This window comes from Channa argus, chromosome 5, assembly GCF_033026475.1.
Source record: "Channa argus isolate prfri chromosome 5, Channa argus male v1.0, whole genome shotgun sequence".
Lineage (NCBI taxonomy): Eukaryota > Metazoa > Chordata > Actinopteri > Anabantiformes > Channidae > Channa > Channa argus.
In genome coordinates this window covers 12,925,501-13,143,695 of record NC_090201.1, presented here as the reverse complement: position 1 = coordinate 13,143,695, position 218,195 = coordinate 12,925,501, and the positions used below count along the sequence as shown (strand labels likewise).

The window sequence follows — 218,195 nt, the reverse complement described above, 5'->3', positions numbered from 1 at the left end:
CGGGAAAGCACATACGCCAACACACCCACTGATTTCTACAATCCCAAATCTAGGTCAACTGTCTCCAACAGTGCCAGTTTTTAGAGGACACACCCACATATCACACATGCTCAGCAATGGAGTTTTCTCTCCCAAACTGTGAACTTTATGCATATGTAATCTTTTGAATCTGCCTGTCCTTTTATCAATGTTGCAGCCCTCAGGTCTAGGATATCCCAGGACATGCATACGGCATTTCGTTTCAGTGTGCAGTCAGTAAGGACTAGCTCCATGGCCCAGGTGGTATTTCATCTTATGGAACAGGATTATCTGAGCCATTATAATTCTGTGGTAGATGGGAGTTGTAATTAATGGAGATTGGAGGGAAATGTGTTGGTTTTGTAAGAATTGTTCAGCATTAGAGGTTTCCTTTTGCAGCAGGAGACAGAAAGTTTTTTTTTCAAAGCATGTTTCTAAGAATTAGTCACATTTGAGAGATTCAAGTGACTCACTGAAACAAAGAGAAAGCATGTACATGAAGCTGGAACACCACAGTAAAGACGAACACCACAGCAGACAGTCATTTTATGGTTTCTTTAGAAATGTAGCTGATGTTATGTCTTATTGAAAATGAATCTGAAGCGAAAGCATTAACTTTCATGTCTAACCACGTTGCTGCCTCTGTAGTGTTTCGATGCTGGTCCTTCAGCACTTTGTAACAAAATCTCTGCTGTCGTATCAAGCGACATCTGTGTTTTGATAACACTTCAAAAGCAAGAAGAAGAGTGGCATGATAGAAGGGTGATGTAATGAAGTAACACATGGTGGTCAAGGAGAGAATGCGGTGGTAGCAAAAGAGAAGTATGAAGGAGCGGGAGAGAGTGAGAGAGAGAGTAGAGGGACAAGCATCTCAGGGGCCTCCTGTAGTGTTGGGTAAACACAGAGCCTGTCTGTATCCATGGAGACAAACCCGGAGTGGAATGAGACGGAGAGGAGCGGGTGAGGCGGGGGCGGACAACACTGAAAAACAAGGTCATAGCGCTTTCCCTTCTCTCCTTCCGTTCCGCCACTTGGCATCAACAGAGGGATGTTATGTAAGAGCTATTTATACTCATGCTCCCTTTTACCTCTCGCCCTCCCTCTCATGTCAGGCAGCACCACATGCAAACCAAATGCAACTGCTGCTCTGTCCTCTTTCTTGTTTTTTTTTTTTGGCTTCTTCCTTCTCTCCTTAAATGATGCACATCTTCATTGTTTTTAACCTGAATGACAGCGTGTCCCCTCTTGCTGGTTAAATGGCCGTGCAATGCTTGTGTTTTCGAGGGAATGACAATAACATGTCATGCTGCTACACACCAGATTGCTCATGAGTGAGATGTCACAAATTGCCCTGTCACAACACAATTTTCAGCTGTCTGAGCTCTTTCATAGCTGTCACAGAAAGGCTAGAATGTGACAGAAGTAAACATGAGCAGCACGAGCAGAGGGAAATAACAGTGCTAAATACACAAAAATGCACAGACTGTAAAGAACCTGAGTTCCTAGGACATTTGCACACTAGTCTTGAGCGGTAGCAGGAAAAGTGTGTGTTTATGTTAGGTGGTGAATTTGCATGTAATATTGAGTTATATTGTGTGTGTGTGTGTGTATTCTGTGTAAATAGTTAACAGTGTTACGTGACCTAACAGGTGCTCAGCTCAGCATGTCAAATGTACTGTAGATATGGACACAAGTCAATATCTTTGCTGTGCTATGCTGTGACAGGAATTTTAGAGGCAGATGCTTCTGATAAAACAGGGTTAAAATACATTAAACTGATAATGGTTTTCAGTAACTCTAAGAATATAAATATTTGGACTATGTGGTACATTTCTATAGCTGCATATAGAAAGCATTCTTTCCTGCAAAGAAATCTCCCATTTCAGGACAAATTTAAGAAGGCCTGGGTGGGGGGAAGTTTTGGTTTCTCCTCAATCCCCTTTGTGTTCCCCCATCCCTCCGCCCTCTCTCCCCACTGCCCCAGTTCCAGAGACCCAGCATGACCCACTTTGGGCCAGCAAAAGAGCGTGAGGGAGCGGGAGACTGGAATGTTTTGAAGGCTGAGACATTCCTCATTGTTCATTCACACAAGCCTTATGTAACACATACAGATCATGTGACGTAGCTCTGCAGCAGCCATGGGAGGCCAAAGCATTATCTTCACCACAGTGGCTTCCTCTCTGTAATCTGATTATGCAAGCACCATGCTTACACAACACCACACAGATGGACAGACAGATGGAAAGACACAGATATCAACAGACAGAGATGTGAGAAAGACCAGCAGAGACAGACAGCTAAAGACAAAGAGGTTATATTGCTCAGGTTAGAGCAAACAGGAAAATAATTCATTGACACTAAAGCTCACTTACACTAAAACAGAGCAAAGAAATTTAATCATTTCCAATTCTACTAAATACTGACATCATTATCAGCTAATCTGGCCTTTGAGCCAAATGATATAGTGCTAGATATGAGGGGGTGAAATGCTGCATTGGCAATGTACATGAGGTGGCACACTGACCCACATACAGTGGATCCTCTAATAAATGAAAAAGTGTGTTTGTTTCACTGATCGTATGTAGCACAGACAGTATTTTCTTTGGGATAATCTAAGCTTCTCCAACAAATTAAAACACTGCAGAGCATTTACAATAAATGGAACAGTTGAATTTATTCTTAGCACAGGAAGAGTCTTATTAGCATTATTAGTATTTCTGTTTTTCAACAGTTGATAGCAGGTCCACATTTTTTCCCTAAATTCAAATGTTGGAATTACCAACCTGGATAGTTGTGTTTCCACCTTCCAGCAGTGCAATAGCCAGGAGGATGCTTTCTTGAAAGACACGATCACTAGGTGTGTTCATGATAAGGTCAATAACTAGGTCAGAGGCTCCCTCTTTGTCCAAGTGACACTGTACCTCTGCCAGACTCATTTCAACACGACTCAGGCCCCCTGGTCCCCCTAATGCTGCAAGACAGAGACAACGCAAATTTTACTTATAATAATACAATTAAAATAATTTATATTAAGTTAAAACTAACTATGAATAAAAACTCTGCACACAGCAACACAGAAATAAAATTTAAATATATTATATATCATATTTTCTTTAATAATGCATAAAATGAAATTTACTGTTACAAAGGTACGTAATGAGCGAGAATGAGATTACTAATTAATCCCATACTAACCAGTTTAACTGTACAGTTGTGTAATTTACTGTACATGACCTTGCATGCACATCCTCCCCTGAGGCCCTAGCATCAGGATATACATGGAATTCTTAGCACAGCTCTTGTTTCTGGAACAGGTGCAATGGCAGGTTTTACAGGAAGTATCAGTCTGTCACTTAGCAACAGTGAAAAATAGATCATGCAGGGTAGGGATACACCTCCTGTGGTCTGGAAGTTTGCCAGCATCTTGGTGCACATGGGAGATGGTGAACTGGGAACCTGGGAGACGTTCTCTCTTTTTTGTTCAAATTTGTGCAGACATGTCTAAATCAGGACCACTTATAATGACCACTTATAATAAGTGTATAATACACCTAATATGCATACATTATGTATTGTAAAAGTATGTTTTTTTGGTCCGTTTTAACCTCTGGTCAGACACATTTCTTGCACAAAAATGCATTGCTTTAGTATTTTCGATTTTTGCGAACAGCAATGGAATACTGATGTTACCAGGTGGTGATAACAGAGTTATGTCCTGCATATTCAAAGGGAAGCACGCAACACTACATCGGAGCTGATAACTGACTCAAGTGCACACAGTCCAGTCTTTATAGAACATTATGAAGAAATTAATAATTTTACTAAGACTACAGGGGCAGAAATGTTTTGGCTAGCCAAAAGGAAAAGGTTGATCTAGACTTTTCCCCCTGAAATTAGTTGTTAGCAGCAAAGCCATACGTCTGGCAGAAGTATTTGGTTAATAGTTCACAGAAACATCGGCTTAATTAAAGATGATGAGATGGGTGTTTTTGTTGCCTTGTGTCTAAAAACATACTTCCTGCCGAAATCCTGAATTAATTGACAGCAGTTTTGTGTTCAAGGTTAGAGATGTGCAACACTAGTCACGCTGTCCCACCTGATTGGCTTTTGCCAGGTCCTACTGGACTGAGGGGGCCATTGGTAAATGACGTCAGGCTGTCCCTACGCCCACCACTCCGATGGAAGTTGCCATAGTAACGGTTCACCAAGATCTGTCTCAGTGCCTCACCCTACGAGAAGAAAAGAAAGGGAAAGACGTAATGACGTGATGTCAGCAATAGGGAGAGAAGAGATGTTGTATAACAGGGATAACATGCATCATCAGAGATACATTGTGCATTTTAAACCCCTGGTTTAGACACTAAAGCACCCCTCGAATTCAGGAAATCATAGCCTACCTACCATTACAACCATGCTCTGTAATCGACAGGTACTGCAGATCCACTCTTAATTTAAACATCCAATTTAAAGAAACCCTAAATTTCTATTCATGGAAAAACATGCAGACATAGACTTTATGTCATTTACCACTCACACGACTAACAACATGGTTTATCATCCTGTGTAGTAGCAATGAGGGGTCCTGATCCTTAGACAGACCTGGGCCCAGCCCCCCCCCACATTGTGACTCATCTATTGTTTAGCAGTCTGCAGCACGACTTTGTCGTTGTTATGGCAACCACAGCCCATAGTTACCTGACAGACCTCCCATGGGATAAAGTAAAGGAAATGTTTTTTTTTTTGTATGTTTGGGTGTGATAAGATGCAAATCATTGTCAGATGTGTGAGGTCCTTAACTGTTAGCAGCATTATGGGAGCTCCACTGCTTTAGCTTTGCTCTGAAGGTCGGGAGTAATTTATGTAGGATGTGTGAAGAGGTGTGAACAGTTTCCTCATCTTTGTTTGCAGGAGATTCATTAACTATGTGTTTGTGTAACAGCACAGTACAATCAGTTGTGGTCACAAAATGATTCCCTGGTTTAGCTGGAGAATGTTGCCCTTTTGAGTCCTGAGTCGTCCTACATCCTGTCTGAACATCATCTAAACGGCCAGTATAAACCTGGCTGTGTCAAGGACACAAAAAACACCTGAGGCTCTGTAAAGAAGCAAGATTGTCATTAACTTAAACAAGTTATGAAATGTGTTTTCTTCCTTCAGCTGAACCATAGTTAGCTGTGATTCAGTAGTTGGGCGTGATAGCATGGCTGCAGTAACTATGAAACTTGTGAATCTCTGTAGCCTTTGATGTTTTAGTTACACAAAGCTGCCATGCTGTTAAAAGTACCTACCCTCCTCTGGTCCTCCAACAGCTTCCATGGCTGGTTCTGATTCAGCTGATGGGTGCATTGAGGAATGTGAGCACAGTGGGCCAGCAGACACAAACACAGGGTTAGTATTTGTGCAGGACAGAAAAGGCAATTTTAAGGTTAATAACCACATCATTTACCTATTAAATGGTTTTAAGCGGCCATGCAAAGGTCTGCTAAGCGTGAGTTAACATGCAGTTAGTGCTTTATTAGAAGCCACAAAAGCATAAATGTTAGGTTTTTCAGAGAGCTGAGACAGGAGATGTGTACAGTGTTGAATAGTGCTATTAATAAAAGGTTAAATGACATGTGCAGTGTGGTAGGAGCCTTTGATGCCCTAATGTACTGCTATACAGTTTTTTTTTTACATGTTAAAAGGTCTTACGTGTATGAACAGTTGGCATATGGGGGAATATGCTTGCTCTCTTCCTTATACCAATAGGAAGAGAGATGCTACTTTTATACTGTATCTGTATAGTGACATAGTGTAGTATAGTATAGTGTACAGTAGTCAGTTAGCTTAGCATAAAGACTTAAATTGACGAAGCTCATGCCTTGCCCTGTCCAAACATTGACAGCAAAAACTGTATTTTGTTGTTTTATGTCAGTTTCTTTTGGGTGATCAGCAGTGAGTTGTCCAAAAGACAATAAAAGAAACTAAGCCGGTTTCCCAAAATATGCAACATAAAGAGCAAACACCAAAAAACTGAAATCACAGTCATTTAAAGTCACAAATGAGTAATCACAAACTGAAATGTTCTCACTTTGAGCCACGTTATGAGCAAAATGAAAGACATAATAGCCCATGTAAATTTTGAGCATAGTTAACACCAACATTTCGTTGAATAAAAATTAATTACGTGTGTATAGTGCAATGCTCCACTTCAGCTGTTATGTAAAAAAAGACACCCTAGGAGGGGCAGGTGAGAGGAGAAGCAAGGGGTGATGGGTTAGGGTTACATAATCACTCCAAAAGAAACCAGGCCACTATTCCAGTGATACAGAGCTGCTTACAGTGACCATCTGTCACCAAAATCACAGAGGCCAAAACTGCCAGTGAAATACAGAGAGGGAGATAACACACTTTGACAGTTGTGCTAGTCTCTGCCAGCCAAGGTCAGAGATGTGATGTACAGTTACACTGGAAGTGAATACCCAGGGATGTGTTTATTTTGTGGAATGCAACATTGCTTCTGTAATGCACCAAATGTGGCATTTTATAATTTAATGACTGAACTCTAGGGAGGCGTGAACAAGAACCACATCGGTCAAACTCACAGCACATATCTGATGTTTTACATAGTAAATATGAAACATAAAAAAACATCATATGTCTCAAGCTCTACAAGGAAAATGAATACCAGTCCTTCCTTAATTTGTGCTTTGATTTTGAAGACTTTAGAGACAGCACTATAACTTTTACTTTCAACGAAAATCATTTGGTTAATTTGAAAAATTTAAAATTGCCAATTGTTATGGTAAGAGACAGTTTGCTTATATGTGTGTGTGTGTTGGTTAGAGGCAAAAGCAGAATGAGATAAAATGAGAAAGAGAAAGTGACAGACAGAGACACAAAGTGAAAGAGGAAAGGGAAAACACAGTTTACGCATATAAAGACTTCAGAATTTACAAAATACAAATGATGATATCTCAGCACATTTAATGTTAAAGCTGCAATATTTGGTTGACCATTGATACCTTTGTAGGGCTGCTTATTTTTTTTTATAATTCGTGCTTTATCTCTGGTGATTTATGATGTCTGGACTGTTTTAATATGTCTGTGTAACAGTAAAACTCAAACTTCAGGAATTAGCTTGCATTTAGCTTAACATTCATTAGTCTTTATTTGAGATGTGCCAACATTTGATCCAGTTTAAAGATGACAAAGTGGTGCTGAGTTGAGCAGCAGGTTGGGGGATACACACTTACAGTAGTACTCAGACACGGGAGGAGCAGCATCGCCCACAAGTCTGTGGACATTATCTCAGTGTATTCAAATCCAACCACAAAACAAGAGGCTGAGTAGATATGTTCAGCAAATCGACCCTAGTCTGACCACAGACACCACAGAGTAACCCCTCACAGCTGCCACATCCACCATGAATACAATGCATTCCAACAAACTGGAAACTCCCTAGGGCAAACCCCTGATCAGTCTCACACTTCTCACTTTAACAACAGAGGAAATAAAAGCGTGCATGTGCAAACAAACACACACACATGCAAAGTGTGTGATACCTTATGTTTAGGTGATTTTCTGAAAGTGGGTGAATATGTATTTGTGTTTTTACAGGCTGAGACTGAGTCATGTTTAAACCAATAGTGACTGACATGAATACTGGGGTTTACCACTCGGCTGCTTGTTATGTGCAGACAGAAAAGCAGACTAAATAAAGAGACTGTGCCCTGTCATTTTCATTGCAGCTGAGCTGCTTTTTACACCAGAACTGTAAAATTAATTTCTGTCCTGACCAGAGAGAGCAACATGCCACTGAGTTTGGGGGGAAATGAGTCGCGTAAATAAAAAATTAAGCCAGATGCTATGTTAAAATCTAAAAGCTAAAGAGTTTTCTTCTAAATCCACCCACTAGTGAGCTTTCCAAGTGAACAAACAGGGAGGTGAAAGGGATGAAACATGACTTTTGTCCAACATGGAGGGCTTGCATAACTGCTCTTACTAGGCTACACACAGGAAGGCCAGGTGAAGAGAGTGGAGCCTGAGAGTAAGCAGAACGCTGTGTATCCTGAACTCATTCGCCTCTTACATAAGTCTCACAACCAAAGAGCAAGAAATTTAACTCAACACCAGCTCCTTGAAATTTAGAAATAGGGTACTATGCACACAGTGGAGAAACACATTTTTTGTTCAGAGAAATGCCTTGCTAACACCTGCTGCACATTCTAAAACAGTATGAACCCACGTATGTCATGCAACCCGTACAAGCTATGTTTCCTGTTAAACAAGCTTCCATTTTCACCTTGTTTCTTTTTAACCATAAAACCTGCTATTCTGCTTTATGCAAAGGGCAACATAGGAGACAAGAGCAAGCTGTGCACTTTCATATGAAACCTACACATACACTCACAGCCAGCTTCATTAGGTTTACATAGAGTGGGTGTGTGTTTGCATGCATGTGCGTAAGGGTGTGAGTGGAAGAGGGGAGTATTTGGAATAGTTGAAGAATTATGTCACACTGATTTAATGCAGCCAAAATGGATAAAGAGGCAGTAAATATAAAGGTTGGCACATTCGGGGGGAGGTGCAGGTTTCCACTCAACATGCACACTTACATCAGAGCTGCTTTTCTCATGTCGACAGACAGATACGACACTTAACAGGTGTGTGTAGGGATCATCTCTTTCTCACACGCTCATGCAAACAGCCATTTACACCCCCCACCCACAAGTCATTGCCACGCTCACCACTTGCACACACACAGGTGTGCGCACACACGCAAACACACAAGGCAGTGTGGGTTGGCAATTACTGCTGAAGGTCACACATCAGCAGAGGGGCTGAGTTCCAGGAAAAAAAGCCTGGTTCTTATGTAACCTCAGCCCAGAGTTGGCAGGGGCCCAGGAATCGTGCAGCTTGCAGGCAAGGAAAACTAGGACACAGCCTCAATGACTGCCACAGCCCCACACACTCACACAGTCACAGTGACCCCTATTGGTGCCTTAAGGAGATACAGGGGAAACACCCTGCAATAGTGCTGAGCATTGACATCCACAGAGGCAATAAAACCCCCACATAAAGTCAAAAAAGAGGGAAGATGGCTTTATGGCTTAGGTCATTACTTTTAACTTGTGGCATACTCCTGTTTTGATTTGAGTATTTATTTTGTTATTTGTACAGGACTGACTGAAGTTTCTATTCACATCTGTTGTGTGTCTTCATGATATTTGTATATTATTGAAGAATGTGACATTACTGTTGAACCAGAGTTAATGTTAATATATGTTCTGAAAATGACTTGAATGAATAGTGAACAGTAAAGCATGTACTGTACATGTGTGGTGAGAGGACTGAATATACACAAACACAGCAATGGCTCAGTCAGCAAGTGGCTCACCTTGGAACTTGGAATAACAGAATTCTGCTGAGCAACACGCAGTCAGGCAAAGCACATATCCCCCTACCCCCTATCTCTCTTTCTCACTAATTTCAGTTGATCTATACCCATTTTTATGCCAGACAGTGTGGCAGGTGTGTAGGACAGAATCAGCCTACCGCTGTTTGTTACCAGCTGTGCCTAGAGCACCCGCTACCAACACCACACAACCACAGCAGCTGTGACAGAACAATTAAAGACCAACTACTAGTGTTTCACAGACATAACAGATAAAAGCTGAGAGGAACTAGGAGCTGAATACAAGAAAAAGAGAAACAACCTTAGGCATATCCATCTCATCATCAAAGGCCCTGAGCTGTAAGAGAAGAGAAGTTTAAGGGGTTAGATAACACAACACAGAAAGGGGGCAGCTAAAGCAGAGGTCAACTAAACAGCATGACATGTTAGTTAGGGAGAGTTAAGTTTGTGGGAATACTTTTGAACTTCAGAAGGTTAGATCACAAAGTACTTATGAATGGAAATTACCCACAGCAGGCAAAATTAATGCAGGGACTCTGGCTGAAAGCATTTCAGAGCAGTGACTACTCCTGTCTTATTGACTGCACAGGTGAATGCAACTGCTGTGATAGGTCAGTAAGGATGCTCTCTCTCTCTCTCTCTGTGTGTGTGTGTGTTTGTTTTTGTAACATGCATGCTGTCTTATATTAAAACATACTGTTCATGTGTGTCTCATAGTGCTGTGACCTTAGTATTTAAGTGTTTTAGATTGGTCTTCAACAAGTTTAAAAATACCTTCAAAATATGCTCTTTTTACAGTCATGTGCAAAAGCAACCCCTCTTTTAATTCCATGTTCTTTTTTGTGTGTGTAAAAACATAGTAAAACTTGTATATTGTACTGGGTCTTACTGTTGGGCAAATACAGCCTCAGATGATCAACAACATATACCTTTTTTAATTAAACAAAAATGAAGCCAAAAAGTACTTAAAAAAACACATGTGGGCAATACTAAGTACCCCCCTCAGTGCTTTCATAGGATTTAAGAGGATAAGTTGCAGCCAGATGCTGCTAATCATTAGACCTTAATCAAGTGATCATCAGGAGGAGGGCAGACGTTTGCTGATCAGGAGCATTCAAGTCTGTGTTAACACAATGCCAAGAGGGAACAACATAAGCAGTGGTCTTAGAGAAGCAATTGTTTTCCCCCACAATCTGGAAAGGGTATAAAACTAAAACAAAAAAACATTTGAGTCCCACGTTCCACAGTGAGAAAGATTATTCACAAGTGGAAAGCATTCAAGGCAGTTGCTAAGACTGTGCAATCCTCATAAAAATACAAAAACAGTTAAGAGCTACATCTCAGACCCTACAGGCCTCATTGAGCATGTAAAATGTTAAAGTCCATGACAGCACAATTAGAAGAAGACTGAACAAGTACAGTTTGTTTTGAGGGTGTGTCAGGAGAAAGCCTGTTCTGTCTAAAAGAACACAGGAGCAAAAAACTGAGATTCACAAACTGCATCTGAACAAAGCTCAAGTATTCTGGAACAATATCCTATGAACAGCTGAAACTAAAGTTGAGTTGACCTTAATGTCCAGTGCCATGTTTGGCAAACCACAGCATTTTAGCTGAAACACCTTATTCCCATTGTCAGGCACAGTGATGGACAAGTGATGATTTGTGCTTGTATTGCAGCCACAGGACCTGGGAACTTTGCAGATATTGAGTTGAGCATGAGCCCGCTTTCTATACCAGAGTATTCTTTAGGGCCTAAAGATGGCCTCAAAATTGACTAAAGTTTAGGCAATTTTGAGGTCATCTGTCAGCCAGCTAGAGCTTCAACATTAATCTAACTGAAATACTGTGGTGGGGCCTTTAAGAGAGCTGTGCACAAGCAAATTCCACAAAACCTCAATTAAATAAATAAATGTTGTAACGAATAATAGGCCAAAATTCACAACACTATGAGAAACTGATACAGTCATACAGGAAACAATTACTTAGAGTGCATTCGGAAAGTTTTCACACTTTCCCTGTCACTTTTTTCAATTTTGTTATTTTGCAGCCTGATACTACAGTTTTTAAAAATAATTTATTTTATCATTAATCTACACTCAGCACGCCATAAAACAGAGTGAAACCCAAATTTAAGCAACGTTTGTAAATGTATTAGAAATTTAAAAAACTGAAAATCACGTGTAGATATGTATTCAGACCCTTTACTCAGTTCTTTGTAGAAAGCACCTTTGAGAGCAATTACAGCCTTGAGTCGTTTTAGGTATGACGTGACAAGCTTTCTAAACCTGCAATGGGGGATTTTCTGCCATTCTCCTTTGCAAATCCTCTCAAGTTCAGTCAGGTTGGATGGGATTCGTTGGTGGGCAGCCATTTTCTGGTCTCTCCAGAGATGTTCAATATGGTTCAAGTAAGGGCTCTGGCTGTCCACTCTAGGACATTCACAGTTATGCCTAAACCCCTCCTGTGTTGTCTTGGCTGCGTGCTTAGGATTCCTGTCATATTGGAAGGTGAACCTTCAGCCCAGTCTTAGGTCCTGAGCGCTGTGGAACAGGTTTTCATTGAGGATATCTTTCTACTTTCCTCCATTTTACTTTTCCTCAACCCTGACCAGTCTCCCAGTTCCTTTCCTGCTGAAAAACACCCCCACAGAATGATGTTGCAACCACCATGCTTTACTGTAGGGATGGTATTTGCCGGTTGTTTAGTTGTGCCTGGTTTCCTCTAAACATAAAAGTTAGAACCGAGGTCAAAGAGTTCAATCTTGGTTTAATCAGACCAGAAAATCTTGTTCCTCACAGTCTGAGAGTCCTTCAGGTGCTCTTCTGCAAACTTCAAGCGGACTTTCATGTATTTGCACTGAGTGGAGGCTTCTGTCTAACCACTCTGCCTTAAAGCCTAGATTGTTGGAGGCCTGTAGTGATGTTAGTCGTACTGGAACTTTGTCCCACCTCCACAAAATTCTGTTTTCACTTTGTCATTATGGGGTACTGAGTGTAAGTTATGTATTGTTGTACATCTGAGGTTGTATTTGCCTAATATGACCTGCTACAATCTGATGATTTTTATTATTTTTTCTTCCAAAAAAAACAATAAAAAGAAAGTAAAACAAAACCCAGTATTAGAGGCGGTACTAATTGCTGCACATGACTGTATGTACTTTCTACTAATAACAATTACACATATATGCAAGGTACATTTGAAATGTACAGTCACAAATTTTTAATTAATTTTGTGGAAATTTTGTTATTCTATATACTGTTGGATGCAAGAATTTGCATTCCCTTACAGTACATGGCAAAAATAATAACACTAACGAAATTGCATGTGGGGGTATGCAAATTTAACCCTAAGCCCAACATAATAATAATAATACACATTCAGGTAGCACAAATGTTCTTTCATCATCAGAGGTAACAAATGGTCCAATGGTCAAGGAGTGTATAAAGAAAGAAAAATAATGAAAATTAAATTAGTGCAGAAGTTTGAATCCCTTTTTATAAATTAAATACTATGTTGATAAAAAAATAAATCATTGTTTTACCCTTTTTGCCATTTCAAAATAAGGGGATGCAAACATTTGCACCCAACTGTAGATGCAATGTATGGAATATGTAGTTACACCACATTTCGGTTAGTCGAGTATAACATTTTACTAAAGATATCAGCTGGGCAGCTTCTCCTACCTTCTCGCCGTAACCCCGGTCTTTTGTCATCATCTCTCGCAGTGTTTGCAGGACTTTGATGCACAGTCTCTCCTCCTTTTCCTCTAGCAGCTGCTTGGTATGTTTGATCAGCCTGCAAAAGCACATTAGGTCGCAAGTCTCGCTTGTAAGTATGCATACCCAGCTGTCAAATGTAATATAAAAATGGATATTTATATAGCTTACTTGCATATAAACCCTCCACTCTCACACTTCTTCCGTGAGTCTGTGTTTTCAGGGAAGAGCAGCTCAGGCCGATGCAGCACATCCACCAAGACTGACAACTCAGCCTGGACCAACGGACGCAGGCGATCCTCAAGCGCTGACACAATGTCCTAAAGCCCAGACAAAGAAACAGCTGTACCTCTTGTATAAATGAACAAACTTAAATGAAGCACAAACACACACATACACACTGTACCTGTAGCCTCTCTATGATGTTCCTATAATCCCGTGATGCGGTTACCACAGAGTCTCTGCGGGCTGCATTGCGAGCAGAAAGTCTCCAGCTCATGGCTGTCTTTTGGACAATGTTGTTGGATTTCACAAACAGGTTGTTCACTTGGGTGTCCAGGTCCACAGGGATGGCTATTGCTCTGCCTTTCGCTAGCACGTACACACACATGCAAAGGAGGAGAAATCAACCCCAAAAATGTTTGCTCAGTCTCTCTAGTCTCTCTACTACAGTGAGTTTAAGTTGCCTCTATCAGGTTCTATCTATGCAGTATTATTGTTCCTAGATGCCATCAAACAGATATCTTACATCCTTTCCTAAACAAAATATGAAATTCTTGAAGTTAAAGCTAAAAAATCTGTTCTGGTTCATTTGATATGGCTGCTTTCACTATAATTTGGAATAATAATGACAAACAATAAGATGATATCGATCTGTTTTTCTGTGTTTTTGTAAGCATGCATTTGACTGAAGTGTTTTTTATTACTAACATTTTTTAATTACTCTTTGTATTTCTATGTATTTGTTGATGTTATTACCATCAAATTTAACAGCCTCCCGTAAAGCCAAATTGTACCCAGGGGATACTAAAGTTTTATCCAGTATCCAGCTGTTAAACCTACTGTGCACAACGGACTGATAGCAATATGGGTATGAGTACCACACAGGATTTTTTTGGAAGATAACGTGAAAGTTATAAAGAAGCTTACCCACATCAGAGAGCACTTTTATACAGTTCTCAACAGAACCCTTCTGGACTGGGATCAGCCAGTTGGAGTGGTAGACCCTGAACACTGCCTGTAACAGCTGCACAAAGACTGGCTGCCTGGTCTGAAAGAGGAACAAGAGAAATACAGAGCACATTATTACTTTTATCTAGCTGGAAGCAAGTCTGGTCACGTATGACAGCAAAATGTCCTTTAACAAAATGTAATCCATTTGTCACACATATATATCTGCAGCTATGTGTGTAATGTGTGCGACAGCATCTGTGGTGAAAACAACATGCACAGTCATTGTTGGTTTGATCATTTTAGACAGGCAACCCATCAAACACTTATATTTGCCCAAATCTCTTCTAGGAAGAATCTGTTCTTTTGTGCTTGCCTGACAGAGTGTGGACACATACTGTACTGTAAATAAAAAGAGCAATGGGGAAAAAACCTATTCTTTTCACCTAAAATGCAGCATCCAACTATGTTTTATGTTTTCCCTGTTGAAATGATGTACAACAAATACCTGAAATACTTGCCCAAGCAGAGAGGCCTGCAGCAGAGGATATAAGAAATGAAACATACAGGTAAAAAGATCAAGCAGAATTATGTTCTCTGTATGTAAATATGTTAGAACAGTGTGTGTTTGTGTGTGTATACAAAGGTAATTAATCAGCCCAGTATGCGAACAATCACATTCACAACTAACTGAACTAATGTGTGATTTCCTCAGTAGCACCATGACTAAAATAACTGTGATTAAGGCATACAAATGGAAAAATAAGCATTTGTTCTCCACGTAAGCAGTGATTTCACAACTTTTCAAAGCACGTAATATGAAAAACACTGCATTAGATGACTTGGCTTTATGTAAAAGGTGGAGCTTTTTAAATGGGGAGTTTCCCAGGAGAGTCACACCATCCAGCTACAATTACACACAGCAGCCAAGACTAATTCTATCTGTACTCACATTTTTTCTGATGGCAACCTGCAGCATGACACATACTGTGCATTAATAGGCTGGAGGTTAGGCTGTATTTACATGGAGATATTAGAGATGAACCCCTGATGCTCAACCATCTATCATCTGTCTCACATCGTCCCTCTTTCTTAGAAAAGGCAATGAGACTAAATTAGCTGACAGTTTAATGGTAGGGCTATGGTTAGTTAAAGTTACATTCTGAGAAGATGACCTTTTAACAAGAGAGTGCACTGGATATTTTAGACATACTGTTCGAGTCAAGGGTCATGACAGGTCTATAAGGAGAGTTCATACCAACAGATTTAGTTCATGCCATGGTTTTTCCAATAAACACTAAACACACATCTATTTGACCAGCATTCCCACACCTACTTTTAAGCAATGCTGCATTAACTAAATAATTATAAATCAATTATATCAAATCTCTTCCAAAAAGCTTTATTAAATGTTTTTTCTGTGATATTATATTCATTGGGCACAATTATACTGCACATGTGCATCTACCTTGAACATTGAAACAGCTGATATTTTAGGCGCAATTACATTCTGTACCTGTAGACTGGTGCTCTGGTCAGAAAATGGTGAGCTGAAGAAAGTCGTCACAATGCTCATGATAGTCTCTGTCACATAGTGCTCCAGAATGGTGTCAGCATGCTTCCGGTCACTTGTACTGTTGCACACCTACAAATCGCAAACCAAAATAACATAGCTCAGTCCACGTTAGCCTTATTCTTTGTGAGTGTAGGAGCCTCAATAAATTATGGTCTCCATAGAGCTGCACATTTGTGTTCCTTACCCTGCAAATGTCAACCAAGAAGTTCTCAAAGAGTTTCCACATGTGGTTGGAGGTGTAGATCTCCTTCATCTCCACCTCAGTGTCCACATAGCAGTGGTTCAGGAAATTAATGTAGGCAATCTTCACCTGGAGGTTGAAGGTTGTAGTTAAGGTTGAGTCAAATACAAATCAATTACAGTAAAGAAATATGTGTGGTAGATTCTGAAAATAATGAGAAAAAACCATTGAACAATGAAACACTTACTAACTTACTTACTTACTGGACTAACAGTCCAATTCTGTTCAGTGTTACTTAAAATTAACCAATTTCATGACAGAAAATAGTTCATTCATCATTATACTGTGTAATGTCGTTATTTTGATTGAAGGTACAGTTTGGTAATGATATGCAGAGAATCTAAATAGTATCTAAAAAGTGCTTAACAGCTGTATTAGACTTCTCATAGCCAAGTCTCTGGCATGACTCTTGCTTTCCTCACCTCGGGGATGCAGTCCTCATGGGTCACCACTCGCACTATGTCATCTAGTGGCAACAGGGAGTTGCACTTGATCTCTGTGTAGACATTCTTGCCCTCAGTGCAGACAGCCAACAGCTCCACCAGGTGTATGTGGTACATCAGAGGACTGTTTTCATCCATGCGGTCCCTCTCTGACCGCATCATTTGGACCAGTGTCTGGAAGGAGGCCCGGTCATTATAGAAGACCAAAACATCTTCACCAGCGTTCACCAGCTGCAGGAAAAAACAGATGCATCAGTAAATGCATCAGGAGACTGTAGCATAGTTGAATTGCACCAATGTGAAAATGAACAAGATTAAAACAAGCCCCTACCTCTGCCATCACAATGTCCTGACACTTTTTAATAAACTTATTCTCCGCTTTGACAATAGTCTGCAAAAACTTGAGGTACTGAACATTACGGCCGTGTGTTTCGATGCAGTGGACAAAGTGCTGAACCACCCGCTCATTGATCTCACTGCACAGCTGGAAGTTGTTCATGAAGATATGTTGCATTGTGATGGCTTCTAAAATCTGAAGCACAAAAAAATATTTAGAAGGACCAAGACTTGGCAATGATGACTTTTTTTATTCAAAAATACTGATTTGCAGCACTGACAGGGCTGCTCACCCCTGGGTTGAGGAAAAGATTAATGTGTTTGTGTAGCAATGCTTGGTTCTGCTGGTTTCCTGCACAGAAGTTCTGCAGGAACTGATGGGCCATCTTCATGATGTTTTGCATACGCAAATCTTCTCCCTTGATGTAAAAACATGAAAGTTTTGTCTACTTATACATACAACATTATAAATCAAAGAAAGAGCATTTCACAGAGCCACTGATACCTTCTCATAGGGGATCTGGAGGAGCTCAAGAACCACAGCATGAGCCCCCATGTTCCTCAAAAGCCTCTGTTGCTGCTTCTTGCTTTTCCTACCTGACAGGCCTTCCTGGACACATAGCCTACTGAGACGCACCAAGATCTGATTTGGAAAAGCGAGAGAGAGAGAAAAGCAAGGTAATATGATTTTAAAGTCTCTGCACCAGGACTATACAACTTAATTTGTTGTTTAATCAGTTAGCCTGGCATTCAATTACAATAGTTACCTCCTTCACAACTCTGTAGTTATAACTGCTTGTACTTTCTGCTTTCTTTGGTTTGTCTGTGTCCACTGAGCCCCCCTAGAGAAAATTTAAAACAGTGTGTCAGAGAACAAAACCCAAATGTAAATGGTCTTTTAGAGCACTTTTATACCTACTGGCACTCAAAGCACTTTACACCGCTTCTTATTCACCCATTTGCAATCACAATCACACTCACATACCGATGGGGGAGCTGCTATGCAGCTGGCCAACACTCACCGGGAGCAACTAAGTTGGGGTTCAGTGTCTTGCTCAAGGACACTTTGACATGTGACCAGAGGAGCTGGGGATCGAACCAGCAACTGGGGGGATTGGTGGTCGACCACTCTACCTTCCTGTGCCACAGTTGCCCTGTAGCTACAAGTTCACTGTGGTTTGATTCTTTTTATGTAGAATATACTGCACCTTGTTATGCTCTGACTCAGTGGACAGCACCTCTCCTGCATCCATCCCTTCATCTGGCCCCTGCCTCTTGTACACCCAGAGCTCAGATTTCTCTACGATAGAGCGAAGCTGGTCCAGGTCTGACTTGATTTGCTTGTAATTTTCCACGTCTTGGCTGGTGACTAACAACTGGACCTATTAACATGTATATGTTGCATTATGGATTAAGGAGCAGAAAGATTAGAATGAAATGTTAATGCTAATTCCATATTCAAATGCCACTGTGAATGCATTTATGTATGTATGGCACCTACATTATGTTTCACAGCAGCCCAGAAAAGCATTGAAATCTCTATGTATTAATATAATAATTAACATTTGTAAATCTATGAGACAATTATGAATAGTTGCTAACTTATTTAGCAAGTCATGTTTGTGGGTGAAAAAATGCACCTATACTAACACAAATGGGACTCTGGCTTCTTTTATTTTAGAGGTATACAAGTAGTCAGGATACCTGCTTAAAAGCCTGCAGGACCTCCTGCCTTTGGCTAAAGTGCCTAAATAGAAGATGCAGGGCTCTGGACACCAGAGGAGGATAGTCATGCATGGTTAGGTGAAGCAGCACCCTCAAGAAAGTACGACCACCATGATCGTCCAAGTCCAGTGGGGTATTCTCTTCACTAAAAACAAACAGAAAATACACTCAAATTAAAAGTGCATCATCTTTTGCTGTATATTTTTTGACCCTTTCTGTGTCAAACTGTGATTACCTTCCACCAAATATCCCCTCTGCCTGCTCTTCTATGTGTTCAAAATCCAAAGCCCCTGAAATTACAAAAATATCTATCACTAAGAAAGTCCGCTTCATTGATCAGCACATGTTTAACAATATACCATTTGTGTAAAATGCAAATATATGTTAACCTGACCTGGCATATTGTTTGGTCCATCCACTGATCCACCTATAGATAATTCACTCTGAGCGTTACTTTCATCAAACTCCCTCTTAAATATAGACAGCAGACAGGAGATCCTGTAGTCAAGGCGGACATTCAGGATGAACTGCAGGACAGGACAGAAAATAACAATATTTTGGGGGATGGAAGGGCTGTGTCATTGTGAATGCAGTTAAATAAATAATAATATGTCCTTCACCTGCAGGATCTCTATGATCTTGAGCTTAGTGTCCATAACCAATATATCTTGTTTCTCTGGTTCGGTCTGGGATTTGACTGAGTCTCCATTGGAGCTGCTGTTTGACGTCATGGGAAGGAAACCCCCTCCTCTCAGAACTACTTGAGACATCAGTTCTCCGACACCATGAATGGACCTCATGACATTGCTGCCTGGAAAAACATACAAGCACACACATATTTCGTCTTCATGTGTGTTTCAGTATTTGAACATCCTCTGACCACCCATGGCATTCATACCTTTAGTCTCATCTCCTTTGTCCAGTTTGTTGAAAGGGAAAATTGTGCTCACATGGACACAGTCCAGAATAGCCAGCAGGATCTTCGTTAGTCTCAGCAGGTCACTGAAGTTGTAAAAACCAAAATAAATCAGGTTTCTGGCCAGATTCACCACCTAAACAAAAACAAGAGATGCATTAAATATGTTTTTAATGCTCACTTTATAGCGTGAATACTATTATGAGACTACTGTATGTGAACGAGGTGTCAAACTGACCTCAAACGTCAGCTTGTTCTTCTCTTTATCTGCAAAAGGGAAGCTCTGACACACCACATCTCTCAGGTAGTTCTCAACAAACTCCATTGTCTGCGAGAACCGCTCCTTAATTTCATCTTTAGATGTTCCGTCATTGTCATAGCTACAATAAGACCAAACACACAAAAAAATTAACATTGAACAACATTAAAAAACTTTCAGCAGAAACTCACTATATAAAATCCATACTTTACAATAAACTATTTTTTAAATTTGTCCATCTGCTCACTCATCAATGGCGATCTGTGATGGGATCTCGGACCAGAGTCGTGCATATTTCACAGGTGTAACTTGCTCTTGAGGGTCTCGGTCCACATGCATGTGCAGCATCATGCGACAGAAGGAGGCTCGCAGATCATAGGGGAGGTCTTCATCTGACATGCATCGCAAGATCAGGTCCACATCCAGCTGGCCAGAGATCTTGTTGATTGCCAAATACTGACGGTCCAAACACATCCTGGCAAACAGGTTTAACTGGTACCTGTAGTTGTACATTTTATATGTATTCACAAACAGAATCAGGCCTATTTTTAAACTTTGAAAAGCACCTTACCAGCTCCAACCCAAGTTGTTTTTCCATCACAAGTGACCGAAACAGCATATAAAAACCTATTACACACATTAGAACCATTGGTTCATTAAGATTAAGGGCAAGCAATGATTTCCTTTATTCCCGACAACCACATGGCAAAATACTTTGAGTAACTACAGTACCTGTAGTATCTGATCACCTCCTGGTCTTCCTTCTGACCATCCTTTGCATCCTGGGCCAGCTCCCTAATGCTTTTACTGCGGATCTCTTTATTGCTGTCCTTCCAGAATAACCACACCTCCTCCTCATCCTCCTCTGACTCCACAGAGTTCTCCCCGAGCGGCACTCCCTCAATCTCAAATCTCGACAATACCAATCTGCAGAAAGAGCAGGTAATAGATACCAAAAATAATACAAACATACAATAAATTTTTTGTAACAAGCTGATGAGAATAAATGAGCAAGCAGTTACAGTAGTATTACTGGGCATATGTGAAGTAGTAAAATCATCAATAATGCACTTAATAAACTTTCAAATCCTTTACTAACCATTTCAGCACTTGGTAGAGCAGGGGTCACCAACATGGTGCCCGTGGGCACCAGGTAGCACACAAGGACCACATGAGTAGCCCGCGGGCCTGTTCTAAAAATAGCTCACCATAGTGCCACTTACCAATGAGCTGCATCAAATTGTTTTTAAAATCACATTTGATAGTTATTGTGAAAAATCATAAACATGATCCGGGTCTTCACATAGATGAATATCCTTAATTTAATTAATTATTAATAATAACATATAATTAATGGTAAATTGAGCAAAGTTGTTATTTCAAAAGTGCGTTTTAAACTGGTAGCCCTTCACATTAATCGGTACCCAAGAGGTAGCTCTCAGTTTCAAAAAGGTTGGTGACCCCTGTGGTAGAGTGTGGAGTTCTTACTTTGTTTCTATTAGGATGTCTGCATTAGTTGGATCCAGAACTGCATTACAGATGAGCTCCTGTGTTACAGGGATGGACTTATTCATTGACACACACAAGTCAGACAGGTAGTCCAGGAACCTTGACACACACACACACACAAAATATATATCAACACATAAGATCATCTTAGGCACCAAAATTAGACTTACAATGCCTTTGTAGACTTAGTCAGTCTACAAAGGTATTGTATCCTCCGAGTGTGTCATACACCGAGCTTGCATTGTAGAACAGAATGTGAAGCTGGATTAGGCGTATCATAAACTCTATGATCAGGGTATAAAGATTATTACCAAAGGATCCTGGAAATTATCCAAAATGTATGTGTAATCTGTTCCATTAGTCAGATTATTGTGTACTTGGTGAACCGACAGACAGATATAAATACAAATACAAACCTGGGCTCACGGTTTTTGCGGACCAGGCTAACAAATGTGTCAATCTCTGCAGCAGTGATATGTTTCTCCAAAAGCTTGCGGTTGTTATGGAGCAGAGCTGTGATTGTGTCCTCTGCTAGGACATCATAGCCAATCTGCTTCTGCATGAAGCGAAACTGTTTGGCTATATATTCCTGGGAACAGACAGATAACCAGCATGAACATACACACACTATTTGCCCTATTTCTGTACATTCTATAGGCATACATTTAGCATAACCATTAGACCAGTCAGACCATTAATTATATAAGATCCTTTCCTTTTATTGATTGATCATGGTTTGAAGATCATATCAGTATCGCTTCAGAGCAAAGGCCTTTTTGCATGCTGTTAGATATAATTAGGCTAAATTGTAATATACCTTAATAAAAACTCATGTGATCCGTAGAGTATGCTATGCCAGATTTTCAGAGTTAACAGACTGTACCTGGTTCTTGCGGTAGTCCTGCTGCGAGTGACGTAAGACTCTATAACATAAGCGGCAGATGTGTCTGAAGGGGGCATGTCGTTGGTCAGCCAGCTCCTCCAGACGCAGCATGGGTCCATCCCCACTGTCTGTGAAGGGAGCCTGCAGCAGCTTGAAGATCTGCAAATACAGGGAAAGCAATGTGACAAGTATGAACATATTGAGGTTAAACCCCCCCAAAACAGCTGATACACATACTGTTCTAAGCCTGACAAACCTGTCATTTTAAGAAATTAGAAAAGTTTTCAAAGATTTCCAGTTAACATTTAATGGAGCGTGTGTAATTAGACGTTACCTGTTTGAGAATATTCTGCTCTCTCATCAGTTTCTGTCGTTCCCTGTTTGGCTTGTTGACCATGATCTCTAGAACATCCTGTCCATTGTTAGGAATGTCCACAACAAAGAACACCAAATCCTCCAGGAGCTTAGTAACTGCTCTGAATATGCATGAAATGAAAGAATTAATTAATGACTGCTTGCTGTTAAAAAAATTACAACCTGGCACCAACGTGAAATTATACCTTCTCTCATTTTGTGTGATAGTCCCTTTTTCCAGCTTTCCAGCAATACATGCCAACACTTTACTGGCGTCATTGGCAAAGTCCAGGTCTCTCACTTCAGTCGGGGACACGGGCACAATGGCAAAAGCCTCTTTGTCCTCTTTTAGTGCAGATGTACCAATCTTGAATCCAAAAAAATCTCAACAACTTAATACTCATATTCAATTTCAAAACACATCTATAACTTCACATCAAGGAAGGGGTGACTGCATTCCAATACCTGGTTTAGAGTTTTTTTTCATTGGTGACACCTTGGCAAATCATAAAATCTCAAACCTAAACACATTCACACATTCAATTCAGCAGCATGTACACCAGTAAGCTGTAACAGCTTACCAGTGGTATATACACATTTCCAATTAGGCGCCACTCACACGAAGCATGACAGATTTCTCCTCTTCCATGTCAATTGGTTGATTGGTGCTGTGAACCCACGTGTTTGTGCACAGATGTCTTAGGCGTACATATGAGTTCCTGAAAACACATTTAACATGCTATTTATGTACTGAAACTTTAAACTTTATAAAAATGGCACACACATCATCAGTCAAAGGCCATCAGTACTGCTAACAGCTGCAAACAGAGCAGAGCATAACTAAATATTCAACCCTCCCAGATGTCTTCACTTTGTGTATCTCCTAAAGGGTCCGAGGGTCATTTAAGTGTGTTGTGGCCTGTTATGAAAACTGACCTTCACTGAGGAGAGTGAAGCCTACACTCCCTAACTTTCTGGATGAGACACCACCTTGCTCTTGAACTGATTTTGGAAGGTTGGCCACTCCTGGGAAAAGTTCACTATTGCTCCTTGTCTTCTCCTTTTGTAGACACTATCTCTCCCTGTGGGTCTGTGGAGTCTTGCCAGCGTTTGTATGTAGCAACAAAAGGGGGTCAATTATTTTTTCCCCGTCAGGTCTAGTTTGTATTATATCCCCTTTTTGGTTCAGTGCATACAATTCTTTAAATACCAGTATTTTGTGCCTTTTTTTATGTTAGATTTTGTTTAAATACATTTTTAAATATTGTCTCTTTCCAACAACTAATACTAAGTGACAAATAAAAAACAAAACAAAAAAAAAACACAATTTTCTTGACTTGAATAATGCCACATTGTACCTTTACAGCACAGTGGTAATTCAGACTGAGTGGACCCTTGTTTTCAGTGTTACGGCTTTAACTTCAAGCTCCAACTAGATGTGCTCACATAAACACTGAATTTACAACAGCTTCCTCTTCTTAAACTATTCCAGTGAAATTCACAGTATTTTTACTAAACGTCTGTTATGCTATGTTGTTAATCATAGGTGCCAAAGAAATCAATGGTTCATACTGTACAAACAAGCTCAAACACATCTGTCTGGGGCATGCCAGAGGGATTATCCGCTTGCTGCAATTTATTGAAGCCATTATTGGAATAAAAAATTCACCACTATGTCCACTGTGATAGTGTTTAAAGTAAGTAACAGTAAGTCACTTACTCTTGTGTTTATAGAGTCAACACACATATGCTTATAAAGAAGATGTACGACACAGTGGAAGAGTGGAAGTACCCTGCTTGCAATGTGTTACCTGTTTTACAATGGAAAGTGTGACAGGCCAAACAGACCATGTCCTTCTCTATCGTCTACTCATATCTGCAACAGCACAGGTCTAAGTTGCTTCACCACCTTATTGTTATGGGCCTCATACCTGGGTACTAGTGAGTCTCCCCCTCTTAAGGTGGTAGGGTCGAGCTCAAATATCGAGGAGATGTCATTTCCATCAGGAACAGACACAAGGGTGTACATGACTTTGTCCTGGACATTTCTCAAACGGGCTCGCAAGGCTTCTTCTTCCAGCTGGAAGGAAAAGTCAAAACACAGTCCCATTAGAAATTACATAGAAACCTTCCCAGACAATAATCACGGACAGATGCTCACTTGAAGTAAATTATCTAACATGTGTGAGCTTCAAGTTAAAAAAAGGTTTCTGTGGAAATGGGTCTAGGAACTGACTCAAGGATGTGAAAATTAAATCCGGCAGAAAAAGCAATTACTTTTGTCATTTACCAATTCTTAATTCAATAGATGTGTATGATGAAATTGGTCACTAGGAAAAGCTTATGAATAAATGACTTAATTAAGTCAGTCAGAGTAGTTTCTAGTTTACACAGAATAAATACTTTTGCTCAGTTTATTGGGTTTGGTTATCAACAGGGTTCACATTTCTATAGTTGAACCCCTATAAAGAAAGAGTTCCTATGGGTACCTTATTCTGTCTAGTAGTGAAGCAGTAAACTTGTCGCTGGCTGATCAGCTGATGTGAGCAGCTTAATGCTTAGAGCTACAACCACCTCATTCTTAGAGCTGAAGTGCAAATGCAAAAAAGGTTCATTTGCAGTACAAAGCTGCCATCTGCTGGTCAATGAAATCTGAGACTTTCTCCTTTGACCTAACTTGTTAGTCAACTCCTGCTGGACATTTTTACTTCAACAGTCACAGCTTAAAAGTCTGGTGAGAAGAAAAGCAGTCACCTACATTTTTTACAGTTTATTTGTAGGCAGTTTGTGGGCAAATCACAGTTACATGATTTTTACCAGTGAGTTACCTGGTAAAACACAGAGAAACGCAGACATCGTGTACATGTATCGTTACTATGGTTGCTTGCAGAGCACCACATATAGCTGGAACTTAAATATTATCCTGATAATCTGTATAGTTTTATCAGATACATGCCGCACAATGAAAAATTAAGCTTTTATTGTGTCAAAGTAATATTTCATCAACACATTAAGTTTGACCAACAATTAGACAACATTTTTAAATTCTAAAAAGTGATTAAATTATTATTTATTAGTGATTGCTACATAAAAATCTTACACCCACTACACGTTGCATCATGGCTTACTTACTGAAGAGCGGGACTCTAAGCACTCCTCTTCATACTCTGGATTCACCTGCAAAAATACAAAGTGGTTCATCACCTTTAACAGAGAGCTAGCATTGATCTTGCCTGCATAATAATGTATCATCAGTAATTCATTCTAAATTACAGCTCTGTTGACCTAAAAGCTGATTAACAGTGGATTGACACAGATTTCTAAACTGCTACGTGATATTATTGGAAAATATTTATGCATTATTGGAAATCTATATTTTCTACACTATTTTATTATTTTATTTTGTCAGTGTGTCCTCATTCTAATTACAGTGGACTGACCTCTGCAGCCAGGTAGTGTCCAGTGGCCAGGTGTTTGAACCTGAACAGGCTGTTCCAGTAGCCTGCGCCCCCTCGACATGGATCATGCTGCACAACCTGATGCCGGAGCACAGAGCAGAAACGCCTTATGAGTGAATACAGTTTATTAACCAGGTGCTGTTATAAAGGGCAGAAGTGCTTGGAAACACTCTTATAGCCACGTTTTATTCAGGAAGCAGCTACGCTTTATTGTACATACCACAATTGGCAAAACCAACTCTAAAAATATTGTCCCTCACCTCAATCTCCCAGAGCGCTTTGCTGCTGGTTGCGGAGGTAGCTGACTGCCGTCCAGTGGTACGAAGAAAGACGTATTGTTTTTTTCTATGATCGTCACATGTGAGGAATTTCTCCTGCTCTGCATGAAATAACCGTACAACATCGCCCTGGACAGACAGACAACATTTATTACATGTCGAATGTAAGACAAATATAGTTAATATTTTATATATATCTTTTTTAAATTTCATCCAACATTTACACAAGATAAATTCATTATATCAAGTAAGAAGCTGTTCTAAATAATAGCTGCTCAGCACATGATGGCTGTACAAACCACTTGCAAACAGTGTGGACTAATCTAGTTGGTATGTTCTGGAAATGCCTACATATTTATTAGATGCACATACAGTTTTGTCAAACATTTTTTGAAGCTATTCTTGGTAGTAAAGAACCTAAAGTAGGGCAGTTGAATAACCAATAAAACTAAATGTCATTTGTAAACACATATTGTTACTGATACTGATACTAAACTGGAAACAAACAGCCCACTCAGCTCTTATGAGGGATATTATGCAACACCCACAGTGCAGATAAAAGCATACACTTTCATTGAGAGAAAATACAAGAATGTTCTATACATTATGGAAAACTGTAATAACAAATTCTAGTAGTGTTAGTAGTGACCTAGTCTTTAGATGAATAGATGCTATATGTATCTGCTGTACTGAGTAAGAAATTTGTTTTTTTAGGTTCCAATATAGTGCAGAAAGTTCTGTTGATTGTGGTGAGACAAACCCCCTTTAGGATGATCTCCTGATTGTCACTCCATTTCATAAACAAGACAATCTTCCAGCTGGTGTTACAGTTGACCGAGTTCACCTGAAAAAACAAACAAGAACTTGACCACGTATATCCTGGCTGTGGTCCTGCACAGTGGGATCATAGGTACAGATTTTAGGTTTGTTTTGTTTGTTTGTTTTTTTAATTCAGAATGATGAAATTTTACATGACTTTTTAAGAAAAAAAACCCTAAATCTTTCTTAAATTCAATTGTCTGTGACATGTCAAATCCAAAACGGTAAAAATGTCCTTCCTTTGGTAATAGTTGCTGCTTGATGACATCCAGAACTCTTTGAGAAAGAAACAGGATAACCAAGTGCAGACTTAGCCTACTAAGCTTAACTGTGCTGAGTGAGGAGGATGGGGGAACAATCTTGCAGTGATTCACATCAGGCGGCTAATAAGCAAGCAGCGGTTATGAGAAAAGGCTAAAATTAGATTATACACAGCAGATTCTTCTACACAAACACAAATAGGAGTGAAGAGAAGTCTCCAAACCTCATTGCATCCTGGATTATCCACAAGCTGGTGTGTGCTTGCATGGAGTGGCTGACCAGCATTCACCGGGTTCAGGACCACTTTGTCCCCAATCACCACCTGTCATCACACACAAGAAAAGACAAAAATGTGAGACATAAAGGGAACAAAGGTTATGCATTGTATTCCCAGCACAAGCATGGCTGACAGAAAGGGATTGTAGGTTCAGGATTACAGTACTTTAAGAAGTTAGAGAGCTACAGTATAAGGAACAAGATGCTTCATCAAAACACTCTTTTCAAAATGCACCTATAAAACTCATTTTGGGCTCTACAAATAATAACACTGTACTTTATTTTAATCTTAATTTACTTAGTTTTGCATTATTTTTTCTTTTATCAAAGGCCTGCTGCTTAGCCCTTGTGCCAAGCTTGCTTTGAGAGCAGCTTAGCAGAGAACCCTGGTCTCTCCTGTGGTTCACTTTGTCCTTGGGCACCAGCCCACTCTCTCCTGCTGCAGGGGAGATGAGCTGGAGCCAACAGGAGCTTTGTGGTCAGGTAAGCCTCAATTAGGTGTTGGCACAGACCCATCGAGGGATAGATGTGATCAGATAGATGCCTCAGATTGAGACTTAGGATGCGCCCTTGAGGTATACTCTGTCATTCGGCAGTGTTAACCTTATAATACAAATTAATTACTGCATGAACAAATTAGTGAATCCATTCTACAATTACGAAACTATCACAAAATACAGCATTAGGCAAAATAAAATATGGTAAAGTGTTCACACGATACAACATGTACACAGACTTAAGACATGATAACTCACACTATCCCCAATGGAGCGTAGTTTGTAAAAAGGCTGGATGTAGAACCAGGAACCCTCATTTCCAGCAGTATCGAGCATTACCCTCATAGCGTTCTTCTCTAACAGTGCAGGCAGACGCTTGTTTACTGTCAGGTATTTGTTACTCTTCAGGTGGAGGAGCTGTATGAACACAAAAGATGAATTAGATATAATATGTTATATGTTATAAATAGTTAAAGAGTCATGTTGATTTCACATATAATTACACTAAAAAATGTTTTCTGACTGTTGATTGGTCTTGATGTTCTACAGATTATTGTGGCTTATATGATGATTCTGCTCATATTATACAATAGTGGAAATTAACTAATTACATTTAAAGACTTTGATTACATTACATTTCAGAGGCAAATATCAGACTTTAACTTTATCTAACTTTATTTATAACTAAATCACATTCAAATGAACTGACATGAAATGAGTGATTCTGCATAAGGACTACTTTTACTTTGGTACCTAGCATTTTGAGTTAATAGTTTTGTACATTTACTTAAGTCATACAAATACAAAGTATTTCTAAACATTAATATTGGTAATTTTTCTTAAACAGTTGAGCTGAGTATTTTTTCCCATCACTGTGTCTTTCTATATGGGATCATGTTGTACAGTTAATCTTTTTATTAGTGCTTCTTGTGCGACTGTTTTAGTATTCTATGTTCAGGATGCATGCAGGATATTTAATTTTTTTTGTAGTTTTACTAAACATTATGCAAGAATTGATGCAGCTTAATTTTTATTGGGGTTATGCCAAACTTTGCATCATTATAATACTGAACCATCCAATTTATGAATTTAGCTTGCATTTACGAGTTAGTAATAGTGAACATGCGCTCCATATATACAAGCTTTCACCTATGCTGGCATATTCCAAGTTGAACCAAAATGTGGTCATGGTCTGCTCGAAGTTTATCTGAACACCAAGCAACTACATCAGAAGAACAAACCTGAATAACATTTCCATACTGAATTACTGTTCCAAGCAGTTTTTTGTTTTCCGAGTCATTTTGTTTCTTCTCCAAATCAGCTGCATGCTGGGAAGCAAAAGAGAGAAAACAGAGGTGCCTTTAAATAACGAAGACAATAAATTTCACATCTGCTAACAATTTTCACTGATGCCACTGAAGCACAGTAATAGGGTAAGACATTGTCTGACTGGTTAGCTGTTATGCAAGGAATAGCAATACAGTGGTAGCTAAGTTCTTAGCTAAAAATGTACGCTTCAGCAGAGGGGCTTTAACCAAAAACTGTGGCTTACATCTCCATGGAAACATGAGCAAAACTGCATTTCCATTTTATGACTGTGTGGTCAGATAGAAGATTGCTTTAAATGGTATTGTATTGCAGCAGAAAGAGAGAAAGGAGAGTGTAGAGGGCAGAAAGGTAGGCCAGTAGGAGTAAAAGCCTTCAGAAATGTCTATAAAAGGACTTTTAAACTGTACATCAGCAAATAGACACAAACCCTTTTAATCTATTGTTTAGGGTGCCCAGCATCAACAATTCTATACGTTCACTTTACATTAAGTTTCATCCAAGTGGAAAATAAAAATCAAAGCTTCTGTTAAAGTTTATCTTCTGCAGCTCTGCTGTTTCTCTTTATGGTGTGAGCCCTGAGGACAGGCCTGTGTGCAGTCCACCAGTGTGTAGTGACTGCTGGGAGGTGAACATGTTGTTACTTCACTTACATGGAGCTTGTTAAGGAGCACTGTGTCCGTGTTCCCTCCAGGCTTTGCTGCTTTCCAGAACTGCTTCTGGGCTGAGTATCGGTTCATGGGACAAAGTCTGAACAGGCAGTCTGCAATAGGACACAGAGAGGATAATAAATAGAGACAAAGAGGCATAGATAAATACAAAGATTAACATAGAGGGAGAGAAAGAAAGAGACAGAGGCAGACAGATATTTATACAAAGTGGTGCATATACAGAGAAAAAGATACATAAACAGATATAGAAATATAAACTGAGATAAAGGCTTCGACAAACAGAAACACAAATGTAGTCGGACAAGTTGAAATTATCCACAATTTTATAGAAAAGACTGGCACATGGGTTTTAATCCAAATAAGCAAAAAGAAGAAATATGGAGAATATGGAAAATACTAAAGGTTAATGTAGTCTGACTGAAGGCTGAAGAGGTCACTACTGCGAACTGTTTCCCAGTGTGGGAGACAGGCCCCAGACACAGTTCATAATAAACCAACAGACACTAAAGGTCTGAGTGGCTAAAACAACATGAGCAGTACACAGAAACCGGTAGTATAAAAAATAGTTGTCGGCTACCAATAAATCTAAATGTTTTTGAAATTATATAAACCTTAGAAAACAATGAACACACACGATTTTCACACCCTCATATGCATGAACACATCCATGCAAGTGTTTATGCTTGGACTTCAAACACATACAGTATTCATAATTCTCCTGAATGGAGATCAAATGGCTTTGTCTGTTCCAGGAGGAGATGGTGATGATGAGGAACGGGAAAGCACTTGTTTGTAAATGTGGCGGTGTGTGTACTACTGCAGGGTACTATGTTATTACATCCTGTGGTTAGATGTGATAATGCACAAAAACCTTTGCGTGTGTGTGTGTGTGTCTGTGTGTGTCTGTGTGTGTTTGTCACATGTGTCTCATGTGAGACAACAATAAACAGGGGTCTGTCAGGGTCTATAATTACAGCAACAATGACATGATGATGATGCCATTGCCTCACACTCAGACTGGGCTACTTATTTACATAGATACTGTAGAAACTTGCCAGGAGGGAAAACAGCCTCTTGATTTGCATGTGGACACAGTTTTAGTGTTACAGAGTTCCTCTTCTGTCCCCGAAGAGTTCCTCTTCTGTAACAAGCTGGAGCAATGCACAAACTGTGCAATGGTTACAAGGCTTTCAGTTAACCAATACAGATGAACTACTATGACAATTTTCCCTACAGAATAAAACATCTGTCCGCCAGCGACTCCTCCCTCTGAGTCCTGGCTTTTCTCTAACTTCACCTCTCATCAGACCAAAGCTCTCTTTTCTGCAACGCCAAAAACAAGAGAGAGAAAAAGAGCAATCTGTCCATCCTTCCCCCATTCTCTCTCTCTCTCTACTCCTGCTATAGCTGCAGTAACATGACCAAATAAGGCAGCCATGAGAAGGGGAGTGGGATGACAGAAGGACAGAAGGGTGGGGACTCCCTATTCCCCCCCCCCCCACCAGCACCACCACCACCATTCTATCATCCCTCCTTTGCCTTTCTGAATTCCTCTATCCATTTCACACACCATTCTCTGTCTCAGGGTTAATGGTCTCTATCTCCAAAATCTCCCCCCCCCCCACTCATCAGAGATAGTTTACTTTAGCTTGACCCAAACTAAAGTTAGAAAAACAGAGAAAAGGAAGTGAAAGAGAAATGAGGAAGATTGAAGAAGAGGGAAAGAATGTGAAACAAAGACAGAGAGAACACATAGAGCAGTAAAGTAGTGGGGCTATTCAGTGCTATAAATGGAGTAAATGTGCATTTGTGCCACATATGTATGTTTAGGCCAGTAGAAAAAAAAACTAAAAGTTAAAAGAAGGTGTAAAAGCCAAATAAAAGTGAACAAATGTACAATGGCTGATAAATTAGCTGCCCCATATTCTGACAAAGCCATTTTATACTCTAAACAGACAATGATCGGCATGTAATTTGAGTGCTGTGTGTAAGCGATGATCAGCTCACTCTGAAGGTTTCACAATCAGCTGTGAGAGAAAACATGTCAGTTCAGTAACACTGAAGCGTAGAATCGCCATACACGAGGGGTTGTGGACAAATTCAGAGGCCATAAAAAATAATGATTGATAACACCCTCACCATTTGAACATTATTTACTGTAGCACTGGGCAAAATGTTTTATTTTGCTTTACATTCATGCATAATAATGTCTTAATGCATAGCAAGTATTTATTTTCCCAGACTTGCATTATGGAAAGTGGAGAATCCAGCGTTTCTGAAACTTGACCCATAATAGGAACCAAAAAATTGAAATGTCTTAGTCAATTCTTAATTGGATTTTGACCTGTCACCCATAAGCTGTAATACTTTGTGGGAGTATTTTCTATGCAAGAACTAGAACTATTAATGATCAGTATACTGACAAAAAAGCCCTACAAGATACTGTGTTTGCATTTTAATGTACTGTTTATATGCAGTGGTAAGCCTTAAGATTTTCATAATAACAGCAAAAAGTGTCTAAATGTCTAACAGCTAAAAAAAAAAACTGTCAACGAATTCACTATCACACACACTAAGCCGTGGAGCATGGTTTTTGGATTTTGAGGCCAAACTTAAAAAACGTGTTAAAACTATGATAGCTTGGTGTTAATTAGATGCATGATGAGTCAGTTTCTCAGCTTGTAACAAGACAGTATGGTAACAGTTTTTGGTGGTGGACACACTAAGCTCCTTAACATCATGGAACATCATATTTTGTGCAGAAAGATGTTGTTTACAGTCCGGACGTGATTATAATGTGGAAGAAATGAGCAGGGTACAACAAACTGAATTATTTTGAACATACAAAAATTTGAATATGATTTTTATTACAATGCAAAAGAAATGTACCTATTATTTAAAGTCTGACAGCATTAGCTAACAAATTTTAGCTACTGAAGCTAATCTCAAGTCGACTAGGGCCCTATTTAAAGATTTCAAATGAAAATAACTTAATTTGAAGATTCGATTCTGGATAGTTCAATGAAAGACAGGAAATGTATCAAATTTTTAACTTAATACCATATTCAAAAACAGTTCAAATATAAACTATTATTACGAGTACAATCCTTTATCTATTAAAATGTGTGCCAGCTGTAAATATGTTTTTGACATTGTATATTGATGTGTTATCAATAGTTTAATAACAACATATAAGTTTGCTGTGGGTCAGGAGGTAAAGAGATTAAACCCCAGCTCCTCCTGTCAATGCGTGGAAGTGTCCATGGGCAAGTTACTGAATCCCAAGTTGCCAATTAGGCTTTGTAATTGGGTCAGGTGAGCATGTGGAGCAACATGTAAAAAGCACTGCATAAGTGCAGATCATTTGCCAACTTCATTCATTTAGGTACTTCATAGTAATTTGTACTGATCAAAAACCCAACTGAAAAAGCCAAATTAAATTGACCATGATTCAGTAATGTTAAAAAAATGTAAACCTTCTATGGAGGGTGGATAGTTTTTGTGGGCACTGGTGAGGCCTACTTCTACCTCTACCGATCTGAGCTACTCTTTCACATAGCAATTACACAACACAGTGTAGTTAGGGACCTAGAGACACACATTGCACAATATGTCTTGTATTCTGTGTAAAATACACAATAATCGCAGTGATCTGCTTGTATAAATTGCTATTTGACACAAGAACCTTATCCCGTTGGATATACTGTAGAGGAAGCATGTTCTGTAATTGAAGTAGTAGAAGTCCTGTAACATTAAATAGGTCTACCAATAACTACTTCCCTAAACAGTTTCCTGCAAGTGGGTTTCCTCTCCTACAGGACATAAAATGACAAGAAATGAAAGTAAAAAATTAGGAAAAGGAGTAACTATTGCATTATGAATTTACATATAAAAGAATTTAATGTTACTTTTTTCTTCCTTTTCGTGAACTTCAGGCTTCAAGGAGAAAAAAGAAGAAAAATCAGTTTGTTGTCTGCTTTGATGCGTCTTTTATTGTCGTGTTTTTTTTTTAAGAATTCTGAACCTGATAAGAGATCAGCCATAACATGACCATGTTACCCTAATATAAGCTTTGGTCACCATTGAGTAAATATACATTTAATCTCTCCATTTAAACCATAGCCCTGAGGAGGCAAGTGGGCTGCCACAAGTGGCAATATCTGGCACCAAGCCATCAGTAGCAGATCCATGAAGTCCTGTAAGTTGTAAGGTTGGGCCTTTATGGATCAGGCTTGTTGGTGGTACGTGTCAACGTCAAAGATTAATGTTTTCTTCACTTCACCAGTGGTCATAACGTTATGGCTGATCGATGTATGAGGGAGGGTTGTTCATAGGGAAATTATAATATTTATAAAACGAGTGACTGAGGCCAAAGTCAACCTGTAGAGGATATAAGGCCCTAATGACTGCTATTTGATTCATGTGAAGCAATTATATTTTATATATATATATATATATATATATATATATATATATATATATAAATACTGTATGTCGATGCAGCTAGCTATGCAAAGCTTACATGTAGAGCTTTCGGCTTAAAATTGACAGCTATAAACCTTTTGCAATTATTTATTAATATGTTAACAGCCTGTAAACCACAAGCAGTGACATGATTGATGATTCAGTAAAGCAAAAATAAAAGAGGCTGATATTGGAACAATACAGCATTCAGTTTACGTCGCAGGAGCTGCTACTATAGCAACTTCAATTTAAAGAATAGATCTGACATTCAAATGACTAAGTAATAAGGTATGAATCATAGTTAATAAATATCATCATACATTTTTTTTCCTGATATAAAGCAGTCTTACTGTGTTGAGATGCACTGACTGTAGCTCAGTGTACTCTGCTGAACTCTGCTGTCAGTGTACTGGGTGTGCGTAGGTGTACACTGGTATTTCAAGTCTTGTTCGGGTCTAATAAAAAGCAAGGCTACTATGCCCTGATGTGTGAGAGTAGGCTTGCAGGCTATGTGAGAGTGTGATTGTGCAGAGGGTGTCTGTGTTGACATTAGGAGGAAATGTTAAGCATACCTCAGCAGTTACAGTATAAGGCCTAGTGTACATGGCTAGTCTGGCCTTATGCCCTTATAGTGTCCACTTAGTAGGATTACTATATCTCTTCACAACCATGTCCCTCTCTTACAGCTAAGGAGCTTCCCAAATCAGGAGCAACAGATAAGCACCTGTGCTGTCAAGGACACCCGGATGACTAAATTAGAAGTTCCAAAAGAAGTATGGTGGGAAAAAAAAATACAGATATATAAGCACACTTAGCTAGACTGTTTGTGGCAATGATCAACTAAGCAAATACTTCCTCAAGTAAATGTGGTTTTCACAGCACACTTTTTAAAAAATAGATAACAGAATTAAGTGTACTACATAAACATAAGGAACCCTTAATTTTTGATTGTGACATCATTGTTACATAATGATTCTGATTGCTCAGCGGCAGAGCATTGGGTTGGGATGTAGAAGGCCGTGGGTTTGAATCTCACCCTATTAGGCGTGGACCCACCCAGCCACCAAGGGCAACCCTGGTGCTGGTGCTGGTGCCGAGACTAGATAAAAATGGTAGAGTTGTGACAGGAGGGGCATGCGACGTAAAAATACATGGAAAATCAAAGTGCACACGTTCCGCTGTGGCGACCCCTGAAGGGACAAGCCAAAAGCTATTGTTCCTTCTGCTGCCCTTTTCCATATGATCCTTTAGTACCGTCCTTATCTTGCTGCCTTCTAGTACATATCTACAGGCCTTTCACAGCGACACGATGGCCTCTTCTGTTCAAGACCAGCTGACATTGTAAAGCATTACTAACTCATATTTAACAGCACCTATCAAATTACAAAAAAATTAAATAAAAAATGTTGCATTAGATTAAAAAATAAAAATAAAAAAATAAATCATCACATAGATGGATCAGAAAAATTCTGCATGGGAGAATGAAAAATAAAAATAGCAAAGTTAATAAGTAAAAGCCTTCCTGTATAAGTGAGCCAACAGACTAACGCTTGCTACCAAACATAGCAAAACAAACGATTCAAGTTATATTTACAAGCAGTTTTGATCCGGAATGACCTACAAACAGACACAACTGCATTGTCTTTCTGTGATCCCTTACAGTAGATATAGACATGCTCTCCAAGTCCAGCTATAATACTTTGAGATGTGACTGCATCAGAGCAGAGAGACAAACACAAAGATAGTAATGTAGATGTTTGTTTCTGGGTGGGATGGGAATCTACATGTTACAGAAGTACACTGCCTGCATGTTTCCACCCACAATTCATTTCCACCTTTCTTTGCAGGGCTTGGGAATAAGCTTTTGTTGCAACAAATACAGCTACAGTGAAAGTGAGAAAGAGACTTGTCTTTTGTGATCCTGCAGGCGTGGAGGTATCAGTCTGCACCTTGTGTTTAATGTGGTGACAGTGATTGTCTCTGGTGTCCTGGGACACTCACTGACAAACTGAGCTGTGTGGGTCACTAAGCTCAAAGCCTTGTACTTTCTAAATGTCATACAATTTTCCTATACTCTTGAAACCGCAGAAAGCACCTCAAATCCAAAATGTTTTGTTCTATTTACCATAGCACATCATTTAAGTCTATAAAACATAATTTACCTATTGACAGTCACAATTAAATACTTATTTGGTAGTATCAAGGGAAAAGCTATTTGATGTTATACAAGCCTGTCACATGCACTTCACAAGCTGTTAACACACACATTCTTTTTACTATGTTGGACTGGGTTTCCAGGCTGAGACATAAACGTTTAGCCTGAGAATCAAGGGTCATGAAGTGTACTTCCTGTGATGGAGCTAATAATAGCAAGTTCATCCAAACAGGCATCTCAAGGTTTTTGTTTGGAAAGCAGCTTTCCAAGACTGTTGTCATTCAACAAACCAACATCAGTGCTGATTACCTCCATCTGCTTCTACCTCCACAGATAATGTGTGCCAACAAGCACACACAGCTATAAACACACGCATGGATGCAAAAGCACGCACACACATACACACACACACACAAACACACACACACACACACACAAACACACACATCATTAACATTGTCAAAGGTAGTCCTGTTTGAAGTCCATTGGGCAGCGATAGTGTGGCTGTCACCAAAGAAACACAGCATAACACATTCAGCAGCAGCTCCCACAGAGCCCACAGTATAAACAGACAGCAGTTAGCGTGATGATGTCAGTCCCCGACAAGAGTCGACTCCTGGTGCCTCTTACCTCTGAACTTCTTAGGAGGATTGTTAAGGTCCCCTGCATCAGGTTGAACAACGCAACGGTCATCCACCAAGCTGTGAATAAAAACACATCCAAACTAAAGCCACGTACAGGTACCTTACATTATTACCCAAAGCAATAAGTCAGTTTTTATTTGTTGTGGTTTAGTGTATTGTTTATATTTGAGAACATTATACTGCAGCAAGTAAGGATTATTTGAGTTATTTATTCTATAGCAGACCCGAACTGATCTACAGAAAATTAATCTGAAGGTATTTTATTGTTCACTTATTTAGAATGTAGGACATTTTCTTAAGCAAACAGAATTACCACCTGAAGGCCTTCTCTGGTTGTCTGTCCAGAATCATATACTAATCACTTTATCCACGACTGTATGTTTGTTCTAGATGTAATGAAATTCCCTCCAGGCATTTCTGAGGTATCATGTTCAGAATACAACAGATGTGAGGTCACAGTAACTTCGACCTCTGACCTATAACTACTAAAATTTCAAAGTTACATGCCTTAGTTTAAGCAGCTATTCCCTGAAGATGCTCCTGAGAGCAGTATGTGAGCAGTCGTGTTTGTAAGAATAGATTGGACAACCTAATACCGTAATGCCACTAACAATGGCTGTTGTCAACATTAAGGTGTAAAAACGCTAGAAACATATTGCTTCAGCATCATAAATGAGTTTGTAAAGAGTAATAACAATAGTAATATTATGTAGAAATAATATAATGTAGTAATGATAGTAATATTAAGATCCTTTTAGATTGGTCTTTTGGTCAATTACAATAAGATGTGATGTAAAGGGTATTTTTTCTGTTTTCTGAAATTTTATAGACAAAACGAGTAATTGATTTAACAAGAAAAAAACTGGTCAATAGCGAACGGAATCAAATAATAGTTGTCTGTCTGAATTATTTGGATTGATCATCATTAATCAATTAATATTGTTAAATTAACTCAAAACAGAAAGCAATAAAATGCCAAAAAATGTCAACATATGTAATATAACAATGGATTTTTTTAACTGATGTCTACTTATGGTGAGATAGATTGTTGCTCTTCTTTATTGTTGTTTGAGAAATCATCAGTACCTGTATGCAAAGTGGGTTGAGTGTGTGCTAAAAACCAGTGTTAAAAATGGACAAAAATACTCACAACAAAAACATCTGCTTTTGCAAAACTCCACTGGTGTTTCCTGTTTTCACTGTGAGCTTTAACAGTTGAGTTGGAGTGCATTTACTTTTTCACTCCAAACAACAAATGAAATTATTCTGGATTAGATGACCTGTGGGCAGGCTGGAATTTCTGGTTACAAATTTAGCTTTTACTGGTTTAGAATAACACTTGTCTGGACACTGGCCAAATCCCACTTCCATTTCAGGCCTTCTCCTGGGGAATGTCCAGAGTTGTTCAAAAAGATCTGTCTCCTCCTCCAGTCAGTTAGACTGCAAGGATTAAAGATAGAGATTTAAAATAACTGGGAAGAAGAAATTCCACAGTATATACTGTATGTGTGCAATCATTTGCCTGACGAGGTAGATAATTTAGTAATCCCTGTCAGAGCAGTCATGTTAAAAAAAGTTTAACTGTTACACATCTATACAGAGTTGGTGGTTGTGCAGGGAGAAGATGGCTCATGATACTTTTTAAATTATGTGTGTGTCGGGGGGAGAAGTCAATTATCACTCATTTTGATAAGTGGGGGAAGGTCCCAAATTCTGAAAGCATAACTCTTACTACATACCATATAGAGTATTTTCTGTGGCTGTCTGCTGATTTCTGGTATTAAATGCAACAAGTATTAATTATTTTTGCATAAAATTGAATGATACCTTGAGCCCAACATATGTATCCACTAAATAATCTTTGTGAAGAAAGTTTTCTTAGTGAAAAACAGTACCAGATATATTGTGTTCCAAACATGATGGACGTGATGGAGAAAAACGACACAAAATTGCTCTATATGAGTACATTTGCTTTACCATTCACCAAATACCGTCTCAGCATCATTTTCCTGTAGCTCTGTCCTCCAAACCCCCTCCTGCCACACTCTTACAAACACTTCATCATTAACATTTTCCCAGCTCAGTAGTGAGGTCAGTCACAGCCAAAGGACCACTTCAAAGACCTCCCACTGTTTTCAGAGCTTTGTTCTGTGAGATATAAGCTGCAAAATGACATCCATTTATCTCTGTTTGTATATGTGTCATTTTGTCATGGATGGTAGGATGGCTGTAACACATGCGAACAAATGTTCAGGAGGCAGAACCAGCCAGTAACAACACCTGATAGCTTAATGTCGTGGTGAACAGCGGTCATATTGGGCACTGACATGCCCACAGCTTCGCAGCCCTATATGAAACAAGCTACAATGCACTGTGTTCTGACACATGTCGCTCATTGTCACCATTAAATTATTGCCATGCAATATTAACACACCACATGTCGGTGTTGTGGCTGATTTCTGTATAAATGAGCAAACCTCTTTGTGACTGCAACAAATATTTTCATTTAACTTCAGTTAAAGTACATTTCTAAAAAATTTCTAAAACTGTCACACCCAGAAAGTGTGAAGTGGGCCTATGCAGACAATGTTCAGTCAATAGGATGGACATACCCCAAGGTGCTGATGAAACCTTTGGTGGAACCCTCTGCATACAGGGAGCAGATGTCCCCAATGTGCAGAAAGCTGGACATCTTATCCGACATTTTCGACACACAAAAGGAAACCTGCAGTAGGAGTAAAAGGAGTACAAATTAGTAAAATCAGCATCATCCTTAATTTAAATTCTACCATTACCATAGTTCGGCTATGTTATACAGTTTGCACTTGCAAATTTGATGTAGCTGCAAGGTTCCCAGTTAGGTGGCAGTGCACTTTTAGATGAGAGGTTTCCCTGATACACTGATACCACTGTCTGGCTGTGTGGATTTGCATAGCTGCATGAAAATTCTCAGCTATTGTAACCTGTAGGGCTTACAGGGCTAAACAGTTAATGATTAGGAGCTCCAGCAACCAGGAAGGTTGTGCACCTGCAACAGGTCCTCACTGTCCACAAGCTTAAGTGTGGACACTGCTTCACTCAGGTTATCTGTCTGCTTCTCATCCACTGTCTCTAAAAATCATGAAAAAATCTTAACAGGGGCTGTGGCTGTCTCCCGACTGTTGTAAAATTTAAATTATGACCTAAAACTTGACATGATCTGCTCCTATAGAGCAAAAGTACTCATCTTCCACACCGGTCTGTCTGATAACCACTAAAGCACACATGGAACCAGAGTCCAGTTGTGGCAGCCTGTCATTTAATCAGTCTCCGCAATCGCACTCTTCTACAGCAGACTGGACTGAACTATGGTCGGAGCCAGACTTGCTGTGGTTGCTGCTTTTGGTCACTGAACAAACGAGAACATCACAGCTTTGATCATGAGCCGGGGGGTTTTCGTTAACCATTTAAAGAACCGAGCTAAATCTGTTTTTTACCCCGCTGCGAAAAGACAGAGAGAGGAAGAGAGGGGGGTGAGCTGAACAAGTTGTGCGCTCAACTTTACCTCGACTGTGGGAAAAACCCTCGGATTTTCTGCTTTCTCTGGATCCGCTATAACAGCATGACTGTGGCTCTCGTCTCCATTTCCACCGGACCCTGGGTGAGATGTAGCCGTCAGCGACTGCAGCAATCCAGTTTTTGACAGCTCTATCACCTTTCTGCGCCTGTCGGTGCTCCGGGGTTGTGTTCACTGAGGCAGGCAGCACATTGGCTGCCTGAGCTGCTTTGGCTCGCTGCCACTTCTTCTCTGTGTGGTGTTGACAGCTGGGAAATGATGTCCATGTGGCCTCATCCTATACTACCAAGGAACGCTGTACTAAAATTCACTTTGATATTTTTGGTGAAGGAAAAAAAAAGATTTTCTGAGGGAGAAAAGTCCACCACACAGCAGCGTATGTTGTTTATGGTTTTGCATAAAAATAATGTGTTTTTAGACAAGTATTTTACTTGCATTAGAACAACTTTAATCTGTTGCCATATCCACAAGCACTAATCATAGTTTGCATAAAATGTCTGGATGAACATAAACAGTAACTTCGGGCGGGAAAGGGTTACATCTTGTAACACTGCAGCCAGCTGACTGACCACGTGGCTTAGCGGAAGTGCCTTAGCGGAAGGGCTTGAGCAGTGCTTAGCAAGAATGGCGCGTTGTTTAGTTTTATTAGTTATATTTGGCTGTGTGCACAATGTGTTATGTCTCCAGGGTTCATGGGCGTCTAAGCAGGAACCAGCCACCCCGCAGGGAGCCGCAGCCTGCGGCTGTGAGAACCTAAAGAGAGCCGCTGCTGCTGTGGACCCTATGGAGGACAGGACCGAGACCGGAGACCCAGCTATGAAATACAGTAGAGGTGCAAATGAGAGGACGTCTGAGGCTCAGGGAGATGAGAAGAAAGTACAAAGTAGGGTGAGCTGTGACTTCTGTTATGTAAATACCAAGCAACTGCCGTTTTGGCATTAATTTGGAAAATCTTCGTTTAATCTCTGTTTTAATTGTCTAATTAAAGATCATTTGAAATCATGTGAAATCCTACATATTAATTCAGAAACTGACGGAGATGCGTGTTATTGAATCCTAAATTATGTAACACTGTTAACAAAGCGCACACAACAGCTCAGAGTCTACAGTGCCAGCAGCAGTGATTCCACATAGGATTGTGTCTGCTCCACTGCCAACTTCACACAATGTACACTAATGAAGGCAATATACACCAATGTCCTGCAAACCACATGATTAAATTCTTACATAACACTGCTATCATTTTCCCTTTGCACAAAAAAACTGTAGCTCATTAGGTTTTTACTCTTAGGCTGAGAAATCTTTGGTCTAGGCTAATGCCAACCACCCTGTGCGTTGGCAGGAGACGGTATTCAGTATTGTCTTTGTGGGAGACAACATGGTGGTGATGATTCATATTGATATGAACACACATTCAATTAAATTATTTTAATATCTCAACTGAACACACCCATTAAACAATTAAAATGATGATTAAAACAAGTAAATAAACCCTTTAATTCAATAGTTGACTCAACTTTGGCACCAGTAAGCTCAACCAAAAGTTTCCCGTAGCTGTGTCCTGCATTCAGGAGGAATTGTGGGACCATTCTTTCTTACAGAACGATTGCAGCTCAGCCATATTCTTACGACATTTTATGTAATCCGCTCTCTCGTGGTCTTTTCACAACATCTCTAATAGGCCAACGTTTGAAGTCTAACTGCCCCACTATGAAAATCATTCCATGAAGCCATTCTGTAGTAGATTTAAAGTTGGATGTACAAGTTTGCATCCATCTTCAAATTAAAATTAACTTTTATTAGTTTCTGATAAAGGAACAGACCCTATACAGTATACAGGTACTTGAAGATGGATGACTTACAATACCCCGATGTAAAACCAATTAAGGAAAAAAATGAAAGATTTTTCAACACTTACTATAATTGGCTTTCAGCTTCCTATGCTGTATGTTTTTCACAGTACTTTTGCCGAAGGTAAAGTACAGCCTAATCCTCAGATGCTGTTTTATATTGAGAGTAGGTACGGTAGCAGGAAAAAAATTAGATTCACACTCAGGTGAGATTACATTTAGCTAACATTTTTAAGGACTCTTCTGGAACAATCTTTTTTTAAACTTAAGAGGTTTATGTAGCTCATAAAATGTCATTGTTTTCTGAATAAAGATGATGCAAATTTTTGGAGGAGAATTCCTAATGGGAACAGACAACCCGGGTATTCCTCCCGATGGGGAAGGCCCCCAGAGACTGGTACACGTGGACTCCTTCTACATGGACATCCAGGAAGTAACTAACAGGCAGTTCCAGAGCTTTGTCAATGCCACAGGCTATGTTACTGAGGTATGGGTAGACTACAGCACATTACTTAACTTATAACCTACACTGACAAATCTGTCAGTGATAGAACCTAAAAAATATATTTCAGGTTCTCTCATTCTTGCTTGAAAATTTTTTACCTTTTTGTATTTTTAGGCAGAGAAATTTGGAGACTCATTTGTATTTGAGGGAATTTTGAGTGAGACAGTCAAGCGTGAAATCACCCAAGCGGTAAGTATGATTGTTCAGTCCTTTTTATTATGCCAGTAAGTCACCAACATCAAGTGTTGTAGAAACGCAGCAGACATGTGTATACCTTGATAATTTTTCTTTCTCTGCACTTCAAAACAAAAATCACGACACAATCGACAGTCCGCATTTGACAGACACAATCTAATTGCCCACAGATGGACACTCACTCCTTGTGGTTGCCATAGAAGTAAGGAGCAATTCTGAGATATGGGGAGAAGTTCAGATGATTTGTTTTTTGAACTGGGGCAGAGTGTATATTTAAAAGGTTATTTTGTCTATCTATACTGGGTATTATAGAAAAGTGTTTTGCTTTTCTAGTTAAAAAAGAAAATGTGCACAATGTTTGATAATTTTGATACTGACTACATTTTTCCATAATAAAAAGTAGTTGACAGTGCTTAGTTATGTAGGTATTTATGTGATAAAGTCAATATTTTAAAATTAATACATTTATACGCCCTATGCCAATTGTTAAATGTATCTTAAGTGGTAAATGATATCAGGAAGGATGTGGTGACAAAGGCCCACAACCCGTGTCAGACAATAAAGCAAAGAAGAAAGGCAATGTTTGCTGTTCAGTGAAAATATAAAATAGCCTGCGTGCTATTTATTTCGTATCTTGTGTTTCTACGTCATTTTGCCCATGGTATTATTATAGTCTTCCTCTTAGTGATTTATACAGTGACCCTGACAACTCAATGCACAGCAACGTAAGAAAACACATGCACTTCACACTTTATCAGTAGCTTCCCCAATCAATTTGGTAGCATGGCACAGAAAGCATAGTGTTTCTGTATTTGCTTGTGTTTTCTCATTTTGCAGCATGTCATGTGCAGCCTGATTATGGGGCAGAGAAAGTGCTTTGGGCCCATTGGTACAGCAATACAGGAAACCATTAGTACCATTACAGTACAGCAGAGGCAATTCTAAATTAAACTGAAGGAGGAATGTAAGAATAAACTTCAAGCTTATGAAACAAATATTACTTAGTAACATCTTTGTTATTAGGTGGCTGCTGCCCCCTGGTGGCTTCCAGTCAAAGGGGCTAACTGGAGGCACCCTGAGGGTCCAGACTCTTTCATCATGGACAGGTATACTCTCTTTCCATTACACTAAAAGCCTTATAACATTTCAAAGAACACCCATTTCATTAGTCTGTGTTAATGTTGATAATCAATGTCAAAGTAAAATTTTAACACAAACAAAAAGCAGTGAGACAAACACCAGCTCAGTAATTAACTTTAAGCATTTTGCTGTAGACTAGATCATCCTGTTCTACATGTGTCCTGGGCGGATGCTGTTGCCTATTGTTCTTGGGCTAACAAGAGACTTCCTTCAGAGGCCGAATGGGAGTATGCCTGCAGGGGTGGCCTCAAAGATAGGTATGATCATATTTAAGATAATTGCATAAAATATATAATTATGAAAATATCCCTTGCATATGCATTGTTCTCCTTAAAGTTTGTTCCAAATCAGCTTCTTGGTTTCCTGTTCATGCATGAAGACTTTACCCCTGGGGAAACAAGTTAAATCCGAAAGGAAAACACTATGCCAACCTCTGGCAAGGGGATTTCCCCACCCATAACTCTGGAGAGGATGGATACATCAAAACCTCACCAGTAAGTCAGAAAAAAGGATGGAGGGATCCCATAGTTTAGGTGTGTCAAGGAAAAGTTCTATTTCATTTTAGTTAAAGCAGGAAGAATGAATTTGCTCAGTAGCCATCTAAAATCTACAGGAAATGAAAGGTGCTGGAGATAAGAGCTCATAGAGTTGATAAGGTCACACCAGTACATCGGAGTTACCAGAGGTTATACAAATAACTGTTACATAATATTAATCTAATGTTATTTTCTACAGGGGGAGCTTTAAAGCCGCTATTGAGGAAGTGTCAATTGTAAATTTTTCTAATGCACTCTGTTGCTATTGAAAGAAAATATACATCAAATCTGAATCCATCTGAGATCATTGGCCGATAATAAGTGAATATTTACACCTCATTTATTATATTACAACTACATAGTCATAATGACTTGTGCTTTTCACTCAGAACACAAACTACCTGTGTATCTAGATTGCATAACAATAAAATTTAAATTTGGCAGTTTACTGAGAATAACATTCTCACAAACAAAATATGCATACACAGTAGTATCTGTAATCGTAAAGGTGATTACATATCCATGCTGTCAGAAGAAACAACAATGTTTTTAACATGCACTAATCTCCATTTTTAATCTGTATATCTTTCAGGTTATGTCCTTTCCTGCCAATGGCTTTGGTCTGTATGACATGGTGGGAAACGCATGGGAATGGACCTCAGACTGGTGGACTGTGCATCACACTGCAGACCGGCAACACAACCCAGTACACAATCACATCACCTCTAACCTTTTGAATTTCCCAGGTTTTGTTTCTCTGGTGACTCTTATTGTTCTCTCTTTCAGAAAGGTCCTCCGTCAGGCAAAGATAAGGTGAAGAAGGGAGGCTCATACATGTGCCACAAGGTAGAGAAAACACACACTTTAGCACTTTTATGCCTATTATGCTTTGCAGATTGTCATGTCTAGATTGTCAAAAGTTATATTTTAAACACCAACTTGTTTGCTTAAATTATAACTGTCAAAATGGCTTATTAGGGGGTTAGTGAGATCTTAAGTAGTAAGATTGGATCAGTGAAAACAACACAGCTCTCTTTAGCAGTGAAAACCTGTGTTAGAACAAGTATTGAAAATAGACTACAACAACTATGACATCAGCCTTTCTAAAGGACGTGGGAGAGCTCTCTATTACTCTCCACCTGTTTGACTAGAAGGGCATAATACAGCCACTCTTCTATTCTGTCTTTTCTTCCTGGTACAGAAAGTGAGCCTATTTTTTGTGCTAGTGTGTGCACAGCCACCTGGCCACTTAGGGCTCTTCCAGTTCAGTAGCTCTGCTTTTTCTAGATGCAGTTTCTTGAAACTTGACACTTGAAAATTGTGAAAATCTCATAATTTTTATGAAGGTTACAGAAGAACTCATACCACCACATATGGTACATTTACTACAACACTATTTAAGCCACCCGCTGGAGATCATTCCAGTGTGTTTGCCACCAAGATGGGTTGGCATGGGAATGTGACTAATTGCATGAAAATTTAATCTAAAGGTCTGTTTGATTTATATGAATAAACCATCCAGTGTGGACAGTCAGACATGCTTTGTAAGCATACACATACATGTTTGATATAAAATGAATAAAAAATAAATAAATCACTTAGAGAAATGGAAGACCTTAGTAACAGCAAGTGTGTATCATTTCCTCCTTCTTTCTCCAGTCTTATTGTTACAGATACCGATGTGCAGCAAGAAGCCAGAACACTCCGGACAGCTCGGCCTCTAATCTTGGTTTTCGCTGTGCCTCTCGTGAGCCACAGTGACCAGACATGCTTTGTTTTGAACACAGGGTCCTTTATTCCAACTGCTCCCAAACTGAAGTGTTTAATATTGTCTAAACCCATGAGTGTAATTTTTGAATTTTACAATGAGGCTTTTTATTTTGCCATCACATTTTTGTACATCTGAAAATGATCAACAGTTGTGATTGCCCTAGATTTCTACAGATATTCACACAACTCTCAATTTAAATAAAAATCCACAGTTTTTCAGTAGAAAGGAGTAATAAAGGATGTTCTCAAGTCTTTATTTTCTTGACAACTCGGCACAGAAAGAGGGAGATCTGAATAACTTAAGTCATTGTTCTTGCTTGGGTCAAACAGCTTTTCCGCACCTTATGGAAAGAATTCTTGCAATTTTAGTACTTGTCATTATCAAAAGGGCCGGGTCATACACATGAAAGCCAATACTTGATGGAAAAAAAAAAATGTTTTAAATTGTTGTAATTAATAATTGTAAATGTGTGCATATGTTTTCTTATAAAGGTTTTTTGTTTGTTTGTTTACCAGATTAGATCCACTTTTTACCATTGTAAGTGAGCTAAGTTTTCTAAATGGCTATAATAAAAACTTTTTTATTTTTATGGAATATTTTTGGTTTGTTTAATATCCACCAGAGGGCAGCACATGCTGAATTATCGTTCCATTTTAAACGTTACCCGCATGGTGTACATAAATTAATGTACAAAAGTTAATCTGACACAATGTAAGCTGGTTGTGATGCAGGCCAGTGAGCACTGTGACAGTGTAAAGATCATTCATTCTGTTTTGAAAAGGATTTACATTTTTTCTAAGAAGTGTGATTGAGAAACCACAAAAAACAGCATGTTTCACCAAGAAGTGAGAGTGCCTGTCTAAGTGGAAGGATGTGTACTAATAACTGTTGGATTAGAACAGGAACTGAAAAAAGACACTATGTTTGCAAAACAACAAAAAATTATTTATTATGACTTGTGTACATAATGCATGTTAAAATAATAAACTAAGCAATCAGCAAAGTAAGTGGGTAACTGGGGAAAAGGTAAAAAAATTCTAGTCAGCCTTAGTAAAGTATAAGAAATTCAAAATACAGTAACAAATATTTAAATGTCTAGCATTAACATCACGTTTATCAGCAAACTAAACTCCTAACCTCTTGAAATGTAAATGAGAAAGGTTAAAGTTATAGTTGATACAACATTACTGCACAATTGCTAACATTCAGTAGACAGTTTAACAAGTCTAAACCCCACTGTCAGCTTTTAATTGAAGTTAATACAAACTCCATTATCTATCAGTGCACAGATTACCTGTTTTACAAAACAGAGAAAGAAACACTGATCTCTACTTAATAATGCTTCAAGAAGACCATTGGCCCTTGCTATTGGATTGTTAACCCAAAAGAAAATGAGTCAGAAATGCACCACAGAAACAGAGCTTAGCAACTAAGACGATCTGGAGGCTAAATACAGCTGCCATTTCGAGTCCAAAACAATTAAGAGATAAAAACAAACAAAGGCGATACGCTATACTAATAAAAATCCTGTCTTTAATCACTCTGCCGCTTATTAGCAAAGCTGACAATACAAAAAACATTTGCAACTTCATTCAACTTTTGCACCAAAATGGCAAAAGTAAGTCTTTTGTGCTGCTAGTGAGGCAGCCAGGCCTCCTTACTAAATCCTCACCACATGTAATAGCTACGTGTGGTGTCTACAGGTGAGGGTTTTCCCTCTGTGCTGCAATCTTTGTCCTTTTCACCGTCAACCTCCCACAGGTTGATGAGCGGGGGGTAAAGCTCATTAAGGGGGATGGAAGAGGTCTTTAGCATGTATTTCTTCAGAGAGTGGTGGTAGTTTTTTCTCTTCCATCTGCGAGCCATGTAGATTCCTACAGTGGCCAAACTGAGAAAGGCCAACATGGTTGCCATGACAACGAGCACAGCCGCACTTGGGTGCTGGTCTGAAAGGTCCAGGGCAAAGGTGGAACTACGTGTTGTCACATTAACACAAGACTTGTGCATTTGCAGATGTATATTGGAGACTGTGAGGCATACCTCATACTCAGTGGCAGGCTGAAGGTGTGTGAGGTTGTACTCATGAACATCTACAGGAACGCGAGCTGTGTAGGTGATATGTGGGTTGTCAATTTTCATGGTGGCTGAGGCCCACTTCAGATTGGAGGACATGACATTAGAGTTTATTTTCCAAGAGACTAGGATGGAGTGGGACTCAGTCTGCTTAACGTAGATTTTCAACACCTGGGCACTGTCAAGCAGGGTGCCATTAACACGGATGGTGGCAACTCTTGTGTCAGCCCCCTCTGTGTTCTGGGCTACACACGTGTAATGACCGGAATCTTCCAACTGCACATGAGATAGGTGCAGGGTCCCCTCACTGCTCAGGTGGTGTCGTTCGGACACAGTATCTATTGTGATTTTTGTCCCAAGAGGAGTCACCCAGTAAATGTCAGGCTCTGGTTCAGCCATGGCTCTACAATCGAGACTGATACTCATGCCCAGCTCAAGGTTCAAGTGGCTGGGGAACGTCTCTTGTGATATGAGGGGGAGGCACTGCTCAGGGGACTCCAGCAGCCTTAGTTCTCGAACACGCTGACCCCTGAGTTCTTCTGGGGAGGTACACAGCATGGCCAGGGGCTCCATGAAGCGCACTGTGGTCCTGTTGGAACTCATCCATTGAATGACACAATCACAGCGCAATGGGTTGCTGTGCAGGCTGATCTCCCGCAAATTCGGCAACACATCCACAGTGTGCTGGTAAAGGGCAGTAAGGGCATTGTTGTTGAGCATTAGGCTCTCCAGGGAAGGCATGTCCCTAAAGGCCAATCTGTGGACATAAGACAGTTTAGGGTTGTTTGTGGCTTCCAGCTTAGTAAGTTCTGGAAGGTTGTCCAGAGAATAGCGGTCAATAGATACTAACTCCATCATATTGTTTATGCCCAATTCTTTCAAACGTAACATGTTCCTGAAGTCTCCTTCCTGAATTTTGTGAACTGGATTTTTGTTTAAATCCAAGAATTTCAGATTGGGAACTTTTTGAAGGGCCAGTTGAGGAATTCTAACTAGTTTGTTGTCATAAAAAGAAATGCTTTCCAGGTTATCCAAACCCACAAATGCATTCGCTGGAACATCAGTGAGGTCCATGCCAGCTAGTACTAGACTCCTCAGGCTTCCTAGAGGCTTAAAGTTCATGTCTAGAAGGCCAATGACAGGGTTCTCCCCGATCATTAGGATCTCAAGGTTGGGTGTTTCTTCAAACCAGCGGCTATCTATAACATGGAGCTTGTTGGAGTTAAGATGAAGACGCAACAAACTGTGCAGGCCTGCAAATGCACGTGGAGAAATTGAATTTATGTGGTTGTGGTTGATGTAGAGCTCCTGGAGATTGGAGAGGTTTCCCAGACAGTGGTCTGGCAGTTGACTGATCTGATTTTCCTCTAGATGGAGGGTGGTCAGATGGTTCATGCTTGTTAGGCCCACTGCTTCCACAGTGCTGAAGTTGTTCTGGGATAGGTCCAACTCTGTCAAGTTGAAAAGTACCTCCAGCTCTCCACTGGTACGTGAGATGGCATTACTTTGGAGCAGTAACACTTGGGTATCTGTTGATAGGTTGGTAGGGATGTGCGTGAGCCTCAAGTCGTTGCAGTCTACTGTAGTCGCCTCCTTGTAGGTCGACTGCGGGGTGAACCAAGGACGGATCTCGCACACGCACAAACGAGGACATTCTTTGCCATGCATGGGCGACAGAAAGGAAAAAAACAATCCCACACACAGCCAGATTAAAGGGGGCCAAGGCTTTGAGTTGCACACCATGTTGTCTGCTCTCTCTGCTCACACAAAGCTTAGATGAGAGGCAGTATTCAGGAGAAGGGTATAAAGGGAAGTTTCATGAGCATTAGTCTCCTTTGCTGATAGCTGCTGTGGGATCTTGAATGTGTGGTGGTTTTCAAAAAGGCAGACCGAATCAAACTTCACCTCTGCACTTCACTTTTACACCTTGCGGATAAAACCTAAAAAAAAAACAGAGAACAAGGCAATAATTAAAGCATGCCATTTAGATATACAACCTTTTGTATTTATTGTTTGCGAAAACTAAAGCATTAGACGACAGCGTGAAACTGCAAAATCGCTGAATAGAGAAAGTGAGAAAAATGCAAAGAATGACAAGCGAGGCAAGGGGCAGTTTTCCACCGTGTCACCCACAGAAATTTAAGGGACTAAGTAGATGTGTCTAACAGAGCAGAATGAATCTGTCAAATGTGTCGTGTTGCCCTGTGTAGACATTCATTCCTAGCTTTTAATGAGCTCTTATGCAACCAGAAAAAAAGAATAAATTTGAGAAAAAGTTGCTTCAGTATGTTGTTACAGCATGTTTAGGTGAGACTATTAATGCCGGGTAATTATTCAACCATTCTGCTATTTGGCTAGCCATTATCTTTGTTAAACCATTCAGTGAGCATCTCTTTACATATAAAGATAGAGTAGCAGCCAGTTACAGCAAGGGAAATGCATTTATCATATACATAAACTATGGGATAGGTGGTACAGGATGAACTGTATTTGCCAGTATCTAAGAAGACAGGGCTGATCATGGCTCCTCTTCTCTGATGTGTTTTGTATCTGTCTCCACAGAGATTACCAACATGCTATTCTCTCTGGGCTGGGTAGATTTTCTGCACACCAGCTTGGTATTAGTGATCCTCCTCAACGAGTGTGTAGGGGGGCACAGCGAGCAACTTTGGTTGAGAGCCCATTACACAACAGGCTTAATATACATAGAGTGTTTGCTCTTTGCTGTTAATCACTTACTACTCATGATACAGACCCATGGGAGGCAGTCAGACAAATGTAAAGGGACTTTTTTAAGAGATTATGCTATAACTGGATCACAACATACTCATTCGGGTTTGGTCAAAACCAAGACAAGTGAAGAGAGGTCGCTACAGACTGACGGTCTAACCCCTTAAAGTAATAGTAATATATAACGGATTTGCTTTGCTTTGTTAATTTCATGATACCAACTCCTGGAAAACTCTTTGAAGAAGACAGGTTTTACATGCAGCTCTGGCAATAGAAGAAATGGGGATGAAAAATGAGACAGCTTCCTTAAGCACAACCTAAAATGTATCTGTGTACTGAATGTGATTTCTGTATTGAAAAATAGAAAATGTAGTAAGAAAATATCATCTTTTGATCATGTTGTGTTTGTGCAGACAATGCTGGGTTATCAATTTTTGTGCCTAAGTGAGGGATTTTATTGTGTGATGGGGAAGCTGTCTAACAACTAAAAGGAATCAGTTTCAAAAACAGTTTACATAAGCAAGACAGACTTTCTCTCACTCTAACTAAATGACACAGTGTCAGCTTCTAGGCTAACTAACACTCATAGAAATTCACATTCATCCTCATAAAGAAGCTGAGGTTAAGCTGTGTGTGTGTGTGTGTGTGTGTGTGTGTGTGTGTGTGTGTGTGTGTGTGTGTGTTCAGATCATAACTGACAATTTCCTCCAGTATTTCTTTGCTTTATCTTTTATGTGCAATGTGTTCCTACCTTACAGTGTATTGACATATTTTTAAAGCTTTTCGTCCATATTGGCATGTAGGGCATTGCAAAATCTGCTCGGCTAATGCAAGGTGGAACACCACTATGCAGAAAAACATGATTGGATTGTTTCTTGAACTGCATAGACACCTGAATACTGGCACTGCATGACAAAAGCAAGTTAAATGCATGTGTTGCAGGTGTGTGTGGTACCAGGTGGCTGGCATCTGCGATGACCCTGTCACACTCAAACTGATCAAACTGATTCCCTCAGTGTGACTGAAATGTAGCAGCAGGGACCTACACTTTATTCCTGAGTCTATTCATAGATCCTGACTGGGAATAAATGCTAAACATGAGGCACCTCCTTCTGCCTTTAATCATCCATCATTCAGTTTCTCAAATAATCCAATCATATGTCTTTCAACTAAACCAAACTTGCTTATAGATATATAGAGAAATATTTAGCTTCATAATATATTTGCCCTCTCTCTTCCTCCGTGTGTTACACTGCTCGGGTATTAAATCGGATGAGACAGGCGGAGTAATTGCTGCTTTCAAGCTGAGGCCATAAAACTCAGGCACCTGTCATCAGGTTTCTGGCAGCTTGGCAGCACTATGGGGGTCTGCATCCGTTCCCACCTTTCTCTCAACGTGTGTACGTGTTGACTTTATTGACCCGAGGAAGTTCTGCTGAGCACATATGGTCTTTTTCACTGATGGACTGCTTCACAATGACTGCAGTACACAACTTCATACTTAGAAGCTACACATTATAATTGTACAAACCTATTGTTTGGTACAGACCAGATCTACAGAAGCAGTTGGACTTGGAGCATAGTACTTAAGAATACCTAAAGGTTTTGCTGCCAAACACATGATATGATGTCTCTCTAGCTTCCTATTGTACTTCGGAAAAACACAAGGCTTTCCTAGTCTGACGCTAGTGTAAGGATCCAAACTGGTGAGCAGCCTGTTGGTCTTACCACTGTGAGGTTTACAGTGTGTTTAGATTCTATGTAGCCCACAGCTAGACATCTAGATCACACTTTGGACAGCAAAGAGTTGTGGTGTAAATGACACTGATGTTGACACAAACACACTTTGTGTTGTAACCTCTAAAGCACTCTCTAACAACCAACTAACCATCTACACAGCATCTACCATACATCCAAATAAAATAGTCACTTTTATATAGTATTTTAAATTCAGCACCTGCCAAACTGTCAAAATGCACTGATGTGTGCAATAATAACGACCTGACAGCTCTTGATTCAATAAACTGCTACACATTTCAGTATGTGTATGATATTGCAGAAAAAATAACAGAAAGAGTAAATTGGCTTTTATGATTATGCTTCTTGTCTGTCTGTCTATCTGTCCTATCTGCAATTTTGCCTAAAAAAAAACAATAGTTATATCAGAATGTTGTACAGAACAACCACGGTTGGACAACACCTTAGTAAACTCTTGCTCTCCAGGATTCAACAGAGATTAGGTCTGAGATTTAATTTCTCACCACCCGGGACCAGTTATGTACCAGCACCTGTATCCTGAAAATCTCTTGTTAATCTCTTGTCTGAAAGAGCACAGAGTAGAGATGTAGTAACCTGATTATAATGCATGTATATATTCTCTGTGTATGCACACAGAACATATCTCTACACTGTCACAAAATACACATTTAGTTTTCCCACTACTTCTTGACTCACACACTGTGACAAGGATGCATGCACACATGACTGGAAAGAGGCAGAAAAATCCCTCAACAGCTTGGCATTATCCAGCTGAATGTCTGAACTGAAGCCTCCAGCAGAAGGGATTAACTCTCTTTGCTCTCCCAATCCTTATGAGGTTTTAATCTAAGTACACACTACACATATGAAACATGCCCATCTACAAATACACATTTTTAATGGAAGATATTTCCACTGGAGTTCCTGGGAAACCTTCAGAGAATCAGGAAAATGTAATAGTAACAGAATTGTTTCATGCTAAGGCTTCTGAAATACATGTATAAAGTAAGATGGATCTGTGGGAATTACAAGGAGCAATGATGATAATCAGAGGCCAGCAAATGAAGTTAGAGAGACAAGTGTGCTGATTGTTGTGTGCAGCAGTCACTGTTTTCCGAGGAAGAAAAATACATTAGCTTAAAAGACTTCTTCTTAAATTTTCAGTTAACTCCTTCAGTTCAGTTGAAACCAGTTGATGTGGTTTTCCACCATGTAGAGTGTAATGCAATGCTATGAATGCTGCACTCTGCCATGTGCCACTAGTGCAGCCAGGAGGAACGTGATAGCACACTGCATCATTTTTCATAGGAGGTAATGTTTTCCCCACTCTAATTCTGAGGCCCTTTTCACCGGGTGCAAAATGTAAGCAGTGTCTCTGAAATCAGCAGCCGCACAACAGGCTCACAGACATGCCATCACCATAGCAACGACTATGCCACCGGCATGTCTGTTTCATAACCAAATGAGAAGACATGAGAAGACAGCCATTAGTGGCATCAGGCAGCTAAAGGAATATGCCAGAGAGAAGAGCCACTCAAAGAAGAAAGTGAATACAACATCAAACCGAGTAATGAAATATCAGAGAGTATATGCACAGGTGGCATAACATCATAACTGGTAAGCATAACCTTGATATACACATACATTTGCTCAGAGTTCTGACTCTTTCACCACGTTAGCACACAACTTACTGAAACAACTGTATTTCCAGATTTATAGATTAAAGTTAACAGGTTTCCAGAGCTATAAGTTTCAGTCCAGAGCTCATCGGGTGCTGGAAAGTTGAATAGTGCTGCCTGATGTTTTCTCCATGTCCTCACTGTGCTGGCCTGCCTGAGAGAAATCCTGTTCCTACTCCATTAGTATGCAAGTGTCTCACTTCACATCACACAGGGATTTGGTGCAGCTGCTGATGGCAGAGGTGTAGAGCCGAGGAGGACAAAGATGCATGTCCACTCAATCAAAAGGAAGAGAGAAAGTTAAGGAGAAGAGCTCTGCTTCATTTGGATGGCCACAGGAGGAAAGTACAGAACTGAAGGCACATAGAGAAAATCCAATACTCTGCATGGAATTAAACAAGTATGCTGCACACTTTCAGAGTCCATTAAAGGTTTAAAAGTTGCCAATGTCTCAGGAACTCTATTTACTGCGAATCTATACGGTTGCTTTATTTCCCACTGGAACTGAGATGGATCTTGACACAGTTTTTCTTTTTCTAGATTTAATTTTTTCCCACATCCTTCCCTTCACTTCAGTTCTCTTGACTGTTGCAGTGTCTGTGAAAAGCCAATATGTTGTCATTGGAGCATCGATCAATCATGCTGACAGTGCCATAGTCTCTAATATCAGGGGAGTCCCTCTTAGAAACAATACAGATGTGAAGAATGATTTAGTTCAATTTGACCTCTAAACCAAAAATAATGAGGTAAGACATTTTTTTTCTCATGGTTTGTTTAGTTTGGACTGATTTTAAGTGATATTGATCCTATAATCCTATATTTTGCTTTACACTATGATTTCTGTTATCCTTCCTATTCAGAAGAAAGTAGCGTGCAAATTGATAACAAACTTATTTAAAATCTTTTGCCGATTAAAACAATAAATTACAAAAGAGCTGACTCAGTCGTAACATCTCGATAAAATCAGTGACCCATCATGTTTCCATGTCCCCCCTCCCCTCTGGACCATACTCACAAAGACAGATTGTCAAGCTCTTGCACTCATGTTTCCCCATCACCACTTTGGGAACCTCGGCACCAGCACATGCTGCAGAGTCAGGCCCTGTGACTCACAGTGGCTCCTGCCCAAACACACACACACACACACACACACACCAAGACATGTCTTTGTTTTGACATGTTCTCACTCCTCCTCTACACACTTGCCTACTAATAGATCTATCAGTGTGTATTTTGAAAATGGGGGGGGGGGAATTCTTTCATTTCTTCACAAGACTAAGTATTGATGCAATGGTTTTGTTTTTAGACAAACCATATAGTGACTTTAACTACCTGTAACTACCATAGTGCCTTAATTCATGTAAGTTACACTCTATGCTGTGGTCTCAGTAACAGGTGTCCCTATAATGCAGCATCTGAAACGACAGTCCACCTGACAAAGGTGACCCTACCAATGCAGACTCTCCATTGCTTTCCCAAATTTCTCACTAAGCGCAATAAATTGTTTTTCATTTGTGTCCTCTGTGACTCTTAGGCATTTCAAATATCTTTAATAAAGCACATGAGCCTATAGACGTTACTCAGCTGTTTGAGCCGCACTCTGCACTGGCGAGTCATGCTGCAGTTTGTGAAAATGTTATAATATAATGTTAGTTGAACCCAGTGCATTGAAATATTAGGTCTGCTGGTAAAACTGCAGCTGCAGTTAGCTTACAGACTCACAGCTCATGTAAATGTTTATGGCAAAAGGATAATAAGACTAAATATTTTACCCTGGTGTGTAATGCACAGATTAGGTTCACATTTTCTTTGGTTCATTCTCTCTGATCTCTGATCAGCTCAATAAATATTCTAGTCTAGGGAATGATTCATAATAGTCCTAGTGTAATAGAGTGTGTAAAAACAAAGCACAGTGTCCTCAAATTTGATTCTGCTATAAAAAACTATTAGATTAGACCGCGACGCATTCATTGCAGATAACTGCTGAGTAGACACGGAAAAATATTAACAATATTGTGTTTAAATCAAATAAACACAGTCATTCCTCTTTGCTGTAGTAACGCGCTGCACGAGGACCCCCCCCCCCCCCCCAAAAAAAAAGGGAAAAAAGGCGTTATTGTTTCAGTTCATCGTTGTTGATTAATGCATTTCCTGAAACATACACATTCCGAATTAACCTTTACGAGTTTATCATTCTAGACCAGAGTGAAGAATGCCCCCCTTTCTACAGAGTAAAACGTTGGGAAATCGGTTGAGATGTTTCACAGACATATGTATCAACAATTTCAGCACATGCACAGAACAAACACGTTGCTCTCACCTAGGAAGCGCTGTCTTCTCCGTGCGCAAGATTGCTGCAGGCTACCGTGTCTGATCCATGCAGTATCCGCAGGTCCTAGTAGATGCGCAGAGGGTGCAGACTGGGTTTGAGAAAATAAATATTCAGTCTAATAAACAAGAAGGAATCTTGTAGGAAAACACCGCTCCGTTGTTAGATCTGGTCTGCTCCAGTGTTGAACCCACAATGAAGTGAAACGCTGCAGCGCACAGTTTTCAGTGACGAGCAGCTGCCTGGTGCAGGTCAGATGGAGTGAAACCCCTCTGACACCGACAGTGGTGCTCGCACAGGCGACCTCACCATCTGCTCAGTTATCTCCACCATGGGAACAATGGTCCCACCCTGCCACGGCCACGAGCTGCCAAGTGCGAGTTATGTGAAAGTGTCGTGTTGGGGGGGGGCAATGCCATCCGACAAGATCTCATTATTTGTGTTGTTGACATATTTTAAAGGTGGGTCTATTATCAAACCTTAGGTCAACAAAAAGGCCGGAATGCCTATTTCAGTAGAGCATATAAAAAGAATTTAGGGGGCCATGGACCCAAAGTAGATACAAATTTAACAAGTTCCTCATTAATAAGTAATAACAATTATGAAATGCAATGGGCTGAAGTGGTATCTCACTCTTTCCCTCTCTCTTTCTCTCTCTCTCTCTCACACACACACACACACACACACACACACACACACACACACACACACACACACACACACACACACAGGCAACCAACAGTGGACTATCAGCCCACACTAACAAAGTCTGGATTAGTATTTCTGCTGATTTTTATTATATAATACAAAAAGGAGAAATCTATTTTTCATAATTCAAAACTGCTTTTAATTTTTTTAAGTTGGGAAAAGGGGGTCTTGCAACCCTGGCCCAATACCTATCTGTCAAAGAGGGGCTGCAATGGTGCTGTCTTTATTTAACAGAGGCAAACAAAGCATCAATGGGGATAGTATATTGAGATTATTTACGTAATTCCTTAAGACAAGATAAATACCGGCCCCTGACCTCCATATTTTTAGTTTCACCCATAGATTTTTGAGAATTGATTATGAAGTCATTGGCAAATGACATACAAGATACTTTATTCATCCCAATGGGAAATTCACATTTGTAATGTCTTAGTGTTCCTTTACTACAACCCAGCATTTCTGTGTGGATTTGCATCATGGGAAAAGTTGTTGTAAAATTTTTAGTCCATGCAAACCTAGTTTTAGAATTGTGCGGAACACATAAATTAATGTCAGACAAATGTATTTTATTAATTTCCAAGCACAGCAGATCTCCACAAATGTGCTGTATCTGTTTTCTGCTTCCTGTTGAATATGACTCCACAAGTATTTGTGAGGACAAAATGTGCATTTGAAGAATATGCCTTTTGCAGCTAGATGAAAAGCTTTAATTATAAATTGGGTTGCAATTCTGTAAAAATCAAGACTTAAAGTTATATGTGTAACTTTCAGAAAGTATTACAACAGTTACATATTCGTTATAATACATACGAAAATCTTTTATAAACATATCAAAAGTTTGGGTAACCTTTGGGTACATTCTAGAAAAAAAATGTATAAAGAAGCTAGCTGACTTTTGGAATAAAGTCGCAGAACCGATGAAACAAAAATCAATTTGTCACTTTAATGCAGTATTTATTCTATTATGTTGAATGTGCTGGAGCATTGACTTGATTTTCTGTGAAAAACACTGGGACATTAGGGAATAACACATTTATGTTTCTGTGAAGATTCATCCAGGTTTGATTATCTGAAGATTGAATAATGTCAACTGGACTTCTTTCTTCATGGTTAGAAACGTTTTGCCACTTATCCAGGCAGCTTCTAGACTTACAGTCTGACAGACATGATTTAATCTTCGGATACACACGTGTGTTGATCCAACTGACTACAAGTGATATTTAAATTAAAATAGTAATAATATATTATAAATATTTCATTTGTTGATGTGATGAGAGCTGATTGAAGTAGCTTTAGGATAAAATTGTTAGTTCAAGCCCAAAGTTAATTTACATTTTAAAACATGTGAACTCATGTGCTACATGTGCTGCTGTATATATTAACATCAGAGTATAAATATTTATGTGAGTGGAGGTCCTCAGTCAACTAGGTCAAGGCATTTACAAAAGTGTTATATAGAGGCAGTTGGACACATCCAAGCAAGCTGCAAGCAAGGGCGATTGTCAAATACTAGACCTGTGTTAACTTCTTTCTCTTGATACTGTCGTAGTGAATTCCAGGGAATTGTGCTCCTGTGAAATACATTTTGTTTGTACCATTCCCCCCCCCAAAAAAACAATAAAGAGATACGTCTTACCATTTGGTGACTAGTTGAAGGTCTCGCATAATGAAGTGCTCATTTTGCTCATTTACTTTAAAAATATATTTTAGATACAGTTTTGGTCCTTTTGTTTATTTCTTTATCAGGTCAAAGATCACTGCAAGAAAGCAAACTGTACTTAATGGAAAGAGTTATCCCAGTATTAGTTTTATTAAAAAAATAATAAAAGGAATCATTTATTTGTTTACATTGCATAAAAATATTGTAGTTGTGTATGTGTTCAGAGCTTATTAAAGCAGCTGGGGTGAAGTTCTCAGCCAACCCTATATGTTGATTTACAATTCAATACAGGTGGGCTTGAAGCCTTTAGAGCTGCATATATAAAGTGACACGCCACCAAGGGCCCAAACACACCACACCACGCATGAGCTCCCCTGCATGCGTGTCATCCGCAACTATCAGTGTTTTTCACACACACCTGAGCCCCACTCATTTGTGTGTGGCTCTCCGACATGCTAGTCCGTGCTGTGGTTGAGTCTACAACAGCACACAAGAGGCTGCTGTAGAAGCAGAAAGTCAACATTAAAGTTCTTTGTTATAACTTTGTAGTTTCCGCACGTTAAAGTTCTACCTAGTATTATGCTTCGCTCTATATTAAAATAAAGATCTATCAAGATGGCAGAAGGATACATTTGAGCAAAAAATTTATTATTTGTTATTTTTTATTTTAAACTGACTCATCTGAATAAAATTTAACTAGACCTTTAATTTTTTAGCACTAGAAAAATTCACCTTACAATTTTTGACAAGCATAAAATATTAGATTAGACTTAATAATGTACACATTATAGAAATGAAATTATAGAAATATTCTATAATGTAAAAGAGGTCCATATTGTTAATGTTCCCTATGTACTCTCCTAGATAGTGTATGGAATGACTTCTACTCTTGGTAAAAGGTAACTAACATGTTTTTAAAGACCAAAAATGAGACCAAAACCGTAAACGTAGTTAGAACTAAAGTAGATTATTTATTTAACATAAAGACATTATTTCAAGGAGGCTTGTTCCTTCAATGTATAAGAATATTAAATAGCCCTCCTCTAATATGATGAGCTGCCTGGAGCTACAATCCATTCACAATGTCGAGGAGTATGAAAAATCGTGTGTGTGAATTGGTTTTCTCAGGCACTCCTGAGAATGGGCTTAAATGGACATGCACGCACACACACAAACACACACACACCTTACTCAAAACCTTAAAAACCACGTCATCACATTACAATTCAGTGATTTGATGTCAGAGACAGTGGAGACTCATGTGGCATCTGGTCCCCACAGGTGTTGTCCCCACAATGTGTGCGATGGACAATTCCTGGAAGCTCCATAAGTATTCCTCCTGTGTGTGTTTACAGTATGGGGCAGTCATTAATATTTGAAAGCATGTTGAAGAGATTTACACATATATGCAGTAGCCCTATTAATGTATTGTTTAAAGAGTAAATGTAACTTCATGCATTTAGCTTAATAATGGGAGTACTTATACTCCCATTATTTCTTAGCAAATCAACAGAAATGAAAGAAAACATTTAACTGGATACACCTGCAGTGAATGAGGATTTAGTAATTTATCACTTACCTTTATTGATTATTTACAATAAAATTAAAATATGTATTTATTTCCCCATGAAATAAGTGGTTAGATTCAAATATTACCAAAGCCAAACAGCTTGTTTCCAAATGTGAACTCATACGAATGGACTATTGATGCTAATGAAAGATATATTTTTGGCAACGTTAAAGCTAGAGACACTTATTATTTATTACACTATATCACTTTGCTATATTGTCTATTTGCACTTTGGGATCTGCACTGAATATGAGACAATGGGGCCTTGGCAAAGGATACGTCCCACACCAGTGAATTAAGAGGACTCACTTTGCATATAATCAACATGGAGCAGAGGCCTAAATGTGGCCAAGAAAGCCAGAGGGCAGAAACATTCCCTCTGAAGGTGTTATGATGACTTCAGACATCTTCAAAATAAACATTAAGACTATTTTCTTTTTCTTAGGTGTTTTATGTCTCTCGACAACAAGCCCTTTTACTGCAATAGCTGTTGTTATAGGTCACTGTTATTTTTAAAAACACTAATAAGAGATTATTTTCTCCACTTAACCCTATTCTCCAAAGTGTTTATTTAATCTATTATTAAAAAATAATTGAATTATCATCATGATGTCCAAAAACTGCACTGTGGGACCTTCTCTTTTCTTCTCTGTATCACCACAGAGAGCTGAAAGTTGAATTAAAACTCACTCTGTAGTTTCAAATCGCAAATCATAATTTCCCACTATTAACCTGCAGTGCTTGGGGTGTGGTTACCATGGCAATAACTCCCTCCCAGGAAAGGCGATGCAGCATATCTACTGGTTTATTAGATCTCTGATCACACAGCTCCTTCCACATGGCCATCTGGGAAAACCAGTCACATGGAAATGTATGCCCTCCTCTTTACCTTTCACACATCCTCTCAGCATTTCAGCATTATATGCTGAGGAGAAGACGAGGTGTAATTTTTCATGTCAGTGTTTGTTTTTTATCAAAGCATCGAGTAGTGATGAGATGAATTCTAGAAGAGAAAATAAAGAAGATGCTTAGAAGCCGGTACACACACACACCCAGTCATGTATGATGACTTCACTGCAACTGAACTATTAATGGCTCAATCCTAATTTATATTTACCCACAGTTCATTTGGAAAATGATAAATGTCTGCGTTAGAGCACAAAAACTATGGAGTTTTGAGTTTAAGCTATGAGTTTTATTTGTAAGGTAACATTATAACTTTTTATTAGATTTTCTTGGTTAAATCGGCTCCTAATTGACATTAATATAAACAGCCTGGTTCTGTGTTCCGCTATAACTGGAACAGATGCCTGCATCTGAACATTTAGCTCATTTGTTACCTTGTTGTGATATTATGTTGCTATCACTCCCTTCCATCTTCTGCTGTGCTAACAAACAGTGCTGGCAAACTGCTGATTTTGTTTTTCACACACCCACACACACACACAAACACACACACACACACACAGCAATTTCACTTAAAGTTTTCTTTTCCCACCATGTTTTTGGCATTGTCCAAACCACTGTCTGTGTCTCTATTCCTTCATCTGCAGGATGAAAAGCGAAACAAATTACATGTCAGGCAGTGGGTGGACACAGAACCTGAAACACCTTACAATATAATGCAGCCCAATACAACAACAGCACAAACTACAGCTTCAGAAATTCCCTTTTGAGTTGCATCAGCACCTCTCAGTCTCAGCACAAATTGAACATTATAAGCTTCACTGAGGTCAAATTTATTGCAGGGCTGTTTTATTGGATTGCCACAGAGTGCACAGTTGCCTTTATTGTTTCCCTTGAAGCTTTCATCTGGCATTATATGGTAGGTCTATATTATACCATATCATATTGTAAGAATAACTTACGCATTCAAACTGATAAATTAAAAAATTAAGACATATTATTATGTTAGCTATGAAATTAAAATCAGGAGACAATCACGGGACAGCTTAACACAAGCTGTGTGCATATCAGCACATGAAATGCACCACCGTGTCATACCATATCTAATTTGTTTAACATGATGTTGTATGCATATACTGAGGTCCCAGGCACAGAGGACGACCACAGGTAACAAATAACCACTGGTAAAACCATAACTGTTTGAGTTTACAGTTCCTTTCATAGAAGGAAACAGCTGAGACAGTTTAACTTTTTACATACAGGAAGGCAGTGCTCTTCCCGTGGTCTTGGCTTTGAATGTGTACTACCAAGGCCTCAAGGTGAGAGCGAGTTAGAAAGGTCTCATCAGAATCCGTCCTAATAGCCACAGATGTGATGAGGTCCCAACTCCTGTTACAGATGTCACTTTGTATTACTGTCCACATTAAAGCGTGCCGCTCTGCAACCAATCAGAGCCATTTAACTGCAAAATCAACAGATCCCTTTATAATTGCTCCTGAGCAAAGCAATTTAGCAGACACTCTTGGGAACTGGCTTTCATTTGAGTTTGTTGAATTCGGACTTGCTTGATTTGTTTTGGCCCATTCAAAATTTAAAATAGTTTCTGGGTCATATGTGTGTGTCTTTGTGAGGTAGCTGTTTGTACTCAATTGTTTTATTAAAAAAAAAATTGTAAAATTTGTTCTTGGGTGTGTCACTTTATAAAATAGGGGGAATAGTCACTGGTAAATTATTTTATTTAAATTAATAATTGTATTTAAATTATTTATCTCTCCTTCTTGTGTTCACTGTCAGGGTTAGAAGTAAACACACCATTATTTAAGTGCCACATGGAATCAACATCCTTGGTAACACTAATTTTTTGCAAAGGAGAAGAAAATAACTGCTTGAAGTCGACTAATGTAGTTTGTTTTAGAAACTTCACATTTTAGACACAGCTGCGAAAATACCATCGAGTGGAAGTGTCGGAATAATTAAACTCTTTCCTGTGAAATCCATTTCAGAACAAGACAGCACAGACTTAAGGATGTCTTTACCATCTGTGTCTCATCATTAAATAATTATCAACAGTATGTTGAGATCATGGAACCATTCAGACAGTGTTGCATCTCCAGAGATGCAAACGGAATGGTTAATAAAGTTTACACAACATCATAATGCTGACAGTCAGAAATTACATTGTGCCCTTGCCTTGACATTCATGATCCTCAGAAGAAAAATCCTAATAACTTTGCTGATTCGCTGACTTTTCCAAAGGCCTCACCAGCCACTTAAGTCCTCCCACAGCCTTGACATGTTTCTATTTTTAACAGATGGATTGGCACAAGATTTATTGCAGACTTTGGATATGACAATGCTTTAACTACCTACATACACATTGATACTATTATTACATCAAACTTAATTGTTTTTCTTATAGTTAGGTTTATAACTACCCTATATTTTAAAAGTGCCACTGCTGCCACATTTCCTCATAGAGCTTGTAACATAGCGGTTTTGGCACTGTTTTAATAAAATGCTATGATTAAAAAGCTACATTTGATTGAAAATAGTACATTTGTTTTTTATTTCGATTTTACACAGTCTCCCAGTTTTTTTATTTAAAAGCATTTGACTTTTTATATATATAATTTTACGCAAATGACAAGAAATAATTGTCATTAGGCCCACCTGATTATGCACTGCGGTGTTTGGGAATATGCAGCTCAGGATCTCTATGGGTCTCAGTTTTGCTTTCTGCTTCGTCTTTTTTTTGTTCAAACTGAGAAAAGGGAAATTGGTGTCTCTCCCCCATCCTCCATCCCTGTTGTTCACCCCTCCCTCTCCTGCACCAGCTGAACAAAGACAACTGCTTTGTTAGCTACATGCTCTGTCTGAGACTTAGAGTTAGAATGTGTCTGTTCACTGACACTGGTGGCGATGACAGTGGCACTGATGCTAATATGTGCATGTCTACTGGATGCAGAGATCGGGGTGGAATCCTGCAGATAATGTTTGGTCTCTGTTTAGAGCTTCAACACCTTATTCAGATATTTTCTATAAAGACAGAATCTATGTGGAGCTGAAGCAGCTGTCTCTACAAAAGTGCTGTAACTATCACCCTTTCTTGTTAAAAACACTCCACAATCCTGTGCTACTGCTGCACCAGGTGCTTCAACTTGAAAATTTTTGTTATATATATTCAAAGAGGTGCTTTTTTCTGTTGGGAAGATGAGATATTGTCAAAAATACAGTGTCCGCACACAGCAGTTTTTTTTTTCTTCACCACACCGAAGCACTTTATTCCTGAATCCCATTGGTGCTTTTCTGCAAGAAAAAAATGCCCAGTGAGCACAAGGCTTTGGGTTAATGACAGGCTGGGTTGCCCCATTTGCGAAGCGGCAAGGTGAATAAAAACATATTGGGGTGATTAGGACCAGAGGGGAAGAGGATTTGCATTAGGATGAGAAGTGAAGGGAGTGATGGAATTTTCTATCCCTTCTGCCTCGCCTCGTTATGTCCATATATGGCAGGACTGATATGCTGGGGGCTGATGAAGTGGTTTACCAGTCTGTTCTCTAAGGGTATTATTTGGGCAAAGGGGAGAAGGGGGTGGGGCGGCCTCCTTTATCAGTGCGTTGTCCCATGAAATACTGATTTGTTTGCCCTCTTCTTTTTTTCCTCTTATCTTAAGACCACACTGTACCATGAAAGAAAGAAATAAAAAATAAAACATTATGATAACGTGTGCATAATTAAACTGTTATGTGCATAAGCAGTTGTCAGTGGGTTAAGATCTGTCAGTATATCTGTGTGTAAACTGTACACTTTAGAGGTTAAATCCTATGGACTGTTAAAGTCACCCAGTAAATGGATCAATATATGGAGAGTTAAAGAGCGTGAGGAAAGTGGGCGGCTATTAGCCCTTATAAATCATGCTGATTCTAAAGAGAGAGAGCTGGAGATACAGAGAGGGTAGTTGATGGTTGGAGGGTGTCAAGGACAGAAAGACTACAGAGAATCTAACTGAAAAAGTCTTTGCTTTGCTACGCTTCTACAAAATAAGCAACTTTCTCACAGATCAATATTAAGCCATAGCTGTCAATACTGAGCACATCATTATTATTAAGGTTTAAAGTAAAAACAAATGACAGTGCAAGACAATAGAACTGTACCAATTTCCAAAAGTCTGAATCCTGAAATTCTGGAATGAGGTGAAGTCCAGCTCTGCAGGTGATCACTGCTCATCTCAACAGCACCTACTCTGTTTCAGGACTAATTACAGCTGAAGGATGCAGTGCAGTATTTGAAAAACATTTGGGAATTTAAAAAAGCGGTTCATTAGGATAAATCAGTAAAGAATGCTCTTTAAAGGTACACTGTGCAGCAGTATTGCAACTCTTAACATGGTCTTTATATTTGAATAATTAACAATTATCGTAAACAAACCAACAATGTGGCCCTGTCTCTAAAGTTAACATTCAATTTTGCAAAGTATGAAGCAGACTGTTGCTGTTTTCTAACTAAATCTCTCAAACGGAAGAGTACAACAATGGAAAACATACAGATTTGAATTGTATATTTTCCGCACATTAGAGGTGCCAGGCCTTTGAGGCTTTTGCAGAACTCCCAGATCTACTTGTTGCTTTGGAGATATGTTCCATCGTGGTCTCAAAGGATTCTGTCTCACAAGAGCAGATGATATAGCCTATATTTTGCGGCTTTGTCTTCATTGTCCTTGGTAGCTGTTCCAATGCACTGCTTCATGGCCACATTAGGTTTGAGACCAACAACATTAGCTCAAATAGCGATTGTAAATGGCCGGTGTGAGGTAGATATGGCCTATGTTTTGACAAACTCTTTCTCCCCTGGTACATTGAGAGCATTCACAATATTTTATGATGACACACACATTGAAATGCCCTGTTCATGTCATTACAATGTGTGTGTGTTTATTTTCGTTTCTCTATAACCACATTTTTAATTACTGTATAGAACACCGTTCGGCAGAATCTAACGGTATTCTGTACAACTGCCTTGTTTTGTTGCATCCTGTCAGCTCCAGTGAAACTGATTTCCCCTGTCTGTGATGCCAAAAAGACTTCCAGAAGTCTTCTCACACCAGCCACCGAGGGAGTCCAGTTACTCATCATTCATAAGCTATAATATTGCCTTTGCTATTGCAAATACTGAAACAAATAAAACACCTACTGTTCCTCTACAGGTATGTTCAAGGCCATTTATTTAATTATAAATGGTCTTTATATTTATTTAATGTCATGTGGTACACTGATTTCTTTTCACCAGATGAAAGGAATCACAGGTGGCCTACAGCAAAAATAAGGAGATTATGTAGTTTTGGGGTAAATAAGTGAAGACCTCACTTCTGATCTCCGCCACTGTCCAGTTACCCATTTTCCTCTGTCCCAGCACTGTGATTCACATCACACCTCACATCGTGACAAACATGAGATTTAAATATTAATCAGCTCACCAGACAAGAAAGGACATCCCCTGTGGGACAGCCATACAAAAGGTGGTCATGGCGGGTGAAAACCGCCTCAGTGAAACAAAATCTCTACATCTACCATGGTGAACACACATCCATTTAATTAGAGATTTATACTGTGGTGTGCTTGTAGTACCTGTTCACAAGGTTTAGGCACATAGATGATAATAAGCCTTGTAAATCCCTTTTTTTCAGAGGTAGTAGGTAAAAGGAGCTAACATTTAACAGAAAAATTATAATTTTCTCAAGCTCAAAGTGCATCAGTTAACGAAGGGCTACTGAACATCTCCATGACCAATTTGATGCAGATGCTGGAGGGATGTACTGTGCAAAGTAGAGAAGCTGAAGAAAAAGCAAAAGTACAGTATGACAGATTTTCATTTAGTCACTGTCATTAAGAAATGTTGAGTTCTTATCAGATTTCCTTAGATTACTGAATCACCAAAGTTATATTCAGGGAAATTTCTATTCATTTGAACCAGTATCATTGGCAGTGCAATTATGCCAGAAGTACTTTACAGCTCCATAAAACTATGACACCGACGATTCCACTATCTACCAGTGGCATCTTTCTTTCATCATGGAAACGAGGCAGTGTGTTCAAACATGACTGTAGTTTCCCTGTAGAGAGTATGGTTTCATTTGGTATTTAACTGGGTCAAACTGTGGTGATTTATTCATGTTCTGAGTCTTTAGTGCCATTCAGCCTGACAGGCAAACTCCACACTTTCCTCTTTCAACATAAACTCTCTCCTCTTTCATCCCACCCTGATACATGTCTAAAGTGGTGCTTGAAAGTTTGTCAACCATTTAGAATATTGTTTAAGAGAAAATAAAATAAAATTTGATTTTCACATAGGCCCTAATTCTAGATAATGGGGAACCTAGTTAAAGAAATTACTTTAAAGAAATTAAAGTTAAAGAAATTAAAAAAGTATACAATTTTACATATTTGTGTGTGGCAAAAGTATATGAACCTTGAAAGGCGAAATAAAAGTTGATTGAAAAGATTTTTCAATCAATGAGATCTGATATATTGTGGTGTAATGATCATTATTTGTGCTCTGAATCAGGATGTCTTGCCATCATTGTCGAGTTATGTATTTTGTTGGGAAAAAGCTCAACAGAAAGATCATCCTACAGTACAGTACAACAATATTATTCTAGCAATATTCCACAAATACTAAATTAAAAAGTGTATTTTTTTTTATCTTATTGTTTATCTGGGTTCCTTTTTCTAGTTTTATACTTTCTGTTAAAAATATATTTGAAGAACAACAGAAAATTCTAAAGAGTTTGCAACCTTTGCAGCACTGCGGCAGGTAAAGCATACAGTAAATTATATAAACTCATTAGATTTTAGATTTTTCTCTTTTTCTTTGGCGTTGTCAGATACTAGCAACATCAGAGAGTAAGTTAAATGAAACTGTTCTAGGATACCCATTCCATTGTTTGGAAATGGAATATTTAAATGTATACCAAAATGTATTTAAATATTCTTTACAGAGGGCAGCACGGTGGTAAAGCTGTCACCAACCAGCTGGGATAGCCCCCTGCCTCCCCTACGACCCTGAGCAGAATAATTGGTTACAGATAATGGATGGATGGGTTCTTTGCAGAAATTACTTATATGAACTATACAGTAAATTCAAATATATAGCATTATTAATACCTTATTTGATCCTGAATAAAATACATTAAAATGTACATGAAATTACCTCCGTATATTGTATCTTGGCTCTAGAGAATCTCTTTTACATGACCACTTCAGCAATCTTTCAGACAGTGTTGTAGGATGATAGAGGTGTCCAAAGTCTCTGTCTCCCTTTGAAATCCACAGGCAGGTGCTTCTGCTTTTTTTTGACTCCAGGTCAGCTGTATCACAGTCCAATTCAAAAGAATAGGTGTATTGTGCACTGCACTCCAACATGGAAATACACAATTGAGACAAACATGTATACAGACAGCCAATGACACACAAGAGTTGTACTCTGACTGTTCACCTTTGGGAGTTGTAAATGATGAAGAGAGAGATGGGAGAGACAGAAATGACAAGAGGTTTGTTCATGATTTACCTCTGTTGAAAGTCCTCACGAAGACCCACTCACATGGGGGAGTTCTTTTCAAGAATGCTAGGTATATTTCATTTCTTAACAGCCAATAGAAACGTCAGTGTTCTTTGTATCAAAAGTCAGGGTGAGTTAAAAGTCAGGGTGCACATTCAACAATATAAATAGAATTCTAGCATATGGACAAATTACACTGTGATTACTTTTTGTATTAAAGGCATATTTGGCCTCTTTCATCTAATTTGACCATTTTATTAGTTTGATAGGCAGAGAGCAATGGTACAGAAATGGAAGCTGTCATGCACATCGCCCACTGGACTTGAACCAGAGCCTTCATTACTGCATGATCAACAACTAAGATCAACGAAAAGCAAACTGGACACAGACTCTTGTTAGAGTAACATTTAACAGCAACAGACCCCACAACATTGTTTATTGTTTTACATTGAGCAAATGACCACAATTAGATCTTTATAGTATCATGGTTTCTTAATATTTCATAATATTTCATTTGTTCTCTTTTAGGAATAGATACTGTTTAATGATTAAAAAAAAAACGTCATAATTACAATGTCATTATGCTATCAACAGGTGCAGTGACTTAAACATAATTTAACTTTTTAAGACTAAACGTTATGTAAAACTAACACAGACAGTTCCCTTAATGTGTGAAAAAAAAAACATTTTTTTCTTTCTGTCACTTTAATCCACCTGCAGATGCAAGGTGCAAATACAGAGACCCAGCAAGTGCTGCCACTGTTTCTTAAGCCTGGGAAATTCACAGTAATCACACTAATGTGGCACCCTCTCAGCAGGCTCATTTGCTCAATTCCAGCAGAGCAGGCCAGATGGTCCCCTGAGCCTGGTGTTCTTCCATATTCATGAGATGCAGTTTGACCCTGCAACCGCTGACCTTTGACCCAGAACCCTTATAACATCAATTGGATATGGAGGAAGGCAGAGGGAGAAGCCCTGCAGAAGGCACACAAACCCCCACCCACAATCCCACGGGTGTGCACCCGACCCATCCAACTAAAGGCATTGGATATGTGTGAAGCGAGTGAATCCAAGTTAGACCAGACTTCACAAGTTCCCAGGCTTGACGGGGCGTCATCTCTGGAAGTGAACATCTGTGCCAACCACCTGGAGTCCTATACACTACAGTGGTGGATGGGGTTTGGGGTGCAAAGACAAAGCCAAAAATAATCCCTATGTATAGCAGTGAACTCTGACCTCCATGCAACCTCTGGGAAACATTACATCAGCAAGATTTCAAGTCAAGTAAACAAAGAAACTGTAAATAAGTGAACTGTGTGACTGATGTCTACAGTGTGCAGTTTGGTTTACATCACTCTGCTGTTTGTCAATATCAGTGTGGTCTAATACTAAGGTGGAATAAAATGTTTACTGTAAGATAATAAAAGGCCAAGAGTGTAAAGTAGCTAAGTAACTGATGTTTCAGTCAGTCAGCCTGGTTGTTAATGACTACACAGAATTTAGGTGAAACATCTAAAAGAAATACAGGACTTATTTATACAAGTGTATAAGTGTATTTCTACAGTCGGTTTATATTAACAGTAATTGCTATAAACTGTCAAACTGAAACCCTGAAGCCAAAAGTCAAACGGTAATTAGTGCAGTTCTCTGAGGAAAATCTCATAAAACACAAAGACAAATGTAAATGTATAAATGTATATAATAAACAAGTTCAGTAACTGTCAAATACAGAAAAAGAAAAACAACGACCTCTTGCCAAAAAGTCACTGTGGGCTGTTGATTTTTGCATTTATTTTATTTTTTTGCATATGCATATTGTGTGTTGGTGGCCCTGCTGTGGAGGCAGTGAACTGCTGACATAAATATATAAGACTCAGATTGAGCTTCTGTTTTTTATTCCAACAACACAGCCTGAAGCCAGTTTGACTGACTGCTTGTGTTCACTTTCAGCCTTTTTCTTGTCACTTATTCTTTCCACATCATTGCTATTTGTGGCGTGTGATTACACAGACACTGAAACATTAACTGTACTGATTCAGGTTTTTGAACCAAATATATATAAATACAGCAAGTTGTACAGTGTGGTCTTTTGCCTGTTTCTGTTTGTGACAGTATACAGTAAATATAAGTTAACTTTATTAGTTATGAAGCTGGTTTTATAGCTGATGATTGCCATAGCTCATGTGATGTGATAAGTGTTATGTTTGGATGATAATTTGGTAATACATAGCAGTGTTTACTCAACCACATACTTGAGGCTTACTCGACCACTGAAGTTTACAAAGTCTGTGTGCTTGCGCAGATGCAGGATTGGGGATGCAGCGTCTTGCTTCAAAAATATGTTTTGTTCTTTTTGAGCTAATACTTAAGTCTAAATTTAGAGCTCATTTACTAGTTACAAAATTCAGTTCATGAACTCTTTTAACACATTCTGTTTGCAACACCCAGTGAATATTTGCCTCTTGATAGATAATGTCTATTGCTCTTGCTGATTGTGACCATTTGTGGCTTGCTGAGTGTGTACTATAAAGCAGAAAAAAGATACAAATGTTCAACCCCAGAGTGATGCCTAAAGCCTTTAGAGAAGCTTTGTACAGAAGAGATTAATCCATGAGCCAATTATGTTCCCATAATGCAACATTTGATTATAGGTGGCCACAACTTATCTGCCAATTATATGCACAATGGCATTTAATTAACTAACCATCCATAATTGTAGTCTTTTTCAGTTATTGTCCATACATTTGATAGGCTTTAACTTGGCCCCACTAGAGGTTTTAGTGTCTCTTTAACACAAACCATGCCCCGGGGGAATGTCAGGACCAGCACTGACATGACACACAGTACACAGGACTGTCCAGGCCTAACTTGTCACCGTGATTCCTCCCAGTACATAAACTCCTGTCGCAGCAGACTGAGGACAGTGGGGGAATTGGAGAGAAGTTAAATTTTCATAGCAATGACATATTTGACAGTGTGGGCGCAGGAACTTTTTTGGGATCACTCAGTGTTGGCCAGTGACTTAGCGTGTCATCACCTTTACAGTGATTTTTACAGTGCAGTTTAATTCCCTTCTGCTCACATTTTCAACCCAACCCTAGACATCTGTAAGTTTACTAACACTAAGGTTTCTTAGCTTAGTGTTCAGGACTGGAAATGGAAATGCAGCTTTCCTGGCTCCAACTACTGTACCAGTCCCTGAAACCTCACAAATTAAAACAGTGGTTAATTGATTGAACATAAAACCAACAAGTGTGTTGTTAAAAGCGGTGTATTTGTATTTTCTGGGCCAGGCTCTGTGACTCCCAAGCTAAAGTCCAAACAGGTGTTTTTACATGTTTGTATGTATGATCAATGCAACATAAATCAAATTGGGTTGCTATGTTGTAAATAAGTTAACACCAGGTTAGCATCAGTAAAATCTGCCATGCATCCCATTCTTTTCATAAAGAGCCTCTGACCTCACTGTGACTCTACAGTAATGCAATAATGTGTAGGTGTCCATCCAGACATTGCAGCTCTAACTAAGAGTCACATCTCTCTTGCAGAAACCAAGGACTGCACAGTCGATATCCCACAGATGGAGGGGGAACAATGTGATCCACACAGACACTGGCGTCTCTTGACTCATTATTGGCAATGGGTGGCCTGGGGTAAATGGGAAGAAGCACAAAGTAAAGACATAGTAAATGATCCCACAGCTGTAGGAACAGGAGATGCTGCATTAGTCCTGTAATGAAGCACTGTAAGGTCACAGCCTGTAGGTAGCTTTTCATTTCAGAGTGGAGTTAAAACTAAAGGGACTGAGTGCCTGCATGACACTGTAAAGATCCAAGCAGTGACAGGTATCCTTTATCACTGATATGTTGTTTTGGGGTAGTTCAGTCTGTAAGTCACCTGACCTGTGACTTCATCTAGCATCTGACAGGTACACTTTATTAAGTTCTGGAGTCTGTTCAGTTTAATGACAATTAAACCATTTAGGAAAATAGATGTGCTGGTTTTGCATGAATTCCTGAACCCAACAAACATCCTGTAATGACGGTATTAGTTTGTCAAGGCAGATGCATTCATTACTATTTGTTTCCTGCAGTTGTTTCAAATGCATTCGTAAAAGAAGTTTCGATCATTAATTAGTGAGGTAGCAGACAAATCAGTGCAAGGTTACAGTATAGAGATAAAAAAACTGAGACTACACTGCAAAGGTTACTTGGTCAAGAGCATCACTAAAATGTCCCATTGCTTTTACACCCAATGAAGACTTAACATGAATATGCACACACTTAAACCCAGCTCCTGATGTACTATGGGTGACTTACTGCAAAAAGCATGTACCTGCCTGCCAATCATGTGGTTGCTCTATGAAGATTGATTAGTTCAACTCAGTGCGCCCACACCATCAGTCAGAGGGAGGAGAAACTGCCTTCATCAGTATAAATTTTTTTCTCATCTATATTCATATCCTCATTCATATTCATCACTGGTTACACAGAGCAAATTAGAGAGTGTTGTGTGTGCTTCTGTGGATCATCATTTTAGATGACAAGGTGGAGAACTGCACTTACTGACGCGGGTTTTATTAAGCTTTATCTTGGCTAGAAACTGGATAGCAAAACAATTAATGTGTACACATGTGAACGTGAGTGTGTAATTAAATAGTTTTTAATAAAGTAGTGGCAGTAGTTTCATAACAAGTGTACAGTCATAGTAGCTGGCCTGTGAGGCATTTGGGCACAACAAGTCCTTTGATCTATAGCACGTTAACATATTGAGGTTCAGCAAAGATGTTTATCATATTCATCGTTATAATTTAACGTGGTAAATTTGACCTGATGGTGACTCTGGAAGCATTGAAGCATCATCAAAGTTATTAAATCTTATCCCAATGAGGACATGAATGTGTAGCTCCTGCCAAATTTCATGGCAAACTATCCAAAATTTGTTGAGTTAAAAAACCAACAACTTTCGCCTTCATGCTACCACTAGAGCAGAAGGCAGGGGACTAACACAATTTGCATTTTCTGCCACAACACATGTAGGCTATGTGCCAGTCCATCCAAGTCTATTGTTTCATCCTGGACCAAAGTCATGGACCAACTTATCCACCAGAAAAACGTTGACAAAATAGCTGAAAATAATTTTATTTTAGTTTGACATGCCCCTAAGTCCCTAAGTCAGTAGTCAAAAAAAAAAACCTATTACCTATTATCATCAGCTTGTGGGTGTGGAATTGATGGCTCATATTCAAATCTAACTCTTAATGCAGTGAAGTGCTGTCGTTGTTCTCTAACTCTATGAGTGGAGGATGAGTTCATCTCAGCACAGAGAACGTCCATTTAGACTAAACCGGACACTTGCTCCTTCATCAGTCATTATCAGTCCCAGAGAAAATTTCACTTATCTGTCAGACTTTGATTAATAACACCACATCTACGTGGGTTCTACGTGGATCATCCAATGAATTTTCCCCATTAAGAAAAAGTTTTTTTTATTCTTGATTATTCTTTGTTATATTCATCCTTCTCCCCTCCCTTCTCATTTTTATGCCTCTGATAACCACCTCTCCTTTCATTTTGGCTCATTTCTTCCACCTGTACAATTCATTTTCCCCCAATCAGCTTTTAATTAGCTGCTTTACACAATTAAGTAGACAGAGTGTTGTGTGTTAAACACAGACACACGTGAATAGACACGTAATGGTGGAGAGCCAGGAAGAGCATGGCTGGTAATGTTTATTAAACTGTTATGGCAAATTGTGTTTACAATTACCTTCTCTCTGTCTCCATGCTTTCCTGTTCTCATGACATGTGAAACTAAAAACCCATCTTGGTCCACTGTGAGATTTCATATTTGTTCATGAACTTACCTTGTGTGTCCTCGGAAGGGATTAAAAATAAAAGTTGAGGATGTGGTGGGAGGACTTTATTTATACTGACAATGGCCCTAAAGAGATAACACAATAGGTTCAATGTCTTCTCTTTTGTCTCAGCACCACCTCTTTTATGTTGCTGGACTGGAACTGCCGTAATCAGCAGAAAATTCATCTTAATCAGCTCTAGTTACAAAGCCCTCTGTCTCTCGTAGGCTAAGCTGAATAAGACAGAGAGAAGAATCGCTGCTCAGGCAGCAGGTGAGAAAGGCAGCACATTCTCTCCAGACACAGGATGTGAACAATACAGGACACAGTGCCATGAACAGGCTCCTCCTCAGAGACTTTACTTCCAAACTGTACTGTAATGTCCTTTTCTCTGGCTCAATATAATCCAACCTTTAAGAGAAAAGTCAAGTTTGTTCAGAACATCACAGTGTGAATTCTAATGACTAAATCCGACCATAGTTTTAGCCTCCATGTAATTACTTCCCGTGCAGTACATTTACATTGCAGTACATTCCCGTGCATACACTAAATGTACATTTAAAATAGTAAATTGTCTTTTTCTACCAAATGTAGCCTTACAATAATATGTTAAATAACATGCTTTAAGACCTCAGCAGTCGAGCTTCTTCATTTCTAAGAAGTATTAAAATCAGGATTTTTCTACGTGTTCTTTTACTCCTGTCAGGGAAATATGGTCTTGAGACCCAAACTTAAACCTATTTATTCTTGCTGTCTTGTGTGCATAACATTCTAAATTCAAGGAGATTAAATGGTTTCCATAGTGCACTCCGAGATTAGCTCTGGCACATAGCTATTTTACTGTAGAATGAATGTGAATAATTTTAGTATGACTCCAGTGGATGGGGTTTTATGTTATGGCATTTCTTTACATGGCTTGACTTAATGTATTGGTGTTGATATACCTAAATGTGACATACTATTAAGTTTGTTGATTTTTGTTGTCATTTCTAACCCTTGGATCACATAACTTGGATCACATGAAGATTAATTCTTGATTGTCCCATCTTAAGGTTCTTTATTGTAAGTTATTTCAGACAAGTCTCATTTAAGGTGGTAACCAGTGGCGATCCTAGAGTCTGCTGGGGCCCTAGGTAGAAATGTATGCATCATAAAACCACCATGCTTAAGATATGGAAAATACAACAAAATACCCCACACTACACTGTACAATAACTTGAAATTTCTTTGCATCTAAATTCCAAAACTTTCATAGCATGACAGTTGGACACGGATGTTATCAATTTACCACAGAAAAAGTATTGTCAGACTTAGCTGATTATTTTGAGCCTGCTAGCTAAGCTAACATTTCATTAGACCTGTTTGTTTACACCTGCACCAGCGTGAGAGGCAGGGTCCTCTTAAAGAGGTCTGCAACTGGTAGTGTCGTTGCAAACTTTGCACACAGTCAGTACTGTGCCTACTGTCGTTTAACTTTTGTCAGCCTTGGGGGCCCCCTACAGGCCTGGGGCCCCAAGCAGCTTGCTGCGTTTCCGGCTGGCATAGACCGCTTTTGATTGCAATTGTTAACATATATTTACATATCCAGTTATTCATTGTATGGGATATTGGACAATACTAACACAGTTGATTTAACTTAAGAGTTACAGTACCAACATTAAGAGAGGAGGTGAGTCCTCTCTGGTCCTCTGTTACGATCTGTATGGAAAAACAACAGTAGTTGTTTAAATAGAAATATCAGTGTAAACAACTCAATCATGTTCTATGGGTGATGGCAACATGCAGGCCAATGCAGCAACATGGGTAAATAAAGTAAACCTGGCCATTTTTATAAAGCAGTGCATCACAATGATAATCGGGGCAGCTGTAGCTCAGTTGGTAAGGCGGTCGTAAAGCTGAAGCCCTATTTGCTCCTGGTGGATTAGGTGAGAGTCTTGCATGGTGCGGCCATCAGTTTTTTGAGTGTGTGTGTGTGAATGGGTGAATGAGAAGCAACATTGTAAAGTGCTTTGGATAAAAGCACTATATAAGTGGCCATTTACCATAATAGTTCAGACAGGGTTGGTGAAGGGGAAAAAATGGCATGACTATTTTATGTCTCAACCCAAAAAATTGTAGTTGGCATATGATGACACTATTAGTCAATGTTGACATTACCTCTAATATATATTTCCAAAATCCATTCAAATAACTTACATTTATTCTGTAAGTACATCCTACTAGGTTAATTGGAAAAAATGAGTAAAAAAAAAAGAAAGAAACAATGGTCTAGAAGAACCATAACACACCCGACAGTGTAAAGATTCATGCTCTTACTGTACATAAAAAAAAAGGAAATCAAAATGATGACATTCTCTTTCTGCCTCTACACTGGTTTATTATCCATTAAAATTATTTATCACTGCCATCGCACAATAATAACACTGCAAACAATTAAAATTCCACTCTCCTATAAAAAAACAATACACAGTTATTTCACTTTATCCTTAGAGAAAGTAGAAATTCTTACTGCTTACTCAGCTTGTTTTTCTCTGCTCTGTCTTTTTCCTTCTTTAAGTTGTTGTTTGCTCTGTAGCAGGAAGGATTTGATTAAAAACACAATCAGCACAACAGCAGGCCCCATGCCTTCTAATCAAACCATAATGGAAGTTTACCAGGCATTATGTCTGACTGAGATTTAATGAGACTTTAGCATGCATTATCTCAAAGTGAAATTTAATAGCAGTATCTTGGGGGGTATTTGCAATCCCATCTGTATCTCGTATCTGAGTCTGAGGCAAAGGAAACAGCAGCAGGAAAGGTGTGGCGAGACTTGTCTTGAGCTCCAGAATGGGCTTGAAAATACCCCTGCAACAGATGTTCAACCTCAGTTTGCTGTGGGGCCTGTGGTGACTTTCAGTCTAGTTGGTTTGCCCTTGTATGTTTGTTTGGAACATGAAGGTGGCATAGTGAGCAAAGAGCCTGTCCTTCAACTTCTGTAGAAAGCCCTGGTTTGAGCCCAACTGGCAGCAACTATTACCCTGCTGAGGTGTCCTTGAACAAAATTTGTGAATCCTGTGCAGCTCCCGGGGCACATTAAAGAAGCTCTTTTCTCTTGTGAACAACATTTTTTAGAGGAAACTCCACCACAGATTCTTTAAACAATTGAGCACTCTGAAAATAAAAAACTTTTTATCTGTATTGCTGACACAGACATTTCCTACTAATTTGATCTTTTTTATGTTCAATTATGTGAATGAGAAAAGTTGAAGGTCAGATCTTTGAACTGATTCTGCAAAACCCTGATGTTTCTTTACAGTTGTTGAATGCAGAAAATGACTCAGGATTCAAATGCAATGCTTCCAATGCCATGAAGTAGCATGCAAATGTCACTACAACAGCTGCGACAAGCAGTGTAGTGCAAGACATGCTGGTCGTGATGCAGATCTAATGCCACATGTTGAAGACATGTGACAAAATGACCTTTGGAGTGAAAAGCCTCGTTGCTGCTTGCCAGCAACTCTGGTCAAAGCTGTGGTGGAAAAATTGATGAATAATTGATTTTGCTCTAATGGGTCCATTTGTGTTTCTGTGTGTGTGTGTGTGTGGGTGTGTGTGTGCGCATGCATAATCTTGACTGGACTCTTCATCAACACTACTTTTATAATGTTAGTTTACAGCTCTTACATGTCTTAATATTATAATCAGCATCTTGCCGATTATAATATTAAAAACAGACTTGAATTATGTAATGTAATAGGATGATCCGTTTTCCCTCCCTTGGAGAACAGCATTGCGCATTGAGAATGTCAACAAAGTCATCATGTCAGTTTCAGCTTGTCCATAGCTGTACTGCTAACATTTTTCTAAAAACCTAATGAGTATCACCCACAATCCCTTGAATACATGACAAGCAGGCAGGAGGGGAGTATGCAAGTATTAATATTTATGGCTCCATTCAGTAGTGAACAGAGAAATGGAGTAAATTAGCAATTCTAATGCCTTGCAATGCTGTAATCTACATCAAGGGGAGAAAATTGATAAAGTGTCCACTATCCAAATCATCGGCAGAGCGTAGCCATCATGGTTGATTTAAAAGCTCCGAGGCTCTATCATGTAGTATTTATCTTGTGTTGTGCTGCACATTCAGGATGGGAATGTGCCTTACAAAGCTGTATAAACTACAGATGGTTAGGGCATCTGCAGCATGGCATTTGTCTCTTTCTCTCTCGCTCCTCCTGTCTCATCCTCCATTCTACAAACTTTTAATGAGTCATAATGTGTGTAAGGCAGTGATTAGATTTAATGAGGTGCCAACGTCCTTGGATTGACTCAACTCAGCCGCAACATGCTCACTAGTTTGTGATAGAGCACAGCTGAGCCTTGGGCCATAGGAAGCACCATGTGAGTGAATATCAGATTGAAGATTTTAAAAAAAAAATGTATTTGTTTTTAAGCCTTGTGTACTTGGCAGAGGTTTCAAGTCTGGATTGTATGTGAGAAAAAGAGAAACTTCCATGTGCACTTGTCGGATTTTGTTCTTGCAATTCCCCAGAAGCTGGAGATTGTCAAAGATATTAAAGATGGCTGGAAGAGATCGCCTTTCATCACATTTAAACTTTGTGTTAAGTAAAAGCACTATTTGATAAAAGTTTTATTTATTTTACATTAAATTTGTACTTATTATCCTTTGGTTTCCATAAAACAGAATGATGTTTTCTTTTAACATTTTCTGATGAGATGTTGCAGTAGCAGTAATGAATGAATTAAAGAAATATGAAAGTAAAGTATAAAGACATGGGATCCACAAATGATCACCTTCAACAAAACATCCAAATATTATATATTTTTAATTGTTAATTTTCTTGTCAAAATAAAACATTTTAATGTCTCCCAATTCTTGAGATTCATTTGTTTATTTAATCCCAGCTAATGCAGATTTACAATTTAAGACACGATATAATCAAACAAGCATCAATTATACACCTCTTGTCTTGTGTAAACACTTGTTGAAGAACTGCTAATCAGCTGTGGCCTATCTCTGTATTTTTTATCACCTAACAGGCTGTCATACACATCAACCTGGCTGAGTCATAAGGTCTTGTCGTCACACTGGATAATCAGAGAAGATACATTCTCCACATTGCACTTGACAATCCAGTCCTTGTCAGACCACAGAGCTGTGTGCTGGGTGCTGCCTTTCCACCAGTAATGAGCTACCTTAGTAAATCAACTCTAAGTGCATAGTTTCAGCACACACACATACACACACACAGCATTGTCATGATCTCCCCCATGTAAGATATGGGTCAGGCTCTCAGCACTTAAAAAGGGCTCTCATTAGTGTGCGTGTGTCCATGTGCACTCACTGTGTGCGCAAGTTACTGTAGCACCGGTGAAAGCACCAGATACGTGGCTACCCTGTTGTAAAATAAATCTGGTATGATGCAGTGACAAGCAGCAGGGATGGAGGCACTGCAGATTTGAATAATAACTGAAAAATAAATTATAAATGAATAAATAAAACAAGAGAACAATCTTGCAATATATAGATTCCTGATAAAAAAAATGTATAATACTGCTATAGGTTCAGCATAATGCAGGCAAGTAATATGTTTTTTGAGGTTTAGATTAATATGTAAAATCACAGAATCATAAAAACATCTACATAAACATGCTACATTTAACTTTTACGGTGCCTCATAAAATCCATAAATAAAAAAAAAGCAAAAACTAATTAAGCCAAAAACTTATATGGTTTAACTGCAGAATTTAGTGATCAATAAGGTATGCAATATAACCTCGACAACATAAATTGTATATAGTAGAAAACGATGGACTTGCAAGCAAATGGTCTGATATAGACATAAACGTTGCTTTTCCAATAAATTATGAACTATACTGTACTCAGAATGCTGTTGTAGGGGGAAAGTGTTGAAAGGAGCTTGAGCAGCTTATGTACAAATTTCAATTTCCTATGGGATTAAAATGAAGTAAGTTCCTAAAACAACTGCCTTTGCTTTGTTTTAAACAGCTTTAAACTAGCCCAGAGCAGTAGCATTGCACCGTGGAACTGTTGCTTTTGGATCACACATACACTCTATAATTGCTCAATGCAAATGAAAAGCATAATTTTTTTTATTTTGTTTGTTTGTTTGCATTGTGGGATTCTCTCTGAGGATAAAACAGCAGCATGAGTATTGGAGGATAGAGAAATTAAGGTGATCAACTTACAAGAACATCGGGGAAACCGGGGGAAGCAAACGTTCTATCCACAAGTAATATTTATGGGTGAATTGAAAATACACTCTGTGGCATGTTTGCCCTTTATTTACCCCTTCACTGTTGCCTGAACCAAACCATCCTCTCCACCAACTCTTATGACCAATCATCTATCTCTTTCTAACTCACTCCCACAAATGGGGAACCACTCCCAGTTATTCACCCAGTGGAGAGAATACAGGCTGGAACAGATAATATGAAGCAAACAGCAGTGCTGAGGTATGGACCTACAGTCCTCAGCAGACAGAGGATGACATTGTGCTTGTCTTTGTTACGTTAATCTCAGTTAAGTGTGTCAAAGTTTTATGCCAGACTTCACTAAAAGCTCAAACTGTACAAAAAATAGAGTGATTGTAAGAGAGCTTGTTATGAGACAAAAAAACAAAATGCCGGAGCACTGAGTGTCCTTGCCGCCATGTCCTTGCTGGAGCAGTCAAACTAACTGATTAATGATCCGGGAGTAAGAAACACACACAAAGGCAAGCAGGTACTTTGGGAATCAATTCATCACACTTTATTTTGAGTGACCCCAGCTGATGTAGTGGCTAGAGAGCAGCACAATACACTCTCAGCAAAAAATGTCTGAGTGTACTATAAAAATAAATACACACACAATGGCATCTCAAAAAAAAAGTATTTTATTGGGGCATTATACCTAAGAGTGTTGTTGAGGAGAGACTGAAAGAAAGTAAGCATGGGCACAGTGATTTTAGTAATGCTGTTGGGGAAAAAGCATCGGAATAGAAGATAAAACTGATGTTTTGCATGTCACCCATGCTTTTCTTCAATGGACGTCATCGTGCTGCTACATTAAGAGACAACCAGTGAGGTCATTAGGCCATCCCTTTGAAGGCTTGCAGGTGCTGGTTGAACTGGGAAGCACTTTCTTTGGCTGTGAGAAGCTGTGTTTCACACCACTGAACCAGAGCCTGCTGCAACATCTTAACTCGGATTCCCTCGAATCCCACAATCTGGGACAAGACATCACATTTATGTTATTACACACAGTATCCGCATGTCATATGAAACTTGAGGTGGTGAGGCACATAGGCCGAGGAAAGAGGGAATCCTGTTTAAATGGGATGTTTTACCTCCTGTTTAGCCACTTTACAGATGTGATCAAACTCTGTTTCTGCTGCTTTCTTCACTTCCTCCATCTGATAAATGCAAAGAACATTTCATCATCATTATATCCTTCTTTTTGTAAGTATTATTACCTTGTACTTGGAACCTACTTTCTTCTTAATGGTCTTTTCTCTACTACTGAATCACATTAGAAGAATGATACTGATGCCTGCTGGTCACATCAAAGAATGCATTTCTGTTCTAGCAGTGTGCTTCTGTCATTTATAGGTGCAGACACTCACAGGAGCTTTCTTCACAGGCTTGGCTTTCTCTGCGTTCCTTCTGGCATTCTCTAACTCCACTAGTTTACAGGTTCTCCTAAAGAGCATTTCCTGCATTAGATATAAAATCAGGTTACACACAGCACCCAGTTTGCCAAGATTCAAGACAAATGGAAAGGATGCACAGAAGATTATAAGACAAAAACACACCTTTTCTGCCTCTTGGCAGCGTGACTCCAAGTCCAAGCCTAGCCCAAGAGTGTTCATGTTGTTCTTGGCAACACTTGTTATATTTTTCTGCCCACACACAAGCCCATTATGTGCAGATTAACAGATGGTTTGGCAGACAAATGGTACATAGCAATGCCAATCCATCTCTTTTAAAAAGAATAAACAACTTACCTTAATAGAATCAAAGACTTCTGACAATTTCACACAAATTCTGAAGGAAAACAGTGTTGTCAATTATTGTAGGTATACACACACTTTTACATGCAATATGAGCCTGGGACCAATAGAATTATTGTCTCACTTGGAGAAGTCCTGTTTGCCAGGATCCTCCCCTGGTTCCACACAGAGATGCAGAGCAGCTGAGAAGTGCCCACAGGCTACAGCAATTTCTGAAAAAACATAGAGTAACTTCAGGGCTTTGACACACCGAACTGGTATTATGATGTACAGTAATATTAATATGCTACATATTCTCTTAAAATAATAACTGTTGATTGTAAACATACAAATAGCGACAGTGAATTTTGAGTGATCCCTTTGTCTACCCTCGTGGCCGCTGAGTAAAAGGTTACTTTATAAAAGTGAAGCACTTTTCTTACTTTGCTCAGTTAGCACCACATCAAGGAACCGCTGCAAGGAGAATTAAAGTTCAAATCTCAAATGACAACATGTGCGTTTGTGGTCGTGTGAGAAAAGAAAACTGTTAAAAAGCAAACAGATGATCAATTCACCTCAGCAGCAGTCTTGGTGGAAATGGTTAAAATGATGTTCTGATCACGTTCAGTTTGAAAGAAGTCATCCACATCCTGCAGACACAAGTTATTATAGCATTCAAACTTCACATACAGATGTGAATGCTGATAATACCCAGCTCCAGCTCCCAGAGTCCCAGTTATGTACCTTATGGCCTTCTTTTCTCTTCTCTTCCATAGCTTGACTCAGCCGGTTCAAAATATTTTTCTTCACTCTTTGTCCACCTGGACGCTACAAACAAGGACAAAGGGTAGGTGTAACGTTATGAAAGTAAATATAGTTCAGCGCAGTATAGACAGGTTATCCTAAAAGATCTGTTACAAATAACAGGACATGAAAAAATTTTATGGATACTGCATGAGCTTTAGAATGTTATGAACTTGTCAAACCACATATAAAACATTGGCCTGTTTTTTTGGGCTGGGCCCCTACAAAACTGTTAATGCTAGATGTACAACATCCCACGCTAGATGACTAACACAGATAAAGTGAAGAGAATTTACTGTGTCGTGATCAGGACTTGTATCATATCCAGAAAGTGACACAAACTCTGATGTATGAACAGTAAATGGTAAGCACTTACAGTAAATTGCACTTTTCTACATTACCAGACAAAATGCTTTACAATGTTGCCGCAAGACACTGATGACAACATATGAAACAGGAGAATATGGGATTTGAACCACTGCCAACTGCTCTATCTCCTTATCCACATTCACCCATCAGTCCAGTAGTGACGACACAACCTCTGCAAGGTTTTCTCAAAGAGAGGCCATAACTTTGCATTTGTGGTTTTCAGAATACAATTTACTGTTTTTCACAATAAAATATCCACACCCTGTGTCGCACACAGTCCCATGATAACATTCATTATGATCTTCAGTGACTTCCAGTATTATTATAAATCCCTCCATTCTTTCTTCTGCAGTGGTGTCAGTGAAAGTTTAAAAAAACTCTGTATAAGTATAAATATATCACATTACATTTTTACAACATGGAATTCTTCCTTTTGACTGCTGCTAACTATAAAGGAGAATAAAAAACAAACAAAAAGGCATTCATCTGTACCCACTTACTTCTGAACTAGTAAGGAAGATCTCCACTGCTTTATTTTTGCAGAGAATGCTGTGTGAAGCCACCTGACAAAGGAAAGTTTCCAGTGCTTTACAGTACGGCTGCCACTCATCCAAACCAAGGAAACCTGCAGGAATTGCAAACCCCCATTTTTATTATAACACTTAACATTACACTAAGAATAAACCTTGATTGGCTGACTTTTCAATCACTCTTTTAATTTATTGTATATATTTTCTTGTATGCAGGTGGTCATTCGGTGCACTCACCAAGCTGTTTTATAACCTTGCTCGTTGCATTCACCTGTGCCTTTCCAGGAAGAGGGGGAAACTTAAAGCAAAAAAGAGATCATGATCATGAGATTCATTATAGCCCAAATTATTTTGTAAAGATTTCCTCTACTGTAACGTAAGAAGGTTAGTGCTTTTTGTAGTACAGTGCCTGCAGTGACAATATGCACAGTATGGTGCAATATATGTACTTGTGTAAGACAGTACAAACTTTAGCTTGCTCTACACACTATGTTACTGTACAGGAAGTAGTGCACAAAATACTTCCTTAGAGGAACAAAAAAAATATCCACACAATCACAAAGTTTCTACCCAACTTTCTACAGTACTCGGGCAGCTGGCAGAGTCATGACACTAAAATCAGCTTGATTATTACACAGGGAAAGAGGCTGTAAAGAAGGAGAAGGATCTTTACAAGAAACTAAATATTTTCAGGACTATAAAGTAAATTGCGAATGGTCTGTGACTTTCTTAGTTATGACAGCAGTCGTGGTACCCAGGTTGTTTAAAAAGTAGGTCAGTTCTACTCTTATCATATAGTAGTAGTTAAAGGGAGATATACACATCCACATTAACCATGATATTCCAGAATTAATTTACATGACCTCTTCTCCTTTATTAGCTTTACAAGTCAAATTGGCTTGGGTTGAGGCCAGGTGAAATAAAGTACTGACTATGACTCCCTGTATGCCAGGTACATCCTCCTGAGAGAACAGGTTTTGCTGTAGCCATTCAAAATCCTCATAGGTCCGGTGCACATGGTACTCCCCGGTTCCAGACAGCTGGCACAAAGGAAAGACATGTCAGCTGAGCAGTCCTCAGTACTTAAAATATAGTTCAGACACATCAGCTGGCATATTCTAGTGGTCTGCCGCATGAATCTGGATAGAATAGTGCATTTAAATACAGCACATTTATAATTTTCTTACTGTACCTTTTCAGATACTATTAGAAAGGTAAGTGTGTCCCCGTCTTTCAGAACCTCTGTAACTTTGATGTTATGACCATGAACACTCAGAGCAGATGTTACTTCTTTTACTTCTTCCTGTAATATTAAAATGTGGTAGAAAATGCTGCTGCCATTCACTTTATGTCAAACAACATTTAAAGCACATGTAAAACTTCACTTGGCCTACAGCTTATATACGGATTCCTGCCTAGAGTGAAAAGATGTCACATGACAGTACAACACTGTCAAAACTACAACAATTCAAGGCAGACTTACCATCATTCTCAAATTTGGATGATAATGTTTTCAGTCTGTCTTCTATCTTCGTTGCAGAATGTTTAAATCTTCTTTTATATCAATAAAAGTGCATAAAGCAGCAAAGACCTTCTGTCTTGTAATGGGTTTAGTACACTCACACCACAGCTGCCGAGAAGGCACAGGATATCCTCTGGGTCAAAGTGCACACTGGTCCTAACAGTAACAGTGTAAAATAGTGCCAAATCCAAAGTGCTGGCGCAGGGAAAAAAGATAAATAAATGGTGTGTTAGTCAGTAACTCTAGGCCTCTGACACACCCACACAGGAAAAGTGGCCTAACGGTCAAATCAGTTACCCAGCTGTCAGCCTTAAAACCTCGTGAATCTGTAAACAACCACTGAAGCTCTGGTTCAATCTCATAAAAGAGGCAGGCTACAAGGTATGGTCACAGACCAAACAATTTATTATGGTGACTTTGTTATAACATACATCATTACAACAGTCATTTGAGCGACAGGACAAAAAAAAACCCAAAATGATCAGTAGTTGTACTGGTCCCCATTTTCATCCTCATTCCCATAAAGAAAGCTGAAACTAGACCCGTCAAAACTGTAATGTTCATATAGACCGTCGTCATCTTCCTCATCCTGGTAAAAGCTCCATTGGAAGTGCGACTCCATAAAGGGACTGTCATCAAAGTCATGGAAGAAGTCAGAGAAGCTGAAGTGGAAACTTGTCTCATCCTCTTCCTCAGGGTCAACAGAGGCTTCAGTCTTTAGGAATGTGTCATGGCCTACGCTGTCATATAGCCTCCTCTTTTCCTTGTTGGAGAGCACTGTGTAGGCTAAGGGATGAGAAAACTCGACTGAACATTACTTTGCTTGAGATACAGCAATGAAAGTGCCCTTAGGTCCACGTTTATTAAATGTTCAACAACTCTACAATAACTCAAACTTAATAAATGTTGTAATATTTCATAATATTCAGTTTTAGAGAACAGCTTTATGGTCACTTTTAAACTAGTTTGTGGTGCTGTTAAAACAGTTTTTCCTCTATTTCCCATTCCATTTAAATCCATAAGAGAAGACTCATGCATTTGAAACACTTCTCTGTATAGTGCAACGCCATAATTTACCTATTAAACTACACAGCAAATGGCCCTGGTTTCAATTACATTCCAAACTTTTTTTTTTAAGTCCAGTTTTTTACAGGAATATGTTACCTTCAGCAATGTCTCTGAAAGTATCCTCTGCATCAGTGCTCTTGTTCTTATCAGGGTGGTACTTTATGGCGAGTTTTCGGAAAGCCTTTTTTATCTGCCTGTCAGTTGCCGTTGGCTCAACATTGAGGGTATCATAGTAATTTGCGCTCGTCTCTGGGGCCGCAGACGGGGCTTCAGATAAGCAGAGCAGCAGGACCACGCAGGCTTGCATCCAGGGGAAAACACCTCGCACTGCCATGCTAAACGCCTGAGCACAAATGAGGAACTCAAAACAAGACTCTTACACTGCACCGTTTATCTGGAAGTGCAGCTAACTCGTGGTTTGACAAATCATTTGCATTTTTAAATGAAGTTATGTGGTGACTGCTCTACACTTTAGCAGTACATTAGCAGCATTAAACTTAATTCAACTGAACCAGGTACAAAACTGTGATAATATATGCATCAAAAGAAACGCACAGCTAGTCTCACCGCACTTTAGCTGTAGCTGCCACTACATTATTTATAACGCGCACTTATTTCCTGGTAAGAAGGGAAAAGAAACTACTACACTTGGCAAATCATAATTGGCTACGTGTAATTCACGAGTTTCACCACTAGATGATATAAAACAACAATCCGTGGAAGCGGAAGGAAGAGCGTCGTCTTCTTCGTTGGTAGTAAAAGAGGCTTTAAGAAATGTGGTAAACAGCACCGGGGCTGGGAGGAAATGGCACAAAGAACACAAGCTTGGGTTCTGTTGTTAGCAGAAGCGTACGTGTAACTTCCAGGGAATCGGGGCAAGGGTTTTTTTTGGATAGGAATCGCTCAGCTGTAGTTTGGATTTTGCTCCTGCTTTCTGTTTGGTAGGACAACATCAACATTTAGCCAGTTAGCTACATGGCGTTTGCTAGCTAATATATGCTAGCGAACGAGCGCCAGGCTCCCTTTCAATTTAAGGTTTATTAATCTGGAATGTGAGAGGACAGTGTGATTTGCCTATAACGGGTATGTGTGTTCATCAGTGTCGTCTGGTGTGAATACATGTTTGAAGTCTGTTATTTTACCAAAACATTGATTGCTACTCTTTCTCCAGAAAGAACACCATTGCTAACTACCGTGATTTATTTTCAGTCTTGTCACGATGAATATTTAGCACCGTGTATAAGCACCATTATTCTACTTATGTTATTATGTTACGGCCTAAAGTAGCATATGTTTATATGTTCTATACTTTAATAACTACATATACCCGGCCTTTTTTGTTTGTTTGTTGTTTGTTTTTTCTTGCAGATGCTTCCATAGCAGATTGCACTGCTCCAAGGCAAAAACTGTTCATGACATCCTGTGTATGTGAATGTTTGCCAAGTCTCGTCAGCCCCCTTCATACACATGAGTGCTATTTTCTCCTTGTGCTGGGCGGAGCGCCATGCCTGACCGGGACAGTTCCTACCTGTCAAGTGGTGGTGGGGGTGGTGGTAGTCTGGGTGAGGAAGGAGGGCCTGTGTCTGGTTTGGCAGGGGGGTCGTCAGAGGGCAGAGGGGGATCAGGTGGAAGTGTTGGAGGCAGCATCTCAGGCTCTGGGGGTATGGGGGGAGGAGGGGCACTTGGAAACGGCAACGGTTGTGGAAACGGTGGAGTCGGGAGCCAAGGTACAGCATTGGCTTTGGACGGTGTCTGCAGGGACTTCCTACGCAATGTCTGCAAGAGAGGGAAGCGTTGCCGCTTTAGACACCCAGACTTTAATGAGGTGCCTGACCTAGGCGTGCAAAAGAATGAGTTCATCTTTTGTCATGACCATCAGAATAAGGAGTGTATGCGCTCCAACTGCCGCTTTGTTCATGGGTCTAAAGAGGATGAGGACTATTACAAGAAAACAGGAGAGCTACCCCTCAGATTAAGAGGGAAAGTTGCAGCAAGACTTGGCCTGTCCCCCATGGATCTCCCCCATAGTCGTGGCGAGGTCCCTATCTGCAGAGACTTCCTAAAAGGAGAGTGCCAGAGAGGCAACAAATGTAAATTTAGACATGTCAAAAAAGACTATGAATATGAACCTTCCAGGGTTGGAGTAGGTGGTGTTATGGGGCCAGGTGCCAGCGGAATAGTGAATGCTGGGGGAGGGATAGGTGGTGGGGTAGGAGGTACCTGTGGAGGAATACAAGGACTTGTGGGAGGTGGAGGTGGAAGTAATATGATTGGGATGGGTTGCCCCAGCTTGGGTGGTTGCAGAGATCCAGGCCTATCAGGAGTCGGAGGAGTAGGTGGAGGTGGGATAAGTGGTTGTCTGTCCATGAGTTCTGCTGGACAGAGACGTTATGATAGGAGCACATGCTCAGTTTATGACCCTCTGCTTGAGAGTGGGCTGTTCGATGCTGGTTCGTTTGAGGCCTCCATGGACCACACTGCTCTACAGTTGAAGAGGCGGCGGTTGGAGGGGCTACGCCTGGCAGATGGGAACGTAGGTGGTCACTATGAGCTGGGAGTTCAGGCCACGTTGCCACCACGTCCTCTAGAGTACAGGTTTTTGGAGGAAGAAAACTCCTTGCTGAGGAAAAGAGTGGAAGAGTTAAAGAAACAGGTTAGACATTACTGAAGTACTAATAAAATGCCGGGGAAAAAACATCTTACAGTGAGGTACACTTTCGATAAACTTATTTAAAATGTCACTTGCAATTAATACAAACACAATTTGTATTGGGCTTCAGCAAATACTAGATACAGTGGTGGACAAAATAGCAGACATATTTGATAGTGGAATGAATGCATGCTGCTATTTTGTCAACTCCTCGTACTGATAAAACAGGTGGATCCTTTTTAACGTGATGTCACTGTTGCCATCTTAGTCATTTAATTTTTGAATGCTGAAAGCATTCTCTGCCTTATCACAGCTTAAGTCTGTTCTGGGATTTGATTTGGGATCTGTACAACAAATGGTGAAAACATTTAAATAAAATAATCGAAATGAAACACAAGGTCAGGAAGATCTAAAGTGACCAATCTTTTGAAGACCAGCATATCAGCAGTACATCTGCAGTACATTCACCTTAACATTTGTTCGTTTGATACAAAGGGACAAAAATTAACATCATGAAACTACAAAAGTAAATTTACTGTAATATTAAATTGAGTTAAATTTACATGTGCACTGAAAGAGCTGGTGAAAAAAAATTAGAATTAACACACAATTCACAATTAAAAAAAAAAAAAAAGATCCCACAGCTTGTCCCTTCAGGGGTTGCCACAGCAGAATATGTTCCACACATTGATTTGGTATGTGTTTTTATGTCGGATGCCCTTACTGCCACCACCCTCCCATTTTAGCCAGCCTTGGGACCAGAATCAAGATCACCCTTGGTGGATGGGTGGGGCAACATATGGTAGGGTGGGATTTGAACCTGCTGCCTTCTGCATCGTAACCCAATGCTCTACCACTGAGCCAACAGGTCATCATATTCAAAATGTTACCCATTTTTTATCTGTTAGCTAACTTTATTGATATGATTGATTAGCATCAATTCTTAATCAAAAATGAAGTATTGTAATAAGTATCTTAATTTTTGATTAAGAAATGATGCCAGTTAACAATTCTCTTCACTGTGTACTTTGGGCTCCAGTGCGCACATATTTTTTTTCTTTTTTAGGTTTCAAATCTTATTGCTACAAACGAGGTTCTTCTGGAGCAGAACGCCCAGTTCCGAAGCCAGGCCAAGGTGATGACACTTTCGTCGACTCCTGCACCCACTGAGCAGAGTCTGGCACCGCCTGTGGGTGCAGTAAGTTCCTACAATCATAGCATCGCCCAGACTCACACCACCCTGAGCAGCGCAGGACTGCAGCCTAGGCCGGTCACTCAGCAGGACCTGGTGGCTTCCACTGGTGCCCCTGCTGCGCCGCCAAATAATGCAGCCCCACCTACAGCTCCTCCACCCCACCTTAACCCTGAGATCACCCCCCTCTCAGCTGCCCTTGCACAGACCATTGCCCAGGGCATGGCACCTCCTGTATCTATGGCACCAGTGGCTGTTTCTGTTGCACCTGTAGCCGTGTCCATGACACAGCCTCTGCCTGGGATCACCATGAGTCATGCAACCACCCCGATGGTGTCATACCCCATTGCAAGTCAAAGCATGAGGATCACCACTCTGCCTCACTAACTGATTAATTTTTAGGACTATAGCACCCACAAGTCAGATCGTAGCATCCTCAGTGGGGATTTTTAACACAGATGGTCTTCTTTTAATGTGTATAAGACTGAACTGGTGACAGGAACAAAGAGCATGGTATAGAAACTTATCCACCAGAGGGCAGGATAGAGACGGCACTGTTGATCCTCTGTCACTGGTGAGCAATGAAAATACAGACTGACTGACCTGTGAACTCTGGCAAAGGTCTGAGTGCCAAAGGAATCTTTTCAACCATAGGCACTAAAAAGACAATAAACTGAAAATATGTGCATTCTTCCATAGTGTTTGAATGGTTTTTGCAAGACTGCTGTGTTATCCTCGTTTGGAATTGAAGACTGTAGAAGCAGTTTATAGTTTTTGGGGCGGATTGCTCTGCTGTAAATTAACTTTGGTACTTTGCACATTTAAAAATAATACCAATCACAACGGTAAATCTTGCTTTGTGTCTCAATTGGTTTATTGCATTCAGGTATTTTTATATACTTTTATGAGGTATGAGTTATTTCCCAGACATTTTCTAGCACAAAACGCTAATGTTAATCCTATTACTTGCATTGTCTGGGTGGAGACACGTTGTGTAAACTTGAAAATAATACTCTTTGTCTCTTTGTTCCCATCCACTTGTTTGGAGAGCCACAAGGAACATTTGCTGCTGGCTTACCATAAGGAATGTCAATCACTCGGCTAAGGCCTGTGCACCTATGATGTGTTTAGGGATTGAGGGAGAGTATGGTGTCTGCTGTTGTAAAGTAAACTGGAGCAGCACACAGTATTGCTAATCAGTGTCTGCAGGACTGAACTACAATGTTCTCCTTTGAAAATAAGCAGTGCTGTGCTTCTTTCGGTAGGTAAAGTTGCTTTTTAATCGACGGCGAAAGCGAATACATGAATATTATGCGTTATGCGACTGGAAAGGTTTTTGCTAACGTAATGCTGCAGTAATTACGGTAATAACGAAGTGGTCGCCAGCAGCGAAACAGTCAAGTATGCGATTTGGTCCAGTGGGCGTGTTTCAATGCAGCTAACGGGACCGTGAGGAGTAGAGCTTTGTGTCTGCCAACGGTACTATTACTTCTTGCTGAACTGTGCTTGTTCGCTAAAAACGGGTTTAGCCCAGCGACAGTAAACACATTTGAGTATCACTGGAGAGGATGCGACAGTGAACTACACCGCTGTTTGTTTTTTCGCATGGTAAGTTGGAAACGAAATGTTAGTCAGTGTAAAGGCCACATAAACACACTTTAACTGTGATTCCTATTTTGTCAAACGGTAACGTCTTAGACGTTGGATTCGGAAACTACCACTATGCAGAACGACAAACCGGAGCCGAGTGAACGCAAGGTCGATGAGGGTCCGAACACAGGCAAGATCGAGAAGAAAGCACAGAGTGCGGCGATAGAAGACGCTCCCAAGCCGAAGGGGGTAAGCGCAGTCGCGGTGCTCTGGACGTTTGGGAAATGTCTCGGCGCTTTACTGCCTGTCTATCTGGCTGGTTACTACCGGGTCAGCACCAGCCTCTTGGTGTGCGGGATGATGGTCTACACGGGATGGAAACATGCCCGAGAAGCCAAAGAGACACGTCTGAAGTCAGCCATGCAGCTGCTGGACGACGAGCAGGAGCACGCGTCCATGAGAATGTCTAAGATCAAACGCGAGCTACCAGCGTGGGTAAGAAAGTACCACACAGTTGCACGGCTGCCAGCAAAGGTCTATGCACACCGTCGCATCAGTGTCCTTCCTGAACACACTTCAGTCCAGAGTCAGAAAAACCTCACATTACGTAACGTTGTAGCAGAATCAACCCACAATTATCCCTAAAATGTTGTTCCGGCAGAGAGGAACTTGAAAGGTGTTATTAAAATGTCCTGCGAATCGTCATTTTTATGGAATCGCACAATAGTCTGTCCCTGAAAAACTTTGTCTCGTACCAGAAAATGGTTTAGGGAATCGCTGTTTCCCATGATTTACGTCTCTATAGGCAGTAAGAACCTGTACTTGAAATTCTTGGAAATATTTCCTGTGCTGAAGGTCTTTTCTTATGCAGTCTTATGCACTTATACATCATCATTTCCTAAAGATTCTCCTGATTTGCATTTTGAGTTAAAAAGCTTTGCAAAGATGTGTTTTGGAATAATTACACCTGTAGTTTTACCTGAAGGTGTCTGGAAAATTGGTAAGAAGTAAACTAGTCTTGATTTGCAAGTAATATAGTATGCGTATGTACCCAAAATGGAAATCTTGAAACCCACATGAGTTTGTGTTGACTCAGAACATCTGGCAACACCCAAACGAGCCTCCCTGGATACCTGAGTGAGTGATTTCTGTAATTACCCAAATAAGATAACAGACTCCTCCTTAAAGTATTAAAAACAGTTACCTCTATGCTGTTTCTAGTGCTGCTCCCCTGCATGCATAACAAATGACCGGATTTCTCTAAGAGAATCCTATGAAATATAAATGGAGAATACCTTTCAAGCACTTATATTTCAAATGTATCCTCACATGTGACTTTTATGCAGAGATAAAACATATATAGTTGGTCCATGTAGTTGATAGTTACTGCACTTACCAGTTTGCCTTTTTTTTCTTCATTTCAAAATACATTTCACACATTAGCAGTGCTATTAATGATATTTTCAGACCTGCACCGGTTATGGCTGATTCATATCCAGATCCTATTGTATTTTAACTGGGCTCTGTGCACACTCATTGTATTTCTTTCCCTTTAGGTCAATTTTCCAGATGTTGAAAAAGTCGAGTGGCTGAATAAGGTAAACTCTTCTCACCTTATGACTTTACACAAAGATGGTGTTTATTCCTATATTATAAAGAAAGGCCCCCATAAAAAAAGGGACCCCTCTCTATTAAATGGCACAGCTGTTCTGCTGATTGACATTTTGCAATGTATGCTGGGGTATTAAGTGCTGGGACCTGATAGATGGTAGCATTGTGGCTGTTGCTCCCACTTCCGTAAAGACCACACCCCTATTGGTGTATCCACTTTGTGCTGCAGAGCTCGGTCTGGCCACTGCCAGGCAACCTTCTCAACATTTCCATTTCATTGCAGACTGGTTAACAGGAAAGGGGGGGAGGGAGTTACTCAGCCCACCAAACTAAATAAAGCTGCAGTTATAGTCCCCCACCTTTAACCATTGTAGCATTTGTGGCACAGATAAACAAGGGCCATTAATATTACCCACAGATATTAAGGTATTTGTGCTAACACGATCATGAGCTCTGAGTGCCATAGGGAAGACGGAGCAGAAGTTTGAGCTTGGTTACTGACGTATAGATCAGCAGATTTTCCTGTTGCTCAGGCTTTATCCTCCACAGAAGCAGGCGGCTGATGACTCACTCTCCAGTTATGCCAGACTGTAACAAACTGTTTTGTTTTTTTTATTCCAGAGTCACTGCCACACAACCAGACACTGCCTCTGCTTTCAGATTCTTTCCCAGGAAGAATGCATTATAAACCAAACATGTTTACATAGCAACACTATTCTCCAAAAGTGTTAAACACTCCTACATGTCGAGCACAGGGTTTAATGTGCCAAATGAAAAGACCCAAATCAAACTAGTACACACTAGAAGTTTCTCAAGTCACATTTCTATTTCATTTAAGTGTTTCTATTTTCTGCTATGTTATACTTTGACTTTACTACATTTCAGAGGCAAATATTGTACTTTTACTCCAATACATTTATTTCAGAACTATATAGTTTCTAGTTAAATTTCAGATCCAGATTATTAATATAAACTACAGTATAACAAGATTTTATTGACCCTCATTGTAAAATCTAAAGCTGCTTAGCACATACTAAGAATTAAATTGGAATTGTTTATATCCAAGTGTGATCATCAAAACAGTTTATAAGGTTATTAAAATAAGCTCCATCGTTACCAGCTGCAACAGTGATGAACTCCATAATGGATAAATAATTATAATAAAATTATACCATGTTCTTTGTTGTGAAAAGAGCTCTTTTTTTTTTTACTATTTTCAACAATCTCCAACAATTCCAACAAGGGATTGCCTTCATTCACCATAATGTCGATCATTCCCAAATCTGATTTAGACCTCAATTGTTTTCTGAAAACAATTAGAACCGAACAATACTATGGGCAAGTTTAAGTGAGGAAGAAACATGTCAGTGCAGCAGACTGTTTTAAATATTTCATTTTCAAATGGCAACAGAATGAGTTAAGTCACGATCATGACTGGTTGACATTATGGTGAGTACAGACAATTCACTGTTGGCTTCAGTCTCTGTATGGGAATTGCTGAAACTTGTAAAATTACTTAAAAACACCAGCCTTATCCTTTAAAAGATGTTGTTTTTGTAGTGTATGTTATGTTGGCACATGGTTATAACCTTTTGCTGTGTGGCACGGTCAGGTGCTGCAGCAGGTTTGGCCCTTTGTTGGCCAGTACCTTGAGAAGCTTATGGTGGAAACCATCGCTCCATCTATCCGAGCCTCAAGCAACCACCTTCAAACCCTCAGCTTCACGAAAGTGGACATGGGAGACAAGGTGATGCAACTGATACCCTGACTAGAAAATTACACTGCTGTGAAGATTGACAAGTGATGTTTAGTGTTTAATGTGTGCATCGAATGTTTGCTTCAGGCCATGAAGGTTGTAGGGATCAAGGCACACACAGAGAATGACAAGGGACAAGTCCTGCTAGATCTGTATATCAGGTGAATGTCGTTTGTCGGTCACCATCATCTTTGTATAACTACATTTTGAGTGCAATAGTGACATTTTTGTTCTTATATCCTCAGCTATGTTGGCAATGCAGAGATCAATGTTGAGGTGAAAAGATACTTCTGCAAAGCTGGAGTCAAAGGAATACAGGTTTTTCTTCTTATTAAGCTCAACACTATTAAGTTGTAAAGTTATTGATCAACAACATTCTGTATAAGGCCTATTTCAAAGTGTTTTTTTTTTTTTTTTAAGTTTAAGGCTTAACTGAAATACATACAATGCCTGCCCTTGTATGTAGGTTAAATTTCACAGACAATATTTCTGTTTCTCTGTCTTCAGCTCCATGGGATGATGAGAGTGATTCTGGAGCCTCTGATTGGAGATGTGCCCATAGTGGGTGCTGTCACTATGTTTTTCATTCAAAGGCCGGTAGGTCCATCTGCAGTCACCTCTGTTTGTTGCGCTCTCAACTCTCATTCCTTCGACTAATCATCTATCTCATTTTAGGTCTAATATGCTTTTAGTGATATTGATTTCTAATCCATCCTGATTGATTTGCAGCATACTGCACATTCTTCTTTCTAATCTCTTCCCAGAAACTAGATATCAATTGGACTGGACTGACTAATTTGCTAGACATCCCTGGACTAAAGTGAGTCATCCAAAAATAACTTGTATTTTCATCAGTAACTTATAATAATCATTTAATAAATGTTTGAATCAAGTGGTTTCATATTAGAGAAATTACAGCAGTATAATTCTGCCAACACGTTATTATCTCCTTTGCCTCAGTGTCATGTCAGACAGCATGATTATGGATGCCATTGCGTCCTTCTTGGTTTTGCCCAACCGTCTAGTTGTTCCCCTGGTTCCTGGGCTTCATGTGGCCCAACTTCGTTGTCCTTTGCCCAGGGTAAAGCTTAAATGTACACCTTCAGATTACCACATAACTTCACATTTCAGTAAAGACCTGTGTATTAAACCTAGATGCTGTTTTTCTTTCTCAGGGTGTGGTGCGTATACATCTAGTGGAGGCACAGAACCTAGCAGCAAAGGACAACTATGTGAAAGGGGTCATGGCTGGCCTGTCTGACCCTTATGCCATATTGAGGGTGGGCCCTCAGACCTTCACCTCCAAACACCTTGACAACACAGACTCTCCCAAGTGGGGAGAAATGTATGAGGTAAGTAGGATACAGAATTTTATGGAGTCTGAAATGTGTCATCACTACTCTAAATGCACGTTTAGATTTATTGAAAGATTCATTGTTTGTCACATTTGCATTTGATATCACATCATTTCACTGTGTTTTGTACTGAGGGATTAGTCTGTTATGCTGCTGAGAATTTTCATTTTCATTCACAAAGTCACAGCATCCATACAAATCCTTCCATCAGTTTTCATTTCCTTATATGTGTCTGGTACATCAGGTTATAGTCCATGAAGTGCCCGGTCAAGAGTTGGAGGTGGAGGTATATGACAAAGACCCAGACAAGGATGATTTCCTGGGCAGGTACACATGTATAGTTCATGTCTCTTGTGCACCTACTATTTGTTGAAACACCTTTCATCTGTCATTTTTCATATTAGGGAATAAAATAAATCTATTCATCTATGATATTACTTTTCTAACCTATCAAGATTCATTTTCATCGGTATATTTAAAGTAAATCTCTCTAACACTTTTCCTGCTTATAGAACCAAATTGGATTTGGGCATTGTGAAGAAATGTATAGCAGTCGACGATGTAAGTGAAGTACTATTATCAACTCAATCAACACAGTAAGTCATAAAAAAATTAAATCTCTGGATAAAAATGTTTTTACAGTGGTTCACTTTGAAAGACACGGAGTCAGGACGAGTTCATTTCCGACTGGAGTGGTTGGCCTTGCTGTCTAGCACTGACCAACTAGAGCAGGTTTGAGTCACTCACTTCCAATGATACATTAAATGTTATGTGTGTTATTAAGCACTCTTAGTTTGAAACAGTTTTTGTGTTGGTTATTATTCTGCAGACCATAAAGAAGAATGAAAGTGTGACCAGCAAGAATGCCCATCGACCCTCTTCAGCCATCTTGGTTGTATATCTAGACAAGGCTGAGGCACTTCCTGTGAGTTCTTCCTGTGTGCCAAATAATGTATCTCCACCTTCTCTGCCCACATTTTCTGCTGAACTCATAGCTGCTTCCTGTGTTCGTTTCTGTGTGTGTGTGTGTGTGTGTGTGTGTGTGCATGCGTGTGTTGTTAAAACTAAGGTAGAGCTGTAACTGATATCTCTTTGACATTCAACAAAGTTGTTGCCTCAGGCTCCAACCTTGCTGAATCTGTTGTGTTGTGGATGACTGTGTCTATCCAAGGCTGTTAATCTCACATCTTCTCCTGTGCAAAACGTCAGGTATTATAGCAGCATTGAGAAAATCTTTAGAGTAAAACTCAGTGTTTGTGGTTTCTTTGATGCAAAGTTTTACTTCCTGATCGTGCCATGTGTTATGCTGCTTCCTTTTAGTTATTTGTGCTGTTGCTATGGTGCCCTTATACGCAACATTATTCATATAAACGACATGTTGTCACAATGGCAGATAAGTCATAGCTCTGCTGTGTGCAGATATATAGGGCATTGTTTTCATGGTTTACAGTGTATTTATAATTGTAACTATGAATCTTTAAGATGAAGAAGGGGAATAAAGAGCCCAATCCCATTGTGCAATTCTCTGTGGAGGACATCACTAAAGAGAGCAAGGTATATCTCCTGAAAAAGTTACATTACAGCACTGTAGATTGTCCCAACTATTCTCTTTTAAATGCATCCAGCACTTCTGAATTGACTTGTTTAATTCTCTCTTTAGACATGTTACACAACTATTAATCCAGAGTGGGCAGAAGCTTTCACCTTCTTCGTCCATGATCCTCGCAAACAGGACATTAAAATTCAGGTACAATCTAATAAACTACTCAACACAAAACGTCGTGGTTTTTTTTTTTCCCATTGTGGACACAGTTGTTACATTTTTAATTTGGCTTTTTTTTTCTGTGTTAAATTAATCAGGTGAAGGATGCTGACCGTGTGCAGACTTTGGGCACTCTGAACATCCCTTTGACTCGTCTGCTGTCTAATTCTAATCTTTCTCTGGACCAGTGGTTCCAGTTGGACAACTCTGGATCTGCCAGTCGCATTTATATCAATACAGTTCTCAGGGTAAAAAGACACATTCACTAACCCTGTACAGCATAACACTAAGTATTAACTAAGAAAATCATGCACAAAGTAGGAGCTTATTAATTAAAGTATATCATCAGAAATGTATTTCAATGTCTCAACTGTCTCCTTTGTTTCCTGTAACATAGGTTCTGTGGTTAGATGAGGAAAATATACTGTCTGATGTGTCATCTAATCTGGCAGCTGGACTGTCCAAACAGTTACCCCAGCAGACCTCCCCTCACCCAAGCTTTGCCACAGAGGTAGAGGAAGACGGTTAGAGTATCTATGTGCAGTTATATTTTCAAAGTTTGAGCCTAACATAACATGTTAATTTTTTTAGGGATTGCTTAGAATTCACCTGTTGGCTGGCCAGAATCTTGTTCCAAAAGATAACATGATGGGAGGTATGGTGAAAGGCAAAAGTGACCCTTTTGTCAAGATCAACATTGGGGGTGAAACCTTTACAAGTCATGTTATCAAGGGCAGTCTTAATCCTTCCTGGAATGAGATGTATGAGGTAAATAACCGGAAGCTATCGAAAGAACATGGTTTTGCTGTGGAGTTTTAAACATGATTGATGCTTGGATGTGTTTATAAATGTATTGTACAATTGGCTTAAGGGGGTCCTTTGAAATTTGTCTTTGTTCACCCCTTAGGTGATTCTAAGCCAGCTGCCAGGCCAGGGGCTACATGTAGAGGTGTTTGATAAAGACATGGACATGAAAGATGACTTCATGGGCAGGTAGCTATATTTGCCCAATTTTCACAAATGCTATTCAGATTCAAGAATATACAATTTAATTTAGTTTCTCTTGGCATACAGGCTGAAGATCAGTCTGAAAGACATCATTGATTCTCAGTACACTGACCAGGTGGGATCCTTCAGCCAAACTCACTCATGTATATTAAGTTCAAGGTGTGTGGTTAGGGTAATGCCAAGACGAAGGCCTGACTCTGGGTTATGAATAATCTATACTGTAAGTTATTTTGGTATGACTCCCAAGTGCATTTGTCTTTATTGCTGGCTTGAACAGAAACATTCAGAATTTTAGATTATTGTACCTTTTCCTAAAGTAGAAAGAAAAGGTACAAACATGGATATTCTTACATTTCTAAAGTTATGTAGTGAAGCAGCTCTACATGTTTCTGTTGTTTGGATCAGACCCAGTACTTCCATTGCCAACATAGTTTCTCTTTATTTCTCAGTGGTATACTCTCAGTGATGTGAAGTCTGGTCGAGTTCACCTTGTACTGGAATGGGTTCCATTAGCCTCAGTATCAGACAGTTTGGATCAGGTCAGTATTTTCAGATCAAGTCAGATTATTGGAGACTTTGTGGTAAGATTAGTTCATACTCACCAGTTCTTTTGTGTGGTTTTAGGTTCTTCAATTCTATTCCAGACAGTCGTACCTAAACAAAACGGTTCCCTCAGCGGGCCTATTGTTTGTATTCATCGAGCAAGCAGATGGCTTACCGGTGGGTGTTTCTTTACTGCTGCAAATGACAACCTCTAGCAGTTAGCCTTTGATCTCTCATTGTCTGTTGTCTTTGTACAGTTGAAAAAGAGTGGAAAAGATCCAAAAGTGGGAGCAGAGCTTACTCTTGGAGAAACCTCCCGCAAAACTACAGTAAGATGCCTAACCATTTTCAGATAATGCTGTACCATTACACAGTGCTAACAGTGTAAAAGTAGAGTAGTTTGTCACTAATAGTGACTGACCCTGATATTTCTTCTGAAGGTGTCGGATCGCACCACATCACCTCAGTGGAATGAGGCTTTCTGTTTTCTAGTTCGAGACCCCAGAGAAGACATTCTTAAGGTCAAGGTACGTTGTCTTCAACGCCCAGTCAAAGTACTATCAATGCAAATAGTTTAGTATCTGATAAATGTAGTCATATGGTAACACCATGTCTTATGTTTTTATTTAGCTATCCCACAGCTGGACCCTGCCTATTGGTTCCCTGGTGGTTCCTATTAAAGAGCTGCTATCTGAACCAGAACTGGTCCTGGACCAGTGGTTCGCTCTGGATGGAGCCTCACCTGAGAGTCAGGTTCTTCTGAGGGCTGAACTTAAGGTAGGATAACTCTGTCCCTTAATTCATCATTGTCTTTTTCTCAATACATATGGCTACAAACAATTTCTGTCTTGTTTATGTCTGTTGTACTTTGACATCTCTTTAAGTTTTTATCTGTCTCTGTATTTATTATTTATTTTATTCTGCGTAGCTGTTGACATTCTTTTTCCTTACTGTGTGCCTTAGACTCTATACTGATGCCTATCTATACTTATATTTCACCGTCACAAGGCTTCGAAATCAGGACTGTTACAAAGAATACTAAGAAAGTGAAATAATAATATCGACTCACCTCCAGATGCTGATTCCTAGCAGATGCCCTGGGATCTCTGACAAGCCTAAGGTCACTTCACTGTCAGATTCTTCCGGTGCTAAAAAAAAAACGGAGACAGACGTAGTCCTGAGGTGAGATATTTCATTTCAAAAAGCCATTTTTAAAAAATCCATTTTTTCCATTGTTTCATAAACTTCAAGCAACTGTTTGCATTTAGGTCAAGTTCAATGGACACTCCTCCTGTGGAGACTGTTGTCTCTGGAGTGAATGCTGAAGAAGATGCTGATGTAAAGAAAACTGCTGCTGACGTGACTGAAAAAAAGTTGGAAGAATTGCCAGGCCCTGCCATAGCGCGCCCTCATCAAACATCTCCCGATCTCAACTTTGCCAGTGAGGTAACAAAAATGGTGATCCACAGTCTATCGAATAAAGATAGAAGAAACAGGACATAACCTGATCATAACGACAATCGATCCCTTTCTGTAGGGGTTGCTGAGGATCATCCTACTGGAGGCCCAGTGTCTGATAGCCAAAGATAACATGATGGGTGGTATGGTGAAGGGCAAGAGTGACCCCTATGCCAAGATCAGTGTTGGAGAGGTCACGTTTAAAAGTAATGTGATCAAGGAGAATCTGAACCCCGTCTGGAATGAGATGTATGAGGTGTGTAGACAGGACTTTAAAATTTGCATTCTCTTAAGCATTGTTTCATATAGGGATTGCAGCGACAACCACCTAATTTTTATTGTTAACCGTCTTAACTGCTTCATGTTCTTATGTTAGGTGGTGCTGAAGCCTCAGTCAGGGCAGGAGGTGCAAGTAGAGGTGTATGATAAAGACATGGACAAAGATGACTTTCTGGGGAGGTGAGGCCTAATGTTGGGGTTTCTAGTTTTTCAACAATGATGTCAGAATGTATCATTTACTAATTTTTTTCTAAGATTCGTCTTTAATTTGTTCTTAAAAAAGGCTTATGTTGTAATCATGCTGTGTTCTTAAACTTCAGAAATTACTCTCACCCGTCTTCTTAGAATGATGAATTTCATTACCTTGTAAGTTGAAAGTGTGTTCTAGTTGTTCTTATTTAGCATATGTAAACCCCCTGCCAGTGCTAATAAAAAGGCATGAGACTTCTAGGCTGTGCACACACAGGACTTTAGCACAGAAACGGGCAAATGTTGAGGAAGTCAACTGCTACACAACATCTAAAGAATGTGGATCACTAGACTCTCAATTTAAAAAAAAAAAACACTTAAGTAGTTATGAAACGGGGATCTGCTGCAGAATCGAATAGCGAGTGAGCTTTAGTATCTACAGTAGTGGATATAAAAAACACAAATGCCCAGAAAAAAATGCATCCGGCTATTTTTCAAGGAATACTGGATCTGGAGATTGGCATGCAACTAAGTAAGTTTAAAAAGGCTGATTTCAAATCAGAGAGAAAAAAGGTAGAGAAGTGTCTGTCAGTGGAGTGGATTCACAGCTTGTTGTGGTGGTGACAGAGAGGGAAGTGGTTTACCACGTTTCATGGTGAACTTGTGCAATATGAATTGTGTTAGTGTAGTATTTATTCATTTTAAAAGACCATAATGGTTTGTAAAATATTGAAAATTATAACTTATTAGAATGTTTAAGAAAACTCATTAACCAATTGTTTTGCACACTGGTGAATGTCAGAATCCTAATGAAAACCTGCTTAACTGGATTTTAGGAAGTGAATTTAAGGAAGAATTTTTTTTTTTTAAGAATGGCCTATTGTCTCAGAATTTAATTGGTGAGGCTACATTTCAGATAGTGTGTTTGACACATTTCTTTAAATATTTTCATGCATTTTCTTTTTCCCCAATGGACAGATTAAAAATCAGTGTGGCAGATATCATTCATTCACAGTACACAGACCAGGTGAGGATTTCTTGCTTTCTGTAAGTATCTGGTCCTCTGGTGTAATCATGGGGTTTGATTCAGTAAGTTTGTGTCTCTGCTTTAGTGGTACACCCTGAATGACGTGAAGTCTGGAAGTGTTCGTCTCATTCTGGAATGGGTTCCAGTGGTTTCTCATGATAACACCCTTGACAAAGTTAGTAAATCTTTTTTTTAATAATTAGTTTCTTAATTTATCTATGTGCATCTTTACAATCTTTATCTCCTACACTGCCCATTCTTGTTTCGTGTTAATTCAAATAAGATCCCCTGTGTAGTTAATTAATTCTGCTGAGTCACTCTAATGTATTTTTTTATTTGAATTACTGCTGCAGGTAATACAGCTACAATCCCTCCAGTCTTACCAGAACAAGGCAGTTCCCTCTGCAGCCCTGCTCTTTGTCTATGTGGACAGAGCCCGGTCATTGCCTGTGAGTCCCTATACACTGTTTGAAATTACACTGTGTATTCTAGAAATTACCATTTGAGTTATAAATGAATAAAGGCTTTAAAAGCATGTGTTGGTAATAAGATACTCTAGATATTGTTGTCCTGTATTTTGTTTTTTAACAGGAAGTTGCATAATGATTTATAGTTGCTGTCACAAGTTTGTGGATTATACACCCAGCAGGACCCATTCACAGACAACCAAGCATACGGGCAGATTTGGCTTATCAGATGACTTCAAATGCAGCAGACAGGCCTACACACTATCCAGGCAAACAACACTGTTCAGGGAGAACTGGGGGTGAAGTAAGAGGATGTCAGAGCTTGTCATTGGCAGGCAAAAAGTTCGTAAACAAAGGCAATAGATCAGCAGGGCAGGAAATTAAAGTTCAATGTTACTGAGCAGAAGATTCAACAACTAAATAGACAAAAAGAGGCAGGTACCATGAGGAAATGGGTTTAAAAAAAAAAAAACAATTGTCAAAAGACAAGGGTAAAAGGAACGGTTTCTATATTAGGGAAATGATTAGTGAATAAGAAACAGGTGATGAATAATGGAATTGAAAAACGGGTGCAAGTAGCAAGGACAGAGTCAGGTGTTTAAATTAGGAAAGGGAAGATCTGGAGACCTCTCGAGGTTGGATGGGGAACAGCACCCCAAACAACAGAGGTCCGAGGAAATAATGAAGTGAGTGTGTGTGGAAACAAAGAAACTGCAAAAAGAGGACAGGGCCAGGACAGGAGGCATGGAGGGTCCTTTAATTACAGTGAATACAAACTACTCACAAATTGTACATGTACTGTCTTTTCTGTGTTTAGTTTAAGAAGAGTGGAAAGGAGCCTAAGGCTGGAGCTGAGCTTGTTTTTGGTAAAACATCCCACAAAACTAAGGTGTGACACTGCTACTATATACACATGAAACACACACAAACAATCTTTGGCTGCAACTACTAATTATTTCAATTATTATCATATTAGTTAATATTACTATGGATGTATTGTGATAAATGACCAAATGCCACTGTGTCTAAACATTTAAAAGATTACTTTGTCACTCATTTTATCATTTTATCATTTTATGTTATTAAGTGCAATAAATAAATAAAAAGAATGAATGAAAGTGCTTCAAGGAATTATGGTTTACCCACACTTTCCCTTTCTTCTGTCTGAAGGTGTGTGATAGCTCCAGGTCGCCTCAGTGGAATGAGGCATTCTACTTTTTGGTTAGCGACCCCAATAAAGAGATGCTCATAGTAAAGGTGAATATACTGTATCCTCGCAATAATAAACACAAACGAGACATAAAGCCAGCAGAGATTGTCAGAAACCTCTCAATGTGTTCGTGTCTCTGTAGTTGTCCAGTGCATGGGACCAGCCAATGGGATCTCTGGTAATTTCTCTGAGAGAGCTGCTCTCCAAGCCAATGCTGGTCCTGGACCAGTGGATGCATCTGGATGGAGCTTTACCTGAAAGTGAGATCTTACTGAGGGCTGAACTGAAGGTATGAGAGCACACAGACACAGGAGATTGTTACCGTTGTCTTTGATACCGAGAATAACTTACTGGAAAATTGTTGCTCACAGATCCTTAACTCAAGGATGACTGAAGCTCCAGAGCCTTCAGTAACTGGCTCAAAGATGGTCACCAGCACTGACACCACATTCATAACAGCTAGTGAGAAAGAAAAAAACTCACAGCTGCCAACACTGCACGACACAGCTGGGTGAGGGCTTTGTAGCTGGTTTGCTAATGCACACATCAGAACTGAAGCTGTAGCCTAATTCAGAAATCATCACCATCCACACTACTCACTTCTAGTCAAATACCGTATTCTATGAAAATAACTATACACCAGGCACAGAACAAGTGTGCAAGTTCTTTTTTAGCCTAGGGAAGCTAAAAACAACAACCAAATTCTTGTTAGTTATAATATGAACTCTTTAGTTACAGCATTTCTGTTGTGTTCTTACCACCTCTGTGTGCTTTCAGTTCTGTATCCATCCAGTCTAAACAACCGGAAGCAGCACAAGCAGAAGCTGTACACTCCACAGAAAAGGCTACTCCTGCCGAACCACCTGTCGTTCACACTGTACCTGATACATCTGCTGCTGCTGCAGTGAGTCATTTCACACAATAGTCTTTGCTTATTCTCTCTGTTTGTGCCTTTATAACCTCAGTGTAAATTTGTTCAGCAGGAGAAAGAACCAATAGACACGGAGAAGCGTCCCACGCAGTCCGACGCAGCAGTTAAAGCAGGCTTCAAACCACAGCAAAAACAAACAGAGGGGTGAGCTGCACATTGCATATTTTCTTTATCCTTTTTATTACCTCCTCCATACTACTTTCGATAAATACTAATAGGGAAATTATTTATACAATTAGATCTTGAGGTCTAAGTAAAGGACCAAAATAAAAACTGTGATCGAACCGTTTGAAGGTTTATATGACATGCAAAGAATAAAGAATTTATTTATTTATTTATTTTATTTTTTTTTGCATTTCCAGTTCAGAAAATAAATTTGTGGCCTTCACCATGTTAACACGAAAGTACAAAAGTTTAAATCTCCCTTTGATCATTTCCAGTGAAGGAAGCATTTAAATGGTTTGATTTACTCGTGAGAGACTGGTTCAAGTAAATCAACTTAAAGTCATTATTTACCTGTTAGAAATAGAAATAGGGCTTTGCGTTAAGTTTTCACCAGAATATGAAAATTGGGGAAACCTGGCATCGGAATTAAAATAATTTATCAGGAATCAATTTGTTATTTTTTTTGTTATTTTCAAATCGTGGCCAGACTGCTAAGGAGAAGGTCAAGGCACTTTTAAACACATTGGAGAAAACATATTATTTATATCTAGAGCAAGATCAGGAAGACTAAAATTGACCACACCATTAGAAGATTACTACACCAAGGTCTGTTTATTGAGAGATAAAAAAACAACTTAATCAGACACCGACAAAAATGCAGGACTCCTTTAAGCAAAAATGTACTGTCAACTCTCAAGAGTTCAACCTTCTTTTCCCTCTGGAGAAGTCGTTTGGATACTGCATCTATTGACATGTTGTAACTGTGTGATTCTAAATTCTAAAACATTTATTATTGTCAGGTTTGCAGGAATATTAAACACACAATTTCAGTATAGAAGTTCTCTTTTGGTTATCTCCACCTAAGAAGAAACCAAACATTAAATATGTTCAAGGTCTTCACTGTTTCTGTTTGCATGAATCTAGTGCTGGCCTAGGTAACCTTGCCCAGGCCACATTGCCTGGTCTGCCTGCTCAAACTGTGGGGCCAGTGGAGACTGAAGAAATCCCCAAAGCTGGTGAAGTTCTACCATCCCACACCACCCCAAGCCCGGACTTTGGGAAAGAGGTGGGTTAGTTTATGTCATGATTGGCAGGGTGGATGTTGGGCTTCCACTGTGCTAATTGTCAGGGCTCCTTCTAACCTCTGTCTGATAATTGATTACATTAACCATCGAGATTTTATATATCGATCAGGGATAACATTATGACCAATTTTTAAGTTGAAAATGTCAGGAAGGTTTCAACCTGTATTGGATTGCATTAAATTGCACAGGTGGTCATAATGTTATGCTTGATCTGTGTATATTGCTCCTTTTATTTTGCAGTTATTTAATGGTGATTAGGGCTTGCAGGAAACACATGATAGGTTGCTGAGTCTCAGGTTGTAATGAGTGTTGTCCGTAGACTAGGTGTATTGAAATATCATGTCAAGTTCTGCTGGTATAATTCCATGTTCCTGTGTCTGTAAATATGTTGTGTAGTTTGCAGAACTGCTGCTTATCTGGTTGTCAAACACAAATAAAAACAGATGTCTGAACAGGAGCTCAAAATAAAAGTGCCGAGCATATTATTTAAACACTGTTCAGACGTGTGGTTGAAGGAGGCACCTTTACTACACAAAACAGATTTTTGTCTGCCTTTATTAGTTGCTCATTATTAAAAACACATCCTCTTGTTGTTTCCACTTTTTTGCTTCTTACTTTTAAACTTTGATCCCCCATGAATGCCTTGTACTTTACTTGGAATAATCAAATTCTGTTCTGCAGTCGTTCTGCCTGCATCTCTTTGGATTAGACATTTAGAGAAGGTACCTATTAAAATGGTAGTCATATCAGTCTAAATGCCTTTTACTATATGCAAGACTGATAATATGAGCTGAAGGTTAGCAAGCTACAGCTGCCGTTTGTTCAAACACTCCCTGTATGTTTTAAATCACTTAGTGTTCATCTTGCAGGGGCTGCTCAGGATTCACCTACTTGAGGCCCAGAATCTGGTTGCCAAGGACAACCTGATGGGGGGCATGATGAAAGGCAAGAGCGACCCCTACGTCAAGATTAACATAGGGGGTGTGATATTTAAGAGTCACGTTATCAAAGAGAATCTCAATCCAACATGGAATGAAATGTATGAGGTATGAAGTACTTTATGATGATGTTCAGTTTCACTGTATGTACATATACGTAAGAATAAAATGTACACTATATTTTACTGTGCAAATCTAGGTTTTGTTTGTTTTTAACAGATGGTTTTGAGGGGACATACCATCCAGGAGATTAAGTTTGAAGCATTTGATAAGGATATTGATTCTGATGACTTCCTTGGCAGGTGTGTGTCTTGCACATTTGTCTGTCTTGGTTAATCATTAGCTTTCTATACTGTATATCAATGCTAAGTATAGAGTCCAGTTTACATTAAATACCTCTAGAGTAAACACACCTATGACTTCAGTTTACTTTTTTTTTTTTTTTTTTTTTACTGAAATGCATCAGTGTGTAAAAATATAAATTTGTTTTTTTAATGTTGCATAGATTTTGCTTAAATACATTATCATAGGTTAACGTTTTAGTGAGAGGATGAAAGGTTCTGTTCGGGAAGTAAAACACTGTTTTCATGTTTGCAGATTCAGCATCAAGCTAAATGAAGTCATCAGATCACAATACACAGATCAGGTTAATCAGTATTAATTATTATTAGACAGAAATATTTTTCAATATATGTCACATGATCTCTAAGCTCTTTCGTGTCTTTTTTTTTTTTTTTTTTAAAGTGATTTTGTCTGTGTTTCAGTGGTACACTCTGAATGATGTGAAGACTGGACGAGTTCACTTGATACTGGAGTGGGTTCCTACAGTCTCACATTCTGTCAGACTTGACCAGGTTGCTGTTTTCTCATATTTGTAGCCTTTATCACCCACCAGTTTTAGCCTCACTAGTTATTAATCTTTTTTTTTTTTAAAAAAGCACCCGTAAGCATACCCAAGAAATCAGCCTACTAGATAGAGCTTTTGAGTCACATTTCAACAGGCAGAGCACATTATTGACATTGCAACATAATTATCAGACGTAACTGGCTGTGCTCCATGTTCCAGGTTCTGCAGCTTCAGTCTCTTCAGTCTTACCAAAACAAAGCTGTTCCATCTGCTGCTCTGCTTTTTGTCTATATAGACAGAGCACATTCATTGCCTGTAAGTCACCTGCTTTTAATTTACATGATTTTTACATATTATGACATTACATGTTAACTAAATGTATTTATCATATCTCAATCTCAAATGCCCCTCTCAATCTTATCAGCTGAAGAAAAGTGGAAAGGAACCTAAGGCAGGAGCTGAGCTTGTTCTGGGTGAAACAACATATAAAACCAAAGTGAGACTTTTCATTCTGAGTTTTACATCATCAGTCTGATGAGTACATTTAAATTTTAAATTTCTAACTCTATATGATTGTTTTTATCACCTTTTTAAGCTGTGTGACCGTAGCAGCAGCCCTCAATGGAATGAGTCTTTCTACTTCCTGGTTCATGACCCTAAACATCAGATGCTTGTATTAAAGGCAAGAACTTTTCCCCATGTATTTCTCCAAGTATCTCAATCTCAGCTGTTAAATATTACATTTCTTTGTGATTACACTTGGCATTTCCAACCTTTTACCACAAAATGTTACTGTTGATTCTCTCTTGTCCCATTGTAGTTGTCAAGTGGCTGGGACCAACCAATGGGATCTCTGGTGATTTCCGTCAAGGAGCTGTTGGCACAGCCACAGCTTGTCATGGACAAGTGGTTCGACCTGGATGGAGCCTCACCTGAGAGTCAGATCCTGCTGAGGGCTGAACTCAAGGTGAGAAAGCAAATTTGCAAACGCATTTGCATTTTACATACATTAAACACATAAGTATTAACACATTTTCCCTTTGTTGCTTTTCTGAATTTGTTTCAATAGATTCTAAATTCTAAAATGGTGGACATGATTAGTGCAGGGACTCTGCCCTGTTCTGCCTGTTCTGGAAATGGGCAGGTGAAGTTGTCACTTTCCTATGCCTCACAAGAGAGAAAGCTCATCGTCATCGTCCATGCCTGCAGGTGTGTTAACATCAATAATACAGGTGGAATTTACAGCTGTGATAAAGTACAGGCTTCAGTTCTGACTTATAGCCGAACAGCATCAGCTTTGAGAAGCCATGTTTCTGCAGCATCTGATCATGGACAAATTGTGGGGAAGAAAGGGCCAATCATTTTTACAAACTTACTACAGAAGAGTTAAGACTGTTTCATATATGAACTCTGGACAATGTTGTGAGAATTCAGCTTTGAATGTTGTCCAGAGTGTTTCGGAGATTTAATGCACAGCGGGAGATTGCCCAAGTAAGAACCGTCCTCACATGTAAAACTCTGCTTGATTTCTGTGCACGATCAGCACGCACAGGATTCACAAAATAATATAAAACTTAAGCAGTGTGAAACTGTTTTATTTACAGGACATCAGAGGTGTGTATCTAATAAAACACATTCCGTCACTTGACTACAGCCACAGTCATGTGATAGAAACATCATCAACGTGCCCACTTGCCCATCAACGAAGACCGCTCACTTTTAATCATCCTGATGAATCGGGAGAGGGCAGCGTGCGAAACGCATGAGCTAAAGTGCATAATACGGACATAACACTAGGGGGCTTGAAGGATAAAGTCCGGATAAGGTTGATGGCGTTTCACTCTGACATTTTTGTACATGCATGACCCCCTCCTAAAATAGTCCGGATAATGTCAGAATTCCATTGCATGTCTGACAGGGGCTTTAGACATGTCTGTGCTGTATGTTCAACTAAGCTATGCTCTCATTGGATTGATTTTGCAAATTCCTGAACTGCTGTTGCAGTTGAAATGAAGTCAACATAAGTGGATAGAAACCACAGTTGCATTAAAATAAACCTGCCTGTGTTTTTCTATGCATCTAGTGCTTCACTCTGACAAAGCGCCAATGGGTCAAAACAATAGTCTTCACTGAGCATTTGAACTAAGCAGACATTTGAGTGTCCAAGCCATCTATTTATTTGTTTAGTGTTTTCAAACAGTTGATTACATTACAATATGCCATCAGTTTAAACAAACTCTACCTTAACATTCTTCCATCCATTGTATGTAACTAATTGTTCTGTTTGGGTCACTGGGGGACTGGAGTTGTCATGGTGTGAAAGGGGGGGATGCACTCTGGACAGGTCACCAGTCTATATCAGGGCCAACACAGGGAGACGTACACAGACAGACAACCATTCAAACAGATTCAAACCTACGGGCTATTTTTTCAAAACATGCAAAGCACATGTTGCAAAATGAATTTGTACTAACAGATGTATTTTACTCCTCCAGTATATGTTGACTGGTCTTTAAACATGTTAAATTATAATCATAGGATGTAATTTCTTTTTCTGTGCACAGAGGTCTGTTGTCTCAAAGTAAAGATGGTGTAGACAGTTATGTCTCCCTCATGTTGCTGCCAGACAAAAACAAAGCCACCAAGAGGAAGACGGCAGTAAAGAAAAGAGAACTAAACCCACAATACAATGAGAGGTAATTAATTAAACTATTCCTGTACAAGTTTTTCTTATTTGGAAGGTCTTTATTGTAATTTCTATCTTTTGTCATCCTCTTTGATGCTTTCCTTAAGGTTTGAGTATGATCTGCCTGTGGAGGAGATTAAATTTAGATCCCTGAATGTTTCAGTGAAGAATAACTCGGCTTCGTTTAGGAGCCGTGACGTCTTTGGACAGGTCAGTCTTGATCTTGTTTTTTTTAAATAGTTTGTTGCTAGCCATTGCTATATCAGTGACGAATAAAACAGTGACACAGAGTAATCAAAGATTGTTGTTTACCATCCACTTTAGGTGCTGATCGAGTTGGCTCAGATTGACTTGATGTCTGGTGTCACAGAATGGTGAGCGGATCTTTCCACAGACTGCTTTGAAGCCGGTTATAGTGATGCTCCATCCATGGAAACATTTCAAACCATTCTTGAGGCATAAATCCTTCACTTGTGAATCCATGTTCCACATACTCAGCATTAAATCAATATAAAGACAAATACCCTTCTTCCATTGGAACTGTGAAGCTGTTGAGGAAGCCAAAAGCACAATACACATCATTTGAACTTCCTATGATTTGTGACAGAGAATGTCACTTGGAGGGGTTTTTTCCCCAACAGCAGAGAAATTTTAATCCAGGGATGTGGGAAAACATTAATAATACATGTATTCTCCAAACTAGAACAAGAGGAAGCAAGTTGAAAATTGAAATATTGTGCATATGTACAGACACAGAAAGTTAGTACCCCCTCTTTTAATTATAAGGGGTTTGTTTTTAGGTGTGGGGGGATAATAACATAATCTAAATCACCTGATAGTAGCGGGGTCTTAGTATTATGCAAATACAGCTACCCTTAGTGCCTCCATCGGCTACGCATCTAGGCGCTGCTACTCTAATCATCAGCCCCTGATGAATTGATCATCAGCAGGGTCTAAAAAAGCAGAAGTTTAGGCACTTTACTGGTCTGGAGCATTCAGTGTGTGCTAACACAATGCAAGTAGGGAAAGTCATAAGCAGTGGTTTTAGAGAAGTTTTCCCCCACAATCCTCTGTCTGAAAAGACACAAGCAAAACTGAGATTCACAAAAGTGCATCTGAACTAAGCACAATGTCCTATGAACAGATGCGACCAAAGCAGTGGTGTTTGTCCTTGATGCCCATTGCCATGTTTGGTGAAAACTCACACAGCATATTAGCAGAAACACCTCTTACCCACAGCAATGGAGGGGTGATGATTTGAGCTTGTTTTGCAGCCACAGGACCTGGGCACCTTGCAGTCATTGAGTTAAGCATCAACTCTATACCATAGTATTCTAGACGCAAGTGTGAAGCCACCCTCTGACAGCCAAAGCCTTGTCAACATTGGGTCATTCAACAAGACAATGATCTGAATCACACCAGTGAATCTACTGTACATCACAATGGTAGTTTTGGAATGGCCTAGTCACGGTCTAGACTTCAACCTAATTGAAATACTGTTGTGCATAGGCGGATGCCCAAACCCTCAATGAATGGAAGCAACATTGTAAAGAAGAATGCGGCATTTTCACATTCACATTTTCATTGTTTGATAATAAATATTACTTGGTGTTCATTAAAATATTGGCTCTGTTTGTTCCAGGTTCACGCTGAAAGATGAAGCTGAATAGACGCGCTGCTTGCTTGGATCTTATTACTCAGCCTGGCATTGTGCCATTGCTGCAACTCACGCTGATGCCTTTCGCCTGCCATCTTACAGTGTCACTGTGGCAGCCTTATCTACTTCCACCTGCTTTGTGTATTACCTTACAGTATAGAATTAAAATGCACTATATTTACATACATCTGTAATCTCACCAAAGAAAGGTAGAGTTATCAAGTTATCAAGATAAAGTTCTTTTTAGCTGAAGGTCACTTTAATATATGAATAAATAATAGTTTGAGTTGAGCAAGTGAAAGATGTAGAAGCCCAGAAAGCTTTGTTCTTTTATTACAAGAATCATATCTTGATTGAAGTGCAGTAACTTTGTTTAGTTACTTTCTTTTTAAGGATTTCCCAATGAATGATAATGGCCATACCAGTATTTTGGATATTTTGTATAACAGACTTACATTATTAAGTTATCTCTTACAGCTGTATGCATCTTCTGTTTCACTGCTATGGCCAAATAATTTCAAGTTACACCTTTGTCACAATTACATGGTTATGATTTTGTGTATATTTGAAAGAATGCATATCAGATTGGTTACTGAAAGATGGCAACAAATAAAATGATTCTACACATCCAACTGCTTTTGTTTTTGTTTTGTTTTTTTTTTTGTTTTTTTGGTGTTTAGAATGGGAAACCTTTTTATTTATATATAGTTTCTATAGTTACTGTAGTCTGAAGTGAAAAGAACTTCAGAATACATTCTTTTCTATAACATGGATGAGTTTTAATTGTTTAAAATTATACCTTATCTTCCAACTGAGAATAAAAAAATGACAATTGCAAATGATACAGAGCACCAAATGTAGTATGAATGTAGTACAACTGGGATAGAGCGAACCAAATAATATGAAATGATATTTAAAACAAGACATCCATTTTGTATGGACCAATGTGGTGCAGTAGCAGAATCTAATTTTATTCTTAGTATACATGATAGTCTTTCATGATGGTCTTTTAAAGTAATGCTAGTAAACAGTTGAGAATCTTGACCTTGGCTACCTTTAAACCGAAGTTAAAGGAATCAAGAAAAGCTAGTGGTTTTGGAGGGTTTTAGTGTTAGGGTTAGTATATAGGCAGCATTTACAGTACTTCATGCAGGTTGTTTCCTTAGTTTTTTGTTGGTTGACATTACACATGATCTGACTTTTGTTTACTTAAACTATTAAACCCACTGTTGTCAGGCTCATCATTTTTTTCACTACACCAGCACATAAAACATAAACCACTTGGGTTTGTTATATGTACATTGTTTTTTAGTTTTGTTATATAATTAATCTTGCGTGACCCTCCATGCATCAGCATGTAGGTTACTATAAAATATGTCATAAACAACGACAAATCCAAAATAATTTAAAAAATGGAAGCACGATTTTGCTAAATATATTTTTTTAGATAATTGTAATTAACAGCATAAAATAAATAAGTCATGTGCAAAAGGAAAAAAAAAGGTGTAAATGCTGGTCTTGTTTGTTGGATGTTTAGAGTGGTGGAGTATACTCTTGATGCCTACCAGGGCACAGCAGAAATAAGTAAAAGTTTGAATGTTTCTTTGAGTAGAAATACATTACAACATTACAATTATTCAATGTTAGAGAGTTATGTATAAAAATAACTTTAGCTGGGGATATTTGTTTTATTCTTTATTGAGAATATCTGGTGATCAGTATGAAAACCAAGATCCGACTAATTTTTGTGACGTCACGTACCATGCGGAACTGTAACTCTTTCACTTTCATTTCTCGGGAAGAAACTGCGTTCAAGGTAAGTCCTAAGTTGTTAAAATTGATTATTAGTGCTGTATGTATGTTCAAATATTAGATGTAAAACCCCATATAACCTTGTATCACAGCTGTCGTCTAAAACTATAACAAAGAATTCATATCGTCAAAACATGGAAATGATTGAAGGATCCTGTTGTAACCGAACGAAGAGTCGAACCCTATAATGCTCTTTTACCAATATCAGCATGTGACACGTTGGCAACTTACTAACCTAACTGTAACCTACTGTTTTACACAAATACAGTCAGTTGTTTGAAGGGTCAGAGTTGCTGACGTATATACTTATTGCAGTGTGGAACATTTTCAAAATGTCAGACTTTTCGCCAGACCAAGAGGAGCCCATGGACACTGTGAGTAATTGTGTATCAGCCCAGTCTGCAAAATAAAGTTTAATACTGCAAAAGGCATCTAATGCAGAAACTTTGATTCTAATGCTAATATGTAAATGGACAAAGAGCTTCCATGAAATAACAATAGGGTATGTGGAAAACTGCTTGTACTCCGATCTAGTAATTTTTCTTCTTTTAAATGTCCCGTCTTCCTTCTGGGCTGGGATAATCTCCACCTCTTCAGTCAACAACTGAGCCAGCTGTCTCTCCACCATCTTCTACAAATCAAGCAGAGGTATTTTTGTGAGTGTGTGCTTGATCAGTCATACAGCACTTTGACCAGTCTGGCAAGGGCCCAGTTATTGATTTAAAAATGGTGCAAAGTGTGGAAACCTTCAGTGTCCGTGTGGATTTATTGTTTGTATAGCACATAAGCAGTCGTATTAGGAGCAAGAAGCAAGTGGCTAGAAAAGTTGGGCAGAGTCTTAACAGGCCTGTGTTTTTCTCGTGTGTAGTGTATGTGAAAGTGAAAGTATGTAAAGCTAATCTCCTGCTCCTAATATAGGTTTGTTTAGTGCTAAATGCTCTAGATTAGTTAATTTGTAATTTAAGAGAAAAATAAAATTATTTTTAAAGCAGATCTTTTCAGCCACATAACCCAGGGGATTTTGTGCTATTCTATAAATTAACACTGTTGCATTAATGGTTTTACAACATGTTTTCAGGCCTTGGCTTCATCCCAGGAAAAGGAAGAAGAAGCTCATATTGCGTTCTCAGTGAAATGGTTAGATACTGGTCGTCCGCAGAAATTGAAATTAAAATTTGAGCGAACTCTTCAGAGTTGGCTCAACAAACAGACAAGCACTTTAACAGACTGCTCAGTTGTAAAGACCTTGGGCGATGAGAGTTTTGTGGTAAAGATGAAGCCTGTTCCAGGTACCCTATGACTATGTCTGAATATGTTTTACTTTTGGGTAGCTTTCTGTATTATATATTATCATGTGTTTATTCTTTTTAAGCCGTGACTGAGCTTCAGAAACTGAATGGAAAAATACTGACCTGCAAAGATGGGAACAAAATCAAAATAGTCACTGTTAGTTTGACACTGCCAGAGCAGGAGATACAAATACCAGAGGGTGCTTCAGTGAGCCTTCCTGCTTCAGTGTCAGAGCCACAACAAGTATGTACTGTGTAGTAAATCAGTCTAATCTATATTATAATGTTTTATACTAAATGTATACATTGCATTTATTTAGGAGAAAGTCCAGTTGGTCGAACAAAGTAGTTTAAGCAGTAAAGCAGGAGTTTCTACAAATGGAGAGGAGACATGTTATGTCCCAATTAGCCATTTCTGGTATATGAGTCACATCTACAAGGAAGAAATGAAACGTATAGAGAAGGAGAATGGAATTAAAATCGACGGAGAAGTAAAGGTGACTCTTAAACAAGAAGAGGAAACTGGAGACCTCACCAAAGCTTTCAATGAGTTCATAAACCTTGTTCAAAAATGCTTAGGTGAATCCAGTGGCTCGGTTGTTTCTCTCAAGTACGAAGATCAAGATGGGTGGAGGGAAACAATGAACATCATTCAGAAAAAGGAGAACAAGGCTTTGCTTACTCTGTCTCCTGAAGAAATCACTGTGTGTGGGCCAATCCAAAGTCAGGCTGCCATCAGTAAGTGCCTGGATGCAACTTCTGCTGGGGAGTCTTCATGGAAGACTCGAGACATATTAATGAAGATTGACATGAACATCAAAGACCCTCTCATTGATGCAGGACTGACCTTTGATAAAAGCCACTGGGTGCTGATGACTACGTCTTTCAGTGAGTACATAGCTAAAATCAAATCTAAATTTGGTGTGGATTTTAAGGTTTCGGAATCAGACAACAGTCAAGGCAAAGTCAGTGTAAAAGCTTTCTACAAGAAATCTGGAGAAAACACGCTAATGGAGAGCCATGCCGTCAGAGCTCTTCTTCGTCTGTACCAAAAGGTTACAACATCACCCATGATCTTCTCCGAACTCCATGGAGCCAGTGGCATCAGTGGCTCACCAAAGAACATGAGCAATGCTTATCAGTCAGAGTGGTCCAGTGGATCTGTGTTCAATGGACAGTCAGGACACAGCAAGAACAACACTGAGCCCACAGGAAAGGGAGAAACAACAGGCACTGAAGACGAAACGTGCCCTATATGCATGGATACATTTACCAACAAGAAACAGCTTAAGTGTAAACATGAATTTTGTGGTGTTTGCCTAAAAGAAGCAATGAAAAGCATGGGACCTATCTGTCCACTCTGCAAAGACGTGTTTGGTGTGATGGAGGGAAACCAGCCCGATGGACACATGTCTTGGAGGGAAACACACACGTGCCTTCCTGGATTTCCAGGATGTGGCACAATAGAGATCAGCTATGTAATTGCAGGTGGAATACAGACGGTAAATTCTCATATTTAAGTATTTTTATATTCTATTGTATTTTATTATATTATTTATATATTTATTTAAATTAATGTCTATTGTATGTAATTGTAATTTTGCATTTTCATTTGCTAGTTTCTTACATGTTTGTCTTTGCAGGAGAAACATCCAAAACCTGGACAGCCCTATAATGGTATTAAACGAGTAGCGTATCTGCCAGACAACAAAGATGGCAAAGAAGTGCTGCTATTGCTGAAAAGAGCATTTAATCAGAAGCTTATTTTCACTGTTGGGACATCCAGAACAACTGGGTACGAGAACCAAGTAACATGGAATGATATTCATCACAAGACGTCCATTCACGGAGGACCAGAGAGGTACGGTGGCTGAATTTCTAATTTCTATTTAGTAAGTGTACTTCATTAGTGTCGATTTTACTCAAATGCTAGATGTAATTTTTTGTTGCTCTCCACAGCTTTGGTTATCCCGACTCTGGGTACATTGCCAGAGTCAGAGAGGAGCTGAAAGCTAAAGGCATCAAGTGAAGACTTTGAATAAAAAAGTAGCTTGTAGTTAAATCATAGTCTAGATCATAGTCTTATGATCAGAAATAAACCCCAAAATTATAATTACTGGAATGCACAAAATACTTTGTTGTATGCTGTTTCTTCTCTTGTTTTTACATTTGATTTCAAAGATTGTTTTAAAGTACATCTACAACTCAGTTCAACTAGTTCCTCAGTTTTATTACATTTTAAAATGTATATCTGTAAAATAATGACATATGAACACACAAGTTTAACTTTGCAGTAAACATGATCAGATTTACCATTTCCCTAATAAATGATTAAATGAACCTGCTGCACAAAGATGTGTCTGCATTTTTTCTCTTCATAAGCGCAGGTTGTGAATAAAACACAAAACACCAGCTTGTTTTATGTACAATTTTTTAAAATTTTATTTATAACAATATGTTATTTAGTTTGTAAAGTACTCCAGCAAAAATTAAACATTATTCTCTTTCCAGAAGAAAGTCTGAGCCTCCATGCATCATTGTGTACTATAAAAGCTATGTGTCATTCAAAAACAAGGACTAATCAAAAACAATTCGGAAAATGCATTTATGATTTTTGCAAAAATGTTCTTTAAGTAAAATGATTGTACTTCTCTCTCATTTTAAGACAAACATATACAACAGCATAAAATAACATTTGCTGACAGCTAAGCAAAACAAAAACTTGTTATCATAGTTACATTAAAGATTGGTGTTACTTTTCACATGCATTAAGATATGGCTGACACATTTCTGACAGAAGCAGCATTTTGGGACAGAGGCTGAGCTAAGGACAAGTCAGAGCAACCAGAATGGTAGCATTAGCAGCAGCAGGGCACAGAGGAGAGTGAGAGATCAGAAAGAGCTCATTAAAAAGAGAAACGCTAAAGACCAAATGAACATAATGCACTTAAGACTGAGTCGTTGCAAAACTGTGAATGTACACACTAAAGATAGAAAGAATACTCACAATGCCAGATGAATGTGTTTTGGAATAACAACAAAAAATGGACTGGAGAAATACAAGACAAGCAAGAAATACATATTTTTCCATCCCAATATACCATTAGAATGTCCTCCCTGTCTTTCTGGAGGAAGACTCTTGTAACAGACAATTAAATGGTGCAGAAAAACCACTATCCGTCAGTGTTTTTGCTGTGGCCTGGTCTGTGCACAGCCAACTGTCTACCCCATAAAGGCATTCATCCTTACCACCTCTTTACATGTATATTCTCCACCCACCATGCTACCTGGAATGTTTAACCAATAGACCAACTTCCTCATTCTCCAACTCCACAGTCACACACCAAAATGCATCTCATCCTCTCACAACACATAAGCTCTAACTGTCATACAATGTTATAAAAGCAAACACACCTGCTTTACATGTTTCGGTATAAAGCCTACAGTATACACTGTACCGTAATATGATATTCTGTGCAAGGAAGACGACACAATCATTTCATTAACATAGTTCTCTGAGAAAAACATTTTGTGGAAATACTGTAGTTGTGGTACTGACATTTTAAATGTGCTATACACAAACGGCGCTATCACAAATCTGCCTCACACAAATCTTGCCAAAAACCCCGGCAAGACAACAAATGTACCGATTTAGAAAAACTTTGAGTTTTGCCTTTCCCGCTCAAAGTCTGCACAAACAACAAACAGTTGGCACTGGTGAAATGGAACAATGTTTTTTCTTTTCTATACAATTCATACAAAAATAAAAAATTAAAATTGCTCCAATGTTAGCATCTTTTCTTGTGATTTTCTTGTTTCCATTTCATTTTGCACAGAGGTAGTGGCTATTTAGGTAAAGGGTAAGGGACAAAGTGTAAATTAAAAATCTCTCATAGAAAATGTCATTTTTGACCAGAGGAATCTCAAAAGAACAAAATATAATACTGCAATCACATACAAAAGTAGTCCTTCATTTTTGTACATTTTATACAGTGTTCACACTTTTTTATCAATTTTCTCTCACACTTTTTTTAAATCAATTTTTTAAGTTTAATTTTCTTTAAAAGGCAAGTAGGGGGAGTGTTTGGAATAGCATTATCCAGGCCAGTGGACGGTCTATGCCAGCGGGTCCACAAGGGGCTCCTCATCCCCACGCCATAGCAACTCTTTCTTCTCATCTGTGCTGGCCAGAGAGTTGCGGCTGTTGTGAGCTCCCATGTACAGAGTGGCATATACTGGGTTTGTGAAGTTGGTGGGCTGGAAAAGCATCAAAAAATATATTTTATTAGAGAATATTTTATGTGCAAAGAGTGATGGACTTTGTGCATATATTTGCTAGTGTTATTTTTCTCTACCTTGTCTGGGTCCAGCGTGAAGTCTGCATCTAGCAGGTCCCCAGCATCATCGTCAGGCTCGCCATCATAGATCTTGTAGGCAGGGTTTCCAATCTCAACATTCATGGCCCCGTTGGTCATCCTTTGGTGCTGGAAGCCCTTGGCCCTGTGCAACATATTAAGGACATGGTCATACATGTATGTCTTATCCAAAGTTGTAGGAGCCTAAACAGAGCAAGCAGGGACAAGGGCAAATTACAAAAGGAGGAAAGAGACTCTGCATGACTCTTCTCACCATCCAGGCTGAGGGAATAAGCTACAGCACAGGCACCTACATAAGCCCAGCATTCATTGAGCCCAGGACAGATCCATACACAGTGGACCTGGACATGGGACTGTTATGTACAAGCTATTCTTTCAGACCACATTAAATTCAATGGATCTAAAATATTCATTCAACATACTATATATATATATATATATATATATATATATATATATATATATATATATATATATATATATATATATATATATATATATATATATATATATATATATATATATATATATATATATATATATATATATATATACCAGAGGAATATATATATATGTGTGTGTGTGCGTGGTATAAATGTTTCTACTGTATGTGCATACTAGATTTTTCCCATTGTGTTTTTCAACCTGAGCTTGAAAGAATGCTGTTGTACTGTCCATGTCTCACTCTGAGACACAATACCACAATACAAACCACAACACAGTACATCACAGTACAATATGGCACAATATGATGGACAACAGTATGAAAGACCTAAAGCACTGACTAGCACAGAAACAGATCTATTCAATACGTGTTTTTAATAGATCTGCCCTGGAGCTGCTCTGAGGGCAGTTAATTCAAAAAGAGAGACACTGTTCGAGCGGGAAGAGCTATAGCTCCCATGAACATCCTGAAAAAGGGCACGACATTCACAACACAACCATACACTGCACAGCCACAAAGACTCACGAGTGAGCGAAAGACAGAGAAAAGAGAGAGCATCGGGATGCAGAATTAAATGAGAGAGAAAAGTGTAACCCTGGCAACTGTTACCGCAAGCGTCTGGAGCCGGTTTTGCCGAGCCGGCTAGACCTGAGGAGAAGAAAAGATGTGTTACAGGGAGGAGAGAAAAAGTGCAGATGGAAAAAGGAAAGAAAGATTAAAAAGAGGAGGGAAAAGAGGTCTGCACCTGTTGTAAATGTGTTAAACTGTTACTCACCCTCTCATCCTTCTCCTGTACCAGTACACTGCTCCTCCAGCCAACAGAATCAGCAGCAACAGCAGCAGCAGAGAAATCACAATGGATGCTGTGCCTACACACACACACACACACACACACACACACAATACATATAAGAACATTGCATGCACATTGCATTGAAATTTAACCATCATATCAAATCCTGGGATGTCTGCCACTTGTATCAGTGTGAAGGGTCAACTTACGTCCACCTGAACCTGGGCCATTTTTATTGTTTGCCACAGACTCACAGCGATGTCCCGTCCAGCCAAGTGCACATCTAATCACAAACACGCACACACACACACACACACACACACACACACACAAACGACAAAACACAAAAGAAATATGTATGTAAGCAACAATGCACTGGAGCTATTCAGAGCTATTATTGATTACACACTGCTCCAAACCTGCACTCTGGAAGGCGAGTGACAGTGTTGATAGAGCACTGGCCATTTGCACAGTACTCATTTGTGTCACACGTGTAACAGCTGGGCTGGATTCTTCCATTTGTACATCTATTGTAGAGAGTATAAGTAGTGACTAACAATCAGAAATGGGAGACAACTTTTACATAAGATCATTTGTTTTGTGTGTGTCCGTTACCGGCAGGTAAAGTTCCCTGTGGATGAAAAACTGTTGCTGGGGATGCACTCGCCGTCACGACAATAGTGACACTTGTCAATTTCGCATGTGCTGCCAGAGTACTGGGATAGACAGCGGCATATCTGGGAGCCATTTTCAGTCTGGAGACATGTACCTTTGTTCAGGCAGTGGCCTTCACAGCTTCCTGCTCATACACACACACAAACACACACACACACACACGTAAGTGCACTGCTTGCTAGCCCTATTACAGACAGTTGCAGCTAGGCAGACTGCCATTTTACTTTATTTAATTATCCTCAATGGTCAGCAGAAGTATTAGAACACTTTTTCACTTGTCAGCTACATAATGGGAACACTTACTATACTGGCACTGGTCGCCTAGGAAATCAGGGGGGCAGCGACATGTTGGCTGGTTTCCAGGGCTTACTGTACAGTTGCCTCCATTCTTGCAGTACTCCCTACAAGTGTGTAGGTTACAGTTCGGCCCAGTGAAGCCTGGCAGGCATCTGCAGGTAGGGGAGCCTGTGGAAGAACACAGAGGAAAGATGTTTCACATTACAGGGGCATAACAATGACCTACAAAGCTGTAGTTTTATTCAAGCTTTGCTTTTTTTCACTAGTACAGTAGTAGCAGTGAAAGGAAGATGAGATAAAATTCCAACATCAGCTCGTAGCATGCAAATCTCACCTGTGGGTGAAGGTGTGCATGTGCCTCCATTCTTGCAGTAGTCCCTGCACTGGTCAATCTCACACCGATCGCCTCCATAATTAGGCTGGCAGCGACACTTGGGCTGCTTGTGTGCATTCAGGAAACAGCTGCCCCCATTCAGACACTGGACCAAACAGGGTCCACTAGGAGGAGCTGTAGAAAATAAAGTTTTCCAGTCAAAGAGAATACCTCATTTGTCAGTATCAGAGTGCGTATGTGCTTGTGTCTGTTCATTTAACTCACAGATAGGAGACAAAGTGGGAGTGGGCAACTCCACACATGTGCCATTATCCAGGATGCGTCCATTGGGACACGTGCAGACAGGTCCACTGGGGCTAAGCAGACACAGCCATTCACATTTCTTCCTGTCGCAGGGATTATTCACTGACAAACAGAGAAAGGACCAGTATTAAAAGTGAGCGGAAAAAACATCTGCTGCTTTCTTATCTTGTTATTTTCTACTCACTTTCAGGTTGTTTGTAGCGGTGGTACAAAGCTATATCTGTGGCATGATTCATTCCAGTTGTCAGACTCTCAATCGGACCTTTGCCAAATTTATTCACTCGGAATACATAGTTGTTGATGTAGGTGACACCATAGATGTAGTCCTCAAACACGTCAATACTGAAAGGGTGATGAAGGTCTGTGTAGAAATAGAGAACAATACACAATTTTACTTCCACCTACTAAAAGATGCAGCTGAGTCCTGACTTAGCTTAGCTTATAAACAATTGCCACTCAACTGTTCTTAATACTGTTTACAGCCACGACTGCATCACTGCCATTCAGCCTCACACTGCAGATCAAGGAGAGTTTAGCATCAGCCCAGTACAGACGCTCGTTGAAGTAGTCCACAGCCAGACCTATAAAAACAGAGAGCAGATTTAATAAACGGTGGAAATATAACTGAAAAAAAATAAAATAAAAACCCACTTTGCATTGAAAGATTTCTTAAGAAGTAGTGCGAGTGTGTGTTTTACCAGTTGGCCACTGGATGTTTTCTTCCACCAGTGTTTCTCTCATTGTTCCATCCATAGCAGCTGTTTCAATCTTAGGGTGGTTTCCCCAGTCTGCCCAGTACATTTTCCTTATGAAAGAAATGTTAAAGCCCAATTTAATAATATATAAATAAAAACAACATATTTTTTCTGATTTGAATCGCCAGTCTCCCACGTCCTGCTCACCCTCTCTGGGGGTCGACCACAATGGCATAGGGCTCATCAATCATCCCAGAGATGAGGGTTTTGCGGTGGCGTCCTCCACTTATCTGGGCCACCTCGATGACATCTCTACCAGAGTCAGTCCAGTACAAGTTCCCTGCCACCCAGTCCACAGCAATTCCACGGGGCATCTTCAGATCTGGGATCTGAAGACAGGGAGCCAGACACTGCAGTACGAGCCTCCAAAATCGGTCTCTCTCTTCCTACCATATATTTACAATATATGCATTGAAATGCAAACATACACACACTTACCTCCAGGTTAGTGATCCTGGAGTCACTTTGGCGTCGATTACGGTTGCTATTGGGTGATGAGGAGGAAGAGGGCAAATCATAGAAAGAAATTCGCCCTGTGTGCCAGTTTGTCCAGTAAATCTGGTTTGTCTTGACATGCAGGTCCATAGCATCAATGCGCACATTGGCATCACCCTGGAAGATCTGCTCATAGCGCCAGTTCGGCATTGGAGGGTCCAGGCTGCGGATTTCATTGTCATCAGCTATGTAGAGCACTTGTTTTTGAGCTGAGGAAGCACAGGTAATTATGTCAGGCAAGTTGTATACTATATTCATATTCATTCAATATTATTGTACAAGTACTCACTATCAGCCTTGCAGGTATCATTTATTCTGGTGAAGTACTTGTGGCAGCTGCACTTGTAGGAACCCTTAGTGTTGTTGCAAATGTGGGAACACACTCCAAACTGCTTACACTCATTCTTATCTGTCAAAACAGCCCAAGGTCATGTGATGCACACAGTTTCAAATTTTCAAGTCTGACAATAAATCACATGTAAAAGAAACTCAGCCAATAAAGCCAAAACCTTACCTTCACATCTGTAACGTCCCTTGGGCTGGAAGCCTGGTTTACAGGAGCAGAAGGAGTCGGTGCCGTTCACCATGCAGTGAGCTTCATCTCTGTCTCCACACTCTGTCCTGTTACTGTGACAGTCATTCAGCACTGTGTCTAGAGGTAGAGAAAAAGGAAGCTTAGATTCACACCTATAACTACGCAGAGTATACACTGTCATCATGATGAGTAGATTGTGATACAACACACCTTTCTTATTGCAGTTTATTTCATCAGAACCATAGTCCTCACAGTCGTTAAAGTAGTTGCAGACAAGGGCAGAGCTAATGCACCGGCCATTGGAGCACTGGAACTCCTCCTTTTGACACATTGGTGGGGATGGAGGGACTTTTGACATAGTACAAGTGTTAGGTAGAGTTAGTACCCTGATCATCATGTCAGCTAAATAATAAGATTTGTACCTGTATTGTACATTTCACACTTCTTTATCATTCTGTATTTATTAGGGTTGTGCCATGTCCAATATCCTAAATATTGTATGTCATAAATATTGATGTCATAATATTTGATGATATTCATTTTCAAAAGAGTTTAAATAAACTCACGACAGTTGAGTTCATCGCTGTTGTCCCCACAGTTGTTGACTCCATCACAGCGTTTTGATACTGGCAGACACACGCGGTCATTGGGACAGCGAAACTGTCTTGAGGGTGGACACTGAAACTTAGCTAAGAGGTAGAGAGGCATTTAGGAAGAGAGATGATTCTATGCACACAGGGTATCGAATGGATTTCATTCAACATCTAAAATACAGTAATTCTTACCACACTCCTCTGGGTTCTCATCAGAGTTGTCTCCACAGTCGTCCTCACCATCACACCTCCAGCCCAGGGGTTTACAAAGGGTATTGTTGCACTGGAACTCATCATGTGGGCAGTGTCTTTCCACTACAACACGGAGCAACAAGAGAAATTAGTCATAAATGACTATATGTGCAGCTGCTTATCTAGGAGAAACAACATCTAGGAGGAAATATGTGTATGCCCCTTACCACCACTGTCACATTTCTCTTCATCACTGCCATCCATACAGTCAACATCAGCATCACAGCGCCAACGGATGGGGATGCAATGGCCATTTTTACACTGGAACTGATCGCTGTCACACTTGACATCACAGCCATTCTGGAACAAAACAGAATTATTTTTTTTATTAGTACCTCTAAGGTGTCACATTTCAAATCAGAAGTAAGGAAATTCTTTAGTGATACCTCATCTGAACCATCAGCACAATCATGGTCCCCATCGCACTTCCAGCGCCCAGCAATGCAACGTCCATTTGTGCAAGCAAACTCGCTCTCAGAACACTGACGGGGCACTGAGGGCAGACAGAACACAGCTTGTAAGGGTGACAGGAGATAATTAAAGAGGAGCAGAGAAATGAGGCCAGGAGCAAGGAGAGTACTAAAACAAAGAAAAGAGAAGAGAAAAGGTGGGAACAGACAAGACTGTGAAAAGACAGGGTGTCCTGTTGGGAGCTGGACATACGTGGTTAAAATAAGGCTGATAAATCACATAACAGGACAACTCATTGGGCACAGAGGTGGGGGATGGTACAACATACTGCACTGTATGTGGTGGAGGAGGGAGTGGGATTCAAAAGGAATAAATGAGCTCAGAAGAAAAGACAAGCTGGGGGCACACAAAGGACTGGTTGTGAATGGTTGAGCTGGAAACACCTACCTCTGGCTCACAGCAACAGGCCAGTGTGAAATGCAAAACAGACATGAGATGATGTGAGATGTGCAAATGGCCACAAAACTAATTAATGCGAAAAGAAATGAAAATCTGGACAATGTGTGTAGCTGAATAATTATAACACACATACACTTGGTGAATGGTGATACATTGCAAACCACTGCAGTCTGTTGCATAAAATATTTTAAGTCAAATAAGACAATGAGCTATTGAAAAACAGAAGGAACCTACCACACTTGTCTTCATCAGAGTTGTCACCACAGTCATTGTCATAGTCACACTGCCAGCGGCCAGGTACACAGCGGTTGTTCTTACAGCGGAACTGGTATGGCTCACATGTGCGCTCATCTAAGCCACAGGCCGACATAATATCGAAGGGATATGACTTAAGTTCTATTTTTTACAAGAATCTTTCTCTACAACTAATATCATTTTCTTATTTTTATCCTTCTGACCACTCCATACTTACCACACTCCTCCTTGGGTTCATCTGAAGAGTCCCCACAGTCATCTTCTCCATCGCACTTCCAACGCGCTGGGATGCAGCGTCCCGAGTCCTTACAGCGGAACTCATCCACACCACATGTCATTTGCGCTGCAACAGAGATGATTTGATGGATTCCACATTTTACCACTACTCAAACTGACTGAAAATACATAGATGAAAGTCTCCTGCTGTTGTGGATATATTATTTTAAGTGTACTTCAAACCTCAGTGCAATATTTACCAGATTTAGTGTGTGTGTATGTATGTAGGTATGTGTGTGTATATATATATATATATATATATATATATATATATATAGAGAGAGAGAGAGAGAGAGAGAGAGAGAGAGAGAGAGAGAAATCTTATCATCAATCTGATTGCCACTTTATTAGGTACAACTGTACAATTTAATGCAATACAGCAGCTCTGCCATGAGTTCTACTTTTACAAAGTTATAATTTCTTAGTTTTTTTGTTGAAACTGTCAGAAAGGTGATAATTCTATGTGTTTATTATTAAGGTCATAGTGGGTGAGGGAGTCATACTGGAGTGCATTTTATTAAGAGGTGGTTTTATTGCTTTGGCCACTGTATTTAAAATGAATGATATACAGTATATGTCATGTTCTTTCAGAGACCGCTTTTTATGCTGTAAAGACGACTAATTTCTTAACTAGAGGTGATGTTGGTGCAGTATTATTAAACTGTGTCTTACTGCAGTTGGCAGGCTCATCAGATCCATCCACACAGTCATTGTCCCTGTCACACACCCACACCCGTGGGATGCAGCGTTTGGTGATGGCACATTGGAACTGGTTGGGGGCACATGTCACTTCCGCTGCAAAAGAGATAGACAGCTCATATTATTTACTCCATAACACACAATAATGAAATGATGCTAAACTGATAAAAATGTTGATAAATTAAAAACATTTCGGAAATCCTGCCAGAGGCACCTTGAGACTGGAATATTCATTATAACATGATGATTTTCTTATACTTATAGCCTTTAATTTAGAAGTGCTAAAATGTAAATTTTGACCCTAAGAAATAATTTACAGTTTATGTAATCTCCCACTGTGGGTGATGAATGTGATCAGCAAATGTCATTGCAATTATATTATGCAACATCTTTTGGCCGAAGGGTGTTGCGAAAGGAAAGGTCAAAATGGACAGAGATCCTCTGGGGAGTGTGAAGCAATGTTCTATCTGCTCATTACGTCTATTAAAATGAAAACTTTGGCCTAAGGGTTTCAAGGGGTTACTACAGTCAGCAGGCTTTATCCTCTGTGGAAAAATATTAGTCTGGCAAGATATTGTAGAGGTACAGTATGTTTCTCTTGACTCCAACTTTGCTCAGAAAAACGAACAGATGGGCATGCTGCAGTTGTCATGGTCATAGTCCTTAGAAGCTGCTACTAGCAGGGCAAAAACTGAAAAACACAAGAAGGTCTTAGGGAACTTTAAGACTTACGACAGTCCTTCTCATCTTCTCCCTGTCCACAGTTGTCCTGTCCATTGCAACGGAAGATGCCAGGGATGCAACGACTGGGGTGTGTACATTTAAACTGACTGGGCAGGCACACATGGATGTCTGCAAACAATGTGTAGAGGGGGGTATGGGTTATTATATGTAAGAGATAGATTTAAAATCTGTAGCATGTGTAGGTGTACAGTATGTACCGCAGTTGGCCTCATCAGAATTGTCCTGGCAGTCATTGTCTCCATCACAGATGTAGGCTGGGTTGGTGCAGATGCCAGTGCCACACTGGAATTGGCCTGGTCTGCATTTAAACTCAGCTACAATAAGAAAACAAAGCACATTATTACCATGAAAACAAAAAACATAAAATGACACTAAATCAACTGTTAATTCTTATCACAGTCATGCTGCACCCATCACTCACGGCAGTCTGCTGGTTCATCTGAGCGGTCCCCACAGTCATCTTCAGTGTCACACTTCCACCAAAATGGAATGCATTTGTCATTTTTGCAAACAAACTGAAAGGAGAGAGGAAAAACGATTTTTCAAAATGAGTATAGTGTTATTACAAGCAAATGTCAAAAACGCTGAACGTTGACATCACACACCTGACTTGCGGTGCAGTTGGACATGCACTGTTTACCATCAGCTGCTAGATAAAAGTTAGTGGGACAAGCACACTTGTAGCCCCCTCCAGGGGAGAGAAGACACAGGTTACTGCAGCCTCCATTGTCGATCTGACATGGGTGGTCAGCCACTAAGTAACAAGGAAAATGTACACATGGAAAAGAGCAGATAAGGAAAGGTGCACAGATAAAGGTGCAGTTATATATAAACGTGGTTGCTTAAAAGGGAATGTGGCCTTACCTTCAGGCTGGCGGTATGCATGGTAAATGTGGATGTCCATCGGTCTGTGTAAAGTGCTGATCAGCATGGTTTTGTTGACGCCCAGGGTCTTATGGGCTCTGTTGATGGACTTGGTTTCCCAGTCTGTCCAATAGATGTACTCCTCAAAAAGCGTCATAGCAAAGATGTGGGGGATATCCTGAGTAAGAACTGCAGGGACACAAGTATAAAAGGTAAAGAAGCTGGTGGCAACAAGTACCAAAAAACACATAAACACACTCTTCTGTGTTTCTAGGTGTTTTACCTGTGTGTCTGTTAGTTCCGTCCAGGCTGGCAAATGCAATGTAGTCCTCTCGAGCATCAGCCCAATAGATACGGTCATTAACAAAGTCTAGCGTGAGACCGTTGGGCCAGGTGATCTTATCCTCCACAATTACACTCCTATTGGTACCATCCATCCCGATTCTCCCTATGTGGGGGCTGTCACCCCAGTCTGACCAGTACAAGTACCTGAAATAGAGTTCATTCATTAGTTTGTTTTACTGGCCCGATCGAAATCCACTACATCACCAGTGTTGTGTAGTTAAATCAGACAAACATTAAACACACTGCGAATAAAGCTCAAATATTCAGTACATTCACAGTATTCAATGGAAATGATCTTACCTGCTCGGGAAAATCATTGCTACAGTTTGACCACGATCTTCAAAAGCTACTCTCACTCACCCGAAGCGTACATCTACAGCCACAGCACGTGGCTCCCTCAGGCCGCTGTTGACCAGAACTGTCCGGTACGCTCCATTCAGCTTTGACACCTCAATAGTGTCCCGTCCCTTATCACACCAGTACAGGTTTCCTCCCACCCAGTCAACTGCCAGACCATCCGGGTTGCTTAGTGATGTGCGATGAAGAACCTAACAAAGAGGAAGCACTGTATATTTGTATCTGTGCCTCACCTTAAAAAGAATTATTTTTCCTGGATTTTCACAGATCATGCATGTAGGTTATGTCCTGAAAATGACAGCCAAACTGACCTGAACATCACTGCCATTGATGTGCATGCGTCGGATCATGCTGCCCTGGGTGGTCACATCTGTCCAATAAATCATCTGCTGGCGGTAGTCAAAGTCCAGAGCCACAGCATTGTTCAAACCCTGTCAGGAGCACAGGAATTGCATTACTCTGGTCCAGAGGGTTTGCAGGATTTTCCAGTCCAATCAAAAGGACATACTGCATCTGCAGGTCTCACCTGTTTGAGCAGCGTGTAGTTGGAACCATCCAAGTTAAGCTTCCTCAGGTAATAGCGGTTGGCAAAGATAAGGAAGGGTTCCTCATCTGCAGGTACGAAGACATCATAAGTGAGTAGATTTAACCTTTTCTCATTTGCCTGTCTGGTATTAATGTGTCATCCTTCTTACCAGAGGTGGATTTGCATATGGTGGGGTTTTCGTGGCTAAGCTGGAAACCCTCCACACACAGACAATGGAAGCTGCCATGCGTGTTGATGCAACGTTGCGTGCAGGGATATGTGGTGGTGCACTCATCAATGTCGACACACGTCTTCCCATCATCTTTCAGGCGGAAGCCAGGGTTGCATCTGCACTGTAAAGAGGCAACGAACAGAACAGGTAAAGCAACATTACATCCTGTTTATTGTACAAACCCATCACTGGAGAATTGAAGTCAGAGTTTTATTGGGTTCTCTTACTTTAAAGCCTATTTTCAGGTCTTCACAGAGCTGCGAGCAGCCACTCAGTTTGCTGTTCAAGCACTCATTGATAAAGCAGTTGAGCTCATCGGAACCATCACCGCAGTCATCCTTATGGTCACAGAGCAATGTCTCATTGACACAGTTTCCATTGTTGCAGGCATACGTAGTATCATTGCATTTCTTCTCTGTTGCATGAAAAAAAGAAAATTAGATGGGAAAGAAATTAAGTCGAAATGTCAACCAGTGTGGTTAATATTGTTTCAGTGCCTCGGGAACACATTTCAGCTTCCAGTTACCAAAAACATCATTCATTTGAATGTTTTTTTAACATATTTCATTTTCCTCGATGTGCCATTTTGATGTTTACATCATGGGCTATATTGTTGTTTGTCTGCTGTCTTTGCTGCATTTGTTAACAAAAATATGCTCATACAATAGGTTACCGATGAAAATGTATCTACTGATTTAATTTCATAAAAACATATTTTGCATCTGGGGTGGCTGTGTGAATTTTACCAGGACCAGTGCAGCGTGGGTTCTTGGGTGCTTCATCTGAGCGGTCATGGCAGTCAAAGTCTCCATCGCACTCCCATGAACTCTGGATAAGGCAGCGCCCGTTGGCACAGCGGAACTCATTGGGTTTACATGTTGGATATTCTGCATTGAGAAACAGTGCAACGTTGAAACAGAGTTGAGCTTGTTAACATGAGCTTTTACAATCAGGAACAGTAGGTCATGGGTCAACTCACCACACTCCTGGGACTCATCAGAGCCATCGCTGCAGTCGTTATCATGGTCACACACAAAGTGTTTAGGGATACACTGCCGGTTCTGGCACATGAACTCATTGCTGCTGCACGTGTTGTTGAACACTGAGACACATAATTAGAGAAGTAGTTTGTATGTTATTAGAAATGCACTACTACAGAATTATGTCTTCTTTTCCCTCTTTGGTGTTTTGAAGTAATTCGATCGTACCCTGCCTGAACTTACCACAGCCAGCTTTGACATTCTCGTCAGCTCCATCAGGACAGTCTTTGTCCCCGTCACATTTCCATCGTTGTGGGATACACATGTGAGATCCGGGACACTGGAATGCCTCAGGACTGCAGGTTTTGGTCTCTGTGATGGAGATACATTATTGAAAATGAACTTGACAAGGACAGTTATGGATATACAGTGAATTCCAACAAAACTGAGATTATAACGTGTGTTTAATGTTTCCAGGGCAAAGGAACTGAACATAATAATCATGATTTAAAGCGACATGCTACATACAGCTGGGGAGGGGAATGGGCTTTTAGGGGTTCAGTGTTTTGCCCAGAGACACTTCGACATATTGCCGGGACCGGGGATCGAATGACTGCCTTATCAACTGAGCTACAGCCGCCCCCATTTCATGCATACAGAGTAATGGAAAAAATTACCAGCCACCAGAATTAATTAAATGGAAACAGGTCTAGCTAAAATATTGTTAAAATATCCACAACTCGGGTTATTCCTCCTTGTTTGAGAATTAAATACGTTCTTGGTGAGATAATATGCTTTTGGTTGTGCTAGCACTTCGTTTGGTTCTTGTATTCAGGATGCGTGCCCCACACTCACTGCACTTGCTGTCCTCATCACTGCTGTCACCGCAGTCATCAGCTCCGTCGCACACCCATAGGTTGGGAATGCAGCGGTGGTTTCTGCACTCAAACTGGGAGGCTGAGCAGAACTTATCTAGAAGGCAAGACAAGGTATAAGGTGCAAAATATACACAGAAAGTAATGTTCAGTTGTCTTTCACGTTGTTTGGGATCTAGTATCTGAACTTACCACAGTGAGCCTCGTCTGCACCATTCTCACAGTCATCCTCCTTGTCACAAGTCCATCTCATAGGGATACAACGTCCACTAGGACAGGCAAAGAAGGGAGTCGGACACTTTGCTCTCCCACTCCCTGCCAGAGTGACAGACAAGTGGAACAAAACATACTTAATAACTTAAGCCAGCATGAAGAGGGAAATGGAAAGTAAATTTACATTATTATGTTTTTGAAGGAGATTTCCCTGACAAACCAAAATTTAATAGATGCAAATATTCATTGCTTTTGTTACTGTGCCATTCAGAATAATCCAAACTGGATTTTTGAAACTAATCCATCAGTGAACAAAAACTAACTTTTTCTATGAATGCTGGATGTACATTGCACTGTGAGAAATTATGTGTATTTCAAAGGCTGTTAAAATACCGGGGCAATTTCTTTCATCGGAAAAGTCTCCACAATCATTAGCTCCATCACATTGCCATGAAGGGGCATAGCAGAGTGTGGTGAACTCGCACTTCTGAAATGTCACTCCCTTCACTCCGAGACGGAAGTAACTTGAACAGTCTGTGGCAGCTTAACAAAGAGAAAAGAACTACTTTATACCACATCCTGGGAGAAAGCATTACATTATATCATTATAGTTATTAGGACTGTTGCTAAACTTACTGCAGTTCATCTCATCACTGGCATCCTCACAGTCCACTTTCTGGTTACACTTGCTAGAGTTTGAGATGCAGCCTCCATCTCTGCACTGGAACTGATCGGCTGAACACAGTGTGGCTGACACACACAAAATGAGAGTTTAGGTAGAACAGAACATAAAAATGTCATATAGCTCAGTTGAAAAAAAGCATATTTATTCGAGAGTCTTTGACTCACTGTTACAAAAGAGTTCATCAGAACTGTCTCCGCAGTCGTCCTGCCCATTGCACCAGGAGCTGTGCCCCACACAGCGACCATTCACACACCGCCTATAACCCTTCTTACACACACGGTTGGCTGAGAAACACACGGGAAATAAAATTGCTTTGAATTATAAATGTTACCAAGAGCAAGGCAAAAAATGTTTTGGCAAAGAACGATTCCACTTACCGCAGTAGGACTGTTTCTCATCAGACTTGTCCTTGCAGTGGGCCATGCCATCACAAGTCAAGGTGTAGTTAACACAGTCTCCATTTCCACACTCAAACTCATCAATGTTGTTACATGTGGTGTTGAGGGCTGAGAGACAAGACAGAAAGGGGCACTTAAAAAGAGTTGCCTTGCACGAGGCATGCTCATTCAAATCTATTCTGAACATGAGCTCAGTCTGCTTGTTACTTTATGTGCTACCTGCAAAGGAGCTTCTGCAAAGTAAGATCAGCAGATTTAATTTTAAAAAGTATGTTTATTTCATATCATATGTGTTATCATATGCAACACTTGCATATGAGATTATTCTATAAGTCTTTAAGCCACACTTCTGATTTTATGAATCCCTTTTATGCATTACCTATGCAGGTGTTGTCTTCTAAAAGCTTCCTGTTGCCACGACAACTGCAGTTGACTCTTCCCTCAGAGGTCAGCAGACACAAGTCCTGACATCCTCCGTTGTTAACACGGCACAGAGAGAACTCGCCTGCACAGACAAGAGAACAGTTGAACACACTTGGGTGATTCGACATCCAACCCCCTGTCACATAAGCAAACACATGACACCCACCCAACATGTGCATCCACATCAGCAGAAAGGTACGCCTGCATTAATGTGGCAATGGCTCAGGTTCTGTTGAATGCATAATGCAATGTGACTCAGTCTAAATGTGATTCTCAGCTATTACCACACTCTCTCTGCTTGTATGGTCACTGTGGGTACTGGAGCATAGGAGAGTTTATTGAATGAAACAATGTGAGGAAGAAGATAGCGGGCAATATAAATGCAGGGCTGCATTGATTTAAAAGGTTGCAAACAATGGGAGATACACAGGAAGATGAGATTAAAAAAGAGGCCAAGATGTATGGATAATAGACCACCAATTTAGAAGGGTGTGTTTGTGTTAATATAAAGGAGGTGGGCCCATTCTGGAGCTGTCAATGAATCTGCTTAAGTGCTAATCCCAGATGACTTTTGTCATATCATTAACTACTTTACTGGAGCAGAACAGCATCTTTGTCCAACTGTTTTTTGTCTGTAGAAGTACAACCTCTTCTTTAAACTACAATTTCCACCTTGAGCTTGTATATCTCAACTAGTCAAGTTGGAGTTTATGTGCAAGTCTGTCCAGACACAGACACATGATAAGAATGGGACAAACATAAGATCACATTGACCTTTATCATTGAATTCCAAAAGCTAAGCAGTTCATTCTGGACATTTGTGACAATGTTGAAGAAATTCCTTTAAGGTCAGGCAAGTAACAAGACATGGAGCAGACAGACAGTCCAAAACCACAATGATGCATAAAAAGCCCATATCAATATTTCTACCTTAATTAAATTTATTTGCAATAGCCACGCTACCACCACCAATGACTGGTCCAATATTTTTGTTAAAATTATAACTACCAAATGATTACTAATGTCAAATAACAAGAATTTGAATATCTAGGTTAGGTGTAGGGACGCTACTAAAGTACTAAACTTTTTAGCTTCTAGTCTGAGTTGCTGTACTGTAAAAGCCTCAATTGCAAAACAATCAATTGCAGTTAAAAATTGCATGTGAAAAAACAATTCTCGCACCTTCTTCTGGCAAAACAAGTATGTTTTCCCTGAACATTTTACACCTCTGCCCACCTGCAGAAGATACCGTGGTTTTGCGCACAGCACCGGTGAAGTTTTGCTAGTACAAGTAAACAAAGGCAGAGTCAGGCCCAAAACCTGATACTGCTGTTGGCATCGGGACATGTTAGGTGCATGTTAATTTAATATGAAACAATATAAATTCGAATTAAACATTTTTATATTTATTTTATCAAATTAATATAATGTTGTTTTTGGCCAGTGCAATGTTTTAAATTAATGAGCTAGAATGATGATTGTGGCATGTGATGAATAGCACCTTAACTTGGAAGATATTTAATGTGATGGATGAAACAAAAATAGACAGTTATGTGTGTTTCTCCCAGAAAATGTGCTGAAACACAACATATTTTCCTATTTAATAAAAAACTGCACTCTAATTTCATCATCTTTCATGATATGGAAGAACAGCGTAATTCAGTAATGAGACATGATGCGTGCACACACACACAGACACCACTACTCTCTCCCTTTCTGTAAAAAACTTACAGCTATTGGTGTCGTTGGCCACTGCCACAATACCCATTGGCTGCTGAGGGATGTCTGCACGCAGCACCTTCATTTCTCCTCCTGTGTATTTGTCAGCACGAAGCACAGCCCTCCTTACCCAGTCAGTCCAGAAGATGTAGTCACCATACACAGCCAGGCCAAACGGATGGACCGGCTCATTTTTCAACACCACCTGCAGGGGGAAGCACAACCACAGCCAGAACATACAGGACATTCCAGCCATGAGACAAACTTGAAAGGATAAACAAATATGAAGTAGTAACATAATACATTTATATTGCATTGCAAATGTTTTCATAATGCTGCATACAAGTGTATACTGTGTGTACTCACATAGCGCCGACTTCCATCATACTCGCAACGCTCTATTTTGTCCAATGTGGCGTCCGAGAAATAAAGTTTTTCAGTACGGTGGTCTATGGCCAGGCCGTTAGGGGTTCGTATGTCAGTGCCAATGATCACAAGGACATTGGCACCAGTCAGTGTGGCACGCATGATACTGGGAGACTGTTCATTCCAGTTTGTCCAGAACATGAGGCTACAGGAGAGAGGGAAATCACAGATGTGAAACATTTTGCAATAATATAAGGGCATTATTGTATGCAAATAAGCGGTAAGAATAAGTGAATTAGTTCTAACCCCTGACACTCGTCAAGAACAAAGGCCCTGGGGTGGTCATCCCCCGACATGGTGACCACTGTGTGCCGGTCAACAGCACCCCAGCGGCTCTGATCCACAGTGTGGCGGGTTATGGTTGAGGTAGTGTAGCTAGTCCAGTACAGCATGTCCCAGCCCCTGTGGTATGCCAAGCCCTCCACCGAACCCACATCTGAAAAACAACAGAGGAATAGAGACAAGAGGGAAAAGAAAAATATGGATAAATACAAATAACAGTGGAAAATGGTAACAAAAAAGGACAGAGAGACAAAAGGAAAAGATGAAGACAGAAAAAGTGAGAAGGGTAAGAAGCACGTCAATCTCAGTACTGTGTTAACAGGCCAAGTGGACTGTTTGGCAGGAGGTCAGTGCTGGCAGACTGCTTTGTGGCAGCACACAGTCAAGGCTATGGACATGACAGTCTTGTATTAATGACCAAGAACACCAAGTGTGATTCGAGGCGTTTATCCAACACATAGCTCACTACAAAGGTCACAATAGCACTTAGTGACTCGCGTATTACTTTCCATTGCACTAGCCCATCAACAGATGAGAAGTAAAAAGCCTTTTCTTTTTCTGCACAACAGCTTTGAAATGAACAAGAGTTTGTGAGCTCCTCACCTGCGCAGAGGCCAGAGGCCAAACAAGAGTCAAGACACACTCAGGCATGTAGTTTAAGAAAAGCTATTTGAAAACAATCCTGATTCTGTAAAGAAATGGTGTTGTATGGCCACACTGTACTTCTCCAGGCTTGAAGATGAACTCACTGTATCATAGCTCAGTCCAGAGAATCAGCGACTTTCACCACCAGGTGGGACACTTAACACTACACCTCAACATCTCCACTGCATCACTGTGGATGTTTATCCAACCTATGCTATAAGATTTTGAGAGAAGCAAAGCGACTGGAGCAGAGTCATGCAATGCAAAAACAACTCCCTCCTGTTTCCCACACTCATAAATCAGTGCCCTGGCAATCGATAAAGCAACATGAAATCCATTCACCATTATTTCCTCTTTGGTGCTGTTAATGAATGTCCAGCTGCGATCTCTACTCAAATTCTTGCTTTTGACTTCAGTTAATCTTCTGTATGTGGTTCACCCAAGACTTCCTAGGTTTCTGTAAATTTTAGGTTACTGATTACAGTTATAAAGATAAGCTTAATTTAAAGCTTAGCTAGTTATACTGAGACTGGTGGTTTTTATTGCAGTAATCTGCTGCAGATGTGATGGCACTTTAGCGTTCGCTATCAGAACAGCGGTCAATAATTACCTTGATTCCTATAGACAAACACTACTACTTCCCTCTGTCTCTCTCTGTTATGCTACATACGTGAATTGTGTGTATTTCTGTACACAGGGGCAACACACCTAGAAATGTCCAGTTCCTTTCAAAAAATGAACAGAAACAATGGACCCTAGAAAAAAGTATATTTGCCTCACAGGGCACTCCTACAGAGAGCCGGCCAGCCCACCCCCGTCCTGCTCACTGATACTCAGTCCAGAGTTCACCTGCCATTTGCACGGTTTAATCCTCCCCTACCCTTGAGCTGTTCTTCACCTCTCTTCTGCTCCTCTGCTAACAGTGAGTTTCTCAAGAGACCGCTTTCCCTGGGGGCAAGAGGAAGGCTGCTTTTGGATTGCTGAGCACGGTCCTGATTGAGATGTCAAGTGGAGTAGCTGCCTAGTCTGAGATGACAGGAAATCCCGCAGTCTGCAGCGTTTAGTCCTCAACACTTGGATGCTTCAACAAAACGGTGAAAATGGACAATAGTTGAATGTGTTTTAAGGGACAGATTCTTAGAAGAAGGTTCCAATTTCTTACAGTCAGTTAGAGTTATGCATATGTATTTAACAATCACCCTTACTCCTTACTTGTTAATGCTAACATGATATGTAACACCCTTAAAGTTAACTTTGTGGAAATGTAAGTGATGATATTTTTGAGTACACTGCTAATGACTCACAATGTGAGTAAGTTCCTACACATGAATTTTAGTAGTTTATGAGCATATTGACCCAACCACTATTTAACTTTGCTGTATGCTAACAGTAGTAGTATGACTAGAAGACATTTCTACAACTAAAACCACGATGTTGCTTCAGAACTCCACAGGCCCAGAGGATCTGCTGGGGAACAGCAGTGACCTTGGGTTGGGGAGTGTTGAGCAGGTACTAGTCCCAATATTAGATATACTTATTCTGTTGCTGGGAGTTGGGGGGCACACTATGGTAATGGTGATCTTGTGTGGGAGGCAAAGGAGAGGGGTGACACATATTGGACAGTTTCCTCAAACCTCCATGATGAGGAAAGGGACAGACATTCTCCTGCTGGCTCTGAGTGCTGCAGACCTCCTGTTGCTCTCCATACTTCCCTTCCACACGGTCGCCATAGCCATGCAGCAATGGCCATTTGGGGATTTCATATGTCGACTTGTGAGCTTTTTGGGATCAGCCTGCTCCACTGCCAGTGTTTTCACACTGGCCACACTGGCTGTGTCACGCTATCTGACTGTGGTACAGCCTGCCAGAGCTTACTCCATCCTCTCCCCTCGCCGGGTGTCTATAGCTGCTGTGATCCTCTGGATTCCAGCCTGCAGTCTGGCAGCTCCCCAGCTTATTTTTCGCTACGTGGGAACCCCCCGACAAGCCCCAGATGGCCTCGCTTGCTTTGCTTTTCTGTCCCATCAAGACCAGCTGATCTATGGAGTGTTTCACTTTCTCATGGCCTTCTTGCTTCCACTGTTTACCATTGCAGTGGCCTATGGCAGCATATACATGTTCCTGTGGAGGGGTCAGCATGCCGGCCGGGCACCTCAAGTGGAGCGCTACCAGAGCAAAGTTACCCAGACTTCAGCCATGCTGGTGCTAGCTTTTACCCTGTGCTGGTTGCCGTCCTACGGCCTGACGCTGGCCTTGGTGGCAGATAAAACCTCTGGGGCCACCGGCACCTCCCCACGTTATGGTCCCATCAGTGTGTTTGCACGCTTTATGGCGACATCCTCTACTGTAGTGAATCCCATCCTCTATGTGCTCATGTCACAAAAGTTCAGACAAGACCTATTAAGTCTGTTCAAGAGCAGAGGGCAAAGAGCAAATGGGGCTTTGGCAATGGCTGCTACCTGACAGTATTACAATCAGCAGCTACCTGATAAAGCTGAACATCTGATACACAGAAACTTCTGTCTACTGGGACTCACAGTAAAACAGTTACAAGCTGGGCTGCTGTGCTGACAGGCTCATGAAATAAATGGACATGGCCACCATGCTCACAAGGGAATTCCACTTCACAAGTCATAGCTACAGGACCTGCAACAGTGTCCAACATCGTTCTCTATAAACAACATTCACTGTAAGTCTGGCTATTGTAATAGAAGATCAAACCATTTACCCTGGGAGGTGTTTCTCTGCAGAGACACTGGGACAAACAAACGTGAATCATACATTCCTCGTAAAAACCGATAAAAGTAAAAGCACTTTCATAAATCATTAGCAGTGCACCTGTGTTTTGTTGGGCTGACATGAGATGAATGAAGGTCCATCTGTCTCTTGTCTTGCTTATGTGTGTATACAGTCTGTTCTCAAAGCGACTGATAAAAAACCCTCTTTATTTTGTTTGTAGTTTGGCTATAATGTCAGAATAAAGGCGTCCTGCCTTTGATTAAATCAGTGAAATCCAGTTGTTTTCATTTCACTAGGGGGCCTGATGTTTAAACTCTTTGTTATTCAGTAAAAATGGAGTAACCACAAGTGAATGTTGACTAGTAGGCTCCATATCAATTTTAGAGGGGGAAATGCACAAAACAATAAGATAATAACAATATTGCTAAACAATAAGATGTAAAAAATGGTTTAGACAAACTTTAGATGCGAAAACACTCACTCTCTACTACAGTCTTGCGGTCAGAGCCATCATCACTGATCTGCTGGATGTTGCCGAAATGGATGTCACTGAAGAAGATACGGTTAGCTCCCTTTCCTCCACCTCCTCTGTAATCAAACGTGAGAGCAATGACATTTTTCATGTGCTCTGGGTCTTCAAATGGTTTTATGGGGGCATTCAGGTTGTTTTCATCGGACAGATGGACACTCTTCAGTATAGTGCGCTCTGAGTAGAGCAGGTAACCATCGTAGTCACGGCAGCCACGGCCGTCTTCGGCCAGCATGCCGTGAGCACAAGCGCATGTACGCTGCCCATTGCCACGATAAAGACAAAGCTGCTGACACCCACCATTTTTGTCCTTGCACACATTTGTTCCTGCAAACAGAAATGAAATACAGGATTTTACTAATAACAACAAAAATGTGTTTATCAGAAAAATGCACATTAAATACATTTTTGTTTAAAAATAATTTCACATAATAGTCTTGATAGCTTTTACCTTGCTGCCTCGCCCTGTTGAAAACCTTGATGTCCTTCAGCTGCACCCCAATACCAGTTCTCAGTGACACAGAGTCTGTCGCATTGTCCTTGCTGCCTCTCTTAATGGAACCGTTAGCATGTGTTCTAGTTCCAAGCATACAAATAATCACTGTTAAACAGGCTGAAGCTGCCAGTACATGCAAATACAACATGTTAAGATGGCAAACAAATATTACTTGCAAATATTCCAAAAGAGAGGACAAGTAAAAAGGGGTATATCTGACCTGTCACTCCAGTAGATGTAGCTCTCAAACACAGACACAGAGAACATGTCCATGTTGTTGTTGGCCAACACCACCTCCCTGTTTTCTCCTGTCTCAAGGTTGATGCGCTCAATCTTGTCCGTCCTTGCATCACACCAATACAGCAGACCCTCCTAAATGCACAAAGTAATGGTTGATATATTTATTTTAATGTAAATTCCACTATCTACAGTCCGTGTATAAATGGCATAAATGTAAGAATGGTTATACTCTACCTCATAGTCAATGGAGATACCATTAGGCCAGCTGATACTGACATTGACTAGGACAGCCCTCTGAGAGCCATCCAGACGAGAGCGTTCAATGCGAGGGTACTGGCCCCACTCTGTCCAGAACAGGTAGCTACACACATAAAAACAGTAAAGCACAGAGAAAACTTCAGCAGTCAATAACAAGAGAAATTACAGAAGACAGCTACCAAAGCACTATCTCCCCTCACCCTTTCTCAGGGTGGACAGTGATCGCTCGAGGCTTGTCCAGGCCCTGGGAGATCACTACATAGCGGAAGGATCCATTCAATCTGGCCACCTCGATCACGTCAAAGCCTTGGTCTGTCCAGTAAATGTTTCCTGTTGGGAAGGAAGGAGAAGCAATGATGGTGGGGCGAGTATTGTGTATTGAGGGAGTCCTGTCTGACCTCCTATTTGGAATTAAAGTGAACTAAGGTATAAATTCTTGTGCTCTCTATTGTTTGTATTCCATTATTTCATCCGTTCACATTTCTCTTGTACTCCATGTTCACTGCATGCCTCACTCTTAACAAGAGTGATACACTGACAGCTAAACTGAAACAAAGCTTATTGATAATGTCTGATTCCCACAATACGACGTAAGATCGTATAAACAAGAATAGGCTTCAGGAGGCCTGAGGTTCCTCTCACCTGCTATCCAGTCGACAGCGATGCCTTCCACTCTCCCAATGCCGTTAGTGACAACGTCCTCTCTCCATGTCTGGTCTCGCTTGGCCCTGCTGATGGTGCTCAGGCCCATGTCCACCCAGTAGATAGTGTCATTATCTGAGAAAATAAGCAGCATATGTTTTTTGTTATCATTATCAATGTAATTGCTAGTTAACGTGTTATCAGCTACATCAAAGAGTCAATATACTATAATGGCTGGGAAATTATTGTATATGTTAGGAAAAGTCTCACCAGCATGGAAATCTATGCCCACAGCTAGGGATGTGCCTGACACTGGTACAAGGGCATCAGACTTGTCTGATGGATCCAAAGGAATACCACGAATGCCCTCATGAACAGAGTACAAAAGAAAAGAGCCCACACCTACAGCAAACAAATAAAATATCAAGCGTTAATAATTTAAAAGGTCTCTTTTATCAGTTAATTCAAACAAAATTCAAGAATATGTATGAATATTTCATACCCTCACAAGACTGCTGCCCTCTGCGCAAGCTGTATCCTGCTGTGCACATGCAGGCTCTGGTGGTTGGGGAGGTGGGGAGGCACAGCTGGGAACAGTCTCCATTGTTATTACTGCAGAGATTGGTGCCTGGGAATGGAAAAGCATAAGAATAAATACACAAAAATAATCAAAGAGGATTACCAGAGACATAAACAGATGTACATAAATAGGCTACGAGCAGGGAGTAAAATTCCAGGGAAAGCCTGCACCTTTCTGAACAGTTTCATTGTAGATTTTCATGTGCATCATGGGGGAAGTGCCGTTCCTCAAGACTTTCCAATTGCTGCCATCCTTTTTGTCACAAGTTCCTATCTGGTCAGTACCTTGGTCTGCCCACCACAACTTCTCTCCTGAGGTACACAACAGACAACAGCATGTTCAACAATCGCCATTGGTACCAGAAGGTCACAGTATGGGCAAAATAAATGTTTAAAGACACATAACATGGCCATGTCATCATATTTCATGGATAAACTCCTGACTGGCAAGTTTTTGGAGACCTACCCATGATTGCCAGAGCAGTAGCCTTGGTCAGCTTGCCCTTAACACCCTCAAGCACCTCCAGTCCAGACCCGTCCAGTTTACAGCGGTTGATTGTGCTGTTTCTTGAACTGATCCAGTAAAGCTGCTCAGCGTCGAAGTCAATGGACAAGCCTAGAAAATAAAGCAAGAGCTCATGTTTATTGACCCACCAGGTCACTAGGATGTGCTCTCGCTCAAGCACACAAAAAAGCCACTCACCGATGGGGCCTTTCTGGTTGGTGAAAAGGACGGTACGGTTGCTGCCATCTGTGTTGGCCATGCTGATGTTGTCCCCATCTGTCCAATAGAGTTTTCTAAAGGAGGCAGGAAGAGAGATTCAGTAAAAATACAGTGTGTATGAGAAAGAGGACATTACATTTCACCTTGATGATCAAGTCAAGTTAATCCTGCCCACATGTTTTTGTTTACTTGATGCACCAACAAAATCCTAACTTTACATATCCTATGAAACACTGCACACTCTAAGGTTGGCAAGATTGGATTCAGGTACTATATTCATCTTTTAAGCTTAATAAGTTTCTAACAGCTCTCAACCACTCTAACATTTCCTTTACATTACACATTTGTTGACCTGTGGCCATGGTTTGTCAGATAAAACTGAACTGTTTTTCTCTTGATCTCAATTAAATATAAAAAAAGCAATATTGATGACAACAATGTGTTAGAATTTATGGTCTGAATTTATGGTCCAAATTATATTTGACTTGGAATGTGTTTTGTTTTGTTTTTTCAATTTAAGGCCAAACCAATTTCAATAAGGGCTGAAACTAATGGTTGAAGCAGAAATATAGCTGAGCTGGCAAACTAGCAAAGGACAATGCGATTGTGTGTCATTGTGTTTACACTGCATCTAGTCTAAGTTAAAATAGTATATATCTCTGCCCCCATCACCCACTTCCTGTCAAATCTGACCATATCCACCACACCCATCATTTCTTTATTTGCTTTAAATAAAGTTTTGGAAGCATTTAAAACTCCCACATTGTCGTATTTCTAAAACAGACACACATGCAAGTTTGAATTTCTTGGTCCCCGACTGTCTTGCTCCCACCCACTCCTGGATGAATTCTGGGCAGTGTGTTTGTGTGCCAGAAAGAAAAGACAGCCCCTGCATATGGATCCAGCATCTGCTTCTCATTTTCCCCCATGCCAACAATGCTCAGAACGGAAACATTCCTCTCCTTAAGTAGGCTTTCAAAGTGATGAAGGAGGACACAAAAAACACAAGAAAGCAAAGACATTTCTTAAGAAAATATCCTCTCTTCATCGACCTCAAACACACATATTCCTGCAGGACTAAAGAAAATATATAAATAGAGATGGTCTGTCTCTGCTCTGCTGGTAAGAAGACAGGCCAAAACCACGTGTGGGTGCTCAGAGGGATGAGGTTTCAAGAGGGAAGATGGGTGAAAAAAAAGGACATTTGCTAAACAAGGCAGGAGAGGACAGGATGTAAGGTAAACATTAATACAGAAATACTGACAGAAAGCAACAGAGACACTGGCTGTAAATAATTCATAGATAGTCTTTGAAAGCATAGAACCCATCTTTTAAAATAAAAATTGAGCAAGTGAGAGAAAGAGAGAGTGGCAGAGGAGAAAGATGACATGAGGGGAGAAAATTGGAACAGCTTCCTTTAGAAACAGGGTCGGAGGTCAGCAACCATTTATAAGATAGTGCTCTGTCTGTCATTGCTGACTGCAAACAGAGAGAGAAGGGCTGACAGCAAGACAATGCCTGAGTGTGAATAACTGTTTGTGTGTATGTATGTGTGTGCGTATGTGTGTGTGTGTGTGTGTGTGTGTGTGTACTGTACATGAGTTGTATGTTGAAGGTGAAATCAGGAGAGTGTCTGAGAGCAATTTTTCAAAGCTCCATTTTGACTAAGTATGGCTTTATGATGTGTGTGTGTGTTTGTGAGTGTGTGTGCATATGACCAACCCCAGTATTGGATGCAGAACTAGACAGTGAGGTTTGTCCAGGCCCTGGATGACAGCATTTTTGAAGGAGCCATCCAGTCTGGCAACATTAATCTGCTTCTTATTAGCATCATAGCTGGTCCAGAACAGGTTTCTGGACACCCAGTCTACTGCCAGACCATGGGCATTCGGCAAATCTAGAGAAAAATAAACATGATCCACACAGAGCCATTATTCAAATTTGTCACTCATGTTTACAGGATCAAAAATTCCTACATGCCTTTTGGATCATTATCTAATTCAGAACAGAGAGAATAGGGGGAGGAGCTGCAGCATAAGACAGTGAAATTAAACTAAAAGTAGTTTTTTTTGTCATTGTTTTTTATATTTTATAATGTGTATTATACATTATACTGATCCAACATTTTCTTGGAACAGGAAACATAACGTTTGAAGATGTAAAGAATCAAGGTGAAAACAGTTTAAAACCAATCTGTCTCCATTTCAGATTAAAAATAGTTTTATACCAGCAGAAACTACAGTCTCAACTCCAGTGCCATTGATGAAAGCTCTCTTGATGGTCTGGGTGCGGACATCAGACCAGTATATACGGTGCTCTAGCGCGTCATAGTCCACCACAGTCACATTGTCGATGTCCGGCACAGTGAAGGAGATAATGTAGTTGTAGTATGGGTTGTCGATGTCCACTCCCCTGATCTCGATCTGACGGGCATATAACAGGAACTGACGAGACTCTGTAGGGAAAAAAAGATAAATTGTCATGCATTACATCACGCATTACATCAATTATTCAGTTTCAGTATTAAATGGGAGTGATCCAGGGGTAAATGCACCTTCAAGCCAAAAGTCAAAAGCATGAATGCACACCCATACCAGAGTTGTGAATATGTGATTGCAGCACAGATGGGTGCATCTGCACATTATTTCTGCCACTTGAACAAACAGTTAATTCAATTAAATCTTTGTATCTAATGATTGTGTCTGGCTGGTTAACTCAATACTACAGTCATGACAGTCAGAGAGAATTCAATCAGTGGAGCTACATTACAATTGCATTGGTCTCAACAGTTCTATCACCATTTAACTGTGTGCAGCTTGAATCACATACAGGAACAGAGGGAAAGAGAAAGGGAGATGGGGAGAGTAATGACAGTGTCAGGCCGTATTGGCCAGGCCAGCCGAGGTGGTGGATGTGGAGGGTTGTGGCTGATGCTTGCATCAGACAGAATGGGGCTCTCCATTCCATTAGCCCTGAAGATAATAGAAATTGCTGCCCTGAATACTAAACTCACACACTGAATAAAGAGGCCCACTCACACTTTTCATGGACAGACACTTCAGTGCGCACCGAAGCTGTCACAGCAACAGCACCTTTAAGTGAAAAAAGTCTAGATTGTTTAATCCTCTCTCTTTCATACACACCAGCACACTAATGGAAATAAACAATTCTGCAAGGACAGGGATTACACTGTGGCATTCAATGACAGTTTTTCCACAGCAAATAAAGAGGAAACCTTTCTGCTACATCTGAAGGAAATCAAAGAGTAGGTTTTTATGTACAGTATGTTTTGTTGCTTACCGTAGCAAGTGCGTTTGTCAGGGCCCAGTTTCATGAGGTGAGGACAGGCACATGAGAATGTCTGATTGTAGTTGATGAGACACAGATGAGAGCAGGGTTCCTTCCCATCTTTAGCTGCACATGGGTTGGGAGCTGCCAAGGAGCAAGTATTGAAAAAAGATTAAAAATGTACACTTAAACATGTCATAAATCATCGTAATCATTGTAATAACGCCTCAGCTTTCAGCACAGTTCAGAAAAGCATGTGCATTTGTGTGTGTGTATATGTTCACTTTCCCACCTTGTGGCTGTCTGGATGGATGATAGACCTGGAGGTCAAAAGGTTGAGTGTTGGTTCTCTGGACTACAGTGACGTTGCTCCCAGTCCACTTATTTGCCTTAGCCAGCGTGTTGGTCCGCCAGTCTGTCCAGTAAACCTCCCCACCATACATGGTGACAGCAAAGGGATGGGACAAATACTCATGTCCCCTCAGAACCTCAATCAGCCCAGAGCCATCATACTTAGCTGAATAAATGGCATCAGACCTGCACAAAGCACAATTTTCAGTCTAAATAAAAGATCCTGAATAAACATGAAACAAAGACGTTTGTGTGAGTGTGTTCACTTTTGTGCTCTCTGTATCTGACCTGGCGTCAATCCAGAGGATGCGGCGCTCCAGATAATCGACAGTGAGTCCATTTGGCCAGCCTCCACTGCCAGTTTCCTTATGGATAGTCTTTCTGCCTTCTCCACTCATGGATGCAGCTTCAATCCTCGGCAAGCTGGCATCCCAGTCTGTCCAGAAGAGGATCCTGCAATGTCCCAGAACAACAAGAACATGCAAGTTGGCCTTTAAATAGCATCCTAATTTGTTGTATATGTGTTTTGTTTAATATGAGCAGTAAGCTCTGAGTTAATTACCCGTCCCGGGGGTCTAGGGCAATAGCTCGAGGATGCTCCACCTCCCCAGCCAGCAGTGTAGTTCTCATTGTGCCATCCAGCTTGGCCACCTCTATCTGATCCAGGTTGCTTTCCACCCAGTAAATGTTTCCTGCTATCCAGTCCACTGCTAGACCCTCAGGAGTAGCCAGGCCATACTGGATTACCACATCAAAACTGGTTAAAGCTTAAGGGACAGATGAAAAAGACAAGGAATGTGGTCAAACATCTTGTTTTGCTTGTATGTATTTATCTATCTAACATTATGAAAAAGAACTAAGCAGATGGTTAAAATGTTTTTGTATCATTCATCTTTATTTTAAACAAACCAGAGAAATCTGATCTAATCATATTTAATATTGCTGCTCAATAAAACACATGTTCCTCCAGGGTGCTTGGGTTTCTTAATTAATTCATTATTCATTATTTCCTATTTTTCATTATTTCAATATGTATGAATAAAGACTTTGAAGGCTTGGCTTTACTGCAGGCAACAATTTAGATTATGCTGTAACCCGAAACACTGATCTGCTTTACTTTGGTATTTACAAATTATGTAAATGTAATCAATCTGTTTGGATTCAAAGCTAACATTGCATCCCAGACTGTAATTCCTTTAATCAAATGCTTAGATGTTACATTTGGGAGAAAACATGTCTCTACAATAACTGAAAACATTAGCTTAGTGGCTCAGCAGGGGGTGTGACACTACAATTAGAGACTAGGCCCTAAAAATGTAAATATGTGGTGTCTTGCAGGGCTAAAGACACACGTGTTCCAGCGTCTCTCTAACCCTTTCATTTTCTATTAAGTTCCTAATCAGAGGGACATGACGTACACTTACTGTATAAAGCATTTAACTTTAAATGCGCCAATGGCCCCATGCACACAGATCTACATAAATGCAACTCAAACACGTGACCTTCTCATTATTAGTCATTATTAGTGCAGGGGTTATGAGAGGGCCTTGTTTGCAGTGCACACTGGTCATGAATGATAAGACTGGCCTTTATGAAGTCACACGAGCAACAGTAGCATCGGTGTAGCTTTGAATAATGGTTTACCAACGCTGTATTAGGAGATTAAAATGTTGACTCTTACTCAATAAAACCCCAACCTCACTCTTGATGCTTTATCCTTAACCTTTAACCAAAAGCCAGAAAGTTGATTGAAAGTTGAATGGCTGATATAAATGCCCTGATATCTGCCGATTTAAATGCTAATGAAGACCATGTGATGCAGCTGAAGGTTCCCTAAAATCATGTGTAATTGAATGTTTTGTTAAAATCTAAATTATGTATGAATTTAATCATATTTCAGACAAACGTATAAAAAACCAAACATACATACAACATATATTACAAACATACATAGTAACTTTTGTTACTAAACTCAAATTCTGACCTCCGTTCTCAGACAGTTTCCCACGATAGATCTTATCCTCCACCACATCGGTCCAATAGAGGGCACTCTGGCTAAGATGAAAGTCAAGGGCAATGGTGTTTCTTAAGCCTGGGACCAACACACTAAACTCTCCCTTATTCAGATCAATGCGGCGGATCTCGTGGCGGTTTGAGAAAATGATGAAGGGTTTGAATGGATCTGTGGAAATGAAGCAGAAAGATCAGTGGCTATCTTGAGAAAGAGAACCAACCAGATGGTAAAGAGGTAAAAACCCTTTGCCTGGACACTGTTGATTGTTACAGCAAATACTGCAGAGCTGCTCTGCTTGAAAACATCACAGCCATGTTCCACTGCAGTGTGTGACTTGTCCAATGAAATTGTGGCTCTGTTGAAAGTGGCACTAATCCTGGGTAATTAAAACACAGTGTAAATAGGACAGGAGTTATCTGTGCCTAACAGGGAGCCAAATAGGCAGCAGGATGAGTGACAGGGTGCTGGTGGCTAGTCTCTAAGACCTGGCAGTGGGAGCGCAAGCATAAATCTATGTTTCATCATTGGCTGTTATTACATTACTACTCTATATTTCTTAAGCAAAAGATACAATATAAAGCTACTTTAATGCCACTTAGAAGTTTCTGTTTTTGCCCTTTGGCTGACTCTAATAAAGTGCATATCTACTTTATACGTTATAATTTTAAACTCTTTTCATAAAATTATAATGACAGGTAGAACCCTTTGCACAGGTCTTTCAGGTTTCCTTAGTGAATCTTTCCCCCCATCATATGCTTACTCTGCAGTGCTCTGTTTAATGTCCAAATAACTATCAAATTTTGGCACACTGCATCTTCTCCAACCAAAAGGTTTCCTGCTAGGGCGGCTTCTCCTCAGTGAGATTCCAACCCAAACCACACTTCCTGATTCGGCAGTCAGGAACCTGACAAAGCCCGGAACTGAGTCACTCCTCTAACTTCCTCCAACCATCAACCATCAATCAAATGTTTAAGGTTTTTGCTATTGTCTCCTCCTCTAACCCTCCAGCTTCTACATCTTTGCCTTGGGGACCCTTTGCTCTGTCCCTTACCCGTGCTCTTGCAGTTCTCCATATCAGGCTCCAGTTCCCAGCCCTCATAGCAGGAGCACTTCACACTGAACTTGTCCTGTTCGCAACGTTGACTGCACTTAAGGTGTTTGGCACAGAAGCTCTGGATCTGACAGGTCTTGTTGTCAGACCCTAACTCCATGCCCAGGGGACAGGAACAGATAACACCCTCACCTGGAGCCACTGTGCAGTTATGGCTGCAGTAACCATTTTCCAGTGAACAGAGATCTATAAAACAGAGAAAATCCAGTCTGAAGCCAGGGAAATATACAGAAAACTGTTAAATAAAATTAAAATGTAAGATGTGATGGTGAATTTTACTTGGCCCTCCCTCTATTGAAACTACTGTTGTCTCTTACCACAGAGTTTCTCATCTGAGCCATCTGGACAGTCGTCTTTGCCATCACAAAGTTTCTCTGAAGGCAGACAGATGGTGGAATCGTTGGCGCACACATGGTGAGAGAGCTTACACACCAGTGCTTCACAATTGTCCTCGTCTGAGTTGTCCTCACAATCACTGTCACCGTCGCACACCCAGGCTTTGCTGATACAGCGTGCTAAGGACAGAAGGCATTGTTACTTTATTAATAAATACTTACACCGAGTTAATGTACTTCACATGCTTTCTGATTGAAAGTATGATCTTCTCACCAGAGTCCCTGCAGCCAAACTTGACAGCTGGATCACACATGTGTGTGACACCCTCACAGTTCTTCTCATCGCTCAGGTCCATGCAGTCAGTGTCCCCATCACAGCGCCAGCGCAAGGGAATGCACAGGCCATCCATTCGACACTGAAACTCATCTGTATGACAACCTCCAGGAGGCCGCGTGGCTGTGGAGAGAGTGAGCGTATAGATTCTAAATGAAATTCTCTTCAGTGGTGGCCTCACACAGGACACAGACTTGAGCAAAAACAAAGCGCATCTTTAAACTGTGAAAATAAAAATGTTTGAGCTGTTGGACAACAGAAAACGCTAAACTGATTCATGTATGCATTCTGAAAGTCATACACAGCAGCTGACAGTGAATCATTTTTCTTACTGTTGCACACTTGCTCTGAACAGAAGTCTAATTACAGTCCCCTCCAAGAGTATTAGAACAGCAACAGATTAGTTCATTGCTGTACACTGTAGACATTTGGCTATGAGATCAAAAGATAAATAGCAAATTGTGCTACCTTATAGGCTATTACATGTAAAAAGTTGTAAATACCATCAGATAAAGCTTAAATAATTGACTTTAATCTGAAATACATTTCAAACCCAAATGTCTCCAGTGTACAGCAAAAATAAATGAATTAGCCTTGCTGCTCCTATACTTTTGGAGTGGACCGTGTAAGTATTATATCTACTGTATATTATTAGTTCAAATTTTTAAAAAAAGAACAGTTATTATTTCCCTTTTAAATAACCACTGAGAGCTATTAGGTGTCAGTAGTGGTACCATTAGGCTGGTGCCAGTGTGACTAATAGGGACAAGAGACCTATTATACCTGCTGACTGAAATGTCAATACTAGCTATGGTTTCTGTGCTGAGTCACTTCAAATGACAGAGCAGTGTAGAGATGCATCCACCCACGCATGATAATAGAGTCCACCTCTCACAGCTGTTTTCCATAAAAAACTTTAAAAAATTAACCAGTGGCAATTTGTTATGTGCGTCTTTCGCTGTCAGCTTTAGCTTTTATTACTCATAAGTTGATGTTTATACTTCGATCATTTAGTACAGTACATCACGTACAGTCACCTCTGTCTTGTCCAGATGTGCATTGAGCAAAACAGGATGCTTTGTGTTGATCTGAGTTCATACATTATTAGTGGTCATGTTAGAGGCTGGTTTCAGCTACAAAAACTAAAGAGCATCTCTTTTACTCACATTCAGATTCTGGATATGAGGGCTCATTGTCTTCATAAAATAAGTGCTACTAAGATACAAAATAAATCCAACTTTTGCCATAGTAAAATAAAAGATGTGAAAAATCCCCACTTGGCAAATCTTTTACTGTCAGCGGTGTGGTGAAACCCTACAGGATTAACAGGTTAAGATACTGACCCTGATTGGTGCAGTTTGCGTGTGTCTCGTCACTGTAGTCCCCGCAGTCATTATCTCCATCGCACGTCCAGTAATCTGGGATACAGCGGCCACTGTTACACTTGAACTGGGCGCTAGAGCAGGAATGGCTACAACCTGCCTCATCACTGTTGTCGCCGCAGTCGTTATCTGAAAAACAAACACAGTGAAACAACACCCACTCTCACATCATGTGGCACCCACAGCATCAAAGGGAAAGAATTTTAAATATGTAAATATGCAAAAAGTAATTTTTTTTCTTTTTCACAAATAAGACAGTATAAGTGAAAACCATGGAATACAAATGAAACACAATATGAGAGATCAGAATAATGTCAGAAACTGCATAGATCAGACCATGCACCATGAGGGAATTTGCCCAGATACATTGACACTGGCAGCAGAGCATCATAAGCACTTTTATCTTTAATAGTAAAGGGCAACACATTGCAAAGTATGACTTAACATAAATCAGCTAATTTCATAGTCATCAGGGAAAGAGGCTATATTAAGTACACTGATTTTTTTCATTTAACACAGCACCACATCAAGTGTGTGGAAAATATCTAGGAAATTTAATCAAGTTCAATTAATCAGTTGCTAACAAAGTATGTATTCGGTGGACTGAATTATGCCTTTAAAATTAAAGTTGTCAAATCTAAATCTAAAAATTCATGCTTCAGGCCAGTGTGCAACAGACAAAATGAATGGCAGTAGTATTGACCCCAGCTTGTGGCCATGTTCAATCATCAGAAAAGCAGCCCTAAACTGTTTCTGAGCACGCATGGCCAGTCCTAGAGATGGACCAGCTTCATAGCTGTTGTGGTGCATGTTGATCTATGCACTAACCGGTCAGGTTTGGACAATTCAACTCATCAGAGCCGTCCCCACAATCCTTTTCTGAAAGACAGAACCAACGGATGACAGCAGAGTGGGCCAATGGCATAACAAGAAACAACAAAACCAACAACACAGAACAACAAAGACAGGAAAGAACAACAAAAAAACAAAACGTACAAGGTGACAAAAAGGAGTGTATGCCAATATGAAGCTGGTGGCAAAACATGCACAGCAAACTGTGACAAAAGGGAGTGAAGAGTTCCCACTGTAACTAAGCACAATGAGGATGAGGAGAGAAGAAGAGACACTAACCATTATCACAGCGCCAGTTAATGTTGATGCAGCGTCCATTGTTGCAGGTAAACTGAGTGAGAGGGAAACATGTGGGGTAGGCTGCAGAAAAAACATGTTCAGACAAGTCAGTGCTCATACCTCATAAAATACAAACAATCAAATGTCCACATACTGTGAGAGTAAGTTGACCAACCACAGGAAGCAGGTTCGTCCGATCGATCACCACAATCGTCATCCAGATCACACGTCCAGGAAAGAGGTATGCAGCGCCCGCTAGCACATGAGTACTGATTTGGTGGGCAGGTACGAGCTAAAAGACAAAAAGAGCTCACATTACATTTGAATAACAAAAATATTTATATCATCTATCAGATTTCTGTTTGGGAGTGTGTTTATGCACCTGAGCAGGTAGTGTTGGATTCATCCTCATCATTCCCGCAGTCATTGTCCCCATCGCACAGCCAGCGCAGAGGGATGCAGCGGTTGTTTTTGCACTTAAATCTGTCTGTGGGGCAAGTGTGCTGGTCTAGAGAGAAGAAAGGACACATTGAATGGCAAAAAGGAAAAATAAGAAACTGTGTGGCGGATGGGGAATAAGAAAATGAAGACACGTGAGGTGCAAATGAGTAAAGAGTCTAGCTAGATAGTCTAGCTGTGTTGGACTTGGTTTTGTTTTATCTGGAATGGAAGCATGTCTGCACACTGGCTACAGACAGACAGACATGCAGAGAGAGCTTTTACAGATTCACGGACATTGCTACATTCCTCCCTACATAAACACTTTTGCTCGCACAGACACACACTTATACTGGGTACTCACACAGACAAAGAATCAGTGTATAAAAAAAAAAAAAACACACAAATTCATACTTTTCTAGTCTACTCTCTCATTTCATTCTGGCACAACCAGACTGTCAAATTCAAGCTGCTACAGGTCATCTGACTCAGAACCAACAGGAGGGGTAATTGTTTCAAAGCCATGTTGGACTAGGTGTGTTTGTGTGAGCACACGTAATAACTCACGGCAAAGTTCAGGAGCCTCATCGCTGTTGTCCAGACAGTCATTATCTCCGTCACATTTCCAGCGCTCCTGGATGCAGCGGTTATTCTTACAAGCAAACTCCCCAGGCTGGCACTGAGGAGGGGGTATGTAAGACGGGTTGGCTGCCGAAAGAGAAGTAGGGAAATAAAAGGAATGTGGTAAAGAGGTCACAGAAGGCAGAAAAAGAAGCAGGACACAGTTTTAAATTTCTTTGTAGCAAAAGGAAAATTGAAGGTTTTGTGGAAAAGTGCAATTATATGAAATCTAGAAACCCATTTGTTAAAATCCACCCCACCCATACACGGCTGAAGCCTAGTATGAGTGAGTAAATGCATAAAAATCAAAACCGGGACAAAAGAAACAGCATCCCTTAAGACAGACAGAGCTGCAAGGAATACTGTCTATAACATTATCTACATCCAGATCTAGATGTACTTGTTATTTTGACCTAATAACAGGGAGTGGACAAAATACTGTGACCACCTCTTGTGTGTCTGCATGTGCTCCAATATTTTAGGACAGACAGTCACAGTCACACAGCTTGACTCATCTTGTCCAACATACCAGAAATAAAACCCCGTTTATGTAAGGGAACAAAATTAGCACCATGAGAATTACTCTTTAGTTCCACGCACCAAAACCAGCTCACAGAAAGCAAAGTACCTACCTTTGCAGCTGGTGTTGTCAGCTGGGTCTAGTATTTGGTCTTCTGCACAGGCACACTGTCTGCCTCCTGGTATGGCCAAACACAGACTGCTGCAGCCACCATTGTTCACACGACACGCATTAGAGCCTACAGAAATATGTACAGAGATATAACTTGGGAACAAACAAGTCATGGTTGTACTTTTTTAAATAGCTTTGTACTGAAGCTGGACAAATCACTGTAAGATGATCATCTATAATAGCTGGCAAATCCTACAGTGTGGCCCGGTCAACAGCAGTATGTTTAAGTGTGACGAGGCCCATCATGCATAAGAAACAGGCTACTGCAACTGAAAATAAACATTTTGTTTGCCTCTAGACTCTCTGACCACTGGAAAGTTTCCAATGTGCAAGATAAACTTAGGGAAGGAATTTCTGAATTTAACAAAGCTATGAAAGTTGGCAATGAGAAATACTGAGAGGCCAGGCAATACAAATCTACATATGGCAATATGGCTGATAGTCTTCAAGCAGCTGGTATTGAGGTCATTCTATCAGTGGGAGAAGAGAGTTAAAAGATTACCTCAATGGGAAACTTTCTGGATTTCCAGAGAGTCAACACTCCCGTAGCTTTAATTAATCAACTGATTTTGTAGATGTTTGTATAAGTTGTTTCTTGGGTGCAAGGTGGTCTTTACATATTAGTGAACTTTATCATGCCATAACTCCTTTTGAAATGTATTTAAAATTTTTAGATGTTTATTTTATTTTATTTTTTTTATTTTTATTTATTTTTTTTACATATTTTTCAATTTGGCTCTCTAACGTTTTCATTATACATAAGAACAAGCTGGTTTGTGTGTCCTGAGTGATTTTGTTTTCCTGATGTTTCTATCTAAACACCTCTAACTCATTTGTTGTTGTGTCTTATGCTATTTAGGTGTCTGTCTTTCTATTTTATCTCAATAGATATCTGAATAAAAGATCAATGTATGTGTAACCAGCTGCCCAGTACCTTGCTGCTGCTGTGCATCGTACATTCGGATTTCAAAGATGGGCGGCCGCTCGTTGCGCAATAGAGTGGCAGTGCCAGTGGTGGTGTCCAACTTGTAAATGCCGCCACTCCGGTATTCGTTCCAGAACAAGAAGTGTTTATAGTGGCACAGACCAAAGGCGTGGTTCAACTCCTGACCTTCGTACACAGTCTGGTGATGTGCAAAGCAACATGATGGTAAAGAATGTTTTTATAAATAGACTACAGTAAAGTTACAGCTCAAACAGGTAAAGACAAAATGTGACCAGTTACCAGTTACCATTTATGTTAATTATGCTAGAACCTATCAACACTATACTCAGTTAAGAACATAGACCTAGACCCATAGACAGGACACACACATTGGTGAAGTTGCCATGCAAGGCACTTTGCTTGGGGGTTCAGTTTCTTGTCCAAAAATCTTCAACATGTGTGCGCAGGTGTTGGGGAGCAGCTGACCTTACAAGTGTAGAACTATGACAACCCACTCATTATTTACTGAGCTACGGCCTCAAACATATTGCAATGTCCTCTCTTTTTTGTTAAAATCTGACCAGTGTTACACATTAAAAAACAACAATAGCAAAACAAGTATTAGTATTATTATTAACAGTATTAAAACTGACAGACTAACACTGCAGTTAACTAGTTCTGATGATGGTGGTGCTGACCTTGCGTTCAGAGCTGTTAAGGTAGACCATCTCAATGCGATCATAGTAGGCATCCACCCAGTAGAGGATGCCCTGTGGGATGTCTAGACTCAGGCCATTGGGCCACAGCACAGTTTTGCTGGTCAGGAACACGTTTCTGTTAGAGCCGTCCATCCAAGCTCGCTCAATTTTGCCTCGCTTGCTCTCCTTAGGGTCTTCCTCCCAGTCTGTCCAGTACATCCACCTGAGAAATACACAGGAGAACTATTGTGAGAAAAAGATTTCGGATATGTGATGCCAAGACAGAAATTGAGAATGAATTGAAAAAATCTCTTGGCATTCAAATAGGTGAATGGCATTTTATTCAGCTGCCCTAAAGCGCTTCAGAACATCAGGACGTCAAGTGAGGCAGTTCCACACTTTCTCTCCGTTGATCTGCCTACAGGCAAACTAATGTTTGTCAATATTCAATCTTCCCCATTGATCTAATCTTATCCTGAGAGTACTGGCTGTAACAGTTGGGTATTTCTGTCCCGAGCAAAACAGGCAACATTCCCCTTACACATGAATATGATTAGCAAAAACTCTTCACATTTCCTTTCCCCCTCAGTCTTTTTCTTTTTCTTTCCTTTGGGCAGTTTTCTCCTCCTCCTCCTTCTTCTCGCTGAGCCTGATTGATTGCAGGCATTAGTGGAGGCGAGTGCCTCTCCCCTGGGAAGTGTGTGGACACACATCACCCTGTCACTAGTAATCCAAAGAGGGTGGTGTGTGTGTGTTTGTGTGTGTGTGTGTGTTTGTGTTTGTGAGCATGTGTTTCTCAAGCAAAAGCCCAGGAGGTCATATCAATAAGATGTATTCATACACAGCAAGATTAAGAGCTATTTGAAAGAGTGTAGGAGAGATATGCTTGTGCGTTAATAAGCTGAAGGAGGAAATCTATCATTTAATGTGCAAAAAGCTGTTTTAGTAAATAGTCTGTGATACATGTTATCAGACGAAATGTTACATCTCAGGGTGATAACAGTCAAAACACAGATTTAAATATGATAAAAGGCTTTTTGCTGAAAATTGAGAGGAGACGCAGACAAGAGTAAGTGGAAAAGAACAACACCCCTCACAAGTGGTGAATAATAAAACCAATAAAGCTAAAACACCAGTGATAAACAAAGCTGAAACAACCAGAGACAAGATAGAGCAGCTAATTAGTTTCACTTAGGTCATCAGACAACTGACCTGAAGAAATCACTACCCATCATTATCTGTCACCATACTGTACATTAAGAAAGCACAGACAGGCATACATGCATCCACCTTAAACGTTTCTTTTGTTTTTCCTATACATAGGCTGTTGCCTCTGTATCTCAATGATTTTAATCCTCTTTGTATGGAACAAAAACACCAAACACCTTCACTCTCCTTGTCCCCCTTACCCATTTAGAGGGTCCACTACAATCGCACGAGGGTGAGTCATTTTTCCCTCAATGAGTGTTTTGCGGGTCTGTGAAGCCTTTTCCAGCCGAGCCACACTGATGGTTTTCTTAGGCCCATCATCTGTCCAGTACAAGTTGTCAGCCATCCAATCTACTGCAATCCCCTCCACAGTGTGGATTCCTGAGACAAACAAACTACTGGTGAAAAGGGTGTGCTGTGTTTCTACAGCACATAAACATGCCAAGGGGCATTTTGGCTCTTAAGCAATTTGTTGATTGCAGGTTGATTGAATCTGTATTTAGATGAGCAAAAATATTTTTGTGTAACTGCACTGTTGGTGTACAAATGTACAGTAATTAGATCGTTTTTACAAAAGTTTGTTTACCTTTTTACCAATAAACCTTTATCTTCTTCTTTCCACATGTTTACAAATGTACAACCACATATTTTAACATAATTACTGAAAGGCTTTTAAAAGCATGGCATCTTTTTAACATATTTGAGTCCCTATACTTCTTATCTATTGAGTTTTTGATGGAAACATGTTTATATTTTAAACCAACTTTACTCTACCTTCCTTCAGAATGATATCCCTCTCACTTCCATCAATCTTTTGTCTCCCAATGATGTAGCTGGTGGCATCGGCAAAGTAAATAAACTCGCTCTCAGCATGAAAGTCCAGAGCTCTGGGGTTCATCAGATTCTCAATGGGGATCATGTACTCATCTGGCACCTTGGCATTCATGTCCATGCCCCTGATGACCCCGGGTCGACCTTTACCATACACCAGGAACAGTTCGTGCTCGGGTTCTGCGGTAAAAAGAGAAAAATGCACTTCTGATCTCTAATAATATGTACATAATTAGAAGAGCCACTTTACTGAACTTGTATCACCTGCTGACATTCTGTTGTGTAATGATTTCTGTTCTGACAAAAAAATGTCCACACACAAGAATGTGATGCTGAGGTATGACTTGTTTTTTCCAAGAAATGTGCATTGACTAGACAATTAAACAACATGCAAGTTCAGCAAAAGCGCTAAATGAAATATAAGTGATTTCCATTTTAAAGACAGAGGCAGAGGAGTAGGTAACCTTTAATTTAATCAATTGTGTCATTTTCAAGGACAGACTATTCGCAGATCAATATACTGTTATTATTGGCTAACTGAATATTAAAACACATCTCAAAAAAAGCTGAATCAGACCGACAACCTTACAGGGAGGTCAGAGGAGGACTAGAAAGCACGACTATACACCGAATACACACATCAGCTCTGGATGTGCTTCAGTCCAGTGTTTTTGATGACTAAACAGACCGCCTGATGTTTCTTAGGAGAACACTGGAAAGAGGTCACTGAAACCTAATCATTGTTCCATTGCACCACTTGTCCTACTCACTTTTGCAGGACTTGCCATCGCTGCCCAGGCTAAACCCAGAGCGACAGCGGCAGGTTCTGGTCTTGTGCCCGTTTCCCAGCAGACAGATATCAGAGCAGCCTCCAGCCTTCCCAAACTGATCCACCTCACACGCATGGCTACGCACTGCACAACAAGATGGTGGAAGATTAAGTTGAAAGGAGCCATATGTATTAATACAATATTCAGCTGTGCATTAGACATGAGTGTGTATAGCTTACCTGGAGGCTGACGTCTTTGGTGATAGACGTGCAGCGCACCTCCTTTGTCCACCCTGGTCACTACCTGGTAGTCTGTGCTATTAAAGCGGTTGACCCTGATCACACTGGTCTTAGGCTGCATGTTAGCATTGTCTGAGTTGGTGGCATACAGGTAGTTTTCAAATACAGTCAGCCCATACAGGTGCTCGATCTGAAGAAGAGCCAGAAACATGGAAGATGAAAGAAGATGTATCAGGTAGTGTGTGATGTTCTTTGGGTGTTTTATACAGTTAAGAATTTAATGTGACATGCAGGAAAAGTTGTAACTTACACATACTTAATCTGGATAGGAATATATTCATATTTACAGCCCAATCACTACTATTAATTGTTGCCATGCGAAACCATAGGAAAGATCACTGCCTCTAAATGACTGAACATGCACTGTATATTCCTTAGGCTGTAAAAATGCCTTAAATGTGCTGATGAGAACATGTCTTCGGAAAACTATTTCAGACGATACATGCTTCATCCGAATAAGCAATTCATGTTCAATATGAGCATTTCCATGCTTAATATACTTAAACAATAATACAAATTGGTGTATCCTGATATGTAAAAATAAAACATAATCGTGCAACCAAACTATGCAACAATTCATTGTGGAGTGATATTTTATTTTGCTAAGCGCATTATATTTTAGGATAGCAACTCTGTGCTTCTTTTTGGCTGTGTGTCTCTGATGTCATAGGCCATTGCCATTGTATGCTGCTACTAACACAGCCTTGTCCAAGTTTCACCTTGGATTTCTTCTGTACCCTTTTCAATGCCTGCTTTAAAATGTTGAGTTGCTTTATAGGTCATCAATATAAAAAACATAGGCCCAGCGCTAAACCTGATTTAGCACCACACATAATGTCTCTGAGCACTTGAAAAAAATGTGTTAATATGGAAAGCACATTCCACACATTTTTAATGTCCAAAAATTACAGAGATCGTTCATCAAAACGCCACAAAATCTTAACAGAGTGGAGTAATTCCAGCAACCAGTAGATGAAGCCAACAGGAAACATAATGATGCTGGTTGTCACAGTTTTGACTTGCTTTTAATGTTGTTTTTCCTCCCACTCCAATGTCAATATGGATTACTACAAGTGTTACAACTACTTTACCCATTGTTACTGGATGAACCAACTAAAATTTTGGCGTGCAAAAATATTGAAACACTGTTGCTTTTGTGTGTGATTTAACTTGAGGAAGTTTTCACTGTTGCATGCTTCACCTGAATATAATTAATGTGCAATATGAGCATTTCCATGCCTAATATACTTGTAAAAAATAGTACAAAATGGTGTAGATATTCAAAAATAAAGGATCATCATGTATTCAAACAATGCTATGATTCAGTGTAGAATAGCATTTTATTTTACAGAGTCCATTACTTTTTATATTAGGAAAGCTAAGAGGATATTATTGCACTTATAACAGGGTATCCTGCCACAATAACAAGAAAGACTTCTTCAAATTATTCTCTGTGCTTTAAAAATCCTCTTAAATATTTTTTACACTGGTGTGTTTAATTTGCGAGTGGGGTTATAAAGCATGAAGAATAAGTGTTGCCATGGTTACCTGCAGTTTAATAAACCATGTGGAACAGTGGTTAATCTTTTTACCGTAACACTTGCTGAGGTAACCAGATGTACAACTTTAACAGCTAGTTCAGAAGGGGGTGTTTTTCATAGCCATGGTATAAAATTGTACTTTTAAGAGCTGCAGTCTCTACCAGTCTCCACAGCTATCAAAAGCCAGAAATCACATACAAACTAGCTTGTGTCTGAAAAAATCAAGAAGAAAAGCAAGGCAAGGATTTTCTGATGTGAACAGACATAGGCCAATGACTCAGTATCCCAGGAGGCTGTGTCAGCAGTAGCAAAAAACCTGAGATCGCACTGTGGTCTATGACAGCAAAGACACAGACAGCTAGAAAGAAACGCAGTTGTTATCATTGGCTGGAGGGTTATGCTCTGCTGAAGTGATACAGTGTATGAAAACCTATTATTATTATACTGCTTAGACACATGACTGTGCACTGTGTCAACTTTACTCACAGTTAAAGCCAAGACAAACCAGACCAACATTATAAAAAAAGGTTCCAACACAATGTAAAATCCACAGAAAACATCAAATTTGAATTTTTTTAAAATATAATGAGTCCAGGGGATCTTAATAGGCATGTATTAGGCACTTTTTCTCTAGAAAAGAAAGAAAGAATTTTTAACCTTTCACTGTGTATTTTATTAACAAAAAAGTTTCCAGGGCAGCTTTAAAAGACCATGTCATGCTCCTGATAAAACTGGCCAATCTTAGCCCAATGAATAACTACACTTTCATTTTACCTTTATCTAAAGGATGTGCATTTACTAATACGCCAATTATACATGCACACGCACACACACGCGCACACACACACAGATACACAGTATAAGTTTGTGTGTTTGTGCCCCTTAGGCTCATCGAATAAATGAAAACCATTACTTCTGCAGAGATTCCAGTAAAAGCCATGGTAACAAGAGCCACCATGCTTCACCAGCACTGCAACATCAACAGCTTCAGTATTAATATTAATCAGTGCCTTTAATGAAAAGGCAAATCCAGCTTCTTCTCTCTCTGCTCCTCAGATTACAGGAGCACACAGAAGAAACATACAGGTAAGGTACATTATAAATATATAGAGAACCTAAGCATACGAGAGACTTTTTAGTATTATGAATTATATATATAAATAAGGACAGATGAAATTATCTTCATGCTGATGGAAATGGGATGATGATGCGGTGTGTCTAGTGCAGCTGTTCTCACCAGCAGGCCTTGAATGATGGTGTGCCGGTTCTTGCCTTCATAGTCCACAACTTCAATGTAGTCCAGGTAGGCATCAGCCCAGTACACCAGCCTGCTGACCAGGTCCAGTGTAATGCCGTGCGGGAACACAATCTTACTGTCTACTAGCTTTGTGCGGTTCTGCCCATCCATGTCGCAGCGCTCCACCTTAGGGATCTGACCATAGTCTGTAAAGAACACCTTCCTGTGGAAACAAACAGTAACTCAAATGGCTAATCATCTCATTTTCAGCTCATTTGGCTTTGCTATAATCCACTGATCATATGCAGACAGTAAGAATGTAGCTTTTCATTAGGCAAATTGAGAAAAGTAGGAAGAAATTCTAATGGCAAACAAAGAAAGATTAAAAACTAACACTTTCACAATCAGATATCCAAAGTTGTCATCATGTTTTCCTCCTTTGCCTTTTTAACACTGGCTGTACAATGTTGAGTTCCTCTCTTACTATGTATATTTTTATACGCTAGTAGTGTAATGAAGTTATTATTATTACATTATTATTATTTCAGCTTTTACAACTTCAAATAGCAAACTGTGTTCACAGTCCTTGTAAACATGTTAGCAAGCAACATCTTTTTTCGGACAATTTAGTGCTACTATGGAAAACACATTCCGCACAATTTCTTTGCCATGACAAATTGTTAAACAAAAAGTCCTAGACGTTTAATAATGACAGAGATTGTTCATTCTAGAAACCAGTAGATTAAGCCAACCAGAAACATAATGATGCAACTTTTTTACCAGTTTGACTTCTTGCTGTGCTGATTATAGAGTGGGATTTATGAAAATTAGAGTTTCTTTGCTTTCATTTTGGTGTTATCATTTTCCTCGTTCTCCAATGTTGGTATGGACTTTATGAATTTAGCCCTTGTTGCTGGATGAAACAATTATAACTGAGGAAACTGTGTGCAATAAAAACAATGCATTTTGGAGCAATAAAGCTGAAGCAAAAACAAGATTTCTTCCCCTAACCCTACACAGAGAGGACGTCATAGTGGGAACAGGACATCTGTGCTCAATTACTCTAACGTGCAAACCTTCATTTAGCCTTTTCCCATTTGAAATCTGGGTAACAACAACAGATGACAGAGGTCTCACTCCAGCACTCTCATGGGACCATGATTTGGTTTAAAGCACTTAGGAGGATCTTTATAACCACCTCTGCATTTGCATGTGTTTAGGTGCAAGAAACAAAACTGACCCCATGGTGGGGTCCAAGGCAATGCCTTTAGGGTTGTACAGCTCCTGGTCCAGAAGGGTGACACATGTCTGGCCGTCCTTGTCACACACAAAGATTCTGTCATCCACATCATCCACAAAGTAGAAGTTTCCGGTGAGCCAGTCGATGGCCATCTGCTCCACATCTGGAGAAAGAAAGGGGAGAAAGGGGTGAAGAGGGGCTTAGATAGGATACAGGTGGTCCACGATGAAGTAAAAACACTGTTTTCCATACTTGAAGTGATTCATTTGGACAAAACTTGAGCATGTGGTGTTATTGTACAATGAGTGAAAGACTTGACTCATAGTCATGTGAAGAAGAAAATTAGTCAGCAGCCCTATTTATCATACTCACGTACACCATCACAAATCCAGGTTTTTAAGTTCGGACCTCAGATATTGAGGTAATACATCTGTCACTTAAAATCACTCAGACAGAATATGAGTTTGATTTGAGGAGCATCGATTTTGTCGTAATTGTAGCTAAGCGTTCACATGGAGAACCAGTGCCCCACTTTTGGATGAAAATCGAACACCTGGGTGCATGCACGCTGCACCATGAGCACACACTTTATGGAAATTTTACACCCTAAAAAGGTTCAACATAGACAAAGCTGGACAAAGAAAAATTGGACTACTCTGCTCTATCCAAACTGTTCTTAATATGGGGCAAGACCACATAGGGAGGGTCTGAGCTGAAAAACAGTGAAAAAGAATAACATGAGACATTAAAATACCCCTCTCCCTGGATTTCTTGTTCCCTCTTTATCCATCCTTTCCTCAATCAGCTCAGCCACGCTGTGTCTGAGCCAAGAGTCAGAGAAAGAAAGTTAATGTTAAAGCTGAAAAAGAAGAAATGTGAGCTATAGCTATATTTACTCAAATACCATACAATTCTAAGATAGCTGTATGCATACTGTATGTGTGTTTATACACACACGGAAGACAAATGGACTAATTTAAACAGGCATAGTTATTCATTAAGTTTACTAGATTGTCTGTTTGACGCTGGGCATTAAGCTTTTAGTGCTTTTCCTCTGAAAAAACCGGGCTATCATCGTCACGACAATGTTTCCCAAAAGAAAACTCCTTCCATCTGTAGAAGGTACAGTGAAAGAGCAGGGAGACTGAACCAAAACATTAAAGTTGCAGCCAGAAAGCAAAAACAATGAGCTCAGTGGAACAACAGAATCAGATTGTAATTATCTGCAGTGTTGTCACTATGATCATCCCCTTCCATTGAAGTCATACAATGTACCAAAAAATACAGCAAATTACTGCACAATTACTACACTGCTGCTTTTTACTTACTGCATGTGATTGACTGTTGTGCTTTTAAACTTTAATATTTGCAAGTGGAATGAAACCTTTTCATCTTATGGGCTAGAGAGAGAAATTGAAAGGAAGAGTGGGGACAAGGGCTTCAGAAACCACAAGACTTGTGTTTTCACAGCTGCCATGAACTCCAGAGTTCACAGAGCGATTTTCACATACAGAACTCACTCATACTGTACACACAAACACCTCACATATGGGGCTAAAGTCATGCTGCGGGGGTCCCTGATCATACAGAGGGACAAGAGAAGAGGTCTAATGTGGTGGATTGTTTAGGAGGGTGAGCGGGTCACTGTGAGGATTTGGGGGAGACCAGAGAATCAATTTTGCCATCCAGGAAAGAAAGGCTTTGGGTGGGGGAAATGATGAAGCAGTTTCCTTTGTATAGAAGCCCAACAGAAGTGTGTATACTGGATGTGAACCAATAAACCTGACTGTAATTCCAGAGGAGCCCTTTGTGTTCACAAAAACTGACACATTTTTCTGAAGAGGCCAAAGGGAGGGAAATGGAACACTTTCAAATATTCTGGGTTGGTGTAAAAGTGGAAATTGGATGAAAGAAAAAGGCACAGGGACAGTGAGGAGAAGGAAGAAAAGCGAGGAAAAATAAAAAAAACTGAAGAGAAAAAAGATGGAGAGCGAGAGAGTTCTGAAATTCACTGTATAGTAACTTGGCCGTGGTGCAGCAGCATTTCTGTTGTTTATGGAAATCAGGGGCCGTTTTCCCAAAGGTGCTCTTAATTTTTAACACAGAATTCTCTGTTTAAACACTTCCAGCTGCCTCACAACACACTGATTCACAGATTAAGCAATGGATAAACAAAGGCAGAGGGAAATAGGAGATTGTGCAATATTCAAAATGTCTGTTGAAAGCCCTGAAAAAATGTTCACCCCCTGCTCTCTGACACTCCCTGCTCTCCATTTCCTTCAATGTCTGCAAAACAGAAATGGCTACAGCAAAGCCAGACAGTTTTATATCTCCTCCCATTCTCCTTACCCTCTCTCCTCCCCTTGTCTGATCCCAAGAGGTGGGAAAACAGTCTAGATTCATTAACTGCAACTCTGTCTGTCTGAAACTATGTTATAAAATAAAGCACAGCATAATTGAAAAAAAAAACACACAAAAAAAAACAACAACATGATGACTCCCTCCATTTTTCCTTGGTTACTACAAGTTGATTTACTTGTTTCTTGTAATCTGTCAGTTCTGTGTTGCCCTTATAAAAACAACAGCAACTGAAAGTCCAGATAAAAATATGTTTCAATGTATTGCTTCAGTAGAGTACATCTTAGAGGTCTAAATCCTCAAAAGCACAAAATGCTCGTACGACGCCACATAAGCAAAACAAGTTAATAATAGTGTAATTATATCAGTAGTTTACTTTTAACTAATCTGATGTGGCTTTGATACCTCCTCCACTTTTAACCTAAATTAAGCTTCCAGCATAACTCACTCCACCCCAACTCCCTGCCCCCACCCCCACCCCCAACCTCCCAAACTCCAAAACACTCCCTTAAGCATCTGGTGAAAGAGTTAAGCAGGCGAAAAACAGGAAAAAAGACAACATTTGCCTCTAAATTTGGTTATATTAGGATCCACCAGAAGAAATAAAGAGGATAATTTGAGGGACTAGTGCAGACTAAAGACTAAATGTATTTCAGAAAATTTAAGGTTAATGTGTGTGAAGGGTAAAAAGAGGCAGAGAGAGGGAGGTTTAAAGCTGAACTCAATGCTGAATGGAGAGAAGATTTAAAAATGTGCTGACTGACTTGCCTTTTAACAGCACATGACCTCTTAAGGAGATTTGAGGCCAGTGTCTGCTAAGCAGCATGCTGCAGCTCACTGTGCAGGGGGAGCAGGTACTGTACAAGCAGGGAATGGAGGGTTAGTAGCACTGTGTCACTAAGCACTTTCTCTCTCCAGCCTCTAAGATGTATAGTGACACACTGTCATACTGTGCCCAGTGAATGCAAATCTATCTGTTTCATTTTTAGGTTCCCCGTAGGCAGAGCACTCAGCACCCATACAATGAAAACAGCCGGACTAAATAGATTGAAACATTGTTTGATTCCTGTTTAATTAGGCACTTCTCACCACAGTTTACAACATCTGCCAAACACAGCTAAATGAGAAATTGTTATTTGTAGTAATTGATAATCAACAATTTAGAGAAAAAGAAATTTAAAAAAAACAGCAGATGCAGTGTGCCGCAGTCCAGCAAAGTAAAAAAACAAATATGTCAAATACAATGGGTTCCTGCTACATACTGTACTTTTCTGCTAAATGGCCACATATATAGAGCTGGCATTTAAAGAGCTTTACAATGCTGCTTCTCATTTACCCATTCGCACACACAAACTGACAGGACCAGGGATCAAACCACTGACTGCCTTACTAACTTAGCTACAGCCACCACAGGCAGTGTAGAACAGGATGTTTGTATATTCACCATTAAATTAACATTTCACATTACCTTTAAATCTGCAGGCTACAGAACTACTGAAAAAAGTTATTCATAAACACACTGAGCTTTCATGATACATAAATACATGTGTGCGTTTTATATGAATTTAGTGTATAATTAGGAATGGGGAACATGGATGGATTACTGAATGGGCCCACCACGCTCAAAAGCGTGGTGGGCCCATCACTAGGGGATCACCCTGGTCCCCTAGACCAGAGGCTGATGAAGTTAGTATTAATGTTTTTAATAGAAAGTCACATAAGAGTTCCATAAAAAAACAAATCAGACACAGACAACATTTAGGGAAAACAAATTGTCAAAAATTACCAGAAAGAAATGCAAAAATCTAAATGAGACTAAAAAAAAAAACAAAAAAAACATAAATAGTGACAAAATTACCCCAAAGATACAAAAAACCCCACAAAATGACCAAAAAGAGACAACACGACTACAAATGACAGTTTTCACGTGAAACATGAGTCTAAGAGAATGTAATGAGCAAGTCAGAGTAACAGGGTAACTCAGAGCGAGTGCAAAAAAACATGTGGGCAACTCATCTGTGACATACTGAGGTCATGAGTCACTTCAGCCACATGTGCATCATTTCCTGTACATTCTTCCCTGCCATTGGTTGCTGCTGGCTCCCTCCATGTTGACTGTAAGCATAAACCTGGTCCTTTTATTCTGTCACACTAGCATGCCAGCAACACGTCCACAAGATCGTTCCTGCTTGTATGGGCAGTTGCTCCAGATTACGGACTGGAACAGATGAGAAAAATCTGCTCTTTCGTATCTTTTTGTGTTGACACTGAGCATGTTGTTTAGAGTCCTCTGGGAAGTTACAGGATGTAAATAATCCAGTCATCTGGCTAAACCTCATAAATATGAGAATTTCCATTTTTTTACACTTACATATACTGTAAAGAACACAGTAACACTGCCACTTGAACACAGGAAGTGCAGTGCCTTTCAAATACTTCCTTATTTCAGCAATACTGCCCTAATCATTCATCACCCTGCACATCCTGCCCTTTCTCCAATACTGAGCCAGTTCTCCATTTTGTGTGTGAGTGTGCACAAATATGTCTATCGGCATGTATCTGCATAAGCATTGGTGTGTGTGTGTGTGTGTGTGTGTGTGTGTGTGTTTGGGTGCGTGTGCATGTGTTTGGGTGCATGTGTGTCGGGGGCAGGTGTGGAGAAGCCAACTGTAGCTTCTGGAATTTCCTCCAAATTCCTCTGGTCCTTCAATTATTGAGTGAGCTCAATTACAGCTGCATGATTATAGCAACAGTTATAATTCTTGTTTTTAAATTATTCTGATTGTACTTATTATGCATAAGTACATGTTTTTTCTAATTGGAAATCTCTATATGAGCTTGAATGATTGACAGACGTACTGTGCAATTTAGGAATAACAGACGTGGCATTTGCAGCGACCAGAACAAAGAGGTTGCACATCAAGCTTGATCATCTTAATATTGCGAGGGATGACAAATTGTCTTACGTGCAGTATTCTGAGGTTGTCTGATATCATCTGGTTTGAAAATACCATATTTCTAAATGACAGCTATGCCACATTGTGTGTTCATGTGGAAGACAGAGCTCCTCCACTCTGTCTCTTCATTTGGTCTTTATATTTTATCTGATAGTCTCTGAAAGTCCTTTCTGTCATGTTAATGCATTCTTTAGTCACATGGAAAAGGGATGTGAATAGAGACAAGCAGCTCCACACTGAGTGAACGTGATCAGTCATAACGCTCAAACATAATACAAAGCTGAGAAACATGAGGGACATGAGTAAAACTGAGCTGCATGATTACAGTATTTCTTCTTTACCTCAATCTAGCACAGAAATGGAATTAAAGCCTCGTAAACCTGCTTCATACACACAGGTGTAAACATTCAATCACGCTTCTCAGAACTGCAACGTCTCTCTTTAACTTTCATCTGCTTCAAAAGAAGCGGCTTGTTTGCGAAATGAAACTTAGCAATAAAAAAACAAAGCTGTTCTTATTGTGCTGCCATATTTGTGAATTGCAGGTCCTGCACAGGTTAAAATTAGCACTATTAGATATAACATTAACATTCTACATTCTACAGGTAAAGATGCTCAGTTAATTTTAGCTGCATTCACATACCGTTTGAGCCACACAATCAACAATAAGTGCTGTAAAATTATTTGTTGTTTAAAAAAAAATTAATTTTGATATTATTTTATTTTATTTTGGTTGTGGTTCAGGTCTGAGGCCTCTCTGTGTATAAAAACACCCCTAAAAACAGAAACTGAAGGATTCAACATGAATTAATGATGAGATGTTAGACTGATCTCTGTGTAGCCACAGGTGGTAGACAGTGCTTCCACCCTTTGTGCCACTGTGGCAGCACTTGCTATGCAAGTCAAAGAAATTTGGTCTGGAAATTCATGCTATACTTTTAAGTATGTAGGCTCAGAGAATAGAGAGTCCTGAAAACTGATAAATACATACACACACATACACTGGTTGTGTTGCTGCAGTGTGAGGCAGCAGCTTCAGCTTTGGTATTAAGTATTATTATGTATGGAGAACACTGCTGTAACATTTTGCCTTGTACTCTGGCCTGTGCTGAGTTCTTTGGTACAATGCATTGATGTGATTTATAGATGTACTATACCAGGGTGAAGGTGCATATTGCTGTGGCATACTCACGATGCAGGCTGAGGGAGATGTTGATTACTCTTTCTTCTGTGAAGCTCTTCAGATTGGGGATCTTGGCACATTTCAGGTGTGTGGATGAGGGGGAGTCACCTACATGAATCCAGCACACAGTCTCATGGGCATAGAGGAAGTCCATGGCTGTGGTTTGTTTAGTGCTGGTGGAGAGCAGACTGTTGACTGTAGTGCCGCTAAGGGAGGTGGCTTGAATGTTCTGGGAGTTGGCAATCAACAGGACAGGCAGCCGGTCCACTGGCACTGGAAATGTAACATGGACATAACTAACAGTAAACAGGAGGAACATGGACAGAACATCCACGCAGCCCCTGGTGTACTGGTGTAGTACTTACCATTCTTGGCCTTGCAAGAGCGGTTGTCTGGCTGAGACAAGTAGCCCTCAACACAGGAGCAAGTGTAGGAGCCTTCAGTATTAGTGCAGGTCTGACTGCAGGTCCCATACACGCTGCATTCATCAAAATCTAAAACGCAAAACCAACAGCAAACAAAATACCAAATTTGAGTACAAAAATGGTACATGCAGAGAATACAGATGACATATATGAAATGCTAATGTTTGATTTTTCTTAACTAGCAACAAATGCTTCAGTTTAATTCCAAATCTCACACTCTGGTTGTTTTCCAAAGATTGCGTTTGAGGTTCGTTAAAGGTATCTCATTTTACTGCCATATTTTGGACAAAACTATTATTCTGTGAGGGGAGTTTCGATATGTTGCTCATCAGTGCCAGTAACCTCAGTAAACACAGTGACTGCTGAGATTCCAGCATTTCAAAACATTTCCTTTAATGTGAAATGCCCAGCATTCCCAGCCCCCCCTGAACTGCCCACTGTGTACTTTAGTTTTTCGAAATACTGAGTAAATTCTGGTATGGCTTAGGGTTCTTCAGAACTGATGTGAGAGTTACTGGAGAGAGCTAATTGTAAGCCACTTAATGTTTGTTATTGATGCAACATAGTTAAGAACATTCTGGAAACACCCAGAGTTTCTCATTGCAAGTGTTGCTAGAAATGACAAATAAAGGAAAACCTGACATAAAGTGTTTCAGGAAGGTGGTTCGGCACCACATGGCTCAATAGCAGCGTCAATTTGACTTTACATGGATTCTCAAATTCTCTGGAATCTGGAAAGAATTGAAGACAATTTATATTCTCCCTTGGTGTCCTGATGTTGGTGGTGTAGGGTACTTTTTAAAATAGAAAAGAAGAATTGTCATCATGGAGTACATACAAATTTGCACATTCGTGTTACAATGAAATGGGCCCTTCCCATTTAACCCATCCCCCCGGGGAGAGCAATCGGCAGCCACAGGCAGCGCCTAGAGAGGTAGCGCTGAGTTTGTCGCTCAAGGACACATCTTTATCCCAGTCTGATGTTTTATCCACTGAGCCACTGGCCCTCTTTGGCCCACAGCTGTTCAACAGCATTTCATACTCATCAAACCGTTCGGTGACCCATCATGTCCTATGGATTTGGCCCTAATCGGGATAAATTTGATCCCCCAGAAAAATTTTATACTTAATTACAGTGACCTAGTTCTCTAAGGGGACAAGTGGACATTAACTATTGAAACACTAGCCAGTTAACACTACTTACATGCTTTCCAAAACATGAGGACCACCTGGGTCAGCACAGTACTTTCACACATGCCACACAGCATCATTGTACAGTAATTGCTCAAGAGGTTCACTGCCTCGGTGGGAGCATCTGCATTTGTGTCTCCACTAATATATTTAGGTTTTTTCTTAGTTTGCCACCCATGTGTATATTAAGTGATATACAGATGGGTAGTTATAGGAACTCACCTTTGCATGTCTTTCCATCAGGGCTGATCTCATAGCCAGTCTTACAGAAGCAAACAGGTCCTCCTGGAGTGATCGCACACTTTTCCTGACAACCTTTGAGTGAGCAGTTGGAAATAAATTCTGAAGAAAGAGAAAAGAGAACAGGGAGAGTAAGGACAATAATGCTGCAGATGGAGGTACATGAAACCAGTGTTCTAGTTATTTTTTAGTTAGTTTCAGCTTTTCAAGAATATCAACGTTTGATTTGGTTTTACCCTACAGGAATATATTATATGTATATTTTATATATGTATAATTATTCTACTAATCGTAATGCCTCGCTTTTTCCTATATTGAATTGATGGTTCTACTCCCAGTTTTACCTGTTTCTGGCAATTTTGATTTATACTCAAATACAATTTAAAACCTTAGGGACATGCACCCTAGTTTGTCATTTGTATTTACTTTGTTAATCTTGAAACAAGACCTATTTTTTTCTGTTTTATTGTAATGTTTATAATGAATGTAGTTTAATTTAAATTTAAGTTATATAATTTTTTAAATTTCATTTCAGTTTTTTGTTTATTTTCTTAAAAAACACTCTATAATAATCTTGTGGGCAACATGTTTTTCCTTCATGTGTTGTCCCTCGTACCAACGTTGTTATTGAGCTGAAAACACAGCATCAGTGCAGCTAATGGGGGGTGGATTTGTGAATAATTAGGTTATAATCCATTCAACATACCACTGTAAACCCACAGATTATACTGTGATCACTCAGGTTTCATTCACCCTGCTTGTCACTATCTGGAGGACACAGAGCTTATGACTGTAGGTATCTGGAGCAGGTGCTGCTGAAGCTGCCATTGTTTATTTTCTGCAAGATTATTTACAGCTCAGAAGGGTGCTGAAATGCAAAATGTATGGCCTTCCAGTGGAAATTAAGCAAATATAAAGCATAAAATATTCAGAGGCAGCCCAGTTACTAAGAATTAGAAATAAAAAGAGATGTGACCTACAGTAAGTGTGGCTGAATGAAGTATGACAAAAGTGACAACCTCGCACATGCAATGCCTAGATAACATCTATTGAACCAGAATGCGTCACTAATGAGTGCAATAAGTTCAGAATTAGAAAACCTCCTCAAAGCAATGAGAGGATCATAAGTGAACAGGGGTTCATCTGAATGCTAGTAGACAATGAAAGTTTAACTAAGGAGAAGGATTGTAGTAAAATGTTTAAATGTTTGTTTTGGTCACAACTGCACATCCTTTGCTAGCTGGGTTGCTCACTGGTTTGGTGTGTGGTTCCACTGTCGACAGCTGTACATTAACAGTAGACCTCAGGCCCCAAATTTGCACCCCGCTCACTGGCTGATTCCACAGCTGAATGTCTTGAGGGCAAATAATTGAAATGGCGAGTTCAGCATTGTAACATCTAAGGTTTACGTCAACATGTTGAGGTTCAGATTACCATTTAATAATAGTCTCAATTTTACTGTATTCCTTAATGTCAGCAAGTTGCACAATATGAGACTTTTATTTCAAAATGTGATATTTTTATACTTCACTGAAATATCTAGATTTAATAAAGTATTCATATCCATATATGTTACCAATTCAAGTGAATTCAATTTTAGAAACAAAACCTGGGAATGAAAAACCAGAGACACAGTAGAAATCAACAAATATTTCTGCCTGCCATTCACAATCATCAATGTTCACATTAAAGGAAATGTTTTGAAATGCTGGAATCTCAGCAGTCACTGTGTTTACTGAGGTTACTGGCAGTGATGACCTAAGTCCAGCTATCTCCAAGGCTACATACACATTAAATATAGAAAGGTACAAACAGAGCAGGGTGCACTCACACCTTCTAGTCAGCAGCACACTGTATATCCTGTGAAATATAGATCAAGCAACAGTGAGTCACAGTCAAACAGACACAGTCGTGTCAAACCAGGCTGAGATCTATCAGTCACAAATGATCCACTTTGCACATAGACGCAGGCAGACAATTCACACTAACACAAGACCTTCGGAGAGAAAAAGCTGATCAAGAATCTTCAAAGTGCTACATTTTCACACTAAAAGCCCCAGTGTTCTCTTGCAGTGCTGTTCATACTGCACCTCTGCACTACTGACCAAATGAATTTCCTAAATCAATAATAAAGTTAAACTTCAGCCCCAACATTTCTACAGAGTCAAAACTGCTGAGCAAAGAAAAAAAACGGCAAACCACAGAAATCAGCAGATTTCTCTTTTGTTTGTGTGCTTTTAGAGATTGTGCCAGGTTGTGAGAAGATCTGCTGTATTTTAAAATAAATATCAACTACGGCATTTACTCCATATAACCAGTGGCCTGTTTTCAGTGCTTCTAAAATGTATTGAATAGTAGCCATCTGTGAAAAGTTTTTGTCATCCAGCTCATGATTCTGTAGAATTGAGGAAGCTTTCTGGATGTTGGGCAAAATGTTTCTGCAAGTCCAGTTTCCTCCAAACAGCATTTATTGGGGTATTGAATAGTACACAAGTCTTCCTACTGCACTCCAGAGGCTTGCTGGGGCAACCACAGTTCAAATTACAGACAAGCCAGGAATTCTCGAAAACAAGTCGGAGGACCAATCGAATCGAAGAGTCTTGCCACTAACATGAGCAACAATGTAAACAACCAACTTTGACACATTGCAAAACATTACTTTTTGAGCAAATAAAAGTGCTAAAATGCTCCTTGGATTCAGATTGCAGACAATGTCTATCAACCCATTACTGGGACACTTGAACCCTTGGAAAGCAAAATATGTTTCTGGGAGATTTTGATTTATAAGCACACACACAAACAAACACACAATCTAACTGGTTCACCTTGTGGTAACCGCAGAAAGCAGGTGTGTCACCAAATGCAGGAACATTTTTGTTTCCACTGTGAGCTAAATACGCACACACACATGCAAATGTCCAATCTAACCTCAAACTCCAGCCCAGCCTGAAAGTACATGAAAATTTCATGTCCATGCCTTTCTCCATGTTTCTTTAATCAATATTTCATCGCAGTTCATTTTTAACTGGATGTGTATCTTGGAGATGAAAAAAATGGATAGGCAGGTAACCGCCCCAGTAAAGAAAAGTTATGCTGAAATCTCAGCAGAGAAGGACATGGTCATTTATTTCTAAATCTTTCTTCTAATAAAATGTCATATTGTGGATTTGGAATAATTATTAAATTAAATCTTTTGTTACCGTTCATTCTCCTTTGTGTTGTATGTATCTAACCAATATTAATCTGTACCATTTCCATTAACATCTATAATTATCGTGGTTTAAACACGTAACATTTACATAACCTCTGTTTTATTATGCACATCCTCTGCATCATAGTCACAAAGTGGAGTGATCAGCAGCATCTGATTGTGTATTATCACTTGTGTTCCTCTTCTAACCTTTAGAAAGACATGACTACCAGCAGATTTAAGTTCCCCTTAGAGTGTCACCCTTTCCTATAATAATTCAAGTATGAAGTCAAGATATTTCATGTTTTTTACCCAATCAAGCTGCATTTCCTCAAGATGTGGTCAACCCAGTCAGCACATTCTTTTAATGGATATTGCATTCTTAGGCACATCAGGAATTACTTCCTAGTTTCTAGTTTCACAATGACAACTTCCCCTTTTTCATGTACGTATCTGTAGAAGAGAACTAATTACTAGACGTCTTACTTTATATGGTGAAACACACAATTTGATGCGTTTCTATTTAGCATACAGAATTGATGGAATTGATCCAGTGTGTTTTACCACAGGATACAGCATCATCTAATATTGTAATTTGATGTGGTAAATCATCTGTTACTGTGGTTTTAGTGTTTTTTCAAATAGTGATGATTTCAGAAGTAAGTACTGCACAATAATTAAGTGACAAATAAAACAACAGAAATTCAGTTTATACTTCCCACTCCTGCTTCTTTCACACAAACAGGACCCACACTCATAAGAATTGTATTAGTTACCCCTTTTCACATTCAAACTAGACCAACATTAGAATGGATGTGGGTGAGAGTGGTACCTCTGCAGTGCGGTCCTTCATCCCAGCCATCAGTACAGTCTGAGACCCCGTTGCACAGTTTGCTCATGTGGATGCACAGCTCTGTTCCTCCACACTGGTACTCATTGGGAGGGCAGTGTGACACAGTACTGTGTGGACCTGAAGAAGGCAAACACAAATATGGCAAGCTGAAAAGAGCCAGGTGCTAATTAAAATTGCATTAATTGCTACAAGCCAAATGTGTGTTACTTCCTAATAATTTCCCATCACATATATTTGTAATTTAGTTTTTTATTTAGGACACATTGAACTCATTCTCAAATGATTCTTAAAGGAGCTGTTCCTCCTGTTAACTTCCACTTGTGAGGTTACTTTTGAGGATTCTATAGCTCTGCTTTGATGCAGATCAGTCAGGTTGCAAGCAGAGTTCTGCCTAAATGACTCTCTGCAGGTCTTTAGACAAAGATGTCGGCAAGCTGAACACAAATAGAAGAAGGATGAACTTCATGTTACTCTTCACTAGATTTGGGAGTGTCATCAGAAAGAGGCGAAAACTCCGAAATCTAAGTATTTTTCTACCATAGTTATCAATAACCCATGCATTGCCTCTCATACTGAGGGATCCATTGCAGCATATGAGGATTTTCTTCACTATTTTACTGATATGATCTCCAGCATTAACAAGTTCTAGTGTAATTAATAAATTTTTGAAGAGACAATGGCATTTAAGAAAACTATTCTTGTTTTAGGTACTGGTTGTGCATTATAAAATATTAATAATGGGCATCTGGTAGTTGAGTTGTTAGGGACGTGCCATGTTATCACAACATCCCTGGTTTGAATCCTGAGAGGTGGGCAATTGTTGCATGTCATACCCCTTTCTCTCTGCCCTTGTTTAATGTCTCTCTGTAGTGTGCACTAACAAATGAGAGCACAAAGGCCCAAAAGTACAGAAATTTTTTTTAGCAATAATCTGTTGGCAGGGGATTCAGTTCTGTTGGTGTTTTAAAATCTCAGTGCTTCCTGTGAAACAGTGGATCATCAATTCGTTTTGTCTCGTTTGGAGCAGCGTATGGGAATTATTTGTACTGCTCTTCACTGACTCAGGCCATATGTTACCAACACTGTTTCACTGGTAATGGTGGTGCTTTTCTGTTTTCTTAATTCCCCCTCTCCTGTGGTGTCCCCCACGTGTCTGTCCTCAGTCCAGTTCTGTTCTGTTTTTTCACTTATATTTTAATTTTAAGGCAATAAGAGCCATGTCACTAGAGCCAATATTCGACTGTCTAAGAGACTTGAGAACATGGATGAATGTGTTTATGAAAACAAAACAGAGTGTGTGCTGCTACTATATCTGCCTTTGACCAGGGTCTTGGCCCACAGGGTTTAGATGTGAAGAATAGTGTAAAAAAACTATATATTTGTAGATGGCATCAGGGATGCTTCTAATTATTAATTATAATCAAATTATAAAATTATTGTTATTGTTATTCTTATTATTATTTTCATAATCTTTTGTTTTGTCTTTGCTTTGGTTTAGAGGATGCATGTTAGATGTCGGGGTTAGTTTAGTGGATTCTGGTCTGTGTGTTCATCTCTGCCAACTAAGTCACTAAAACCGTTTAGTCCTCTTGGTTTTGCAATAAGAAAAACTCTCAGCAGGGGGACAGACAAGTGCAATGTCAAACCAAAATGGATATCATTGCACCACCTTATCTGTGAGCAACAGCTCCAGCTGTGCCACTTGCTCCACACATCCTGTTGCAGGCAGTTTTGTTTTGAACGCTGAAGATACATATAGTACAGTAGTACATGTAAACACGATTTCTGAAGATTGATTTTACCCCAAAACCTTTCTCATAGATCTTGTTCATCCATTTTGTCCTGACAATAAACTGTTCAGAAGTACAAATGCTATAAAGATCAATCTCTATAAAATATTGCCCTTTCATTTTGCCAGGGGATGACAGATTTGCTGACAGTCAGGGGGCACTATGTGTGGATGACAACCTATTTGTCAGAGTGGAGGAAATGTTTTTGTACGCCTCAAACTATGTGTTGCCTAATATCCATGGATGGCACCACTGTGGTGGGTCTCATCACAAAACCTTATACACCCAGATATAAGTCAAAGGTAACAAACTATATTACTAAAAATATATATTTTTTAAAGACAAACTGTGAAATATACCTTGAGTTTACTTTTATTCAGAATCAACAGATCAGCATATGTTGGCATTTTAACTGGCATAATCCTAACTGACAGTACATTTCTGTTCCCTGTTAAGGACTATTCCTCTACATGGAAACAGATAAGGCTAAGGATCTTAAAGCCAATTCTGATCAACATATAAACCAAATGGCCAAATGGTAAAATCCCTATTATTCTCCTTCTCAAGCATGTAATCACTATCTCCTACAAATAGACAACAGACAGCAAAAGAGTCAAGATGGGCCGCATGGTGGGAGAGCGGGGAAAATGCTTTAGGCCACTGGGGTACATTAATGAAAGGAGGGTGACACTTTCTAATTATGTGCTGTTTCTGCTTGGTTCTGTATCTGCTAATGTAGGTCGCGCGCAGTTTACACAAGTCCACACTTGAGTTTTTTTCTTTAACAAGTAACACCTATATAGTTTTGCAAGTAGGGTTACTCTATGCCTGTCCAGCCTTTTGTCATATCAGCATATTTTCAGTCTCTGCAAGAACATGACTGCAGAACTGCAGTCTTTTGCTAAATAAAAACACACTTGTTTTTATCTTTTTTGTCCCTTTACAGTGTTTGAGTAGATCAATAGATCAATGGCTTGTCCCTTTTTGGGGGTTGCCACAGCAGAACATGTTCTGCGCATTAAGTTGGCACAGTTTTTACGCCGGATGCCCTTCCTGTCGCAACCCTCACCAATTTCTACCAGGCTTGGTAGAAACTGACTACAAACTAAGACTACAAACCAGGCTTGGACCAACACTGCACAGCTGGTGATGGGAATGGGCACTTAGGGGTACAATGTCTTGCCCAGAGACACTGTGACATATAGCCCACTGTGTGGGTGACTGTGGTGGAAAAAAGGGGGCCACTAGGAAATTAGCAGGAACTACAAACGTATCATTATCCTAGACACGCTGAGCCAAATAGCTAGCTTCACTATATCTACAGTACATAGAAATAAACAATAAAAACACTGCTGTAGTGGCATGAAGGCCTGGCATAGTAGTATGTGCTAGGAAAAGGACAGTGGGATCCCTGGGGAAAAAAACACATTTAGGATGAATATGAGGTTGAAGAGAGTTACTCCTTCTCTGTTACTCCTTCTCTGAGAGACTAAATCTATGCAGCTTTAACTTTATATAGAAGTAAATATACTGCTAAAATCCTTTGCCAAGCACAGCAAGCTTTTCCCCTTAAAGACCTTATTACTGAAGTCTTTTTCCTGGATGAAGTTTCCTGCCTTGTGACTCTGACCAGATTTTTATCCACAAAATGACAAATGACTCGGCACAACTTCTGCCCTTGAATTCAACCAGTCTACGTGTTGCCCACAACCTTCAGCCATTTCTCCAAACTACTGTTGCCAAATTATGGCCCATAAACTACAACATCATTACCAATAGTGGTTGTGTGATTATACAAATTCTAAACCACAGCTGTATTTTAGACATGATATTCACAAAAGATATTACAGTTTATAGGCTCAGAATAAAATGCATAGGCTTGTTTGTGGAATAAACATTTACTATATTATCTGTTAACTGTGAAATGTAGCAAACTATTAGCAATTATGAGGAGATACAGACATTCTTTTCCTTTTCAACAGTTTGATAAGAAAACTTATACCCCTTACATGCCTGTGTGCTCGGACCAGGGGTTATTAGTTCAGCATGAAGACTTGGAAGCAAGATTAATAGTAGCCTGTCTCCCCAAAGTGAAAAAAATGTGCTTACCAACACTTCCAAATCCCAAACTTATAATCTTTCTTCATACATAGAGAAAAACTAAAATCTCAAATTGAGAAGCTGTGATTTTAAGGTAAGTTTGATCATTATTTCTCACTGTCACCTGGAGACAAGAAAACTAAAGGAAGTCACTGCACTTGACTAGTATGGCTGATGAGTTAAACAAACTAGATACAACACGATACACAACAGTGGCAGAAATTTCGAACTCTCCGAAAGCCAAAGTGTATATCGCTTCAAAATGTACCATATGATCAAATACACCAGAGAACTCAAGTAATTGTAAGAAAGATGATAGTTTGTTTACTTTTAGTAAACTTTTAGTTTGTCAATTTATATATCTGCAGACTAGGTTTAATCAAAACTTTCTGTCAAATCTTACTCTGCCTATGTGGAAAGTGAAGCTGTGGGTCCACCTTTTTCTTACTCTCTATCCTTCTATATCTCCTCCTATTATTTTTCCTTCAGCATCTGTTGACCCATTTACAGTAAGTGTATAAGAGGGAGGGCAACATGTGGAAAAAGAACTAAAAAAAAAAACAAAGACAATGAGAGAGAGCACAAATGAGAAAAAGCAGAGAGGAGACACAGAAGAGCAAGACGAACACCTCATCCACAGAAAGTGGACACAGCCCCACAAGGCCTCATTCTTGTGTGAGCTGGCAGTGGTCGGCAGGGCTGCAGTGGAAAAGGCATTGCTAATTTGAATTAAACTGGGTCTTTTATGCAACATTCCTCTACTGTGAAGGAGCCAGGTTAGCAGGCCCAAACCCTTTTTTCTTTGAGTTTCTATTTGCACTATTCCTCTATGGGGTCTGTTGACTTAGATCAGTTAGAGATCTATGCAGGATGGCACCACTTTAACAGTTCTGTTCTGTAGCTCAGTGAAAAAAAACTGAGAAAAGTAAAATTATCTTGCTGAATATATTATTGATTAGTGGTAGCTGTCTCCTTGTGACAGTGCCTGTGGGTGAATGCTGAGGCTACAACAACAGCTATAACCTTACAGTGCAATAAAGGGTCAGGCTATATGTCTACAAATATTGCTATCAACGGACGCATATTAACCACTGATGAATACTTTTCTGGAGGGTTCCTGGACACCATTACCCCAAATAACTCCAAAACTCTATCAAAACAAGACTGTTGGATTTCAGACACCTTGCACAAGTGGGGCTTTAATCTGCTACACACAGAGGTCAATCACATGTACTTTCCTAGTCCGAGGAAGTCAGGGTGGTGAGGAAGGGGGTGGACAAGAGAATTAAGGCCATTGTTTGTATCGCACAAATCAGCTATGGCCCCCTACAAAGCAGGCTGAGCCGCTGTGTTGTAAGCAGCATCACGTGCTAAGCCTGATCTGAAGTGTGGCACGGCCACATGGAGGGAGAGCAGGGGAAAAGCTAAAGGTCGCTGGGGTACAGTGATGAAAGGAGGTTGGCAATTTCTAATTATGTGCTATTTCGAGATTAATATTTTATTTAGTTCTTAGTACTTAGTTCTGTATCTGCTAGAATCCCTCACACTTTGACTCTTGAGTTTTTTTCTTTCACAAATAACACAATTATTGCACAATTATTCTTCCTAGAAATGGTTTCCTTCTCTCCAGTAGTAAAAAGAGTTCCACCTGACTGAGTAGGAGTTGTGGTTTAGGTCTAGCTCAGGCTGTCCCTAAGCCAAAAGCTTGTTTCCATTCTCTTGTCCTTGCTTTCCCCCCATATACTGGTAACACTATGCGTATTCCACTGATATCAAACACAGAAACAAATACCAAGATGTTGACAGTGCTGGAGCAAAACATAAGGTGAAATGTATGTGAGCCAGAATGAGGCCACGATGATACCCACTGTATGTTTATTTTAAATTCTACAGAGGCTTCAGCACATGAAAAAAATAGTACAAAGACGCAAACAAAGTAGAACACCACATTTTACTGACAAGCTTTAGACAATTAAAAATAATCATTCTGCTTTTCTGCAGACAAGAACCATCCAAATACAGATGAATAATTTAATATGCTGATCCATAAATATACCACATAAATAAGTAGTGTTGCAACACTATACTGATAGCAGCTCTTAATTACATACTAATGCTGTGTCTCTCTGATCACGGATGACCATGTCCTCACAGACCATCTGACGCTCTTAGCCCAAATGATTCATTCTTGGGATGCAGCTCCGGATCCTGACCCAGAAGCCCCAAGGCACCCGTTGACCTCCCTACTCATCTGCCCTGCCAAAGCAACCAAATCCCAAACATCTAGGACACCGCATTAAAAAAAACAAACCAAAAAAAAGAAAATATAGAAGCAACAACACCAGAGCTGAGAGAGGGTTAGCAGAGCAGCTAACCCGGGAGTTTGTGTTTTTATCTTGCTACTCAATAGAAGCTTGTCAAAAAATCATGGGCACTAAAAGAGCAGGCACAGCAGCCGAGTGTTGAGGGTAACAATGAGTACTCTTCACTGCTGTTTGGTCCTGACAGATATCGTATAAACACTTAGCTCTGCAGGTGAAAACAACACATTAACCTGCCACTCCAATCACACCTGTGGGTGCCCCATATATATCAGAGTGGCTTTAATTCAGCCACCCGGGCCCTTTGTCCAAGCGCTCACTTCTTAGTATAACAGTGCTTGTAAAAATTTTAATTGTATATTTGTAGTTCAGCTCACTTGTTTCCTTCTAAGATATTAACATCAAAATTTCTTCCCTTCCTGGGGGGCTTCTGGGGTGGCTGGCTGCGGGACAAGCAAAGCAGGAAGGCTAAATCCAACTCCTGAAGCACAACAAACCGAGACCTGCTTAGGTCAGACAAACCACTAAGCAAACAATACTATCAGGAGAGTAAACAAGATTGAAACAGGACAGGGCCACCGGATACCCCAACCTGACTGATAGAATGAGCCTATATCAGTCCTGGTTGGGAAGAGGAAAAGTAAACAAATAGAAAAATGAAATAAGTATCAATGACTTATGTCATTCATCATCATTTATGCATTAAAAAAGAGGTAACAAAGATTATCTGTCACATACAAAGAAAATTGAGTTAGACATTCACCCTGTATATCTCTTTTGTCATACACACACACAAATGAAAGCTAGAAAAACATACCTATTGCCTACTGAAAAAGGTTCTTATGTGGCAATGCTATTTTTGAGATTGAACTGACTGAATATTTGATTCATCGACTCTTATTTTCTCACAATGGACCAAGGATTACCTTAAAACTATAAGCACTGTGCAAGTTTTTTAATGTAGAAGAGGGGAGAGGAAGCCACACTGACCCAGAATGACTAAACATGTTAAGTTTAGCCATTCTGTTTTGGCTCAGATGTTCTATGCAGAAATCAGGAGCCTGACTTTAATTACCACAAATGAATAAACAAGCCCCTCCCCAGACAGAGAATAATTTTTATTGGTTACATAGAGCATTAGAAAACTAACTCAAAGGACAGACGCCTAATTACCACAAAGAAAAGCAGCTATGCAAAGGACAGGAAAGGCCCAAGGGGGTCAGAGAGAAGGATGAGATTAATTGCTGTCGTAACAGCCAAGAAACCAGAGGAGACCAAAGTTAAACAACCACTCCAGAAGACAAGCTGTGTCTTCAATAATGTATTTTCCCCATACAGGATGTAGTCATTTATTACACCTCCTAATCAGACACAAGGTGGTTTAACATACTGAGAGAGACCAGCCACAAGGCAAAGCCAGGTGTTCAGCATCTGTGTGTCTACGTGGGATAGGACTTCGATTACACAAATGACCCTATTACAATTGTACATGTCGTTTACTCTTCCACGTCATAAACTCCAATCAATCTGTTTTCTTATCCCCATCTACTCACCCCCGCCCCATAAGGGTGACTCTGGCCTTCCCCACCTCTTTCAGCAAAGAGCCATGCTGAGATTACATAATGGTCTTTTTAAATTTAAACCCCTGACACGTTTTCCTTGGCTCAACACAGGCTGGACTCTCGTCCTTCTTCAGGGGGCCAGCTTTGCCCTCTTTTTTGCCCTTGCCATAGAAAAAAACTGTCAACTGGTGGTTGTTCACTCAGCAATTATGTTTTGTTTCCTATAAAATCAGGCATAACATAAATGACTTTTTATCTTTTAACAGCTTAAAGCTGCATTGATAAATATCTTTATATTGATAATGGAAAGAATTACTACAACTAACGTAAACGTTGCTGTAGCGCCACATATTGTAGGGACACTATGCACTGTTGCTTGGTGAAGAGCAGTGGGTGACATGGGTTGTAGACCTGCATTAGGGTGTTCAGGTAATTAGGTGCTGCAGAGCTGACCACTCTCTGAACATGATGCAGGCAGCAATTGCTGTAGGCTGAACGTGTGAAAACGTTTAGCATGTTAGCCATAATGAATGTGCAATACTTACAGACTTGTGATTGTATGTTAGTGACCATTGAATATTTAGAACAAAATTTGTTTGAGCTTTTTTCCCAATGCTGTTTTAATTTCTAAATGAGTCAAACAAAAAGTGGATAAAAAAGGGGACAGAGAGCAACCTGTAAGTGTACTCAAGCACCAACACCTGCAATAAGATCTTGTAGGAACAACATGACGCAAGGCGCCAGACTCTTTCATGTTGAGCAATGGCTTTCCTTGGCATGATGATGACTATCTGCACTAGAAAGTGAAAGGACTGAAGGACTGTGTGATAAATGCCACTGCTAATAAAATATCTACAAAAAAACTTTTTTCGAAGACAATGAGTTACATCATTAAAAACACATTTTTCTCTCTGAATTTAACAGTTATAAAAGTACCTCATCTCCCACAATGCTAAGCACAGGCGTGGAGAAACCATAAAAACTGCCCTTGTTAGCAGCCAGGGGCAGGGGATATTATTATAGCGTTACACACTTCCTGTGTTTACTAGACAAATACACTGGCCATGGGAGGACTTCAGAACTCCATTTAAGTCTGCACCTTGAGGAGATGACAACCCTGAAAGCGTCTACACCCACTGATGGCTATAGATCAGACTAATAATTTTCAGATTTTATTTCATTACATGGCTTTCAATTGTTCAAGTATTAGGAATGCAGATAAAAGTTCTATAAAAAGGTCATATGCTCTGACAACCATTTTGTTTTTGTTTTATTTTGTCAGTATCCCTCTATGCCGTTCTGATCCAGCACCCCGGGCTACAAAGAACAGCATTGTGGGGGTTACACAGCAGGGTAAAGCAGCTGCACTGGACAGTGGCTGACTTCACTGGCAATAGCCACCACCCCAACAAAGGCCACTGTGAAGCCCCGTCCACATGGGTGAATAAATAAACCTCTCTCATGCAACTTTCAACCAGAAGCATCTGCAAAAGCACATTCACAAAGACCACATTTATCACAACAATAGAACTGCAAGTGTTACTCAGTATATGGGGATGTAAGTAAAGTTTATCCATATTACAAAATAAGTTAATTTAATCAAACTTAATCTCAATCAATCTTAATTCCCAATTCTGTGACAATTCTCAGAAAAGTGGATTTGTAATTTAAGCTATATACTGAATATGGCTTATGGTAACCAGGTTAAAATCTCCATTTTCTAGTCATTGTCACGTAGCATCCATTCTGCAACAAGCATCACAAAAACGTTTTTCATTTATAATGGCATTTTGTTTTATTAGCCAACAATGTAAAACTAAAGCAACAACAGACATACCCATTCGTAATAGACTATTTAACATTCTGGACCAACTCAGCTGAGGCACCTACTCAGTCATACTCTCAAGTATTAATGTTTTCTCATTTGTAATGTGCTTAGCAAGTAACAATCTTATCTATCTTATAATTATTATCTTTCTGATTTACCTAATGTTTAACTTCTAAAAAACAGGATAGGATTGAAATTTCTTTTGTCACCAAGTTTTACGCCCTACTATTGAGTAAAGTCAGGTCCATCCTGAGCACAGGTCCTATAACTTGTTTTGATAGAATTTGGAATAAGCTAAAGGGCGTAGCATCAGACAGACCGGGGATGGAGTCACTGTTGTTTCTGACCCAGATAGAGACACAGAAGGAGGCTGTCCCACAGATGGGGGGGGGGGGGGGGGGGGGGGGCGTGCAGGTTGTGAAAAACAGCAGGTTTCTCCATTGCTCTGGGCAACTCTCTAATGACTTCCAGACCGACACTCAGTCTCTGTTGTCTAGCCTGTAGCTACAGCACTCTGCCCTGGCATCATGTACACACACACATACACACTGAACACCACCCACCCAGAGCCCTCTGTCCTCTTAGAAAACTACAGGCGTTTCAGTTTGACCGAAAAGACACTGCTGCTTTCATTCCAACCCTGGGGATTCAGCCTCAAAGCATCTCAACTCTAATGATTACTTTAAAACAACAGCCCTTTTTTTGTGTGCATGACTGCATCCTCTTTGGCTCACAAAGCAAAAGGAAATCGCTATCATCATTTATCAAATACAAACTTTGGAAATCTCCTTATTGGGCATGACAAGACTTTTTAATAGCAGATCGACCTCTTTCACTAGCTGATATAACATCCAATTGTTTTCTCCAGGCTGGCTGTAGTTAAACAAATAAAACCAATAACCCATCAATCTCAGTTAGTTAGCCAGCAACTGCTTTTACAGTTTGTTTGGATAGATCAAATGCTACAGTAATGTACTGGCATATCCTTGATATTGCAAAAAATGCCTTTTAAAAGCACCTTGGGTTTCACATCCATTCCTGATGTAGCTTTTAACACTTGCACCTATTGGAGAGTGTTCAAGTGATATCAGTCTCCATAATTTGCACATTACTTAAACGGAATGGACAAAAATAATGTGAAAAAGAGGCATTTTAAAACTTAGACCCTTAAATAGGGGTGCTTTAAATTAGATGACACATACGTATACACAGGAGGTCTTCGTTATTTGTAAAGAATTTCTACTCTATGTGCCTCTGTCTTTCCTGAACAGTTAAATGTCAGCCAAAGTTTATTCTGCTGTGGAAACGGAAACATAATCATGATACACAGAATGGTGGTAACCTACAGCTACAGTACACGAGATTGTTCCAAGAACTTACAAACATCAGGTTCCTCATCAGAGCCGTCAGGGCAGTCCTTCTCACGGTCACAGCGCCAGCCCTTAGAGATGCAGGTCACCCCATCTTTACACACAAACTGCTTGGGACTGCAGGTCTTTGGGGCTGAAAAGAGACAAAGACTTAGTTAAAAGAATTCAGAAAAAAATAATTAAAAAACAGCTCCTTTTTGTCAGTGATCTTTATTCTCGAGGTCTCATTAGCAAGTGGGCTTTGTTTTGCTCAGAGTCAATAGCAGCCTTCACTGGCCCTAATTAGGTTCTGGAAAGTTTCTTGTTGATTGAGAGGATAGAGAATGGATACAGAAAAACACTCTCATGCATGCCTGGAAAGGCTTTGCATAAACTTGTTGCAACTAAATATCCAGGCCAGTGTTTCCATGCTATTTGTGGGGTATATCAAAGAACATCCTGTTTAGTGAATTGCCCCCTATCATTCATTTCTCCTCCAATCCAACCTTCCAGAGAGAGGAAAAAACATCCCACTCCAGCCACAGCAAAATGTGGGAGTCTATTCAAACCCACACTGGTTAAAGTCCTCACAAAACAGCACACAAACAAAATGACAACAGAGATGTACACACAAGCAACAAAGCTGAGTCACCCAGGGCCTTTCAGAGGAGGCTCTTGCTCAGTGGAGTTTGAGACAACAACTTGAGCTGACCAGTCACTTGTCTTACTTAACACTATTGTCAAAAAGAAAGAGGTGTACTAAGCTATTTTACAATGTGACTAGATGAAAATGTAATATTCTTGGCATGTCCAGGATATAATTGAGAACATTATCTCGTGTAATTGGGGTTTTCCATACTCAATTAGAAACTGTAATAGCTGATTTAAGCCTAGTACCTGTCTTTTATTCAGCAAGTACTAAGCTATGAAAAGTATATAAAAAGTGAGGAATAACTGATTTTCTACACTATTCATTTGTACCATGGTTTCAAAACTCAGAAGTTTTACTTCAACGCCATATGTAATTAAACAAAGATCTATTGGTCGGACAAGTTTCTTGAAAGTTGATTAATGTTAAATTGTTTCTTTTAGTCCTAAAAAAGAAAGTTTATTAATTTCCCATCAGCTAAAGTAATTGTTACAAAATGTAATACATTAATGTTTATTACTCAGACCAGCCCTATAGGCTGTAACTTCCAGATTATTTAGATGTGCAGCATGACAAACGGGACGTCATGCTATTCGGGGGATGTATAGTGTAGAAGAAGGGGTAGATGAGGGGATGAAGCAGGATAAACAGGATGACTGTATTTACATTTCAAGGTAGCCTCCAACTCCAGCAATGAAGGGAATCTTTAAATGGAGCTTAACCTAAATACCCCGAATTCAACCTGACATATTGCTGCACACGTTTCCACACTCCCCACTTATCTTCCTGTCTGTACTGCTGCGATCACCCTGTGTATGTGTGTCTGTGTGCGTGTTCTTGCGTGTGTGTAGAGCCACGACTTTTCCTCTCACCTCAAAGACACAAGGTGTTAAATTATTCATGAAATGCAACCAAGCTTGTGTTCAATGTTTTCTCTTTGCTTCTCAGCCTTCTCCTTTGATGCATGTGTGTTTATTTGTTTGTTTGGAGGCATCAACACCAGCCATAGCAGACAGATGGCTGTGGGGAAGCTATTGTTTATTTAGATGCTGACATGGTGTAACTTGACATGCTGTTAACTATGATTCCAGTAATAACGGTGGGAGAAATGCGGACCTGCCTCAGAATCAATTACAACATGCTGGTGACGAAGAAACCATCAGGGAGCAAAGGAAGTAGGTCAAGAGGTTGAAGTCTTGAAACCATAAGAATTACTGTACCACCAGGTAAGTTAGTTGTGATATTCAGTGGCAGGTATAGGAAGTCTAGAGGCCATTTAAGTCAGTCTTACGTCATCCAATTACACTTGTACACAAATGCCCCATGTGTTCAACACTGTGAAAACAGTTATATATAGCGGAAGCTGAAAGATTTAATCTTGGCTTTTCTTATTTTTCGGCACATTGTTTTCACAATTGTTTTCCATTGTTGGTTATACAGTATGTCCTTAGTCTGATTTTCGCTTTTGCAAATCTCAAATGCTAAGATTCCAGGAAGCCCAAACCACACTGGTGGTCTGCGGGGCAAGCTACAGTCCACAAGAGAATCTCAGTTCATGTTTCCCTCACTTATGTCTTTTCTTCGCTGTCTTCTAATAAAGAGGTAAAAAAGAAAGTCAAGGAAAAGCAGTGAGGAAAAAAACATGTTAAAAATAAGACAGCTTTCCCCTCAGTCACCATCTAAGGCCACATCCCTTTCTGATGATGAAAGCATAGCTGGATAACAGCTGGATCTGTTGTTACTCTTATCAACACTTCACTTTCTCATTATGGACTACTGAGAGTAACCTGAAAAACAAAATCTTAATGTAACATATTTAAAATTAAATAACTAAAATGCAAAATCAGTATAAGGTCTAAATACTTTTTAAGACAGTATAATTGACCTATAAAAGTATGATGGAAAAGTATCACTTTCCTGCTCTCCTGTCCTCTGGAACTACTTTTTGAGCAAATAAGGTTTCTTGCTAGATTTCGTCTCATGGCTTTGTGTTGGTGACATAGTAATACAACAGAACACGGGTGGGTGTTTGTTTGCATGTCAAATAAGGCAAGAGGTCTCTGTAGCCCATTTTAATGCCAGCTGTGAATGCAATCTGCATCAGACACGATCTGGATTTATCATCTGGTTAAAAATAGTATGCCCAGGTTGTAAAAGACTCTTTGGTAACTTCACTCAAACATATCCTGCACCTTTGAGGTCTTTTCTGTGTTTTGTGATGTAGTTCATGAAAAAACAGGTCTTGTGTGTTCACCCTTTTATTTGCAAAGGAAATTATACAAAAAGGAAGAGGATGAGCAAAAGACAACAAAGTATATAAACTGCAGCAGTGTAAATGAAGAGGCGGGAGTGAAGTACAAGTACAAGAGCGAGGGCAAGAGGGGGGCTCACACAGCTGGCTTCAGGCCTGAAGATCTAAGAGCAGACTGAACTGGGCTGGGATACTGAGACGGGATGGAGGAATGTCACACGTGCTATCAATAAGCTGACTGCAAGTTTACCACAGTGGAGGCTTCTGCATGAAAATGCTTTGGGTCCTCACCATTTAGACCTGATAACAAATATACTGCCCCCTGCCCCCACTGCTCTCTGCTTAGTCCTCCAAGAAGAGCTCTGTTCTATGACAAACACAAGCCAGCACCGGCCCCATTTCCTCTGACACCCACAGCAGAGCTATAAATATGTGGGAGTCCTGCCCTCTCAGATCAACCGGACCAAGATTTCTGCCTCATCACACACAAACTCAACAGCAGCTGAGATGAAGGCAGACTTAAAGTTGGCAGTGGGTGAAAATTAGTTTGAAAATTAACTTTAAACCTGCAAACCATCGGGCGTGACAGACATGATGTCCTCAATGATGTAAGACACACACATTGGAAATATACTAAATCGCTTTCATAACAACAATGTTGCAAACTAAAGGACACTAATACTTGGTTCAACCAAGTATTAGTGTCCTTTAGTTTTGCACTTTCACAACATGATTTGGACTCAAAAAGACATGCATCTAGTATTACCTGACCATCATCAGAAAACACATTGAGGTGCAGTGGTTGCACTACTGTCACTATTTCTTCTACCTGCAAAAATGCAGAGCACTAATGACAGGTGTGCAGGCCTGGCTTGTGTTTCTCAACTTTAGCAACTCTGTGTTAGCAACTCGTGTTAACATGTACCTCCTTGTCAGTGACTGGCTTATTAGTCAGAAGTAATCTTGGCTTAAACACTTTCTTCTCCATCTCCTTCAGATGAACAACAATAAGATAACCCAAACATTTTAAAGACCAAGCACATTTGCTGTACAGTGTTTACATACTAATGCTCTAATACTTTGACAAGCATGAACAAGCTCCACCTGCTTTTTTTCTTCTACAGCAGCCTCCTGTGTGCTGCTGTAGACTGGTAACAGTGTCGACTGCAGTGTCAGAGGGTCACAGCGCATAAGTACGAACAATGCGCAATAGTAAGTATGTACAAACCCACTGATAGCTGCAGATGGAAGCTCACGCATGATCCTCTACCGGAAGCATGCTCCAGCCTGTAAGCAGTGTGGCCAAAGGGTGCTTTGCAACATAAAATATACAAAATAAGAAAGCTAATGAGCTGGATCTAACCAGTTATAATGTCGACCATCATAATTTAGCAAGATAACATGCAAAAACCTTCACTTGATAATAGTGCTCTTTAAAAATTCGGATGATCCTCAGTTATTACAGTTGGTTCAGATCTGGACATAAATGTGTGCAAATATTAAATTTAATACCAACAGTCTGGACCAAAGCTGTGGATATATTGGCACAGGCATCTCTACAGCCGTGTCACTAGAGTGGTAAGAGTATTCAGTTACCAAAGTAACTGAATACTCTTACTTGTCACATGAACCATATCTTCATGTTATATCTCAATACTGTGGAATCTACTCAGCCGAGTGGGAATTTACCTTGATTTTGGCAAGTTTAAGTCACTCACACCCACACCTTGCATATGTCAGTATGACTACCAGAGACACAAGAAACACAGAGGACACCTACAACATGGTCATGCAAATTGGTTTTGTTGTTGCATAAGGTTAATGCTTTTACATGAAAGCAGCTGCTTTCTTTTACTGGACACTATATGAGTAAAAGTCCGGAGGCTAAATGTGCTCTGATCGTGGAGGTGATCCTATCTAGTTTCTGAGGGCTTGCAACTGGTAGTGAGTCATCCAAAACTATTGAAAATAATAAAGCTGACAGGCCGCACAAAAGCACCAGGTGGGTGTGTTGGCTGAATTAAGTGTGTGGGGAATTTATTCTAAAATGCTTGCAGTAACTCTTCCGCCCGATGGGAAAAAAACAAGTTTAGTCTACTGGAGATAGAGTGACACACTTCAACAGTTTCTCAAGGGGAAAAGGTGGTACTGTTATCTCAGATATTATTCCCTGCTGGATGGGACAAAGCATCATTATGTTTTGAAATCTTTAGAAGAAGAAGGTTTATAAGAGGGCAAGATAAACAACTTGAATTGTATGTATTAACATTGACCCCCATTTCTGCAAACACTGATCTCTTTGTTTTCTAACAGCCACAAGCTGGAATAATACTGCAGCATGGCATGTTTAACATTGACTCATAGCTATAAAATTATGACAAAATAAAACATCAGAGAGGCTGCAGGAAATTGACAAACAAAGCGATAGAGCGAACAAAAAAATATCAATTGAGAAATGTCCTTTTAATATTTTGTATTAAGCAGTAATTCAGCTCTCTGCAGACAGTGGCCTAAAAACCTTCTATTGAGATTTGTGATTTTTTTCTCTTTATTCACATGTTTATTGAGTAATGTGAAAGCAAACAGCTGCAACAGCCACAAGGAAAGAACACATAGGACGAAAATGTGGTAAACAAGAAAGAGAGAGGGTGATGGTTCTATTTTGTTGACCTTTAAGTGGACTTGAAGAGGTTCAGCTAAGGGCCAAGAGAAGCGTCTATTGGCCTGTTTGTTTTTGGCATGCCACCGCCTCATCCTCCTCTTCAGTCCACCACAGCCTGAAGGCTTCAGGCTTTTGTAATGGAAGAAAGTGAGAAGAAGGAAGAAAGAGCGGAAAAAAAACTTTCCAATTTGTCATGTTACAAAACAGAAAAAGAGGCTCCAGCTGTGCTTCTTTAAAAAGCTTTCAAACAGAGTTTAAAGAAGCTGTGGTGGTCAAGTCACCAGAGAAGCATGGTGATATAAGTGAAAACCAACATTGAGAAAGAATTTAGCCATTTGTTAACAGTAAGAATATTCATGTTTTACTAGTAGTCCCCTACACTGTAATTCTATTTTTAGGAATAGGAACATGCATGAAATCTTGCGGGTGTTTCTTTCTGCATGTGTTGGTAAGGTGGTGTGTATTATAGACACACTCTGAGCAAAGAAGAATTAAAATCAAGAAGGTGTTCATGACTGCTGAAAATAAGGCTCCATCATGCAGAACAACACAGTCCTGCCTGGGACTGTTTGGATTTTACAGGTCAGATCTGAGCACAAGTTCAATTTACACAAGCCTGTGTCTTACTGAGAGGCAGGACCTATTAAGCAAATGTGAACTTAATTAAGAGCTATTTGGATGTCTAACTGAGATTTTACCATGCCTCAACCCCATAGTGGTAATCAGGCATGACTGTTATTTGTTCTAGATTTAGCGTTGGATCTCATAGGGAGGAGGCTGTGACCTCCTCCAGCTGCACATTAGAATTAAATCGAATTCAGCAGGAGAATGAAGAAGAAGCAGAAAACCACAAGGTGTGATCTGCCATTATCAAGTTAGTCAGTTTATACCAAGCCCTTTGGCACACCACCACTAGATCCCAGGCTGTATACGTTGCCATGCAGGGAGAAAAATGACAATTAAGCCCACTTAGAGAGCAAGGTTATGAAGAAGATTATATATAATTCTTTATTGCATTTTCATAAAACTAGTTTTAAGCCTCTCTCAATGTGATGCGTGAGCTCCATGAAAAGAGATTAGAATCTCTAGAACGTAATTTAACATTTAAGCAACCAAAGCAGATAGTAGTGACACCCATAGCTAAGAGTAAGGAATCCTTAGTTTTTGGGTGATGAAACACACTACACAATAGTGTGTGCGCTTTGCCATTAAGCCCTTTTGGTCAATATGGGACCTGATAAAGAAGAACACTGAATCCTAATCACTGTCACTCATCCTGTCTCTGCGTGTGGCTGATTCTGCTGATTCTTTTAAAAAGCAACTGAAAAAACTCTTTTTCAGACTAGCTTTTAGCTGACTGGGCTCTTATGGCTGCATCCTTGTTGTAGTTGTGTTTTATTGTCTCTAATATTTTCTCCTTTTTTACATTTTGTAAAGCACTTTGTGATTTTATCTTTGAAAGATGCTATATAAATAAATTTTACTTACTTACTTTTTTTGTCCTTTCTGTTTGCTGAACTACAACTGAGCTACAGCCGCCTAATTACTAGTCTACTAAACATTGTATACAGACTAAGCATAAAATGGGATTTTGCACACTTGACATTTCAGAGCACTTACTTAACATTTGAGAAAATTTGCCTTTTCATTTTTTGATGGAGAGAAAGATTTTGAATCTGTTTGTTAGTTACAAATTCACCTACAAGAATCTTACCTTAAAGACATTTCTGTCATCTTAATAACAAGTTCAGCCAATTAAACATGAACCACACACTCTTGATGTTCAAAATATTTAATTGTCTCCAAATTATATAATGCTTGCACAAGGACACTTGCAAAACATATTCCTATTTGCAATAGTGTGTGTAGGCTAACAATAGTACAATAGCAAACAGCCGCCCATCCTCTTCCCAGAAGCACACGATGCACATAATCAGAGAGACCACACAGCCTACACACGGTTATCTGATTGTGGAAAATCCTCCACAAAGAAAATCAATAAATGGAAACCAGTGTACAATATTCAGGATAATATTAACAGATATTTATTGGATGTGATATCAGCTTAAAACGTTTGTATTGACCTATTCTGTCATCCGCACTGGTGTGTTTTTGCTCAGGTGAAAGGTAGAAATAACAAAAAAACATTTACTAAAACCTTATGAAAGGATTTTTGGCACAGCGCAAAGGGTAAATACCTACTTGAGGGATCATTGTTACAATTAAGCTTATGATAAGGTTAGGGATGGGTGCTTTGTGTTTAGGATTTGAAGTCTGGAAATAAACCTTAATCAATATTCTTGCATGAATTATGAAACCCGCAAGATGAACAGGTTTATTAGAGATTCACAGTGTTGAACAGCTCCCCACAATGAAGGACCTCTTATGTTGCAGAGGTTAGATACATACTGTACTTTATTTCCGTAGAGACGAATCAGGTCTGCTCGTTTGGATCCATTTTGAAGTAATCTACAATAGCCTTCTCTTCTATTCAAAAAATGAATGTCCATGAAAAACTGTGTGAATGTATTTGTTATGTGGGCTGATGTGGAAATAGACTGCATTTTCTCTGGTTGAGGGACAACGATTGGAGACAAATATGAACAGTAAATTACCATTTCTGGACCAAAAATGTTTGCAAACGGCAAGTAATGATACTAGGGATATGTCTAGTAGATTAATGAGGTGAAACAAATCACGGAAACAGATTTACTCTTATTCTGCAAACATGTGTCACATGGTCTCCACTGTGCATTACATAAGCGTAACCTGACAGATCAGGATAATGCATAAATCGACAAAACAAATAGGCCTTTTGCACATAACATTTTGAATGTCCAACACAAAAAAACAAAATTGCATATGTGACAGACCCTTTCCTAAAAAACTCAGTCATATCTGAGTTTTAGCAGTAACAATGAAGAACTACAGCCAACATTAGCCTTGTGTGAGTGTGGCAGTGCTTTGTTTTTCATCATTTTTTACTATTTGGTTGTTATAAATTTTCAAGAATGGGCTGAATGAGCACTCATAGTACTGCACCACCCAGAGGGTTGGTGTGTGAAAAATGTAGAAAGACAAATCAACTTTGTCAGAACCTCTCTTTCTACCCAAAATTTAAAAAAAAAGAAAAACACTATTTCACTCCTCTACTCTGGTCATTTCTGACCCTGATGGGGATGGCCAGTGCACTGTATGTCATATTTATCTGCTTGATCATCACAGGAGTGCGATCTCTTCGACATTCCTAGACTGATAATAGTGGCTGCAGGTGTATATGTATAGAATTAAATATCAAATAGCTTTTTAAATCAAATTTAAGTGAGCTGCAGTAAAAAAAACATCTATGGAATGTAAAGTTCCCCAAAGCAACTATAAGACAAAACACCTGCCCATTGTGTTTTAGATTTCGATCTTAAGATCAGTTAGAAGCTGATACAACCAGTATTTTTACATTCATAGTGGATCACCTAACCAACTATAACCAACTAACCAACCAAAGTGATCAACCCACACAAGACACTACTTGCACACTACCTGTTCGGCAAAAACAAAGTTAGCAGCTAACCGTTACACCTAATGAAGCATTTAGCTGTAAGAAATGCAGACATTTCAAACATGAACTAAAAAAAGAACTAAAAATACAGTGAACATTCAACTGTATATACCTCAGCTATCCATTAACTTTTCAAATAGCTTGTTCTTTGGGAGTTTGCTATATCATTATATTATTATGTGTCTATCAAGTGCTCTGTCTACATGTTGTTCCTGCTAACCCCAAGTGGCCAAAAAAGACAGTTATTGCAGGTTTAAGGCTAAAACATGGACATTTCTTTACATTAGCATCTGGTATTATTTATCTAGTATTATTTTCATGTCATGTCAACTAGTTGTTGGGAGCAGTGAAAATGTCATTAATTAAGATACATAATCCCAGAAATATATAGCAAACTTAATATTAAAGATAAATTTGAATGGTCAACAAACAGACAGGACTCATGAAACGTGATCAACATGATGAACTGCTGAGTATGGAAAGCTCTTAAACCCCCCACCACAGGGATTCCAAGCACAGACAGTTAATATGTTTGCAGGTGATAAGTAACAAGCAGTACAGCTGTTCCGTTTGACGTTTAGTCAGAATTCTGTATCATACATCAGGTGAACCAGAGCTGTGTGCAACATATTGCTGCTGTCCACAAATATTGTTGACTCATTAACATCTTTAAACTCAATTGTCTACTCTACTTATTCCTGTTCTAACTGTCCTTGGAAAGGAAACTGGAAACTTGTTTATGGACTTAACAATGACAGAGGGAGGGGAAAAATAGAGCTTCAACGCTTGGTCTAACCTAGAAATCAAAGCCCCTTGGTAGGAAACAGACAGCATTTATTCCTGTCCTTACCTTTACATTGATTTGTTGGCTAATGTTTTGTAAATACACAATGGCTGCATGTTCATAATTTCTGTCTTGTATGTTTCAGCTCATATTCTTTCACAGGGCCTCCTGAGACTGTGTTCTATCTCCAATCCTTAAATAGCTCCATCTAGATAATGTATCTCAATTAGTGGGTCACAACTCTAGTGGGTCACAGGTCTGTTCTGACATGTTTGACAACATATACCCAGACACTTTGGCTAAAGGTCATCCGCAGGGTTCTCAGGCATTTGGCAGATGTGAAACGTATTATGAATATCTGATTTATAAGGAACAGAAATGAGCTGGGAACACTTTATTCCTGCCACTTAAAAGATAGTCCCAAATTTTTGCAAAATGTGCTTTTTGATGAAAAGATTGATACCACTTTTATGTCTGTTCAATATGGTGCTAGAGCCAGGAGAAATCTTGCCTAAGCAAAAATTCTTTTTGGTAGTCTAAATATTTTTTGCCACAAATTACATGTAATTTGATTATTCTGTAGAAAAGGTGAACAGAAAATGTTGATATTATACTGGCCAGTGGCAGCGACTCTAACCTCCAGGTAGAAATTTATAATCCATATGCTAAGCTGAGCTATTGGCTGCTGTTAGGCTAGTGAAAATGACACCGCTCTGCTGATCTAACTCTCAGCCAAGCAAATAATTCTCTATGTTCTCTTGTAATTGGTTAAGTCACATCTGGTAATTGCAAATTTATTGTTACAGTTCTTTTAGCAGTAGTACAAAATTACATTTTTGCCATGTGATAATGCAGCTGACTTTTTCTTAACCTCCTCAAGGGAAAGTGCTGACCAATGTACTGGATTTTTTATCTGCTCAGTTATGCAGCTGTGGGTGGTTCTCAGCGTGGCATAAAAGGTAATTACACAGGATTTGATTAAAAGAACCATGTATTTATACCAGTGTAAGAGCTACAATATGCAACTTCAGCTAATGTAATAAGTCATAACCACAGTGCTCAGTCCGGCCTTCAATCTCCCTGCTCTACTATGGACTTCTAGAGCACCTCTCCACAATGAGAAAAAAAAGATATATATATATATATATATTATTCATCTGTTAACCTGATTTTCACTGTGCACTTTTAAAGGTTGCTTGTGTGTCATGAGGTCAACAGCAACCCGGAATTAACAACTGCACTCTGTTTTCCATACTGCTCTCATTTGTCAATAAACAGTATAGTGGGAACCTTGTGGCCACGTGGATGTTATAGTGATGGCGGCAACCCTCTAATACCAGCCAAATTGCTAGGCCACTTCTACAGCATCCACCAAATGTTACAGAGAGAAGCCCACGTGGGAAATGTGCCAAGAGAAGAGAATCACTAGATTGTGAGTTCATTAAGAAAGAAGGAGCCTGTGCAGCCTCTATCAACAAGAATGTGGTTTAAATGAGCAAGTGTAACATTTAATGGACAAAAAAAGAAGAAAATGTAAAATGAGGAACCTGGGATTTCAGAAAAAGAATGCTTTCTTCAAAAATAAATACATATGGCCACATGAAAAAAATGATTCATGTTGAAATTCTTACAGCAGTCCTCACTAACAAGATGTCAAGAACACTTCTCCATTTTTATTTTTATGGAAGGTGCTTCCCACTAAAAGCATTTGACAAAACTACTGTCCACTTTTGAGGACCAGTAATCTCTTTTTCACAATGACATTATTTTCGCAGGGTGAAACAATGTAATTTCTTTCATTAGGGCCTTTCCCCATGGGCCCCTCAATTAGCAGCTTTTTCTGAATAATCTGAGACTCTTCGTGGATGTCTCCTCTGTAAAAACAACAAAGATCCATTTAGACCCAATTAAATTCAGGGTTTGTTGGTGGCCCAGGGTCTTTTCTTTGGCTACATTACTGAGACAGTGATAGAAAAGAGGTCTAGAAAATGGAAAAAGATATCGAAGACAACTCTAAAAAAAAAAAACTTACTGGCAACATGTGTGGCTCAAAGTGGCCCTTATAATCAAAGAGACAATCAAAGGAGGTTTGAAAAGGCAATTCAGCAATGCTTCAAAGGAGGTTACACACATTAAAGCTTCCTGTTTAACAAGTGAATTTATGTCATCCTTTTACTGTGCGAGAGATTTACATAGATGAACATTTTCATGTTACAGTTATAGGCAACCAGTAAAAATAGGAAGTTATTGGCAAATCTCACATTCATTCGGATTAATATTTGAGCCATGTCAACTGTAAACAAATCGCAGTATGCTGTCCCTGCATCCCAGTGAGATTTCAACTAGTGCTAAGGTTTGTCAGTCTTCTCTCAAATACTGCACAAGGCTGACTCATCAAATCAAAGCATTAAGAGTCAGTTATTGTGCATTGTTTTAAAGACACAGCTGTTGCTGTGGTTGCATGAGGACAAAGACACTGCAAATGATTGCAGACTAAAATCTTTAAGGTGGTAATTTATGTGAAGAACTCCACAGCACTGAATTGCCAGATACAATGCGATGACTTCAAAGGCAGAGGGAAGCGTTTATGGCTTGACAATGAATCTCAAAAAGCGTGGCTCATGGTTAAAATCAGTCATCCATGTAAAATTCCTAGAGAATTTAATGACAAATTTAACAGTAATTAGTGCTACTTCTTGGAAAACACTTTTTAAGGAAAAGTCAAAAACATATTCTACAGCGCTTTGTTCCCCAAATGAAGGAAAACCATTATATTCTTGTAAAAATAAGCTCACATTCTCTTTTCTTCTGCAAACAAATTAACAAATATTTCTGCACTAACTCCTGTTTGATAAGGCCCCTTTCCCTTCTTACCAAACACAACAGTGTGTGAGTGGGACTGTGTGGCTTAATAGTTTCCACAAGTTGTTCCAGGCTGTGAAGGTGTGTGTTCACAAGGTCGCAGTTTTGAGCTGCTCAAAATCTGCCTGAGGAGGGCTGGCATTCAGGGGTTTCCTAGCTTGTGCAGCCAGGTGACAACCTCAGTAATACACAGTGACGCAGTACTACACACGCCTGCTGTGGGCAGATTATACATCGGTACATCTCACTGGAATGATCGCATATAACGGACACAGATTGATCCACTGGTCAAACAAACATCATTTGTATGTCAAAACTGCAACGCAGCCTTATTTCAAAAAGCGATCAGCGCCCGCTGTCATGCATCAGGAGGCTACACCACTCTGTAAAAACTGTTGAACGGGAACGACTGTAGCCCAGACACATTAGTTTTATTCCAGCTCTGCAGAAGGCTCCAGCCCTGACATCTTAAAGGCATAACAGCGACTACAAACTTGCCTCTTTCTCACTGGAACAATTCAAACTAATGTATCCGACTGCTGCCTTTAAATGAAGTGGTTTCAGCAGGTACTGGGGCCTGTGTTACAATCGCATCACTGAATGTCACAGCAAATATTTGCGAGCGCCTGTTTTCCGCGCAGGGCAGGGATCTGCCACCGCTGCTGTGACATGGCACTATTCACATGTGGCACTGGAGAGACAGAAACAAAAGACGGCTTTAATTCTCTTGTCTCACTTTCTTCCCCCTCCAGGTTGCTTCACTCATCCACGCACAAAGCCACTCTCATTATTTCACGCAGACATAAAACATAATAATTTCTGTACATGTTGTTGGATTTCAGTCAACTCTGAGTATCCACAAACCATCTCTGCTTACCATCAATAGCCCTGGCTGGAGCGATTACTTCCAAACTGTGCAACAATCCCAAGAAAAACAATCCTGTTACCAACACGTTGGCCGCGGTGCGCAACATTGTAGTCTATCTGTAAGGATTATTAGTCATCAATCGTCTCTTGATCCTGTCAAGCTGGAGGTTGTAGACAACGACGTGCAACCGTGCCCAGGCGATGAAGCACCTCACTGGGAACCCGCTTTCTGTGTGCGCAATGAAGCTGACAACGCTGCTGCTGCTGCTGCTGTCTGCACACTCAGATATGTTTTTGCAGAGTGTCAAGGCACAAAAAAAAAAAAAAAAGCTTCTCTCAGCCCGGGGTCGGTAGCCTAGGGGCTCCTTGGATTCATGGACAGCCGGGTGCCACAAAGGCTAGCAGGCTGAACGGAGCATCAAGCTAACCGGACTTGCAGACGAGATGAACCAGAGCTGGCGCCTGTGATCATGCAGTTGCCCGTCTTTTGTTCTCTCTGCCCCAGTGGAGAAGCCACAGGAGGAAATTGCAGAAGTGGATCAAATGTTCCTCTCCTCCCGACCACCTCTGTTACTGCTGCTGCTGGCCACAGATTGGGGCTCAAGCCTGGAGCCCAGTCAGTCAGCGGTCTGAGTGACGTCGCAGCAGCAGTCTCTCGGCTGGCCCTCCCCTCTTTCTCTCCAGCACCTACACCTCCACATCACACGCTGCCCTGCAGACCGTGACCGCGCAAAACTAATCCGGATTTTGTTTCGATCCAACTTTAAATCAATCCATGCATCTGTCATCTAGCCTCATTGTTGTCTTCAACATACTTGTTTATTGTTCTGGTTCTGATGGTGGTTTACTTTAAATACACCAGCTGTAACATTAATAGTACATGGACGTACATGTCCAAAATTTAAAAAGCTAAACACATTCTTACTATAATGGGATGCATTGTGTATTATAGTTGTTGTTGTTGTTACTCTACCTGGACATTGAGGTCATAGGAGCACCAAGATATCATATAATCAAACAGTTTGAAAATAACTATGAGCCCCCAAATAATATTTAACTTCTGTTATAATTCAATATGGAGAACATCTGTACCATGCATGCAATGGTTGAAAAGCAGTTGCGATTGCAATTGTAATTGGGCACTACGAAGAAAAAATAAAACACATGAAACAAAATATATTCTAAAATTAGAATAGTCCATAAATAAAGTGGTTACTATCATAATCTGCATTAAAAGACATTTTTACAAAATCAATCACTGCTTTTCATCCACCCACCTGGATTAATATTGTAGGCCAAGTGATGTTTGTGCCATTCAAATTAAATGATTTATGAATTCTTGATAGGACAGTAGCAGCATTCTGGATTCATCCCACTCCCATGCCAGAGGGAGTGCCATTTAAGGAAACAACCAAATTATTTGAAACATCCATAGAGAATTCAACATCACATCATTAGGAGCTCCATCCCCAGTTTCAGAAGGGTTCAAACTAATATCCAAGTTAATTTTAGATACAGATGGCCAAACCCAGTTTTAGCTCTCAAATAAGGGCAAAAGAAAGTTAGATTTAGTGACATTTAGGGGAGTCTTAGGCATAGCTTTGCCAACTCATTATGATGCAGACTATCTTAAAATGAAGATTTTGGAAGACCCTGTTACATAACTCCACAGTTCTGAAAAGGGTGCCTGATAGCAGCATCCGGTTTAGCGTGGTTATTTCATCCCCCAAAATCCGATGGTCCTATCATGCATCCTAAAACATCGCTTGATCGATAAGAAATCAAAGAATATTGACATAAGGAATAATCGACAGACATGTCAGACTTCAAGACACATGGTGTTGCCGGAGTCTTTTCTCCCACCAGTGAGGACCTGTAGAGGTCCCTGACTAACTTGTACAGGTCATCAGTGCAGAAACAGCCCTACAATCTCTGACTGACTAACTCCCCACCCACAAACACCACAAATTGTATTCTTTTGGAATGAGTGGCCAACCCACAGTAGATATTGTACTTAATGGTGCCCATAAATCATACCAAAGGAAAACAATCTGGAGCATTATTCTTCTGATTTGTCCAGAGCTGAGTTCTACATCAGACACTGAAGACTACCCCCCAACAACAACAAAAACATCCCAAATTTGTACTTGATGGATTGGCCTTACACTGCTTTGCTGATGACATCCCATTCTTTTATATCTCCTTACATTTGATGAGAAAATAGTAGTAGAGTAGAGATATTTCTAAACTAAGGCTCACTAGTCCGTACCACATGCCAGGCCATAAACTGAACTAAGCTTTCACTTTTCCAACAGCTCCCAAATCATTCACAAATCATATGTTTGGTACCTAAAACTGGTCTTTGAGAACCATATCCAAAGTCTCCTACAAGACATGACCAGAAGTTTATCATTATCACTGTTGCAACGCATTGTTAAGATTTCTGACAGGAGTCTCCAGACACTTCAGGATCTTCATGATTCCTCAAATTCCATTACTTTACACCCATCTTGTACAAACTGCATGTTACTGTGGGGTGCAAGTAAATGTAAAAGTATAGAGCAGAAAGTCATGATACACTGTTAGCAGTATGCAAAGTATGGTACGGTTTACCCTTTGGCAGGTCTTGGATGATTTGGTGAACACAGATGTTCAAATCAGTCTATCAGCTTTCTGGACTCACCAAAGAGTACCCTCAGGACCAGAATCTATGCCTTTGATCAAATTTAGTCAAAAGATTAGTTTGTTTTTTGAAAAATGCTATATTGCTACAGGAAATGTGTTGTAACCAAGATTCATGAGGGTATTCTGACCTGTATAATGAAAAGCAATAAAAACTTTCAAAACAGCTTATGAGCAAAAGTCAAGGACACATCCAAATCCATGCACTTTGAGAATACACCAGGCTTTTTTAACTATTTTCGCACTTGGTGTTATATAATGAAACTGGAATCTATTTGTTTTTGGGCTATTTTGAAAAAAATATATGTCTAAATTCTAAACACTCGTGCCTCAAGTCACATCACAGTTCTGAAGTCCTAAAGATGTTGGAATGAACATTCAAAATTTGCTTTTAAATTCTAAATTTTCACAAAGTTATGTGAATATTTTCAAATAAACACAATATTACAAAAAATAGTAAATGTTTCATTACATTTACAAACATAACCTGTATTATTATACTTTCTTATACAGGCACAAAAACTGTTGGGCAGTTGCACAAAATTAGATTTTGAGTGTTTTCAAAACAAAACAAAATGCAAAGCAAACACAAGGCTGCATTTATCATAAAATATCAAGTTATGCAAGCTTGCATCTACCCAGCACTTTTGTTCTCTCCCTCAATCTCTCGGAACAGGACAAGGACAGTTAAAGCAACCATATGGGTTATTTAAAATCATTCACTCAAAAGCACATCGAGCACTACTGATCCTCAACCTTCAAACATTGACCTGAATGTCTGCCCTGAAATATTGTGCTCGGCCAGCCAAGATTCCTCTGCTCCAAGCTTTGGTGGAGCAATGAGTCATTCAAGGCTCAAGTCCAAGTGAAGTCATGAGTTTATGGTATCAAAGCTGGAAGAATTAAAAAATGTTCATGTCATGTCTAAAATTCTATAAGTTGGGATCTGGGACTTGAATCTGATAAGCAACATTGATCAAACAACAATTTAGCGTACACGGTCAAGACACCTTGGGAATAACCCATCAGAAAATAAAGGCAGAGCTATAGTGTCTTAGGTACATGTTAGTGATATTTTAGTCAAAGCATACTTATACTATCTTCAAAATTCTCAATACACAAATCACATTCCCTATTTTGCAATAATAGGTAACTTGCAAAATTGTATCGAATGGAGACCTCGACCTCTCAACCTTTCAGGTATTTTTCTTTAATTTTGCATTATTGTTTTTTCCATGTCCATTTAGAGCAGCAATTCTCAAACCCTCAAGGTTGGCTGCCCTGCTTTTTCCAACCTACCCACTGCTGATTATCCAGGTCAAGTGTGTTCAGTCAATCAGATTGCCCTGCTTTCAGGGTCCTACAAGCAGGGCAGTGGGCCTGGAGGACCAGGGTTGAGAACCCCTGATGTACCCCAATCAGCCTCAACAATAATACCGGTGGTCTTATTATTGCCATGGAGGGATCAGTAGAAAGTGATACACTGTGTGCAGAGCTGGTAACTCAATACTCAAGTAAAGGTATTCTCCTATAACAGTTCTCCAATAGAAGTAACACATTTTTTTGTTAAGTAAAAGTAATAAGCAGATTGTCCACATTTTACTTGAAACAATAAAGTAAAAGTTCTCCACAAAAAATTGTGTATTTCAAACATTACTGATGGTAATGGTAAATACATTTACACATTTTTGTTTTCCTTTCGGCTTATCCTGTGAGTTCAGATTCACCACAGCCGATCATTCTCCGCATGTTGATTTGGCACAGTTTTTAACGCAGGATGCCCTTCATGATGCAACCCTCCCCAATTTTTACCAGGCTTTGACTGGCACTGTGATGTGCTATTAAGACCCTTTAAAATTTAGCCAGGACTGGGGATTGAACCAGTGCCCCTATGGTTGTGGACTATTGCCTTACCAACTGAGCTACAGCCATAGTTTCAAATTTTTAAATTTTATATTAAAATAACAAGGTGGTATTAATGTTGTGGCTGATCACTGTAGCTCACATACAAGAGGCCCTTGGGGAACCAGCTCCCCCAGCCACCTGGAGCTAGCAGTGAAATGCTGCGCAACACTGACACCTAGTGGGTCTACACTGGTTTTATTAAATCCAAAGAACAATAGGTCCTTTGTGTCAAAAAGAAAAACACAAGCTTTATATAAGATACTATCAGTGTTAAAGCATGATTTTATGTCTCACAAGCCTTGGTGTGCCACTTTTAGAGGTGAGTTTTACATACATAAAATACAGTAAAGTGCAAAAGAAACCAATAATTCATAAGGAGTGTAGTTCAGAGGCAATATCTACGGAAACACTTTACAGAGTTGTTTTGAAAAGTGTTATCCTGCTTTGATTTAAGGGCCTCTCCATCACTATCTGTTGAGCTCACATTTTGCAGAAAGCTAATAGTAAAACACCTTTGTTTTCTGAAATGAGGCTGTAGTACTAAAGAATGAGGCAAGTTGTCCATTTAGATGGTGTTTGTTCTGTGATACTTTAGCCAAGATTTTCAGTTATTTTCCCTCATTCGCACTTCATTATTTATATCCCCTGAAGAATTTTGGCAAGAGTTGAGGTACTTGATTTGGTCCTCGCAGTGCAGTTTACATAGCAACAGTAACACAGCACTAATTGTTAACCTATGAACCCATTGTTGAGCTGCAGTCCAAAAATGTTCTCAGACCAAATATTTTGCGCAATCCTGACATAACTAAAAACAGACCTGCAATGAAAATGCAAAGAAAGACACAGGGGCACAAAGACAAAAGACATACTTCAAATTGTTTACACACATGCACACACACGTAATAAAGACGTGCGTATGTATGATACACACAGATGTTTTACATAATTCTGTGACCAGTTTACCTTCCGGAGAGTTGTGCAACAGCAAACATGTGGGTCTATAAGCATTACCATTTTGTTTCTTGTTGTCTTGGTTGTATAAAACCTCCACCACAAAGTGACGATATGCTACTTCTATTAGTTATGTGGCTGATTTGTTTTAATGGTCAACTTTTACCAGGCAGTACACATACATAAATACTAATTTTGAGCACAGAATGTGCTCAGTGAAAAGACAAATGGATGAATTACTCTGGGTGAATTTAAGTTAACTAAACTATGTTTTTAGACTGATGTCCCACACTACATTCTGAGATTAGGGAAGGAAAAGCTCTTAACTGTACTTCTTGTTGTCAGGAAGTTCACTTCCGCAGCGGAGTGAGTACTTAACCCACCCAGGAATAGTTTGTTTATCCCTCTCCCATCAGGGAAGAGATTCAGAGCAATCAAGTCTGGCACAAACAGACTGAAACCTAGTTTCATCCACAGAGCTGTGGTTTCCATTAACCCCAGCCCCTCCACCCCAATCTCACACACACACACACACACACACACACACACACACACACACACACACACACACACACACACACACACACACACACACACACACACACACACACACACAGAGTACCTTATCCCTCCTATGCAAATTTATACCATGTTCACCATTATACTGAGTAACTGTAGACATCCATGGACAAGTCTATGAAAATACTACTATGACAATGAAGTTGTTGTTTCCCTTTCTCCAATCTTATGCTTTCTTATAAATTATGTATATTTTCCCCTTCAAAATAAAACCAATCTGAGACAAGAAGACCCCTCTTTGGTTATTCTGTGCACAACTCATAGACAGATAACATTTGCTAAGAGGTCATTGGTAGATACATATCACGTAAGAAGTCCCAAGCAGAAAAGGGTGAAACCGCTGGTTTTAAACATTGATTGTCTGACATCACAGAACCATTCTGTAATATTGCTGTTTTTTCAGGTCCAGTGCCTGTCAGGGATTGAGTAGTGTTGATCACAGTCTACCAGCAGATGGAAATATAACACAAATATTATACATCTAGATGGAAAGCAGGCATAGCAAACTTCTCCTATATCTTTTTCATTTTAATCTCACGCCCAAGGGTCGGATCTTCATCTTCACCATTTTTTTGCATTATCTCCACCCTCTTAGTTTTCTGTAAAACTAAAAATATTGAGGCAATATAAAAATTTCTATCTGCATACATTAAGCTGTCAATACTACACAGTGTTTGTAAAAGTTTATACTGTAGAAGGGATATTTCCATTCCTATTTTAATGGAAATGTCAAATGTCAAATGTCTACAATGAAAATGTCAAAATGCTGTTTATGCCCATGATTTGTAAATATTGCAGTTTCTACAATTCAGATTTTGTTTCACCTCCCAGGATCATGATAGCTCTTCTTTTTTATTACACAATTTTTCTTCCCAAGCAACATGTATTTGAATGTGAAAGAGAAAGATAGAGATCAGAGAGATGAGATCTAATGGCTTGTGCTGATATTTGACCCTGCAGTCATTAGAAAGTGACTCAGTGATACTGTATATACACATTTTTCATTATTCTGACATTTTGCGCAGCAGTGATGCTTCACCTCATTCATCTCTGAGTAGTTTATTTTCCATTCGTAGCTCTGGTATTGATTTGAACCTCTGTGGCATCATGTGGCAACATTATACTCTAACGAAAATATCTAAATGTCTGTTGTATGAATCACATGTTACACAATCATGTGCTGTACAAAACCTATTTACAAAATAGTAGATTTACTTCAGTGTTTAGGGTCATTGTCCTACTGCATTATCTAGTTTCTTCTCAGCTTCAGCTTGGGGACAGCCACACTGACATTATCCTGAAGGATAACTTGATAAACTTGGGAATTTTTTTTCCCTCTACAGAAACAAGTCACCCAGGTCCAGAGACAGCAAAGCAGTCCCAAATAATGCTAATGATGCTCCCTCCAATGTACTTCACATTTGGGATGATGTTTTCATGCTGGTGCACAGATTGGTTTTCAATAGTGCTGTGTGTTCTTTACAAACAATTAGACATTTGTTTAATCCGTCCACAAGACATTTTCTAAGTAGTTTTGTGTAGTGTCAAGATGGTCTTTGACAAACTTCAGGTTTTCTACAATGTTGTTTTTATAGAGCAGTGGCTTCCTCTGCGGTGTCCTGCCATGGATACTATGACTGTTGAATGTTTTGTTTATGGTGGACTCATGAGCAGAGATGTTAGCAACACTGAATCCTTCAAGTTTTTAGCTGTTACTCTAGTTTGGTTTTTTTTTAATTCATTGAGCATTCTGAGTTGTGCTTTTAGAGTTAGAGTTTGGCTGGGTGCCCTCTTCTACAGTGTGCCCACAGTAACAAATCCTCTGCAATAACAGACAAAGTCTTTGAAATTAGTCTTCAGGCCTTTCCAGCTGCATGCAAATCAATCGTAGGCCTTTAGTGATGTCTTTTGCAAGCCATAACTGACATGAACTGATGCTGCTTCAGTTTATACTGACATTGTTTATACTGAGTGTTTTTATAAGTCAAGGAATCTCTAAACCACACCACCATTACAGTTTCATTGATTGGACTCCAGGTTTGTTAACACCTGACTCCTGTTGACATGTGGTGACATCAGGTGTATAGCGTTGCAATTACTATTCCACCATCACTATATATGTTAAATAAGTGAATTCACTAAAGACACGAAAAATCATGGCTTTGTTTTATCAGCTTTGAAATATTGTGTTTGTTAATATTTATGAATTTGGTGAAGATCAGATCACATTTCATGACCAATGCAGAAAATCATGCAGACACCAGGACATTGCAGACAGTGCCACTACTTTTTCTTGTGACTGTATAAACAAGAACCATAAATGCAGCTGCTTTCTCTGAGCCTGAGCTCATTTACAAAGGACTGAGGTGAAGTGAAAAACTGTGGAAACTGTGTGTGGAAATCTGGTAATCACAGACACCTTGTCCTCTGGTCTAGAGAGTACAGGCCTGTATCAGCGCACAGTTCAAAAGCTGGTATCTGTGATGGTGTGAGGTTGCATTTATGCACATTGCAGTGGTGGAGGCACCATCAGCTCAGTATTTTTCAAGGCCTTATCAAACCCTGGTGCCAAACTGCCCGCCTATAGTCCAGCCCTCTGACCAAATGAAAAGTATCAATTGAGAACCCAGTTGTCCAGCTGCAGAAATTCTGCATCAAGGAAAATTGCGAAAAAAATTGAAAACTTTCAGAATTGGAAGCAGTTGGTCTTTTCAGTTCCAATAAATAATATTTCTAAAATAACAGGTGATAATGCACTTTGGTAAACATATCCCCACTTTTTAAACATGTTGCTGGAATCAAATTTAAAATTACCAAATATTTTATTAAGCCAAATAATAAATAAATAAAAACAAAATATCTCTGTTTCAAAATTTCATGTATTGTGTTTGTCTTTATTTACATTTTACACTGCCTCCCAAATATTCTGGAAATAGAATTGGTAGTATTGCAATAAATGAAAACGCTGAGTAGCACAAAGAATCTGAAAGGTGAAGAAAACCTTGTCAAAACATTGGCTGTCCCTAAAATATAACAAGACATGAAGTATAAAAATAAAATGTCATTGAGTAAAAGTGTTTCAACATTATACAGAAGCAAAGCAGCCATCAATTTCTCTCCTTCTTACAAATCAGCAGGGATACAGCTTTCAAAAGACACTGATCGAGTTATTCTTGTCCTTGTGAAACAGATTTTCTCACCCGCAGATGGAAAACCATCAGTCTTAAATATCTAAGAGAACTGATGCATATTTGTCTCCTGCTCTGCCCGTGAGTTTCTTTCCAGGGTGATTTTATTGTCAGAGTAAGTGAAAACACCATTCATCTGGTCTGTGTCATGACTGGAGCAAGCATTTCATGCGTCATTCTTTCATCCACAGCTAATGCCCATGATGCAACTCCACCCAGTTTCCTGCAGCTGTGATGGAAGCCATGTTGAAGTCCAGAGAGAAGAAACAGGTCTGTTTATGACGTGTGCAATAATTGTAAACATTTTAAAGAATTAATGTAAAAATGCAGGTAACCCGAGATTAAACAGCTACGCATACTACTGTGCATAACTGCATACACTCCCATAAATCAAAAACTACATGATGATTTGACTCTGCCTCATGGCTGATGTTATACGCTTCCTTTAGTTGGTGCTGCCTTTCTCCCCTCCCTTGTTTCAGTGCCAGATGGATTACCTCATCAATCAAAGTTCCCAGAATCACATCCTGTGTGTGTCCCACCAATACATTGTGTCTTCATTCAGTAGGAAAATTGTCCTATATAATGTAGTCACAGCAGCCATTTGGTGTTTTTCTAAAGATATTTTGTGTATTTATATAATGATTCCTGTTTGTTCACTGGCTCATTTTGAAAGAGTCACTCAGGAACCTGGTAATCTCTCTTGCCCATGCATGAAAGCCTCTTTACTGTTTGAGAAAATTGCATTATCAAAATGTCTGCAGGGTCTTGGGTGGCTCCATACCTTATGGATGTTATTAACTCTCTACAGCTGCATTTTGGCTGGAATGTGGCAAGTTATTTAATGAGAATCCTCAAAATATATGTTTAAAATGAATTTTATAAGAAGGAAATAATCTAATGGGTTATTTGATTTTAATCTTCAGCAATCAAAGAATAGCAAACTCAAAAGTGGTGAGATCAGAGATCTCTTTTTCAAATCTTAGAATGGAGGCTTTACATGCTTTAGAGTTTCATTTTTTTTTCTTTTTTAAATGGAACAATTATGTAGTGGGCAATGCTGATAACACCTAAGGAATTTGAGTTATGCACAAACTTCCCTTCCCCCATCCGTTTTGCTCCTTCCCCCCTGCCCTTGTTCCCCTTTCCTCACACCCAATCATAAGGCAGTCTTTGTGGCCTCTTTACACTTAAAACCGATGATTACTTCCAGCTGAAACACTCAACCTAACACACACACACATATATATGTATAACTATATATGTGTGTGTGTGTGTGTGTGTGTATATATATATATATATATATATATATATATATATATATATATATATATATATATATATATATATATATATATATATATATATATATATATATATATACACACACACACACACACACACACAATAGATCCTGCACAGAATTCCCACTTCTTTTTGGGGCTGTTTTATTCCTTCCTTCAAGCTCGGGTCCACTACAAGAGGCCTGTAACCTTGAGGGTCCTGCGCAGTATCTTAGCTGTTCATAGGACCTCACACTTCTGGACAGAGATCTCAGATGTTGTTCCTGGAACCAGCTGGAGCCACTCTCCCAATTTGGGGGTTACAGCCCCCTTAGTTCCATATTTATTCCAACTCCCTATTCCATTCCCAATAGAGGTATTGGAAACTATATATATATATAAAACTAAAAATAAATAGAATGGTGTTGAAAAATGTCCTTACTTACTAGAACCTTTTTATCTTGTTCACATGTATACATTTCACACTACAACAGTACATATATTCTTTTAGAACAAAACTAAATCAAAACACAAGTATATGCTTGTTGATAACACTGAACACTAAAGCGAAAAAAAGCAGTTAGGGATCTGATTGTTAGTTAGATTGTTACCCTTTGTCCACATCCTCAAAACCTTGTCTGAAATGCTTTGAGAGAGAAGTACCATGCGTGCTTACAGTTACCTTTTTGTGAAATACATGGAAATAAAGCTTGAACAGGGTATTATGAAAGAATTTCTTCACAAACATACACATATACAAACTTATATTTGCTCATAAAGACACCAGAGGGCTTCCTCTATACGTGCACACTGGATACTGACATTCATTTGCTTTTCTAGTCCACCATTCCCCTCAAGCTTTCCTCACCAAAACTTCCTTTTTTCACACACTCCCTGAAAAACACATTCCAACCACAGGGAATGCTTGACTGATTGTATGAGGGTGTGTATGTGTGTGGTCTGTTCACCAGACGTGTAAAGTTACTACTCTCACGTGAAGCAACCACATCCATTTGTTTGTCTGTGCTGTCAAACACACATCATTAAAAAAATTATTTACTACAACAGGGATGTATACAGCACCAGAATAAAACAGCCCATTGCTGTTTCCCAGTTAAGAAGAAACAAAATTACAATCGTACATATGTAGTTCATTGAATTAAAAATGTAAATCTTGAACCACTATTTCTAAGGAGGATTTTGAAACCAACATCATTATTTTTTACTCTAAACTACTGAGTGAAAAGTTTATATCTGATGATAACTATTATAGACAAACAAAAATCTAAATTTCAGTTTGTTTAACTTGAGATTACTTCTCCATGCATTTACAATTAACCAGTTTCTAATGGAAAACAGGTTTCAAATTAAGCCAAGTGAATACTGTCAAAGGAGTACAAAACATGAAAATAAAACACTTGCTAACGCTTACCCTCCATACACACACACACACCCCAACCCGACTGATTTTTCCTGCCTTTGCCCTCTTAACCACCATCTGCTGTCTTTCCCCCACTGTTTGCCAGTCTGACCTTGAACCCCACTGACAGTCTCAATGACCAAGCTGCTCACTCACACATGAACTCCCCGAACTCTTGCACACCATTCATATCCACTTCCCTCCACACACACACACATGCACGCACACACAGACACGCACACACACACGCACGCACACGCACGCACATACACAGGCCTCCCTTCCTCACAAACAATAGTCCACTTTGATGACATTGGTTCACAGCACTCATGCTGTGGGGGTGATCCTCTGTTGCGGCTGTTTTATTCTGAAATTGAAAATAAATACTCACTTTTACATCAGGAGCGATGGCCGATCTTAACTTAACTTACTGTATTTAGGAATATTTAATATTGGCTAAATTAAACAAGAGAACATCTTTTTACTCAGAGTTGGATGAGCAGGAAGAACATTTCACCTGCATTTTTAATGTTAGGGTTCACTCCCACATCAAGTTTGTAAAATAAAACTGAGTAAAAATAGACAATGCACCATCTCTTTTAACCCCAAGACACACCATTAGGCAATTTAGTGACTGACACACACATGCAGACACACACACAGCTTAGCCACCCTAGGTAATAAGTATAGATTCACAGGCTAGAACACTTGGGATGGAGGGGGCTGGGTTACTTAGCAACGAGCCTGTTGATGTCCAAACAATGTTCATGTCATTAAAGAGGCTGGTTGTGCCAGACTGAGGTTCTGCTGAGTGCAACAGTGTCACTGGTGTGTTCCTAAATGCAGCCAGAGAAACAGCCTACAGACAAGCTGCTGAACTGAATACAACAGACGCCAACACAAAGTGCTCAATTCATACAAATGCCATTCACATTGTTGCACTTCTCATTGTCCACGTAGAGTCTCGACAAGTGTGCAACCTGTGAAGAAAGGAACCTGCTCGGTTGGCAAATTCTGCAACAACCTGTGTTGTGTTTTAAATAATAGCGTGGAAATCTACTGTATGATGGATGAGAGCGAATGTTTTGGGATCTTTTTAACTTAATATAAAGCAACCAAACAAATACCAGACTGCTTTGGAAATGTGGACAATAGATGCTTTAAAAGATTTAATTATTTTCATTTTTGCTGCAGTCTGCTTATTTGCTTGTTTGTTTGTTTTTAGCAAAACCAATTACATGCCTACAGAAGACAAACAATTTTAAGGATTGGGAAGGTCATTCAGCTCACCTGCCTCATCTGAATAACAGACATATACATTGTGTAACAAGTACTGATTATTTTGAATGCCACTGCATGTTAGGCACTTGGTTTCAGCTGCCATCACTTTGGGATACATCTCCCAGCCAATAACTGGCAACAGGAGAAACTAAAAAGGCTTTTAAATATAGCAGAAGCAGATAAGAAGCCAGACTCAGGGTCTAAGATGTGGAAAGTAACTTAAGGACACCACTCATTCACACACTAATGGCAAATGTTTAGGTTTAGTGCCCTGTGCTCGTGTCTGCTGTTTAACAGCCTCTGTCTGCGACCTTCAGAGGAAACTACAGGATTCTATTAGTGAGGAAACCAAACACACTCAACCTAAGTCCACATCATGCAGATGTTCATTTTAGAGCTTTAACAAGACAGTTGCTTAGCTAGTGGTTGCCTCTGTCTGCAGCCTCCAGAGTTTTCAGTTTGTTGGATTTGATGTCCTTAGGAAAAATTTTATGTTGTGTTGTGCAACATAATTAATCATTGTAATAATGGTAAAAAATGGCTTGTAGATGAGAGGCCAACCATCAACAGCAGTTACAAGGCAGCACAAATAACAATCCAGGTTTTTCATCATCCACTGATCTACATGATATGGCAAAACTATTTAAGAAAATATTGGACAAATCATTTTACTTTAAAACCTAGCAGCAGTATTTTTCTTGGTGTAGTTACATAAACACCTAAGTGATTTTAAATAAAGTAAACTATTCAGCAGTTTCAACTGAAACTATAATCTAGGTAGTCCTTTTATTATAAACACTACTGTTGTAAGATGTTCTACTTATGGCAGAGCATTTGGACTCACTAATTTAGGTGTGATTATAAAGACAAGTGGATAACATGTCCACGGTGCTCAACACGCTTGTTGCCTTTTGCACTGATAAGAAAACAAATGTTTTTGTTCATTAAAGAAAAAACTATATAAAAATACAACAGAAAAAATGCAATAATTCCCAAATTTAAAGTACAGTAAGAAATTATAATAAAGATATCAGCGGTCATTAAGTCTCTAGGCAAAACAAAATTAAATCAAAATGGATTTAAGGCCTTATGAGAAAGAATATTCTTATATCTTATATCTTTATTTTATTCTGAAACGTTGGTATTTCAGATCTGCTTGAGTTACAATAAAAAGTTTTGTTTGTGAGCACTGGATGTTTACAATCAACTAGACTGTTTGTGACAAAAAGTAATTTCTTTTCAGCATTACATTTTATATGTACAACAGATTTCTACAACAAACTTTAAAGGGTACTTAGCAATTGCTACTAACAGATCACTACATACAGACAGCGTCATCAGTGTCAGATTTTTGAACAGTATAGACTGAGACAGAGACAATACTTTTAACAACAATAAATCAAATCAAATATAAATAAATGTTTGTGGAATAATTTAAATCTCAGATTATTCACTAACACCCCTGAAGTTCTTTATGTTGGCTTAAAGGAACAATATGCAACTTAAGATAACACCTGCAAGACTTTGAATCAGTCTGCTCTGCACTTCATCTCACTGCTCTGCTGTGCTCTCCCGTGCTACGTATAGTCAACAGAATGTAATTGTTTCAGATTTTCGAGATATTCAAATAAATGAAAACGTAACGACATTAAAACATCACCCTAACATAATAATAATGCATTTTCACCTAGTATGAATGTATGAAAAGGTCAATTAGCTTATTAAAAAAGGTATAGTAAAATAATGAACATGTCATTTGTGAAAAAATGTGCACCCCTCAATAAATGTATTAAATTAATTTAATTACTTTTTGATAAATTAACAATTTGACTTGCTAAAAGTCCATTAAATATTGTTTGGGTTAAAAAAAAATCTTTGTTTTACTTTTATTGACATTTCAACATTTTGCACTCAACTGTAGCTACTGCTTCTAGATTGTTTTAATGAGTCTGGACCACAAAAGACTTTGTCAGCATCTCTCCACATTAAGATAACCTTTTAACCTTTTGTAAATTAGAAATATTTCACATTGTATTTTTTTTGTC

General features: G+C 39.6%; 10 protein-coding genes across 25 annotated transcripts in view; 5 read left to right on the top strand and 5 right to left on the bottom strand.

Moving 5' to 3' along the window:
* Nucleotides 1–41,097, bottom strand: part of LOC137127812 (inositol 1,4,5-trisphosphate-gated calcium channel ITPR1) — a 62,324-nt gene extending 21,227 nt beyond the window's left edge. The window contains exons 1-42 of one of the 6 annotated variants that reach the window (XM_067505244.1): nucleotides 40,937–41,097; nucleotides 40,005–40,117; nucleotides 37,379–37,449; nucleotides 30,112–30,221; nucleotides 29,374–29,460; nucleotides 28,391–28,549; nucleotides 27,583–27,681; nucleotides 27,040–27,123; nucleotides 26,262–26,408; nucleotides 25,984–26,079; nucleotides 25,676–25,720; nucleotides 24,475–24,623; nucleotides 23,163–23,262; nucleotides 22,750–22,910; nucleotides 22,524–22,665; nucleotides 22,190–22,348; nucleotides 21,723–21,895; nucleotides 21,286–21,405; nucleotides 20,530–20,724; nucleotides 20,045–20,296; nucleotides 19,777–19,918; nucleotides 19,521–19,674; nucleotides 19,243–19,433; nucleotides 19,017–19,149; nucleotides 18,858–18,912; nucleotides 18,602–18,767; nucleotides 18,106–18,279; nucleotides 17,665–17,739; nucleotides 17,403–17,540; nucleotides 17,191–17,316; nucleotides 16,893–17,093; nucleotides 16,541–16,792; nucleotides 16,062–16,187; nucleotides 15,818–15,946; nucleotides 14,281–14,401; nucleotides 13,538–13,722; nucleotides 13,303–13,451; nucleotides 13,099–13,210; nucleotides 9,717–9,752; nucleotides 5,307–5,351; nucleotides 4,115–4,247; nucleotides 2,802–2,989 (exon numbers count right to left, since the gene is read on the bottom strand). In XM_067505244.1, the coding sequence (XP_067361345.1) occupies nucleotides 2,802–2,989; nucleotides 4,115–4,247; nucleotides 5,307–5,351; nucleotides 9,717–9,752; nucleotides 13,099–13,210; nucleotides 13,303–13,451; nucleotides 13,538–13,722; nucleotides 14,281–14,401; nucleotides 15,818–15,946; nucleotides 16,062–16,187; nucleotides 16,541–16,792; nucleotides 16,893–17,093; nucleotides 17,191–17,316; nucleotides 17,403–17,540; nucleotides 17,665–17,739; nucleotides 18,106–18,279; nucleotides 18,602–18,767; nucleotides 18,858–18,912; nucleotides 19,017–19,149; nucleotides 19,243–19,433; nucleotides 19,521–19,674; nucleotides 19,777–19,918; nucleotides 20,045–20,296; nucleotides 20,530–20,724; nucleotides 21,286–21,405; nucleotides 21,723–21,895; nucleotides 22,190–22,348; nucleotides 22,524–22,665; nucleotides 22,750–22,910; nucleotides 23,163–23,262; nucleotides 24,475–24,623; nucleotides 25,676–25,720; nucleotides 25,984–26,079; nucleotides 26,262–26,408; nucleotides 27,040–27,123; nucleotides 27,583–27,681; nucleotides 28,391–28,549; nucleotides 29,374–29,460; nucleotides 30,112–30,221; nucleotides 37,379–37,449; nucleotides 40,005–40,096 (5,472 nt within the window). In that variant the 5' untranslated portion in view covers nucleotides 40,097–40,117; nucleotides 40,937–41,097. The other 5 variants (XM_067505247.1, XM_067505245.1, XM_067505249.1 and 2 more) reach the window with 5 other exon arrangements.
* A 92-nt stretch (nucleotides 41,098–41,189) lies between these two features.
* Nucleotides 41,190–47,539, top strand: sumf1 (sulfatase modifying factor 1). Of its 3 annotated transcripts, XM_067505261.1 has the most exons (10): nucleotides 41,190–41,324; nucleotides 41,636–41,836; nucleotides 43,112–43,285; nucleotides 43,418–43,492; nucleotides 44,522–44,604; nucleotides 44,773–44,895; nucleotides 45,018–45,132; nucleotides 45,767–45,880; nucleotides 45,961–46,020; nucleotides 46,834–47,539. In XM_067505261.1, exons 2-10 carry the CDS (start codon nucleotides 41,732–41,734, stop codon nucleotides 46,933–46,935), a joined length of 951 nt encoding a protein of 316 aa, XP_067361362.1. In that variant the 5' UTR covers nucleotides 41,190–41,324; nucleotides 41,636–41,731; the 3' UTR covers nucleotides 46,936–47,539. The 3 variants fall into 3 exon arrangements, with proteins under 3 accessions (XP_067361362.1, XP_067361361.1, XP_067361363.1); XM_067505260.1 differs by lacking the exon at nucleotides 41,190–41,324 and having other exon boundaries at nucleotides 41,449–41,836; XM_067505262.1 differs by lacking the exon at nucleotides 41,190–41,324 and having other exon boundaries at nucleotides 41,642–41,831.
* Nucleotides 47,540–47,868: 329 nt separating this feature from the next.
* On the bottom strand, nucleotides 47,869–58,045 carry LOC137127815 (leucine-rich repeat neuronal protein 1-like). 2 transcript variants are annotated; one of them, XM_067505257.1, is made up of 2 exons: nucleotides 57,506–58,045; nucleotides 47,869–50,958 (listed from the first exon to the last, which is right to left on the bottom strand). In XM_067505257.1, the coding sequence occupies exon 2, from the start codon at nucleotides 50,759–50,761 to the stop codon at nucleotides 48,614–48,616; it is 2,148 nt and encodes a 715-aa protein (XP_067361358.1). In that variant the 5' UTR covers nucleotides 50,762–50,958; nucleotides 57,506–58,045; the 3' UTR covers nucleotides 47,869–48,613. The 2 variants fall into 2 exon arrangements, with proteins under 2 accessions (XP_067361358.1, XP_067361359.1); XM_067505258.1 differs by lacking the exon at nucleotides 57,506–58,045 and adding an exon at nucleotides 55,198–56,395.
* Nucleotides 58,046–82,647: 24,602 nt separating this feature from the next.
* Nucleotides 82,648–87,189, bottom strand: si:dkey-28n18.9 (sorting nexin-6). Its single transcript, XM_067503540.1, has 14 exons — nucleotides 86,950–87,189; nucleotides 86,659–86,769; nucleotides 86,399–86,506; nucleotides 85,704–85,764; nucleotides 85,437–85,561; nucleotides 84,508–84,591; nucleotides 84,339–84,413; nucleotides 84,207–84,237; nucleotides 83,909–83,996; nucleotides 83,779–83,818; nucleotides 83,587–83,673; nucleotides 83,398–83,487; nucleotides 83,122–83,187; nucleotides 82,648–83,001 (listed from the first exon to the last, which is right to left on the bottom strand). Exons 1-14 carry the CDS (start codon nucleotides 86,953–86,955, stop codon nucleotides 82,864–82,866), a joined length of 1,110 nt encoding a protein of 369 aa, XP_067359641.1. The 5' UTR covers nucleotides 86,956–87,189; the 3' UTR covers nucleotides 82,648–82,863.
* Nucleotides 87,190–87,370: 181 nt separating this feature from the next.
* LOC137127098 (dnaJ homolog subfamily B member 9-like) lies at nucleotides 87,371–88,761 on the bottom strand. Of its 3 annotated transcripts, none has more exons than XM_067503543.1 (3): nucleotides 88,624–88,761; nucleotides 88,153–88,399; nucleotides 87,371–87,774 (listed from the first exon to the last, which is right to left on the bottom strand). In XM_067503543.1, exons 2-3 carry the CDS (start codon nucleotides 88,388–88,390, stop codon nucleotides 87,470–87,472), a joined length of 543 nt encoding a protein of 180 aa, XP_067359644.1. In that variant the 5' UTR covers nucleotides 88,391–88,399; nucleotides 88,624–88,761; the 3' UTR covers nucleotides 87,371–87,469. The 3 variants fall into 3 exon arrangements, with proteins under 3 accessions (XP_067359644.1, XP_067359643.1, XP_067359642.1); XM_067503542.1 differs by having other exon boundaries at nucleotides 88,612–88,746; XM_067503541.1 differs by having other exon boundaries at nucleotides 88,153–88,661.
* zc3h10 (zinc finger CCCH-type containing 10) lies at nucleotides 88,756–92,753 on the top strand. 3 transcript variants are annotated; one of them, XM_067503539.1, is made up of 3 exons: nucleotides 88,756–88,905; nucleotides 89,425–90,709; nucleotides 91,773–92,753. In XM_067503539.1, the coding sequence occupies exons 2-3, from the start codon at nucleotides 89,561–89,563 to the stop codon at nucleotides 92,283–92,285; spliced, it is 1,662 nt and encodes a 553-aa protein (XP_067359640.1). In that variant the 5' UTR covers nucleotides 88,756–88,905; nucleotides 89,425–89,560; the 3' UTR covers nucleotides 92,286–92,753. The 3 variants fall into 3 exon arrangements, with proteins under 3 accessions (XP_067359640.1, XP_067359639.1, XP_067359638.1); XM_067503538.1 differs by having other exon boundaries at nucleotides 88,756–88,997; XM_067503537.1 differs by having other exon boundaries at nucleotides 88,756–89,139.
* Nucleotides 92,754–93,317: 564 nt separating this feature from the next.
* esyt1b (extended synaptotagmin-like protein 1b) lies at nucleotides 93,318–115,094 on the top strand. The gene is made up of 53 exons (XM_067503535.1): nucleotides 93,318–93,506; nucleotides 93,597–93,983; nucleotides 95,045–95,086; nucleotides 96,712–96,846; nucleotides 96,943–97,016; nucleotides 97,101–97,173; nucleotides 97,363–97,452; nucleotides 97,620–97,675; nucleotides 97,816–97,936; nucleotides 98,031–98,207; nucleotides 98,455–98,537; nucleotides 98,723–98,771; nucleotides 98,853–98,942; nucleotides 99,040–99,135; nucleotides 99,693–99,764; nucleotides 99,871–99,957; nucleotides 100,071–100,220; nucleotides 100,370–100,483; nucleotides 100,564–100,740; nucleotides 100,880–100,965; nucleotides 101,047–101,095; nucleotides 101,430–101,519; nucleotides 101,605–101,700; nucleotides 101,781–101,852; nucleotides 101,964–102,050; nucleotides 102,154–102,300; nucleotides 102,599–102,705; nucleotides 102,792–102,969; nucleotides 103,061–103,237; nucleotides 103,358–103,440; nucleotides 104,428–104,476; nucleotides 104,562–104,651; nucleotides 104,830–104,925; nucleotides 105,761–105,832; nucleotides 106,114–106,200; nucleotides 106,296–106,442; nucleotides 106,525–106,664; nucleotides 106,931–107,057; nucleotides 107,134–107,228; nucleotides 108,174–108,315; nucleotides 109,204–109,380; nucleotides 109,492–109,574; nucleotides 109,870–109,918; nucleotides 110,037–110,126; nucleotides 110,339–110,434; nucleotides 110,544–110,615; nucleotides 110,715–110,801; nucleotides 110,940–111,086; nucleotides 111,189–111,328; nucleotides 112,684–112,815; nucleotides 112,913–113,015; nucleotides 113,130–113,179; nucleotides 114,448–115,094. The coding sequence occupies exons 1-53, from the start codon at nucleotides 93,504–93,506 to the stop codon at nucleotides 114,473–114,475; spliced, it is 5,547 nt and encodes a 1,848-aa protein (XP_067359636.1). The 5' UTR covers nucleotides 93,318–93,503; the 3' UTR covers nucleotides 114,476–115,094.
* Nucleotides 115,095–116,181: 1,087 nt separating this feature from the next.
* Nucleotides 116,182–119,916, top strand: LOC137128290 (E3 ubiquitin-protein ligase DTX3L-like). Its single transcript, XM_067506159.1, has 8 exons — nucleotides 116,182–116,278; nucleotides 116,590–116,648; nucleotides 116,872–116,922; nucleotides 117,353–117,563; nucleotides 117,647–117,807; nucleotides 117,884–119,065; nucleotides 119,207–119,424; nucleotides 119,523–119,916. The coding sequence occupies exons 2-8, from the start codon at nucleotides 116,607–116,609 to the stop codon at nucleotides 119,590–119,592; spliced, it is 1,935 nt and encodes a 644-aa protein (XP_067362260.1). The 5' UTR covers nucleotides 116,182–116,278; nucleotides 116,590–116,606; the 3' UTR covers nucleotides 119,593–119,916.
* Nucleotides 119,917–119,977: 61 nt separating this feature from the next.
* LOC137128289 (low-density lipoprotein receptor-related protein 1-like) lies at nucleotides 119,978–203,587 on the bottom strand. 4 transcript variants are annotated; one of them, XM_067506155.1, is made up of 91 exons: nucleotides 202,872–203,587; nucleotides 189,262–189,384; nucleotides 178,260–178,397; nucleotides 174,220–174,339; nucleotides 172,747–172,875; nucleotides 172,391–172,654; nucleotides 165,884–166,046; nucleotides 164,644–164,866; nucleotides 161,806–161,995; nucleotides 161,567–161,710; nucleotides 160,740–160,976; nucleotides 160,166–160,346; nucleotides 158,757–158,979; nucleotides 158,068–158,257; nucleotides 157,075–157,200; nucleotides 156,389–156,529; nucleotides 155,766–155,891; nucleotides 155,559–155,675; nucleotides 155,384–155,464; nucleotides 155,081–155,131; nucleotides 154,214–154,381; nucleotides 152,811–152,993; nucleotides 152,519–152,716; nucleotides 152,142–152,387; nucleotides 151,061–151,258; nucleotides 149,639–149,843; nucleotides 149,365–149,529; nucleotides 149,018–149,262; nucleotides 148,738–148,869; nucleotides 147,665–147,892; nucleotides 147,160–147,334; nucleotides 145,417–145,511; nucleotides 145,180–145,329; nucleotides 144,885–145,025; nucleotides 144,637–144,762; nucleotides 144,405–144,536; nucleotides 144,135–144,269; nucleotides 143,693–143,822; nucleotides 143,469–143,595; nucleotides 143,215–143,366; nucleotides 142,950–143,074; nucleotides 142,451–142,825; nucleotides 138,550–138,739; nucleotides 138,244–138,448; nucleotides 137,890–138,082; nucleotides 136,115–136,240; nucleotides 135,715–135,843; nucleotides 135,502–135,621; nucleotides 135,289–135,402; nucleotides 135,046–135,195; nucleotides 134,632–134,754; nucleotides 134,420–134,536; nucleotides 133,808–133,936; nucleotides 133,564–133,686; nucleotides 133,331–133,471; nucleotides 132,812–132,999; nucleotides 132,522–132,705; nucleotides 132,353–132,438; nucleotides 132,138–132,257; nucleotides 131,830–132,017; nucleotides 131,408–131,613; nucleotides 131,125–131,313; nucleotides 130,866–131,014; nucleotides 130,682–130,775; nucleotides 130,458–130,574; nucleotides 130,249–130,368; nucleotides 129,490–129,612; nucleotides 128,759–128,884; nucleotides 128,521–128,637; nucleotides 127,803–127,909; nucleotides 127,584–127,716; nucleotides 127,357–127,479; nucleotides 127,138–127,260; nucleotides 126,782–126,919; nucleotides 126,551–126,688; nucleotides 126,326–126,445; nucleotides 125,980–126,245; nucleotides 125,689–125,870; nucleotides 125,485–125,591; nucleotides 125,248–125,367; nucleotides 124,971–125,147; nucleotides 124,748–124,888; nucleotides 124,484–124,657; nucleotides 124,156–124,317; nucleotides 123,793–123,976; nucleotides 123,597–123,704; nucleotides 123,387–123,460; nucleotides 123,160–123,253; nucleotides 122,994–123,032; nucleotides 121,919–122,063; nucleotides 119,978–121,820 (listed from the first exon to the last, which is right to left on the bottom strand). In XM_067506155.1, the coding sequence occupies exons 1-91, from the start codon at nucleotides 202,966–202,968 to the stop codon at nucleotides 121,680–121,682; spliced, it is 13,758 nt and encodes a 4,585-aa protein (XP_067362256.1). In that variant the 5' UTR covers nucleotides 202,969–203,587; the 3' UTR covers nucleotides 119,978–121,679. The 4 variants fall into 4 exon arrangements, with proteins under 4 accessions (XP_067362256.1, XP_067362258.1, XP_067362257.1 ...); XM_067506157.1 differs by lacking the exon at nucleotides 155,081–155,131; XM_067506156.1 differs by lacking the exon at nucleotides 122,994–123,032 and having other exon boundaries at nucleotides 202,872–203,586.
* On the top strand, nucleotides 140,086–142,406 carry LOC137128292 (galanin receptor type 3-like). The gene has a single exon (XM_067506161.1). It carries the CDS (start codon nucleotides 140,662–140,664, stop codon nucleotides 141,691–141,693), a length of 1,032 nt encoding a protein of 343 aa, XP_067362262.1. The 5' UTR covers nucleotides 140,086–140,661; the 3' UTR covers nucleotides 141,694–142,406.
* Nucleotides 203,588–218,195: the final 14,608 nt, after the last annotated feature.

Bases quoted from the DNA above. Each gene is read 5' to 3' on its own strand.
- esyt1b (XM_067503535.1), top strand. The intron at 106,443-106,524 runs GTATGAGAGCAC...TGTTGCTCACAG, and splicing joins TACTGAGGGCTGAACTGAAG to ATCCTTAACTCAAGGATGAC. The intron at 113,016-113,129 runs GTCAGTCTTGAT...CATCCACTTTAG, and splicing joins GCCGTGACGTCTTTGGACAG to GTGCTGATCGAGTTGGCTCA.
- zc3h10 (XM_067503539.1), top strand. From the start codon at position 89,561: ATGCCTGACCGGGACAGTTCCTACCTGTCAAGTGGTGGTGGGGGTGGT. The intron at 90,710-91,772 runs GTTAGACATTAC...TTTCTTTTTTAG, and splicing joins TGGAAGAGTTAAAGAAACAG to GTTTCAAATCTTATTGCTAC.
- LOC137127815 (XM_067505257.1), bottom strand. From the start codon at position 50,761: ATGGTGTGCAACTCAAAGCCTTGGCCCCCTTTAATCTGGCTGTGTGTG.
- si:dkey-28n18.9 (XM_067503540.1), bottom strand. The intron at 86,507-86,658 runs GTACAGTAAGAA...CCTTTGTGCCAG, and splicing joins TTCTAATAGTATCTGAAAAG to CTGTCTGGAACCGGGGAGTA. The intron at 83,997-84,206 runs GTAAGAAAAGTG...ATGTTTTTTCAG, and splicing joins TGTGGTGCTAACTGAGCAAA to AAATTGCTGTAGCCTGTGGG.
- LOC137127098 (XM_067503543.1), bottom strand. From the start codon at position 88,390: ATGGCAGTGCGAGGTGTTTTCCCCTGGATGCAAGCCTGCGTGGTCCTG. The intron at 87,775-88,152 runs GTAACATATTCC...CTCATCCCTTAG, and splicing joins TTTCAGAGACATTGCTGAAG to CCTACACAGTGCTCTCCAAC.
- LOC137128289 (XM_067506155.1), bottom strand. From the start codon at position 202,968: ATGTTGCGCACCGCGGCCAACGTGTTGGTAACAGGATTGTTTTTCTTG. The intron at 143,823-144,134 runs GTGAGAGGAACC...CCTTCCCAACAG, and splicing joins CGCTGTCGACTGGATAGCAG to GAAACATTTACTGGACAGAC. The intron at 127,910-128,520 runs GTAGGTTCCTTC...GTCTGCCCTCAG, and splicing joins CTCTGATGAAGACAAGTGTG to TGCCCCGTCAGTGTTCTGAG.
- LOC137128292 (XM_067506161.1), top strand. From the start codon at position 140,662: ATGTTGCTTCAGAACTCCACAGGCCCAGAGGATCTGCTGGGGAACAGC.
- sumf1 (XM_067505260.1), top strand. From the start codon at position 41,573: ATGGCGCGTTGTTTAGTTTTATTAGTTATATTTGGCTGTGTGCACAAT. The intron at 45,133-45,766 runs GTAAGTCAGAAA...TATATCTTTCAG, and splicing joins GATACATCAAAACCTCACCA to GTTATGTCCTTTCCTGCCAA. The intron at 45,881-45,960 runs GTACACAATCAC...TCTCTCTTTCAG, and splicing joins CAGACCGGCAACACAACCCA to AAAGGTCCTCCGTCAGGCAA.
- LOC137128290 (XM_067506159.1), top strand. From the start codon at position 116,607: ATGTCAGACTTTTCGCCAGACCAAGAGGAGCCCATGGACACT. The intron at 117,564-117,646 runs GTACCCTATGAC...ATTCTTTTTAAG, and splicing joins AAAGATGAAGCCTGTTCCAG to CCGTGACTGAGCTTCAGAAA. The intron at 119,066-119,206 runs GTAAATTCTCAT...TTGTCTTTGCAG, and splicing joins TTGCAGGTGGAATACAGACG to GAGAAACATCCAAAACCTGG.